A 201893-nucleotide genomic window follows, 5' to 3' on the forward strand; every position below is an offset into this window, starting at 1 on the left:
CTTAATCTAATGAGACTTCCACCCCTGACTGAGAATCTGCTGTTCAGTGGAATCCTGCACAACTGACATCCTCTTACATAGTGACATAGTTGGTGATGTTGAAAGAGGACATCAGTCCATCAAGTTCACCTATATTGGATCTCCTGAGGTGTACAGCGTATATTTGTAAATGACACAGATGAAGTAACCATCGATTTGTTTCAAACCAGAATCCCCAAAAGATCAGTTCCAGAAGACTCCGTAGAGTCGGCAGCATTGAGCACTGGGGGCCGTAAAGCAACGTGCCAGGGTCTCACTGTAGGGTCTGTGATTGGACCTCTCCTCTATGCTATGTAAGGTTTGTGACCGGAACCCTCCTCTATGCTATGTAAGGTTTGTGATCAGACCCCTCCTCTATGCCATGTACGGTCTGTGATCAGACCCCTCCTCTATGCCATGTAAGGTCTGTGGTCGGGACCCTCCTCTGTGCCCTGTAAGGTTTGTGATCGGAACCCTCCTCTATGCCATGTAAGGTCTGTGATTGGACCCCTCCTCTATTCCATGTAAGGTTTGTGATCAGACCCCTCCTCTATGCCATGTACGGTCTGTAATCGGAACCCTCCTCTATGCCATGTTAAGTCTGTGATTGGACCCCTTCTCTATTCCATGTAAGGTTTGTGATCAGACCCCTCCTCTATGCCATGTACGGTCTGTGATCGGAACCCTCCTCTATGCCATATACGGTCTGTGATCGGAACCCTCCTCTATGCCATGTAAGGTCTGTGATTGGACCCCTCCTCTATGCCATGTACGGTCTGTGATCGGCACCCTCCTATGCCATGTAAGGTCTGTGATTGGACCCCTCCTCTATTCCATGTAAGGTTTGTGATCAGACACCTCCACTATGCCATGTACGGTCTGTGGTCGGAACCCTCCTCTATGCCATGTACGGTCTGTGATCGGAACCCTCCTATATGCCATGTAAGGTCTGTGATTGGACCCCTCCTCTATGCCATGTACGGTCTGTGATCGGAACTCTCCTCTATGCCATGTACGGTCTGTGATCGGAACCCTACTCTATGCCATGTAAGGTCTGTGATTGGATTCCTCCTCTATGCCATGTAAGGTCTGTGATTGGACTCCTCTATGCCATGTACGGTCTGTGATCGGAACCCTCCTCTATGCCATGTACGGTCTGTGGTCGGAACCCTCCTCTATGCCATGCAAGGTCTGTGATCGGAACCCTCCTCTATGCCATGTAAGGTCTGTGATAGGACCCCTCTATGCCATGTAAGGTCGTTGATCGGAACCCTCCTCTATGCCATGTAAGGTCTGTGATTGGACCCCTCCTCTATGCCATGTAAGGTCTGTGATTGGACCCCTCTATGCCATGTAAGGTCTGTGATCGGAACCCTCCTCTATGCCATGTAAAGTCTGTGATTGGACCCCTCCTCTATTCCATGTAAGGTTTGTGATCAGACCCCTCCTCTATGCCATGTAAGGTCTGTGATCGGAACCCTCCTCTATGCCATATACGGTCTGTGATCGGAACCCTCCTCTATGCCATGTAAGGTCTGTGATTGGACCCCTCCTCTATGCCATGTACGGTCTGTGATCGGCACCCTCCTCTATGCCATGTAAGGTCTGTGATTGGACCCCTCCTCTATTCCATGTAAGGTTTGTGATCAGACCCCTCCTCTATGCCATGTACGGTCTGTGATCGGAACCCTCCTCTATGCCATGTAAGGTCTGTGATTGGACCCCTCCTCTATGCCATGTACGGTCTGTGATCGGAACCCTCCTCTATGCCATGTACGGTCTGTGATTGGACCCCTCCTCTATGCCATGTAAGGTCTGTGATTGGACTCCTCTATGCCATGTACGGTCTGCGATCGGAACCCTCCTCTATGCCGTGTACGGTCTATGGTCGGAACCCTCCTCTATGCCATGCAAGGTCTGTGATCGGAACCCTCCTCTATGCCATGCAAGGTCTGTTATCGGAACCCTCCTCTATGCCATATAAGGTCTGTGATTGGACCCCTCTATGCCATGTAAGGTCGTTGATCGGAACCCTCCTCTATGCCATGTAAGGTCTGTGATTGGACCCCTCCTCTATGCCATGTAAGGTCTGTGATTGGAACCCTCTATGCCATGTAAGGTCTGTGATCGGAACCCTCCTCTATGCCATGTAAGGTCTGTGATCGGAACCCTCCTCTATGCCATGCAAGGTATGTGATCGGAACCCTCCTCTATGCCATGTAAGGTCTGTGACCGGAACCCTCCTCTATGCCATGTAAGGTCTGTGATAGGAACCCTCCTCTATGCCATGCAAGGTATGTGATCGGAGCCCTCCTCTATGCCATGTAAGGTCTGTGATCGGAACCCTCCTCTATGCCCTGTAAAGTTTGTGAACGGAAACCCCCTCTGTGCCCTGTAAGGTCTGTGATCGGAACCCTCCTCTGTGCCCTGTAAGGTCTGTGATCGGAACCCTCCTCTATTCCATGTAAGGTTTGTGATCAGACCCCTCCTCTATGCCATGTACAGTCTGTGATCGGAACCCTCCTCTATGCCATGTAAGGTCTGTGATTAGACCCCTCCTCTATGCCATGTAAGGTCTGTGATTGGACCCCTCTATGCCATGTACGGTCTGTGAGCGGAACCCTCCTCTATGCCATGTACGGTCTGTGATCGGAACCCTCCTATGCCCTGTAAGGTCTGTGATCAGAACCCTCCTCTGTGCCCTGTAAAGTTTGTGATCGGAACCCTCCTCTATGCCATGTAAGGTCTGTGATCAGAACCCTCCTCTGTGCCCTTTAAGGTCTGTGATCGGAACCCTCCTCTATGCCATGTAAGGTCTGTAATCGGAACCCTCCTCTATGCCATGTAAGGTCGTTGATCGGAACCCTCCTCTATGCCATGTAAGGTCTGTGATTGGACCCCTCCTCTATGCCATGTAAGGTCTGTGATTGGACCCCTCTATGCCATGTAAGGTCTGTGATCGGAACCCTCCTCTATGCCATGTAAAGTCTGTGATTGGACCCCTCCTCTATTCCATGTAAGGTTTGTGATCAGACCCCTCCTCTATGCCATGTACGGTCTGTGATCGGTACCCTCCTCTATGCCATATACGGTCTGTGATCGGAACCCTCCTCTATTCCATGTAAGGTCTGTGATCAGACCCCTCCTCTATGCCATGTACGGTCTGTGATCGGAACCCTCCTCTATGCCATGTAAGGTCTGTGATTGGACTCCTCCTCTATGCCATGTACGGTCTGTGATCGGAACCCTCCTCTATGCCATGTACGGTCTGTGATTGGACCCCTCCTCTATGCCATGTAAGGTCTGTGATTGGACTCCTCTATGCCATGTACGGTCTGTGATCGGAACCCTCCTCTATGCCGTGTACGGTCTATGGTCGGAACCCTCCTCTATGCCATGCAAGGTCTGTGATCGGAACCCTCCTCTATGCCATGCAAGGTCTGTTATCGGAACCCTCCTCTATGCCATATAAGGTCTGTGATTGGACCCCTCTATGCCATGTAAGGTCGTTGATCGGAACCCTCCTCTATGCCATGTAAGGTCTGTGATTGGACCCCTCCTTTATGCCATGTAAGGTCTGTGATTGGAACCCTCTATGCCATGTAAGGTCTGTGATCGGAACCCTCCTCTATGCCATGTAAGGTCTGTGATCGGAACCCTCCTCTATGCCATGCAAGGTATGTGATCGGAACCCTCCTCTATGCCATGTAAGGTCTGTGACCGGAACCCTCCTCTATGCCATGTAATGTCTGTGATAGGAACCCTCCTCTATGCCATGCAAGGTATGTGATCGGAGCCCTCCTCATTGCCCTGTAAAGTTTGTGAACGGAAACCCCCTCTGTGCCCTGTAAGGTCTGTGATCGGAACCCTCCTCTGTGCCCTGTAAGGTCTGTGATCGGAACCCTCCTCTATTCCATGTAAGGTTTGTGATCAGACCCCTCCTCTATGCCATGTACAGTCTGTGATCGGAACCCTCCTCTATGCCATGTAAGGTCTGTGGTCGCAACCCTCCTCTGTGCCATGTACGGTCTGTGATTAGACCCCTCCTCTATGCCATGTAAGGTCTGTGATTGGACCCCTCTATGCCATTTACGGTCTGTGAGCGGAACCCTCCTCTATGCCATGTAAGGTCTGTGATCGGAACCCTCCTCTATGCCCTGTAAGGTCTGTGATCAGAACCCTCCTCTGTGCCCTGTAAAGTTTGTGATCGGAACCCTCTATGCCATGTAAGGTCTGTGATCAGAACCCTCCTCTGTGCCCTTTAAGGTCTGTGATCGGAACCCTCCTCTATGCCATGTAAGGTCTGTGATTGGAACCCCTGTATGCCATGTAAGGTCTGTGATCGGAACCCTCCTCTATGCTATGTAAGGTCTGTGATTGGACCCCTCCACTATGCCATGTAAGGTCTGTGATTAGACCCCTCTATGCCATGTAAAGTCGTTGATCGGAACCCTCCTCTGTGCCATGTACGGTCTGTGATTGGAACCCTCCTCTATGCCCTGTAAGGTCTTTGATCGGAAACCTCCTCTATGCCATGTAAGGTCTGTGATCAGAACCCTCCTCTGTGCCATGTACGGTTTGTGATTGGAACCCTCCTCTATGCCATGTAAGGTCTGTGAACGGAACCCTCCTCTATGCCATGTAAGGTCTGTGATTGAACCCCTCTATGCCATGTAAGGTCTGTGAACGGAACCCTCCTCTATGCCATGTAAGGTCTGTGACCGGAACCCTCCTCTATGCCATGTAAGGTCTGTGACCAGAACCCTCCTCTATGCCATGCAAGGTCTGTGATCGGAACCCTCCTCTATGCCCTGTAAGGTTTGTGATCCGAACCCTCCTCTATGTCCTGTAATGTCTGTGATCGGAACCCTCTATGACATGTAAGGTCTGTGATCGGATCCATCCTCTATGCCATGTAAGGTCTGTGATTGGAACCCTCCTCTGTGCCATGTAAGGTCTGTGATCAGAACCCTCCTCTATGCTATGTAAGGTCTGTGACCGGAACCCTCCTCTGTCATGTAAGGTCTGTGATCGGAACCCTCCTCTATGCCCTGTAAGGTTTGTGATCGGAACCCTCCTCTATGCCATGTAAGATCTGTGATCGGACTCCTCTATGCCATGTACGGTCTGTGATCGGAACCCTCCTCTATGCAATGTAAGGTCTGTGATTGGACCCCTCTATGCCATGTAAGGTCTGTGAACGGAACCCTCCTCTATGCCCTGTAAGGTCTGTGATCGGAACCCTCCTCTATGCCATGTAAGGTCTGTGATCGGAACCCTCCTCTATGCCATGTAAGGTCTGTGATCGGAACCCTCCTCTATGCCCTGTAAGGTCTGTGATCGGACCCCTCTATGCCATGTACGGTCTGTGATCGGAACCCTCCTCTATGCCATGTAAGGTCTGTGATCGGAACCCTCCTCTATGCCTGTAAGGTTTGTGATCGGAACCCTCCTCTATGCCCTGTAAGGTCTGTGATCTGAACCCTCCTCTATGCCATGTAAGATCTGTGATCGGAACCCTCCTCTATGCCATGTACGGTCTGTGATCGGACCCCTCTATGCCATGTACGGTCTGTGATCGGAACCCTCCTCTATGCCATGTACGGTCTGTGATCGGAGCCCTCCTCTATGCCATGTAAGGTCTGTGATTGGACCCCTCTATGCCATGTAAGGTCTGTGAACTGAACCCTCCTCTATGCCATGTAAGGTCTGTGATCGGACCCCTCTATGCCATGTAACGTCTGTGAACTGAACCCTCCTCTATGCCATGTAAGGTCTGTGATCGGAACCCTCCTCTATGCCATGCAAGGTCTGTGACCGGAACCCTCCTCTATGCCATGTAAGGTCTGTGACCGGAACCCTCCTCTATGCCATGTAAGGTCTGTGATCGGAACCCTCCTCTGTGCCCTGTAAGGTCTGTGATCGGAACCCTCCTCTATGCCCTGTAAGGTCTGTGATCGGAACCCTCCTCTATGCCCTGTAAGGTTTGTGATCGGAACCCTCTATGACATGTAAGGTCTGTGATCGGAACCCTCCTCTGTGCCCTGTAAGGTCTGTGATCGGAACCCCTGTATGCCATGTAAGGTCTGTGATCGGAACCCTCCTCTATGCTTTGTAAGGTCTGTGACCGGAACCCTCCTCTATGTCATGTAAGGTCTGTGATCGGAACCCTCCTCCATGACATGTAAGGTCTGTGATTGAAACCCTCCTCTATGCCCTGTAAGGTCTGTGATCGGAACCCTCCTCTATGCCCTGTAAGGTTTGTGATCGGCACCCTCCTCTATGCAATGTAAGGTCTGTGATCGGAACCCTTCTCTATGCCATGTAAGGTCTGTGATCGGAACCCTCCTCTAGGCCATGTAAGGTCTGTGATCGGAACCCTCCTCTATGCCCTGTAAGGTTTGTGATCGGCACCCTCCTCTATGCCATGTAAGGTCTGTGATCGGAACCCTCCTCTATGCCCTATAAGGTCTGTGATCGGAACCCTCCTCTAGGCCTGTGAGACTTTAGACACACCCGTACCCAGTGTTAGGGAAATGCCGGGTAATTATTGGAAGTGGAAGAGACACTGGAGCAGGTAAAAGACTAAGGGGTCTATTCATGAAACAGTGGAGAAGTTGCCAGTGGAAACTAATTTGCTGCTACGTATAATTTTATAGAATGCACTTGACAAAAAACATTGATGACCCCTTTTTTATCCTTTAGGTAATCTCAATCCTTTTTGAACCTTAGTTCTTTGGGGCTAATTCAGACCTGATCGCTAGGCTGCGTTTCCGTACAGCGGACGATCAGGTGTAAACTGTGCATGCGTATGCACCGCAATGTGCAGGCGCGTCGCACGGATACTAAGTGGATTGCCACTCAGCGATGGGTTTGTGCGATGGATCCATTCGCACGGGCGTTCACAAGGGGATTGACAGGAAGAAGGCGTTTGTGGGTGGCAACTGACCGTTTTCTGGGAGTGTTTGGAAAAACGCAGGCGTGTCCAAGCGTTTCCAGGGTGGGTGTCTGACGTCAATTTCCGGTCCTGAACAGGCTGATGTGATCGCAGCGGATGAGTAAGTCCTGGGCTGCGCATAGACTGCACAAGATCTGTTTGCACCGCTCGGCTACACATGCGATCGCACACTTGCACAGCTAAATTACACTCCCCTATGGGCGGCGACTATCTGATCGCAGCAGTGCAGAAATCGCCTGCTAGCAATCAGGTCTGAATTAGGCCCTTTGTAAGGATATCCTTATGTCTATCCCAGGCATGTTTACATTGCTCTACCATCTTAGCCTCTACCACCTCTGATGGGAGGCTATTCCACTTGTCCACTACCCTTTCTGTGAAGTAATTTTTCCTCCAGTCTCAGCACATGTCCTCATGTCCTATTACTTCTCTTCATTTGGAGTATGTTTCCCTCCTGGACTTTGGCCCTCATTCCGAGTTGTTCGCTCGCTAGCTGCTTTTAGCAGCAGTGCAAACGCTAGGCCGCCGCCCTCTGGGAGTGTATCTTAGCTTAGCAGAAGTGCGAACGAAAGGATCGCAGCGCTGCTCCAAAAAAAGATTGTGCAGTTTCAGAGTAGCTCGAGACTTACTCCTAGCTAGCGATCACTTCAGTCGGTTTAGTTCCTGTTTTGACGTCACAAACGCCCTGCGTTCAGCCAGCCACACCCCCGTTTCCCCAGACACGCCTGCGTTTTTTAGCACACTCCCGGAAAACGGTCAGTTACCTCTCAAACGCCCCTTTCCTGTCAATCACTCACCGATCAGCCGAGCGACTGAAAAGAGTCGCTAGACCTTGTGTAAAACTGCATAGTTTTGTATGAAAGTACGTCGCGCGTGCGCACTGCGGCCCATACGCATGCGCAGAAAAGACGATTTTTAGCCTGATCACTGCGCTGCAAACAACGGCAGCTAGCGATCAACTCGGAATGACCCCCTTTGTTAAGACCCTTGGTGTATTTGACAGTCTCTATCATGTCCCCCCCTTTCCCTTCTCTCCTCCACACTATACATAGTGAGATTTCTTAGTCTTTCTGGGTATGTTGTGTGATGTAGGCCATGCACCATTTTAGTTGCCCTTCTTTGTACAGTCTCTAATGTATTAATATCCTTCTGAAGATATGGCCTCCAGAACTGGACACAGTATTCTAGATGAGGCCGTACCAATGACCTATACAGTGGCATTATTCTTTCTGCTGCTGATTCCTCTCCCAATGCAGCCAAGCCTTTGACTAGCCTTCCTCATTGCTGTGTTACATTACTTTCCTGCCTTTATGTCACCTGAAATAGTGACTCCTGGATCCCTTTCCTCCTCAGTAGTTTCCAGTATAGTGTCATTAATACTATATTTATCCTTTATGTCACCTGAAATAGTGACTCCTAGATCCCTTTCCTCCTCAGTAGTTTCCAGTATAGCGCCATTAATACTATATTTATCCTTTGTCACCTGAAATAGTGACTCCTAGATCCCTTTCCTCCTCAGTAGTTTCCGGTATAGCGCCATTAATACTATATTTATCCTTTGTCACCTGAGATAGTGACTCCTAGATCCCTTTCCTCCTCAGTAGTTTCCAGTATAGTGTCATTAATACTAAATTTATCCTTTATGTCACCTGAGATAGTGACTCCTAGATCCCTTTCCTCCTCAGTAGTTCCCAGTATAGTGCCATTAATACTATATTTATCCTTTATGTCACCTGAAATAGTGACTCCTAGATCCCTTTCCTCCTCAGTAGTTTCCAGTATAGTGTCATTAATATTATATTTATCCTTTGTCACCTGAAATAGTGACTCCTAGATCCCTTTCCTCCTCAGTAGTTTCCAGTATAGCGCCATTAATACTATATTTATTCTTTGTCACCTGAAATAGTGACTCCTAGATCCCTTCCTCCTCAGTAGTTTCCAGTATAGTGCCATTAATACTATATTTATCCTTTATGTCACCTGAAATAGTGACTCCTAGATCCCTTCCTCCTCAGTAGTTTCCAGTATAGAGCCATTAATACTATATTTATCCTTTTATGTCACCTGAAATAGTGACTCCTAGATCCCTTTCCTCCTCAGTAGCTCCCAGTATAGCGCCATTAATACTATATCCTTTGTCACCTGAAATAGTGACTCCTAGATCCCTTTCCTCCTCAGTAGTTTCCAGTATAGAGCCATTAATACTATATTTATCCTTTATGTCACCTGAAATAGTGACTCCTAGATCCCTTTCCTCCTCAGTAGTTTCCAGTAAAGAGCCATTAATACTATATTTATCCTTTGTCACCTGAAATAGTGACTCCTAGATCCCTTTCCTCCTCAGTAGTCCCCAGTATAGTACTATTAATACTATATTTATCCTTTATGTCACCTGAGAATCTGATTCCTAGATCCCTTTCCTCCTCAGTAGTTCCCAGTATAGTGCCATTAATACTATATGTATCCTTTGTCACCTGAAATAGTGACTCCTAGATCCCTTTCCTCCTCAGTAGTTTCCAGTATAGTGCCATTAATACTATATTTATCCTTTGTCACCTGAAATAGTGACTCCTAGATCCCTTTCCTCCTCAGTAGTCCCCAGTATAGTACTATTAATACTATATTTATCCTTTGTCACCTGAGAATCTGATTCCTAGATCCCTTTCCTCCTCAGTAGTTCCCAGTATAGTGCCATTAATACTATATGTATCCTTTATGTCACCTGAGATAGTGACTCCTAGATCCCTTTCCTCCTCAGTAGTTTCCAGTATAGTGCCATTATACTATATTTATCCTTTGTCACCTGAGATAGTGACTCCTAGATCCCTTTCCTCCTCAGTAGTTTCCAGTATAGCACCATTAATACTATATTTATCCTTTGTCACCTGTAATAGTGACTCCTAGATCCCTTTCCTCAGTAGTTTCAAGTATAGTGCCATTAATACTATATTTATCCTTTGTCACCTGAAATAGTGACTCCTAGATCCCTTTCCTCCTCAGTAGTTTCCAGTATAGAGCCATTAATACTATATTTATCCTTTGTCACCTGAAATAGTGACTCCTAGATCCCTTTCCTCCTCAGTAGTTTCCAGTATAGCGCCATTAATACTATATTTATCCTTTATGTCACCTGAAATAGTGACTCCTAGATCCCTTTCCTCCTCAGAAGTTTCCAGTATAGTGCCATTAATACTATATTTATCCTTTATGTCACCTGAGATAGTGACTCCTAGATCCCTTTCCTCCTCAGTCGTTCCCAGTATAGTGCCACTAATACTATATTTATCCTTTATGTCACCTGAGATAGTGACTCCTAGATCCCTTTCCTCCTCAGTAGTTTCCAGTATAGTGCCATTATACTATATTTATCCTTTATGTCACCTGAGATAGTGACTCCTAGATCCCTTTCCTCCTCAGTAGTTTCCAGTATAGTGCCATTAATACTATATTTATCCTTTATGTCACCTGAAATAGTGACTCCTAGATCCCTTTCCTCCTCAGTAGTTTCCAGTATACTGCCATTAATACTATATTTATCCTTTATGTCACCTGTAATAGTGACTCCTAGATCCCTTTTCTCCTCAGTAGTTTCCAGTATAGTGCCATTAATACTATATTTATCCTTTATATCACCTGAGATAGTGACTCCTAGATCCCTTTCCTCCTCAGTAGTTTCCAGTATAGTGCCATTAATACTATATTTATCCTTTATGTCACCTGAAATAGTGACTCCTAGATCCCTTTCCTCCTCAGTAGTTTCCAGTATAGCGCCATTAATACTATATTTATCCTTTATGTCACTGAAATAGTGACTCCTAGATCCCTTTCCTCCTCAGTAGTTTCCAGTATAGCGCCATTAATACTATATTTATCCTTTATATCACCTGAGATAGTGACTCCTAGATCCCTTTCCTCCTCAGTAGTCTCCAGTATAGTGCCATTAATACTATATTTAGCCTTTGGATTTTTGAGACCCAAGTGCAGGATTTTGCATTTTTTTTGGCATTAAACTGCAGTTGCCACACTCTTGACTATTCCTCTAGTCCAGTGGTTCTCAAACTCGGTCCTCAGGACCCCACACAGTGCATGTTTTGCAGGTAACCCAGCAGGTGCACAGGTGTATTAATTACTCACTGACACATTTTAAAAGGTCCACAGGTGGAGCTAATTATTTCACTTGTGATTCTGTGAGGAGACCTGCAAAACATGCACCGTGTGGGGTCCTGAGGACCGAGTTTGAGAACCTGTGCTCTAGTCTACCTAGATCAGTGATGGCTAACCTTGACACTCCAGCTGTTGTTGAACTACACATCCCAGCATGCCCTGCATCAGTTTTAGCATGGCCAAATAGCAAAACTGTAACAGGGCATGCTGGTATGTGTAGTTCAACAACAGCTGGAGTGTCGAGGTTAGCCATCACTGACCTAGATCCTCAATCATTTTGTTTTACCTCTCCCGGCCGCAGACACAGAGATGATGATGGTGGATGGCAGAGACAAAAATAGAGATGGGCTCCAGGCACAACCCATGCACATAGGGTAAGAAGACCAGAGACAGGTGAGGGTGTCACAATCCCAGAAGCCTCTACTAACACAATAGCTGAGAGAAACAGGGCGGGCCGGAGCAGTTCCGTCTCTCTCCTGGACACAGGCTGGTGTTGGTTAGTGTATCCGCTGCTGCTCCATCCACACGACTGATCTGTTTGGATCTCACTAATCCTCTGAGCTATACTCTACACAACAAGGATTACATCTGTGTAATTAGCACCGCAGCCTTGTCATGGAGATACGGACGCTTCCTCCAAGTATCCGCATCCGCCTCTCCCATTGTTGGTAAACACACAAATTCTTCCAGGAATGTTTATAGGGACGCTTCCGCTAATGGTGACCTACAGATGGGGGGATTATGCTGCCGCTAATGGTGACCTACAGGTGGTGGGGGATTACTCTGACGGCAATTAGCTCAGATACATGACACGTTCCTGCACCTGAGTGTTAGGTCTGACATGTGAAGCCGCACATGTATGAAAGGCACGCGTCACATGCGTCCGTGGATAAGGGGCGAGCAGCTCATGCCGCCAGTTGTCATCTGTCCGACATTACTCCACACAATCTCAGGAAACTGAGGACACCTGATAGGAAAGCGACTGTGTAATGGATACCGTTCTCCTGGCGTGCAGGGCAGGATGTCTGGGGAGGATTCTGAAAGCAGAGGCAGATTAAGACCATAAGGAGCCCAGGACAGAGGACCAGCAGCGGCCCACCAGCTCTCATTTCCTGAGCCCCCCGCACATGGTTACAGCAGGACTGTGCCCTCGTTATTACAGACCTCCATTGTCTGTCACCTAGTACAGAACCCCAAGGGCAGCAACTGGGCACAGACACTCCCCCATGCCCCAGAAAGTGGAGGAGGGTGATGTGTACGCTGCCATATAAATGGTAAAAAAGATATAAACATTCCACAGTATTCAATGGCACATATAAATACAACCACGCACACGGTGTATGTGTGTGTGCGCGCAAACTGAGGGGTTGTACCGACAATCGGGGCAATTTCTCTGCAAATCGAAAGTCCTGATATCTGAGCCACACACTGGGGGTCATTCCGAGTTGTTCGCTCGTTGACGATTTTCGCTATGCTGCGATTTGTTGCTAATTGCGCATGCGCAAGGCACGCAGGGCGCATGCGCTTAGTTATTTAACTAAAAACTTAGCAGATTTGCTGTGGATTCTGCGGCGCTTTTCAGTCGCTCTGCTGATCAGTGAATGATTGACAGGAAAGGGGCGTTTCCGGGTGGTAACTGAGCGTTTTCCGTGAGTGTGCTAAAAAACGCAGGCGTGTCAGGGAAAAACGCGGGAGTGTCTGGAGAAACGGGGGAGTGGCTGGCCGAACGCAGGCCGTGTTTGTGACGTCAAACCAGGAACTAAACGGACTGAGGTGATCGCAATCTAGGAGTAGGTCTGGAGCTACTCAGAAACTGCAATTAATTATTTAGCAGCAATTCTGCTAATCTTTCGTTCGCTATTCTGCTAAGCTAAAATACACTCCCAGAGGGCGGCGGCCTAGCGTGTGCAATGCTGCTAAAAGCAGCTAGCGAGCGATCAACTCGGAATGAGGGCCACTCAGATATATATATATATATATATACAGCAAGGGAGAGACGGCTGCACTCAGAGACTTTCACTTTCAAAGGTAATAAAGCAAAGGGTGCATTTATTGGTCACCAATAAAGTCTCTGAGTGCCGCCGTCTCTCCCTTGCTGTACATATTGGGGTTGCCGCACCCCTAGGAGGGCACCGGAGCAATACCCCTTTGGGGACAACGGAGTGCCGGGCTGCTTCCATGTTCTATATATATATATAATACAAAAATATCCTTATCTTGCGCTCGCAGAACCAGCAGCACTACAGGCGAGACCTCCGTTGCCGGATCTCAGACAAACATAAGATAGAAAACACAAATCCTGAGCGCGCTCTGTTTGATGTATAGATATAGCGGAAGTCCTTCCAAGTAGGTGTATCTTATACTATGGATAATAGGAACCCAAGAAATCCAATTATACATAGTATAAGATACACCTACTTGGAAGGACTTCCGCTATATCTATACATCAAACAGAGCGCGCTCAGGATTTGTGTTTTATATATATATATATTTAAAGTAGCGGATTTCCAGCCACACAACACTGAATTAGCATATGCCCGCGCACACGGAGGATGATGTAACAACAGAAATGCGTAGCAAATATGGTCAGATTATGGAGAGCGCCAGAACGCTGCAGGATATCGGGAGACTGAGATTTTCTGTCTTGGCCGACCGATCTGATAAGATGCGTGTTTCTGACCATGATTTCTCGGACGTAACGATCGTTCATACGCACTATACAATAAAGCGGGCCGAGCGCGCGATTACTGGTGGATTGGTAGATTAATTACAGTATGTACCTAGCTTTAGGCTCGGGAAATTCTCCAGGTTTCAGTAGACAATGGTGTAAATTTACTAAAGTTTCTAAAACAGAGAATTGGTGATGTTGCCCCTAGCAACCAAGCGGATGCTGGCTATTATTTCTCTATTGCCTTTTAGAAAATGATAGACAGCATCCGACACAGACATGAATTAATCCCCGAGAGTCTATGTACACGTGACGGTAGGCAGATACATGTGAACATACATGTGTCTCTAGCATCCGTGTATGTCTCCTTGTAGCACATTCTGGGAACCATTTGGGAGCTGTGGGCTGCGCAGTGTTTATGTGGGACGTTACCTGGGTGACTTCAGTCTCTCCTTCTCCAGCGCCCATCTGTAATTCTTAAAAATAACTTCAATAAAGGCAATGTGACGGAGAACATGGTTACTGGGGTATACCCGATGTTTACCGAACATCTGACCTATATTAGGCCATGTTTGTTTTCCACACCTGGTGACCAGGTTGCAGATGTTATATATAACTGATCTGAGAGACACAGCGTCTTCTCCTGTGGATATCTGGCTTGTAGCTGGAAAGAGGGTTTCTAAGACCCGATTCTGCATAATAAGCCGCATCAAATATATACCTCTGTGTCATTTTATGTCATATACCCGGCCTGATTCAGACTGGCTGAAGTGGGCGGAGTTAAGCAATTTTTTGCCACTGCGTTTGTACACCTAAAAACCCCTGTGGGGAAATTCACACCGTGCTCGCACAAAGGTGCTGTTGCAACCGAGCGTCGCGGTATCGGAGTTGTCTTGGCGGTGGCAGAGGGGGGGATTTAGCGCACGCACAGAGATGATCCGTCTTACGTGTTACAGGAGTGTCGCTGAAGTACATAGACGCTCAGTCATTTACTATGGAGGTCACACTCAGATAGAACATCTGCACCCGCCACAGGACTGGCGGAAGTTTCCGCGGTGCGACCGAAGGTGACGTCCACCGGCAGCTCCAGATGTGGGGCTCAAAGAGCTGGGTGCTGCCTCAGGGGAAACCAACTATGCCACTCTCACCCACACCCTATACCAGCTATGCCACCCACACCCTATACCAGCTGTCACCCACACCCTATACCAGCTATGCCACTCTCACCCACACCCCATACCAACTATGCCACCCACACCCTATACCAGCTGTCACCCACACCCTATACCAACTATGCCACCCACACCCTATACCAGCTATGTCACCCACACCCTATACCAGCTATGCCACCCACACCCTAAACCAGCTATGCCACTCTCACCCACACCCTATACCAGCTATGCCACTCTCACCCACACCATATACCAGCTATGCCACCCACACCCTATACCAGCTGTCACCCACACCCTATACCAGCTATGCCACTCTCACCCACACCCTATACCAACTATGCCACCCACACCCTATACCAGCTATGTCACCCACACCCTATACCAGCTATGCCACCCACACCCTAAACCAGCTATGCCACTCTCACCCACACCCTATACCAGCTATGCCACTCTTACCCACACCCTATACCAGCTATGCCACCCACACCCTATACCAGCTGTCACCCACACCCTATACCAGCTATGCCACTCTCACCCACACCCTATACCAACTATGCCACCCACACCCTATACCAGCTATGTCACCCACACCCTATACCAGCTATGCCACCCACACCCTAAACCAGCTATGCCACTCTCACCCACACCCTATACCAGCTATGCCACTCTCACCCACACCCTATACCAGCTATGCCACCCACACCCTATACCAGCTGTCACCCACACCCTATACCAGCTATGCCACTCTCACCCACACCCTATACCAACTATGCCACCCACACCCTATACCAGCTATGTCACCCACACCCTATACCAGCTATGCCACCCACACCCTAAACCAGCTATGCCACTCTCACCCACACCCTATACCAGCTATGCCACTCACCCACACCCTATACCAGCTATGCCACCCACACCCTATGCCAGCTGTCACCCACACCCTATACCAGCTATGCCACTCTCACCCACACCCTATACCAGCTATGCCACTCTCACCCACACCCTATACCAGCTATGCCACCCACACCCTATACCAGCTGTCACCCACACCCTATACCAGCTATGCCACTCTCACCCACACCCTATACCAGCTATGCCACTCTCACCCACACCCTATACCAACTATGCCACCCACACCCTATATCAGCTATGTCACCCACACCCTATACCAGCTATGCCACTCTCACCCACACCCTATACCAGCTATGCCACTCTCACCCACACCCTATACCAGCTATGCCACTCTCACCCACACCCTATACCAACTATGCCACCCACACCCTATACCAGCTATGTCACCCACACCCTATACCAGCTATGCCACCCACACCCTATACCAGCTATGCCACTCTCACGCACACCTTATACCAGCTACGCCACCCACACCCTATACCAGCTGTCACCCACACCCTATACCAGCTACCTCACCCACACCCTATACCAGCTATGCCACTCACCCACACCCTATACCAGCTATGCCACCCACACCCTATACCAGCTATGTCACCCACACCCTATACCAGCTATGCCACCCACACCCTATACCAGCTGTCACCCACACCCTATACCAGCTACCTCACCCACACCCTATACCAGCTATGCAACTCTCGCCCACACCCTATACCAGCTATGCCACTCTCACCCACACCCCATACCAGCTATGCCACCCACACCCTATACCAGCTATTCCACCCACACCCTATACCAGCTGTCACCCAAACCCTATACCAGCTACCTCACCCACACCCTATACCAGCTATGCCAGTCTCACCAACACCCTATACCAGCTATGCTACCCACACCCTATACCAGCTGTCACCCACACCATATACCAGCTATGCCACTCTCAACAACACCCTATACCAGCTATGCCACCCACACCCTATACCAGCTGTCACCCACACCCTATACCAGCTATGCCACTCTCACCCACACCCTATACCAGCAATGCCACCCTCACCCACCCTATACGAGCAATGCCACCCTCACCAGCTATGCCACCCACACCCTATACCAGCTACGCCACCCACACCCTATACCAGCTATGCCACTCTCACCCACACCCCATACCAGCTATGCCACCCACACCCTATACCAGCTATTCCACCCACACCCTATACCAGCTGTCACCCAAACCCTATACCAGCTACCTCACCCACACCCTATACCAGCTATGCCAGTCTCACCAACACCCTATACCAGCTATGCTACCCACACCCTATACCAGCTGTCACCCACACCATATACCAGCTATGCCACTCTCAACAACACCCTATACCAGCTATGCCACCCACACCCTATACCAGCTGTCACCCACACCGTATACCAGCTATGCAACTCTCACCCACACCCTATACCAGCTATGCCACCCTCACCCTATACCAGCTACGCCACCCTCACCCACACCCTATACCAGCAATTCCACTCTCACTCACACACTACCAGCAATGCCACCCTCACCTATACCAGCTATACCACCCACACCCTATACCAGCAAGGCCACTCTCACCCACACCCTATACCAGCAATGCCACTCTCACCCACACCCTATACCAGCAATGTCACCCTCACCAACACCCTATACCAGCAATGCCACTCTCACCCACACCCTATACCAGCTATGCCACTCTCACCCACACCCTATACCAGCAATGCCACTCTCACCCACACCCTATACCAGCTATGCCACTCTCACCCACACCCTATACCAGCAATGCCACCCTCACCAACACTTTATACCAGCAATGCCACTCTCACCCACACCCTATACCAGCAATGCCACCCTCACCAACACTTTATACCAGCAATGCCACTCTCACCCACACCCTATACCAGCAATGCCACTCTCACCTATACCCCCTCACCCTATCTACACCTTATAGTGGATGTAAGGACGGGAAGGATAACTGAGACTTGTAGTTTTACCCTCAGCGTGTGCCCCGTACACCCATCTCTCGCCCTCAGCGTGCATCCTGTATACCCATATCTCACCCTCACTGTGTGCCCTGTCACCCATCAATCTCTCACCCTCAGTATGTGCCCTGTACACCGATCTCTCTCTCACCCTCAGTGTGCCCTGTCACCCATAACTCTTTCACCCTCAGCGTGTGCACCGTACACCCATCTCTCACCCTCACCATGTGCCCCATACACCCATCTCTCACCCTCAGTGTGCCCTGTCACCCATAACTCTCTCACCCTCAGCGTGTGCCCCATACACCCATCTCTCTCTCCCCCTCAGCCTGTGCTCCATACACCCATCTCTTTCCCACCCTCAGCGTGTGCCCCGTACACCCATCGCTGTCAGCCTGTGCCCCGTACACCCATCTCTCTCTCACACCCATCTCTCTCCCAGCCTGTACCCCATACACCTCTCTCTCTCACCCTCAGCGTGTGCCCCGTACACCCATCGCTCTCTCACCCTCAGCCTGTGCTCCATACACCCATCTCTCTGTCACCCTCAGACTGTGCCCCGTACACCCATCTCTCTCTCTCTCATACCTATCTTGCCCCGTACACCCATCTCTCACCCTCAGCATGTGCCCCATACACCCATCTCTCTCTCTTACTCAGCGTGTGCCCGTTACACCCATCCCTCTCACCCTCAGCCTGTGCCCCGTACACCCATTCTCTCTCACCCTCAGGGTGTGCCCCGTACACCCATCTCTCTCACCCTCAGCGTGTGCCCCGTACACCCATCTCTCTCTCACCCTCAGCCTGTGTTCCGTATACCCATCTCACTCTCACCCTCACCCTCAGCGTATGCCCCGTGCACCCATCTCTCTCACCCTCAGCCTGTGCCCCGTACACCCATCTCTCTCTCACCCTCTGCCTGTGCCCCGTACACCCATCTCTCTCAGCCTGTGCCCCATGCACCCATCTCTCTCACCCTCAGCCTGTGCCCCGTACACCCATCTCTCTCTCACCCTCAGCCTGTGTCCCGTATACCCATCTCTCTCTCTCTCACCCTCAGCGTATGCCCCGTAACACCCATCTCTCTCACCCTCAGCCTGTGCCCCGTGCACCCATCTCTCTCACCCTCAGCCTGTGCCCCGTACACCCATCTCTCTCTCTCACAATCAGCCTGTGCCCCGTACACCCATATCTCTCTCTCACACCCATCTCTCTCGCACCCTCAGCCTGTGCCCCGTACACCCATCTCTCTCAGCCTGTGCCCGGTACACCCATCTCTCTCTCACAATCAGCTTGTGCCCCGTACACCCATCTCTCTCTCACCCTCAGCGAGTGCCCCGTACACCCATCTCTCTCTCACCCTCAGTCTGTGCCCCATACACCCATCTCTCTCGCACCCTCAGCGAGTGCCCCGTACATCCATCTCTCTCTCACCCTCAGTCTGTGCCCCATACACCCATCTCTCTCACCCTCAGCCTATGTCCCGTACACCCATCTCTCTCTTACCCTCAGCCTGTGCCCCGTACACCCATCTCTCTCTCATCGTCAGCCTGTGCCCCGTACACCCATCTCTCGCACCCTCAGCGTGTGCCCCGTACACCCATCTCTCTCACCCTCAGCGTGTGCCCCGTACACCCATCTCTCTGACCCTCGGCCTGTGCCCCGTACACCCATCTCTCACTCATCGTCAGCCTGTGCCCCATACACCCATCTCTCGCACCCTCAGCGTGTGCCCCGTACACCCATCTCTCTCTCACCCTCAGCCCCCTACACCCATCTCTCTCTCACCCTCAGTCTGTGCCCCATACACCCATCTCTCTCAGCCTGTGCCCCGTACACCCATCTCTCTCTCACAATCAGCCTGTGCCCCGTACACCCATCTCTCTCTCACCCTCAGCCTGTGCCCCGTACACCCATCTATCTCTCACCCTCAGCCTGTGCCCCGTACACCCATCTCTCTCATCCTCAGCCTGTGCCCCGTACACCCATCTCTCTCGCACCCTCAGCCTGTGCCCCGTACACCCATCTCTCTCACCCTCAGCCTGTGCCCCGTACACCCATCTCTCTCTCACCCTCAGCCTGTGCCCCGTACTCCCATCTATCTCTCACCCTCAGTCTGTGCCCCGTACACCCATCTCTCTCACCCTCAGCCTGTGCCCCGTACACCCATCTCTCTCGCACCCTCAGCCTGTGCCCCGTACACCCATCTCTCTCACCCTCAGCCTGTGCCCCGTACACCCATCTCTCGCACCCTCAGCCTGTGCTCCGTACACCCATCTCTCACCCTCACCCTCTGCCTGTGCCCCGTACACCCATCTCTCTCTCACCCTCTGCCTGTGGCCCGTACACCCATCTCTCTCTCTCACCCTCAGCCTGTGCCCCGTACACCCATCTCTCTCACCCTCAGCCTGTGCTCCGTACACCCATCTCTCTCTCTCTCACCCTCTGCCTGTGCCCCGTACACCCATCTCTCTCTCACCCTCAGCCTGTGCTCCGTACACCCATCTCTCTCTCTCACCCTGTGCCCCGTACACCCATCTCTCTCTCTCAACCTCAGCCTGTGCCCCGTACACCCATCTCTCTCTCACCCTCTGCCTGTGCCCCGTACACCCATCTCTCTCTCACCCTCTGCCTGTGCCCCGTACACCCATCTATCTCTCACCCTCAGCCTGTGCCCTGTACACCCATCTCTCTCACCCTCAGCCTGTGCCCCGTACACCCATCTCTCTCGCACCCTCAGCCTGTGCCCCGTACACCCATCTCTCTCTCACCCTCAGCCTGTGCCCCGTACACCCATCTATCTCTCACCCTCAGCCTGTGCCCCGTACACCCATCTCTCTCACCCTCAGCCTGTGCCCCGTACACCCATCTCTCTCGCACCCTCAGCCTGTGCCCCGTACACCCATCTCTCTCACCCTCAGCCTGTGCCCCGTACACCCATCTCTCTCGCACCCTCAGCCTGTGCTCCGTACACCCATCTCACTCACCCTCTGCCTGTGCCCCGTACACCCATCTCTCTCTCTCACCCTCTGCCTGTGCCCCGTACACCCATCTCTCTCTCTCTCACCCTCTGCCTGTGCCCCGTACACCCATCTCTCACCCTCAGCCTGTGCCCCGTACACCCATCTCTCTCTCACCCTCTGCCTGTGCCCCGTACACCCATCTCTCTCTCTCACCCTCAGCCTGTGCCCCGTACACCCATCTCTCTCACCCTCAGCCTGTGCTCCGTACACCCATCTCTCTCTCTCTCTCTCACCCTCTGCCTGTGCCCCGTACACCCATCTCTCTCTCACCCTCAGCCTGTGCTCCGTACACCCATCTCTCTCTCTCACCCTGTGCCCCGTACACCCATCTCTCTCTCTCAACCTCAGCCTGTGCCCCGTACACCCATCTCTCTCTCACCCTCAGTCTGTGCCCCATACACCCATCTCTCTCACCCTCAGCCTATGTCCCGTACACCCATCTCTCTCTTACCCTCAGCCTGTGCCCCGTACACCCATCTCTCTCTCATCGTCAGCCTGTGCCCCGTACACCCATCTCTCGCACCCTCAGCGTGTGCCCCGTACACCCATCTCTCTCACCCTCAGCGTGTGCCCCGTACACCCATCTCTCTGACCCTCGGCCTGTGCCCCGTACACCCATCTCTCACTCATCGTCAGCCTGTGCCCCATACACCCATCTCTCGCACCCTCAGCGTGTGCCCCGTACACCCATCTCTCTCTCACCCTCAGCCCCCTACACCCATCTCTCTCTCACCCTCAGTCTGTGCCCCATACACCCATCTCTCTCAGCCTGTGCCCCGTACACCCATCTCTCTCTCACAATCAGCCTGTGCCCCGTACACCCATCTCTCTCTCACCCTCAGCCTGTGCCCCGTACACCCATCTATCTCTCACCCTCAGCCTGTGCCCCGTACACCCATCTCTCTCATCCTCAGCCTGTGCCCCGTACACCCATCTCTCTCGCACCCTCAGCCTGTGCCCCGTACACCCATCTCTCTCACCCTCAGCCTGTGCCCCGTACACCCATCTCTCTCTCACCCTCAGCCTGTGCCCCGTACTCCCATCTATCTCTCACCCTCAGTCTGTGCCCCGTACACCCATCTCTCTCACCCTCAGCCTGTGCCCCGTACACCCATCTCTCTCGCACCCTCAGCCTGTGCCCCGTACACCCATCTCTCTCACCCTCAGCCTGTGCCCCGTACACCCATCTCTCGCACCCTCAGCCTGTGCTCCGTACACCCATCTCTCACCCTCACCCTCTGCCTGTGCCCCGTACACCCATCTCTCTCTCACCCTCTGCCTGTGGCCCGTACACCCATCTCTCTCTCTCACCCTCAGCCTGTGCCCCGTACACCCATCTCTCTCACCCTCAGCCTGTGCTCCGTACACCCATCTCTCTCTCTCTCACCCTCTGCCTGTGCCCCGTACACCCATCTCTCTCTCACCCTCAGCCTGTGCTCCGTACACCCATCTCTCTCTCTCACCCTGTGCCCCGTACACCCATCTCTCTCTCTCAACCTCAGCCTGTGCCCCGTACACCCATCTCTCTCTCACCCTCTGCCTGTGCCCCGTACACCCATCTCTCTCTCACCCTCTGCCTGTGCCCCGTACACCCATCTATCTCTCACCCTCAGCCTGTGCCCTGTACACCCATCTCTCTCACCCTCAGCCTGTGCCCCGTACACCCATCTCTCTCGCACCCTCAGCCTGTGCCCCGTACACCCATCTCTCTCTCACCCTCAGCCTGTGCCCCGTACACCCATCTATCTCTCACCCTCAGCCTGTGCCCCGTACACCCATCTCTCTCACCCTCAGCCTGTGCCCCGTACACCCATCTCTCTCGCACCCTCAGCCTGTGCCCCGTACACCCATCTCTCTCACCCTCAGCCTGTGCCCCGTACACCCATCTCTCTCGCACCCTCAGCCTGTGCTCCGTACACCCATCTCACTCACCCTCTGCCTGTGCCCCGTACACCCATCTCTCTCTCTCACCCTCTGCCTGTGCCCCGTACACCCATCTCTCTCTCTCTCACCCTCTGCCTGTGCCCCGTACACCCATCTCTCACCCTCAGCCTGTGCCCCGTACACCCATCTCTCTCTCACCCTCTGCCTGTGCCCCGTACACCCATCTCTCTCTCTCACCCTCAGCCTGTGCCCCGTACACCCATCTCTCTCACCCTCAGCCTGTGCTCCGTACACCCATCTCTCTCTCTCTCTCTCACCCTCTGCCTGTGCCCCGTACACCCATCTCTCTCTCACCCTCAGCCTGTGCTCCGTACACCCATCTCTCTCTCTCACCCTGTGCCCCGTACACCCATCTCTCTCTCTCAACCTCAGCCTGTGCCCCGTACACCCATCTCTCTCTCACCCTCTGCCTGTGCCCCGTACACCCATCTCTCTCTCACCCTCTGCCTGTGCCCCGTACACCCATCTATCTCTCACCCTCAGCCTGTGCCCTGTACACCCATCTCTCTCACCCTCAGCCTGTGCCCTGTACACCCATCTCTCTCACCCTCAGCCTGTGCCCCGTACACCCATCTCTCTCGCACCCTCAGCCTGTGCCCCGTACACCCATCTCTCTCTCACCCTCAGCCTGTGCCCCGTACACCCATCTATCTCTCACCCTCAGCCTGTGCCCCGTACACCCATCTCTCTCACCCTCAGCCTGTGCCCCGTACACCCATCTCTCTCGCACCCTCAGCCTGTGCCCCGTACACCCATCTCTCTCACCCTCAGCCTGTGCCCCGTACACCCATCTCTCTCGCACCCTCAGCCTGTGCTCCGTACACCCATCTCTCTCACCCTCTGCCTGTGCCCCGTACACCCATCTCTCTCTCTCACCCTCTGCCTGTGCCCCGTACACCCATCTCTCTCTCTCTCACCCTCTGCCTGTGCCCCGTACACCCATCTCTCACCCTCAGCCTGTGCCCCGTACACCCATCTCTCTCTCACCCTCAGCCTTTGCCCCGTACACCCATCTATCTCTCACCCTCAGCCTGTGCCCCGTACACCCATCTCTCTCGCACCCTCAGCCTGTGCCCCGTACACCCATCTCTCTCTCACCCTCAGCCTTTGCCCCGTACACCCATCTCTCACCCTCAGCCTGTGCCCCGTACACCCATCTCTCTCTCAGCCTTTGCCCCGTACACCCATCTATCTCTCACCCTCAGCCTGTGCCCCGTACACCCATCTCTTTCACCCTCAGCCTGTGCCCCGTACACCCATCTCTCTCGCACCCTCAGCCTGTGCCCCGTACACCCATCTCTCTCTCACCCTCAGCCTGTGCCCCGTACACCCATCTATCTCTCACCCTCAGCCTGTGCCCCGTACACCCATCTCTCTCACCCTCAGCCTGTGCCCCGTACACCCATCTCTCTCGCACCCTCAGCCTGTGCCCCGTACACCCATCTCTCTCACCCTCAGCCTGTGCCCCGTACACCCATCTCTCGCACCCTCAGCCTGTGCTCCGTACACCCATCTCTCTCACCCTCACCCTCTGCCTGTGCCCCGTACACCCATCTCTCTCTCTCTCTCACCCTCTGCCTGTGCCCCGTACACCCATCTCTCTCTCACCCTCTGCCTGTGCCCCGTACACCCATCTCTCTCTCTCACCCTCAGCCTGTGCCCCGTACACCCATCTCTCTCACCCTCAGCCTGTGCTCCGTACACCCATCTCTCTCTCTCTCACCCTCTGCCTGTGCCCCGTACACCCATCTCTCTCTCACCCTCAGCCTGTGCTCCGTACACCCATCTCTCTCTCTCACCCTGTGCCCCGTACACCCATCTCTCTCTCTCACCCTGTGCCCCGTACACCCATCTCTCTCTCTCAACCTCAGCCTGTGCCCCGTACACCCATCTCTCTCTCACCCTCTGCCTGTGCCCCGTACACCCATCTCTCTCAACCTCAGCCTGTGCCCCGTACACCCATCTATCGCTCATCCTCAGCCTGTGCCCTGTACACCCATCTCTCTCACCCTCAGCCTGTGCCCCGTACACCCATCTCTCTCGCACCCTCAGCCTGTGCCCCGTACACCCATCTCTCTCTCACCCTCAGCCTTTGCCCCGTACACCCATCTATCTCTCACCCTCAGCCTGTGCCCCGTACACCCATCTCTCTCACCCTCAGCCTGTGCCCCGTACACCCATCTCTCTCGCACCCTCAGCCTGTGCCCCGTACACCCATCTCTCTCACCCTCAGCCTGTGCCCCGTACACCCATCTCTCTCGCACCCTCAGCCTGTGCTCCGTACACCCATCTCTCTCACCCTCTGCCTGTGCCCCGTACACCCATCTCTCTCTCACACCCTCTGCCTGTGCTCCGTACACCCATCTCTCTCTCTCTCACCCTCTGCCTGTGCCCCGTACACCCATCTCTCACCCTCAGCCTGTGCCCCGTACACCCATCTCTCTCTCACCCTCAGCCTTTGCCCCGTACACCCATCTATCTCTCACCCTCAGCCTGTGCCCCGTACACCCATCTCTCTCGCACCCTCAGCCTGTGCCCCGTACACCCATCTCTCTCTCACCCTCAGCCTTTGCCCCGTACACCCATCTCTCACCCTCAGCCTGTGCCCCGTACACCCATCTCTCTCTCAGCCTTTGCCCCGTACACCCATCTATCTCTCACCCTCAGCCTGTGCCCCGTACACCCATCTCTTTCACCCTCAGCCTGTGCCCCGTACACCCATCTCTCTCGCACCCTCAGCCTGTGCCCCGTACACCCATCTCTCTCTCACCCTCAGCCTGTGCCCCGTACACCCATCTATCTCTCACCCTCAGCCTGTGCCCCGTACACCCATCTCTCTCACCCTCAGCCTGTGCCCCGTACACCCATCTCTCTCGCACCCTCAGCCTGTGCCCCGTACACCCATCTCTCTCACCCTCAGCCTGTGCCTCGTACACCCATCTCTCTCGCACCCTCAGCCTGTGCTCAGTACACCCATCTCTCTCACCCTCTGCCTGTGCCCCGTACACCCATCTCTCTCCCTCTCTCTCTCTCTCTCTCTCACCCTCTGCCTCGTACACCCATCTCTCTCTCTCTCACCCTCTGCCTGTGCCCCGTACACCCATCTCTCTCTCTCTCACGCTCTGCCTGTGCTCCGTACACCCATCTCTCTCAGCCTGTGCCCCGTACACCCATCTCTCTCAGCCTGTGCTCCGTACACCCATCTCTCTCTCTCACCCTCTGCCTGTGCCCCGTACACCCATCTCTCTCTCACCCTCAGCCTGTGCTCCGTACACCATCTCTCTCTCTCTCACCCTCTGCCTGTGCCCCGTACACCCATCTATCTCTCACCCTCAGCCTGTGCCCTGTACACCCATCTCTCTCACCCTCAGCCTGTGCCCCGTACACCCATCTCTCTCGCACCCTCAGCCTGTGCCCCGTACACCCATCTCTCTCTCACCCTCAGCCTTTGCCCCGTACACCCATCTATCTCTCACCTTCAGCCTGTGCCCCGTACACCCATCTCTCTCACCCTCAGCCTGTGCCCCATACACCCATCTCTCTCGCACCCTCAGCCTGTGCCCCGTACACCCATCTCTCTCACCCTCAGCCTGTGCCCCGTACACCCATCTCTCTCGCACCCTCAGCCTGTGCTCCGTACACCCATCTCTCTCACCCTCTGCCTGTGCCCCGTACACCCATCTCTCTCTCTCACCCTCTGCCTGTGCCCCGTACACCCATCTCTCTCTCTCTCACCCTCTGCCTTTGCCCCGTACACCCATCTCTCACCCTCAGCCTGTGCCCCGTACACCCATCTATCTCTCACCCTCAGCCTGTGCCCCGTACACCCATCTCTCTCGCACCCTCAGCCTGTGCCCCGTACACCCATCTCTCTCTCACCCTCAGCCTTTGCCCCGTACACCCATCTCTCACCCTCAGCCTGTGCCCCGTACACCCATCTCTCTCTCAGCCTTTGCCCCGTACACCCATCTATCTCTCACCCTCAGCCTGTGCCCCGTACACCCATCTCTTTCACCCTCAGCCTGTGCCCCGTACACCCATCTCTCTCGCACCCTCAGCCTGTGCCCCGTACACCCATCTCTCTCACCCTCAGCCTGTGCCCCGTACACCCATCTATCTCTCACCCTCAGCCTGTGCCCCGTACACCCATCTCTCTCACCCTCAGCCTGTGCCCCGTACACCCATCTCTCTCGCACCCTCAGCCTGTGCCCCGTACACCCATCTCTCTCACCCTCAGCCTGTGCCCCGTACACCCATCTCTCTCGCACCCTCAGCCTGTGCTCAGTACACCCATCTCTCTCACCCTCTGCCTGTGCCCCGTACACCCATCTCTCTCTCACCCTCTGCCTGTGCCCCGTACACCCATCTCTCTCTCTCTCACCCTCTGCCCCGTACACCCATCTCTCTCTCTCTCACGCTCTGCCTGTGCCCCGTACACCCATCTCTCTCACCCTCAGCCTGTGCCCCGTACACCCATCTCTCTCACCCTCAGCCTGTGCTCCGTACACCCATCTCTCTCTCACCCTCTGCCTGTGCCCCGTACACCCATCTCTCTCTCTGGGCCAGATGTACTAAGCCTTGAAAAGTGATAAATGTCACGGTGATAAAGTATCAGCCAATCGGCTCCTAACTGTCATTTTTCAAACACAGCCAGTGACATGATAGTAAGGACCTGATTGATTGGCTGGCAGTTTATCACTGTGAAATTTATCACTTTTCAGGCTTAGTACATCTCCCCCTCAACCTCAGCCTGTGCCCCATACACCCATCTATCTCTTACCCTCAGCCTGTGCCCCGTACACCCATCTCTCTCACCCTCAGCCTGTGGCCCGTACACCCATCTATCTCTTACCCTCAGCCTGTGCCCCGTACACCCATCTCTCGCCTCCTCCCTGTGAGTTCCCCCGCAGTAGGCGTGGCGGTAGGCGTGTAGGGGGCGGGGCCCCAGGCGGCAGCGCTCTTTCACTACCTGCGAGTTCCCAGCGGTGGGCGTGGCCTGTGCGGGCAAGGGGCGTGGTCTGTACGGGCAGGGGGCGGGGTCTCGGGCTGCAGCGCTCAGTGACTCCGGACACTAAGTTCCCATACAGCCAGTCAGGGGCCACAGAGCTGTCAGGAGCCACGCAGAACCTCGCCTGGGATTGCACCTAGCCGCCGGGGTCCCGGGATTCCCCGTCACAGCTGGGCAAGATACAGGGTCTCTGCGGACCCCACTCGTGGATTTATCTGTGGACAAGTTCTCCCACCTGCTTGTCCGGGGATCTAGCAGCACCTGGAGCGGGGAGCAGCGCAGCCACCCCCGGGAGAGGGGCCGGAGGATCGTCCCAGGGACCGGTGTCCCCTCTGCTCCGGGACATGCAGGTAAGTCATCCGTCCGCTGTATGTGTTCCCCAGGGGTCTGCACCCCACTCCGGTCACCTGTGTGTGCCCCCTGCAGACTATTGCACAGTAACGGTCCCCCTGCAGGCTTGCACAGTAAGGGGAGCTCCATGAAGACTATTGCACAGTAAGCCCCCCCACTGCAGACAAGTATACGAGTAACCCCCCCCCCCCCCCCCCCTGCAGACTATTGCACAGTAAGGGACCCCTACAGACTACTGTAAAGAAAGCACCCCACCCCTATTGCACAGTAAGCCCCCCCCCCCCGCAAGCTTTTGCACAGTCTGGGACCCCTGCAGACTATTTTACAGTAACCCCCCCCCCCCCCCCCCCCCGGGAGATTATTGCACAGTATGGGGCCCCCCTGCAAACTATTGCACAGTAGGGGGACCCCCTGCAGATTACTGCACGGTTATGGGGTCTCCCTGCAGACTATTGCACTACTGCATGGTAAGGGGACTCCCTGCAGACTATTGCACGGTAAGGGTCTGTTCTGCAGACTGTTGTATGGTAGGGATTGATCCCTGGAATATGTGTGCTGGCTCCGCAGTGAGGATCAGGCTGTAAAATCTCTGCCCAGTCTATTCAGACCCCCAAATTCTGCAGTGCCCCGTCCAGGAATAGTGATTTCCCCTTAGCTTCTTCCTACCTCTGGGTCCCATGGATGTCACGTTACTCCTGGGAATGTGTAACTGGCTCATCTGTAACGTAGGGATCAGTATGTGCTGTGACCTGTCCCTGTCTTTCTGCTGAGAATCACACTATGTTGTATTTTACAGTCATGCTTGATCCCAGTTTATACTGCAGCCTCCCAGCTGGCGGACGGATGAGTGGTTCATGTGGTGTGAAAGTGTCAGTCGCCGCCGTGGATTTCTGTAGATGAGTTTTGATTCTTGCTTGCAAAACCCTGAAACTGAGCGGTCGCCCAATGAGGTTCTGCAGCAGCTGTTGGATCAGCTGGTAATTGCTGTTACTGTCACGTCTTGTGTAGCCGGTGAGTTACTGTGATCTGAAGGCCTACAGTCTGTAACAAGCAATCTGTATATAAGGTTCTATCTATAGGACACACCAGTGACAATAACCCACTGGCCTGGCTGTTCACCTGAAACACCAGCGCGCAGGAAGAGAGAGGTACAAAGGTAAATTGCTTCCCCCCCACCAGACTGGAACATACATATGGAAACTGCAACCTGCAAGTTTTACCTTCGAGTTGGAATTCCGAAAGAAATGTGGGAGCTTTACCTTCCAAAGGGTCCACACAAGCCCCCAGCTCAGGGCTGATTAACGGCCTGTTAGGGTGACTCCTGTTTCAGGGGAATAGACACAAAAAGCACATTGTATATGGCTGTCACTGTGCATTTCAGCTGATTGCTCCACATCCAGCCGCCGGGGTCCCAGATTAACATCTATAAACATACAAGGATTATTTCAGAGGTCCTAGCATGTTTTCTGGAGCCTGTGTAACGGGATGCCTGGAGTAGTGATATAGTCACGTAAGAAACATGCTACATGTATACAGGTGAACTTGAGACGGTCACGACACGGATTGCATGTAGAAGTGTCAACAGCTGACAGTGTATTCCTTTATTTTTAGTCAGTGCTCTGCCAGCGACAGCCTTTGATGGTAAGGTACATGTGCCCTTATTTATCAATGAGTGATACATTTCACTGTGAGCGATAAATTGCACCAGCCAATCAGCTCCTAACGGCCCTGTCACAGGCTGTGTTTGAAAAATGACAGTTAGGAGCTGATTGGCTGGTGCAATTTATCACTCACAGTGAAATGTATCACTCATTGATAAATAAGGGCAACAGTCTGTAACATAGCAGTTAGGAGCTGATTGGCTGGTGCAATTTATCACTCACAGTGAAATGTATCACTCATTGATAAATAAGGTACACGGTCTAGTACTTGGCGATGTGCATTACATTCAGACAGCACTTCTGGACACAGCCTGAATACTGCTACAGATAGCGTTGCAGTACTGAGTGCTTTCATTGTACAAACCTGCCGCCTCTTTGTCAGGGTCAACCTTTGGGAACTGTACCACATTGTATAGGTGCAAATGAATGCGTAACCAGCCCTGCAACACTGAATCCATATCTCTGGCCAGGTGTATCCTTGTACAGTGATAATGAGCGTGGGAGAGGGGCGCTGGGTTTGGAAAGTGAGAAGGATGGGGGAGTGGGGGGGTTGTGGCTACCAGTAACATGAAGTTGTTTGATCGGGGAACACCTGACTCGGGAGACAGAGGAGGAATGCTTCATGGGAGTTTTGTTTCTGTAACCGTCTTCTGTTTGGCGAAAACCTTTTTGCGCCGCCTCCAAGTATTACAAACTATGCAGCGAACGCAATGCATGGGGGCGTATTTGCACCCCATGTCGCAGCGCCTGGGGTGCAATTGCTATATAGGTGTTTTTTTGGCATGCATGGAAAATACAGACTGCCTTTGCCTATAGCGAATAAACACCGGGCAGCTACATTATAAGACGGCGATATAAAGCCTAGCTAGGCCATGCCCCAATAACCGGTATATATTATATAAACTGTAGAATCTGTCTTCCATTATGGTCACTTTTCGGATTCATTGAAGAGTTTCCCTTTGTCATCCAAGACATTCCTGCGTCTCATTTGCCCTTTTCCTCTGTGTATCTCCGTCTCCCCAGCCGGGGGCGTTCTATGGTAATGAGTGTGGTAAGTAGGGAGGTGACCCTGACACTGTAATATCTGGGCGAGGATCGGGAGTAACACCGCACATTCATTCAGACACCTCTGTATCGGATGTTTGAAAAACCCTGAAATTGATTGACGTGATCATGGCACAACGCTGGATGGCAGAACTGTGGGCACACAGACCTCAGGGGTTTAATGTTCCCTGATGACATCACCAGAGGGGATTTTCAATTAGACCGTGATTTAAATTTTCAGTGGATTAGACCATTATCTTGGTCACAGACACTCGCCAGCTTGATGGTCAGTATTGCTGTGGGCACTCAGTAGATGCCCCTGCAAACTAGAAGAGTACGGAGAAGTGGGGACACTGTCCAATAGTGTCAGCTGGTGTCCAACCTCCTGACCTGTCGCCCCACTCTTCCCCCTCGTCCAGCTAATGCCACCACCTCGCCCATTAACCCTGGTGCCAGGCCAGACGCACTTGTGCCCATCATGGTGGGTATATATGTGATTTGCTCTGTGTAAATTACCTCCTGGGGTTTTCTTTGCATATTGAACCTGTAAAAGAAAACGCAGTTTAGCTGCAGGTTCCCTTAGACAGGGATTACCCCCAGCCTCCCATACCCTAACCTCACCGTCCTATCTGATTACTCTTATCTTGTGTGTCTTGTTGTTTTACTGTCCTGCAGCTGCGATTGTCCCAGATAAACTCTGCAGACGTGTTTAATGATTAAAGGGAACAGATAACAACCTTAGGACAGGTACAGCCAGGAATTTGGGGGAAATGTCCCACAGTCTGTAACAGTGGGGGTCATTCCGAGTTGATCGCTAGCTGCATTAGTTCGCTGTGCAGCGATGAGGCAAAAAAAGGCACTTCTGCACATGCGGCGCAATGCGCACGCGCGTCGTACTATTACAATGAACGATGTCGTTTCACACAGGGTCTAGCGAAGCTTTTCAGTCGCACTGGCTGCCGCAGAGTGATTGACAGGAAGAGGGCGTTTCTGGGTGTAAACTGACCGTTTTCAGGGAATGTTTGGAAAAACGCAGGCGTGCCAGGAAAAGCGCAGGCGTGGCTGGGCGAACGCAGGGCGTGTTTGTGACGTTAAAACAGGAACTGAATAGTCTGAAGTGATCGCAAGCGCTGAGTAGGTATTAAGCTACTCTAAAACTGCACAAAAAACGTTGTAGCCGCTCTGCGATCCTTTCGTTCGCACTTCCAAGCTAAAATACACTCCCAGTGGGCGGCGGAATAGCGTTTGCACGGCTGCTAAAAACTGCTAGCGAGCGATCAACTCGGAATGACCACCAGTATGCGGAAGGGATGGACGCAGCCCCCTCCTGTCCACAGCTTAGGGCCACTTGTAAGAATTTAAACAGCGGGGCCACAGCCCAGACACCGATTTATTTGCGGGAAGGTCACGGTTTTGGCGTCCAAGATGGCTGGTCTGCAGGATTTAATAATTCTGCATGATGGTGTAGTGATTAGTAGCGTTTTCTCACAGTGCTGGGGGCTATGGAGTTTAACTCCCACCAAGGCCGTATCTGTGTGGAGTTTGTATGTTCTCCTTACAGGCTTGTGTGGGTCACCTTCATGTGCTGCAGTTTCCTCCCACACTCCAGAAACATCCTGGCAGGTTCATGTTACTGTGACCGTGGGGTAGGGAATACAGGGCAGAATTCAGGGAGCCGCAGGTTTTGTAGTGTGATGTCCCGTTACGTTGCAGCGCAGTTTGCAGGATATTTCCATGAAGCGTTCTTCTGATATCCGCGCTGTTCAATTACAGTATAAGCGTTCATTTTGCAGTATGCGACCTATGTGACGTATTTAAATGTGCTACAAATATTCCAGCGCACAAGTGACTTATGCACCGAATACCGTCCTGATGTCCCCACACGAATGATTTGTGGAAGTCCTACGTGTGACAGAAACTAAGCGGTAATTTACTCAAAGGGAAACATTGAAATAATAATAATGTCTATGTATGTGGCACCTTTCTCCAAAAGGACTCATAGGGCGGAATTCAATTGTTTTCGGGAACTCATCGGGCACCGCGCTGCGGTGGTTACAGGGGATGGGGGCGCTGCGGTGGATACAGGGGATGGGGCGCTGTGGTGGTTACAGGGGACGGGGGCGCTGCGGAGGTTACAGGGGATGGAGGCGCTGCGGTGGTTACAGGGGATGGGGGCGCTGCGGTGGTTACAGGGGATGGGGGCGCTGCGGTGGTTACAGGGGATGGGGGCGCTGCAGTGGTTACAGGGGATGGGGCGCTGTGGTGGTTACAGGGGATGGGGGCGCTGCGGTGGTTACAGGGGATGGGGGCGCTGCGGTGGTTACAGGGGATGGGGGCGCTGCGGTGGATACAGGGGATGGGGCGCTGTGGTGGTTACAGGGGACGGGGGCGCTGCGGAGGTTACAGGGGATGGGGGCGCTGCGGTGGTTACAGGGGACGGGGGCCGTGCAGTGGTTACAGGGGATGGGGGCGCTGCGGTGGATACAGGGGATGGGGCGCTGTGGTGGTTACAGGGGACGGGGGCGCTGCGGAGGTTACAGGGGATGGGGGCGCTGCGGTGGTTACAGGGGACGGGGGCCGTGCAGTGGTTACAGGGGATGGGGGCGCTGCGGTGGTTACAGGGGATGGGGGCGCTGCGGTGGTTACAGGGGATGGGGCGCTGTGGTGGTTACAGGGGACGGGGGCGCTGCGGTGGTTACAGGGGACGGGGGCGCTGCGGTGGATACAGGGGATTGGGGGCGCTGCGGTGGTTACAGGTGATGGAGGCGCTGCGGTGGTTACAGGTGATGGAGGCGCTGCGGTGGTTACAGGTGATGGAGGCGCTGCGGTGGTTACAGGGGATGGGGGCGCTGCGGTGGTTACAGGGGATGGGGGCGCTGCGGTGGTTACAGGGGATGGGGGCGCTGCAGTGGTTACAGGGGATGGGGCGCTGTGGTGGTTACAGGGGACGGGGGCGCTGCGGTAGTTACAGGGGACGGGGGCGCTGCGGTGGTTACAGGGGACGGGGGCGCTGCGGTGGTTACAGGGGACGGGGGCGCTGCGGTGGTTACAGGGGACGGGGGCGCTGCGGTGGTTACAGGGGATGGGGGCGCTGCGGTGGTTACAGGGGATGGGGGCGCTGCGGTGGATACAGGGGATGGGGGCGCTGTGGTGGATACAGGGGATGGGGGCGCTGCGGTGGTTACAGGGGATGGGGGCTGTGCGCTGGTTACAGGGGATGGGGGCCGTGCAGTGGTTACAGGGGATGGGGCGTTGTGGTGGTTACAGGGGAAGGGGGCCGTGCAGTGGTTACAGGGGATGGGGCGTTGTGGTGGTTACAGGGGATGGGGGCCGTGCAGTGGTTACAGGGGATGGGGCGTTGTGGTGGTTACAGGGGATGGGGGCCGTGCAGTGGTTACAGGGATGGGGGCGCTGCGGTGGTTACAGGGGATGGGGCGTTGTGGTGGTTACAGGGGAAGGGGGCCGTGCAGTGGTTACAGGGGATGGGGCGTTGTGGTGGTTACAGGGGATGGGGGCCGTGCAGTGGTTACAGGGATGGGGGCGCTGCGGTGGTTACAGGGGATGGGGGCGCTGCGGTGGTTACAGGGGATGGGGCGTTGTGGTGGTTACAGGGGAAGGGGGCCGTGCAGTGGTTACAGGGGATGGGGCGTTGTGGTGGTTACAGGGGATGGGGGCCGTGCAGTGGTTACAGGGATGGGGGCGCTGCGGTGGTTACAGGGGATGGGGCGTTGTGGTGGTTACAGGGGATGGGGGCGCTGCGGTGGTTATAGGGGATGGGGGCGCTGCGGTGGTTACAGGGGATGGGGCGTTGTGGTGGTTACAGGGGAAGGGGGCCGTGCAGTGGTTACAGGGGATGGGGCGTTGTGGTGGTTACAGGGGATGGGGGCCGTGCAGTGGTTACAGGGATGGGGGCGCTGCGGTGGTTACAGGGGATGGGGCGTTGTGGTGGTTACAGGGGATGGGGGCCGTGCAGTGGTTACAGGGGATGGGGGCCGTGCAGTGGTTTCAGGGGATGGGGGCGCTGCAGTGGTTACAGGGGATGGGGGCCGTGCAGTGGTTACAGGGGATGGGGGCCGTGCAGTGGTTACAGGGGATGGGGGCCGTGCAGTGGTTACAGGGGATGGGGGCCGTGCAGTGGTTACAGGGGATGGGGGCCGTGCAGTGGTTACAGGGGATGTGGCGTTGTGGTGGTTACAGGGGATGGGGCGTTGTGGTGGTTACAGGGGATGGGGGCCGTGCAGTGGTTACAGGGGATGGTGACCCATAATGGAGCAATACAGAGTACAAGAAATGACACAGGAATAACAGAATCATCCGTTCCATGTGTTTGTCACCCTACCCTCGGACAATGGCGGGGCGATAATACTAACACTTTCCACTGGTTCCCAGCCGGCTTCGCCATTCCAGAGGACATGTAATATATCGAGGTCTTACAGGGAAAGTTCCACAATCCAGACCCACATTGTTTAGCATGCGCCCCACTGCAACTTTTACTACACACCGGGAAGTAGAATAAATTATTATTATTATTTTCTTTAAACATTCCTTTATATCATTCAGGCCGGATTGGATTTCATCCTCCTCTTTCCATCAGCAAATGTTGCACCCAGTGTTGTTCCTAACCCATTAGTGTGGCTTGATGTCGCGGTGTGCGCCATTCTAGTACAGTACCGCCCACCTGACGGGAGAATTGCCTGCTCTCCGGGGTAGACCTCCCGGACACTCTAGGAGAGTAGGCCTCTGTAGAATTGAGCCAGGCGCAGGAGCCAGTAACGCAAACCATAAGCCGGTGACGGTGGAGCAGATGGCGGCTGGTTGTCAGCACAGTCTTTTATACTGGCAAAAGAAGCGCAAAGTTTTCCCGCCATTCGAAGGCAGCCAATCAAGATCGCACGAGAAAGGCGACAAAACACAGCCAATTAGATTACACGAATACAAAGTGCTGCACTCGCTGGGAAAAGCGCAAATTTCATGTGTACAGTACCGAAGTGTGCGAGTTTCAACACGGGGGGTTGAAACTCGCACCTAATTGGATTGACCCCCTATGTACAATTGCAAACGCAGGCGGATCACTACCAGCGTCATTGGAACACGATGGAGTTCCCGCTAGATTAGTATCTGCGCAGACAAGAGGGGCCGCCTGTGCTCACCTTCCACCCACGCACCGTGTTACAGGGTAGAATGGAAAGGTGTACGTGACTTTAGCGATGAAGCAGCCCTGGCGTTAAAGTTTTAGGGGCCCTAAGTGGGTGTGGTTCGTTTTATCGACAGTATCTAGGTCGACCACTATAGGTCGACAGTCACTAGGTCGACATGGATGGAAGGTCGACAGGGTTTCTAGGTCGACATGTGCTAGGTCTAAAGGTCGACATGAGGATTTTTTTTTTTTTTTTTTGGTGTCGTTTTCTTCGTAAAGTGACCGGGATCCCAAATTAGTGCACCGCGTCCCCTCGCATGGCTCGCGAGCTTCGGGCATGGTGCCTTCGCTCCGCTACCGCTTCGCTCGGCACACTTTACTGTTCCAATCGTAGTCCACGTGGATCGTTAAGTATGAAAAAAATAAAAAAATGTGAAAAACTCATGTCGACCTTTAGACCTGTCGACCTAGCACATGTCGACCTAGAAACCCCTGTCAACCTTCCATCCATGTCGACCTAGTGACTGTCGACCTATAGTGGTCGACCTAAACATTGTCGACGTAGACACTGTCGATCTTCAGACCGGATCCCGCCCTAAGTTGCCCCCTGTTAAACTGTAACCTGCACCCATCATCTAACCGGCCTGTCCTCTCAGTGTCGCAGAAGTGACCTCTGACAGCCGTTACTGAAAACACAGGGCCTGAGTCATGGCTGCATTCTGTTGCTGCCGCAGCTGCAATTATCGTAGCTGTGGATGTGCGGAAATGCTGATGCAACAGTTGCCGCAACTTGTATTGAGCCGCCTGCCGGAACCTTAACAGCTGTCGGCTATGGTCGCGCAGCATTGCCACCGTAACTGAGACGTAGCTGGAGCCATGTTATCTAGTGTTCATTCTAGTGACCTGCACCGGTCACAACCCGTGCAGTTCCTCCTTCCTGCCTGGCGTGTCGCTCCCTGCTCTGGTGCTTCTAGCACACTCTTGTCTGTATCTCGGTGCTGATATACAGACCAGACGGTCGCTTTCTGTCAATCACTAGCGAATGAGTTCTCAAAGCGTCCATAATCGCAATTTAATTGCTTCCAATTGCGGCAGTGACAGCCGCTAGCACCCCTATGGTGGGCGTGTGTTCGCAAACACGGTCCATGAACCAGGGATAGTGCGCTGTGTATTTACCTGCGGATGTTCTAGCTGCCGAGAACCCTGCAATGCACTTAGATTCTAGCTACACTGGTGACTGAAGTGCAAGCTCTTTGGGGTAGAAACACAATTTAATGTTGCATTAGGCTGCAGTGCAAAATCAGTGGCAGAGAAACGGCTGTCCGTTTTTCTCCATTGTCTTCCTTTGTAACACAGGCGGCTATTGTTTGTGCACACCCTCGTGCAACTTTGTATCATCCAAGCAGAAATGTTTTGCTGCTCCTCATATGGCATTTATGTTGCATCCAATGAACATTTAACATTAAAAAAATTCTGTCTTTTTGATATAAAGACGTTGGTGAAAAGCACAGAATGGAGCCATGCAAACAAATCATTCAGCAGAGGATGCTCTCGGCTCACACACCTACAGTATGTCATTTACCCTGTCGCAGACATGTTCATTTCTATGTATAAAACACAATTATTAAAAACTTAAAAGAAACGTGGGGGAGATGTACTAAGCCTGAAAAGTGATAAATATCACTGTGATAAAGCACCAGCCAATCGGCTCCTAACTGTCATGTCACAGGCTGTGTTTGAAAAATGACAGTTAGGAGCCGATTGGCTGGTACTTTATCACTGTGATATTTATCACTTTTCAGGCTTAGTAAATCTCTGAGCTTCCCTGACCACTGAGAACATGTTCAGTGACCCCGGGCCAGGGGGCCACAGAGCTTTGTCGCACACTGGGAGGGACTGAGCATTGCCTGAGGTTTGGGTGGTCCGCAGGATTAATACATCAGACAAGCCTGCCTGTATGGAACCAGGGCAGTGACCTCGTGGCCGCGAAGGTGAAGGTCAGACATCTTGGGTGATGGCAGATCCAGCTCACTGAACCCTGGGATGGCCCACTTAGAGTCTGAATATACTGGGTGTATGAGGACAATATGGGTATTGTCCCTGCCGGGTCTTTATGTGGAAAGTGTGAGTATCAGCAGCGGGCGGCATAGTCTGCCCACGTTACATCTGCCCAATGACCGCTGCCAGTACTGAGCTAAGGGCAGAGGTCTGATGGTAATTTAACTTGAAAAGAGTCCGGGTAGAGCAGGATTCAGTTAGCAAATACTAGAGGGAGAGGAGACACTTCCTGACCTCTTATGAAGATGAAAGGGATTAGATAAACAGATAAGGTGCACGGGGATGGTATGGAGGGGATGCCATCTAATAGAATCCATCTTGTCTTTGAAGTACGCGGTAGTCCGTGATGGGATGTGAGAGGGAGTCTGCTGAGGGGGACAGTGAGACGCAGGAGAGAAGTGCAGACGGTGATCCTGCGCCCTCATACCGCTTTGTCCTAATACCCTGTCTTGTGTTACTAATGCAGAGTGCTGTGGCATATGCAGGCGCTAGGTGTATGTGTGATGATAATAGTACCCGGCGGGGTGAATGTGAGATATTTACAGGGGGAGATAAAGTCTTGTTCCAGGTGAGATTCTCCGCGGCAGCCAGAGGACTATTTATTAGGGTCCTGGTTATGTCCATTCTAGTTTGGGGCTTTTCCTTTCTGTCACCCCAGGGAACCGTAGGCCTGTGTGTTTTCTGTCACCCCAGGGAACCGTAGGCCTGTGTGTTTTCTGTCACCCCAGGGAACCGTAGGCCTGTGTGTTTTCTGTCGTAGGCCTGTGTGTTTTCTGTCGTAGGCCTGTGTGTTTTCTGTCACCCCAGGGAACCATGGGCCTGTGTGTTTTCTGTCACCCCAGGGAACCGTGGGCCTGTGTGTTTTTTTGTGTCACCAGGGAACCGTAGGCCTGTGTGTTTTCTGTCACCCCAGGGAACCGTGGGCCTGTGTGTTTTCTGTCACCCCAGGGAACCGTAGGCCTGTGTGTTTTCTGTCACCCCAGGGAACCGTAGGCCTGTGTGTTTTCTGTCACCCGAGGGAACCGTAGGCCTGTGTGATTTCTGTCACCCCAGGGAACCGTAGGCCTGTGTGTTTTCTGTCACCCCAGGGAACCGTAGGCCTGTGTGTTTTCTGTCACCCGAGGGAACCGTAGGCCTGTGTGTTTTCTGTCACCCGAGGGAACCGTAGGCCTGTGTGTTTTCTGTCACCCCAGGGAACCGTAGGCCTGTGTGTTTTCTGTCACCCCAGGGAACCGTAGGCCTGTGTGTTTTCTGTCACCCCAGGGAACCGTAGGCCTGTGTATTTTCTGTCGCCCTAGAGAACCGTAGGCCTGTGTGTTTTGTGTCGCCCCAGGGAACCGTGGGCCTGTGTGTTTTCTGTCACCCCAGGGAACCGCGGGCCTGTGTGTTTTCTGTCATCCCAGGGAACCGCGGGCCTGTGTGTTTTTTGTGTCACCAGGGAACCGTAGGCCTGTGTGTTTTCTGTCACCCCAGGGAACCGTAAGCCTGTGTATTTTCTGTCACCCCAGGGAACTGTAGGCCTGTGTGTTTTCTGTCGTAGGCCTGTGTGTTTTCTGTCACCCCAGGGAACCGTAGGCCTGTGTGTTTTCTGTCACCCCAGGGAACCGTAGGCCTGTGTGTTTTCTGTCACCCCAGGGAACCGTAGGCCTGTGTGTTTTCTGTCACCCCAGGGAACCGTAGGCCTGTGTGTTTTCTGTCATCCCAGGGAACCGTAGGCCTGTGTGTTTTCTGTCACCCCAGGGAACCGTAGGCCTGTGTGTTTTCTGTCACCCCAGGGAACCGTAGGCCTGTGTGTTTTCTGTCACCCCAGGGAACCGTAAGCCTGTGTGTTTTCTGTCACCCCAGGGAACTGTAGGCCTGTGTGTTTTCTGTCACCCCAGGGATAGGCCTGTGTGTTTTCTGTCACCCCAGGGAAACGTGGGCCTGTGTGTTTTACTGTCACCCCAGGGAAACGTGGGCCTGTGTGTTTTACTGTCACCCCAGGGAAACATAGGCCTTTGTGTTTTCTGTCACCCCAGGGAAACGTAGGCCTGTGTGTTTTCTCTGACCCCAGGGAACCGTAGGCCTGTGTGTTTTCTGTTACCCCAGGGAACAGTAGGCCTGTGTGTTTTCTCTGACCCCAGGGAACCGTAGGCCTGTGTGTTTTCTGTTACCCCAGGGAACAGTAGGCCTGTGTGTTTTCTGTCACCCCAGGGAACAGTAGGCCTGTGTGTTTTCTGTTACCCCAGGGAAACGTAGGCCTGTGTGTTTTCTGTGACACCAGGGAAACGTAGGCCTGTGTGTTTTCTGTTACCCCAGGGAACAGTAGGCCTGTGTGTTTTCTTTGAAAGAGCCAATGCCCCCATTTTTTAAAAAAATATTAGCATAAGAAAAGTTGCTCAATATTTAAAAAATTTTTTTCTTCTTTAAGCTCCTCTGTCTGTAAATGCCATTCTGAGCCGGTGGTAACAGAAATGGCGTTGATTGTACTCACGCCAAAGCACAGGAAGGCCTTCGCTGGCCAAATCGGTGATGGGGTTTTCCGTACTAGGATGACTAGATAGATAGAGATCAAGATTATCCCAACATTCACATGTGACATGATGGACAGTATTGCTGGTAAGGGAATCAGTTGGCTCGTCAGTTGGCCCTTACACGTCTCCCTTTCCTCCTTTCTATATAGGGGTTTAAGCAGTAGTCTGAGTGTAACAATAATCAGTTTTGGTCATCAGACTGTAGCATGGAAATACCATGTCATGTCTCTGGCTGGTGGGGCATGCTGGTACCTGTAGTTCCATAACAGCTGGAGTGCCACAGGTTTTCACAAAGGCCATATGTCGTACTGAAACAGATGTTTAGATAATACTAGTGGCCCCGGCCCCTGTATACAGAAGGTGTATATGAAGATATGGGCTCCGCCATATAATCTGCTGTCGTCATTCCTTCATTTCATGTAAATATTGTCACACAAATGTCGTTTTTATATGTATTAAAAAAATAAATAAATAAAAAACCCAACCACGCACACATGTTCCATATGTGTAATAACGCCCCTGGACCACATTGAGCTCTAATGGATAATCCTGTAATACAGAGAATTGTGAAGCGACGAGCATGGTAGTGGGAGGAGTCCCCTAATGATGGGAGGAGTCATAGACCGCAAATTAAGACATTTCACCTGTCGTTTTTTCTTCCCAGCGGGGAATTTTTTGGTTCAGCATTTTTTTTAATTGATAACGTATAATGTCCTTCTATAGACTGACTCATTGGAGATTGCCCTCTGTTTACTTACAATCTATAATGATATACACATAAAGTATCCAGCTGGATGGCTGACAACAGACAAATGCAGGAATTCTGGTAACTGTAATTGTATTCCATTGGCACAGAGGGGTCGATTACCTCATAGCTTTTCCAGCCTGACATCACCTGCTCCGCAGAGGCGGAACTTCCTGTTCCAGTGACTCAGCTATGTGCTGTTCAGCTTAGCCCCTCCTCCGCTTTACCCCTCCGCATATCACAATACCCCACATAAAACACTCAGCAACCACACACATTACGTACATTGAGCAACATAGCCAACGCCACTCTAATTATAAATATACCTCTATTCATGAAGCAGTAAAAAGAGTAGAGAAGTGAGCCAGTGGAGAAGTTGCCCATGGCAACCAATCAGCTGCTCTGAATAATTTTATAGTATGCAGATTATAAGTGTTACCTCAGTGCTGATTGGTTGCCATTGGGCAACTTCTACACTGGCTCACTTCTCCACACTTTCCACTGCTTAGTACATCTCCCCCTAAAACCGCTCTCCACCCCACACAGTAGGTTGTGGCGGCACTATGCCATGTGACATTGATGCTACCTCTCTCCCTCATCTAAGACCAGCGGCGACCCACAAACTCTTACGTCGCAGGGTACGGGATGCGGTCAATATGCCGCCGGCCGGAATCCCGGTGGTCGAAATACCGACGCCGGAATCCCGACCGCCACAATCCCGACATATTCTCCCTCCGTGGGTGTCCACGACACCCATAGAGGGAGAATATAATAGTGTGCCGAGCGTAGCGAGGCACCGTGCCCGTAGCGTGGCGAGCGAAGCGAGCCCGCAAGGGGCTGCGTTCCGCTCGCCACCCCTGTCGGGATTGTGTGGTCGGGATTCCGGCGTCGGTATTTCGACCGCCGGGATTCCGTCCGGCGGCATTTAGTACTGATCCCCAGGGTACAACCGTGTCATTGACTATTATAAAGTTTCTGGAGCGGCGGTCTTGTGATGTCCTCGGAACATACGTGGTTATTATTAATATCCTTTATTTATATAAAATACCAGTGACATTGGGTCATGTAGATGCTGTGCCTAGGAGCGGAGAGGTTGCTATAGGAAACCACTGTGGCCCAGCAGACCGCACTCGCAGATAACTTTTCTCTTTTCCCCTCCCTTCCTCCTCTCGTCAGGGTTTGATTTGTAATAGCCGGAGCCTTGCGGAGATGTCAGCTCCAATAAAAGGGATTTTTCAATCTGCACATTAGTGTGTTCCTCTCCTTCCCCCTCCTCCCAGGTCCCACCCTCCGCTTCCTCTCCTCACTCCGTCTCCACAGGTTCCCCTTTCCAGAGCCTCCCAGTTAATCTGGGACACATGTTGCCCCAACTTTTATAGACCTTGAGGGACATTTAATGATTGGCGAGGAGATGGGGGTGCTGAGCCGCACTCTGTGGTAAAGCTTCAGCTGAGAAGGGAACTTCTGGCCGCCCCGCACCTCAGCCGGCAGCTCTTTGTGTCGGCATTTAGCAAACCTTTGTCCCTTACCCAAATTACAGCAGTATTACGTATGGGGGAGAAGTGACGCAGCTCCCTGCACTGAATGTGCCCTTGTTCCTGCCCCGCCACAGCCAGGGACCCTGATAATGCTTACAGGGAAGGGGTTGGGGGGGTTGCAAAAGCTTTGCTCCATGCATATATATATAAATGTGCAGCCGGATCCTATTGCATTGATATAATATATAATCCAGCCGTTGTTACTACCCCCGTGTGTGTACAATTAGGTTAATGAGGCCCAGACGTCCGCCCAGCGGTTATCTCTCTCTGTTTCTCTGGCGTCAAGCTGTAGTGCAGCATCTGAACTATTGCTTTATAGGTGTGCATGGGAGAGGTGTATCAAATCTTGGATAAAGCACCAACCAATCAGCTTCTGTATTTTTCAAATACAGCCTGTAACATGGTTATAAGTCAATGATTGGTTGATACGCTCTCTCCAAAGTTTTCATTGTCCTACGAAAATGTTGATTCAGCAGTATATATACTGTATATGCAATATCAGGGCACAATATAATCACATACGGCGGCAGTAAGAAACGTTTTTATCAGGGCAACTTATCGACATTCTCTCGCCGGGATACGGGCTCCGTTAACCGCACGTCCCTGTGAGGAGTACGTGGTAAAGATGGCATTTGCTATAAGCAGTTTGGTATCTGAGGCTATATCGCAGTCTCTGTATAAAGCTATAGGGACTTCTGCTGAGATTGACCACAATTTTGAGTTTAACAAATAGGCCCCTCTTTTTTCTGTGCTTCTCAACCTGGTTTTTAAATATTAATTGCGGAGTTGTGTGTTGATCTGGGATACGACTCTCTGCTTTCTGAAACTATATCCAACCAAAATACACAACACTGCCTAATGATAGAAAGACACAGCTGAAAAGCACAGAAGATGACTGAGGAGGATACTGTCTGTGTAGGGAAAGGCTGCAGGACAGCATGCTCAGACCAGTAAGATAACAATACTGGAATAAGCAGCCACACCTTTGTCTTGCATTTATAATTTACCATTCAAAGGTCTGAGGACCGACTGCTGTTAGTTTTGCGTGACAGCTTGTAGATATTAATTGTAGGGAATAAAGTGCTAGCTCTTCTTCTATGGATAGATAATAATCTGTTAAGTTGACTCATTCCTGTTTATTTGGTCTTACACCCAGTTACACAGTGTTTATGGGGACATGTCTGTGCTGCGTTTGTTGCGGGATTGGGTTATGCTGCAGTCTGTTACTGGTTAATGGAGTCCTGGTTGTACCCATTAACCCGTTCTATACCCATAAAAGCTCCTAGGCAGAGGCAGAACTCTGGGAGGCAACGGAGTCATCTGCCGCCGGGCTCCTGCTCTGAAGGGGGGCACCTCTCCTCCCATTCTGTGACACCATTTAATTAAGTTAATTGGTAGCTGCCGCTGTCTTTTCAGTGGCCGACTTCCTCACTGGTCCCTGCACCTTACAAATCACACCCTCTTTACTATACTGACTATACACATTTTACAAGTGTCACACCCAGGATTAGAAACCACGACCTATTACACTGGAAGCAGACACCTTACTGATGAAGCTGTTTGCTCCTGTATAGGAAATATGAGAATTATAACTATATGAAGATACTTCTCTGACAATTACACGTAACTTCATATAGTTAGAATTCTCATGCTTCCTCTACAGGAGCAAGTAACTCCATCAGTAAAGTGTCTACTGCCAGTGTAACAGGTCACGGGTTCTAATCCTGGGTATGACTGCTAAGAAATGTGTGATTTAAAATAAAAGACAATTTAATGTATAGATACAGTATATAATTTTTTTTCAGAACACTACACACACACACACACACACACACACACACACACACACACACACACACACACACACACACACACACACACACACACCTTAGTATAGGAAATAGGGGGGCACCAATATTTATCTTGCCTCCGTGCGACTGTGACGAACTTACGCCACTGCTCCTAGGTAACATCGTCCGATCGTATTTTGTCTTTCAAATCTGTAAATAAATGTATCTGCAAACTTTCTCCATAATCTGCAATTTGCCAACTCAGCCATATGCTCCTGCGCTGTGACTCCGCTGCGCTCTCCTGCGCTGTGACTCCGCCGCGCTCTCCTGCGCTGTGACTCCGCCGCGCTCTCCTGCGCTGTGACTCTGCCGCGCTCTCCTGCGCTGTGACTCTGCCGCGCTCTCCTGCGCTGTGACTCTGCCGCGCTCTCCTGCCCTGTGACTCTGCCGCGCTCTCCTGCCCTGTGACTCTGCCGCGCTCTCCTGCCCTGTGACTCTGCCGCGCTCTCCTGCCCTGTGACTCTGCCGCGCTCTCCTGCCCTGTGACTCTGCCGCGCTCTCCTGCCCTGTGACTCTGCCGCGCTCTCCTGCCCTGTGACTCTGCCGCGCTCTCCTGCCCTGTGACTCTGCCGCGCTCTCCTGCCCTGTGACTCTGCCGCGCTCTCCTGCCCTGTGACTCTGCCGCGCTCTCCTGCGCTGTGACTCCGCCGCACGCTCCTGCGCTGTGACTCTGCCGCGCTCTCCTGCCCTGTGACTCTGCCGCGCTCTCCTGCCCTGTGACTCTGCCGCGCTCTCCTGCCCTGTGACTCTGCCGCGCTCTCCTGCCCTGTGACTCTGCCGCGCTCTCCTGCCCTGTGACTCTGCCGCGCTCTCCTGCCCTGTGACTCTGCCGCGCTCTCCTGCCCTGTGACTCTGCCGCGCTCTCCTGCCCTGTGACTCTGCCGCGCTCTCCTGCCCTGTGACTCTGCCGCGCTCTCCTGCCCTGTGACTCCGCCGTGCTCTCCTGCGCTGTGACTCCGCCGCACGCTCCTGCGCTGCACTCTGTCTCGTACTGTGTCTTTGTACCAATAATTTATCCCTATGTGCTTATTTGTAGTTTATTGTGAATATTAACACATGAAAGTGTATGTATGTATGTGTGTATGTATATATATATATATATATAATTTTCTTATTACATGGCTTTGTGACTTAGCTTCCTCAACATCGCTAATAATTTTGCTTGCAGTTACCATTCAGCAGTACAGTTGCCATTGTTTGAATTCCCTTCCCAATAATCCAACTGCCTGTTATCAGACTTCTCATGTTAATATTGCTGAAGTATGAAGAAAGGATTGGAATCACTTATTTTAAAACGGCAAGAAACTTCTTTTCAAAATTCCAAATAAATATTGTATAAAGACTCGGGCGCTACGGATCCCATATAAATGTAGGATAATAATAATAGACTTAGATGAGGTCTACAATCGCTCCCAGTGGGTGTAAATGATATGCTAGTGGAACACACTGTAATAGATGTGATTTGTCTGTAAGCAAGCAAACCACTAGTCTGTTTTCCAACCAATTACGTTCTATCATTGAGATGGCAGTGTATGTCCAGGGCAAATAAGAGGGGGGCACAATGGCTACATATAAGTAGTTGGGAGAAAGTAACCCCGTGCACAGTATTTGCTGACAATACCCGGTGCTGGTGAGGAGAATGGCCGTCTCTCGTGCATTCCTCTGCAGCAGTGTAACATGTGGAGTGACAATGTTACTGTCTTGCTTCTTGGTTTGGGTTGATGGCCGTGCAGGATATTGCATCAAGTTTGCATGGAAATAACAAAAGTTCAGCTTTACTGTTTAAGCTTTTTGTCCTGTTAGTAGTTTTTTACCCAGTGTATTTCTTTGCGTGGTTGGGTGTAGGCTTCTTACTTCACAAGTTTTAATTCTGGAATTTATTTGCCATTATTTAATGAGTATAAAACAAGTGGATTTATTTAACTTTGTTTCCTATACCCATTAGCAATATGGCTGCCTCGCAGCGTTAGGGTAACGAGTATCATTTGACCAGGACCCAGTCTGTGCGGTTTGTATGTTATCCTCGTGTCTGGGTGGGTTTTCCTGCAAAGCTCTTTACACATAGATGAACTGGATTCCGAATAAATCAACACTTCTGTATTTGTCAGTGTGGTAGAAAATATAACGTGTATGCGCAAGTGGGGCAGGGACTGTGCATCATATAAATAACTGGTAATACATTTTATACAGTTGTGTCTGACTTCACAATCTTCCTGCTTAAGTATGTGTGGAGCCTCTCATCACAACTTAGTGCTACTGGGGAACCCGCTCCTCCCACTATATAACTCTCAGTCTGTGGCTTCCTGCTGCCTCCATTCCTCTCCTCACATCATGTCACTGCCCCTGTCACATGCAGCCCTGTTCTCACTGACACATCACTCATCTCCTGATATACTCTGTGCTGCTGGGGACCCTGCTCCTCCCACTATATAACTCTGTCTGTGGCTTCCTGCTGCCTCCATTCCCCTCCTCACATCATGTCACTGCCCCTGTCACATGCAGCCCTGTCCTCACTGACACATCACTCATCTCCTGATACACTCTGTGCTGCTGGGGACCCTGCTCCTCCCACTATATAACTCTCAGTCTGTGGCTTCCTGCTGCCTCCATTCCCCTCCTCACATCATGTCACTGCCCCTGTCACATGCAGCTCTGTCCTCACTGACACATCACACATCTCCTGATATACTCTGTGCTGCTGGGGACCCTGCTCCTCCCACTATATAACTCTAAGTCTGTGGCTTCCTGCTGCCTCCTTTCCCCTCCTCACATCATGTCACTGCCCCTGTCACATGCAGCCCTGTCCTCACTATCACATCACTCATCTCCTGATATACTCTGTGCTGCTGGGGACCCTGCTCCTCCCACTATATAACTCAGTCTGTGGCTTCCTGCTGCCTCCATTCCCCTCCTCACATGTCACTGCCCCTGTCACATGCAGCCCTGTCCTCACTGACACATCACTCATCTCCTGATATACTCTGTGCTGCTGGGGACCCTGCTCCTCCCACTATATAACTCTCAGTCTGTGGCTTCCTGCTGCCTCCATTCCCCTCCTCACATCATGTCACTGCCCCTGTCACATGCAGCCCTGTCCTCACTGACACATCCCTCATCTCCTGATATACTCTGTGCTGCTGGGGACCCTGCTCCTCCCACTATATAACTCTCAGTCTGTGGCTTCCTGCTGCCTCCATTCCCCTCCTCACATCATGTCACTGCCCCTGTCACATGCAGCCCTGTCCTCACTGACACATCCCTCATCTCCTGATATACTCTGTGCTGCTGGGGACCCTGCTCCTCCCACTATATAACTCTCAGTCTGTGGCTTCCTGCTGCCTCCATTCCCCTCCTCACATCATGTCACTGCCCCTGTCACATGCAGCCCTGTCCTCACTGACACATCACTCATCTCCTGATATACTCTGTGCTGCTGGAGGACCCTGCTCCTCCTACTATATAACTCTCAGTCTGTGGCTTCCTGCTGCCTCCATTCCCCTCCTCACATCATGTCACTGCCCCTGTCACATGCAGCCCTGTCCTCACTGACACATCCCTCATCTCCTGATATACTCTGTGCTGCTGGGGGACACTGCTCCTCCCACTATATAACTCTCAGTCTGTGGTTTCCTGCTGCCTCCATTCCACTCCTCACATCATGTCACTGCCCCTGTCACATGCAGCCCTGTCCTCACTGACACATCACTCATCTCCTGATATACTCTGTGCTGCTGGGGACCCTGCTCCTCCCACTATATAACTCTCAGTCTGTGACTTCCTGCTGCCTCCATTCCCCTCCTCACATCATGTCACTGCCCCTGTCACATGCAGCCCTGTCCTCACTGACACATCACTCCTCTCCTGATATACTCTGTGCTGCTGGGGACCCTGCTCCTCCCACTATATAACTCTCAGTCTGTGGCTTCCTGCTGCCTCCATTCACCTCCTCACATCATGTAACTGCCCCTATCACATGCAGCCCTGTCCTCACTGACACATCACTCCTCTCCTGATATACTCTGTGCTGCTGGGGACCCTGCTCCTCCCACTATATAACTCCTGCTGCATTGAAATGAACAAGTTGTAGTTTTGGTGTCATGCATAATATGTCCACTAGGGGTGCTGTTCTGTTGTAGTCTATGAAAGGCATGCTTTGTAAACCTGGTGCTAAAGGTACAATTATATATATATATATTTTTTAGATAACCTATAAATGCCCCTAATTGTGTTTTGTGTAATCCTTTATTTTAATCCTTTGTTATAATATAAATGTTGTAATCGTTTGCTGTATAGGTCGGCACAAGGGGCGCGTTATATGCGCAGATGTCCCCCCCTCTCAGAAACACAGGCTGATATTGAGGCGTATTTACTGTAGGTTATATCGGCTGCGTTATCTCTGCTGTGGCGCAGCCATGACATGTCTTTTGAAGAACATTCCTCTTGCAGAGCCGGGTGACCCGTTGGGGTGAGGACTGGGACAAAGTGCCTCTTTCAGACCCGTGTTTACTCGGGCCGCACAATCGCTCAGGGGATCTATGTCAGGAGAAACACGTCGGCCTGTTCTGCTCTGTGCGGCTGCAGGAGCCGGCACCCCGGGGTGCAGCACCGCTCCCCCGGACCAGCCACAATGGATACACACAGAGTCGTTGGCTTATGTGGATGTTGGCGGTGGAAGGGTTGGTCGTGTGCCAGCTGCTGTCCCGGTCATGGTTCTGCGGAGAAGATGGGAATGTTCCCTGGTGATACCACCGGACCCCACTGTTAGGGGTAGAGATAATTCTAGACCCTAAGAATGGGGACATAGAAGGACGGAGGCATCAGGCAGTGACAGGGTTAAGCCGTTCCTGGGCTGTGTGAGGCAGGAACCATCAGAGGTGTACACAGGGTACTGGAATGTGTCCTGGGTGTCACTAGGGGTGATGGGGATGTGTGTGTGTCTGCTCCTAAGTGTCTGATATCAGCTCTCCACATACCAGACAGTCCTTCAACCTCACACTTAACCTCCTTATAGCTCTGACTCTTCAGATCGCCAGTTATGTAGAGAGAACGTGCCAGACATGCTCCGTAGAGGTGTACAAACCACAGAGAGCCATGGGCCGCAGCGTCCGTCCGGTGTCAGGCCCCAGAGCCTGGAGGCAAAACTAGAATCCAGAGGAAAAGGTTAGATTGTGGCCAACCTGAGAAGCCAAAAATAAGCCCCAATTCCTCCTGCCCCCCGTATGGTGTCCTGTGTCACAGCGCTCTCCCTCTGTATGCTGGATGCAATTCCCAGTGTTCCCTCTGATGTGCAGGGGGGTTAAGGCAGTGGACTTGGGGGTAATAAATGTGCTGTGCTAAGGGGCAGTTACCTGATGGGTTATTTGTCCACATGATTAGTCCCCTGAACAAAACAAACAAAATCTTTCTACTTTATCAAGTGCTGCACATTTCTCTGCGTCCTGCATTTTATTGTGTGCTACATATATCTGTGTTCTGCACTTACGCATTTCTCTGCGTCCTGCATTTTATTGTGTGCTTCATATATCTGTGTTCTGCACTTACGCATTTCTCTGTGTCCTGCATTTTATTGTGTGCTACATATATCTGTGTTCTGCACTTACGCATTTCTCTGTGTCCTGCATTTTATTGTGTGCTACGCATTTCTCCGTATCCTGCACCTTATTGTGTGCTACACATCTGTGTTCTGCACTTACGCATTACTGTGTCCTGCATTGTATTGTGGGCTACACATTTCTTCATGTCCTGCATCTTATGTGCAACACATTTCTCCATATCCTGCACCTTATTGTGTGCTACGCATTTCTCCGTATCCTGCACCTTATTGTGTGCTACACATCTGTGTTCTGCACTTACGCATTACTGTGTCCTGCATTGTATTGTGGGCTACACATTTCTTCATGTCCTGCATCTTATGTGCAACACATTTCTCCATATCCTGCACCTTATTGTGTGCTACGCATTTCTCCATATCCTGCACCTTATTGTGTGCTACTCATTTCTCCGTATCCTGCACCTTATTGTGTTATGTATTTCTCCGTATCCTGCACCTTATTGTGTGTTATGCATTTTTCCGTATCCTGCAACTTTTTGTGCTACGCATTTCTCCATATCCTGCACCTTATTGTGTGTACACGTCTGTGTTCTGCACTTACGCACTTCTCTGTGTCCTGCAGCATATGGTGTGCCACGCATTTCTCTGTGTCCTGCAGCATATGGTGTGCCACGCATTTCTCTGTGTCCTGCAGCATATGGTGTGCCACGCATTTCTCTGTGTCCTGCAGCACATGGTGTCTGCATGCGGCTCTTGTCCCTCGTCTGCCTTTTTCTGCTAGATTGTAAGCTCTTGCAAACAGGGCACTTATTTTGTCTTCCATGTATGCCCGTTTTACGTCACCCACTGCCTGACACTGCGGAGCCTCTTATAAGTAATAGCGGGAGGGCCTTGGATGGGAAGAGGCCGACATGTACGGAAGACACACATCCCGCCCTTGCTTTCTCTTGTGAGAGGGATGCGCCAATATCGTTGTGCCAGATCAGTTGTTGTAAGGCACCGAGTGTTACCCACCTCTCCAGTAATCCCATACGTCCTGGGAATGGGATAAGCCGCACGTGCAGCCAGCGTGCGCCAATCATTGCAGAACCTGTTTCACCATTGGAGTTAGGAGAGCACAGTGGTGCCACGCAGCTCACGCTAATTATCTCCCCGCTCATAACCTTTTCTCCCGGCTTCTGGGATCCTGTAGGGTTTACGTTCTTGCCAGGTCCTGCAGCCATATCATGCTCCGTAATGTCACTGCGCCCGGCAACAGCGGAGAACCCGTCCTTATGCCGCTCCACATAGTTTCCTTCATACAGTCAGATATAAATGTTATTAGTAACAATAACCAGGGGCGTCACGTCGGCATTCAGAATGGGCGTTGGGGTGACATGGAATATGTTGATATACTGAGCTGTTGACATGCCGGGTTTAGCATATTTTAGCCTAAACCTAAAATGAACAGATCGGTCGGGGCGCAGGTGGCATCCAGAGGCCTCAGAGGGGGCAGTACGTTAGCATTGGGACCAAGCGCACAACAGACACGGGGCTAGCGTCCCCATGCAGCAAAACTCTCGGTCAGGGCACAGGTGGCATCCAGAAGCCTCAGAGGGGGCAGTATGTTGGCATTGGGGCCAGAACACGTGTTACATACAGCAGCAATAACTCTGGGGTGGTAAAACCCTTTAGAAGTTGGTTCCTTGTTTCTGTTTCCACTTCCAAGTGTACATGTGAATGTGAGTGCCGTATTGCAGAGCGCGAGTGCCGTATTGCAGAGCGCGAGTGCCGTATTGCAGAGCGCGAGTGCCGTATTGCAGAGCGCGAGTGCCGTATTGCAGAGCGCGAGTGCCGTATTGCAGAGCGCGAGTGCCGTATTGCAGAGCGCCGCCTTACAGAGTGCGGGTGTGCCGCCTTACAGAGTGCGGGTGTGCCGCCTTACAGAGTGCGGGTGTGCCGCCTTACAGAGTGCGGGTGTGCCGCCTTACAGAGTGCGTGAGTGTCGCATTAGAGTGCGAGTGCAGGGGCTCAACGCACTGTGTCCTGGAGAGGAAAGGAAGCAGCTTCCTGATCTCCAGCTTCCGTCTCCCATTCCTGCAATTGTCGTGTATTGGGTCCATTATCATGGTCTGGGGAGGGGGGGTCATCGCATTCCACCAATTACAGTGGCAGAATCTGGCTCCCCGGAGTCACCCACATGACATTATAATGTACTGCATTACTCTGGCTCCCCGGGGTCACCCACGTGACATTATAATGTACTGCATTACTCTGTCTCAGGACCTCCTTAATCATTTATTTGTATTGTGATCCCGTCAATGTACAGCGCTGCGTGGTATGCTATAAATTAGTGTTGATTATAATTACATAGAGTGTGTATGGGTAGCTGCACAGTACTACTTCTCGTATTCTGTATGTATGGCTAATTGCACAGTACCACTTCTCTTATTATGTGCACATGGGTAGCTGCACAGTACCATGGCCCTCATTCCGAGTTGATCGCACGCTGCCACTTTTTGCAGCACGTGCGATCAATTAGACGCCGCCCATGGGGGAGTGTATTTTTGCACAGCAAGGCTGCGATCGCATGTGCAGCCGAGCTATGCAAAAACATTTTGTGCAGTTTCTAAGTAGGTCTGGACTTACCCGTTGCGATCACATCAACCGGTCAGGTCCCGGAATTGACATCAGGCAAACGCCTGGACACGCCTGCGTTTTTCCTACCACTCCCAGAAAACGGTCAGTTGCCACCCCGGAACGCCTTCCTCCTGTCAATCACATTGCGATCGTGGCAGAGATCGGTTTCTTCTTTAATTCAGTCGCTGTCCGGCGTTCCCCGTCGCTGGGCAGCGACTCGCCTGCGCATTGCGCCTGCTGCGCACGTGCATTCCAGACCCGTTCGCACGGCTGCGAAAAAAGCAGCGTACGAACGGGTCGGAAAGACCCCATGTCTCGTGTATATGGGTAGCTGCACAGTATCGCTTATCGTATGTATATGGGTAGCTGCACAGTACCGCTTATCGTATGTATATGGGTAGCTGCACAGTACCACTTCTCTTATGTATATGAGTTGCTGCACAGTACCACTTTACTTATTATGTGCACGAGTAGCTGCACAGTACCACGTCTCTTGTGTGTATGGCTAGCTGCACAGTACTGCTTCTTTTATGTATATGGCTAGCTGCACAGTACTGCTTCTTTTATGTATACGGGCAGCTGCACAGTATCGCTTATCGTATGTATATGGGTAGCTGCACAGTACCATGTCTCTTATGTATATGGGTAGCTGCACAGTACCACTTCTCGTATGTATATGGGTAGCTGCACAGTACCACTTCTCGTATGTATATGGGTAGCTGCACAGTACCACTTCTCATATGTATATGGGTAGCTGCACAGTACCACTTCTCGTATGTATATGAGTTGCTGCACAGTACCACTTTACTTATTATGTGCACATGAGTAGCTGCACAGTACCACGTCTCTTGTGTGTATGGCTAGCTGCACAGTACTGCTTCTTTTATGTATATGGACAGCTGCACAGTACCACTTCTCGTATGTATATGGGTAGCTGCACAGTACCACGTCTCTTGTGTGTATGGGTAGCTGCACAGTACAACTTCTTTTATGTATATGGGCAGCTGCACAGTACCACTTCTCGTATGTATATGGGTAGCTGCACAGTACCACGTGTCTTGTGTGTATGGGTAGCTGCACAGTACCACTTCTCGTATGTATATGGGTAGCTGCACAGTACCACTTCTCGTATGTATACGAGTTGCTGCACAGTACCACTTCTCGTATGTATATGAGTTGCTGCACAGTACCAGTTTACTTATTATGTGCACATGAGTAGCTGCACAGTACCATGTTTCTTGTGTGTATGGCTAGCTGCACAGTACCACTTCTTTTATGTATATGGGTAGCTGCACAGTACCACTTCTCGTATGTGTATGGGTAGCTGCACAGTACCACTTCTCGTATGTATATGAGTTGCTGCACAGTACCAGTTTACTTATTATGTGCACATGAGTAGCTGCACAGTACCACGTCTCTTGTGTGTATGGCTAGCTGCACAGTACCACGTCTCTTGTGTGTATGGCTAGCTGCACAGTACCGCTTCTTGTATGTATATGGTTAGCTGCACAGTGCCACTTCTCGTATGTATATGGGTTGCTGCACAGTACCATTTCTCGTATGTATATTGGTAGCTGCACAGTACCACTTCTCTTATGTGCACATGGGTAGCTGCACAGTAACATGTTTCTTGTGTGTATGAGTAGCTTCGCAGTATCACTTCTCTTTTGTAAATGGGTAGCTGCACATTACCGCTTCTCGTAAGTATATAGGTAGCTGCACAGTACCACTTCTCTTGTGTGTATGGGTAGCTGCACAGTACAACTTTTCATATGTATATAGGTAGCTGCACAGTACCACTTCTCTTATTATGTGCACATGGGTAGCTGCACAGTATCACGTCTCCTGTGTATATGGGTAGCTACACAGTACCACTTCTCTTGTGTGCATGGGTAGCTGCACATTAACGCTTCTCGTGTATATGAGTAACTGCACAGTGCCACCTCTTTCTTCTGTCTGTATGGGTAGCTGCACAGTACCACTTCTCTCATTGTGTGTTTATGGGTAGCTGAACAGTGCCACTTCTCTCATTATGTGTGCATGGGTAGCTGCACAGTGCCACCTCTCTCATTATGTGTGTATGGGTAGCTGCACAGTGCCACCTCTCTCATTATGTGTGTATGGGTAGCTGCACAGTGCCACCTCTCTCATTATATATGTATGGATAGCTGCACAGTGCCACCTCTCTCATTATGTGTGTATGGGTAGCTGCACAGTGCCACCTCTCTCATTCTGTATGTATGGATAGCTACATAGTGCCACCTCTCATTATGTGTGTATGGGTAGCTGCACAGTGCCACCTCTCTCATTCTGTGTGTATGGATAGCTACATAGTGCCACCTCTCTCATTATGTGTGTATGGATAGCTACATAGTGCCACCTCTCTCATTATGTGTGTATGGGTAGCTGCACAGTGCCACCTCTCTCATTCTGTGTGCATGGGTAGCTGCACAGTGCCACCTCTCTCATTATGTGTGTACGGGTAGCTTCACAGTGACACCTCTCTCATTCTGTGTGTATGGATAGCTACATAGTGCCACCTCTCTCGTTATGTGTGCATGGGTAGCTGCACAGTGCCACCTCTCTCATTATGTGTGTACGGGTAGCTTCACAGTGACACCTCTCTCATTCTGTGTGTATGGATAGCTACATAGTGCCACCTCTCTCGTTATGTGTGCATGGGTAGCTGCACAGTGCCACCTCTCTCATTATGTGTGTACGGGTAGCTGCACAGTGACACCTCTCTCATTATGTGTGTACGGGTAGTTGCACAGTGCCACCTCTCTCATTCTGTGTGTATGGATAGCTACATAGTGCCACCTCTCTCATTATGTGTGTATGGGTAGCTGCACAGTGCCACCTCTCTCATTATGTGTGTACGGGTAGCTGCACAGTGCCACATCTCTCATTCTGTGTGTACGGGTAGTTGCCCAGTGCCACCTCTCTCATTATGTGTGTATGGGTAGCTGCACAGTGCCACCTCTCTCATTATGTGTGTACGGGTAGCTGCACAGTGCCACCTCTCTCATTATGTGTGTACGGGTAGCTGCACAGTGCCACCTCTCTCATTATGTGTGTACGGGTAGCTGCACAGTGCCACATCTCTCATTCTGTGTGTACGGGTAGTTGCACAGTGCCACCTCTCTCATTATGTGTGTATGGGTAGCTACATAGTTCCACCTCTCTCATTCTGTGTGTATGGATAGCTACATAGTTCCACCTCTCTCATTATGTGTGTACGGGTAGCTACACAGTGCCACCTCTCTCATTCTGTGTGTATGGGTAGCTACATAGTTCCACCTCTCTCATTCTGTGAGTATGGGTAGCTGCACAGTGTCACCTCTCTCATTGTGTGTATGGGTAGCTGCACAGTGCCACCTCTCTCATTATGTGTGTATGGGTAGCTGCACAGTGCCACCTCTCTCATTCTGTGTGTATGGATAGCTACATAGTGCCACCTCTCTCATTCTGTGTGTATGGATAGCTACATAGTACCACTTCTCTCAGTATGTGTGTGTGGCTAGCTGCACAGTACCACTTCTCTCATTATGTGTGCATGGGTAGCTGCACAGTGCCACCTCTCTCATTATGTGTGTATGGGTAGCTGCACAGTACCACCTCTCTCATTATGTGTGTATGGGTAGCTGCACAGTACCACCTCTCTCATTATGTTAGCTACATACTGCCACCTCTCTCATTCTGTGTGTATGGGTAGCTGCACAGTGCCACCTCTCTCATTCTGTGTGTATGGGTAGCTGCACAGTGCCACCTCTCTCATTCTGTGTGTATGGGTAGCTGCACAGTACCACCTCTCTCATTCTGTGTGTATGGGTAGCTGCACAGTGCCACCTCTCATTATGTGTGTATGGGTAGCTGCACAGTGCCACCTCTCTCATTCTGTGAGTATGGGTAGCTGCACAGTGCCACCTCTCTCATTCTGTGAGTATGGGTAGCTGCACAGTGCCACCTCTCTCATTCTGTGAGTATGGGTAGCTGCACAGTGACACCTCTCATTCTGTGTGTATGGATAGCTACATAGTGCCACCTCTCTCATTCTGTGTGTATGGATAGCTACATAGTACCACTTCTCTCAGTATGTGTGTATGGCTAGCTGCACAGTGCCTCTTTTCTCATTATGTGTGCATGGGTAGCTGCACAGTGCCACCTCTCTCATTATGTGTGTATGGGTAGCTGCACAGTACCATCTCTCTCATTATGTGTGTATGGGTAGCTGCATAGTACCACCTCTCTCATTATGTTAGCTACATACTGCCACCTCTCTCATTCTGTGTGTATGGGTAGCTGCACAGTGCCACCTCTCTCATTCTGTGTGTATGGGTAGCTGCACAGTGCCACCTCTCATTCTGTGTGTATGGGTAGCTGTACAGTGCTACCTCTCTCATTCTGTGTGTATGGGTAGCTGCACAGTGCCACCTCTCTCATTCTGTGAGTATGGGTAGCTGCACAGTGCCACCTCTGTCATTCTGTGAGTATGGGGAGCTGCACAGTGCCACCTCTCTCATTCTGTGTATGGATAGCTACATAGTGCTACTTCTCTGATTCTGCAGATTGGAAGTAATACTTTGGATCTAGTGTGTACAGTATATTGGAAGTGCATTCTCTGGTATTATTCCTCCTGCAGAGCTTACATTATATTGTGTATTAAGGGGGGTACTCACGGAGCGATATTCTAAGCAATCTGACTAGACTGCTTAGAATTTCAGCATTATCGCTCCGTGTGTACCCCCTACAGCAATAGCGATGCGCAGGCCCGCGCATCACTATCGCTGCTGCTAGAATCTAGCGGGTCGCTCGCTTGACCTGCTAGGTGAAGTGAGCGCCCCCCCCGTCTCCCCTCGCACGCTCAGCACACATCTCTCCTGCATCGGCCCGTCTATATGGGCCTTTAGACACATCATGGTGCTTCTCCACCACAGACCCGACACTCTGCTGTAATTGATGATAATGTGACCACCAGGGGGCACTGCTATAGTCTGTAATAAGCCCTTGTATGACAGCAAAACCCAGGGCCGACCAAGGTAACTGAACGCTGGTTTCATGCTGTCACAGCGGCTTGAAATCTGGTTCACACCGTAGGCTGAATCCGGGTCATGTCAGGGATCACCCCTGAGACGTCTCTCTATGGGGTTTTCTTGGGACCCGGATCGCCCCGTTTACACTGCACCCATACACAAGTCCTTCCTGGGTCCAACCCTGGAAGCTATCCGGGTCAGATTCACGGGTATCTAGACCTGGGTTATTTCTCTAACGTCCTAGTGGATGCTGGGAACTCCGTAAGGACCATGGGGAATAGCGGGCTCCGAAGGAGGCTGGGCACTCTAGAAAGATCTTAGACTACCTGGTGTGCACTGGCTCCTCCCACTATGACCCTCCTCCAAGCCTCAGTTAGATTTCGTGCCCGGCCGAGGTTGGATGCACACTAGGGGCTCTCCTGAGCTCTTAGAAAGTTATAGTCTTAGAATTTGTTATTTTCAGTGAGACCTGCTGGCAACAGGCTCACTGCAGCGAGGGACTAAGGGGAGAAGAAGCGAACTCGCCTGCTTGCAGCCGGATTGGGCTTCTTAGGCTACTGGACACCATTAGCTCCAGAGGGATCGACCGCAGGCCCAGCCTTGATGTTCGGTCCCGGAGCCGCGCCGCCGTCCCCCTTACAGAGCCAGAAGCAAGAAGATGGTCCGGAAAATCGGCGGCATGAAGACTCAGTCTTCACCAAGGTAGCGCACAGCACTGCAGCTGTGCGCCATTGCTCCTCATACACACTTCACACTGCGGTCACTGAGGGTGCAGGGCGCTGGGGGGGGGCGCCCTGAGGCAGCAATAAAAACACCTTGGCTGGCTAAAATACCTCAATATATGGCCCCAGGGGCTATATATGAGGTAAATACCCCTGCCAGAATTCCATAAAAAACGGGAGAATAGGCCGCGAAAAAGGGGCGGAGCCTATCTCCTCAGCACACTGGCGCCATTTTTCCCTCACAGCTCGGCTGGAGGGAAGCTCCCTGGCTCTTCCCTGCACAGTAAGAGGGAAAAGAGAGGGGGGGCATTAAATTTGGCACTGTATACAGTATATTATATAAAAGCTATTAGGGACATAACTCAGTTAGTCCCTGTATATATATAGCGCTCTGGTGTGTGCTGGCATACTCTTACTCTGTCCCCCCAAAGGGCTTTTGTGGGTCCTGTCCTCGTTTAGAGCATTCCCTGTGTGTCTGCGGTGTGTCGGTACGGCTGTGTCGACATGTTGAATGAGGAGGCTTATATGGTGACAGAACAGAGGCCGATATATGTGATGTCGCCCCCTGTGGGGCCGACACCAGAGTGGATGGATAGGTGAAAGGTATTAACCGACAGTGTCAACTCCTTACATAAAAGGGTGGATGACGTAACAGCTGTGGGACAGCCGGCTTCGCAGCCCGCGCCTGCCCAGGCGTCTCAAAGGCCATCAGGGGCTCAAAAACGCCCACTCTCTCAGATGGCAGACACAGATGTCGACACGGAGTCTGACTCCAGTGTCGACAAGGTGGAGACATATACACAATCCACTAGGAACATCCGTGACGTGATCCCGGCAATAAAAAATGTGTTATACATTTCTGACTTTAACCCAAGCACCTCTAAAAATGGGTTTTAGGTTTGGGGAGAAAAAACAGGCAGTGTTTTGTTCCCCCATCAGATGAATAAATGAAGTGTGTGAAAGCGTGGGTTCCCCCGTTAAGAAACTGGTAATTTATAAAAAGTTACTGATGGCGTACCCTTTCCCGCCAGGTGGATAAGTTACGCTGGGAGATATCCCCTAGGGTGGATAAGGCGCTCACACGTTTGTCAAAAAAGGTGGCACTGCCGTCTTAGGATACGGCCACTTTAATAGGTACCTGTTGATAAAAAACAGGAGGCTATCCTGAAGTCTGTATTTACACACTCAGGTACTAGACTGAGACCTGCAGATAGTGCTGCTGCAGCGTGGTCGGTGACCCTGTCAAACAGGGATACTAGTTGGCAAACATAAAAACATATTAAAGACGTCGTCTTATATATGGGGGATGCACAGAGGGATATTTTGCCGGCTGGCATCCAAAATAAATGTAATGTCCATTCTGTCAGGAGGGTATTAGAGACCTGTCACTGGACAGGTGATGCTGACTTAAAAAGCGCATAGAGAGCCTTATAAGGGTGAGGAATTATTTGGGGATGGTCTCTGGGACCTCGTATCCACAGCAACTGCTGGGAAGAAATAATTTTACCTCAGGTTTCCTCACAGACAAAGGTACAGTCCTTTCGGCTTCAGAAAAGCAAGCGGGTCAAATGGCGCTTCCTTTCTGTACAGAGACAAGGGTAGAGGGAAAAAAGCTGCACCAGTCAGCCTGTTCCCAGAATCAAGATTCTTCCCCCGCCTCCTGTGAGGCCACACCATGACGCGGGTGCTCCACAGGTGTAGCCAGGTACGGTGGGGGGCCGTCTCAAAAATTTCAGCAATTAGTGGGCTCGCTCACAGGTGGATCCCTGTTTCTTTCAAGTAGTATTTCAGGGGTACAAGCTGGAATTCGAGATGTCTCCCCCCAGCCGTTTCCTAAAATATGCCTTGCTGACAACTCCCTCAGGCAGGGAGGCTGTGCTAGAGGCAATTAATAAGCGGTATTCCCAGCAGGTAATACTCAAGGTGCCCCTACTTCAACAAGGACGGGGTTACTATTCCACACGGGTTGGGGTACCGAAACCGCATGGTTCGGTGTGACCCATTTTATATTTAAAATCCTTCAACACAAAAATTCAAGTTCAAGATGGAATCGCTCAGGGCGGTTATTCCAAGCCTGGACGAGGGGGATTACATGGTATCCTGGGACATCAAGGATGCCTACCTGCATGTCCCCATTTACCATCCTCGCCAGGAGTACCTCAGATTTGTGGTACAGGATTACCATTACCAAGTCCAGACACTGCCGTTTGGACTGTACATGGCACCGAGGGTGTTTTATCAAGGTAATGGCCGAAATGTTGATACTCCTTAAAAAAAAGGGAGTTGTAATTATCCCGTACTTGGACAATCTCGTTATAAGGGCGAAGTCCAAGGAGCAGTTGGTAGTCGGGGTAGCACTATTTTGGAAAGTGCTACAACAGCATGGTTGGATTCTAAACAGTCCAAAGTCACAGCTGGTTCCTATGACACGTCTACTGTTCCTGGGGATGGTTCTGGACATAAACCAGAAATAGTGTTTCTCCCGGAGGAGAAAGCCAAGGAGTTGTCATCTCTAGTCAGAGACCTCCTGAAGCCAAAATAGATAGCGGTGCATCATTGCACGCGAGTCCTGGGAAAAATGGTAGCTTCCTACGAAGCAATCCCATTAGGCAGGTTCCATACAAGAACTTTTCAGAGGGACCTGTTGGACAAGTGGTCCGGATCGCATCTTCCGATGCATAGGCTGATAACCCTGTCTCCAAGGACCAGGGTATCTCTACTGTGGTGGCTGCAGAGTGCCCATCTTCAAGAGGGCCGCAGGTTCGGCATACAGGACTAGGTCCTAGTGACCATGGATTCCAGCCTTTGAGGCTGGGAGGCAGTCACACAGGGAAGAAATTTCCAGGGACTTTGGTCAAGTCAGGTTATTTCCCTACACATAAATATTCTGGACCTGAGGGCCATTTACAATGCCCTGAGGCCGGCAAGGCCTCTGCTTCAAAACCAGCCGGTACTGATCCAATCAGACAACATCACGGCAGTCGCCCATGTAAACCAACAGGGCGGCACAAGAAGCAGGATGGCGATGGCAGAAGCCACAAGGATTCTCCGATAGGCGGAAAATCATGTGTTAGCACTGTCAGCAGTGTTCATTCCCGGAGTGGACAACTGGGCAGCAGATCTTCTCAACAGACACGACCTCCACCCGGGAGAATGGGGACTTCCTCCAGAAGTCTTCCAATAGGATTGTACACCATTGGGAAAGGCCACAGGTGGACATGATGGCGTCCCGCCTCAACAAAAAGCTATAAAAGATATTGCACCGGGTCAAGGGACCCTCAGGCGATAGCTATGGACGCTCTGGTAACACCGTGGGTGTACCAGTCGGTTTATGTGTTCTCCCCTCTGCCTCTCATACCAAAGGTACTGAGAATAATAAGAAGGCGAGGAGTAAGAACGATACTCGTGGATGGCCAAGAAGAGCTTGGTACCCAGAACTTCAAGAATTTATATCAGAGGACCCATGGCCTCTGCCACTCAGACAGGACCTGCGGCAGCATGGGCCCTGTCTGTTCCAAGACTTACCGCAGCTGCGTTTGTCGGCATGGCGGTTGAACGCCGGATCCTGAAGGAGAAGGGCATTCCGGAGGAAGTCATTCCTACGCTTACTAAAGCCAGGAAAGAGGTTACAGCAACTCATTATCACCGCATATGGCGAAAATATGTTGCATGGTGTGAGGCCGAAAGGGCCCCAACAGAGGAATTTCAACTAGGTCGATTTCTGCATTTCCTGCAAGCAGGAGTGACTATGGGCCTTAAATTGGGTTCCATTAAGGTACAGATCTCGGCTCTGTCGATTATCTTTCAAAAAGAACTAGCTTCAGTACCTGAAGTTCAGACATTTATAAAAGGAGTGCTGCAGAGTCAGCCCCCGTTTGTGCCTCCTGTGGCACCTTGGGATCTCAACGTGGTGTTGAGTTTCTTAAAATCACATTGGTTTGAACCACTAAAAACCGTGGATCTGAAATATCTCACGTGGAAGGTGGTTATGTTATTGGCCTTGGCTTCTGCCAGGCGAGTATCAAAGTTGGCGGCTTTGTCTTGTAAAAGCCCTTATTTGATTTTCCATATGGATAGGGCAGAATTGAGGACTCGTCCCCAGTTTCTCCCAAAGGTGGTGTCAGCGTTTCACCTGAACCAGCCTATTGTGATGCCTAGGCTACTAGGGACTTGGAGGACTCCAAGTTGCTAGACGTTGTCAGGGCACTGAAAATATATGTTTCCAGAACGGCTAGAGTCAGAAAATCTGACTCGCTGTTTATCCTATATGCACCTAACAAGCTGGGTGCTCCTGCTTCTAAGCAGACTATTGCTCGTTGGATTTGTAGTACAATTCAGCTTGCACATACTGTGGCAGGCCTGCCACAGCCAAAATCTGTCAATGCCCATTCCACAAGGAAGGTGGGCTCATCTTGGGCGGCTGCCCGAGAGGTCTCGGCTTTACAACTTTGCCGAGCAGCTACTTGGTCAGGGGCAAACACGTTTGCAAAATTCTACAAATTTGATACCCTGGCTGAGGAGGACCTGGAGTTCTCTCATTCAGTGCTGCAGAGTCATCCGCACTCTCCCGCCCGTTTGGGAGCTTTGGTATAATCCCCATGGTCCTTACGGAGTTCCCAGCATCCACTAGGACGTTAGAGAAAATAAGAATTTACTCACCGGTAATTCTATTTCTCGTAGTCCGTAGTGGATGCTGGGCGCCCATCCCAAGTGCGGTTTATCTGCAATACTTGTACATAGTTATGGTTAACTAAATCGGGTTATTGTTGAGCCATCTGTTGAGAGGCTCTATTGTTTCATACTGTTAACTGTGTTTCATATCACGAGTTGTACGGTGTGATTGGTGTGGCTGGTATGAGTCTTACCCGGGATTCAAAATCCTTCCTTATTGTGTACGCTCGTCCGGGCACAGTACCTAACTGAGGCTTGGAGGAGGGTCATAGTGGGAGGAGCCAGTGCACACCAGGTAGTCTAAGATCTTTCTAGAGTGCCCAGCCTCCTTCGGAGCCCGCTATTCCCCATGGTCCTTACGGAGTTCCCAGCATCCACTACGGACTACGAGAAATAGAATTACCGGTGAGTAAATTCTTATTTTTTCAGGGCCCCTTTTCCACTAACCGGGTTGACCCGGAACCCCCCCCGGCTATTGTGGCATTGGAAAAGGGGTGTAAATAGATCAGTCCCAGGCATTCGTCCTTTTTCTTCGACTGACAGAATCCCTCTGCCTGTCTATTGGTTTAATTGAACCTTCTTGCAGGACGCAATGAATAATGCAACGCAACATAGAAGTATGCAAACATGGTCAAGAGGTTCAGTTGTTTTCAGACCAAACATCATATTTGGGAACAAATATAAAAGATTGTGGGGATCCTGGGATTGTCATGCACAGTGGTATCTAGAGTTTACAGAGAATGGGGCATAAAAAGCCACCATGTCTCAGGACTGGGATTTGCAGCATGAATATGCAGCTGCTAAATCTGCAGCAGCTCCATCATGTCGCCATGGACCGGAGTCTCTGAGGAATGTTCCCAGCATCTGGCAGCATCCATGCCACAACAAATTCAGGCTGTTTCACAATGGAAAACGCAGGGGCGGGGTTTCCGGTTGCCCGGAAACACCATTCTGCTCGGCCACTGGCTCAAATTATGATCACGGTAGTATTTTTATGTAATACAATTACTAGAGCTGCCGCCACATCATGCAGTGTAAGGGACAGAGCGGATCTGCTGCACATGCCCAGTGGTAGTAGCTTCTTCTACCAAGTTATCGGTGTGTGTAGACCTGAGGGGTCCGGTATGTCAGGAGAACGACGCCGGAATCTTGACAGCTGAAATCCTGGCGTGGAACACAGCGAGTCCCGTGGCGAGCTTTCACACTATTATATTCCCCCTCGGGTGGTGGCGTGGACCACCACCCGTATGTGAACTCTGGGCTTTGGTTGGGATTCCGACCGGCGGCATTTCACCGGCTGTCAGGATTCCGGCGTCGGTCTCCTGACCGCCGGGATCCCAACAGCCCGTAAATTAACTGCATCCCGACCGGAATGTTCAGTCGGTGCACTGTGCCAGAGAGTAGCTGTCAGGAAGAAGAGTCAGGAGCCTTACCATGAGGTGGGAGAATGTGTGTCTTTATTGGTTCTATTATGTTTGTGTATTTATTCAATATGGGATGTTTAACCATTTCCTGGCCACTTACTGTATGTTATTTAACCATATCCTTCCTGACCACTCATGTTATATATATTAGTTAATATGTTTTATACAGCCTATACTATAGACCTCTGTAGTGTTAATTCTGAATATTTTTCCACACGCTATCCAGTGTATAAAATGACCATTATGCAGATATATATGTTCAGTGTCTGTACTAGGTTCTAGGTTCTTCTACCGCTCCTCCAGACTTGCGCACATGCTCCAACGTTCCGCAGAGTGTGAGATTGTGGATTGCACACTGGAAACCCCCCCCCTGCGTTAGCCCCCGGTTTCATGGGTAAAGGGGGATAATACCCAGCACTAGGTAGCTGTGCCTGATACAGTGGCCGCGGAGCGTGCGTTCAGTCGTTGGGTTGCAGCTTCCGGTACTCCGCTCCTGGCACTGCGTCCAGCATTACTCTGGCAAGTAAAGGTTAATGGTGACCGTGTACGGCCCTGGCTCTTTGAAGGGCTCTTGGTTTAAATCAAACAAGCTGTCCCAGTGCTGGGTTTTGTCTCCCACTTGGCTGTCCTGGCACGGGGAAGGGGGAGGCCGAATATCTGCCATTTCACCCCCTCTTCTTTGTTAACCCTTTCCGGAGAGATCCATGCGTGGTATAACAGGGGGATTATATGTCCTCCAGGCGGGGGATGCTGAACAGACATCAGTGGCGCAGTGTGTGATACGCCTTTCCCGCTGTGCCTGTTTAGCGCACTGACAGAATCGTTTTGTCATTGATGAGAAGCAGAGCCGGGCCAAGCCTCGTACTTCTGTGTCCACTGGGCCGACACACACTCAGACACACACACACGGCAACACGCACAACTACAGCGGTGACAAACTGGTCAGGATAAAAGAAGGGACAAGTGTTATTTTGGTTTTCTCTTCCACGTCCCATAAACTTTCAGGTGTCTCCATTCTGTCCCCCCTGGGAGGTTTCTTGTTGCAGGTAATCTGGAATGTAAATATCTGGTCGACGGGATTGCGCTCGCTTATTGGCCCCTCAGGGTAATGGAGACGGAAGAAACCCTTAGTGAGCCGGCAGCCATCCCTTTACCCGGGTCATGGGCGAGGCGCTGCTGGGCGTTACTGCCGGTGTGCCGCCTGGGGCCCATATGTACTGTATAACCACATTTCAGGCACTCCTCACCTATACACAGCGGAGGCCGCCGCCACATTCAGAACTAGTGCTGACGCTGAGGTGCGAGGTACAGGGTAGTTTGGGCTTCGCTAGAACAAACATTAAAAATGCATCAGGTGTGACCGTGTAGAAAGGGATTGGCGCACACTGGTGTGGGGACGGAACCGGCTCAACATTCTCTAATGCTCTTTAGTCCATTGCAACCGGAAAGCGCAGCTGGTTGGAGAATTGATGCTCAGGCAGTTTGTGTGCCTCTAGTAATGGCCACGGTTTAATACCATTTGGGGCGTCTCGTCTTTATTATCAGACGTGCGGCCTGTTCCCTGTATCACATGCAAACCTCTGGATGCAGTTGTGTCCCTGACCAGCGGGGTAACCTGCTCTCTGTAGTTCATCTATAAATCGCGGGGCTGTTTTACATTAAGTTCATCACTAATGGGTCAAGCTTCACACACCTGGAACTAATGCCATTGGAATAGCTACAGGGGTAAAGAAATATGGCTGCCATTACTGGAGCCCCCCCCCCCCCTCCTCTCCCCTCCCCTCACTGGGATGGCAGAGTCCTAAGACCAACCCTGCAGATATTATAGACGCCTTCTATAAACCACAGTTCCTGCATGCGCCTGTACTTCACGGCGATGTGGCCAGTAGATGGCAGTATTCTATGATCCTATTACGCCCGGATATGAATTACACGGCAGCCCTGCATCTGCCGGACAAGCCACCTGGAAATGTATCATACACAAGCGCAAGATAGTTATTACTCTCTGCGTACTGGTACAAGGGATCGTATCCGTGTAACCGTGTATATGTAAATTGCACATGGGCAGCTAGATCACATACGTGTTACACAGTACCAGCTGCAGACGCGCAGTGGCGCAGAACTCGCTGCAATGCATCCACGTATATTTTTCTAAAACTGCTTCAATTCCATTCGTTTTTCTTTTAAATGATTTTCCGAGGAACTAATTTAAATTAAAAAAAAAAAAACTTTTCCATTTGCTTTAACAACCTGTCATCATGAGTTTTTGTTTTCCCCCCTGTATGTGTTGTCAGCGCGTAACGTTACTCCCCCATTACACATCATGTTGGCACGTTATATATTAATGAGATTAATGATAGTAAAAAATGAAAATGTAATCTGTATTAGTCATTGCTGCTCCCCGGGGAGAGATTACGCATTGTGGGGAATTTGGGGGATGGATGTAATTATTACATTCTATACAATTAATGTCTCCTCTAGGAGGTGGGGGCCACATTTTGAGGCTCTTTAAACCACTGGGGATCCCATTGTCTATATTGCTAGAGAGGTGGCCAGCTAGCCTCATACATCACGTTGGGGCTGGTTACTGCAGCGTTGGCTTTAAGAACAAACGCGTATGCCATGACCCGTGTTTTGTGTTTCATTTAGAAGCGTGGCGATTAATGGAAGATTAAAAGATCGATAATTGTGAACAAAACCTGGTGATAATAATTTCATATGTTGCAGAGGAAGATCTTGTCTATTTTAACCAATAAATAATTTTTTTGTGTTGCTCACTACACACTGCCATATCTCTGTGAAAATCGCCCCTTTGAAGGCACTGGCTTGGATGGATATATGAACTGCCCATTAAGCATCAGTTTATGCAACGTTTCCATTATGCAGTATTTTCTAGGTACTAGGCACCGTGCAGAACAGTAATGGTGGCAATGGGAAAAGAAGTAGGAAAACCAGAAGCAAAACATGTTCTTGTGGTAAATTGCCTCTTTTTTGGAGGCTGTTCTGCCTTTATAAGTGAACAGGAGAGTCTGGATACGTGATTTTACCTCAGCAATTAAGTGTTCGTGTCTGTTTGTATGTAAGTCGCTATACTCATGTATGACACTGCCGCAGTGTGTTCTGCTGACTGACTACAAATGTGTCCGTGATCTCTAAATTAGCCTTTTCCTTATTTTAAAGCCTCACGTTATTTAACTAGCAAATCCCAGCATAAAATATTTATATTGCAGTAAAATAGTCCTTTTCAGGGACTCTCGTACATGGCCACCCCTGTGCTACTTCCTGTAATCCAAACCAAATCCCCGAATTGGAAGCCGCGCAGTCGTCTCACCTCATTCAGGTCTGATCCATTTACCAGCGCAAGGGGGGGGAGGGGGAGCGGGGGAGGGGTCTTCCTTTATTCTGCATTATGATTACGGATTGTATTTTGTTCCTAAATTTGAAAATAATACAAACGCATAAAGTATGTAATTAGGGTTTCCTGCTAGGCTTGCCAAGAGGGGAAAATGGGGATAACTGTTCTGCTGCTGTAGAGAGAGGGACGGCCTGCGTTCCCCGGTGTCGGGCTGTTCAAATCATTGTCGCTTTTAGGGTGAGAACATACAGCGGAAAACATTACAAGGCAATTATCCTGACTGCAGATATAAATGCAATGAATGGGATATAATGACTTGTACGGTCTTGTGAGGGCCCATGTTTACCAAAAGCCTATAGCGGAGTGGGGCGGATTGCGGGTGACCCGGGCCACTGGAACATAAATATTACAGTGCTGTATATGTCTCGGTAGCTCCCGGTCCTGCATTGTAGGATGAACGGTGGCTCGGGCCTGAGGTACAGGGTCTGCAGACCGAAGTGGAGAATGGTTCCATTCCGCTGCTTCTCAGACCTCGCAGGGTAAATTCGGGGACTCCAGTGTCCTCTAGATGTGCCGAAAATAAAAAGAGGTAGGTGGTAGATTTACTAAAGCTTCTAAATATGAAAAGTGCAGGTATTGCCCCTATCAACCAATCAGATATAATCTCTCACTTCTCTATTGCATCCTGGAAAATGAGAAACTGAATCTTATTGGTTGCTATGAGCAACCAATGGAAATGGAACACAGAGAGGTGCGCCGTTATGCTCGCCTGTCCTAACATGGAATAGCGCTTTGGGTAATCTTACCCGGTTACCTGACTGTAGGTGCACCAGTGTTGGTGTTCTACCTCCGCTTGGTGGTAATGGTTCCTCCAATGCACGGAAAAGGATTATGAAAGGCATGACATAGTGCATGCTACTCATAGAGAGGGAAACCTGCCCCCCCACATCGCTGGACCTTCTAATCCAAAGCACGGGTGTCAGACATTCATCTGGATCACCGATGTCCGTCTGTGTCTCCTGTTCAACAACATTAAATGGTATTCTCCATTATTGCTGGGAAATTATATTTCCGGTGAGAAAAGCATCTGTGAGGATCCCACTCCGCAGGTCCAGACAACTTTAATACCCCCCTTCAGTCTTGAGGTGTTCCTGAAATAGTGCAACCAGTACCTGTATGGGAGCTATGTATTTTTCCCGTCTGCATATAGACGTAGGCCCCAGTCCCGTAGGCCTGTATACTCTTCCCTTCAGTTTGTATTTCCAGGGATGCCTACCCGCGTCACTAAATGCAGAATTATCCGTAGAGATTGTTATTACTGATTTTCTTATAAAGGTCTGTGGCCTGGACGCGCCTCGTCTTATAGCTGGTGAGTAATCGTGATTAATCACAGAAACCATCCATAGCCTGTTGCAGCTGCTGATTGGTTAGTGCAGGCTGGGGCGGGAACTGAGCACCTTTTTCCATATGTAATAGTTTTTGGTTCAAAGTTAAATAAGCTAACCGTACTGATTTCCAGCGAAACAGCGCCCCGAGTGGCCGACTTACTGTCACCTACACATAGGATAGGTGTGGTATACGTTGCCAGCAGCTGATCAGCATACCAACGCCAGAATGCCGGCAGGGGCCGAGCGCATCTAAGCCCCTTGTGTGCTCGCTACGCTCGCCACAGGTTCTATTCCCCCTCTATGGGTGTCGTGGACAACCGCAAGTGGGAATAGCCCGTTAGCCGGGATCCCGGGCACTGGCAATGTAACCGCATCCAAATACAATACATTCTGTGGACTGAACCAGTGACTGAGAGCGCAGCCTATCCAGTCACTAGGAGCCAGTGACATCACTGAGAGTGCAGCCTATCCAGTCACTAGGAGCCAGTGACATCACTGAGAGTGCAGCCCATCCAGTCACTAGGAGCCAGGGACATCACTGAGTGCAGCCTATCCAGTCACTAGGAACCAGTGACAGCACTGAGAGTGCAGCCTACCCAAGTCCACTGGGAGCCAGTGACATCACGTAGTGCAGCCTATCCAGTCACTAGGAGCCAGGGACATCACTGAGTGCAGCCTATCCAGTCACTAGGAACCAGTGACATCACTGAGAGTGCAGCCTACCCAAGTCACTAGGAGCCAGTGACATCACTAAGTGCAGCCTATCCAGTCACTAGGAGCCAGTGACATCACTGAGTGCAGCCTACCCAAGTCACTAGGAGCCAGGGACATCACTGAGAGTGCAGCCTATCCAGACACTAGGAGCCAGTGACATCACTGAGTGCAGCCTATCCAGTCACTAGGAGCCAGGGACATCACTGAGAGTGCAGCCTATCCAGACACTAGGAGCCAGTGACATCACTGAGTGCAGCCTATCCAGTCACTAGGAGCCAGTGACATCACTGAGAGTGCAGCCTATCCAGTCACTAGGAGCCAGTGACATCACTGAGAGTGCAGCCTATCCAGTCACTAGGAGCCAGTGACATCACTGAGAGTGCAGCCTACCCAAGTCACTAGGAGCCAGTGACATCACTAAGTGCAGCCCATCCAGTCACTAGGAGCCAGGGACATCACTGAGTGCAGCCTATCCAGTCACTAGGAACCAGTGACATCACTGAGAGTGCAGCCTATCCAGTCACTAGGAGCCAGTGACATCACTGAGTGCAGCCTATCCAGTCACTAGGAGCCAGGGACATCACTGAGAGTGCAGCCTATCCAGACACTAGGAGCCAGTGACATCACTGAGTGCAGCCTATCCAGTCACTAGGAGCCAGTGACATCACTGAGAGTCTCCTCTTTATAATAAAAGGTCTTCCCATAACTGAAATAGATAAAGGAGATATATCAGCCTGAGCCCTCACAGCCTCCTCAGATTCCCCCTCCTATCCTAATCCCGGCCCATGTGTACACGTGGGACCCTTAGCAGAGAATTAGCAACCTCTACTTTTGGGGAACAGTCGCAGGCCCTGACCAGAGCAGCTGGGGCCCGGTAATGTTTCCCCCACTCCTACAGGCGGCTCTGACACAGCCCCGGTCACTGGGAGAACTTATTGTTTCCAGAGACAGCTAATCTTTATAGAAAGCCGTTCCATAGAAGTAATTGTGGTAGAGGTGGGACTGCAGCAGCAGGATCCATTACTGAGCGCAGCTGGCTGGATTCCACACTGCAGAATAGGCCATTGTGACCCAGCCAGAATTCTGCAGCAGGAAACGGCATAATGACCAGATCCTGGCACATGGAGCGCCATGACTTTCCTGCTTCCCGGGAACTTGCCGGAGAGGGACTCCAGACAGGGACACCACCAGTGCTGAGCGTGCCGGCTGAGGACACTGATGAGGCCTGGTGCGTGGTGACTGGGGATGTAACCCAGACCCTCCAGCCCATTCCTGTCCTCCCACTACAGTGTACCATGACAGCAGATGGCAGATGGTTTCTGTGCAGCAATGTCCTGCACCATACATCCAGGTGCTGCAGACTCCCATAGCCTAGCTGCTACTGGGGTGTCCTTACATTGCTTCACCTGGAAAAGCCTTTGTATAGGTGTGCCTCGCTGCCCTGTATAGGTGTGCCTCGCTGCCCTGTACAGGTGTGCCTCGCTGCCCTGTATGTGTGTGCCTCACTGGCCTGTATAGGTGTACCTCGCTGGCCTGTATAGGTGTGCCTCGCTGGCCTGTACAGGTGTGCCTCGCTGGCCTGTATAGGTGTACCTCGCTGGCCTGTATAGGTGTGCCTCGCTGGCCTGTACAGGTGTGCCTCGCTGGCCTGTACAGGTGTGCCTCGCTGGCCTGTACAGGTGTGCCTCGCTGGCCTGTACAGGTGTGCCTCACTGGCCTGTACAGGTGTACATCGCTGCCCTGTACAGGTGTGCCTCGCTGCCCTGTACAGGTGTGCCTCGCTGCCCTGTACAGGTGTGCCTCGCTGCCCTGTACAGGTGTGCCTCGCTGCCCTGTACAGGTGTGCCTCGCTGCCCTGTACAGGTGTGCCTCGCTGCCCTGTACAGGTGTGCCTCGCTGCCCTGTATGTGTGTGCCTCACTGGCCTGTATAGGTGTGCCTCGCTGGCCTGTACAGGTGTGCCTCGCTGGCCTGTACAGGTGTGCCTCGCTGGCCTGTATAGGTGTGCCTCACTGGCCTGTACAGGTGTGCCTCGCTAGCCTGTACAGGTGTGCCTCACTGGCCTGTACAGGTGTACCTCGCTGGCCTGTACAGGTGTGCCTCGCTGGCCTGTACAGGTGTGCCTCGCTGGCCTGTACAGGTGTGCCTCGCTGGCCTGTACAGGTGTGCCTCGCTGGCCTGTACAGGTGTGCCTCGCTGGCCTGTACAGGTGTGCCTCGCTGGCCTGTACAGGTGTGCCTCGCTGGCCTGTACAGGTGTGCCTCGCTGGCCTGTACAGGTGTGCCTCGCTGCCCTGTACAGGTGTGCCTCGCTGCCCTGTACAGGTGTGCCTCGCTGCCCTGTACAGGTGTGCCTCGCTGCCCTGTACAGGTGTGCCTCGCTGCCCTGTACAGGTGTGCCTCGCTGCCCTGTACAGGTGTGCCTCGCTGCCCTGTACAGGTGTGCCTCGCTGCCCTGTACAGGTGTGCCTCGCAGCCCTGTACAGGTGTTCCTCGCTGGCCTGTATGTGTGTGCCTGCGTATATCTGTGTGCCCTGTGTATGTGTACCTGCGTATATCTGTGTGCCCTGTATATGTGTACCTGTGTATATCTGTGTGCCCTGTATATGTGTACCCGCCGCGTACATCTGTGTGCCCTGTATATGTGTACCTGCGTATATCTGTGTGCCCTGTATATGTGTACCTGCGTATATCTGTATACCCTGTATATGTGTACCTGCGTATATGTACCTGCGTATATCTGTGTGCCCTGTATATGTGTACCTGCGTATATCTGTGTGCCCTGTATATGTGTACCTGCGTATATCTGTGTGCCCTGTATATGTGTACCTGTGTATATCTGTGTGCCCTGTATATGTGTACCTGCGTATATCTGTGTGCCCTGTATATGTGTACCTGCGTATATCTGTGTGCCCTGTATATGTGTACCTGCGTATATCTGTGTGCCCTGTATATGTGTACCTGCGTATATCTGTGTGCCCTGTGTATGTGTACCTGCGTATATCTGTGTGCCCTGTGTATGTGTACCCGCGTATATCTGTGTGCCCTGTATATGTGTACCTGCGTATATCTGTGTGCCCTGTATATGTGTACCTGCGTATATCTGTGTGCCCTGTATATGTGTACCTGCGTATATCTGTGTGCCCTGTATGTGTACCTGCGTATATCTGTGTGCCCTGTATATGTGTACCTGCGTATATCTGTATACCCTGTATATGTGTACCTGCGTATATCTGTGTGCCCTGTGTATATGTACCTGCGTATATCTGTGTGCCCTGTATATGTGTACCTGCGTATATCTGTGTGCCCTGTATATGTGTACCTGCGTATATCTGTGTGCCCTGTATATGTGTACCTGCGTATATCTGTGTGCCCTGTGTATGTGTACCTGCGTATATCTGTGTGCCCTGTATATGTGTACCTGCGTATATCTGTGTGCCCTGTATATGTGTGCCTGCGTACATCTGTATACCCTGTATATGTGTACCTGCGTATATCTGTGTGCCCTGTATATGTGTACCTGCGTATATCTGTGTGCCCTGTATATGTGTACCTGCGTATATCTATGTGCCCTGTATAGCGTATAGCTAAACACCGGTGCCCTGTATATGTGTACCTGCGTATATCTGTGTGCCCTGTATATGTGTACCTGCGTATATCTGTGTGCCCTGTATAGCTAAACACCGCTGCCCTGTGTATGTGTACCTGCGTATATCTGTGTGCCCTGTATATGTGTACCTGCGTATATCTATGTGCCCTGTATAGCTAAACACCGCTGCCCTGTATATGTGTACCTGTGTATATCTGTGTGCCCTGTATATGTGTACCTGCGTATATCTATGTGCCCTGTATAGCGTATAGCTAAACACCGGTGCCCTGTATATGTGTACCTGCGTATATCTGTGTGCCCTGTATATGTGTACCTGCGTATATCTGTGTGCCCTGTATAGCTAAACACCGCTGCCCTGTGTATGTGTACCTGCGTATATCTGTGTGCCCTGTATATGTGTACCTGCGTATATCTGTGTGCCCTGTATATGTGTACCTGCGTATATCTGTGTGCCCTGTATATGTGTACCTGCGTATATCTGTGTGCCCAGTATATGTGTACCTGCGTATATCTATGTGCCCTGTATAGCGTATAGCTAAACACCGGTGCCCTGTATATGTGTACCTGCGTATATCTCTGTGCCCTGTATATGTGTACCTGCGTATATCTGTGTGCCCTGTATATGTGTACCTGCGTATATCTGTGTGCCCTGTATAGCTAAACACCGCTGCCCTGTGTATGTGTACCTGCGTATATCTGTGTGCCCTGTATATGTGTACCTGCGTATATCTATGTGCCCTGTATAGCGTATAGCTAAACACCGCTGCCCTGTGTATGTGTACCTGCGTATATCTGTGTGCCCTGTATATGTGTACCTGCGTATATCTATGTGCCCTGTATATGTGTACCTGCGTATATATGTGTGCCCTGTATATGTGTACCCGCGTATATCTGTGTGCCCTGTATATGTGTACCTGCGTATATCTGTGTGCCCTGTATATGTGTACCTGCGTATATCTATGTGCCCTGTATATGTGTACCTGCGTATATCTATGTGCCCTGTATATGTGTACCTGCATATATATGTGTGCCCTGTATATGTGTACCCGCGTATATCTGTGTGCCCTGTATATGTGTACCTGCGTATATCTGTGTGCACTGTATATGTGTACCTGCGTATATCTGTGTGCCCTGTATATGTGTACCTGCGTATATCTATGTGCCCTGTATAGCGTATAGCTAAACACCGGTGCCCTGTATATGTGTACCTGCGTATATCTATGTGCCCTGTATAGCGTATAGCTAAACACCGGTGCCCTGTATATGTGTACCTGCGTATATTTGTGTGCCCTGTATATGTGTACCTGCGTATATCTATGTGCCCTGTATAGCTAAACACTGGTGCCCTGTATATGTGTACCTGCGTATATCTATGTGCCCTGTATATCTAAACACCGGTGCCCTGTATATGTGTACCTGCGTATATCTATGTGCCCTGTATATGTGTACCAGCGTATATCTGTGTGCCCTGTATATGTGTACCTGCGTATATCTGTGTGCCCTGTATATGTGTACCTGCGTATATCTATGTGCCCTGTATATGTGTACCGGCGTATATATCTGTGTGCCCTGTATATGTGTACCTGTGTATATCTGTGTGCCCTGTATATGTGTACCTGCGTATATCTGTGTGCCCTGTATATGTGTACCTGCTTATATCTGTGTGCCCTGTATATGTGTACCTGCGTATATCTGTGTGCCCTGTATATGTGTACCTGCGTATATCTGTGTGCCCTGTATATGTGTACCTGCGTATATCTGTGTGCCCTGTATATGTGTACCTGCGTATATATCTGTGTGCCCTGTATATGTGTACCGGCGTATATATCTGTGTGCCCTGTATATGTGTACCTGTGTATATCTGTGTGCCCTGTATATGTGTACCTGCGTATATCTGTGTGCCCTGTATATGTGTACCTGCGTATATCTGTGTGCCCTGTATATGTGTACCTGCGTATATCTGTGTGCCCTGTATATGTGTACCTGCGTATATCTGTGTGCCCTGTATGTGTGTACCTGCGTATATCTGTGTGCCCTGTATATGTGTACCTGCGTATATCTGTGTGCCCTGTATCGCTAAACACCGGTGCCCTGTATATGTGTACCTGCGTATATCTGTGTGCCCTGTATATGTGTACCTGCGTATATCTATGTGCCCTGTATATGTGTACCTGCGTATATCTGTGTGCCCTGTATAGCTAAACACTGGTGCCCTGTATATGTGTACCTGCGTATATCTATGTGCCCTGTATAGCTAAACACTGGTGCCCTGTATATGTGTACCTGCGTATATCTGTGTGCCCTGTATATGTGTACCTGCGTATATCTGTGTGCCCTGTATATGTGTACCGGCGTATATCTGTGTGCCCTGTATATGTGTACCTGCGTATATCTGTGTGCCCTGTATATGTGTACCGGCGTATATCTGTGTTCCCTGTATATGTGTACAGGCGTATATCTGTGTGCCCTGTATATGTGTACCGTCGTATATCTGTGTGCCCTGTATAGCTAAACACCGCTGCCCTGTATATGTGTACCGGCGTATATCTGTGTGCCCTGTATAGCTGTACACCGGTGCCCTGTATATGTGTACCGGCGTATATCTGTGTGCCCTGTATAGCTGTACACCGGTGCCCTGTATATGTGTACTGGCGTATATCTGTGTGCCCTGTATAGCTGTACACCGGTGCCCTGTATATGTGTACCTGCGTATATCTGTGTACCGGCGTATATCTGTGTGCCCTGTATACCTGTACACCGGTGCCCTGCTGTCCTGTGTTTGTACCTTACAGTCTGTGAATTATAAATCCTCATGGTGACGTTATGTCATAGTGGTCCCTGTCTGTAATTCCCGGGGACTGTACCAGGTTTTACAGGTTCATTCCTCATTCCTGATTTCCAGAACGGACCAGCAGCAATACACCCCAATGTATGATTTTCTACGTGTTAGATTCTATTGTTAATATCTCAGAGAAGAGACAATAGTGAGTTATTAGAGAATTGGAAAAACAAAAACGACACGATAATAGACGGCGTGATTCAGACTTTGACGCAATGTCGCTGTTGAAGTAATTTTCTTTTCCCACAGCGATGGGTGTTGCGATTCCGGTCGCAGTGTGGATTTATTTGTAAAGTGATTGCCAGTCAGGGAGTGTATGTGGGCATTAAAGGGGGAGCGCCGACTAAAACGCAGGCAGGTACCGACCGATTCGGGATGGGGTGGGGGGTGGGTCACAGCTTGTGACTGCAATCCCTTACTTGGTAAAAATGTCTCTGTGTCTTACTAATGAACGCCATGCTGCGCAGCCGTAGTCTTTGTACGCAAGTGGCGGATCTGAGACTCAGTTTATATCCTGACGGCTGCGTACGGAACCACAGCTGTGACGCCATTTGTTACTGTCTCTGTGGGCATGACATGATGGGACTTGTAGTGCTCCAGGCTCCGCTGCTGAGATGGGTGCACTGGTAATTATTTAATCATGCTGGGAAGAATGAGGCGTGGAGGGTGAGAAGGTTTGGGCAATAAAGTCTGAGGAATCTCTGAGCATTTGGAAAATAACCCTGGTAATTGGGGAGAGGACGAGGTACGAGGTACAACCTCCTCTAATCCGTCCCAACCAACTCTGGAAATAATTAGTGGATGGAATCTCTCCCGCTGCACAATCTCTCTGCATGGCTGCACCCACTTTCAGGGCACTGGGGGGGGGGGGGGGGGTATTGTGTGGAGAGGGATGGTCCGAAACCCCTAACTGGGATCCCCCCATGGAAAGATTTGGAGACCCAGACGGAGCCAGAGGGGATCTATAGGAGGGCTATGGGAGGGGAGAGAATGAGATTAGCAGATTACAGCCGTTCCCCGCCAGGTTACTTGCTTCATTACTTAATTAAACATTAGCTAAAAGTTTCTACCCCATTGCTGCACTTTACAGTTCATTAATATCTGCCGTGGAACATTAACAACGCGATATGTAATCCAATGACGTGTAGCGCTGCGTTATACTGCAATTAGGGCACACGTTTTCTTGTATCGCTTGTGTATATAGCTGTGTGTATGTATATGTGTGTGTGTGTGTGTGTGTATATATATATATATATATATATGTGTGTGTGTATATATATGTATATATATATATATATATATATATATATATATAGCTGTGCATCTCATTGTGTGTGTGTGTGTGAATATATATGTGTGTGTGTATACAGAATATATATATATGTGTGTGTGTGTACAGTATACGTGTGTGTGTGTGTGTGTGTGTGTATGTATCAGCATGTATTAACTTAATTAAGAAGCTCTCGCACTTTCCTCCTGTCACTCTTTCTTCCTCTCTCTCACTCCCTCTTTCCTCCTGTCACTCTCTCTGTTTCTTCCTCTCTTTAGCTCCCTCTTTCCTCCTGTCACTCTCTTTCTTCCTCTCTCTCTAGCTCCCTTTCCTCCTGTCACTCTCTCTGTTTCTTCCTCTCTCTCTCGCTCCCTCTTTCCTCCTGCCACACTCTGTTTCTTCCTCTCTTTAGCTCCCTCTTTCCTCCTGTCACTCTTTCTTCCTCTCTCTCTAGCTCCCTTTCCTCCTGTCACTCTCTCTGTTTCTTCCTCACTCTCTAGCTCCCTCTTTCCTCCTATCACTCTCTCTGTTTCTTCCTCAATCTCTAGCTCTCGCTTTCCTCCTGTCACTCTGTTTCTTCCTCTCTCTCTAGCTCCCTCTTTCCTCCTGTCACTCTTTCTTCCTCTCTCTCTCTAGATCCCTCTTTCCTCCTGTCACTCTTTCTTCCTCTCTCTCTCTAGATCCCTCTTTCCTCCTGTCACTCTCTGTTTCTTCCCCTCTCTCTAGCTCCCTCTTTCCTCTTGTCACTCTCTGTTTTTTCCGCACTCTCTAGCTCCCTCTTTCCTCCTGTCACTCTCTCTTTCTTCCTCTCTCTCTAGCTCCCTTTCCTCCTGTCACTCTCTTTCTTCCTCTCTCTCGCTCCCTCTATCCTCCTATCACTCTCTCTTTCTTCCTCAATCTCTAGCTCTCGCTTTCCTCCTGTCACTCTCTGTTTCTTCCTCTCTCTCTAGCTCCCTCTTTCCTCCTGTCACTCTTTCTTCCTCTCTCTCTCTAGATCCCTCTTTCCTCCTGTCACTTTCTCTGTTTCTTCCTCTCTCTCTAGCTCCCTCTTTCCTCTTGTCACTCTCTGTTTTTTCCTCACTCTAGCTCCCTCTTTCCTCCTGTCACTCTCTCTTTCTTCCTCTCTCTCTTTAGCTCCCTTTCCTCCTGTCACTCTCTGTTTCTTCCTCTCTCTCGCTCCCTCTATCCTCCTGTCACTCTCTCTGTTTCTTCCTCTCTCTCGCTCCCTCTATCCTCCTGTCACTCTCTCTGTTTCTTCCTCTCTCTCTAGCTCCCTCTTTCCTCCAGTCACTCTCTCTTTCTTCCTCTCTCTCTCTCTCTAGCTCCCTCTTTCCTCCTGTCACTCTCTCTGTTTCTTCCTCTCTTTCCTCCTGTCACTCTCTGTTTCTTTCTCTCTCTCTAGGTCCCTCTTTCCTCCTGTCACTCTCTCTGTTTCTTCCTCTCTAGCTCCCTCTTTCCTCCTGTCACTCTCTCTGTGTCTTCCTCTCTAGCTTCCTCTTTCCTCCTGTCACTCTCTGTTTCTTCCTCTCTCTCTCTCTCTAGCTTCCTCTTTCCTCCTGTCACTTTCTTCCTCTCTCTAGCTCCCTCTTTCCTCCTCTCTTACTCTCTTCTTCTTTCTTTTTTTTTTTTTTTTTTAGTATATGTCCTGTGCACCGCTGCCTTCTTCCTTCCTTCCTTCTATACTGTTAGACATGACTGGCAGTGGATAATGGGGTGACTATCAGGGGTGTCTGTGTTGCGTGATCAATAAGTATGGGATATAACAGAAGTGTATGGAGACTGTAGATGTGTGTTATGCCGCAACTCCCTGGAAGCGACATCTCTGACACAGGAGGCAGAGGTCAGAGTTCAGACCAACGTGATGACATCATTTGTTTCACTCAAGCTGTTTATATTGAGATTATATCTACATTTATATAGCTCTTTTCTCCCAATAAGACAAGTGATTCACATTTGCAGCACAAAATACAAATTAAGCTTAACAGGAGAGAGAACTAAGCATTTGGGTTGCATGTTGTTTGTTTTTTTGTTTGTTTGTTTGTTTTTTAGGAAATAAAGAGGCTTTGAACTGTGTTGGGCAGAAAGTTCCATAGATGTTCCACCTACACACGTGTAGGTGAACAAGCATGGCCGCCAGACACAGGGTCTCAGCAAGTCATGTGATGGCAGAGGGGAGAGAACAAGGGGGAGGATGTCACAGTGCATAGAACAGATTGAGCTCTCTGTTTATTTCATCATGTGCAATGTGACTGTGGTTGTCATGGAAGTCACATGACACTGCAGAAAATCTGCAGCATTACAGCAAATCATTAATAGCAGACAGAAAAAACCAGCTAAAGACAAAATAGTAATTATCAAGCTGCTTATTATACTCTGCCATAGTGATATATGTGGAAATAAAAATGTAAAGCCTTTTTCATTGCTGTAATAACATGTAATTTTGCACAGAAATGAACATTTCCTGGCGCAGCGTCTGTTCATCATGTGCTCCAGCACACCGTGTAAAGGTTATTAGACGGAACGTCTCATGTGCCGCCTTGGAGAGCTGTTTTCTAGGAGTTTCCATTCAGCTCTAACGTGATTCGTCCCCTCATAGTGCCACTGGATTTTGTCTCTTATATTCTGTTTATTATTGTACGTCAGACTCACAGTTGGGGAGATAAATTCCAAACATCTTAAACCGCTCTGGATTATAGCGTTTTGTGTTACAGGGTTATGTGTTGTGCCTCCCCCCATTACAGCAGACATACAGTGAAGAAGCACATATAGCACCATCAATTCTGCTGCCCTAGGCTGAGGCCTTTGTGCCCGACAACAATTCATCCTATTATATATTTTATGTTCCAGAAACTTTTTTTGTTTAATGTTTATGGGCCCTCTAAATGTATACTATACACAGTAAGTAGTTGTGTCACATCACAGCCCAACCTTATACCACTGAATGACCCACTCCCACCTTCATTAAATCAAGCTTTTCCTCCTCTCTCTTTCATGCCCCAACTCCCTCTTATTCTCCTCCTCTCTGGGTCCACACTGTGTGGCATACTATGAAATGGGGGCTCTACTATGTGCCATAATAGGGATTTGGCTATACTGTGTGGCATATTATGAAATGGGGGCCCTACTGTGTGGCATACTATAAATTTGGGGCCCTACTGTGGCATACTATGGATTTGGCTATACTACGTGGCACATTATGAAATGGGGGCCCTATTGTGTGGCATACTATACATTTGGGACCCTACTGTGCGATACTATGGATTTGGCTATACTACGTGGCATACTATGAATTGGTGGCCACACTGTGTGGTATACTATAAATTTGGAGCCCTACTGTGTGGCATACTATGAAATTATGGCTCTACTGTGTGGCATACTATGAAATGGGGCCCTACTGTGTGACATATTATGAAATGGGGGCTGTACTGTGTGGCATACTAGGTATTTGGCTATACTGTGTGGCATACTATGTGTTTGGGTATACTGTGTGGAATACAATGAAATGGGGGCCCTACTGTGTGGCATACTATAAATTTGGGGCCCTACTGTGGCATACTATGGATTTGGCTACACTATGTGGCATAGTATGAATTGGTGGCCACACTGTGTGGCATACTATAAATTTGGGGCCCTACTGTGTGGCATTCTAGGGATTTGGCTATACTGTGTGGCATACTATTAAATGGGGGCTCTACTGTGCCATACTATGAAATGGGGCCCTACTGTGTGCATACTATTAATTAGACTATACTACGTGCCGTACTATGAATCGGGGGCCCTACTGTTATATACTATGGATTGGGGGCCCTGCTCTGTGGCACACTATAAATTGGGGGCCTGCTCTGTGGCATACTATAATTTAGGGGCCCTGCTCTGTGGCATACCATAAATTGGGGGCCCTCCTCTGTGGCATACTATAAATTGGTGACTTTGCTCCGTGGCATACTATGAATTGGGGGCCCTGCTCTGTGGCATACTATGAATTGGGGGCCCTGCTCTGTGGCATACTATGGATTGGGGGCCCTGCTCTGTGGCATACTGTGAATTAAGGGTATACATTCCTTACTGGCATTTTCCTAGTGTCCAAACAGACATTTGCGATGTGTTCAGCCAAACCATAAATTGTAAGATGGGAACAGAAACAATGCGTGCTAGTGTAACGCGTTTTACTACCATTAAAAGAACGAAAAGCTGCAGAATATATTGTTGGCTTTCATGCATATCGATTTGTATAGAGGATACAGTTTTATTGCAGCAACGGTGACCTCATGAATTACGGAGACGCAGTGAAATTTTCAGGAGAGCAACGAGTAGCCGCGGAGAGGAGCCTTCTCCAGTTCATGTACAGTCACTTAACACCATTCTCATTTTTTTTTGTGTGTGTAATGTTTCCCGGTCCAGTCTTATTGGGATCTGCCGTATAATAGTGCAGGAGTTATTATCTGGGTCTTGCATAAAGTGAGCGCATCGGTTTAGATTGGCGCGGGCAGAGGTGGATAGGCACCGGTAGATTTAGGCTTTGCCTATCTGACAGCCCGTACTGTCATTTTATTTATATTTTAGCCCAGCGTTTTAGAATTTCCCCCCTATAAACACGGCAGCGCTTAATAGATTTACGGCGCAGCTGGGATACATTAGTGAGGCAGGTGAATTGTGCGGATTTAGGACTTAGGTTGGATATTAGAGGCAAAGACGGGTTTCCTCTTGGCGTTTACTGCGATTATCCTCTGTGTGTGCAATCTGGCACAGAAGCCCTGGCTGCTGTACAGTGGGGTTCCTTCCCTGCCATGGGCGAGATCTAGGCTGCGCCCGCTCTTCCGTCACATCCCAACGCAGGGCGGGTTTCCTATTAGCTACGTCACCGTGTCTACAAATCGCGGCTGTTACCTGTAACTATTAGCTCGGGGGTTCTCTGTGGCGTTCAGACTTGGGTTGAATCATCCCGACGTCTCTGCCATGTTACAAATATGCAACGTGGGCTTGCGGTTGGCCGGGGCAATTTTTGTCAAGGCCGCTGGGGGCACAAACGGGTTAACGTGCAGAGTAAATGTTTGGTATGTTACTGATTTCCGATAGCCAAAGGGCTCATCTAGGCGGCTGTTCCCAATTTCCACAAAGCCGCCGAGGTGAATCGTTTTGCTGTCACCCGTGGCGACCACTTATGATGTGTCCCCTTTAAAAGTTTTTTCTTTTTTCTTTTCTGAAATGTAATTATGCATTTACGGAACTGGCAATTTCCTGCAGCGCAAAGGAGTCTGGGAAATGAGCTGAAAATCCGCTCGTGGTATCTCCTGTTAGGATGAATGGAGCTGACTGTGGGGAGAGAGGCCGCTCGTGTCCTGTGTACAGCTAGGCCTGGTCTGTGAAGCTATGCTGCCCCTCTCTGGCAGAAAGCGGAAGTGCAGGCGAGCCACAGTGTCAACCTCAGGCCTTAATATTGCTCCTGTATAAAATACAGTCTGCAATCCTTGAGTACAGGAGGCTGTGCATTTACAGATGGGTAGAGTCGTGTTCCCTTATATGCAGTATTTTTTGCTTTTTAATTATATTTGCATAAAAAATAAATTTTAGATTTTTATTGGAAAATCTGCTTAGTTTTCGGCTTCTGCGTTAAGTTGTCCTTACTATACTGAGATGGATCTCTCCTTTACATGACACAGCCATGGTAAGGCTGGAACAGGACCGGTGACTGGAAATCACCGCAGCCATTCACATCGTGGCAGAATGTTCCCAGTTGCAAAGCGCAACGGAATATACTGGCGTTATAGAAGTAGATGTTAATAAATATTGAAGAAAATGTAAAAGCTGAATGCCGGATATTTAAAAGGGCAATGCTTTCACTAGCTAGACAGGGCTAGTAAAAGAATTGACTTTTTAAATATTGTGCAGAATTGAATTCTGCACAATATTTAAAAAGTCAATTCTTTACTAGCCCCGTCTAGCTAGTGAAAGCATTGCCCTTTTAAATATCCGGCATAAACACTGTCCGAAGCACCCCCAGGATCCTACCCCCCTAATTCTGGAGTCTCTCGGCCATTACTTACACTATTAAATGCGAGTTATAAGTGAACTGTGTAGAGGATTAGTAAATGGGGAGAATTATTCCCAAACACCCCTGGGGTTATATAGGTGAATTTTCAGGCAAGTCTGGGGCGGCAATGTTTGTGCATGAGTGTAGCGGACTCTGCGCTGAGAGGGGACTGGAGCGTATGGCGACATCACACAGGCCGTTACGGATGTTTGGTGGCCAGTCCTACCATAGAACTTTGGATCAGCGGTAGATCAGGTGTTTGGTTTGGCATGGTGTTACCTCTCAGCGTGTAGTCTTCTGCTAATTGTAAACGTGAGAGCAGGGCCCGCCTACCTCTTTGTCCGTTACTACCCAGTTTTGTTCTATCACTGTTGTTTCCAATTGTAAAGCGCAATGGAATTTGCTGCGCTATATAAGAATTTGTTGTTAATACATAATCATCCTGGAAGGGGTGTATACCGAGGGTTCTACACAAGTGGTGACGACATTCTCATGCTGCGGCTGTATAAAGGGTGAGTTGTGATGTCATTGCGTCACTGTGTATTAGGACGACCTGTCTATTGTAAGGAATAACCCAGACTCTTCCAGGGATTATAATGTGTACTAGTAGCCTGAGCTGTGTTACAAAGCCCGCTAGGATTGTGTGTTCCTGGATACACCGCTCCCCTCTATGTGGGCAGATCCGGTTTGGCGGGAAGCTGTAGAAACCCCGGTCATTCAGGGAAAGTCCTGCCGCAGCTATAGGTGCTGGTCCAGCCCTCTCACTTACAGCCAGGCCTGGAAACCAGCATACAGATGGGTCCATGTTTATCTTGACATTTAATAGGATTAACTGAGTCTGGGCAGTCGGACTTAATCCCCTGCTTGTTCTCTGTATTGTATCGCAGCTGAGAACAATAGATGAAGGGTTTATGTTAATAAAATAAGAATTTACTTACCGATAATTCTATTTCTCGGAGTCCGTAGTGGATGCTGGGGTTCCTGAAAGGACCATGGGGAATAGCGGCTCCGCAGGAGACAGGGCACAAAAGTTAAGCTTTAGGATCAGGTGGTGTGCACTGGCTCCTCCCCCTATGACCCTCCTCCAAGCCTCAGTTAGGATACTGTGCCCGGACGAGCGTACATAATAAGGAAGGATTTTGAATCCCGGGTAAGACTCATACCAGCCACACCAATCACACTGTACAACCTGTGATCTGAACCCAGTTAACAGTATGAGAACAGAGGAGCCTCTGAAAGATGGCTCACTACAACAATAACCCGATTTAGTTAACAATAACTATGTACAAGTATTGCAGATAATCCGCACTTGGGATGGGCGCCCAGCATCCACTACGGACTCCGAGAAATAGAATTATCGGTAAGTAAATTCTTATTTTCTCTATCGTCCTAGTGGATGCTGGGGTTCCTGAAAGGACCATGGGGATTATACCAAAGCTCCCAAACGGGCGGGAGAGTGCGGATGACTCTGCAGCACCGAATGAGAGAACTCCAGGTCCTCCTTAGCCAGGGTATCAAATTTGTAGGATTTTACAAACGTGTTCTCCCCCGACCACGTAGCCGCTCGGCAAAGTTGTAAAGCCGAGACCCCTCGGGCAGCCGCCCAAGATGAGCCCACCTTCCTTGTGGAATGGGCATTTACATATTTTTGGCTGTGGCAGGCCTGCCACAGAATGTGCAAGCTGAATTGTACTACACATCCAACGAGCAATAGTCTGCTTAGAAGCAGGGGCACCCAGCTTGTTGGGTGCATACAGGATAAAACAGCAAGTCAGATTTCCTGACTCCAGCCGACCTGGAAAACTATATTTTCAGGGCCCTGACAACATCCAGCAACTTGGAGTCCTCCAAGTCCCTAGTAGCCGCAGGTACCACAATAAGCTGGTTCAGGTAAAACGCTGACACCACCTTAGGGATAAACTGGGGACGAGTCCGCAGCTTTGCTCTGTCCGAATGGACAATCAGATATGGCTTTGTGAGACAAAGCCGCCAATTTTGACACTCGCCTGGCCGAGGCCAGGACCAACCGCATGTTCACTTTCCATGTGAGATATATCAAATCCACAGATTTGAGTGGTTTAAACCAATGTGATTTTTGGAATCCCCAAAACTACGTTGAGATCCCCCAGTGCCACTGGAGACATCAAAAGGGGTTGTATATGCAGTACTCCCTTGACAAACTTCTGGACTTCAGGAACTGAAGCCAATTCTTTCTGGAAGAAAATCGACAGGCCGAAATTTGAACCTTAATGGACCCCAATTTGAGGCCCATAGACACTCCTGTTTGCAGGAAATATAGGAATTAACCTAGTTGAAATTCTTCCGTGGAGCCTTCCTGGCCTCACACCATGGAACATATTTTCACCTAAACTGTGATAATGTTGTGCGGTCACCTCCTTCCTGGCTCTGACCAGGGTAGGGATGACCTCTTCCGGAATGCCTTTTTCCCTTAGGATCCGGCGTTCACCCGCCCCTGCGTCAACGCAGCTGCGGTAAGTCTTGGAACAGACATGATTCTTGCTGAATCAAGACCCTTCTTATCTCTTGAAGTTCCGGTTACCAAGTCCTTCTTGGCCAAACCGGAGCCACGAGTATAATTCTTACTCCTCTCCTTCCTATAATTCTCAATACCCTGGGTATGAGAGGCAGAGGAGGGAACACATACCCGACTGGTACACCCACGGTGTTACCAGAGCGACCCAGCTATTGCCTGAGGGTCTCTTGACCTGGCGCTTCAGATGGGACGCCATCTTATGACCACCTTTGGTCTTTCCCACGGTTTACAATCATGTGGAAACTTCCAGATGAAGTTCCCACTTTTCCGAGTGGAATTCATTCCTGCTGAGGAAATTCAGTTTTCCACTCCCGGAATGAACACTGCTGACAGTGTTATCACATGATTTTTTGCTCAGCGAAAAGTTCTTGCTGTCATTGCCCTCCTGCTTCTTGTGCCGCCCCGTCTGTTTACGTGGGCGACTGCCATGATGATGTCCGACCAGATCAGCACCGACTGACTTTGAAGCAGAGGTCTTCCTAGGCTCAGAGCATTGGAAATTGCTCTTAGCTCCAGTATATTCATGTGGAGAAAAGTCTCCAGACTTGACCACATTCCTTGGAAATTTCTTCCCTGTGTGACTGCTTCCCAGCCTCTCAGGCTGGCATCCGTGGTCATCAGAACACAGTCCTGAATGCTGAATGTGCTGTCCTCTAGAAGATGAGCACTCTGCAGCCCCCACAGAAGAGACACCCTTGTCCTTGGAGACAGGATTAACTGCTGATGCATCTGAAGATGCGATCCGGACCATTCGTCCAGCAAATCCCCCTGAAAATTTTTTGCGTGAGATCTGCCGAATGGAATTGCTTCGTAAGAAGCCACCATTTTTCCCAGGACTCCTGTGCATTGATGCACTGATACTTGGCCTGGTTTTAGGAGGTTTCTGACTAGTTCGGATAGCTCCCTGGCTTTCTCCTCCAGGAGAAACACCTTTTTCTGGACTATGCCCAGAATCATTCCTAGGAACAGCAGACGTATCGTCGGAAAAACGCTGCGATTTTTGGAATATTTAGAATCCACTCGTGCTGTCATAGAACTACTTTAGATAGTGCTATTCCGACCTCCAACTGTTCTCTGGACCTTTCCCTTTTCAGGATATCGTCCAAGTAAGGGATAATTAAGATGCCCTTTTCTTTGAAGAGAATCATCTTTTCGGCCATTACCTTGGTAAAGGCCCGGGGTGCCGTGGATAATTCAACGGCAGCGTCAGAAACTGATATTGACAGTTCTGTACCACGAACCATAGGTACCCTTGTTGAGAAGGGCAAATTTGGACATGGAGGTAATCCTTGATGTCCAGGGACACCATATAGTCCCCTTTTTTCCGGTTCGCTATCACTGTCTGAGTGACTCCATCTTGATTTGAACCTTTGTATGTAAGTGTTCAAAAATTTTAGATTTAGAATATGTCTCACCAAGCCGTCTGGCTTCAGTACCACAATATAGTGTGGAAGACTAATACCCTTTTCCTTGATTGTAGGAGGGGTACTTTGATTATCACCTGCTGGAAATACAGCTTGTGAATTTTTTCCCAATACTGCCTCCCTGTCGGAGGGAGCCTTTGGTAAAGCAGACTTCAGGAACCTGCGAGGAAAAGATGTCTCGAATCTCCAAACTGTACCCCTGGGATAATACTTTGTACGATCTAGGGGTCAACTTGCGAGTGATCCCACTGCACGCTGAGACTCTTGAGACGACCCCCCACCTCACCTGAGTCAGCTTGCACGGCCCCAGCGTCCTGCTGAGGACTTGGCAGACTCGGTGGAGGGCTTCTGTTCCTGGAAAGGGGCTGCCTTCTGCAGTCTACTTCCCTTTCCTCTATGTCTGGGCAGATATGACTGGCCTTTTGCCCGCATGCCCTTATGGGAACGGAAGGATTGAGGCTGAAAAGACAGTGTCTTTTTCTGCTGAGATGTGACTTGGGGTAAAAAGGTTGGATTTCCCAGCTGTTGCCGTGGCCCCCAGGTCCGATGGACCGACCCCAAGTACCTACTCTCCTTTATACGACCATACTTTCATGTGCCGTATGGGATCTGCATCACCTGACCACTGTCGTGTCCATAACATCTTCTGGCAGATATGGACAACGCACTTATCTTGATGCCAGAGTGCAAATATCCCTCTGTGCATCTCGCATATATATATATATATATATATATATATATAGACTGCATCCTATTAAATGCTCTATATCACTAAAATATTTTCAGTCAGGGAATCCGACCAAGCCAACCCAGCACTGCATTTCCAGGCTGAGGCGAGCGCTGGTCGCAGTATAACCACCGTATGTGTGTATATACTTTTTAGGATATTACTCCAGCTTCATATCAGCTGGCTCCTTGAGGGCGGCCGTATCTGGAGACGGTAACGCCACATGATAAGCGTGTGAGCGCCTTATCCACCCTAAGGGGTGTTCTTAATTTTATTTTATCTGATTCAGGAAAAACTACGGTAGTTTTTTCACTGCCACATAATACCCATCTTTGTGGTACTTGTAGTATCAGAAATATGTAACACCTCCTTCATTGCCCTTAACGTGTGGCCCTAATGAGGAATACGTTTGTTTATTCACCGTCGACACTGGATTCAGTGTCCGTGTCTGTGTCGACCGACTAAGGTAAACGGGCGTTTTAAACCCCTGACGGTGTTTTTGAGACGTCTGGACCGGTACTAATTGTTTGTCGGCCGTCTCATGTCGTCAACCGACCTTGCAGCGTGTTGACATTATCACGTAATTCCCTAAATAAGCCATCCATTCCGGTGTCGACTCCCTAGAGAGTGACATCACCATTACAGGCAATTGCTCCGCCTCCTCACCAACATCGTCCTCATACATGTCGACACACACGTACCGACACACAGCACACACACAGGGAATGCTCTGATAGAGGACAGGACCCACTAGCCCTTTGGAGAGACAGAGGGAGAGTTTGCCAGCACACACCAAAAACGCTATAATTATATAGGGACAACCTTATATAAGTGTTTTCCCTTATAGCATCTTTATATATATGTCTAACGCCAAATTAGTGCCCCCCCTCTCTGTTTTAACCCTGTTTCTGTAGTGCAGTGCAGGGGAGAGCCTGGGAGCCTTCCCTCCAGCCTTTCTGTGAGGGAAAATGGCGCTGTGTGCTGAGGAGATAGGCCCCGCCCCCTTTTCGGCGGGCTCGTCTCCCGCTCTTCAACGGATTCTGGCAGGGGTTAAATATCTCCATATAGCCCCCGGAGGCTATATGTGAGGTATTTTTTTGCCAAATAACAGGTTTCCATTGCTGCCCAGGGCGCCCCCCCCCAGCGCCCTGCACCCTCAGTGACTGCCGTGTGAAGTGTGCTGAGAGCAATGGCGCACAGCTGCAGTGCTGTGCGCTACCTTAAGAAGACTGAAGAGTCTTCTGCCGCCGATTTCTGGACCTCTTCTCTTTTCGGCATCTGCAAGGGGGCCGGCGGCGCGGCTCCGGTGACCCATCCAGGCTGTACCTGTGATCGTCCCTCTGGAGCTAATGTCCAGTAGCCTAAGAAGCCAATCCATCCTGCACGCAGGTGAGTTCACTTCTTCTCCCCTAAGTCCTTCGATGCAGTGATCCTGTTGCCAGCAGGACTCACTGTAAAATAAAAAACCTAAAACTAAACTTTTCTAAGCAGCTCTTTAGGAGAGCCACCTAGATTGCACCCTTCTCGGCCGGGCACAAAAACCTAACTGAGGCTTGGAGGAGGGTCATAGGGGGAGGAGCCAGTGCACACCACCTGATCCTAAAGCTTAACTTTTGTGCCCTGTCTCCTGCGGAGCCGCTATTCCCCATGGTCCTTTCAGGAACCCCAGCATCCACTAGGACGATAGAGAAACCATGTTGTACCTAGGTGCAGCAAACTAGCCAAGATAACTGTGGACCCATCTGTATATATCTCAGAGTACAGTATGTGGCACCTATATGTTATTGTTCCTAACCTACGGGCGGTAATAGGGAATTGGTCCCCAGTTGGCTATAGCAGCCTTCACTCTCCAGGGAACGTTCCTCCACTAGACTCTGGAACATGGCTGCAGGGATTCGCATCGCTGTGTTGGGTGACCATGGGAAACAGCCCCAGACCAGTACTCAGCTGGCAGCACGCAGGAAGCATTCTCCTGGCATATGCCAAGCCCTGTCAATCAGACTGGCAGGTGAGGAAGCGTTATTCATCACTCCAGCAATGGGTGTGGCTACGGTTAGCCATGCAGCGTGTGGGATCTCTGTCCTATTGCTTCTCTATACACTCAGAAGCAGTTGCGCAGATTGGCCAGCAGAGGTCGCCACAAGCTGTAATCATGCACATCACCTTCATGCATACATACTGCTCACCTGTTGCATACTCAGTACATCCAGCATATCCCCACAGCAGTAAAAGGTTATCCCCCTCCAGACGACCTTTGCTTTTGATGAAGATAGATGTATTTAGCTTAAGCAGTGTCAGACATTTTGTTAAGTAGCAGCCATGATGTAGTGAAGTAGAAGTATGCTTTGCTGGATAAATCATAAATAAGAATTTACTTACCGATAATTCTATTTCTCGGAGTCCGTAGTGGATGCTGGGGTTCCTGAAAGGACCATGGGGAATAGCGGCTCCGCAGGAGACAGGGCACAAAAAGTAAAGCTTTAGGATCAGGTGGTGTGCACTGGCTCCTCCCCCCATGACCCTCCTCCAAGCCTCAGTTAGGATACTGTGCCCGGACGAGCGTACACAATAAGGAAGGATTTATGAATCCCGGGTAAGACTCATACCAGCCACACCAATCACACTGTACAACCTGTGATCTGAACCCAGTTAACAGTATGATAACAGCGGAGCCTCTGAAAAGATGGCTCACAACAAATAATAACCCGATTTTTGTAACTATGTACAAGTAATGCAGATAATCCGCACTTGGGATGGGCGCCCAGCATCCACTACGGACTCCGAGAAATAGAATTATCGGTAAGTAAATTCTTATTTTCTCTATCGTCCTAGTGGATGCTGGGGTTCCTGAAAGGACCATGGGGATTATACCAAAGCTCCCAAACGGGCGGGAGAGTGCGGATGACTCTGCAGCACCGAATGAGAGAACTCCAGGTCCTCCTTAGCCAGGGTATCAAATTTGTAGGATTTTACAAACGTGTTTGCCCCTGACTAAATAGCCGCTCGGCAAAGTTGTAAAGCCGAGACCCCTCGGGCAGCCGCCCAAGATGAGCCCACCTTCCTTGTGGAATGGGCATTTACATATTTTGGCTGTGGCAGGCCTGCCACAGAATGTGCAAGCTGAATTGTATTACACATCCAACTAGCAAAAGTCTGCTTAGAAGCAAGAGCACCCAGTTTGTTGGGTGCATACAGGATAACAGCAAGTCAGTTTTCCTGACTCCAGCCGTCCTGGAACCTATATTTTCAGGGCCCTGACCACATCTAGCAACTTGGAGTCCTCCAAGTCCCTAGTAGGCGCAAGACACCACAATAAGCTGGTTCAGGTGAAACACTGACACCACCTTAGGGAGAGAACTGGGGACGAGTCCGCAGCTCTGCCCTGTCCGAATGGACAAACAGATATGGGCTTTTTTGAGAAAAAAACCACCAATTTGACACTCGCCTGGTCCAGGCCAGGTCCAAGAGCATGTTCACTTTTCATGTGAGATGCTTCAAATCCACAGATTTGACTGGTTTAAAACCAATGTGTTTTGAGGAATCCCAGAACTACGTTGAGATCCCACAGTGCCACTGGAGGCACAAAAGGGGGTTGTATATGCAATACTCCCTTGACAAACTTCTGGACTTCAGGAACTGAAGCCAATTCTTTCTGGAAGAAAAATCGACAGGGCCGAAATTTGAACCTTAATGGACCCCAATTTGAGGCCCATAGACACTCCTGTTTGCAGGAAATGCAGGAATCGACCGAGTTGAAATTTCTTCGTGGGGCCTTCCTGGCCTCACACCACGCAACATATTTTCGCCACATGTGGTGATAATGTTGTGCGGTCACCTCCTTTCTGGCTTTGACCAGGGTAGGAATGACCTCTTCCTGAATGCCTTTTCCCTTAGGATCCGGCGTTCCACCGCCATGCCGTCAAACGCAGCCGCGGTAAGTCTTGGAACAGACATGGTACTTGCTGAAACAAGTCCCTTCTTAGCGGCAGAGGCCATAAGTCCTCTGTGAGCATCTCTTGAAGTTCCGGGTACCAAGTCCTTCTTGGCCAATCCGGAGCCATGAGTATAGTTCTTACTCCTCTACGTCTTATAATTCTCAGTACCTTAGGTATGAAAAGCAGAGGATGGAACACATACACCGACTGGTACACCCACGGTGTTACCAGAACGTCCACAGCTATTGCCTGAGGGTCTCTTAACCTGGCGCAATACCTGTCCCGTTTTTTGTTCAGACGGGACGCCATCATGTCCACCTTTGGTAATTCCCAACGGTTTACAATCATGTGGAAAACTTCCCCATGAAGTTCCCACTCTGCCGGGTGGAGGTCGTGCCTACTGAGGAAGTCTGCTTCCCAGTTTCCATTCCCGGAATGAAACACTGCTGACAGTGCTATCACATGATTTTCCGCCCAGCGAAAAGTCCTTGCAGTTTTTGCCACTGCCCTCCTGCTTCTTGTGCCGCCCTGTCTATTTACGTGGGCGACTGCCGTGATGTTTTATCCCACTGGATCAATACCGGCTGACCTTGAAGCAGAGGTCTTGCTAAGCTTAGAGCATTGTAAATTGCCCTTAGCTCCAGTATATTTATGTGGAGAAAAATCTCCAGACTTGATCACACTCCCTGGAAATTTTTTCCTTGTGTGACTGCTCCCCAGCCTCTCGGGCTGGCCTCCGTGGTCACCAACATCCAAAACTGAATGCCGAATCTGCGGCCCTCTAGAAGATGAGCACTCTGTAACCACCACAGGAGAGACACCCTTGTCCTTGGATATAGGGTTATCCGCTGATGCATCTGAAGATGCGATCTGGACCATTTGTCCAGCAGATCCCACTGAAAAGTTCTTGCATGAAATCTGCCGACTGGAATTGCTTCGAAGGAAGTCACCATTTTTTTTACCATGGCCCTTGTGCAATGATGCACTGATTTTAGGAGGTTCCTGACTAGCTCGGATAACTCCCTGGCTTTCTCTTCCGGGAGAAACACCTTTTTCTGGACTGTGTCCAGAATCATCCCTAAGCACAGGAGACTTGTTGTCGGGATCAGCTGCGATTTTGGAATATTTAGAATCCACCCCTGCTGTTGTAACAGTATCCGAGATAGTGCTACTCCGACCTCCAACTGTTCCCTGGACTTTGCCCTTATCAGGAGATCGTCCAAGTAAGGGATAATTAAGACGCCTTTTCTTCGAAGAAGAACCATCATTTCGGCCATTACCTTGGTAAAGACCCGGGGTGCCGTGGACAATCCAAACGGCAGCGTCTGAAACTGATAGTGACAGTTCTGTACCACGAACCTGAGGTACCCTTAGTGATAAGGGCAAATTTGGGACATGGAGGTAAGCATCCCTGATGTCTCGGGACACCATATAGTCCCCTTCTTCCCGGTTCGTTATCACTGCTCTGAGTGACTCCATCTTGATTTGAACCTTTGTAAGTGTTCAAATTTTTTTAGATTTAGAATAGGTCTCACCTAGCCTTCTGGCTTCAGTACCACAATATAGTGTGGAATAATACCCCTTTTCTTGTTGTAGGAGGGGTAATTTAATTATCACCTGCTGGGAATACAGCTCGTGAATTTTTTCCCATACTGCCTCCTTGTCGGAGGGAGACCTTGGTAAAGCAGACTTCAGGAGCCTGCGCAGGGGAAACGTCTCGACATTCCAATCTGTACCCCTGGGATACTACTTGTAGGATCCAGGGGTCCTGTACGGTCTCAGCGTCATGCTGAGAGCTTGTCAGAAGCGGTGGAACGCTTCTGTTCCTGGGAATGGGCTGCCTGCTGCAGTCTTCTTCCCTTTCCTCTATCCCTGGGCAGATATGACTCTTATAGGGACGAAAGGACTGAAGCTGAAAAGACGGTGTCTTTTTCTGCAGAGATGTGACTTAGGGTAAAAACGGTGGATTTTCCAGCAGTTGCCGTGGCCACCAGGTCCGATGGACCGACCCCAAATAACTCCTCTTCCTTTATACGGCAATACACCTTTGTGCCGTTTGGAATCTGCATCACCTGACCACTGTCGTGTCCATAAACATCTTCTGGCAGATATGGACATCGCACTTACTCTTGATGCCAGAGTGCAAATATCCCTCTGTGCATCTCGCATATATAGAAATGCATCCTTTAAATGCTCTATAGTCAATAAAATACTGTCCCTGTCAAGGGTATCAATATTTTTAGTCAGGGAATCCGACCAAGCCACCCCAGCTCTGCACATCCAGGCTGAGGCGATCGCTGGTCGCAGTATAACACCAGTATGTGTGTATATACTTTTTATGATATTTTCCAGCCTCCTGTCAGCTGGCTCCTTGAGGACGGCCCTATCTATAGGTCGCAGTATAACACCAGCATGTGTGTGTATACTTTTTAGGATATTTTTCAGCCTCCTATCAGCTGGCTCCTTAAGTACGGCCCTATCCGTAGATGGTACCGCCACTTGTTCTGATAAGCGTGTGAGCGCCTTATCCACCCTAAGGGGTGTTTCCCAACGCGCCCTAACTTCTGGCGGGAAAGGGTATACCGCCCATATTTTCTATCGGGGGGAACCCACGCATCATCACACACTTCATTTAATTTATCTGATTCAGGAAAAACTACGGTAGTTTTTTCACATCCCACATAATACCCTCTTTTGTGGTACTTGTAGTATCAGAAATATGTAACACCTCCTTCATTGCCCTTAACGTGTGGCCCTAATAAGGAATACGTTTGTTTATTCACCGTCGACACTGGATTCAGTGTCCCTGTCTGTGTCTGTGTCGACCGACTAAAGTAAACGGGCGTTTTAAAACCCCTGACGGTGTTTTTGAGACGTCTGGACCGGTACTAATTGTTTGTCGGCCGTCTCATGTCGTCAACCGACCTTGGCGCGTGTTGACATTATCTCGTAATTCCCTAAATAAGCCATCCATTCCGGTGTCGACTCCCTAGAGAGTGACATCACCATTACAGGCAATTGCTCCGCCTCCTCACCAACATCGTCCTCATACATGTCGACACACAGCACACACACAGGGAATGCTCTGATAGAGGACAGGACCTACTAGCCCTTTGGAGAGACAGAGGGAGAGTTTGCCAGCACACACCAAAAACGCTATAATTATATAGGGACAACCTTATATAAGTGTTTTCCCTTATAGCATCTTTTTTATATATTTCTAACGCCAAATTAGTGCCCCCCCTCTCTGTTTTAACCCTGTTTCTGTAGTGCAGTGCAGGGGAGAGCCTGGGAGCCTTCCCTCCAGCCTTTCTGTGAGGGGAAAATGGCGCTGTGTGCTGAGGAGATAGGCCCCGCCCCTTTTTCGGCGGCCTCGTCTCCCGCTCTTAACGGATTCTGGCAGGGGTTAAATATCTCCATATAGCCCCCGGAGGCTATATGTGAGGTATTTTTAGCCAAAAATAGGTTTTCATTGCCTCCCAGGGCGCCCCCCTCCCAGCGCCCTGCACCCTCAGTGACTGCCGTGTGAAGTGTGCTGAGAGGAAATGGCGCACAGCTGCAGTGCTGTGCGCTACCTTAAGAAGACTGAGGAGTCTTCATGCCGCCGATTCTGGACCTTCTTCTTGTTTCAGCATCTGCAAGGGGGCCGGCGGCGAGGCTCCGGTGACCATCCAGGCTGTACCTGTGATCGTCCCTCTGGAGCTAATGTCCAGTAGCCAAAGAAGCCAATCCATCCTGCACGCAGGTGAGTTCACTTCTTCTCCCCTAAGTCCCTCGTTGCAGTGATCCTGTTGCCAGCAGGACTCACTGTAAAATAAAAAACCTAAGCTAAACTTTTCTAAGCAGCTCTTTAGGAGAGCCACCTAGATTGCACCCTTCTCGGCCGGGCACAAAAATCTAACTGAGGCTTGGAGGAGGGTCATGGGGGGAGGAGCCAGTGCACACCACCTGATCCTAAAGCTTTACTTTTTGTGCCCTGTCTCCTGCGGAGCCGCTATTCCCCATGGTCCTTTCAGGAACCCCAGCATCCACTAGGACGATAGAGAAATAATGTTGATATTTCACTGTTAGTACGTTCTGTGCGAAGCAAGGTCGTAGCTATAGGTCTTAAAAACAGGTTATTAAACAGTTTCTGTGTGTTTAGACTTCTGTGAAGGACACGTAGGAGGGTGTCAGCCTGAGAGGAGTTATGGGAAGAGATGCATTATTGTTTTGAAATGTGACGTGTATCAAGTGTTCATGCAAGTACCTTTCTTCTCTATATAATGTCATGCTGAATAAAGTGGAGGCAGTCTCATTTTGGTGGACATAACTGCGTGTGGTGTCTGCTTCCTGGGATTCCCAATCCATTGGTAAACAAAGGGTAACGAACAGACAACTGAAGGAGATTGATAGTAGGAGGTTTATCTCAGACACTTTTTTGGTCTCGGTATCTGCATAGCCGCGTTACAGGATGGCGATTAGAAGTTGGCGACCACGAGCTTGCTGATGACCGGTGGATTTTATCGACGTGTAGCCCTTAGCGCAGCCCTCCAACGCACTAGGGGCCCATTTATCAGCAAGTTTTAGTTATTTAACACTTGTTGCGTATGATAAATGGTGCTCCGGCTCCAGTCAAACACACGACAGGAGCTGATTGGCTGGAGCACTACTTAGCATAAGCAACAAGGGCCCCCTAAACCCGCAGCATACTGCGTCAATATAGTCATCCCCCAGACAGGAATTGTTGGCTCTTCCAATGGGACAGAGGGGTTAATGTTGGGGTAGGCCATATTACTGTGGTGGAGAGACCCCCCACCATTAGGGAAGGAGTGGGAGGGGGATTTTTTTATGCCAGGAATGAAATTCTTTGGAACTTGTGTCAGCCACAAGCCCCTCATACATTGCATCAGTTAATGAGAAGTCAGTGGGATGTAGGTTAATGTGAAACAGGAGCTGCCAGCGCTGTCCGCAGGTAATGCTCCCTCTGTCCTGCTTACAGCGCAGCCAGCGGGGACCTCTCTGGTAAACATCACAGTCTGTGCATATCAAATGTGACGGCTGCTTCGTTCTGACGGCGCGCACACAGCAAGCGGCTGGGCCTCCGGTGCAGAGAATTACCCCCGTGCTGCCGGCAGATAATACCTGAGTGACCTGTATAAAGGACATGCCACTGCCGTCTCTCGGGCCTCAAAGCACACCAACAGGCCAGGTTTTATGAATAGCTGTAATAACTATGGTCTGTTAATTTGTATTAACTGTGCTAGCATGGATATCCTTAAAACCTGGCCTGTTAGTGTGCTTGAGGACTGAGGTTGCAAACACAGCTCTGGGGCGCGGGCCCTTCTGAGTGGCGCTCTCTGTGCCACCTGCGTGTTTCCTTGTGTATCTGTTGGTACCTACTTGATGACTAGGAAATGCTTCTAGTTTCCCCGTGTGCGCCTACCCCAGCAATAGGGAATGTAGTGTTATTATAATCCCGTGTTTCTCAATTGCCTCCAACAGAACATGTTTTCTGGATTATTTTTTATTCGTGCATGGGGGAGTTCATCTGTTTTGCTGGGTCAGTAATTGTCCCAGCTGCTTCCAGCCAGTAATCCAGAAAACATGACCAGCTGGGGGTACTTAAAGACGGAGGTGAGAACCCATGTTACTGAGTGCACAGACTGCGGAGATGTACTGGTGGGAACAGGCAGACTCTCTCCGTGACTGTTCTTACTTGTTATTTATTAAACCCTCCTGGTGTAACCTGCGTCTGGCCCTGTAACGGGGCTGTCTGGGTTTAATGCTCCAAGTCACAAGCATTTATCCCGTGCTCAGTTATCCATCAGTTGTGGTTGTTCTGTTTCTCATAGTAGGGGAGATGTATCAAGGCTTGGAGAGAGATGAAGTGGAGTTGTCCAAAGCAACTAATCCGCTTCCAAGGACTGCTAGATATGACGGTAATGTGGTCTCCACCTTCTATGCTAGGCTTGATACATCTCCCCCACTATGTTCTAATCTCTCCGCGGGGCATGTTCAGAGCGTGAGATACCGCTGCGCACACATCTCGGTATTACCGTACACAGATTTTGTGCAAGTGCGTAGTACTAACAATTACAGCCCCCCCCCCCCCATGTAGTTATGCTGTAGATTGGTACAGCCATAGTGAGTACACTGTGCAGTGCCTGTGATGTCCAGGTGCGAGCATTACGGATTCTCCTGAGCGAACCTGCGTGGTGCACAGAAAGACTAGCGCATGCAGTGATCACGCAGTCTCTTCCCCCAACCAGCCCGGGGGCACTCTGCTGTCTTCATGCAGAACAGTGTTCCCTCCAATTAGACAAACATTATCCCCACCTTGTATAAAATATACAGTGTGAGAAAGATGTCGTACGTGTCACCTCACCCCTAGCAGAGGTGCGATCGCCACCTCCCAGCATATCACATCTGCCTGTATCCCTGCTGTATTGCTGTAGGGTCACACTGCAGGGAGAGGTCACTAAACCCGGAACACGGTTCTCTTTACATCCACCAGCTACACACAGAAGTGCAACACGATGCCCACGCTGTACCACCAGGTGCTGTATATACGCAAACTGTACATCTCATCCCAACTAGCGTATGGTACATCACTATATGTAGCAATGATGCCCCCATCACCATTATGGAACTACAAGTCACAGCACAACTTTCCAGCTCTAGACTGGGACCCCAAAACAGCTGGAGAAGCACAATATACACCCCTTATAGTGTTCACTTTAGGATTTTTTTAGGGCAGGGTGCTGATCACTGAGGACACATTTTTGGTGTGACGCTTTGCGCACAAAGCATAGCGCATATGTCTATAGTTGTTATACATATATTTTCCCCTTAGTGTATCTATACCCATACATACATACATATAGTAGACCCATATAACACACAAAATCTTGTCCTGAGAAAAATACTGTATATGTCCAGCCTGCTTGAAAGAACGGCTGCAGCGTATAAATAATAAGTAGATAATGAAGGTTTCTTCCAGTACTGAAGTAGTTCTATTACTTATGTGTTATAAAAACAGGAAAGTTAAGCAGAGGGTTTAAAATATATAGGTACAAAATAAGTCTGTTCTTCTACTAGGGAAATAGTGTAAGCAGTACATGCTCACTGCTTACCCTGTTCTTTCCCTCTTTATCAGAGTGCTGTGTTATTTACAGTGCCTCCTCTGCCATCCAGTTGGCTAAGGATAGAAATTGTGTTCCAATTTCAGAGATGGGCAAGGAGTAGAACACTGCATTGTAACATGCACTCTGACTGCTGCATTCTGTATACAAGGGGGTGATTTATGATCCTGCAGGGTGCAGCACCCTGCTGAAACAGCCTAGAAGGAACACTACCTTAGATAACGGTACCATGTATACAATGTGAATGCTGCAGACCCGTAGGATGACACCCCAACATAGGGCACATGGGGCTACCACACCAATATTGTGCCAGTCACTAATCCCACCCCCGGCTCCCCGCAGTGCCTTTTCCTAGGCTTAACGACTAAGACCTCTATCTGCAGACGTCCCCATGACTCCCGGCCTTCAGTATCACGTGGTGGGGAGATTCTATTTTCCTTGAAGTGCCCCTGAGTGTTGGGCAAAGGCACCTGGTGGCCAGTGACCCCTCACACCCCCATAGGCGCACGCCGGATAATCCGCCACGTCTGGCTACCGTATTATACAATAATGTGCGCAGCAGCAGCAGATCTCTGCCAAGCAAACTTCCACCTTTTTATCTTATGGATTCCTGAAACATTGGAATACGTTGTTAGGTCGACTCAACTTAGGGCGACAGGTCAAAAGGTCGATATGAGGGGTTTTTTTTATTTAATTTTTTGGATTTTTCCATACTTGACGATCCACGTGGACTACGATTGGAACGGTAACCTGTGCCGAAAGAGCCACGCGAGGGGACACGGTGCACTAATTGGGGTTCCCCGTCACTTTACAAACAAAACGACCCCAAAAAAAGTCCAAAAACTCATGTCGGCCTTCAGTGGTCGACCTAATGACTGTTGACCCATACCTGAATCATTTGCCTGTAACAGCACAGGCTCCCTCATTATACAGAGGTCTCCGCCTATAGCTACAGATGCAGAAACTGCTGTACTGAAGGGAAAACTCAGAACTATTTCTTTGTGAGCTGCCACAACCAGTTTATCAGTCACTTCTCCCATAGCCCGGAAAGGAATGTCGGAGGAAAGAACCCAACCCCCTCCCTCCTTCATTTAAAGGGACCCCCTGACACTGGGGATTCTGCATGCATGGCTGAGCGAGGAGGAGGAGGGTGGGGGCAGCTGGTTCTCTTGTGTCTGACTGTCCTGAACAATGGCTGATCAGCATTGTATGTGTCTCACAGTACCGAGATCTTCCTGCTACACTACCTGTAATATCCTCTGTAACACTGGCTCTGGGGCCATGGCACACCCTACAGACAGGACGTCACAGCTAGGCCTCATCTGCTCTACAAATGTTATTTATATGGCCGTCTGCAGCAACTACATAGTTACATTATAATGTGGCAGATTCCAGACACTGCTCCGTGTAAGGGCCGAAACACACGAGGCGGCTGGCGCCGGCCGGCTTTAAACCGCTGCCGTGATGTAAAGACACATACAGCGCAATGTGTCCTTACACACTGCACGGTCCCGGCCCGACTGCCAGGTTGCAGCCGGGTCTCACGTCTGGAAGGTCCGGCTGCCGGGCGGGCGCCTGGCCGTCTTTGCAGCCAGTAAACCGTGTATGTGAAGGGGAGCTTTCACACACAACGGTTTTTGTCCCAAGCATGCGCACAGCATCACACACGGCTCAAAGCCGGTCCTGTGTGACAGACTCTGCCGGTTTCTCCCGGATGGCAAAAAGCCAGACAAAGTTTGTCCGGCTTTTTGCCATCCGGGGAAAACCGGCTAGTGTGTTACAACCCTAACTCCCATTGTCCGGCACAGGCAGAAGTGTACTCCGTACCCTAATACGGCAGAGAAACATCGTCTATGACCCCGTCCCCCCCATTAACACACAAACAGCAGATTTCTCAAAAACATACATCATATTTCCTCTTTTATTATATAAATATCCGTTTATCCTTTTTACTGTAAGAATATAAAGCGTTTTTCAGAGGATCCTTTCTTTTATACAAATTCACAGACAGTACAATGAAATTCGGCACATTTCTAGGTGAGATCCAACCGGGAGATGCTGGGATTTGGGAAGGGGGACAAAGTTCAGAGATTTGTTTTCAACGTTAATAGAAAAGTCCGGGTGTGATTTTTTTTCTTCTTCTTTCAAAAATCTTAAACAGGCTGCAATGAGTTGTGTGATCCACAGAACGGGGAATGATGGGGAAGGGGGGGGGGGGGGGGGTGTCAACCACGGTCTGGTCAGACCGGGGACTGTGCTCCCACTATACAAAACGCCTCAAAAAAAGGTGCACTCATGTGTTGGGGGTTTAGGATCGGAGGGGGAAAGTCTGATGTTTGCATATATAATTTTGACTATCGTCAACAGCGAGGATCTAGGCTTTGCGCAGCCCCCAGCAGCACGCGTTCAGAAAGGTTTGCAAATTCTGCATTTCCAATCTAAAACTCAAATGTGGGGAACGTAATAGGAGACTCCCAACATTACGGCCCGAGCGCTAAGTGTCGCACTACAGGGATCATAAGCTTGCGCCGCGGGAAACCGGTCCGGAGTGTAAAATAAAGGGCGAATATAACAAACATTTCAGGTTTAGTTTTAAACACTTATTTAGCATTACCTAATCGCCAGCTGGGTGGAACGTCAGTACTTTGCCTAAGGCTGGCAAAGAGTTAGATTAGGTAATGCCAGGCAGGGACGGGCACAATAATAACACTGTTTGCCCGGACAGTAACTGCCGCCGTTACCACGAGGGCCAGGAGTACAGGGGGGGGAGCCGGCGTGCTAAATATACAGGAATCGTCATGATAAGAACCCGTAAAGGTGGGGAGATTTTTCCAGTCTAGGCACACAAAAAAGAAATAATGGGGGGGGGGATAAATAAATCAGGATTTCTACTTTCCAGAGCATATAAAAGTAAGAACGAGGTAGCCAGCCATTAGGAATGAGTAATAAGTGACACTGGAAGGGGGGGGGGGGGTCCGTACACCCCCCGGGAATGCGTACAACACTCTGCATACTGGAAAGCTTCAACTAGTTACAAAATAGAAACAACAGGAAAAAAGAAATGAACAAAACATACAGGATTTCAGAAATGTCATCGGTGCAGCTCCCATTAACCCTTCCCTTGCTGGAGGGCCTGATTTCTTTTTTTGGGGGTAGGGGGGCATAGGTTAACCACTTCAGTGCCAGCACTCCGCTGTAGGGACCCCAATACTGATTTCTAAAATCCCCTTACTATGAGAACTAGGGGGTGATTGGCGAGAGATAAAGTACCAACCAAGCAGCTTCTTCTGTCATGTTTCAGAGATCACAGGAGCTGATTGGTTGATACTTTATCTCTCTCCCCGCTCTGATCGATCTCTCGGCTAGGGAGCGGTGTACCGGCAGTGGCTAACCCATACCGTAAGTCAGGGAGCAACTTTCATTATCACCTCTTGCGATATTCGTTGAGAAACGGCACCAGCACCCCCGTACCTTCCCGTACTGCCGGCATGGTGCTGCCACCGCTTTCCTATGGCGCTGCAGGCAGTATACCGAGATGTCAGTCCTCAGAGTCTCTGTCCTGTCACCGGGGCGGCGGGCCCTCACCTGACCTTCTCGCTCTCCGTCATCTGCCAGAGTCCCAGGTTGAGCACTTTGAGGCAGGGCAGCTGGGTGATCCTCTCCAGCCCCCTCTTGGTGATGCGGGTGCAGCCGTACAGGTCGATGCCGGTCAGCTGGCTGAGGTGCTCGGCGATCAGCTCCAGCCCCTTGTCGGTGATGCGGACGCACTGGCCGATGTTCAGAGTCCTCAGGCCGTGCATCTGGCGCACCATGCGGTTGATGCCGTCGTCGCTGATGTGGCAGGAGCAGAGCGACAGCGACTTGAGTCCGTACAGGCCCTGGGCGATGTAGGCCAGGCTCTGGTCGCCCACCTTATCGCAGAAGGAGACGTCCAGGCCGGAGAGTCGCAGGCTGCCCATGGCCAGGTGCATGATGCCCGTGTCGCTGATGTTGTCGCAGCTGCGCAGGTTCAGGTTCCGCAGGCCGGCCATGTGGGACAGGTGGAGGAGCCCGGCGTCGGAGATGCCCCCGCAGAAGCTGAGGTTGAGCACCCGCAGCCCCTGGAGGCCCCGGGAGATGTGCTTGAGGGCCAGGTCGGTCAGCTTCTGGCAGTCCTGCAGGGTGAGCTGCTCCAGGCTCAGGCAGCCCTCGGCGGCGCTGCGGGTCATGCCGGCCAGGTGGCCGATGCCGACGTCGGATACGTGTCGGCAGCTGCGCAGGTTGAGGCTCTTGAGGCCGTGGAGACCCCAGGCGATGAGCAGCAGGCCGGTGTTGGTGATGTTGGAGCAGCCCCCTAGCTCCAGCACCTCCAGCCGCTTGAGGTACTGGGCGATGCGGCCCAGGCTGCTGTCAGTCACCTGCTTGCACAGGCTGAGGTTGAGGCACCGCAGGGAGGCCACCTCCTGCACGAAGGCGTGGCCCAGGCCGTTGTCGGTCAGGTTGTAGCAGCCGCTCAGGTTCAGGCTCTCGATGTCCGGCAGGCCCTGGATGACGTAGCTGAGGGAGCGGCGCAGGCTGAGGATCTGCACCCGGCGGATGCCGCGGGCCTGCAGGCTGGGGAAGAGGGACGGGTTGGCGCGGCGGAGGTGCAGCTTGGCCTCGGTCCCCCGCCACACCGACTTGTGGTAGGCCGCGTCCCGCCAGGCCCCGCACACCTGCGCCGCCCGGCCCTTGTCGCGCACGTCCAGGTAGCTAAAGATCATGGCCAGGAGCTCGGGGAACAGGCACGAGATGTGGCCCTCCATGCCTCAGCGCGGGCCCGGCGGCATCCCCCGACTAGGCCGCGGCCTGCTGCTGCTCGGGGGGGAGGTCCTGCTGTGGGGCCGGGGAGGGGTCTCCTTCTCCTGTCAGCCCGGCCCCCCCGCCGCTCTCCCGCTCATCTCTGGCTCGGTGCCGCTCCGTCTCCTCACTCGCTCTCTCTCTCGCTCTCTCTCTCTCACGTCGGCCACAACCGCCCGGCCAAAGCCCCCCTCGCACTGGATTCCGTTACCACGTAGCGTGCGCGCTACACAGCGAGGCTGCGTGCGCGCCTCCGCCGCTGGGCCAGACGAGGCGTCCGGGCGCTGCGCATGCGCCGGAAGGGAGGGGGACGGGACACGCGGGCGCGCCGCCGGAGGCGCTGAGGGAGGGGGGTGGAGAAGAGGGGCGGGGCTTGCGGCTCCTTTGTCTCCCGCGCAGCAGCAGCCGGGCGCCCTGAGCGCTGGAGGACGGTCACCATGGTGACTGGCCCGCCCCCTTACTGCTTAACCCGCTCATGGCGGAGATGTGTGGAGGGTGGATCACATGTATATACAGATACAGTAATATATATAATATATAATATGAGTCACTGAGCAGGGTATTTATATAACACACACATGTTCTGCAGCGCTGTACAGAGAGTATCAGCCCCTGACCCATGGAGCTTACACTCTATATTCCCTGTCACATGTACACACACATTACATAGAGTGTATCAGTCCCTGACCCATGGAGCTTACACTCTATATCCCCTGTCACATGTACACACACATTACAGAGAGCGTATCAGTCCCTGACCCATGGAGCTTACACTCTATATCCCTTGTCACATGTACACACACATTACAGAGAGCGTATCAGTCCCTGACCCATGGAGCTTACACTCTATATTCCCCGTCACATGTACACATACATTACATAGAGTATCAGTCCCTGACCCATGGAGCTTACACTCTATGTAATGTGTGTACATGTGACGGGGAATATAGAGTATCAGTCCCTTACCCATGGAGCTTACACTCTATATTCCCCGTCACATGTACTGACCCATGGAGCTTACACTCTGTGGGGGTCATTCCGAGTTGATCGTTAGCTGAAAATGTTCACTATGCAGCAATGATGCAAAAAAAAACGGCACTTCTGCGCATGCGTATGCAGCGCAATGCGCACGCACAACGTACTTTCACAACGGCCGAAGTAGTTTCACACAGGGTCTAGCGATGCTTTTCAGTCGCACTGCTGGCCGCAGAGTGATTGACATGAAGTGGGCGTTTCTGGGTGTAAACTGACCGTTTCAGGGAGTGATCGTAAAAACGCAGGCGTGCCTGGAAAAACGCAGGCGTGCCTGGAAAAACTGAGGGCGTGTTTGTGACGTCAAATCCGGAACTAAACTGTCTGAAGTGATCGCAATCTAGGAGTAGGTCTGGAGCTACACTGACACTGCACAATTTTTTTTTGTAGTCTCTCTGCGATCCTTTCATTCGCACTTCTGCTAAGCTACAATACACTCCCAGTGGGCGGCGGCATAGGGCTTGCACGGCTGCTAAAATTTGCTAGCGAGCCATTAACTCGGAATGACCCCCTACATTCCCTATCACATGCACACACATTACAGAGAGTGTATCAGTCCCTGGCCCATGGAGCTTACACTCTAGGGGGTTAATTCCGAGTTGATCGCTCGCTGGCTACTTTTAACAGCTGTGCAAACGCATTGTCGCCGCCCACTGGGGAGTGTATTTTCGCTTTGCAGAAGTGCGAACGCTTGTGCAGCAGGGGGCCTGTAAAATAATTTTGTGCAAAACAAGACCAGCCCTGTAGTTACTCTCCGTGTGCGTTGATTCTAACAACGGATGGACGGCTTTTGACGTCACACACACACCCAGTGTTCGCCCAGCCACGCCTGCGTTTTTCCAGACACGCCTGCGTTTTTCTAAGCACTCCCTGAAAACGGTCAGTTGACACCCAGAATGGCCCCCTTCATGTCAATCTTCCTGCGTTCGGCCGTGCGACTGAAAGTTTCACTAGAACCTTTGCAAACCCACGATGTTCATTGTACCCGTACGACGCGCCTACGCATTGCGGTGCATACGCATGCGCAGAAATGCCGATTTTTAGCCTGATCGCTGCGCTGCGAACAACAGCAGCTGGCGATCAACTCGGAATGACCCCCTATATTCCCTATCACATGCACACACATTACAGAGAGTGTATCAGTCCCTGACCCATGGAGCTTACACTCTAGGGGGGTCATTCCGAGTTGATCGCTAGCTGCCATTGTTTGCAGCGCAGCGATCAGGCTAAAGAACGGCTTTTCTGCGCATGCACACGCGCATCGTACGGGTACAAAGCCCGTTGTTGTTTTGCACAGGTTGTAGCAAAGTTTTCAGTCGCACTGACAGCTACAAGAAGATTGACAGGAAGAGGGCGTTTCTGGGTGTCAACTGACCGTTTTCAGGAAGTGTTTGCAAAAACGCAGGCGTGTCTGAAAAAACGCAGGCGTGGCTGGGCGTTCGCGGGCGGGTGTATGACGTCAAATCCGGACAGGAATAGGCTGAAGTGATCGCAAGCGCTGAGTAGGTTCAGAGCTACTCTGAAACTGCACAAACTGTTTTTGCAGAGCTCGGCTGCACAGGCGTTCGCACTTCTGCTCAGCTAAAATACACTCCCCAGTGGGCGGCAGCATAGCGTTTGCACGGCTGCTAAAAACTGCTAGCGAGCGATCAACTCAGAATGACCCCCCATATTCCCAGTCACATGTACACACACATTACATAGAGAGTATCAGTCCCTGACCCATGGAGCTTACACTCTATGGGGGTCATTCTGAGTTGTTTGCTCGTTATTTTTTTCGCTACGGAGCGATTAGTCGCAAACTGCGCATGCGCAATGTTCGCAGTGCGCCTGCGCCAAGTAAATTTGCACAAAAGTTTGGTATTTTACTCACAGCCTAACGAGGTTTTTTCATCGTTCTGCTGATCGTAGTGTGATTGACAGGAAGTGGGTGTTTCTGGGCGGAAACTGACCGTTTTCTGGGAGTGTGCGGAAAAACGCAGGCGTGTCAGGGAAAAACGGGGGAGTGTCTGGAGAAACGGGGGAGTGTCTGGAGAAACGGGGGAGTGGCTGGGTGAACGCTGGGCGTGTGTGTGACGTCAAACCAGGAACGAAACTGACTGAACTGATCGCAGTGTAGGAGTAAAGGTGCATACACACGGAGAGATTTTGGCTATGAGAGATTTTGACAGAGATTTCCCTTGAACTGGCAGTCGGAGATTTTGACTAACTTTTCCAGCAATTTTGTCTAACTATACAAGAGATTTTGGCTATGGGAGATTTTGACTATCTCATTTAAATAAGGGGATGAGTGGGGGAGTGTCATATATAGGATGATTTTACAGGGTGGCTGGTATTTAAATAGCTAAAAAAAAATTGCCTGGGGTCCCCCCTCCTATGTATAACCAGCCTCGGGCTCTTTGAGCCGGTCCTGGTTGTTAAAATACAGAGGGAAAAATGCGTAGGGTTCCCCCATATTTAGACAACCAGCAACGGGCTCTGCGTCCGGTCCTGGTTTAAAAAATACGGGGGACAAAAGACATAGGGGTCCCCAGTATTTTTAAAACCAGCACCGGGCTCCACTAGCCAGGGACATAATGCCACAGCCGGGGGACACTTTTATATTGGTCCCTGCGGCCGTGCCATTACCACCCCAACTAGTCACCCCTGGCCGGGGTACCCTGGAGGAGTGGGGACCCCTTAAATCAAGGGGTCCCCCCCTCCAGCCACCCAAGGGCCAGGGGTGAAGCCCGAGGCTGTCCCCCCCCCCCCATCCGTGGGCGGTGGATGGGAGGCTGATAGCCTTTCAAAATGACATAAAAAGAATATTGTCTTTTGCTGTGGAACTACAAGTCCCAGCAAGCCTCCACCGCATGCTGGTACTTGGAGAACCACAAGTACCAGCATGCGGGGGGGAAACGGGCCACCTGGTACCTGTAGTTCCACAACAAAAGAAATACCCAAAAAAAGACACAACTCACACACCGTGAAAGTAAAAATGTATTTAAAACACACACACTCACTCACACATACTTACCTACATCCCACACCGCCAATCACGTCCCCTTGTCCAGTAGAATCCAATAGGGGTACCTGTAAAAAAATAAAAAAAGTACTCCTGTAATATCCTGTGAAGTTCGGACCTCTCTACCTCCCCATAGACAGACGGACAGATCAACCCCCCCCCCCCCCCCCCATTGACAGACAGTACTGCACCATCATGCCCCCCCCCCCCCCCCCCCATATAGACTGGCAGGACAACAGCACCTCTGCCCCACCACACACAGCAGGATAGCACCATCACCCCCCACCCCTCCTTGGAATGGAATGGACAGCACAATCATCCCCTCCCCCCTTCCCATAGACTGACAGTACTGCTCACCTCAGCATGTCAGCGGCTCTCACCTCAGGGTTGAAGCTAGATCCAAGTGGGCTAAGGGACGGAGACTCATCAGCCTGAGAGGAGCTGCTCTCCGGACTACACGCCGTCCCACTGTGCCACCTACCCCTGGACCTGCACCGCCCGGCTACACGGACACTCGGCGCCAACTTCCCCCTCCCGGACCTGACATTAATGTGCGGCGCACGTGCCCGAGCCCTCCCCCCCGGGACCGGACGCTACAGAGCGGCATCTCCCCCCTCTCCCCACCTCCCGAACAGAGAATAGCAGTATTCATACTCACGTACTTGGAGCTCCTGTGCTGAAGGTTGATGTGCTGCTGGCTCTTCCCTCTTCAGCCTCCGCTCAGGTAATAATAGTGGCTTTGCTTCATGAGATCGCTGTCGCTGCTAAAAATTGACTTGCCTGCAGAGTCTATTTTTAGCAGCGATAGCGATCTGGCGGGGACGTGCATCGCTATCGCTGCCTGTGTACACACAGAGCGATATGGACTAACTTTCTGAGCGATTTTGACTATATAGTCAAAATCGCTCAGTTATATCGCTCCGTGTGTATGCACCTTAAGTCTCGAGCTACTCAGAAACTGCTAAGGATTTTCTATTCGCAATTCTGCTAAACTAAGATACACTCCCAGAGGGCGGCGGCCTAGCGTGTGCAATGCTGCTAAAAGCAGCTAACGAGCGAACAACTCGGAATCACCCCCTATATTCCCTATCACATGTACACACATTACAGAGAGCGTATCAGTCCCTGACCCATGGAGCTTACACTCTATATTCCCTATCACATGTACACACATTACAGAGAGCGTATCAGTCCCTGACCCATGGAGCTTACACTCTATATTCCCTATCACATGTACACACATTACAGAGAGCGTATCAGTCCCTGACCCATGGAGCTTACACTCTATATCCCCTGTCACATGTACACACATTATAGAGAGCGTATCAGTCCCTGACCCATGGAGCTTACACTCTATATTCCCCGTCACATGTACACACATTATAGAGAGCGTATCAGTCCCTGACCCATGGAGCTTACACTCTATATTCCCTGTCACATGTACACACATTATAGAGAGCGTATCAGTCCCTGACCCATGGAGCTTACACTCTATATTCCCTGTCACATGTACACACATTATAGAGAGCGTATCAGTCCCTGACCCATGGAGCTTACACTCTATATCCCCTGTCACATGTACACACATTATAGAGAGCGTATCAGTCCCTGACCCATGGAGCTTACACTCTATATTCCCTATCACATGTACACACATTATAGAGAGCGTATCAGTCCCTGACCCATGGAGCTTACACTCTATATTCCCTGTCACATGTACACACATTATAGAGAGCGTATCAGTCCCTGACCCATGGAGCTTACACTCTATATTCCCTGTCACATGTACACACATTATAGAGAGCGTATCAGTCCCTGACCCATGGAGCTTACACTCTATATTCCCTGTCACATGTACACACATTATAGAGAGCGTATCAGTCCCTGACCCATGGAGCTTACACTCTATATTCCCTGTCACATGTACACACATTATAGAGAGCGTATCAGTCCCTGACCCATGGAGCTTACACTCTATATTCCCCGTCACATGTACACACATTACAGAGAGCGTATCAGTCCCTGATCCATGGAGCTTACACTCTATATTCCCTGTCACATGTACACACATTACATAGAGTGTATCAGTCCCTGACCCATGGAGCTTACACTCTATATCCCCTGTCACATGTACACACACATTACATAGAGTGTATCAGTCCCTGACCCATGGAGCTTACACTCTATATTCCCTATCACATGTACACACGCATTACATAGGCCCTCATTCCGAGTTGTTCGCTCAGTAAAAATCTTCGCATCGCAGCGATTTTCCGCTTAATGCGCATGCGCAATGTCCGCACTGCGACTGCGCCAAGTAAATTTGCTATGCACTTAGTAATTTTACTCACGGCTTTTTCATCGGTCTGGCGATCGTAATGTGATTGACAGGAAATGGGTGTTACTGGGCGGAAACAGGCCGTTTTATGGGCGTGTGGGAAAAAACGCTACCGTTTCCGGAAAAAACGCAGGAGTGGCCGGAGAAACGGAGGAGTGTCTGGGCGAACGCTGGGAGTGTTTGTGACGTCAAACCAGGAACGACAAGCACTGAAATGATCGCAGATGCCGAGTAAGTCTGAAGCTACTCAGAAACTGCTACGAGGTGTGTAATCGCAATATTGCGAATACATCGTTCGCAATTTTAAGATGCTAAGATTCACTCCCAGTAGGCGGCGGCTTAGCGTGAGCAACTCTGCTAAAATCGCCTTGCGATCGAACAACTCGGAATGACCTCCATAGAGCGTATCAGTCCCTGACCCATGGAGCTTACACTCTATATTCCCTGTCACATGTACACACACATTACAGAGAGCGTATCCGTCCCTGACCCATGGAGCTTACACTCTATATTCCCCGTCACATGTACACACGCATTACAGAGAGCGTATCAGTCCCTGACCCATGGAGCTTACACTCTATATTCCCTGTCACATGTACACACACATTACAGAGAGCGTATCAGTCCCTGACCCATGGAGCTTACACTCTATATTCCCTGTCACATGTACACACACATTACAGAGAGCGTATCAGTCCCTGACCCATGGAGCTTACACTCTATATTCCCCGTCACATGTACACACACATTACAGAGAGCGTATCAGTCCCTGACCCATGGAGCTTACACTCTATATTCCCCGTCACATGTACACACACATTACAGAGAGCGTATCAGTCCCTGACCCATGGAGCTTACACTCCATTTTCCCTGGCACATGTACACATACAAGCTAGATTATACTGTAATAGCTGATCCCATATAATATAGGGCTGGACCTCGGATTCCCATCATCTGACATTAGATGAGCGTCCAACGTGGAATCTAACTGTCGCCTCACATCCGTACGATGTAAGAATCAGCGCAGTGCACCAGATTCCTGGCTTATGCATGTGCAGACCCTGCCGACCTGCCGGGACTTTATCTTCTCCTCAGGAAAGTTTTGCTTCCGTACCATGAGCTGGCAGGGAACATGGGAAAGCCTCCACTGCATGCATACTAGGACCGGGTTCATCGATGTTTGTAAACCATCGACTTAAGCTGGGAACGCACTGGCCGATATATGGGCCATTCAATTGAAATGCCGATATATCACAAGCCCGTCGGCTGCTGTGTACCCCAATATATCTGTGACAGACATATCGCGTCGGCCCCCCAACACAACCGATGGCCGATATACAGTATCTGCAGATGTATCGGAGCATCGTGCTGTGTGTACGGGCGGTTGGGACACTTGCTGCATGGGCCGCCGGTGACTGACATCTCCATGGGAACATATAAATGCCCGTGTGTATGCACTGACCAATCGCCAGGTCGACAGAATGGCCTATATGTCCCCCACATCAATCAGCAATACGCCCTGCAGAGGTCAGCGATATAACATGAACATAACCTGCGTAGGCAGCCATCTTGTTATCATGGCCGTTATTCAGACTGCTGGTTCCTGAGTGACATCTGACACACGCCTGCTCAGTACATGATTTGATAAATACGGGTTTAGCATTGTGACGGTGACAGACAGCAGCCATGTTTTCTGTAGAGCTACACCGCAGCTAGGTCACATGTGCCTGGCACCCCTGCACGGCATGCCCACCATCACTGTACCTGCTGGCACTGGGGCACGGGCAGGATGTGTAGGAGCCTGTTGCATCCCCCCCAGTCTCCAAAGCACTTGGTCGCCCTCAGCCCGCTTTCTACTAATGAAAAGACCTGTGGTGAACGGGCGCACGCCTCAGAATTTCCCAGCAGTCAGGACAAAGGTGGCGACTGTCGGAGGCGGGGGGGGCACAGTCCCCTGGAGTCAGCTGGGAGGTAGGGCATACTAATAGCTACATGCGCGGGACATGAGAGTAGTGCATCCTGTGTGTTTCATGTACGTCCGCAATGGCGGCCATGTTTATTCGGGAACAGGTCAGCAGGGACCCAGTTTAGGGCCCCTTTCTGTGTATGGCACGCCTGTGACGGGTGACGGTAATTTGACGTTTCCTATGTAGTGCTGGAACTTGGGCTATTGTGGGGCTGACAAAATAGTCAGGGCCCCTCCCCCCCCCCAAAAAAACCATTCTGCGGCACAGCTCCACCCCTATGTGATGTCATACATTGTGATGTTACATATAGGTTCAGCATTGTGGACCTACAGGAACAGTTCACAGATAGCTGATGCACAGCGAAGACTTGTTTTATAGTCTGGTGCAGCTCTCCAGGTATTGGTGGCAGGAGCCAGGGGTGGGTCCCCCTCTCTGTAAGGGCCCAGGACACCAGTTCCTACTGCCCGCCTGCCCTCCCCCCCCTTGATGGCTGCTCTGGCTGGAGCCATTGGATAATAGCACATTAATAGAATAGGTCATTCAACTCTGTCTGGTGTGTGTGTGCTGCCCTCTGGTGGACAGTCAATGAACTAAACTCAGTTTACTCAGATTTATTTAGTATTTATTACCTGTTATTTATATAGCGCACACCATACCTAACTACCCTCCTGGAATGGCCGGGAGGCTCCTTGAAATCGGATAACCCTCCCGGCCCCCCGAAAGGGTGGGCAAGCCTCCCGTTTTCCCTGTCAGGCTCTCCACTCCCCCCGTCGGCCACCCACCAGTTACTGAGGTTACCGCATGGTATAAACGTTATTTATATAGCGCACACATATTCCACAGCGCTTTACAGAGAATATCAGTCCCTGCCCCAGTGCACAATCTATATTCTGTACCACATGTACACGCACACACACTCATGCTAGGGTTAATTTTTGTTGGGAGCCAATTAACCTACCAGTATATTTCTCTATCGTCCTAGTGGATGCTGGGGTTCCTGAAAGGACCATGGGAATAGCGGCTCCGCAGGAGACAGGGCACAAAAAGTAAAGCTTTTCCGATCAGGTGGTGTGCACTGGCTCCTCCCCCTATGACCCTCCTCCAGACTCCAGTTAGATTTTTGTGCCCGGCCGAGAAGGGTGCAATCTAGGTGGCTCTCCTAAAGAGCTGCTTAGAGAAAGTTTAGCTAGGTTTTTTATGTTACAGTGATTCCTGCTGGCAACAGGATCACTGCAGCGAGGGACTGAGGGGAGAAGGAGTCAACTCACCTGCGTGCAGGATGGATTGGCTTCTTGGCTACTGGACATCAAGCTCCAGAGGGACGATCACAGGTACAGCCTGGATGGTCACCGGAGCCGCGCCGCCGGCCCCCTTGCAGATGCTGAAGACAGAAGAGGTCCAGAATCGGCGGCTGAAGACTCCTGCAGTCTTCTAAAGGTAGCGCACAGCACTGCAGCTGTGCGCCATTTTCCTCTCAGCACACTTCACACGGCAGTCACTGAGGGTGCAGGGCGCTGGGAGGGGGGCGCCCTGGGAGGCAAAATGAGTACCTATAAAGGCTAAAAATACCTCACATATAGCCCTAGAGGCTATATGGAGATATTTAACCCCTGCCTGATTTCTCAAAATAGCGGGAGACGAGCCCGCCGGAAAAGGGGCGGGGCCTATCTCCTCAGCACACGGCGCCATTTCCTCTCACAGCTCCGCTGGTCAGGACGGCTCCCAGGTCTCTCCCCTGCACTGCACTACAGAAACAGGGTAAAACAGAGAGGGGGGGCAAATTTATGGCGATATTTTTATATAACAAAGCAGCTATAGGGGAGCACTTATTATAAGGCTATCCCTGATATATATATAGCGCTTTTGGTGTGTGCTGGCAAACTCTCCCTCTGTCTCCCCAAAGGGCTAGTGGGTCCTGTCTTCATTAGGAGCATTCCCTGTGTGTCTGCTGTGTGTCGGTACGTGTGTGTCGACATGTATGAGGACGATATTGGTGTGGAGGCGGAGCAATTGCCAAATATGGGGATGTCACCTCCTAGGGGGTCGACACCAGAATGGATGCCTTTATTTATGGAACTACGGGATAGTGTCAACACGCTAAAGCAGTCGTTTGACGACATGAGACGGCCGGACAATCAATTAGTGCCTGTCCAGGCGACTCAAACACCGTCAGGGGCTGTGAAACGCCCTTTGCCTCAGTCGGTCGACACAGACCCAGACACAGGCGATGACTCCAGTGGTGACGGTGACGAATCAACCGTATTTTCCAGTAGGGCCACACGTTATATGATTTTGGCAATGAAGGAGGCGTTACATTTAGCTGATACTACAGGTACCACTAAACAGGGTATTATGTGGGGTATGAAAAAACTACCTATAGTTTTTCCTGAATCAGAAGAACTAAATGACGTGTGTAATGAAGCGTGGGTTGCCCCTGATAAAAAGCTGATAATTTCAAAGAAATTATTGGCATTATACCCTTTCCCGCCAGAGGTTAGGGAGCGCTGGGAAACACCTCCTAGGGTGGACAAGGCGCTAACACGCTTATCTAAACAAGTGGCGTTACCCTCTCCTGAGACGGCCGCACTTAAAGATCCATCAGATAGGAGGATGGAAAATATCCAAAAAAGTATATACACACATGCAGGTGTTATACTACGACCAGCTGTAGCAACTGCCTGGATGGGCAGTGCGGGGGTAGTTTGGTCAGAATCCCTGATTGAAAATATTGATACCCTGGACAGGGACAATATTTTACTGTCGTTAGAACAAATAAAGGATGCATTTCTTTATATGCGTGATGCACAGAGGGATATATGCACACTGGCATCACGGGTAAGTGCTATGTCCATTTCGGCCAGAAGAGCTTTATGGACGCGACAGTGGACAGGCGATGCGGATTCAAAACGGCATATGGAAGTTTTGCCGTATAAGGGGGAGGAGTTATTTGGAGTCGGTCTATCAGATTTGGTGGCCACGGCTACAGCCGGGAAATCCACCTTTCTACCTCAAGTCACTCCCCAACAGAAAAAGGCACCGACTTTTCAACCGCAGCCCTTTCGTTCCTTTAAAAATAAGAGAGCAAAGGGCTATTCATATTTGCCACGAGGCAAAGGTCGAGGGAAGAGACAGCAACACGCAGCTCCTTCCCAGGATCAGAAGCCCTCCCCGGCTTCTACAAAAGCCTCAGCATGACGCTGGGGCTTCTCAAGCGGACTCGGGGACGGTGGGCGGTCGTCTCAAAAATTACAGCGCGCAGTGGGCTCACTCGCAAGTAGATCCCTGGATCCTGCAGATAATATCTCAGGGATACAGGTTGGAATTAGAGACAGATCCACCTCGCCGTTTCCTGAGGTCTGCTTTACCAACGTCCCCCTCCGAAAGGGAGACGGTGTTGGAAGCCATTCACAAGCTGTACTCTCAGCAGGTGATAGTCAAGGTACCTCTTCTGCAACAAGGGAAGGGGTATTATTCCACTCTTTTTGTGGTACCGAAGCCGGATGGCTCGGTAAGGCCTATTCTAAATCTGAAGTCCTTGAACCTGTACATAAAGAAGTTCAAGTTCAAAATGGAGTCACTCAGAGCAGTGATAGCGAACCTGGAAGAGGGGGACTTTATGGTATCCTTGGACATCAAGGATGCGTATCTCCACGTTCCAATTTACCCCTCACACCAGGGGTACCTCAGGTTCGTTGTACAAAACTGTCACTATCAGTTTCAGACGCTGCCGTTCGGATTGTCCACGGCACCTCGGATCTTTACAAAGGTAATGGCCGAGATGATGATTCTTCTTCGAAGAAAAGGCGTATTAATTATCCCATACTTGGACGATCTCCTAATAAGGGCGAGGTCCAGAGAACAGCTAGAGATGGGATTAGCACTGTCTCAAGAAGTGCTAAAACAGCACGGGTGGATTCTGAATATTCCAAAATCCCAGTTAATGCCGACAACTCGTCTGCTGTTCCTAGGGATGATTCTGGACACGGTTCAGAAAAAGGTTTTTCTCCCGGAGGAAAAAGCCAAGGAGTTATCCGAGCTTGTCAGGAACCTCCTAAAACCAGGAAAGGTGTCTGTACATCAATGCACAAGAGTCCTGGGAAAAATGGTGGCTTCTTACGAAGCGATTCCATTCGGCAGATTCCACGCAAGAATTTTCCAAAGGGATCTGTTGGACAAATGGTCAGGGTCGCATCTTCAGATGCACCTACGGATAACCCTGTCTCCAAGGACAAGGGTGTCTCTTCTGTGGTGGTTGCAGAGTGCTCATCTATTGGAGGGCCGCAGATTCGGCATACAGGATTGGATCCTGGTGACCACGGACGCCAGCCTGAGAGGCTGGGGAGCAGTCACACAAGGAAGAAACTTCCAGGGAGTATGGACGAGCCTGGAAACGTCTCTTCACATAAACATTCTGGAACTAAGAGCAATATACAATGCTCTAAACCAGGCAGAACCTCTGCTTCAGGGAAAACCGGTATTGATCCAGTCGGACAACATCACGGCAGTCGCCCATGTGAACAGACAGGGCGGCACAAGAAGCAGGAGGGCAATGGCAGAAGCTGCAAGGATTCTTCGCTGGGCAGAGAATCATGTGATAGCACTGTCAGCAGTGTTCATCCCGGGAGTGGACAACTGGGAAGCAGACTTCCTCAGCAGACACGATCTTCACCCGGGAGAGTGGGGACTTCATCCAGAAGTCTTCCACATGCTGGTAACCCGTTGGGAAAGACCAATGGTGGACATGATGGCGTCTCGCCTCAACAAAAAACTGGACAGGTATTGCGCCAGGTCAAGAGATCCGCAGGCAATAGCTGTGGACGCGCTGGTAACGCCTTGGGTGTACCAGTCGGTGTATGTGTTTCCTCCTCTGCCTCTCATACCAAAAGTATTGAGAATTATACGGCAAAGAGGCGTAAGAACGATACTAGTGGTTCCGGATTGGCCAAGGAGGACTTGGTACCCGGAACTTCAAGAGATGATCACGGAAGATCCGTGGCCTCTACCTCTAAGGAGGGACTTGCTTCAGCAGGGTCCCTGTCTGTTTCAAGACTTACCGCGGCTGCGTTTGACGGCATGGCGGTTGAACGCCGGATCCTAAAGGAAAGAGGCATGCCGGAAGAAGTCATTCCTACTTTGATTAAAGCAAGGAAGGAAGTAACCGTGCAACATTATCACCGAATTTGGCGAAAATATGTTGCGTGGTGCGAAGATCGGAGTGCTCCGACGGAGGAATTTCAACTGGGTCGATTCCTACATTTCCTGCAATCAGGATTGTCAATGGGTCTCAAATTGGGATCTATTAAGGTTCAAATTTCGGCCCTGTCGATTTTCTTTCAAAAAGAATTGGCTTCAGTCCCTGAAGTCCAGACCTTTGTTAAGGGAGTGCTGCATATACAGCCTCCTGTGGTGCCTCCAGTGGCACCGTGGGATCTAAATGTGGTTTTGGACTTCCTAAAATCTCATTGGTTCGAACCACTAAAAAAGGTGGATTTGAAATATCTCACATGGAAAGTGACCATGCTTCTAGCCCTGGCTTCTGCCAGGAGAGTGTCAGAATTGGCAGCTTTATCTTACAAAAGCCCATATCTGATTTTCCATTCGGACAGGGCAGAACTGCGGACTCGTCCGCATTTTCTCCCTAAGGTGGTGTCAGCATTTCATCTGAACCAGCCTATTGTAGTGCCTGCGGCTACAAGTGACTTGGAGGACTCCAAGTTACTGGACGTTGTCAGAGCATTAAAAATATATATTGCAAGGACAGCTGGAGTCAGAAAATCTGACTCGTTGTTTATATTGTATGCACCCAACAAGATGGGTGCTCCTGCGTCTAAGCAGACGATTGCTCGTTGGATCTGTAGCACAATCCAACTTGCACATTCTGTGGCAGGCTTGCCACAGCCTAAATCTGTAAAGGCCCACTCCACAAGGAAGGTGGGCTCATCTTGGGCGGCTGCCCGAGGGGTCTCGGCATTACAACTTTGCCGAGCAGCTACGTGGTCAGGGGAGAACACGTTTGTAAAATTTTACAAATTTGATACTCTGGCTAAGGAGGACCTGGAGTTCTCTCATTCGGTGCTGCAGAGTCATCCGCACTCTCCCGCCCGTTTGGGAGCTTTGGTATAATCCCCATGGTCCTTTCAGGAACCCCAGCATCCACTAGGACGATAGAGAAAATAAGATTTTACTTACCGATAAATCTATTTCTCGGAGTCCGTAGTGGATGCTGGGCGCCCATCCCAAGTGCGGATTATCTGCATAAGTTGTACATAGTTATTGTTAACTAATTCGGGTTATTGTTAAAGGAAGCCATCTTTCAGAGGCTCCGCTGTTATCATACTGTTAACTGGGTTTAGATCACAAGTTGTACGGTGTGATTGGTGTGGCTGGTATGAGTCTTACCCGGGATTCAAAATCCTCCCTTATTGTGTACGCTCGTCCGGGCACAGTACCTAACTGGAGTCTGGAGGAGGGTCATAGGGGGAGGAGCCAGTGCACACCACCTGATCGGAAAAGCTTTACTTTTTGTGCCCTGTCTCCTGCGGAGCCGCTATTCCCATGGTCCTTTCAGGAACCCCAGCATCCACTACGGACTCCGAGAAATAGATTTATCGGTAAGTAAAATCTTATTTTTTGTATTGTGGGGGGAAACCGTAGTACCCGGAGGAAACCCACGCAAGTACGGGGAGAATATACAAACTCCACACAGTTGGGCCATGGTGGGAATGGAACCCATGACCTCAGTGCTGTGAGGCAGTAAATGCTAACCATTACACCATCCGTACTGCCCTCAGCAGAGAACAAGTGGGCGGCCGAGGGAATACGATGACGCGATTCGTGCTGATTCGCGTAATCGTAGCTCCGCCCCCCGCTATACAGTGCCTAGTTTCTCGGCACTGTATAGCGGGGGCGGAGCCACGATGACACAATCGTGATGTCACACACACACCCCCCCGGACTGCCCACTTCCCCGTCGTCACGCCCCTCGGACAGACCATCATGCCGCCGGCCACGCCCCCATGCGCCGACAACGCATGGGGTCAGCAAGGTAGGCAAGTATGGCGCACACATATACCTCAGCGCTTTATAGCGAATATATCAGTCATCCACATCCGTCCCTACCCCAGTGAAACATGTACATACACATCTATGGTTCATTTCTTTTATAAGAACCCAAGACCTGAGTGTTGTGAGGCAGCAATGCTAACCACTACACCAGCCATGCTGCCTGATCTTTGCAATAAATGAATGAAGAGAGCAAAACTTGTATTTCAACAAGCTGACTGATCCCGGGGACTTTCTAATATAACAACTAAGATTCTTCAAACATTCTTCAAAGGAAGAGAAGTATTAGAACTCAAGGACATACACTGAGACTGGAGGGGGGGAGGTTCAGGGGAAATTTAAGGAAAAATTATTTCACAGAAAGGGTAGTGGATAAGTGGAATAGCCTCCCATCAGAGGTGGTAGAGGCTAAGACTGTAGGGCAATTTAAACATGCTTGGGACAGGCATATGAATATCCTTACAAAGAATTAAGGTTCAAACAGGGTTGAGATTGCCTAAAGCAGGCATGTCCAAACTGCGGCCCTCCAGCTGTTGAGAAACTACACATCCCAGCATGCCCTGACACAGCTTTAGCATTCTCTGACAGCAAAACTGTGTCAGGGCATGCTGGGATATGTAGTTTCACAACAGCTGGAGGGCCGGAGTTTGGACATGCCTGGCCTAAAGGATAAAAAAAAGGGGCAGACTAGATGGGCCAAGTGGTTCTTATCTGCCGTCACATTCTATGGGGTATATTTACTAAGGTCCCGATTTTGACCGAGATGCCGTTTTTTCTTCAAAGTGTCATCTCGGGAATTTACTAAACTCAAATCTCGGCAGTGATGAGGGCATTCGTATTTTTTTTGAAGTCCAACAAAAAAAATACGAATGAATACACCATCGGTCAAAACGCGGCTGTTTAAGTATGAATCTCGGTAATTTACTAAGAAGTGCAAAGCAAAAAAAAAAAAAACACTGCCGTGAAAAAATACAACTCGTAAAAAAGTGCTAAAAAAAACCAGACCTGCTTTTTTGAGCCGTGATTGGATAGGCATGCACGGATCCATGAGATCCGTGCATGTATATCAGTGGGAAGGGGTGGGAAAGTGTTAATTTTGCGAAAAAAAATTGCGTGGGGTCCCCCCTCCTAAGCATAACCAGCCTCGGGCTCTTTGAGCCGATCCTGGTTGCAGAAATATGGGGGGAAAAAATGACAGGGGTTCCCCCATATTTAAGCAACCAGCATCGGGCTCTGCGCCTGGTCCTGGTTCCAAAAATACGGGGGACAAAAAGCGTAGGGGTCCCCCGTATTTTTAAAACCAGCACCGGGCTCCACTAGCTGGACAGATAATGCCACAGCCGGGGGTCACTTTTATACAGTGCCCTGCGGCCGTGGCATCAAATATCCAACTAGTCACCCCTGGCCGGGGTACCCTGGGGGAGTGGGGACCCCTTCAATCAAGGTGTCCCGTCCCCCCCAGCCACCCAAGGGCCAGGGGTGAAGCCCGAGGCTGTCCCCCCCATCCAATGGGCTGCGGATGGGGGGCTGATAGCCTTTTTGTAAAAGTGATTGTTAGGCGCCGGGGTCCGCTCGTCGGTGCGGCCCGGTGCCTAGCAACCAGGGACGCCGTGCGCGTACAGCCGCCGGCTCCCTGGCAACGCTAGACGCCGGGCGCACGGAGCCGCACGGACCCTAGCAACGGGGACGCCACTGGCGGACCGCGTTCCCCGTTGCTGGGTCCATTTAAATTAGTAAGGGCACCTGTTTCCTGGCCGTGCAGCAAGGCAGCTGCACGGCATTCATGCAATCAGCACTGGCAGCAGTTGATTGGAGGGCTTCGGTTTATATGCTCTTGCAGGGCCTCACACAGACGCCGGTAATAGCTTCCTGCATGCTGTATCTGTTTGCTGAGAGTGTTTCCAGTCCTGCTGTATCCGGTCATTCCTGTCCTCAGTTGTCCTGCACTCGGAAGTCGTCATCTGTTCCTAGAGTCCTGACTGAGCACCGTTAAACATCCAGTGGTGTTCGTGAGTCGCGGCGTAGCCGTGTGTTGCGGCTTGGCCGCTTTATTACTTATTATTTATTATTTGTGTTTCGGAGCTTTTGCGGAGGATTCCGCTCCCACAGATCCACTCTGGTATCCAGCGGTGCTGGGTAGGAGTAATGGACTAGTGGATTTTGGTTGTCCTTTTATCTGGCGGTTTTTCCGCGCATACTTCAAGTTTGGTTAGTTAGCTTGTTGCCCTTGGCCTGTTGTAGTCAGAGGTCCTCTTGTCATCATCCTGCCTCGGATTTCCCTTTGTCTCTCACTAAGACCGGGGGGCACCGCAGTTGCGCAGACATAATCCGCCTTTCAAACGTGGCTGCCAGGGGCTCAAGAAACCATAGTCTCGCAAGGGATTTCCGATAGCACGGGTGAGACAATAGAGTTAGGGCGCCAGGGGCAACTAGTCTTTCCTGCTCCCGTAACCAGCATTCCCTTCCAGTACTCTGGCCATTGTCATAAGATCTCCTCCGGTCAGGAGTACTGGAATCATAACATTGATATTGTTTTTAGTAGCAGTACTACAAGGCCCAGCAAGCCTCCCCCACATGCTGGTACTTGGAGAACCACAAGTACCAGCATGCAGCGGAAAAACGGGCCCGCTGGTACCTGTAGTACTACTACTACTACTACTACTTTCAGGTCAGCGGTGAGGTCACTTTCGGTCAACCGCTGAGCAGAAAGTTCCCACCATTGGTTACAATGGAGCGCATAGGCGCTACATTGTAACACTGCCGTGTGCCGCCTGTCAGACAGTACAGGAGCACACAGCCGATCAGGAGGGTGCTACAACGTGGCGCTCCCTGATTGGCTGAAGAAACCCACTTAGACATCAGTCAGAGTGGGTTTCTGGCATTCGGGGAAAGGGGACCCATGTGAAAACATGGGTCCCCTTTCAGTGCGTGGCTCGGGTATCCGTTTTTTTTTTTATTCAAGTACGTGGATTACAAAAGGATTATCCGAGGAGCCTGGTACCCTGGATCTGGTGAGTATAATTTATTCAACAGGTACCCCATGGATTCTACTGGAGAAGAGGACCGACCCTCGTGTGAACATAAGGTAAGTATGTATGTATGTTTGTGTGGATGCATGTAATAAAACTTTACTTTCAAGGTGTGTGTGTGTATTGTCTTTTTTTGGGTATTTTTTTAGTAGTAGTACTACAGGTACCAGCGGGCCTGTTTTTCCGCCGCATGCTGGTACTTGTGGTTCTCCAAGTACCAGCATGCGGGGGAGGCTTGCTGGGCCTTGTAGTACTGCTACTAAAAACAATATCAATCACTTTTACAAAAAGGCTATCAGCCCCCCATCCGCAGCCCATTGGATGGGGGGGACAGCCTCGGGCTTCACCCCTGGCCCATGGGTGGCTGGGGGGGGGGACCCCTTGATTGAAGGGGTCCCCACTCCCCCAGGGTACCCCGGCCAGGGGTGACTAGTTGGATATTTGATGCCACGGCCGCAGGGCACGGTATAAAAGTGACCCCCGGCTGTGGCACTATCTGTCCAGCTAGTGGAGCCCGGTGCTGGTTTTAAAAATACGGGGGACCCCTACGCTTTTTGTCCCCCGTATTTTTGGAACCAGGACCAGGCGCAGAGCCCGATGCTGGTTGCTTAAATATGGGGGAACCCCTGTCATTTTTTTCCCCATATTTCTGCAACCAGGATCGGCTCAAAGAGCCCGAGGCTGGTTATGCTTAGGAGGGGGGACCCCACGCCATTTTTTTTTACAGTTTTACAGTGCTTATTTAAAAAAAAAAATGAACCCCAGCACGGATCACACAGATCCGGCCGAGATTCATTTAGAAAAAGTCGGCAGTGTTTTGCTAATCACTGCCGTAAAAAACTAAAAAAAAACACGAATGACATCGACATCGGAAAACCCGAAAATGCAGAATACGGCAGCTTAGTAAATTAGTCGTAATAAATTCAAAAAGTTGCAGTTTTACACTTTCGATGTCATTCGTGATTATTCTCCCACCAAATCGGGAGAATTACGAATGTTAGTAAATATACCCCTATGTTTCTATGTTATGTTATAGTTTCCCCATTGTCGTCCAGGGTGCAGTTATTTTAATCCTCCACTAGAGGTCACTCCACACAGGCTGTTGTAAAGAAGGCACAGTGGGGTGACCAGACAGACCCCGATCTGAGGTGACCAGTGCATCATGTAAAAGAGTCACACAATGACTACAGATTGGATTGATAACATATTGAACGTAGCCACATTATACACCTAGGATTCTAATCTATGTTGGCATTTGCAGAGTGCCGGTGAGGCAGACTACGCTGGAAGGCAGACCAGGCAATGCCTGATGGTCGCTCTGCGTTTTCCCTACGCTACTGGGAATTCTATTGCCCCAGAAGCCACTAGATGGCGCCCGACGGAGCAATTCAATTGTTGCTCCGTTTGAGCGAGCACAGCTGCCGGCGCTGATATTACTGGGATAGAAACAGTAATAAGACAAGGCTGGGTATAACAGACAGAGAGGGAGGAGGGCCTTGCTCGCAGGCTTACAGTCTATAGGAAAATGGGCGTCTGATACAAAAGGACTTATTGATCAATATCAGATTATAAGGGTGTAAGCTTCATGTGGACTATAGGATCCAGTTGCAGGAATGTTGGACAGCAGGAAGTGTGAGTGTAAAAAGAGAACACATGTAGGTTTTGTGTGAACTTTATAGAAAGGAGGTAATTGAGTCGAATAATTTCTGGAGATTATATGAGTGGTTCATATACTTGATGCCTGTAGAGGGGAGTCATGTACTGGGCTATTACTAGAGATGAGCGGTTCGGATTTTAAGAAATCCAAACTGCCCTGAAGTTCTGGGATCCGAGCCGGGGCTCGGATCTGCCCGGCTGGCTAGAATCCCTATCCGAGGCGAAACCTTGAGTTCCCGCTGTTGGATCTCACGGTTTAGCTCAGGTGCTAACCTCTGAATGGCTGAGAGAGCCGTCTGTCACAGCTCTCAGCCAATCAGCGCGTCCCCATAGACTTCAACAGGGCAAGATGGCGGCCCCCACCACACTAATGACACTGCTGACACCCCCATATTGTCGGCACCCTCCCGCTACCCCCACCGCCAGCACTACTGACACAGTTGGCACCCCCAGCACTGCTGACTCAATAAATTGCAGTGTAAAAATAAAGCAGCCAGTATTTACCCTGCACAGAAACAATATAACCCACCCAAATCTAACTCTCTCCGCACATGTTACATCTGCCCCACCCGTAGTGCACATAGGGGGGTCATTTACGAGTTGATCGCTAGCTGAAAATGATCGCTGCGCAGAGATGATGCAAAAACTCGACACGCGTGACGTACTTTCACAACGGGCTATGTCGCTTTTCAGTCGCACTGCTGGCCGCAGAGTGATTGACATGAAGTGGGCGTTTCTGGGTGGCAACGGACCGTTTTCAGGGAGTGTTCGGAAAAACGCAGGCGTGCCAGGAAAAACGCAGGCGTGGCTGGGTGAACGCAGGGCGTGTTTGTGACGTCAAATCCGGAACTGAACAGTCTGAAGTGATCGCAAGCGCTGAGTAGGTTCTGAGCTACTCTGAAACTGCACAAAAAAATTTTGTAGCCGCTCTGCGATCCTTTCGTTCACACTTCTGCTAAGCTAAAATACACTCCCAGTGGGAGGCGGCATAGCGTTTGCACGGCTGCTAAAAACTGCTAGCGAGCGAACATTTCGGAATGACCCCCATGGTCTTGCCCATTAGGGAAAGATTTTGCTTTTGCAATACATGCCCGACCCGACCCGCACTGTATACTGCAGTTTAGCCAGCCTGCCTTTGGCCTATGATGGTGAACAATATTGTGAGCTGTGAGTGGAAATTAATGTTATTGAGGTTAATAATACTCTAGGACCAAACAACGGCCCAAATTCTGTGATTTTAGTTTTTTTTTGTCAATATTTTTTTTTAAAAATCCAAAACTGGACGACGAATCAGAGCCAAATCCAAATCCCGCACTAATGTTCCGGCGCACAACCCTAGTTATTACGGCTCAGTTATTACGGCTCATTCCCGCACACCCTCCTGTTTGTGTTTTCTGGAACGTGGATCTTGTTTCGCAGTTGTCACAACATGATGCGGGATTTCTGATTGTTGGATAAACAGAGCTGATGGCTTCTTGTTTGTTATCTGTACTGAGGACACACAGGTCTGGCTGCAGACGCACTGCTGTAGGTACAGGTCTGGGTGTCACCTCTGAGATGAGTACAGCTGATAGGCACCTAGATCCCAGCCTCTTCCCGGAGTGTGAGAACGGCCACCTTTATCTATAGCACAGGGGTGAGAACGGGGATGGGGGCAGCTGGAGTACACACCGTGTATTAGGCACCAATCAGCCCCTCATTAGCTGCTCCCGGCCGGGGGGGGGCTCCGACTGCTGTATAGTGATACCGGGAGCAGCCTGTAATAATGAGGCAGCTGCCTCGGGGCGCAGGCACTGGGGGGGGGGTAAACTACACTAATGCAATCTTTTTTTATTGGTTTGCTGTGTAAGGCGGAGATACGTGACCTGCGCCTCTCCACGTGTGACTGACAGGGCCTGCTGGGATTTATAGTTCCACAGCAGCTCCAAAGCTCCTGTTTACCTGGGACGAGGCGGGGTTCATATGTCCAAACAATACCAACCCCCCCCCCCCCCCCCATCCTGACCCAGCCCAGGGTTCATATGTTCCCAACCACACACACCCACCCCTGACCCAGCAGTTCCACTCCACTCCGGACCACTGTAACCTCTGATTATGACTATGATGGTAATTCAGATCTGATCGCTGGGCTGCGTTTTTTGCTGCCCTGCGATCATATAGTCTCCGCCTACAGGGGGAGGGTATAAGGTCTGTGCAAGTGTGCGATCGCTTTTGTAGCAGAGTTGCACAAACATCAGTTTGTGCAGTCTCTGCGCAGCCCGGGACTTACTCAGCCACTGCGATTGTTTCGAGCTGATCGGGGCCGGAGCTGACGTCACACACCCTCCCTGAAAACGTCTGGTCCCGCCTGCGTTTTTCCGGACACTGCTGTAAAACGGTCAGTTGCCACCCACAAACGCCCTCTTCCTGTCAATCACCTTGGGAACGCCCGTGCGTTCGAAATTTTCGCCCCATCCTGTCGCTAGGCACCGATGCCCGGTGCAGTTGTGCGACTCACCGGCGCATTGCGGTGCATACGCAAGCGCAGTTCAGATCTGATCGCCAGCAGTGATCAGGTCTGAAGTACCCCCTATATAAGAACACACAGTGTGACGTTATAAACAACAGTGTAATATAATACACACAGCCTGTAAATGATGGAGAACCCTCTTTGTGCTTTCAGATGTAATGGGTCCATTTTCTACTTCACAAAGACCCCCGCTCTGCGATCCGCAGACACGGAACATCTGCCGGCCAGGTGGGGCGTAGCCTGTCCCAGGTATACACCGGTCCTAGCCAAACAAATAGACGCAATTCTCCATGACCGGCTTCCTGTGGAAACGCCTCAAATCCGATGTATAAATCAACTGTCACCAAAACAGCTTCCAAATATTTATCGTACGGAGCCCAGGCAGCGTTATAATTCACTGGCATATAATGCGCTCATCTGTTTATATACAGCAGCTGCCCACGTATATCGGGGAACTGTACCAAGGACAGGAAGATCCTGAGGGCAGTACCTGCCCTCACAGTGTGGCAGACGGGGGTTGTCGGCAGTAACATCGATGTTATGGCCTCAGTGTATCATTACTACGGTAGTTCCGCTGCAGCCTTCACCAGAGGCCCAGATTTATCAAGCTCTGGAGAGTGATAAATTGCACGGTTATAAGCTACCAGCCAATCAGCTCCTGTAATTTTTCAAACACAACCTGTAACATGACAGTTAGAAGCTGATTGGCTAATACTTTATCACAGTGCAGTTTATCACTCTCTAATAGGGGTACATTTACTAAGCAGTGATAAGAGCGGAGAAGTGAGCCAGTGGAGAAGTTGCCCATGGCAACCAATCAGCACTGAAGTAACATCTATAATTTGCATGCTATAAAATGATACAGAGCTGCTGATTGGTTGATGGGGAAATTTCTCCACTGGCTCACTTCTCCGCTCTTATCACTGCTTAGTAAATTTACCCCTAAGGCTTGATAAATCTGGGCCTCTATGATCTCACCACAGGCGCCAAGAAGCCGAAACAGCGCCGCACTAGTGCTGTACTCACAGGAGCTGAGGGAACCAGGGCTGCACTGCCAGACCCCCTCCCAAATGTCCCCCCCACCGGCTTATACTATAATGTGCTGGTAATGAGAGCAGTATGATGCGCAGTACATTGGCTTCCTGTCAGGGCGCATCGCCACAGGCAAAACCGCGCAGCTTATCAATCGCTTATTAGAAACCGCTGGCTCCTAACATTCGGATACCTTTGTCCAGATCACTTTCACGCTTATATGTCTCACTATCACATACTCTAGGCTCCCCGCAGTGCCCTTTATTATGATTACTGACAGGAAGTCTGATGTGCACTGGAGTAAAACTGCCCCCAGTGTGCAAACTCTCATCTTAAATATCCTGATTTACAGTAAGGTTCTGTACACGTATATATGTTTGTCAGCAGCTCTCTCATGAAGGTAACTTGCCCGTAAGCTTAATAGTCCTTTATAATATGGCGTTGTCTGATATATTATTTATTATTCTCTTACATGTGGGGCGTCCCGATTCTCCGCTACCTCCCCGAGTCTCTGGGGTCCTGTAGTTGAGTCTGCAGGCAGGCGCAGGGTTAATTCTGCTCCACCATTTACAGCTGCAGTGCCTGTGTATTTATACTGGACAGAACCATGTGACTTGCCCGGTGTGGTGTATACATGCAAGTCACACAGGCAAGCCGGCTGGCCCCACACCCCTGGAAGGAGGGGGTACGGGTGCCGGGGAACTCCGCCACGTGCCAAGTGTGACTCTCTATGAGCGATGAGCTCAGGACTCTGCACTGGATTCTGCTAGTTTATATTCTGGGGGTGCTGATAGATACGGGGAGCAATGTGCAGGCGGCACTTAGGGTTTTGAGGGAGATTTAACAAACAGCATAAGGTGGAGATGTTGTCCATAGCAACCAATCACATTCTAGCTATCACTTTCTACACTGTGCTAGATAAATCACTAGCTTGTAATTGGTTGCTATGGGCAACAACTTGACTTTTTATTTTAATTCCCCCCACATCTCGGTGTCTGTCACATGATAAAGTACCGGCCAATGAGCTCCTAACTGCCATGTTACAGGCTGTGTTTGGAAAATGACAGGAGCTGGCTGGTTGGTACTTTATCTCTCTCCACTTTATCACTCAAAGGCTTAGTACATCTGTCCTTATGTGTGTTGTATAACCTGGGGCTACTCAATCGGAGTATATTGGCCGGTATAATAATAATGATTTCATTTATAGAAGCATCACAAACATAGCACGAAGCAGTGGAGGAACCAGGGTCTGTGACACCGCGTGCGGCCTCAGCAGGACCCTCCGCCATTCCAGGGGTATGGACTGGCGGGAAGGGAGCGTGTCCAGCACTCCCAGATGCGATGGGCTGCCCCCGGAGACTCCGCCTGCACTGATGTCACCTCCTCTGTGGCAGGAGATGGGTGCTGCATGATAACGTCACAGTGCAACACCTGGCTCCCTGTCACTGCGGAGGAGCCGGCATTTTGGTGTCACCCCCCGGCAAGGTGACATCTGATACTGCGGGTCTACATCTGCATCCATTGCAGCTGCGTCTCTGTGTGCACGGAATCTGGATGCATGCACAGTGTGACCTAGAAGCATGCACAGAAGAAAACTATCGATGTTCCTGATACGATGGAAATGCTTTTTCCATATGATGCGTTTTCCAGTTACTGTGGTTTCCACCATCGCAGTCTTGCGCCTTATTGGTCATCCGATGTTTAATTCCGTCTGCTCAGCTGTAAGCGGCGTTTGCAGCACAGCCCCTTTGCTCCGGCGTAAATTTCCAGTTTCCATTGCACTAAATAACCATTAAAGGTTTAGTCATCTAAGGACTTGGGGGGTAATTCAGACCTGATCGCAGCAGCAAATTTGTTAGCAGTTGGGCAAAACCATGTGCACTGCAGGTAGGGCAGATGTAACATGTGCAGAGAGAGTTAGATTTGGGTGGGTTATATTATTTCTGTGCAGGGTAAATACTGGCTGCTTTATTTTTACATTGCAATTTAGATTTCAGTTTGAACACACCACACCCAAATCTAACTCTCTCTGCACATGTTACATCTGCCTCCCCTGCAGTGCACATGGGCCCTCATTCCGAGTTGTTCGCTCGGTATTTTTCATCGCATCGCAGTGAAAATCCGCTTAGTACGCATGCGCAATGTTCGCACTGCGACTGCGCCAAGTAACTTTACTATGAAGAAAGTATTTTTACTCACGGCTTTTTCATCGCTCCGGCGATCGTAATGTGATTGACAGGAAATGGGTGTTACTGGGCGGAAACACGGCGTTTCAGGGGCGTGTGGCTGAAAACGCTACCGTTTCCGGAAAAAACGCAGGAGTGGCCGGAGAAACGGTGGGAGTGCCTGGGCGAACGCTGTGTGTGTTTGTGACGTCAACCAGGAACGACAAGCACTGAAATGATCGCACAGGCAGAGTAAGTGTGGAGCTACTCTGAAACTGCTAAGTAGTTAGTAATCGCAATATTGCGAATACATCGGTCGCAATTTTAAGAAGCTAAGATACACTCCCAGTAGGCGGCGGCTTAGCGTGTGTAACTCTGCTAAATTCGCCTTGCGACCGATCAACTCGGAATGAGGGCCATGGTTTTGCCCAAATGCTAACAAATTTGCTGCTACGATCAGGTCTGAACTACCCCCTTGGTTCCAGAGATGGGACCCAGCCTGCACAGGCCGCAGGTGCGACTCCTGCCCCATGCACGTAACAGGAGTGGACGCGCCAGGAATACGATATAGGCGCCGCTTCACTGCAATACACAATGCATGCGCGGTACAGTGACTGGCCGGAGACTGCAGATAATAAGTACCCAAGCCGCACGGAACAGTGAAATGCTCATTGGAACAAGACCCATTTAACAAAAAATCACATTAAAAGTCAATGCTAATATATGGGCAGCCTTTCCCCTCCCAAACCCTGTAGGAAAGTGTGTGTGTGTGTGTGTGTGTGTGTGTGTGTGTGTGTGTGTGTGTGTGTGTGTGTGTGTGTGTGTGTGTGTGTGTGTGTGTGTGTACACAATGTTATCTCGCTGTCACACTTGCAGCACTTCAGCCTCATCTGCATTAATGGGCGTGACTCCTAATGGACGACTCAGAAGACTCCCCTGCAGGAGAGTACCACCATCTTGTGTGCAATTGGTGCTGGCAAACCTGCAACATTCCCTGACTGTACTGCGGGTGCACACACCCCTGTCTCAGCGCCCATGGTTTCTCCATCCATACCCCCCACTCTTCTGTCTTATTCCATCATCCTTACTTCATCCCCTTCCACTTGCCCTCTTCTTCTCGCCCCATCTATGGTGGTCCCCAGCGCAGGTCTGGTAGTCGCAGCCCCTCACCAAGTACAGTAGCCTTGTGTCTCCAGCATTACAGAGGAGGAGTGGGCCGGTGACCCCCATCCCCTCCTCCTCTCCAATCTCCAGGCATATACAGGTATAGTATATAGCATCTACCTGTGTGGGGGAATAATCCTTTGAAAAGCAATGACAGGGGAGCGGAGGATGTATTAGACATAAAGAGACAGGACAGAGAGAGAACCAGGCAGGTGAGAGCAGGGGGAGGTGGCACGAGACAGGTGCTGAGGTACTGGAATATATGGGCGGGATTAGATGGGCAGACCGTGCAATGGGTGTATAACCACAAGCATATTAGTGTAATTGTTACACTCCGCTCTGTATATCTGCATGTGCAGTCCGGTCTCATCACTTTGGTCATGAGTCCAAGCGAAAGAGAGAGAGGGCATCACAGAGAGTGTCAGAGAGAGAGAAAGGGGGTGGGCTAGAGAGAGAAAGAAAGAGAAGGTGTCATGGAGAGAGAGGGTGTCACAGAGAGTGTCAGAGAAAGATAGAGAAAGGGGGTGGGCTAGAGAGAGAAAGAAAGAGAAGGTGTCAGGGAGAGAGAGGGTGTCACAGAGAGTGTCAGAGAAAGATAGAGAAAGGGGGTGGGCTAGAGAGAGAAAGAAAGAGAAGGTGTCAGGGAGAGAGAGAGGGCCTCACAGAAAGTGTCAGAGAAAGAGAGAGAAAGGGGGTGGGCTAGAGAAAGAAGAAAGAGAAGGTGTCAGGGAGAGAGAGAGGGCGTCACAGAGAGTGTCAGAGTGAGAAAGGGGGTGGGCTAGAGAGAGAAAGAAAGAGAAGGTGTCAGGGAGAGAGAGAGGGTGTCACAGAGAGAGAAAGGGGGTGGGCTAGAGAGAGAAAGAAAGAGAAGGTGTCAGGGAGAGAGAGAGGGTGTCACAGAGAGAGAAAGGGGGTGGGCTAGAGAGAGAAAGAAAGAGAAGGTGTCAGGGAGAGAGAGAGGGTGTCACAGAGAGAGAAAGGGGGTGGGCTAGAGAGAGAAAGAAAGTGAAGGTGTCAGGGAGAGAGAGAGAGGGTGTCACAGAGAGTGTCAGAGAAAGAGAAAGGGGGTTGGCTAGAGAGAGAAAGAAAGAGGTGTCAGGGAGAGAGAGAGGGTGTCACAGAGAGTGTCAGAGAAAGATAGAGAAAGGGGGTGGGCTAGAGAGAGAAAGAAAGAGAAGGTGTCAGGGAGAGAGAGAGAGGGTGTCACGGAGACAGAGTAAGAAGATATCAGGGAGAGAGGGCGTCACGGAAAGAGAGAGAGGGTGTTGGAGAGAGAGCGCGAGATGGTGCCAGGTAGAGAGAGAGAGGGTGCCAGGTGCCAGGGAGAGAGCGCAGGTGTCAGCGAGAGAGAGGACGGGACGACACTTCCTGTTCCAGCATCAGGTCTCTGATGGAGATGGGCACGCCATGGCAGTAGGCCCCGCCCCTTCAACATACACACGTGAATTTGTGGTATTTTTCCCGTGCAGGGGGCGGGGCTATGATGGTTAGTCATGCCCACTCGCAATATACAGACGAAGACAAACTTGTCTCCGTGTCAATAAACAAAACTCATCCTTCACCACACTTTGGGGTCTATGTACTAAGCCTTGGAGAGAGATGCAGTGGAGAGAGATAAACTACCAACCTCCCCCATCTCTGACAGTCTCGCCCCCATTTCTATATATGCCCCCTACCTCCCCCATCCCTGCCCTCCCAACATTCTTTCCTCCGACATTGCTGGGCAGGACTGCCTCACAGCACTGAGGTCACGGGTTCAATTCCCACCATGGGGCTAACTGTGTGGAGTTTGTATATTCTCTCCATACTTGCGTGGGTTTCCTCCGGGTACTCCGGTTTCCTCCCACAATCCAAAAATATACTGGTAGGCAGTGCTGAAAGTAGGGTGGTTCGGGGTGGTACGGAGTACCATTAAGAAATATGCGTACCACCACTGGGGCATAATTTATAAGGGGCATTTTTGTAAAATGGTGTCAGTAGCATAACTGTGTGTGGCATAATGTGTAATGGGCATTACAGTGTGTGGCATAATGTGTAATGGGCATTACAGTGTGTGGCATAATGTGTAATGGGCATTACGGTGTCTGGCATAATGTGTAATAAGCATTACAGTGTGTGGCATAATGTGTAATAAGCATTACAGTGTGTGGCATAATGTGTAATGGGCATTACGGTGTCTGGCATAATGTGTAATAAGCATTACAGTGTGTGGCATAATGTGTAATAAGCATTACAGTGTGTGGCATAATGTGTAATGGGCATTACGGTGTGTGGCGTAATGGGCATTACGGTGTGTGGCATAATGTGTAATAGGCATTACGGTGTGTGGCATAATGTGTAATGGGCATTACGGTGTGTGGCATAATGTGTAATGGGCATTACGGTGTGTGGCATAATGTGTAATGGGCATTACGGTGTGTGGCATAATATGTAATAGGCATTACGGTGTGTGGCATAATGTGTAATGGCCATTATGGTGTCTGGCATAATGTGTAATGGGCATTATGGTGTGTGGCATAATGTGTAAGGGGCATTATCGTGTGTGGCATAATGTGGCCATGCCCCTATTGTCATGTAACCACTCCCCTAGTTTTGTGTGACCACGCCTACTCATGACATGTGACCATGCCCATTTTTATTATCCGCACCACTAAGAAAAAAGTTCTACTTGCAGCACTGCTGCTTAATTGTATCCCAAGAAAATGAACCCTCTCTCTCCCAATGCTGGGCAGACCAGTGACCCCAGCACCAGTCTCCCATCCCCGGGCACAGTGACCCCAGCACCAGTCTCCCATCACCGGGCACAGTGACCACAGCACCAGTCTCCCATCCCCGGGCACAGTGACCCCAACACCAGTCTCCCATCCCCGGGCACAGTGACCATTACCAGCCAGCACCAGTCTCCCATCCCCGGGCACAGTGACCATTGCCAGCCAGCACCAGTCTCCCATCCCCGGGCACAGTGACCCCAGCACCAGTCTCCCATCCCCGGGCACAGTGACCCCAGCACCAGCCCCCCATCCCCGGGCACAGTGACCATTGCCAGCCAGCACCAGTCCTCCATCCCCGGGCACAGTGACCATTGCCAGCCAGCACCAGTCCCCCATACCCGGGCACAGTGACCATTGCCAGCCAGCACCAGCCCCCCATCCCCGGGCACAGTGACCATTACCAGCCAGCACCAGCCCCCCATCCCCGGGCACAGTGACCCCAGCACCACTCTCCCATCCCCGGGCACAGTGACCATTGCCAGCCAGCACCAGTCTCCCATCCCCGGGCACAGTGACCATTACCAGCCAGCACCAGCCTCCCATCCCCAGGCACAGTGACCATTACCAGCCAGCACCAGCCCCCCATCCCCGGGCACAGTGACCATTACCAGCCAGCACCAGCCCTCCATCCCCGGGCACAGTGACCATTGCCAGCCAGCACCAGTCTCCCATCCCCGGGCACAGTGACCATTGCCAGCCAGCACCAGCCTCCCATCCCCAGGCACAGTGACCATTACCAGCCAGCACCAGCCCCCCATCCCCGGGCACAGTGACCATTACCAGCCAGCACCAGCCCTCCATCCCCGGGCACAGTGACCATTGCCAGCCAGCACCAGTCTCCCATCCCCGGGCACAGTGACCATTACCAGCCAGCACCAGCCCCCCATCCCCGGGCACAGTGACCATTACCAGCCAGCACCAGCCCTCCATCCCCGGGCACAGTGACCATTACCAGCCAGCACCAGCCCCCCATCCCCGGGCACAGTGACCATTACCAGCCAGCACCAGCCCCCCATACCCGGGCACAGTGACCATTACCAGCCAGCACCAGTCTCCCATCCCCGGCCACAGTGACCATTGCCAGCCAGCACCAGTCTCTCATACCCGGGCACAGTGACCATTGCCAGCCAGCACCAGCCCCCCATACCCGGGCACAGTGACCATTGCCAGCCAGGACCAGCCTCCCATCCCCGGACACAGTGACCATTACCAGCCAGCACCAGCCTCCCATCCCCGGGCACAGTGACCATTACCAGCCAGCACCAGCCCCCCATCCCCGGGCACAGTGACCCCAGCACCAGTCTCCCATCCCCGGGCACAGTGACCGCTGCCAGCCAGCACCAGCCCCCCATCCCCGGGCACAGTGACCATTGCCAGCCAGCACCAGTCTCCCATACCCGGGCACAGTGACCATTGCCAGCCAGCACCAGTCTCCCATCCCCGGGCACAGTGACCATTGCCAGCCAGCACCAGCCTCCCATCCCCAGGCACAGTGACCATTACCAGCCAGCACCAGCCCCCCATCCCCGGGCACAGTGACCATTACCAGCCAGCACCAGCCCCCCATCCCCGGGCACAGTGACCCCAGCACCAGTCTCCCATCCCCGGGCACAGTGACCACTGCCAGCCAGCACCAGCCCCCCATCCCCGGGCACAGTGACCATTGCCAGCCAGCACCAGTCTCCCATCCCCGGGCACAGTGACCATTACCAGCCAGCACCAGCCTCCCATCCCCAGGCACAGTGACCATTACCAGCCAGCACCAGCCCCCCATCCCCGGGCACAGTGACCATTACCAGCCAGCACCAGCCCCCCATCCCCGGGCACAGTGACCATTGCCAGCCAGCACCAGTCTCCCATCCCCGGGCAGTGACCATTGCCAGCCAGCACCAGCCCCCCATCCCCGGGCACAGTGACCATTGCCAGCCAGCACCAGCCTCCCATCCCCGGGCACAGTGACCATTGCCAGCCAGCACCAGCCCCCCATCCCCGGGCACAGTGACCATTACCAGCCAGCACCTGCCCCCCATCCCCGGGCACAGTGACCATTACCAGCCAGCACCAGCCCCCCATCCCCAGGCACAGTGACCATTACCAGCCAGCACCAGTCTCCCATCCCCGGGCACAGTGACCATTGCCAGCCAGCACCAGCCCCCCATCCCCGGGCACAGTGACCATTACCAGCCAGCACCAGCCTCCCATACCCGGGCACAGTGACCATTACCAGCCAGCACCAGCCCTCCATCCCCGGGCACAGTGACCATTACCAGCCAGCACCAGCCCCCCATCCCCGGGCACAGTGACCATTGCCAGCCAGCACCAGTCTCTCATACCCGGGCACAGTGACCATTGCCAGACAGCACCAGTCTCCCATCCCCGGGCACAGTGACCATTGCCAGCCAGCACCAGCCCCCCATCCCCGGGCACAGTGACCATTACCAGCCAGCACCAGCCCCCCATCCCCAGGCACAGTGACCATTACCAGCCAGCACCAGTCTCCCATCCTCGGGCACAGTGACCATTGCCAGCCAGCACCAGTCTCTCATACCCGGGCACAGTGACCATTGCCAGCCAGCACCAGCCCCCCATACCCGGGCACAGTGACCATTGCCAGCCAGCACCAGCCTCCCATCCCCAGGCACAGTGACCATTACAAGTCAGCACCAGCCCCCCATCCCCGGGCACAGTGACCATTACCAGCCAGCACCAGCCCCCCATCCCCGGGCACAGTGACCATTACCAGCCAGCACCAGCCCCCCATACCCGGGCACAGTGACCATTGCCAGCCAGCACCAGCCCCCCATCCCCAGGCACAGTGACCATTACCAGCCAGCACCAGTCTCCCATCCCCGGGCACAGTGACCATTACCAGCCAGCACCAGTCTCCCATCCCCGGGCACAGTGACCATTGCCAGCCAGCACCAGCCCCCCATCCCCAGGCACAGTGACCATTACCAGCCAGCACCATTCTCCCATCCCCGGGCACAGTGACCATTGCCAGCCAGCACCAGTCTCCCATCCCCGGGCACAGTGACCATTACCAGCCAGCACCAGTCTCCCATCCCCGGGCACAGTGACCATTGCCAGCCAGCACCAGTCTCCCATCCCCGGGCACAGTGACCATTGCCAGCCAGCACCAGTCTCCCATCCCCGGGCACAGTGACCATTGCCAGCCAGCACCAGCCCCCCATCCCCGGGCACAGTGACCATTACCAGCCAGCACCAGCCCCCCATCCCCGGGCACAGTGACCATTGCCAGCCAGCACCAGCCCCCCATCCCCGGGCACAGTGACCATTGCCAGCCAGCACCAGCCCCCCATCCCTGGGCACAGTGACCATTACCAGCCAGCACCAGCCCCCCATCCCCGGGCACAGTGACCATTACCAGCCAGCACCAGTCTCCCATCCCCGGGCACAGTGACCATCGCCAGCCAGCACCAGCCTCCCATACCCGGGCACAGTGACCATCGCCGGCCAGCACCAGTCTCCCATCCCCGGGCACAGTGACCATTGCCAGCCAGCACCAGCCCCCCATCCCCGGGCACAGTGACCATTGCCGGCCAGCACCAGTCTCCCATCCCCGGGCACAGTGACCATTACCAGCCAGCACCAGTCTCTCATCCCCGGGCACAGTGACCATTACCAGCCAGCACCAGTCTCCCATCCCCAGGCACAGTGACCATTACCAGCCAGCACCAGTCTCCCATCCCCGGGCACAGTGACCATTACCAGCCAGCACCAGTCTCCCATCCCCAGGCACAGTGACCATTACCAGCCAGCACCAGTCTCCCATCCCCAGGCACAGTGACCATTACCAGCCAGCACCAGCCCCCCATCCCCGGGCACAGTGACCATTGCCGGCCAGCACCAGCCTCCCATACCCGGGCACAGTGACCATTGCCGGCCGGCACCAGCCCCCCATCCCCGGGCACAGTGACCATTGCCGGCCAGCACCAGTCTCCCATCCCCGGGCACAGTGACCATCGCCAGCCAGCACCAGCCTCCCATACCCGGGCACAGTGACCATCGCCGGCCAGCACCAGTCTCCCATCCCCGGGCACAGTGACCATTGCCAGCCAGCACCAGCCCCCCATCCCCGGGCACAGTGACCATTGCCGGCCAGCACCAGTCTCCCATCCCCGGGCACAGTGACCATTGCCAGCCAGCACCAGTCTCTCATCCCCGAGCACAGTGACCATTACCAGCCAGCACCAGCCCCCCATCCCCGGGCACAGTGACCATTGCCGGCCAGCACCAGTCTCCCATCCCCGGGCACAGTGACCATTACCAGCCAGCACCAGTCTCCCATCCCCAGGCACAGTGACCATTACCAGCCAGCACCAGTCTCCCATCCCCAGGCACAGTGACCATTACCAGCCAGCACCAGCCCCCCATCCCCGGGCACAGTGACCATTGCCGGCCAGCACCAGTCTCCCATCCCCGGGCACAGTGACCATTGCCGGCCAGCACCAGTCTCCCATCCCCGGGCACAGTGACCATTGCCAGCCAGCACCAGTCTCCCATCCCCGGGCACAGTGACCATTGCCAGCCAGCACCAGTCTCCCATCCCCGGGCACAGTGACCATTACCAGCCAGCACCAGCCCCCCATCCCCGGGCACAGTGACCATTGCCAGCCAGCACCAGCCCCCCATCCCCGGGCACAGTGACCATTGCCAGCCAGCACCAGCCCCCCATCCCTGGGCACAGTGACCATTACCAGCCAGAACCAGCCCCCCATCCCCGGGCACAGTGACCATTACCAGCCAGCACCAGTCTCCCATCCCCGGGCACAGTGACCATCGCCAGCCAGCACCAGCCTCCCATACCCGGGCACAGTGACCATCGCCGGCCAGCACCAGTCTCCCATCCCCGGGCACAGTGACCATTGCCAGCCAGCACCAGCCCCCCATCCCCGGGCACAGTGACCATTGCCGGCCAGCACCAGTCTCCCATCCCCGGGCACAGTGACCATTACCAGCCAGCACCAGTCTCTCATCCCCGGGCACAGTGACCATTACCAGCCAGCACCAGCCCCCCATCCCCGGGCACAGTGACCATTGCCGGCCAGCACCAGTCTCCCATCCCCGGGCACAGTGACCATTACCGGCCAGCACCAGTCTCCCATCCCCAGGCACAGTGACCATTACCAGCCAGCACCAGTCTCCCATCCCCAGGCACAGTGACCATTACCAGCCAGCACCAGCCCCCCATCCCCGGGCACAGTGACCATTGCCGGCCAGCACCAGCCTCCCATCCCCGGGCAGTGACCATTGCCAGCCAGCACCAGCCCCCCATCCCCGGGCACAGTGACCATTGCCAGCCAGCACCAGCCTCCCATCCCCGGGCACAGTGACCATTGCCAGCCAGCACCAGCCCCCCATCCCCGGGCACAGTGACCATTGCCGGCCAGCACCAGTCTCCCATCCCCGGGCACAGTGACCATTACCGGCCAGCACCAGTCTCCCATCCCCAGGCACAGTGACCATTACCAGCCAGCACCAGTCTCCCATCCCCAGGCACAGTGACCATTACCAGCCAGCACCAGCCCCCCATCCCCGGGCACAGTGACCATTGCCGGCCAGCACCAGCCTCCCATCCCCGGGCAGTGACCATTGCCAGCCAGCACCAGCCCCCCATCCCCGGGCACAGTGACCATTGCCAGCCAGCACCAGCCTCCCATCCCCGGGCACAGTGACCATTGCCAGCCAGCACCAGCCCCCCATCCCCGGGCACAGTGACCATTACCAGCCAGCACCAGCCCCCCATCCCCGGGCACAGTGACCATTACCAGCCAGCACCAGCCCCCCATCCCCAGGCACAGTGACCATTACCAGCCAGCACCAGTCTCCCATCCCCGGGCACAGTGACCATTGCCAGCCAGCACCAGCCCCCCATCCCCGGGCACAGTGACCATTACCAGCCAGCACCAGCCTCCCATACCCGGGCACAGTGACCATTACCAGCCAGCACCAGCCCTCCATCCCCGGGCACAGTGACCATTACCAGCCAGCACCAGCCCCCCATCCCCGGGCACAGTGACCATTGCCAGCCAGCACCAGTCTCTCATACCCGGGCACAGTGACCATTGCCAGACAGCACCAGTCTCCCATCCCCGGGCACAGTGACCATTGCCAGCCAGCACCAGCCCCCCATCCCCGGGCACAGTGACCATTACCAGCCGGCACCAGCCCCCCATCCCCAGGCACAGTGACCATTACCAGCCAGCACCAGTCTCCCATCCTCGGGCACAGTGACCATTGCCAGCCAGCACCAGTCTCTCATACCCGGGCACAGTGACCATTGCCAGCCAGCACCAGCCCCCCATACCCGGGCACAGTGACCATTGCCAGCCAGCACCAGCCTCCCATCCCCAGGCACAGTGACCATTACAAGTCAGCACCAGCCCCCCATCCCCGGGCACAGTGACCATTACCAGCCAGCACCAGCCCCCCATCCCCGGGCACAGTGACCATTACCAGCCAGCACCAGCCCCCCATACCCGGGCACAGTGACCATTGCCAGCCAGCACCAGCCCCCTATCCCCAGGCACAGTGACCATTACCAGCCAGCACCAGTCTCCCATCCCCGGGCACAGTGACCATTACCAGCCAGCACCAGTCTCCCATCCCCGGGCACAGTGACCATTGCCAGCCAGCACCAGCCCCCCATCCCCAGGCACAGTGACCATTACCAGCCAGCACCATTCTCCCATCCCCGGGCACAGTGACCATTGCCAGCCAGCACCAGTCTCCCATCCCCGGGCACAGTGCACCAGCCCCCCATCCCCGGGCACAGTGACCATTGCCAGCCAGCACCAGCCCCCCATCCCCGGGCACAGTGACCATTGCCAGCCAGCACCAGCCCCCCATCCCTGGGCACAGTGACCATTACCAGCCAGCACCAGTCTCCCATCCCCGGGCACAGTGACCATCGCCAGCCAGCACCAGCCTCCCATACCCGGGCACAGTGACCATCGCCGGCCAGCACCAGCCTCCCATACCCGGGCACAGTGACCATTACCAGCCAGCACCAGCCCCCCATCCCCGGGCACAGTGACCATTGCCAGCCAGCACCAGCCCCCCATCCCTGGGCACAGTGACCATTACCAGCCAGCACCAGTCTCCCATCCCCGGGCACAGTGACCATCGCCAGCCAGCACCAGCCTCCCATCCCCGGGCACAGTGACCATCGCCAGCCAGCACCAGCCTCCCATACCCGGGCACAGTGACCATCGCCGGCCAGCACCAGCCCCCCATCCCCGGGCACAGTGACCATTACCAGCCAGCACCAGTCTCCCATCCCCGGGCACAGTGACCATTGCCAGCCAGCACCATCCCCCCATCCCCGGGCACAGTGACCATTACCAGCCAGCACCAGCCCCCCCAGCAGCAGGTAGTAATATAATGGTAATGCAGGAGGGAGGGGTGTGTTTGGCGCGGCGGCCGCCAGGGGGCGCCGGAGAGCAGCCTCCTCCCCCGGGAGCCGCGGTCGCTTGCAGTCTGCTCTGAGCGCTGCTGCCGGCGGCTTACTCTGTACTTGTGTCTCGCAGGGACCCCGGAGCTGCTGGAGATCCGCGGAGCGGAGCTGTCCTGGGGGCAGCATGAGGGGGAGCCTGCGGTTGCTGCTGCTACTGATCGCCGCCGTCCTGCCCCTGGTGGGGACCAACTCCTGGTGGTGAGTACTGGGGGGCAGATAAGCCCGGGGTGGGGGTAACTTGGGCATAGACGCATAAGCACACATAGTGGAGCCTGGGGCAATTAATAGGGGAGGGGGGGTGATATATAGTAGTGTATAGACGGGGTACAGGGGGTAAGTGTGCATATGGCAGGGATGTGTAGAGTGTAAGCTCTGTGTACAAGGACAGATAATAGATCACATCCCTGCATACAGTCTATATATGACCCCTGGCTCAGTGTTATGTGTGTAACCCTCTCTCTGACATACATGTAACATGTAATGTGACCCTGATACATGTAACAACTCCTGGAAATTTGCGTTCAGTAAGAATTGGGGTGATGTCGCCCTGTCTGACACTTTGGCCGGAGAGGGTAACATTATAATACCCTGCTGTATAGCTTACGGTCTGTGGGATGGGATATAGGCTGATTATCCCAGTATTATAGTCTGTGACTGGGCCCCGTGTCCTGCGCCGGCGCCACGCTATATATCAGCGCTACACAGAACACGGCCCAGTGTCGCACACCCACTTGTGGGTCCTCTATACCATATAAATGGGTGTTATTACTTTGTATCATTGTTTCCAAACCTCGGTCCTCAAGCTTCACTAACAGTCCAGGTTTTAAGCGTAGCCATACTTGATCACAGGTGAATTGATTAGTACCTCACTTATATTCATTTAACAATCTGTGCTCAAGCAGGGATAGCCTTAAAACCTGGACTGTTAGTACACCTTGGGAACCCCCGCTTTATATACCAGTGTGAGGCTGAACTAGAAGTCTGATCGTCTCCACGTTACATGGCGGCCAATGTTGCCCGTGTTTGCGGCATGTGTTTACAGCGGGCATCGCTTGGAGCCACTGCTTGTGTGTATTTACCACCCCTGTGCCCTTTGCCGTTCTAGGTCGTTGGCACTAAATCCGGTGCAGAGGCCGGAGATGTACATCATCGGTGCCCAGCCGCTGTGCAGTCAGCTGTCCGGCCTCTCCCCGGGCCAGAGGAAGCTGTGCCAACTCTACCAGGATCACATGGTGTACATCGGGGAGGGTGCCAAGACTGGCATCAAGGAGTGCCAGCACCAGTTCAAGCAAAGGAGGTGGAACTGCAGCACCGTGGACAACGCCTCTGTGTTCGGCAGGGTCATGCAGATCGGTAAGAGCGCGACGCCACTGTTTATGCACCCTCCTTAGTAATTCCGCAGCGCTCTTCTGTGTTGTGCCCCGGCAGCGGGTGACATCGCACGGAGACGCCGGCTCCTCTGCCGTCTGTTGCTTTAAACTGTTCTAACGTTACAGCAAGAGCAATGGTTATAATGCCTAGATGCACTGTCCTGAAGAGCTTGCAGTCTAATCGGAATAGACAGGCACATCTGGAATACCAGCCCGGTCCATAGGGAATCAAATCAATTTGACATAATTACCCCCCAAAAAAACCCACAAACCCTCTAAAGTCTGGTTTAATAATCGTTTGTGAAATCTATGTGAGTTAGATTGTAAGCTTTTCAGGACAGGACTCTTATTAATCTATTTATGCGGTGAATGTGACATTTTTTGCCCAGCATATGAGTATGTAGAATCCATGATTAACAAGGGAACACATACATTGCATCACACATTGGCGCAGGGATAGGACACATGGCGGTATCTTGCTCCCTAATCAGTGGCTCTCCTATAGGATATAATCAGTGGAAAGTAATGGCGTCCGAGTTTGCCGGACATGGTAAAACCATGCTCCCGTACTAGCTCCATTGCTGGGACAGTGGCGGATTTGAAAGTTTATGAAGCAATTCCAAGTTGCACGCAAGCCGGCCGCAATTACACCCGCATTGCGTACAAGGTGACTATTCGCTCGTGTGCCGCGTTGTACCCCGCTATATGACTGCAGTGCCCGTAGCCATCTCCTTGGTTTCAGCCCTGTCCTTAGTGCGGGAGATCCTGTTACCTGTATATCTGGTCTAACACTACTCGTATGGCAAACGCACAGTACAACTTCCCACGTTCTCTGAGCCGGATGTAACGGCCAGTCTCTGGTTTCTTGTGCATCTTGCTCTGTGTTGTAGTTCTGTATGTATACTGTGACTGCTATGATATGTATGTAGGCTGTGCACAGTAATACTTCCTGTGTGCTGTAACTCTCGTTTTCTCTTCTTATTTTGTGTGTTTGGGGGAATGGACAGTGCAGCGCTCTTGCACTGGTATACTGGCTGCAGTTCTCAGTACAGCTATAGGTGACAGCACATTACCACTTCCTGGGTTCTGTAGTCTTAATGTCATTCGGGGAATTTTTACAGCGGCTAATTTACCCGCCTGGGGCTTCCCAATTATCCCTGATGCCTTCACTCATCAGGGATTTTTTTTCCACCTGCCCGAGGCCCCGTTTACGCGGTTGCGGGCGTGAAAAGTCCGGGAACTTATCTTGATCCTATGTGTTTTTGCCTGAAAATAATTGAACATTTTTTGAGCACAAAAAAGGGGAATAATTGAATTCCTTGTAAAAAAATCAATAAATAAAGATTGTGGATTTTCAATTTTAAGTTATGGCGCCAGCATAATCCGTTGCACTGTACAGTTGTAGAAAGTCAGGAGTGAGAATGTAATTGGAATATGGGGAGATGCTGAGGGATGGCGCATACACTGCGTCACATAACGTGGGTGACTATACCCAGAGCCAAGTCCTGAGAAATTAATTCAAGTGTCATAAACGTGTACCTAGAAATCTGTAAGAGACCAGAATATAGCTGCCGTGCCCAGACACCGGGTAACGATGGACATTAGCCAGAACTGTGACCCTCTCGTGTTGGAGGTGGTTTGTTGTATGTATAATACGTATAGCACCAGGTACAGGTGGTGTAAGAAGCCGCTCATTCTTCCGCTTCTCTGTCCTATACTCCCAGGTACGAGGTGTGAAAACGTAGGGACTCCTCTGTACTCACAGTTACTAGTAAAAAGGACTTGCTCTGTGAAAACAGGGATTCAGTCCTTTAATCACTCCCAGGTACCAGGAAACTGCGCTTGCTGTATGAAAACGTAGGAACTCTATACTCACTCCCAGGTACTAGGAGTCTGCGCTTGCTGCATGAAAACATAGGGACTGTATACTCACTCCCAGGTACTAGGAGACTGCGCTTGCTGTATGAAAACGTAGGGACTCTATACTCATTCCCAGGTACTAGGAGTCTGCGCTTGCTGCATGAAAACATAGGGACTGTATACTCACTCCCAGGTACTAGGAGACTGCGCTTGCTGTATGAAAACGTAGGGACTCTATACTCACTCCCAGGTACTAGGAGACTGCGCTTGCTGTATGAAAACGTAGGGACTCTATACTCACTCCCAGGTACTATGAGACTGCGCTTGCTGTATGAAAACGAGAGGGACTCTATACTCACTCCCAGGTACTAGGAGACTGCGCTTGCTGTATGAAAACGTAGGGACTCTATACTCACTCCCATGTACCAGGAAACTGTGCTTGCTGTATGAAAACGTAGGGACTCTATACTCACTCCCATGTACCAGGAAACTGCGCTTGCTGTATGAAAACGTAGGGACTCTAACGCACTCCCAGGTACTATGAAACTGCACTTGTATGAAAACGTAGGGATTCTATTCTCACTCCCATGTACTAGTAGAACTGTGCTAGCAGCATGAAAACATAGGGACTCTATACTCACTCCCAGGTACTAGGAAACTGCGCTTGCTGTATGAAAACGTAGGGACTCTGTACTCACTCCCAGATACTAGGAGACTGCGCTTGCTGTAGGAAAACGTAGGGACTCTATACTCACTCCCAGGTACTAGGAGACTGCGCTTGCTGCATGAAAACGTAGGGACTCTATACTCAATCCCAGGTACTAGGAGACTGCGCTTGCTGTATGAAAACGTAGGGACTCTATACTCACTCCCATGTACCAGGAAACTGTGCTTGTTGTATGAAAACGTAGGGACTCTAACTCACTCCCATGTACCAGGAAACTGCGCTTGCTGTATGAAAACGCAGGGACTCTATACTCACTCCCAGGTACTAGGAGACTGCGCTTGCTATATGAAAACGTAGGGACTCTATACTCACTCCCAGGTACTAGGAGACTGCGCTTGCTGTATGAAAACGTAGGGACTTTATATTCACTCCCAGGTACTAGGAAACTGCGCTTGCTATATGAAAACGTAGGGACTCTATACTCACTCCCAGGTACTGGGAGACTGCGCTTGCTGTATGAAAACGTAGGGACTCTATACTCACTCCCAGGTACTAGGAGACTGCGCTTGCTGTATGAAAACGTAGGGACTCTATACTCACTCCCATGTACCAGGAAACTGTGCTTGTTGTATGAAAACGTAGGGACTCTAACTCACTCCCATGTACCAGGAAACTGCGCTTGCTGTATGAAAACGTAGGGACTCTATACTCACTCCCATGTACTAGTAGAACTGTGCTAGCAGCATGAAAACATAGGGACTCTATACTCGCTCCCATGTACCAGGAAACTGCGCTTGCTGTATGAAAACGTAGGGACTCTAACTCACTCCCATGTACCAGGAAACTGCGCTTGCTGTATGAAAACGTAGGGACTCTATACTCACTCCCATGTACTAGTAGAACTGTGCTAGCAGCATGAAAACATAGGGACTCTATACTCACTCCCAGGTACTAGGAAACTGCACTTGCTGTATGAAAACGCAGGGACTTTATATTCACTCCCAGGTACTAGGAAACTGCGCTTGCTATATGAAAACGTAGGGACTCTATACTCACTCCCAGGTACTAGGAGACTGCGCTTGCTGCATGAAAACGTAGGGACTCTATACTCAATCCCAGGTACTAGGAGACTGCGCTTGCTGCATGAAAACGTAGGGACTCTATACTCACTCCCAGGTACTAGGAGACTGCGCTTGCTGCATGAAAACGTAGGGACTCTATACTCACTCCCAGGTACTAGGAGACTGCGCTTGCTGCATGAAAACGTAGGGACTCTATACTCACTCCCAGGTACTAGGAGACTGCGCTTGCTGCATGAAAACGTAGGGACTCTATACTCACTCCCAGGTACTAGGAGACTGCGCTTGCTGCATGAAAACGTAGGGACTCTATACTCACTCCCAGGTACTAGGAGACTGCGCTTGCTGCATGAAAACGTAGGGACTCTATACTCACTCCCAGGTACTAGGAGACTGCGCTTGCTGCATGAAAACGTAGGGACTCTATACTCACTCCCAGGTACTAGGAGACTGCGCTTGCTGTATGAAAACGTAGGGACTCTAACTCACTCCCATGTACCAGGAAACTGTGCTTGTTGTATGAAAACGTAGGGACTCTATACTCACTCCCATGTACTAGTAGAACTGTGCTAGCAGCATGAAAACATAGGGACTCTATACTCACTCCCAGGTACTAGGAAACTGCGCTTGCTGTATGAAAACGTAGGGACTCTAACTCACTCCCATGTACCAGGAAACTGCGCTTGCTGTATGAAAACGTAGGGACTCTATACTCACTCCCATGTACTAGTAGAACTGTGCTAGCAGCATGAAAACATAGGGACTCTATACTCACTCCCAGGTACTAGGAAACTGCGCTTGCTGTATGAAAACGTAGGGACTTTATACTCACTCCCAGGTACTAGGAGACTGCGCTTGCTGTATGAAAACGTAGGGACTCTATACTCACTCCCATGTACTAGTAGAACTGTGCTAGCAGCATGAAAACGTAGGGACTTTATGTTCACTCCCAGGTACTAGGAAACTGTGCTTGCTGTATGAAAACGTAGGGACTCTATACTCACTCCTAGGTACTAGGAGACTGCGCTTGCTGTATGAAAACGTAGGGACTCTATACTCACTCCCAGGTACTAGGAGACTGCGCTTGCTGCATGAAAACATAGGGACTCTATACTCACTCCCAGGTACTAGGAAACTACAGTGAATGGGGCATAGCTGAGCAGTGACAGGGGAGCAGGGACAAAGGAGCAGCAACAGGAGCACAGGGAAGCAGGGACGGAGGAGAGGGGACGAGGGAGCAGTGACAGGAGAACAGGGAAGCGGGGACGAGAGAGCAGTGACAAAGGAGCAGTGACAGGAGAGCAGGGACGAGGGAGCAGTGACAGGGGAGCAGTGACAGAGCACAGGGAAGCGGGGACGAGAGAGCAGTGACAAAGGAGCAGTGACAGGAGAGCAGGGACGAGGGAGCAGTGACAGGGGAGCAGTGACAGAGCACAGGGAAGCGGGGACGAGAGAGCAGTGACAAAGGAGCAGTGACAGGAGAGCAGGGACGAGGGAGCAGTGACAGGAGCACAGGGGAGAAGGGACAGGAGCACAGGGGAGCATGGATGATAGCACAGGGGAGCGGTGACAGGAGAGCAGGGACGAGGGAGCAGTGACAGGAGCACAAGGGAGAAGGGACAGGAGTACAGGGGAGCATGGATGATAGCACAGGGGAGCGGTGACAGGAGAGCAGGGACGAGGGAGCAGTGACAGGAGCACAAGGGAGAAGGGACAGGAGCACAGGGGAGCATGGATGATAGCACAGGGAAGCAGTGACAGGAGAGCAGGGACGAGGGAGCAGTGACAGGAGCACAAGGGAGAAGGGACAGGAGTACAGGGGGGCATGGATGATAGCACAGGGGAGCGGTGACAGGAGAGCAGGGACGAGGGAGCAGTGACAAAGGAGGAGTGACAGGAGCACAAGGGAGCAGTGACAGGAGCACCGGAGACCATGGATGAGAGCACGGCGGAGCGGTGACAGGAGAGCAGGGATGACGGTGCAGTGACAGGAGCACAGGGAGGGGATAAGAGAAGCACCTGTGAGGCAGGTTAGGTAATAGCTGAACACAGGGAAGCAGTGATGATGCACCATGTAGGTAGGTAGGGGTGAGTAACAGGAGCACCTATGGAAGGAGTGACAGGGACATCTGCAGGGCAGGGGGGGTGACAGGAACACCCGCAGGGGAGGAGTGACAGGGACACCTGCAGGGTGGGGGGGGGGTGACAGGAACACCTGCAGGGGAGGAGGGGGGCAGGAACATCTGCTGGGCAGGGGAGCAATGATGAAGCACCAGTAAGGCAGGGGAGCGGTGGTGAAGCCAAATTCCAATCTGTTGCCATATGTTTGGGGTCTCTGCCCACTTACAGCTGATAACTGTGTACAAAGGGAGTGGAACGATAATCCCAATATTAGTTACTTTGCTTTAATCTGTATAATAATGATAATAGGATATTCCATAGACCTTGATGTAAAATCAGCAGCTACTTACAATATTCTATAGATTAATATTGTGTGTGTATCCTGAATAAGCAGAGCTTTGGGGTACAGGGTCAGAGGTCACATATGGGGTGGGGAGCACTGATCAGGGCAGCAGAGAGTGGGGTACAGGGTCAGAGGTCACATATGGGGAGGGGAGCACTGATCAGGGCAGCAGAGGGTGGGGTACAGGGTAAGAGGTCACATGTGGGGAGCACTGATCAGGGCAGCAGAGAGTGGGGTACAGGGTCAGTGGTCACATATGGGGTGGGGAGCACTGATCAGGGCAGCAGAGAGTGGGGTACAGGGTCAGAGGTCACATATGGGGTGGGGAGCACTGATCAGGGCAGCAGAGGGTGGGGTACAGTGTCAGAGGTCACATATGGGGTAGGGGGGAGCACTGATCAGGGCAGCAGGGAGTGGGGTGCAGGGTCAGAGGTCACATATGGGGTGGGGAGCACTGATCAGGGCAGTAGAGAGTGGGGTGCAGGGTAAGAGGTCACATGTGGGGAGCACTGATCAGGGCAGCAGAGAGTGGGGTACAGGGTAAGAGGTCACGTGGGGAGCACTGATCACGGCAGCAGGGAGTGGGGTGCAGGGTCAGAGGTCACATATGGGGTGGGGAGCACTGATTAGGGCAGTAGAGAGTGGGGTGCAGGGTCAGAGGTCACATATGGGGTGGGGAGCACTGATCAGGGCAGCAGAGAGTGGGGTACAGGGTCAGAGGTCACATATGGGGTGGGGAGCACTGATCAGGGCAGCAGGGAGTGGGGTACAGGGTCAGAGGTCACATGTGGGGTGGGGAGCACTGATCAGGGCAGTAGAGGGTGGGGTACAGGGTAAGAGGTCACATATGGGGTGGGGGAGCACTGGTCAGGGCAGCAGAGAGTGGGGTACAGGGTCAGAGGTCACATATGGGGTGGGGAGCACTGATCAGGGCAGCAGAGAGTGGGGTACAGGGTCAGAGGTCACACATGGGGTGGGGAGCACTGATCAGGGCAGCAGAGGGTGGGGTACAGTGTCAGAGGTCACAGGGCAGCAGGGAGTGGGGTGCAGGGTCAGAGGTCACATATGGGGTGGGGAGCACTGATCAGGGCAGTAGAGAGTGGGGTGCAGGGTAAGAGGTCACATATGGGGTGGGGAGCACTGATCAGGGCAGCAGAGAGTGGGGTGCAGGGTTAGAGGTCACATATGGGGTGGGGGGAGCACTGAACAGGGCAGCAGGGAGTGGGGTGCAGGGTCAGAGGTCACATACGGGGTGGGGAGCACTGATTAGGGCAGTAGAGAGTGGGGTGCAGGGTCAGAGGTCACATATGGGGTGGGGAGCACTGATCAGGGCAGCAGAGAGTGGGGTACAGGGTCAGAGGTCACATATGGGGTGGGGAGCACTGATCAGGGCAGCAGGGAGTGGGGTACAGGGTCAGAGGTCACATATGGGGTGGGGAGCACTGATCAGGGCAGCAGAGGGTGGGGTACAGGGTAAGAGGTCACATATGGGGTGGGGGAGCACTGGTCAGGGCAGCAGAGAGTGGGCTACAGGGTCAGATGTCACACATGGGGTGGGGAGCACTGATCAGGGCAGCAGAGGGTGGGGTACAGTGTCAGAGGTCACAGGGCAGCAGGGAGTGGGGTGCAGGGTCAGAGGTCACATATGGGGTGGGGAGCACTGATCAGGGCAGTAGAGAGTGGGGTGCAGGGTAAGAGGTCACAAATGGGGTGGGGAGCACTGATCAGGGCAGCAGAGAGTGGGGTGCAGGGTTAGAGGTCACATATGGGGTGGGGGGAGCACTGAACAGGGCAGCAGGGAGTGGGGTGCAGGGTCAGAGGTCACATATGGGGTGGGGAGCACTGATCAGGGCAGCAGGGAGTGGGGTACAGGGTTAGAGATCACATATGGGGTGGGGAGCAATGATCAGGGCAGTAGAGAGTGGGGTACAGGGTCAGAGGTCACATATGGGGTGGGGAGCACTGATCAGGGCAGCAGAGAGTGGGGTACAGGGTCAGAGGTCACACATGGGGTGGGGAGCACTGATCAGGGCAGCAGAGGGTGGGGTACAGTGTCAGAGGTCACAGGGCAGCAGGGAGTGGGGTGCAGGGTCAGAGGTCACATATGGGGTGGGGAGCACTGATCAGGGCAGTAGAGAGTGGGGTGCAGGGTAAGAGGTCACATATGGGGTGGGGAGCACTGATCAGGGCAGCAGAGAGTGGGGTGCAGGGTTAGAGGTCACATATGGGGTGGGGGGAGCACTGAACAGGGCAGCAGAGGGTGGGGTACAGTGTCAGAGGTCACAGGGCAGCAGGGAGTGGGGTGCAGGATCAGAGGTCACATATGGGGTGGGGAGCACTGATCAGGGCAGTAGAGAGTGGGGTGCAGGGTAAGAGGTCACATATGGGGTGGGGAGCACTGATCAGGGCAGCAGAGAGTGGGGTGCAGGGTTAGAGGTCACATATGGGGTGGGGGGAGCACTGAACAGGGCAGCAGGGAGTGGGGTGCAGGGTGAGAGGTCACATATGGGGTGGGGAGCACTGATCAGGGCAGCAGGGAGTGGGGTACAGGGTTAGAGATCACATATGGGGTGGGGAGCAATGATCAGGGCAGTAGAGAGTGGGGTACAGGGTCAGAGGTCACATATGGGGTGGGGAGCACTGATCAGGGCAGCAGAGAGTGGGGTACAGGGTCAGAGGTCACATGGGGTGGGGAGCACTGATCAGGGCAGCAGAGAGTGGGGTACAGGGTCAGAGGTCACATATGGGGTGGGGAGCACTGATCAGGGCAGTAGAGGGTGGGGTACAGGGTAAGAGGTCACATATGGGGTGGGGAGCACTGATCAGGGCAGCAGGGAGTGGGGTACAGGGTCAGAGGTCACATATGGGGTGGGGAGCACTGAACAGGGCAGTAGAGGGTGGGGTACAGGGTAAGAGGTCACATATGGGGTGGGGGAGCACTGGTCAGGGCAGCAGAGAGTGGGGTACAGGGTCAGAGGTCACATATGGGGTGGGGAGCACTGATCAGGGCAGCAGAGAGGGGTACAGGTCAGAGGTCACATATGGGGTGGGGAGCACTGATCAGGGCAGCAGAGAGTGGGGTACAGGGTCAGAGGTCACATATGGGGTGGGGAGCACTGATCAGGGCAGCAGAGGGTGGGGTACAGTGTCAGAGGTCACATATGGGGTGGGGGGAGCACTGATCAGGGCAGCAGGGAGTGGGGTGCAGGGTCAGAGGTCACATATGGGGTGGGGAGCACTGATCAGGGCAGTAGAGAGTGGGGTGCAGGGTAAGAGGTCACATATGGGGTGGGGAGCACTGATCAGGGCAGCAGAGAGTGGGGTGCAGGGTTAGAGGTCACATATGGGGTGGGGGGAGCACTGAACAGGGCAGCAGGGAGTGGGGTGCAGGGTCAGAGGTCACATATGGGGTGGGGAGCACTGATCAGGGCAGCAGGGAGTGGGGTACAGGGTCAGAGGTCACATATGGGGTGGGGAGCAATGATCAGGGCAGCAGAGAGTGGGGTACAGGGTCAGAGGTCACATATGGGGTGGGGAGCACTGATCAGGGCAGCAGAGAGTGGGGTACAGGTCAGAGGTCACATATGGGGTGGGGAGCACTGATCAGGGCAGCAGAGAGTGGGGTACAGGGTCAGAGGTCACATATGGGGTGGGGAGCACTGATCAGGGCAGCAGGGAGTGGGGTACAGGGTCAGATGTCACATATGGGGTGGGGAGCAATGATCAGGGCAGCAGAGAGTGGGGTACAGGGTCACAGGTCACATATGGGGTGGGGGAGCACTGAACAGGGCAGCAGGGAGTGGGGTGCAGGGTCAGAGGTCACATATGGGGTGGGGAGCACTGATCAGGGCAGTAGAGAGTGGGGTGCAGGGTAAGAGGTCACATATGGGGTGGGGAGCACTGATCAGGGCAGCAGAGGGTGGGGTACAGTGTCAGAGGTCACATATGGGGTGGGGGGAGCACTGATCAGGGCAGTAGAGAGTGGGGTGCAGGGTAAGAGGTCACATATGGGGTGGGGAGCACTGATCAGGGCAGCAGAGAGTGGGGTGCAGGGTTAGAGGTCACATATGGGGTGGGGGGAGCACTGAACAGGGCAGCAGGGAGTGGGGTGCAGGGTCAGAGGTCACATATGGGGTGGGGAGCACTGATCAGGGCAGCAGGGAGTGGGGTACAGGGTCAGATGTCACATATGGGGTGGGGAGCAATGATCAGGGCAGCAGAGAGTGGGGTACAGGGTCACAGGTCACATATGGGGTGGGGGGAGCACTGAACAGGGCAGCAGGGAGTGGGGTGCAGGGTCAGAGGTCACATATGGGGTGGGGAGCACTGATCAGGGCAGCAGAGAGTGGGGTACAGGGTCAGAGGTCACATATGGGGTGGGGAGCACTGATCAGGGCAGCAGAGAGTGGGGTACAGGGTCAGAGGTCACATATGGGGTGGGGAGCACTGATCAGGGCAGTAGAGGGTGGGGTACAGGGTAAGAGGTCACATATGGGGTGGGGAGCACTGATCAGGGCAGCAGGGAGTGGGGTACAGGGTCAGAGGTCACATATGGGGTGGGGAGCACTGATCAGGGCAGTAGAGGGTGGGGTACAGGTTAAGAGGTCACATATGGGGTGGGGGAGCACTGGTCGGCAGCAGAGAGTGGGGTACAGGGTCAGAGGTCACATATGGGGTGGGGAGCACTGATCAGGGCAGCAGAGAGTGGGGTACAGGTCAGAGGTCACATATGGGGTGGGGAGCACTGATCAGGGCAGCAGAGAGTGGGGTACAGGGTCAGAGGTCACATATGGGGTGGGGAGCACTGATCAGGGCAGCAGAGGGTGGGGTACAGTGTCAGAGGTCACATATGGGGTGGGGGGAGCACTGATCAGGGCAGCAGGGAGTGGGGTGCAGGGTCAGAGGTCACATATGGGGTGGGGAGCACTGATCAGGGCAGTAGAGAGTGGGGTGCAGGGTAAGAGGTCACATATGGGGTGGGGAGCACTGATCAGGGCAGCAGAGAGTGGGGTGCAGGGTTAGAGGTCACATATGGGGTGGGGGGAGCACTGAACAGGGCAGCAGGGAGTGGGGTGCAGGGTCAGAGGTCACATATGGGGTGGGGAGCAATGATCAGGGCAGCAGAGAGTGGGATACAGGGTCACAGGTCACATATGGGGTGGGGGGAGCACTGAACAGGGCAGCAGGGAGTGGGGTGCAGGGTCAGAGGTCACATATGGGGTGGGGAGCACTGATCAGGGCAGCAGAGAGTGGGGTACAGGGTCAGAGGTCACATATGGGGTGGGGAGCACTGATCAGGGCAGCAGAGAGTGGGGTACAGGGTCAGAGGTCACATATGGGGTGGGGAGCACTGATCAGGGCAGTAGAGGGTGGGGTACAGGGTAAGAGGTCACATATGGGGTGGGGAGCACTGATCAGGGCAGCAGGGAGTGGGGTACAGGGTCAGAGGTCACATATGGGGTGGGGAGCACTGATCAGGGCAGTAGAGGGTGGGGTACAGGTTAAGAGGTCACATATGGGGTGGGGGAGCACTGGTCGGCAGCAGAGAGTGGGGTACAGGGTCAGAGGTCACATATGGGGTGGGGAGCACTGATCAGGGCAGCAGAGAGTGGGGTACAGGTCAGAGGTCACATATGGGGTGGGGAGCACTGATCAGGGCAGCAGAGAGTGGGGTACAGGGTCAGAGGTCACATATGGGGTGGGGAGCACTGATCAGGGCAGCAGAGGGTGGGGTACAGTGTCAGAGGTCACATATGGGGTGGGGGGAGCACTGATCAGGGCAGCAGGGAGTGGGGTGCAGGGTCAGAGGTCACATATGGGGTGGGGAGCACTGATCAGGGCAGTAGAGAGTGGGGTGCAGGGTAAGAGGTCACATATGGGGTGGGGAGCACTGATCAGGGCAGCAGAGAGTGGGGTGCAGGGTTAGAGGTCACATATGGGGTGGGGGGAGCACTGAACAGGGCAGCAGGGAGTGGGGTGCAGGGTCAGAGGTCACATATGGGGTGGGGAGCACTGATCAGGGCAGCAGGGAGTGGGGTACAGGGTCAGAGGTCACATATGGGGTGGGGAGCAATGATCAGGGCAGTAGAGAGTGGGGTACAGGGTCAGAGGTCACATATGGGGTGGGGAGCACTGATCAGGGCAGCAGAGAGTGGGGTACAGGGTCAGAGGTCACACATGGGGTGGGGAGCACTGATCAGGGCAGTAGAGGGTGGGGTACAGGGTAAGAGGTCACATATGGGGTGGGGGAGCACTGGTCAGGGCAGCAGAGAGTGGAGTACAGGGTCAGAGGTCACATATGGGGTGGGGAGCACTGATCAGGGCAGCAGAGAGTGGGGTACAGGTCAGAGGTCACATATGGGGTGGGGAGCACTGATCAGGGCAGCAGAGAGTGGGGTACAGGGTCAGAGGTCACATATGGGGTGGGGAGCACTGATCAGGGCAGCAGAGAGTGGGGTACAGGGTCAGAGGTCACACATGGGGTGGGGAGCACTGATCAGGGCAGCAGAGGGTGGGGTACAGTGTCAGAGGTCACAGGGCAGCAGGGAGTGGGGTGCAGGGTCAGAGGTCACATATGGGGTGGGGAGCACTGATCAGGGCAGTAGAGAGTGGGGTGCAGGGTAAGAGGTCACATATGGGGTGGGGAGCACTGATCATGGCAGCAGGGAGTGGGGTGCAGGGTTAGAGGTCACATATGGGGTGGGGGGAGCACTGAACAGGGCAGCAGGGAGTGAGGTGCAGGGTCAGAGGTCACATATGGGGTGGGGGGAGCACTGATCAGGGCAGCAGGGAGTGGGGTGCAGGGTAAGAGGTCACATATGGGGTGGGGAGCACTGATCAGGGCAGTAGAGGGTGGGGTGCAGGGTCAGAGGTCACATATGGGGTGGGGAACACTGATCAGGGCAGTAGAGAGTGGGGTGCAGGGTAAGAGGTCACATATGGGGTGGGGGAGCACTGGTCAGGGCAGCAGAGGGTGGGGTGCAGGGTCAGAGGTCACATATGGGGTGGGGAGCACTGATCATGGCAGCAGGGAGTGGGGTGCAGGGTTAGAGGTCACATATGGGGTGGGGGGAGCACTGAACAGGGCAGCAGGGAGTGGGGTGCAGGGTCAGAGGTCACATATGGGGTGGGGGGAGCACTGATCAGGGCAGCAGAGGGTGGGGTGCAGGGTCAGAGGTCACATATGGGGTGGGGAGCACTGATCAGGGCAGCAGGGAGTGGGGTACAGGGTCAGAGGTCACATATGGGGTGTGGAGCACTGATCAGGGCAGTAGAGGGTGGGGTACAGGGTAAGATGTCACATATGGGGTGGGGGAGCACTGGTCAGGGCAGCAGAGAGTGGGGTACAGGGTCAGAGGTCACATATGGGGTGGGGAGCACTGATCAGGGCAGCAGAGAGTGGGGTACAGGTCAGAGGTCACATATGGGGTGGGGAACACTGATCAGGGCAGCAGAGAGTGGGGTGCAGGGTAAGAGGTCACATATGGGGTGGGGAGCACTGATCAGGGCAGTAGAGGGTGGGGTACAGGGTCAGAGGTCACATATGGGGTGGGGGAGCACTGGTCAGGGCAGCAGAGAGTGGGGTACAGGGTCAGAGGTCACATATGGGGTGGGGAGCACTGATCAGGGCAGCAGAGAGTGGGGTACAGGGTCAGAGGTGCCCATTTAGCAGCCGCAGAGAAACAGCTGAGACGTGTGCCCCTGGTGAGGATGGCATTGCAGCCCCGGACACGCGCAGTTTGGGGTCAGGCCCAGTGGGGACCTGTGTATGAGCTGCCTGAGTGCTTGGTGTGACGGGATGTTGGCATTGGGGGCTGGGGGTGGCTCCGGCCTCACATTAGCAGGACCCTTTGATTTGAGGTGTGAGGACACATTGTTTGAGCTCCTTTTGAAATGCAGCCTGGACGGGGAGATCTGTGGATCCAGCCTGGGTTTGATCTGCTGTCATAAAGCAAGGTGTTAAAGGGACAGTAACCTCCCCACACATTCCTGATCCGCTGCTGGTGGGGGGCAGAGGGGGGCTCACTGCCCCCATCACTTTCCCTACAGCCGGCCAGTCACTGCAACAAACAACTCCAGGGCTGCCGGGTGCTAAATTCCTATAATCCTGACCAGTCCCACACAATCAGCGACTGCAGCAAATTATCAGGGTGCTGGAGCCGTGACCCGCTCATTATTACAGGAGCCATGACAATAGATCTGCCTCCGGAGATATATACTGGCCCCTCTGTAGGGTGCACAAAGCTGCTTCAGAAATGAGGAATTGGTGCACCCAGCCCCCCTCCCTTGTGCCCCCTCGGTTCTACCCCCAGGCCCATTCCCGTAGCCCCTCGCCCCCTCCCGTATTATACCCAGAGGTGACATGTTATCTGCACCCATATTCCTCCCCTTATCTCCACAGTCCCCACTGAATTCCTGCATGTTATTATCTGTTATCCACCTGCCCCACCCAGAGAAACTGGCACCATAAATATCACCCAGTGGCACTTCCAGCGGTGGCCACTTGGGGGAGGTAGACAGGTAGCCCGCAGCCCCCCACCACTATACAGCCCGATGGCCCCCCCAGCATGTGTCAGCATCGCCCTATTCTCCCTGTGATGTGTACGGAGCCGCTGTATCTGCTATCACCCGTCTGATATCTAGAAATGCAGAGGCCTTGTGCCCTGAGGGGCAACTGATGTATATCTGCCCTGGTTTATATACTTCACAGAGTGCTGTCCGCCCTGCACGAGCTCATTGCGATAGTTACCATGCATCTTACTTGCCATTCTCAGCTACAGCACTCAGGCATGCTGGTAAATGTAGTTCCGTGATTGACGTGTGGAATCATTTACACCGATGTAAAATATACAAGCTCGCCCATAAGCCAAGATTGTAGAACGGCAGTATGTCCATATATAATGACTCATTTATCATGGTTACACGTATGAATAATATTCCTTACCACGGGCGCACGCTAGGATCAGAAGCCGGAGACCCTGGCACAGTCTTCTTGTGCCATGGCCTGGACGGGTACAAATGCAAATGGTATGTTCATCCACATGTCAGACACCCGGCATCCTGATTGGATCGGGACCCAAACCTCAGCGCTACACGGCAACGCAGCTGATTGCCATGACCGCCATGGAGTCTATGGGGGGAATTCAAAGTTGATCGCAGCAGCAAATTTGTTAGCAACTGGGCAAAACCATGTGCACTGCAGGTGGGGCAGATGTAACATGTGCAGAGAGAGTTAGATTTGGGTGGGTTAATTTGTTTCTGTGCAGGGTAAATACTGGCTGCTTTACTTTTACACTGCAATTTAGATTTCAGTTTGAACACACCCCACCCAAATCTAACTCTCTCTGCACATGTTACATCTGCCCCACCTGCACTGCACATGGTTTTGCCCAACTGCTAACAAATTTGCTGCTGCGATCAGATCTAAATTAGGCCCCATATGTGTTATTGTTTAATCCTACACAAACCTCGCATGGATTGAGGCTGGCGGCGGCTGCCGGATGGCGTTGCTGGATGTTACAGGGTCGCATTCGGGGTTTGTGTCGAAGCAACGCTGGAAAATGTAGTGTTGCTGTAATGTGTTAGAACATTGGCGTGATGTGTTGGTATGTAACATGCGGGCTGCAGGTATGCCGCACTATCAGAGGCAGCGCAGGGGAGCAAACGTCCGTGCAGTACAGGGGGGCGAGCAGGCGCTTCTGTATAAACCGGGTCCCAGACTTTGCTGGTCACATGCTCGCGCGGAAGCCATCTATATACCAGGTATAAGGATATCTGTAACTCTGAATACAGTTTAGGAAACACAACTGTGCAAACGGGACATACTCACGGTCAGATCTTAATCCCGGTTTGTTGTTCCCAGATTGATGATGTGGGATAGGGATTGTATACGGGATTTCCAGCGATACTGTTGGAGCCAGCGCTGAACTACTCTTGTCTCTCCCCGTGTACGTCTCTCCGATCCAGATAGTCACTTCTCATTCTCCTTCTCCTCCACAGGTAGCAGAGAAGCCGCCTTCACCTACGCCATCAGCGCGGCGGGAGTGGTAAACGCCATCAGCCGCGCCTGCCGCGAGGGCGAGCTGTCCACTTGTGGCTGCAGCCGGACGCCTCGCCCCAAAGACCTACCCCGGGACTGGTTGTGGGGGGGCTGCGGTGACAATGTGGAGTATGGTTACCGGTTTGCCAAAGAGTTTGTGGACGCACGAGAGAGAGAGAAAAATTACCCAAAAGGGTCAGAGGATCAGGCGAGGGCACTGATGAACCTCCAGAACAACGAGGCAGGGCGACGGGTAAGTAGAGGTTACACCCACTCATCGTAATGCACAATGTCTGCCATACGCCTGTGTTACAGAGCACACAATACTTCTCTTCTCCCCTTGTTGCAATTTACTGCCTATTGCCAGTGGCTTCAGTATGCAAATGAGGGAGTGGTCACTTTCAGAATTATGGTCATGGTGCAGTGAGCAACAAGTATATGTAAGGGCAATGTCTGGGTTTAACATGGAGCTTGCAAGAAACACCTTACTTGCTGTGAACACCTGTGGAAGGTATGGCACCCAGTGATACATGCACATAGATATACATACATACATACATACATACATACATACATACATATACACATATGTTTTTCCCCTCTGGGTAGGAGGTGGTGGGTTTCAGCTGTCGGCTGCCATTACCCTAATGTTGTGATGGAATTTACTAAGTGCATGCAGCTGTTGGACAAGTACAACGGCCCCAGCTCACACCTTATAGAGAGATTACATTGTCTGCATATATTCCCGTATAGACCAAATGCATAGGCTGGATAAACAGAGACACTTATGATTTATCACGTCGTGGAGAGAGATAAAGTACCAACCAATCGGCTCCCAACTGTCATGTTACAGGCTGTATTTGAAAAACGACATTTAGAAGCTGATTGGCTGGTACTTTATACCCGCGCAATTTATCACTCTCCAGGGCTTGATAAATCTGGGCCTTAATGAGAATAAATCTTGGTGAAATAACAGATTTAGGGCGGGATGTATTAAAATACATCACCGCCCCTCACCGCCTACCGCAGCGATGTTGATCGCATATGTACTAACATATGCGATCAATATCGCAATGCGGTGACGGAGGCCCCCCGCGATACCGGTGAGGTGGTCTGCGGGGGGGTCTCCGTCACCTCCCAGGGGTCTCCACACTGCCCGCACGCCGGGAAGCAGCAGCAGGCTGCCCCCGGCGCCTCCTCCTCCTCCCCCCTGCACCCGGAAGGACCTCCAGCTGTGTTGCTAGGGGGAGGAGGAGATTACCTTCCGGGACCAGGGCTGCCTGGAGGAAGGTGTGCCGGGGGGGAGGGGGGGGGGGCAGCGTCTGCGGCGGCCGGCGATAAGAAGCCAATAGGCTTCTATAGGGTATCGCCATCCGGAGATGGCGATACCCTGGGCGGCGAAAAACTGGCGGTGGGGAAAATGCGGTAAAACCCCCGAAAACGGGGGTTTTACCGCATTGTTCCCTTAGTACATCCCGCCCTGTATCATGTAATTTAATTTTAGGTTTTGTACAGTTGAGGGCAGTTCGGTGTTGCTACAACTTTATATTTTATGGGGGGGGATGTAAGGGGTAAAAGCAACATTGGTATAACACACTCGTGTTAAGATAAAAATACAGCCGCTCTCACCCGTCTGATTGGTGCTAAAATGAAGTGGGTCATTCCGAGTTGTTCGCTCGGTAAATTTCTTTGCATGCGCAATGTTCGCACTGCGACTGCGCCAAGTAAATTTGCTATGCAGTTAGGTATTATACTCACGGCTTTTTCTTCGTTCTGGTGATCGGAGTGTGATTGACAGGAAGTGGGTGTTTCTGGGCGGAAACTGGCCGTTTTATGGGTGTGTGTGAAGAAACGCTGCCGTTTCTGGGAAAAACGCGGGAGTGGCTGGAGAAACGGAGGAGTGTCTGGGCGAACGCTGGGTGTGTTTGTGACGTCAAACCAGGAACGACAAGCACTGAACTGATCGCACTGGCAGAGTAAGTCTCGAGTTACTCAGAAACTGCACAGAGATGTCTTATCGCAATATTGCGAATCTTTCGTTCGCAATTTTAAGATACTAAGATACACTCCCAGAGGGCGGCGGCTTAGCGTGTGCAAAGCTGCTAAAAGCAGCTTGCGAGCGAACAACTCGGAATGAGGGCCGAAACACACTCTTCTACTAAAGTAGCTGTTTAAATGCAACTAAAAAAGTTTAGAGTCAAAAATAATTTAAGGCCAGAAAGTTATTTGGATGTTCCATAGGTGTTTTTGTTTTTGCATTTCCGGCGTATTTTCTAAGTCCGTTTCATAAAAGTTTTCACAATGAAAAAGATTGTGCACGCTTGTGCTACTGTGCAGCTTGTGTCTCTTCCATCGAAACGGGCACCTTTGATACCTGCTTAACCTTGAACAAGACCCCTCCCGGCAATGGTCAACCTTCTCCTTACACCTGAATGCAATATTTAAGCCCCAAGCATTGCCCCAGCGTCCACGCCAGCCCCCTTGATTGAATAAACAAGAGACGACGGCAGGTGAGACTGACTGCTGTGCAGGGCTCTTGCAGAGATACAGTGCACAAAATCTCCGATCAATAGAACAAAAGAAGATGAATAAAGTGTTACTTTTCTGTTGCATTCAGGTAATTTTAGCAGCACAAATGCAAAAAAAAACAGATTTTCTGCAATAATGTCCCTTTAAGTACCTGGGTGTCATTGCCACCAAATGTCTTGTAACTATGCCAGGAATCTCTGCTCCTTGGGAAGTGTCAGGACCTCTCTGGAGGTCATAGCTCCCCCACACAGCCCCGGCTCCTCCACCTCCCCCCTGACGGGCCATAAAGTGGGATACAGCTAATAAAGAGTCTCACCTAAGGGCCTGCGCCCCCACTCTCCCTGCAATCAGGAGGCTGTAAACCTGCACCTCGCACCTCCCGCTCTCTCCCAGGGCAGATTGGCTGGGTGGGTGTGGGGCTGTTTATTCTCACTCCCCCTGCTCTGGGCTTTATGGCTAGCATTTCTTTGTTTATAGTCTTGTACTCTTGTTCTAACACTTCCTCTCCTTTCAGCTGCCCCCCCTCCCCCTCCCATTAACTCGGGACCCCCACTCACTTAACTCCCCCCTGTTTGTCCTACCTGGGATCCTTTATGACCTCTCCTGTGTTTGACTTTCAGAGACTTCTAAGGGTCTCGCTGACATTTCCCGTGCCAGCCGCAGTGGTTTTGTTTCGTCTCAAGAGCTTGCCATCAAATGGATTTTCATTAAAGTATAGTATCCCATTCCCCAGAAAGCATAAAGCCACAGGGGGTCCAGTCCTGGTTATTACACCTGGCGTTCTGGGTTTGCGCCTATGCAGTACTTCCTATTTAATGGTGAAATAAGTAATAATCAGTATAGGTCATTACTGTGTATGTTATGGGATCTGGGGGTGGGTGATATATTGCACTCGCTGTGTGGCTATTGTATGATGGGCAGATTTGGCGTTTTAGGAAAAAATAATATTTCTGGATACAAAGTGTAAAAAAAATCTTTCCCCCGTCAACCAATCAGCTTTGAGGAAGCATTTATCAAGTACATTCTTTTATATGCTAGGTAGATTGGTTGCTATGGGCAACTACTTTGTTTCCACTGCTCGTTACCTCAACCCCTAGGTCTGCAGAGCCAGGTGACACCTCTTTGTGCAGGAGCAACAAGAGACATTGCAACAAGACAAAGGGGTATTAAAGGAGCATTTTTAGGGAGTAACGCTGCCATTTCCACGGACTTGAAAGTGGGTCTCACCCTATATTTTTAATGGGACAGGACACATTCTGCGCCTCCCATCTGCAGTGCCTCACGCCTCAAAATAAGCAGGTGCAGGAATCTGTCTCCTGCAAAGACCATTCATCGGAGGTGGGGGGGGGTCCAAGTGCAATCTCTGTGTGCCCTCCACGCTGGCGTATTCGCAGTGAGGATCCTGGTACGCCAACAGTCTAATGCGCATGCTCATTTTCCCAGGATAATGGCGCCTTCGCCATTTGTCCGGTGATTTCTTCTTCAGCAGCTGCGCCAGGTAAGTATATTCAGTGGGTACCCGTGGATTTTTGCACCACGTGAAATATTTTGCCACTTACATAATAGTAAGAATAATACATGGACTGAGGTTTGTGGCGTAATTGTCTGATTGGTTGTTCCATGTACAGTACATATTGGTATTTCCTTTCCGTCAATAGAGCCCCATTGTTAGACACCTGTGCTAACTGCGTACAGTGCAGGTGAATGGGCTCCGGTATACACACATTGCAGACTGACCCCAGGCTGGGCTCTGCCGCCCCTCCTGATCTGAGACCCCCTGCGGGAGTCCTAATTGCTGGACTTCTACATGAGGAAGTAAATCCTTTAATATGGAAATACCTAGAAGTCTCTTTGAACAGACAGCAGCAGAATCTAAAAATCCGCATTTCCTTTACTCCTTCTGCAAATATTCTGCATTGTTCATCTTATACAATACCGTACACGTGTCCTATAGGTCATGTACGAAGGGCACACAAGTGATCAGCGCTGGTGCAAAATGTCAGTCTTTTTGCAGAGTGCAAATAGCGAGGAACTATCCCAAATGATGTCACCTGCACCCCTTTATCTAATGTCAGCGGTCTAAGGGGGTAATTCCAAGTTGATCGCAGCAGGAATTTTGTTAGCAGTTGGGCAAAACCATGTGCAGTGCAGGGGAGGCAGATATAACATGTGCCGAAAGAGTTAGATTTGGGTGGGATATTTTGTTTCTGTGCAGGGTAAATACTGGCTGCTTTATTTTTACACTGCAAATTAGTTTGCAGATTGGACACACCCCACCCAAATCTAACTCTCTCTGCACATGTTACATCTGCCTCCCCTGCAGTGCACATGGTTTTGCCCAACTGCTAACAAAATTCCTGCTGCGATCAACTTGGAATTACCCCCTAAGTGTCACTGCTGCTAGCTGCACAGGTGAGACGGTTATCGGTGACTGGTGGGTGCGTGGGGAGAATAAAGAGAGGAGAGACGGAGTAAGGAGGGTGCGGTTGAGGGAGAGAAGTTTTACATTGGAGTGGAGGGAGAATAGGGAGCCGGAGAAGTGCAAGTGGAGCAGAGGATGGACTGAAGTGGGGATAGAGACAGGGGAGGTTGCAGTAGACACGGTAGGAGATGATGAGAGGGTATATATCTGGCTATTTCCTGGAGGTGGAGTTGGCAGAACCGGGAGAAAGACTGGATGTTGAGGGTGATGAAGGCAGCAAACATGAGGGACAGGTCCATGTGGTCATATAGTCGGGGGAGCAGATTTTGGAGAGAGGATAGATGATAAGCTCAGTTTTGGACACGTTGAGCATTATTTAACATTAGTGATGATATGGCAGAGAGACAGCTGGACCCGCAGGACAATATACGAGGGGAGAGGTTGGGCAGGAGCTGTAGGTTCTGGTAGGGCTGGTTGTGGAGGCTGAAGGAGATGTCCTCTAAGTGAGGAGGTGTACCACGAGCAAGACGGAGGACAGAGCCTGGCGGGACACCAATTTATTTATTTATTAACAGTTTCTTATATAGCGTAGAATATTCCATTGCGCTTTACAATTAGAACAGTAATAGAAAAAAAACGGGGTGTTAACAGCCAGACATAGAGGTAGGAAGGCCCTGCTCGCAAGCTTACAATCTACAGGGAAATAGGCATTGATACACAAGGATAGATGCTTCGCTCGCCATGCTTCGGGCATGGTGCCTTCGCTCCGCTACCGCTTCGCTCGGCACACTTTACCGTTCCAATCGTAGTCCACGTGCATCATTAAGTATGAAAAAATTCAAAAAAAGAAAAAAAAATTGAAAAACTCATGTCGACCTTTAGACCTGTCGACCTAGCACATGTCGACCTAGAAACCCTGTCGACCTTCCATCCATGTCGACCTAGTGACTGTCGACCTATAGTGGTCGACCTAAACATTGTCGACCTAGACACTGTCGATCTTCAGACCGGATCCCCTCCGTTGCACCTAGATGGGGCAACAGATGAGGTTTCACCATTCGGGTCAGTATAATATACAGGGACACTTACAATGAATGGGCACAGGGAGATATATGCAGTGCCATAGCACCACCTGCAGGCTGTAAGCTGACACTGCAAACCGGAAATACTGCTTCCGTTGTGTTTCCCTTTTTGTTCAATAACCGTTGAATAATTTAACCACCAGCATCTGTTTAGTACAGGGATGGGCAATAAGCGCCAAACTGGCTGCTGTTGAACTACACATCCCAGCATGCCCTGTCACAGTGTAAGCAAGCCCTGATAGCAAATTATGGCAGTGCATGCTGCAATGTGTGGTTCCATAGCAGCTGGAGGGACGCTTATTGCCCACCCCATTATTAGAGAGAAACCTATCAGATTATTTCCATAACACAATCAGATATTGGTGCAGATAGACTTATATTCTTTTCCCCACTTCTGACACCATTTTCCTCTTCTCTCCTAGGCGGTGTACAAATTGGCTGACGTTGCCTGTAAGTGTCATGGGGTGTCCGGTTCCTGTAGCCTGAAGACTTGCTGGCTGCAACTGGCCGACTTCCGCAAAGTGGGCGAGTACCTGAAGGAAAAGTACGACAGCGCAGCCGCCATGAGGCTCAACCGCCGCAGCAAGCTGGAGCAGGTAAACCAGCGATTTAACGCACCCACCGCGGAGGACCTGGTGTACCTGGACACCAGCCCAGACTACTGTCTCCGCAACGAGACCACGGGTTCACTGGGGACACACGGTCGGCTCTGCAACAAGACCTCGGAGGGCATGGACGGATGTGAGCTGATGTGCTGTGGACGCGGATACGACCAGTTCAAGACGGTGCAGGTTGAGCGCTGTCACTGCAAATTCCACTGGTGCTGCTTTGTCAAGTGCAAAAAATGTACAGAAATTGTGGACCAGTTTGTGTGCAAGTAAGGCGGCCTTTCCCAGAGTCCTCTGCTCCCCTTTTGCTGCTTCTTCTCCGCCCCTTCACAGTGCACCCAGCGTCACCCGTCTTCCCTACAGCACAAAGGAGGGAAGCAAAAAATATATATGTATAGGATATAAAATTAAATATATATATATTTGTAGATATATATTTTTATATGTGTATAAAGGAAAGGAACTACAAGAAGGGGTACGTGACGGGGTGGGCGATCCGTGGGCATTTTCCTAACTTAAGTAATCCCTACTGTCCACAACTAGCAATTTTGGAGAAGATCAAATCTTTCAAAGAAAAATGGAGCCGGCAGCGGGAGACGTGAGGGCAGCCATGTTTAAATCCTACTTTGCCTCGTGACGCAAACATATTCTGTACGTGTGGATCAGATTACAGGACGGGAGAATTCCCGCCAGAGCTGCGCTGCTGGGACTGAAAGACTTGAGAAGCTGCAGCGGAACTTTGCTCACTGGATTGATTGGCTAGCAGGATTACAGGATTTCCTCTCTTATTAGCACATTTTGTTACCCTGCCACTGAAAACTATAACCTGACGCTTCGTTACCGTGGAAAGCGCACCATACTATTGCACTGTGTAGTGATTGGTAGTATCTGCGAGCACATGCATGCCCTTTGCAATTGGCAACCGTTCTATATCATTGCTGAGTATACCTGTGTTATAGTGGAAAGGTAACCCATCAGGGCTTGTACTGGCAGGGGGCGGGGCTTACTACCCAGGTGTGGCTCGTTGCCCCGGGCTCATGCACTGGAAGGTGACAGCTGTGCAATCAGGCCTCACAAAAGGGATCACTGAGAAATCTATAATGTGTGGGATGTGAACGCAGTTTGTTTTATATATTTGGTCATGCATTGAGTATGGAACGCAATGTTGGGTAACGCACCGCTGGCAAATATGAGACTGCCCAAGACTACAAGCTCTTATTGGGGGTTGTTCACTGATGGCCTGCCCATCAGAAGTATCTTCCACCCCTATTAGTGCTTTGGTGTGGGGGTCAGCACTACAGCAGTCCCAGGACCTCATAGTGTTACCGAGATCACAGGAGCGGAAGCAAAGTGCTGTTGGTGCAGGAGCAGGATGGCCGGCCCTAGGTTTGTGCGCTGTTGATGGAAGCTGTATAACTAACATGCACATATCCGGCCGGGTTTGGAAGAATTGCATTTTGCATCCCCCTCCTGCAATTAGGCTACAGTGTGCATCCCACCAAAGCACTTATGGGGGTGCGGGAGGGGCCCTAAGGGGCAGAAAATGGGTTAGCACCGAAGGTCAATAGATCACATGGTTCTATGTTATTCTGTACAGTGAACCCCAGCTCTCTGTGTATATACAATCATTAAGAGAATGACATCTTTTAATGTATTTTGTAGTCTCATCTCAAACTAAAATAATTCCAAATACAACAGTGCCCCCTAGCGGGACAGATATCATTTAAAAAAAAAAAAGACCTGGTGGAATTTTTGGAGGGGTGTGAATGACCTGACCAGTAATATAGATGTTGCCGAAAAATTGGATTTCGGCAAAGAAAGTGCGCCACCTAGTGTGCAATAGATGCAACTAACAGAGGCCCGGATACATGTCAATGCAGAATTCCCAAGTTAAACAGGGATATACTCTGCGCTGTTATAAACTGCGGGAAAACACTGCGGAGAAAGTATTTAGGGGGTGCACGCCATTAACCCCTTCACTGCTGGACCAGCCACGGCAGGATTTGTTTTGGGGTGGTTTCTCCAACAGTGGTGTTAATTTCGCCTGACGATTTGCAATTATTTTGTAGTTTTCAAGTTTATTTATTTTCTGAAGGTTTTTGTTATTTTTTTTTTTTCTTTCATATTTTTTTGGGGGCACAGCGGGTGCATTGTGATATCATCAGCAAGCGCAACAGTGAGCATGTAAATATTTGGGTGCCTCCAACCTCCTACCTCCAAGTCTCCTCTGGGGCATATCGGTACCACAGCGGGAGATGAGGAGGGTGTGGGGAAAACCTCTGTTCTGTACAGATCACCTCTTTGCTTTGTACGTTTTGAGAAAACTGTATCTTAAAAATGTTACCACAAAAAAAAAAATGTATGGTGTAGTTGTGTTATTTTGTGGTTATTGCTGTGTGACGATCTCACGTCTCTGCAGACGGCTACGACGTACTTTCCATTCGTTAATAAATCTGTGAAAAATTTTCCATACTATGAGATTTGAGATACGCCCATTGGGAATAGGCATGAGGTTGGAGAATGTCTCATTCAGCACCGCAGGTTACAGAAATGGTCAGGGTCCCTTCAAGGTATGGAAACTTTACACGTCACGTTGAATGTAACGATCGCCGTTCCTGTGTGGATGTAGCGGCTCAGCTTTAGCTAGGATGGCATTTACTTACCATTCCTTGGATTTTGGCTGTCAACACTGAGGTTTATGGGTCTAGGGGGAGTGGACTTACACCCATGTGTCTGCAGCAGGCCTGGCCAACCTGTGGCTCTCCAGATGTTGTGAACTACAAGTCCCAGAACTTTTTATCATCCCCAGACCTGGAAGAAACGTTCTAGAGCAGGCATGTCCAAACTGCGGCCCTCCAGCTGTTGAGAAACTACACATCCCAGCATGCCCTGACACAGCTTTAGCATTCTCTGACCGCAAAACTGTGTCAGGGCATGCTGGGATATGTAGTTTCACAACAGCTGGAGGGCCGCAGTTTGGACATGCCTGTTCTAGAGCTTTGCTGACACCTAGAGGTCTGGGCCTGGGCAGCTACAGTATGCTAACCATGGCTGGGAAGGAGGGAAGCGGCTGAACAGAGGGGGCTGGAGCTATAAAGAATCAGATGGTACGTGGAAGCCTGCCGCTATACAAATCACTGGTACGTTCGCACCTGGAATATTGTGTTCAATTTTGGGCACCATTGTATAAAAAAAGATATCAGGGAACTCAGGCGGGCTTCTAAATTGATTACAGGGTTAGAGACACTGGAGTAGGAGGAGAGGCTTACTAGGTTGAATATGTATACACTGGAAAAGAGGCGTCTAAGAGGAGACATTATTAATATCTTCAGATATGTAAAGGGTCATTACAAGGAGTTAGCAGGGGATCTGTTTATCAAAAGAACTCTGTATAGGACGTGTGGGCACTCGCTGAGACTAGAGGAGAGAAAACTCCATACACAACATAGGAAAGGATTCTTCACGGTAAGGGCAATAAACATAGGAAAGGATTCTTCACGGTAAGGGCAATAAAGATTTGGAACTCTCGGCCGGAGAAGGTGATAATGGGAGACTCTGTAAATGGATTTAAAAACGGACCGGACAAATTTCTAACTGGTAAAAGTATCCAAGGCTACAGCATTTAATATATTGACATTAAATATCTGGGAGTGGTACGAATTATAGTAGTTAACTGGTGCTAAACCATTACTTCAGCAGATACATTATAAAGTGCACAGCTTAATTCAAGAATACAGGTTGAACCCGATGGGCATTTTGCCTCTTTTCAACCTTATTAACTATGTTTCTATCTTTGTTACTATATTATTATTATTATTATCCTTTATTTATATGGCGCCACAAGGGTTCCGCAGCGCCCAATTACAGAGTACATAAACAAATAATCAAACAGGAAAACAGCAACTTAAGGCCCATACACATTAGACGATGTCGCTCTGTGAGCGACATCGTCTAACGTTTCCCCCTCCCGGGCCGGCCGGTCAGCGGCCGCCTGTACGCACTGAGCGATATGACCGCTCATATCGCTCAGTGACGTCACGCCCCCGCCAGCCCTGCATGAAGGTCGTGGACGACAGTCCACATCCTTCATGCATGCCCTACCGACAACGACGATCGTTGCGGGGCCGCGCATCGGTCGTCGCTGGCGGCATACACACTTAACGATAAAATGAGCGGCGTCGCTCAAGGAGGGGGAAAATGAGCGACGTCGCTCATTTTATCGTTAAGTGTGTATGGACCGTTACAGTTGAAGACAGTACAGGACAAGTACAGGGTAAATAAACATAGCTACATCAGCAGATGACACTGGAATAAGTATCAGGTGGCAGAAGACTGATGGATTTGGTGCAGTGGAAGATTATTAAAGTAAGAAAGGATAAGCACATGAGGGAAGAGGGCCCTGCTCGTGAGAGCTTACATTCTAAAGGGGAGGGGTAGACAGACAGGGGTGACACAGACGGGGTACATAGAGAGCGTAGAACAGAGGGTTAGGATGAGATTTGGCTGGGTTTGGTAAAGAAGTGGGTCTTGAGAGCCCGTTTGAAGTTTTGTGGAGAGGTAGGGAATTCCAGAGAAGTGGTGCAGCACGTGAAAAATCTTGGAGGTAGGAGTGGGAGGAAGTAATCCGTAGGCAGGAGAGTTGGCGTGCATTAGCAGAGCGAAGAGGACGGGTGGGAGAGTAAAGGGAGATAAGGTCAGAGATGTAGATGGGAGAGGAGTGGGTGAGGGCTTTGTAAGTGAGTGTGAGAAGCTTGAAATGTATTCTGAAAGGGAAGGGAAGCCAGTGAAGGTCTAGTAAGAGAGGAGAGGTGGACGTAGTGCGTTTGGTGAGGAAGATGAGCCAGGCAGCAGCATTGAGGATAGATTGGAGTGGAGAGAGGTATTTGTCAGGGAGGGCAGTCAGGAGGAGATTACAGTAGTCCAGTCTGGAGATGACCAGTGAGTGCATAAGAGTCTTAGTAGCATCCTGGGTCAGAAAGGGTCTGATCCTGGAAATATTTTTTAGATGAAAATGGCAGGTTTGTGAGAGGTGCTGAATGTGTGGTTTGAGGGAGAAGTCCAGGATTACTCCAAGACAGCGCACTTGGGGGGTAGAGGAGATAGTAGTGCCATCAATAGATAATGAGATTGTAGGAGGTGAGGTTATGCGGGAGGGAGGGAAGATGATCAGCTCGGTCTTAGACATGTTAAGTTTAAGAAAGCGCTGGGACATCCAGGAAGCCCTAACATCAATGACACACACCCATTGCAGGTGGAAAGCCACAGATGGCAAAACATCGAAGTTTACGAACCATTGATGCCGATGTCCCATTCAAAGATGGCAATGAAGTTTTAAATAAATCCACTCCTTTCCCACCCATGTCCCCCTCAGCAACTATGATGCGGGGAGCTCTCCCAGATTACTGGGCCATGATATACAGTACTTATAGCCAATAGAGGAATCTGCAGAACCTCTGACGGCAAACATCTGCCAGGAACTGGCGGGTGGGGGACATGAAGGAAATGCAGGTGCCTAAATGCCGATATTTACTTCTGAAAAGTCAAATGGATCACCAACTCTAATGGGGACAGATGTATCCACCCCTACTGTAGCCACCAATATAGGTACATGGATAGGTCAGTGTGTCCAGATGGCTTACTTCCAATACAGCGCCCAGCCAGTGCTGACGGGTGGTGACTGGTGATCGCGCCAGACGAATCTTGTTGACACTAATTAGTGATATTTGTGGATAGAACAGTGAGCACGGCTGATTATGTGGCATCATATGATTATAGAATATAGCACCCCTCCCAAATGACAGGACTGATGTGACGTTTTGCACGCCCCTGTTGCGGGCTATGAATTGCCATGTGGTGTCACCGGGCACCCCGATAGGCCGCATGGTGGTGCGTCCAGGTCAGGATTCTATACCGCCACAAAGACGTGAATACAGCAAATACCCGGAGTGGAGAGGAACACACACATCTTACAGCAGGGTTTCTCAGACTCCGTCCCAATGGCATCCTAACAGTCCAGGTTTTAAGAATATCCACGCTTGTTCACAGATGGCTAAATCAAACTGGCTGAGATACTAATTAAGTCACCTGTGCTTAGCAAGGATATCCTTAAATCCTGGACCGTTAGGGTACCTCGCGGACCACATTTGGGTACCACTGACTTTGAGAAGGGGCAGAGGATTTTCTTATTCTGCCTCCTGAAACTTATTGCGTTCGCTCCAGTTTCCAAAAACATTCTTGACCCCTTTTTGGAAATCTTTTTTTAAGCAGAAGTTTAAGGAGAGAGACGGCGTTTCCTGATGCACAGAACGTTCCCGGCGTCTTCTCAGCGGCCTGGTTCTGTTATCGCACAGGGGGAGGCGGCGGCGGCCAACGGCTGATACACCAGAGCAGCTGCCATGGGACAATGGTATGTTCTATCTGCCCCCATCCCTGTGCCTGCGTAGGCACCAGTCATGGTAACGGATGGGAGCAGGAATAAGAGAGGCCTCTGTACACACTGTAGCCCCTCATCTGCCTCTCACCACGGCTCTGAGTGATAATGGATGGCAGAGTAATACATTGAAGGATGGAGACAGCTATAGACTGTGAATCAGTAGAGACATATAGGGGTCATTTTACTAACATGGGAGCTCTATTTAATATGGGATGTTGCCCATAGCAACCAATGATAGTCCAGGTATTCTAGAAGGTGCTAGATAAATGAGAAGTAAAATAAGATTGGTTGCTATGGGCAACATCTTATCTTAAATAGATATTAGTAAATTTACCCCATAATGTAAGAACGGTGGCACATAAGGTTCTTCTAGTCTAGACCACAGGTTCTCAAACCTGGTCCTCAGGACCCCCAACAGTTCATGTTTTCCAGGTCTAATCACAGAATCAGAACGAATTAGCTCCACCTGTGGATCTTTTGAAATGTGTCAGTGAGTAATGACTGCACCTGTGCTCCTGCTGGGTGACCTGGAAAACATGAGACGTTTGGAGTCCTGAGGGGCGAGTTTGAGAAGCACTGCTCTAGAGCATTATCCCAGTATTGGTGTAGAGCTGAGGTTCTCAAACGCGGTCCTCAAGGCACCCCAACAGTCCAGGTTGTAAGTAGATCCATGCTTGGCCACAGGTGACTTAATTAGCGCCTCAGTCAATTTGATTTAACCATCTGTGCGGAGCCAGGGATATACCTAAAACCTGGACCGTTAGAGTGCCTTGAGGACCACGTCTGAGAGTCATGACCTGATTCTGATTCCCGGCTGCTTTATTGCCTTTGCCGCAATCACACCTGCAAATTAATGCTGATGCCGCTACACAGCCCCGGCCTGGAATGTACTAACCATATCTTAGCGCAGAGGTTCTCAATCTCGGTCCTCAGGACCCCACACAGTGCATGTTTTGCAGGTAACCCAGCAGGTGCACAGGTGTATTAATTACTCACTGACACATTTTAAAAGGTCCACAGGTGGAGCTAATTATTTCACTTGCAATTCTGTGAGGAGACCTGCAAAACATGCACCGTGTGGGGTCCTGAGGACCGAGTTTGAGAACCTCTGCACTAGCTGAAAATAGGCAGAAAGAACTACAGCTAGATCAGAGGTTCCCAAACGCGGTCCTCAAGGCACCCCAACAGTCCAGGTTTTAGGTATATCCCAGGCTCAGCACAGATGGTTAAATCAAATTGACTGAGGTGCTAATTAAGTCACCTGTGGCCAAGCATGGATATACTTAAAACCTGGACCGTTGGGGTGCCTTGAGGACCGCGTTTGGGAACCTCTGAGCTAGCTTAAGAAGTTGTACTGTGCATTCGGATACCATACAGCTCTAGGCAACACTGAGGTAAAAATAGGAGCACAAAGACGGGTGAAGATGTTAGTTTAATTCCGGCTGGTGAGGACCAGCCCCTGCCTATCAAGTCGACAAGCTGTCAGTGCTGAATTTCCCATGAGGCACGTGCCTAGGGGCGGCACCTTCTAGGGGTGGCACAGCAGGTCCCCACTTACACTGAATAGAAGTAACCCGCTGATGCTGCTGACCGCCCGCTCACAATGCTGCCAGCACCTCCTGCCTTGTACAAGATAGCAGCCGCAGCACCCATGCGCAGTGGAGAAGCGGCTGCGGGTAATGGAGAGTCTGGGTAACAGGAACCGGGGGAGTGTCAAGGCCACCAGCTCTCATGTGCTGCCAGATGAGCAGGAGACTCTGGAGTATGTTCTCAGGTCAGATGACTATCACTGCTGCCCAGCAACTTCTGTCTCACGAGGATTGTGCTGCTGAGGTGTATAGCGGCTATATACCGTGAGTGTGTGCATGTATGTGGTGTGAGCGTGTGCTGTATATATACTACTTTATGAATGTTAGCTATATATGCTGTTAGTGGGAGCTGCCATGCTGTGTATAATGTATATGCTGTGAGTGGGAGCTGTGCTGTATGTACTGTCTGTGTGTGCTGTATATATACTACTGCAGAAGTGTGAGCTCTACATGCTGTGAGTGAGAGCTGCCATGCTGTATATACTGTGAGTGAGAGCTGCCATGCTGTGTATACTGTATATGCTGCCATGCCTCCCCAGTCACCCATCATCTCCCTGTTACCCCTGCGGTTCGGGGAGAGATGCAGGGAGCCAGTGGTCGTGGGGTGGCAGCAGCAGGGATTAGAGGCAGCGGGAGCCAGGACCCTGATGATGGGTACAGAGTGGGGAGGGGGGAACCCAGAGCTGTAGGGCGACTCCAGCCATAAACTGCTGCATCTGCTGCTAGAGGCTTTCATGTCACTATAGCGATATGAGAAGTCCTTACGTGGCCGTACAAGCTGCAGCGTATCTATTCTACATATACAGTACTATACTACGGGGAGGCACATTATGCTGTATACTATAGGGAAAGGGAGGCAAATTATATTCTATACTATGGAGAGGAGGGCACAAAGGCACAAAAAGAAAATGTGCCTGGGGGCGGACAGACCCCTAAATCCACCTCTGCAAGCTGTTCGTACATAATATATATATATTGCATTTCTAAGCAGTCGCACCTGGTACTTGAACCCACAACTGCACACATTGCAGTTAGGCACCTTATACTAAAGCTGGGAAATTCTAACTAAGCCAGTTGTAATTGTCAGATATAACCATTAAAGCGGAGCTGAGTAGTCTGTGGCTGCGCGGGTAATTGGTTGCAGGGGCAAACATAGGATTTCTGGAGGGGGGGGGGTTTCCAGGCAACTGGAAACTTCCCCTGGGTTTGCCTATGATTAGATGTGTGGCTGCACGCTATATAGATATGCTATAGGGCCCTACACACTTGCCGATGTGTGCAGGCGATATGAACGATATCGTTCAGTAATGAATGAGAAATCGTTCATATCACTCAGTGTGATTGCACCAATGATGATCGATGCGCCTCTCCGCGGTCTTTCATCGTCGGTTCTCCGTCGCTTTGCAATGCAACTCAATTTGGACGATGGACGATCATCGTTCATATCTATCATCGTCAAAATTGCAAGCATCGCTGAGTGTGTAGGGTCCTTGAGTTGCAAATGTATCATCTGACAATCACAACCAGCTCATATAATTAGAATCACCTGGCTTTCTATGCAGGAGCAAATAGTTCCATGATCGCAACATGAAAGGTTGTGGGTTCAAGTTCCAGGTATGGCTGCTGAAAAAAACAGTTTGGCCCATGGTGGGAATGGAACCCAAGACCTCAGTGGTGTAAGGCAGTAATGCTAACCATTACACCATCCAGGAAAGAGGCAAGGAATAAGTCAGATACTCCCGGGCATGATGCGTGACAACATTGAGAGCGTCATTCCGAGTTGATCGCTCGCTAGCTACTTTTTGCAGCGCTGCGATCAGATAGTCGCCGCCCACAGGGGAGGGTATTTTCGCTTTGCAAGTGTGCGAACGCCTGTGCAGCCGAGCTCTGCAAAAAACAGCTTGTGCAGTTTCTGAGTAGCTCTGGACATACTCAGCCGCTGCGATCACTTCAGCCTGTCCGGGACCGGTATTGACGTCAGACACCCGCCCTGCAAACGCTTGGACACGCCTGCGTTTTTCCAACCACTCCCTGAAAACGGTCAGTTGACACCCACAAACGCCCTCTTCCTGTCAATCTCCTTGCGAACGGCTGTGCGAATGGATTCTTCGTTAAATCCATCGCTCAGCAACGATCCGCTTTGTACCCGTACGACGCGCCTGCGCATTGTGGTGCGTGCGCAGTAGTAATCTGATCGCCGCACAGCAAAAAACGGCAGCGTGCGAACAGGTCGGAATGACCCCCTTAATGAGCTATACTGGCTCCTGCCTTGTTCCGGCCCTTCAGCCGCAGCTGGGCTGCATGTCACCGCCGTCCTCAGAGCGCATGCACCGGAGGCTCCTACATCCAGCCGCAGCGGTATCATCAAGTGCGACAGCACATGCGCCGGGTCACACAGCCGCCATTACCGGCTTTGAGTTGAAGTACCCCTGTGCAGTCCGGCGCGTACCACCAGTTGGGAACCGCTGGTCTAGTATATAAAGTTGTTTAATTAAATTCATTATTTATGCATACATAATGAGATATACCGAGATTTGTATCTAGCAAGAAGTTGTGCTCTATAATTAATCTTAGACGCAGATTAGGCTCTGAATTACATTTAGCGCCCGAGGACATAAGTAATACTGTGTAATTATTCATACATAGAGAAGAGGAGATTTATGGTAGACTTACCGTTGTTAAATCTTTCTGAGAGGTACACTGGATTCCACAGGGAATACATCGGGGGTGTAGAGATGGATCTTGATCCAGGCACCAACAGGATAAAGCTGTAGCTGTCCCAGGATGCATTGGGGCCTCCTCTGTAGCCCCGCCTCCAGGCACTGGAGCTCAGTTTCATTAACCAGTCCAAGCGGCTAATGCCATACAAACCCATAGAAGCTAAGCACGTCAGGGTGGGCGCCCTGTGGAATCCAGTGTACCTCACAAAAAGATTTAACAATAGTAAGTCTACCATAAATCTACTTTTCTGCAGCGGGGTACACTGGTATTCCACAGGGAATACATCGGGGATGTCCTAAAGCAGTTCCTCATGGGAGGGGACGCACTGTAGCGGGCACAAGAACCCGGCGTCCAAAGGTAGCATCCTGGGAGGCGGAAGTATCAAAGGCATAAAACCTAATGAATGTGTTCACTGAGGACCACGTAGCCGCCTTGCACAATTATTCTGCGGACGCGTCACGACAGGCCGCCCAAGAGGGTCCAACAGACGGAGTAGAACGGGCTCTACTAGCAGCAGGAGCTGGAAGTCCAGCCTGCGCATAAGCTTGTGCAATCACCATTCTAATCCATTTGGCCAAGGTTTGCTTATTCGCAGGCCAGCCACGTTTGTGGAAACCAAACAGTACAAAAAAGGTATCTGACCTCCTGATAGAGGCAGCCCTCTCAACATATATGCAGAGAGCCCATCCCACATCCAAAGACCGTTCTTTGGAGGAAAATTCAGAAGAGATGAAGGCTGGAACCACAATCTCTTGATTAAAGTGAAAAGATGACACCACCTTAGGAAAATAACCAGGGCGAGTTATAAGAACTGCCTTGTCACCATGAAATATCAGAAAGGGTGGACAACAGGACAAAGCGCCTAGGTCCGACACCCTTCTGGCAGAGTCAATAGCCAGAAAGAACAGGACTTTAGCCGTAAGCCCTTTAAAGGTCCACTGACTCAAGAGGTCAAATGGAGACTCTTGCGGGCATTCAGGACAAAAGACAAATCCCATGGAGCCACAGGAGGGACATAGGCAGGCTGAATCTGGAATACACCCTGAGTGAATGTATGAATGTCAGGTATAGACGCAATTTTTCTCTGGAACCACACAGACAAGGCAGATATGTGGACCTTGAGGGAGGCTAGACGAAGGCCTAAGTCCAGGCCTTGTTGCAGGAAAGCCAGGATTCTGGACGTCTTGAATCTGTGAACATCATAGTTCTTAGCACACGAGGTGATATAAGAATTCCAGACTCTGCAATAGAACTGGGCAGATGGCAGTTTGCGAGCCTTCAACATAGTTTGGATGACCGCCTCAGAAAATCCTTTAGCCCTTAGGTGTGAAGATTCAAGAGCCACGCCGTCAAAGCCAGCCTGGCCAGGTCTGGGTAGAGACAAAGGCCCTGCACGAGGACGTCTGGTCGTTGAGGAAGTAGAAGAGGACGCTCTATCGATAGACCCTGCAGGTTTGAGAACCAATGCCGTCTGGGCCATGCTGGAGCGACTGGAAGTATTTCTCCTTCTTGCTTGAACTTCCGCAGTACCCAGGGCAGGAGTGACACTGGAGGGAACATGTAAGGCAACCGAAAGTTCCATGGAATGGCTTGTGCATCCACGAACGCTGCTTGAGGATCCCTGGTCCTTGATCCGAAGACCAGAACTTTGTGATTGTTTAGAGACGCCATCAGATCTACATCTGGTAGGCCCCACTTGTCCACTAGGAGTTGAAAGACTTCCGGATGAAGACTTCACTCTCCGGCGTGCACGTCCTGGTGACTGAGGAAGTCCGCTTCCCAGTTGAGGACCTCCGGAATGAACACTGCCAATATTGCTGGCAGATTGCGTTCCCCCATTGAAGGATTTTTGACACTTCCAACATTGCCATGCGGCTTCGAGTGCCGCCTTGATGGTTGATGTATGCCACCGTGGTGGCGTTGTCTGACCATACTTGAACAGGCCTGTTCTGTACTAGAGGTAGGGCAAGAGACAACGCATTGAACACTGCCCGCAACTCCAGAATGTTTATCGGGAGGAGTGATTCCTCCTTGGTCCACCGACCCTGAAAAGAGTGTTGCTCCAACACCGCGCCCCATCCCCTCAGGTTGGCCCAGTTGGGGATCCAGAAGGGACGGCCCCTGCTAAATCGCTGGTCCTGAACCCACCAGGTCAGCGACAGACAAACCTCCGGAGTCAAAGTGATCATATGAGACCTGATCCGATGAGGTAGGCCATCCTATTTGGAAAGGATTAACCTCTGCAGAGTACGGGAATTAAATTGAGCGTACTCTACCATGTTGAATGGCGACACCATCAGAACCAGTACTTGCATTGCCGAGTGTATCGACACTCTGGGCCGAGAAAGGAAGCATCTTATCCTGTCCTGAAGTTTCAGGACCTTCTCTAGAGACAGAAACAGCCGTTGACTGTGCGTGTCCAGCAGTGCCCCTAGGTGTACCATGCTCTGAGCTGGGACCAGCGAGGACTTCTTCCAATTGATGAGCCACCCATGGGCTTGTAGGAAGCTTACTGTCAGTTGTAGATGGCTGAGAAGGACATTGTGGGAGTTTGTCAGGATCAGCAAGTCATCCAGATACGGCAAGATCCTGATTCCCTGATGACATAGATGAGCCGTCATCACGGCCATAACCTAGGTGAAGATCTGAGGGGCCGTAGCCAGTCCAAATGGCAGGTCCTGAAACTGATAGTGGACGTTGCAGATAGCAAACCACAGATATTGCTGATGCGACATGGCAATAGGTATATGCAGGTATGCATCCTGTATATCCAGGGATACAATATAGTCTCCGGGTTCCATGACCAGTACAATTGAGCGCAACTTTTCCATACGGAACTTGGAAACTCTCACAAACTTGTTAAATGATTTGAGGTTTAGTATAGGCCAGAAAGACCCATTGGGTTTCGGAACTAGAAACAGGGTCGAGTAGTATCCTCTGCCTCTCTGGGACAAAAGTACCGGCACCACCACTCCTGTATCCAGGAGGGAACTCTCAACCAATTGTAGAGCTTGCGCTTTTAATGGATCCAAAGGGGTAACCATGGTGCAGAACTGGCGAGGGGGACGTCTCTTGAAGAAGACTGCGTACCCGTGAGAGACGACTTCCCGCACCCATGCGTCTGAAGTGGTCTTTAACTAGACCTGGGTGAACTGTAGAAGTCGGCCTCCCACCCTGGGTTCCCCCAGGGGGAGGCCCGCCCCATCATGCGGCAGGCTTGTCTTGTTTAGAAGCAGGCTGACAGGCCACCCAGGACTGTTTTGTCTTGGGCTTTGTGGTTTTGGTAGCATGAGACTGTCTCGGGTATGCCTGACCTTTTGCTTTCCCATGAAGCCAAAAGGAACGAAAATTTATACCTTTTGCCCTCTGAGCAGAGGGAGTAAGATTTGGGAGGAATGCAGTTTTGGCAGCCGCTAAATCAGACACAATTTTATTTAGGTCTTCCCCAAACAAGATGTCTCCCTTTAAAGGGAGTACCTCCAAGGTCTTTTTGGAGTCCAGGTCCACCTTCCATGACCTCAACAACAGAATACGGCGGGCTAGGACAGATGTAGTCGACGCCTTAGCCGCCAATACACCTGCCTCAGAGGACGCTTCCTGAATGTAATAGGCGGCGGTGGTAATGTGAGACAGATATTGTCTGGCCTTGTCAGATAATCCCTCGGGTAGCTCTTCCTCCAATGCCTGAACCCATGCTTCAATACCTTTTGCGGCCCAGGAGGCTGCAATAGTGGGTCTATGTACAGCACCGGTTAGGGAGTAAATAGACTTCAGGCATCCCTCCACACGCTTATCGGTCAGTTCCTTTAGTGAGATGACAGTGGTGGCAGGCAGAGTAGAAGATACCACCAGACGAGTGACATGGGAATCCACCGACGGTGGGTTTTCCCACTTGTTACATAACTCTGCAGGGAGAGGATATCGAGCTAAGGCCCGTTTAGGTAGGGGGAATTTCTTCCCTGGCTCAGACCAGGGTTCTCGGCGTATGTCCACTAAATGGTCAGAATGTGGTAATAGAGTTTTAGCTACCTTCTGATGTTTAAACTTGTCAGGTTTCTTAGACACCGCAGTGGAATCCTCATCATCATCAGATATTTCGACGATCTGTCTAATAGCAACCCCAAAGTCAGGGACATCCACCTGTAAAGAAGATTCCTCGTCAGAAGCATCTGATTCAGTGTCTGACAGGACAGTTAGTTCCCCATCCTCATCAGAAGAAACTTCTGAGAGATACATGGATTGTGAGGAGGAAGCAGCCCGCTTAGATGACCCAGGGACACGAGTGTGACCTATAGCACACGAGGGACACGAGTGTGACCTATAGTCTAACCAAAGATTGGTTTATTTGCTGCAACTGGTGAGACAAAATATCCACCCAACCACAGGGACAATTTGTGGCTGTAGTGGCACAGGTGATCCCATAGTAGGCGTAAGACGGTCCACCGGATGACCCAACAGAGTTGAGAACGCAGCCCAGGGTGGCTCCTGGTTGCAGGAGATGCGGACTGACTGGGAAAGGTATGGCACACATTACACAAACCATCATGTAAAACTTCCCCCTCAAGTAAATCCTTGGCACATGCCCTGCATGATGCGGGAGCGCCCCCGTACTTACTGCCTTTTTTGTTAGACATTTCAGTAAATACAACAATACAGCCTATGAGTACGATAAAGCCAGACAGAGTACAATACCTGCGAATAAATTCTTTAATACGTGGCTGAGTACCCAGTACACAACACCTGCAAATAAATCCGGTATTAGCTGACTGAGTACACAGTATCACAGTATAATATGTATAATCGGTAAATACTCTGACGCACCAAGTCCCTTAGGGTACAGTATATAGTGATAGATATATCTAGGATACACTGAAAGTGAAATCCACACAGCAGATACAGGCACACACAGACACAGTGACAATGCAGATAATTATTAGTTGTGACAATAAAACTGCATTGGACTAGTATACAATACTATATCGGTATATATATATATATATATATATATATATATATATATATATATATTACGGTGCATCAAACGCCCCATGAATTTTTAAAAGTAAGAAAAATGATTTGTCCCCATGCTACATTTTTTAGAATTGTTAAGGATATATTGCATACCAATTTTGAAGAATCTGAGATGATATTTATGTGGCCCACCATGCCCCTGAAGATTAAAGATTTCTATTAATTTCTTTTTAATTTTTTTTTAAAATTTATATTTATTTCTATAAATTTCTATTTATTTTATCTGAAAAATAAATGATGATTTGATTAATGATTTGGATGGGATCAGCCACGATAGGCCCATGAGGCTTCATGCTGTTCCCTACCAAGATACAGACAATTTTTGGGTGTGGAGGTGGACCACCTAAGTCAAATCGTACATCAAAAAAAATTTGCACAGTTGTTTCTATGCTAAAAAGGTACATTTTAAGAATAGGGACAGCAAGCATTCCGAATGTCGGGGTGTTTGATGCACCCTAATATATATATATATATATTATATATATATATATATATATATTTCTCTAACGTCCTAAGTGGATGCTGGGACTCCGTAAGGACCATGGGGAATAGCGGCTCCGCAGGAGACTGGGCACAAAAGTAAAAGCTTGAACTAGCTGGTGTGCACTGGCTCCTCCCCCTATGACCCTCCTCCAAGCCTCAGTTAGATTTTTGTGCCCGAACGAGAAGGGTGCATGCTAGGTGGCTCTCCTGAGCTGCTTAGAGTAAAAGTTTATTTTAGGTTTTTTATTTTCAGTGAGTCCTGCTGGCAACAGGCTCACTGCATCGTGGGACTAAGGGGAGAAGAAGCGAACTCACCTGCGTGCAGAGTGGATTGGGTTTCTTAGGCTACTGGACATTAGCTCCAGAGGGACGATCACAGGTTCAGCCTGGATGGGTCCCAGAGCCGCGCCGCCGGCCCCCTTACAGAGCCAGAAGAACGAAGAGGTCCGGTGAAATCGGCGGCAGAAGACGTTCCTGTCTTCAACTAAGGTAGCGCACAGCACTGCAGCTGTGCGCCATTGCTCTCAGCACACTTCACACTCCGGTCACTGAGGGTGCAGGGCGCTGGGGGGGAGCGCCCTGAGACGCAATAAAAACAGAAATACCTTAGGATGGCAAAAGAAATACATCACATATAGCTCCTGGGCTATATGGATGTATTTAACCCCTGCCAGTTTTCCAGAAAAAAGCGGGAGATAAGGCCGTCGTGAAGGGGCGGAGCCTATCTCCTCAGCACACAAGCGCCATTTTCCCTCACAGTTCCGCTGGAAGGACGGCTCCCTGACTCTCCCCTGCAGTCCCTACAGAATCAGGGTAAAAACGAGAGAGGGGGGGCACTATTGGCAGCTAAATTATAAACAGCAGCTATAAAAGGGAGTAACACTTATATAAGGTTATCCCTATATATATATATATATATATATATATAGCGCTCTGGTGTGTGCTGGCAAACTCTCCCTCTGTCTCCCCAAAGGGCTAGTGGGGTCCTGTCCTCTATCAGAGCATTCCCTGTGTGTGTGCTGGGTGTCGGTACGATTGTGTCGACATGTATGAGGAGGAAAATGATGTGGAAGCAGAGCAATTGCCTGTATTAGTGATGTCACCCCCTAGGGAGTCGACACCTGACTGGATGGTTGTATTTAAAGAACTACGTGACAATGTCAGCACTTTACAAAAAACTGTTGACGACATGAGACAGCCGACAAATCAATTAGTGCCTGTCCAGGCGTCTCAGACACCGTCAGGGGCGATAAAACGCCCGTTACCTCAGTGGGTCGACACAGACCCAGACACGGATACTGAGTCCAGTGTCGACGGTGAGGAGACAAACGTAATGTCCAGTAGGGCCACACGTTACATGATCACGGCAATGAAGGAGGCATTGAACATTTCTGACACTACAAGTACCACAAAGAAGGGTATTATGTGGGGAGTGAAAAAACTACCAGTAGCTTTTCCTGAGTCAGATGAATTAAATGAGGTGTGTGATAAAGCGTGGGTTTCCCCCGATAAAAAAGTGCTAATTTCTAATAAATTATTGGCACTATACCCTTTCCCGCCAGAGGTTAGGGCGCGTTGGGAAACACCCCCTAGAGTAGATAAAGCGCTCACACGTTTATCTAAACAAGTAGCGTTACCGTATCCTGATACGGCTGCCCTCAAAGAACCAGCGGATAGAAGGCTGGAAAATATCCTGAAGGGTATATACACACATACTGGTGTTATACTGCGACCAGCAATCGCATCAGCCTGGATGTGCAGTGCTGGAGTGGCGTGGTCGGATTCCCTGACTGAAAATATTGATAGGGACAGTATATTACTAACTATAGAGCATTTGAAGGATGCATTACTATATATGCGTGATGCACAGAGGGATATTTGCACCCTGGCATCAAGAGTGAGTGCTATGTCCATTTCTGCCAGAAGAGCGTTATGGACGCGACAGTGGTCAGGGGATGCGGATTCCAAACAACATATGGAAGTATTGCCGTTTAAAGGGGAGGAGTTATTTGGGGCCGGTCTATCGGACCTGGTGGCCACGGCAACGGACGGAAAGTCCACCTTTTTACCCCAGGTCACCTCTCAGCAGAAAAAGACACCGTCTTTTCAAACTCAGTCCTTTCGTTCCCATAAGTACAGGCGGGCAAAAGGCCACTCATTTCTCCCCCGGGGCAGAGGAAGAGGAAAAAGACTGCACCAGGCAGCCTCTTCCCAGGAGCAGAAGCCCTCCTCTGCTTCTGCCAAGTCTTCAGCATGACGCTGGGGCTTTACAAGCGGACTCGGACACGGTGGGGGCCAGTCTCAAAAATTTCAATGCGCAGTGGGCTCACTCGCAAGTGGACCCCTGGATTCTGCAGGTAGTATCACAGGGGTACAAACTGGAATTCGAGACGTCTCCCCCTCGCCGGTTCCTGAAGTCTGCTCTACCAAAGTCTCCCTCCGACAGGGAGGCAGTTTTGGAAGCCATTCACAAGCTGTATTCCCAGCAGGTGATAATCAAGGTACCTCTCCTACAACAGGGAAAGGGGTATTATTCCACGCTGTTTGTGGTACCGAAGCCGGATGGCTCGGTGAGACCAATTTTAAATCTAAAATCCTTGAACACTTACATAAAGAGGTTCAAATTCAAGATGGAGTCACTCAGAGCAGTGATAGCAAACCTGGAAGAAGGGGACTATATGGTGTCTCTGGACATCAAAGATGCTTATCTCCACGTCCCAATCTACCCTTCTCACCAAGGGTACCTCAGGTTTGTAGTACAAAACTGTCATTATCAGTTTCAGACGCTGCCGTTTGGGTTGTCCACGGCACCTCGGGTCTTTACCAAGGTAATGGCCGAAATGATGATTCTTCTTCGAAGAAAAGGGCGTTTTAATTATCCCTTACTTGGACGATCTCCTGATAAGGGCAAGGTCCAGGGAACAGTTAGAAGTCGGAGTAGCACTATCTCAGTTAGTGTTACGTCAGCACGGGTGGATTCTAAATATTCCAAAATCGCAGCTGATTCCAACGACACGTCTCCTGTTCCTAGGAATGATTCTGGACACAGTCCAGAAAAAGGTGTTTCTCCCGGAGGAGAAGGCCAGGAAGTTATCCGAGCTAGTCAGGAATCTCCTAAAACCAGGCCAGGTGTCAGTGCATCAGTGCACGAGGGTCCTGGGAAAAATGGTGGCTTCTTACGAAGCGATTCCATTCGGAAGATTCCATGCAAGAACGTTTCAGTGGGATCTTCTGGACAAATGGTCCGGATCGCATCTTCAGATGCATCAGCGGATAACCCTGTCGCCAAGGACAAGGGTGTCTCTTCTGTGGTGGCTGCAGAGTGCTCATCTTCTAGAGGGCCGCAGATTCGGCATTCAGGATTGGATCCTGGTGACCACAGATGCCAGCCTGAGAGGCTGGGGAGCAGTCACACAGGGACAAAATTTCCAGGGCTTGTGGTCAAGCATGGAAACATCTCTTCATATAAACATTCTGGAACTAAGGGCCATTTACAATGCCCTAAGTCAAGCAAAACCCCTGCTTCAGGGTCAGGCGGTATTGATCCAATCGGACAACATCACGTCAGTCGCCCACGTAAACAGACAGGGCGGCACGAGAAGCAGGAGGGCGATGGCAGAAGCTGCAAGGATTCTTCGCTGGGCGGAGAATCATGTGATAGCACTGTCAGCAGTGTGCATTCCGGGAGTGGACAACTGGGAAGCGGACTTCCTCAGCAGACACGACTTTCACCCGGGGGAGTGGGGACTTCATCCAGAAGTCTTCCAAGAGATGGTAAACCGTTGGGAAAAACCAAAGGTGGACATGATGGCGTCCCGTCTCAACAAAAAACTAGACAGATATTGCGCCAGGTCAAGGGACCCTCAGGCAATAGCGGTGGACGCTCTGGTAACACCATGGGTGTACCAGTCAGTGTATGTGTTCCCTCCTCTGCCTCTCATACCAAAAGTACTGAGAATCATAAAAAGGAGAGGAGTAAGAACTATACTCGTGGTTCCGGATTGGCCAAGAAGGACTTGGTACCCGGAACTTCAAGAGATGCTCACGGAGGACCCGTGGCCTCTACCTCTAAGAAAGGACCTGCTCCAGCAGGGACCTTGTCTGTTCCAAGACTTACCGCGGCTGCGTTTGACGGCATGGCGGTTGAACGCCGGATCCTGAAGGAAAAAGGCATTCCAGAAGAAGTCATCCCTACCCTGATAAAGGCCAGGAAGGATGTAACCGCAAAACATTATCACCGCATTTGGCGAAAATATGTTGCGTGGTGTGAGGCCAAAGAGGCCCCTACAGAGGAATTTCAACTGGGTCGCTTCCTACAATTCCTGCAAACAGGACTGTCTATGGGCCTAAAATTAGGGTCCATTAAGGTTCAAATTTCGGCCCTGTCGATTTTCTTCCAAAAAGAACTGGCTTCAGTGCCTGAAGTCCAGACGTTTGTCAAAGGGGTACTGCATATACAGCCTCCTTTTGTGCCCCCGGTGGCACCTTGGGATCTCAATGTGGTTTTGGGGTTCCTAAAATCACATTGGTTTGAACCACTCACCACTGTGGAATTAAAATATCTCACATGGAAGGTGGTAATGCTGTTAGCCCTGGCTTCAGCCAGGCGTGTCTCAGAATTGGCGGCTTTATCTTACCTGATTTTTCACACGGATAGGGCAGAATTGAGGACTCGTCCTCAATTTCTCCCAAAGGTGTTTTCAGCGTTTCACGTGAACCAGCCTATTGTGGTGCCTGCGGCTACTAGGGACTTGGAGGACTCCAAGTTACTGGACGTAGTCAGGGCCCTGAAAATATATATTTCCAGGACGGCTGGAGTCAGGAAATCTGACTCGCAGTTTATCCTGTATGCACCCACCAAGCTGGGTGCTCCTGCTTCTAAGCAGACGATTGCTCGTTGGATTTGTAGTACAATTCAGCTTGCGCATTCTGTGGCAGGCCTGCCACAGCCAAAATCTGTAAAAGCCCATTCCACAAGGAAGGTGGGCTCATCTTGGGCGGCTGCCCGAGGGGTCTCGGCTTTACAACTTTGCCGAGCAGCTACTTGGTCAGGGGCAAACACGTTTGCTAAATTCTACAAATTTGATACCCTGGCTGAGGAGGACCTGGAGTTCTCTCATTCGGTGCTGCAGAGTCATCCGCACTCTCCCGCCCGTTTGGGAGCTTTGGTATAATCCCCATGGTCCTTACGGAGTCCCAGCATCCACTTAGGACGTTAGAGAAAATAAGAATTTACTTACCGATAATTCTATTTCTCATAGTCCGTAGTGGATGCTGGGCACCCATCCCAAGTGCGGATTGTCTGCAATACTTGTATATAGTTATTGTTACAAAATTCGGGTTATTATTTTTGTGAGCCATCTTTTCAGAGGCTCCTTCGTTTATCATACTGTTAACTGGGTTCAGATCACAGGTTGTACGGTGTGATTGGTGTGGCTGGTATGAGTCTTACCCGGGATTCAATATCCTTCCTTATTATGTACGCTCGTCCGGGCACAGTATCCTAACTGAGGCTTGGAGGAGGGTCATAGGGGGAGGAGCCAGTGCACACCAGCTAGTTCAAGCTTTTACTTTTGTGCCCAGTCTCCTGCGGAGCCGCTATTCCCTATGGTCCTTACGGAGTCCCAGCATCCACTACGGACTATGAGAAATAGAATTATCGGTAAGTAAATTCTTATAATATATATATATATATATATATATATATATACACACACACACACACACACACACACACACACACACACACACACACACACACACACACACACATATATACATATATATATATATATATATATATATATATATATATATATATATATATATATATATAGCAAATGGCCGGCACTCTCTCCTTAAATGAGTATATGCCTGGGTGCCCTCCAAGGTGGTTGGATAACCAAATACAGGAACAAAGATAGCGGCACTCGCAGGACTTGTCAGTTCATTTTTGGTGACAAGTCCTGCGAGTGCCGCTATCTTTGTTCCTGTATATATATATATATATACATACACACACACACACACACACAGCGCGGTCCTAGACTGGAGGTATATATCAGAATACTCGTACAATATATTCTGTAACAGGTACACTCGTTCTTAACTAACGCTGTCTATACAGAGACATGTAGAATACTTAAGTGTTTGTAAAGTCACAGCGCTGTATACAGGCGGCTTTACAAGGGAGACCTTGCCCTGCAGTCTCGGAGACCAGCTGCAGCTATACCTAAGATGGCGCCCAGCGTCTCAGTCAGGGAGTGAGGGAGAGTGGAAGGCAGCTCCAGGGCGGGAAAATCTACTCAGATGGCGCCCGGGGGAGGGGCTACAGGTCAAGCGCCAGCTCCCCTATGCTGGTCCTCACCGCCTGGTACTACGGAGTCTTATTAAACTGGGTGTTAGTACACCCGACCTGTACTCCTATGCCCTGGCAGATATAGTGGGGTCCCTGTGCGCAACAGTGTCCACGCCAGCGTCGCAGTCCATCTCTCTAGACTGCGAACAGTAGCAATTTAATGGCGTGTCCCGCCTGGGGGACCCTCTTACTTCCTCCCCGTAGCAGCCACGCGAACCCGGAGAGAGCGTCTGCGACCGTGTGCCTAGGGCCGGAGCGTCTCCGGCGCAAGTACCCGGTAACAGGCCGCGGGAGTATGCGACGCCGCTTGGGAGGTGATGGAGCCGCAGCGCTGAATGTCACTGTGACATATAACAGTGTTGCGTCCCTTGAAGTCTTCTTAGAAAGCTTTTTTTCAGGCCTGCCCAGCGCAGCCCCGTTAGGTGACCTGCTGCTACAGGCACCAACTCGAAACTGGGCTCACAGTGCCCGGAGGCGGGGTTATAGAGGAGGCCCCAATGCATCCTGGGACAGCTAAAGCTTTAACCTGTTAGTGCCTGGATCAAGATCCATCTCTACACCCCGATGTATTCCCTGTGGAATACAGTGTAGCCTGATGCAGAATAAGATGATATACAGAAATCACGCAGAAGAAACTGTGCTGTATAATTATACATACATTTTAACAACACACATACAGGATTTTGGGAACATTACTGCACATTCCCCATGAATGTAAGTCCATTTGCAGAGCGTATATTGCGGATAGGGGCGGTCCACCCGCTGAGTCACTGTGCATACGGGCGAATGTGCACGCAATGCTGGAACCATTACTGCCACTTTGTGTTGAGCTCTCCATCGACCGCAGGTAACACGCAGATTCTCGGATAGAGACATCCTGCATTGTGTGTAAATGAGCAATGACAAAATAATAAGAATTTACTTACCGATAATTCTATTTCTCATAGTCCGTAGTGGATGCTGGGAACTCCGTAAGGACCATGGGGGATAGCGGCTCCGCAGGAGACTGGGCACAAAAGTAAAAGCTTTTAGGTCACCTGGTGTGCACTGGCTCCTCCCCCCATGACCCTCCTCCAAGCCTCAGTTAGGATACTGTGCCCGGACGAGCGTACATAATAAGGAAGGATCTTGAATCCCGGGTAAGACTCATACCAGCCACACCAATCACACCGTACAACTTGTGATCTGAACCCAGTTAACAGTATGATAAACGTAGGAGCCTCTGAAAAGATGGCTCACAACAATAAACAACCCGATTTTTGTAACAATAACTATATACAAGTATTGCAGACAATCCGCACTTGGGATGGGCGCCCAGCATCCACTACGGACTATGAGAAATAGAATTATCGGTAAGTAAATTCTTATTTTCTCTGACGTCCTAGTGGATGCTGGGAACTCCCTAAGGACCATGGGGATTATACCAAAGCTCCCAAACGGGCAGGAGAGTGCGGATGACTCTGCAGCACCGAATGAGAGAACTCCAGGTCCTCCTCAGCCAGGGTATCGAATTTGTAAAATTTAGCAAACGTGTTTGCCCCTGACCAAGTAGCTGCTCGGCAAAGTTGTAAAGCCGAGAGCCCTCGGGCAGCCGCCCAAGATGAGCCCACTTTCCTTGTGGAATGGGCTTTTACAGATTTTGGCTGTGGCAGGCCTGCCACAGAATGTGCAAGCTGAATTGTACTACAAATCCAACGAGCAATCGTCTGCTTAGAAGCAGGAGCACCCAGCTTGTTGGGTGCATACAGGATAAACAGCGAGTCAGATTTTCTGACTCCAGCCGTCCTGGAAACATATATTTTCAGGGCCCTGACTACGTCCAGCAACTTGGAGTCCTCCAAGTCCCTAGTAGCCACAGGTACCACAATAGGCTGGTTCATGTGAAACGCTGAAACCACCTTAGGGAGAAATTGAGGGCGAGTCCTCAGTTCTGCCCTGTCTGAATGAAAAATTAGGTAAGGGCTTTTATATGATAAAGCCGCCAATTCAGAGACACGCCTGGCTGAAGCCAGGGCTAACAGCATGACCACTTTCCATGTGAGATATTTCAATTCCACAGTGGTGAATGGTTCAAACCAATGTGATTTTAGGAGACTCAACACTACATTGAGATCCCAAGGTGCCACTGGAGGCACAAAAGGAGGCTGTATATGCAGTACCCCTTTGACAAACGTCTGAACTTCAGGCACTGAAGCCAGTTCTTTTTGGAAGAAGATTGACAGGGCCGAAATTTGAACCTTAATGGACCCTAATTTTAGGCCCATAGATAGTCCTGTTTGCAGGAAATGCAGGAAACGACCCAGTTGAAATTCCTCTGTAGGGGCCTTCTTGGCCTCACACCACGCAACATATTTCCGCCAAATGCGGTGATAATGTTTTGCGGTTACATCCTTTCTGGCCTTGACCAGGGTATGGATGACTTCATCTGGAATGCCTTTTTCCTTCAGGATCCGGCGTTCAACCTCCATGCCGTCAAACGCAGCCGCGGTAAGTCTTGAAACAGACAAGGTCCCTGCTGGAGCAGGTCCTTTCTGAGAGGTAGAGGCCACGGGTCCTCCGTGAGCATCTCTTGAAGTTCCGGGTACCAAGTCCTTCTTGGCCAATCCGGAGCCACGAGTATAGTTCTTACTCCTCTCCTTCTTATGATTCTCAGTACTTTGGGTATGAGAGGCAGAGGAGGGAACACATACACTGACTGGTACACCCACGGTGTTACCAGAGCGTCCACCGCTATTGCCTGAGGGTCCCTTGACCTTGCGCAATATCTGTCTAGTTTCTTGTTGAGACGAGACGCCATCATGTCCACCTTTGGTTTTTCCCAACGGTTTACAATCACGTGGAAGACTTCTGGGTGAAGTCCCCACTCCCCCGGGTGGAGGTCGTGTCTGCTGAGGAAGTCTGCTTCCCAGTTGTCCACTCCCGGAATGAACACCGCTGACAGTGCTGTCACATGATTTTCCGCCCAGCGAAGAATTCTTGCAGCTTCTGCCATTGCCCTCCTGCTTCTTGTGCCGCCCTGTCTGTTTACGTGGGCGACTGCCGTGATGTTGTCCGATTGGATCAAAACCGACTGACCCTGAAGCAGAGGCCTTGCTTGACTTAGGGCATTGTAAATTGCCCTTAGTTCCAGGATATTTATGTGAAGAGACGTTTCCATGCTTGACCACAAGCCCTGGAAGTTTCTTCCCTGTGTGACTGCTCCCCAGCCTCTCAGGCTGGCATCCGTGGTCACCAGAATCCAGTCCTGAATGCCGAATCTGCGGCCCTCTAGAAGATGAGCACTCTGCAACCACCACAGGAGAGACACCCTTGTCCTTGGAGATAGGGTTATCCGCTGATGCATCTGAAGATGCGATCCGGACCATTTGTCCAGCAGATCCCACTGAAACGTTCTTGCATGGAATCTTCCGAATGGAATCGCTTCGTAAGAAGCCACCATCTTTCCCAGGACCCTTGTGCATTGATGCACTGACACTTGTCCTGGTTTCAGGAGGTTCCTGACTAGCTCGGATAACTCCCTGGCCTTCTCCTCCGGGAGAAACACCTTTTTCTGGACTGTGTCCAGAATCATCCCTAGAAACAGTAGACGTGTTGTTGGAATCAGCTGCGATTTTGGAATATTTAGAATCCACCCGTGCTGACGTAGCACCACCTGAGATAGTGCTACTCCGACCTCTAACTGTTCCCTGGACCTTGCCCTTATCAGGAGATCGTCCAAGTAAGGGATAATTAAGACGCCTTTTCTTCGAAGAAGAATCGTCATGGGGGGAGGAGCCAGTGCACACCAGGTGACCTAAAAGCTTTTACTTTTGTGCCCAGTCTCCTGCGGAGCCGCTATCCCCCATGGTCCTTACGGAGTTCCCAGCATCCACTAGGACGTCAGAGAAAAACTAATTAGGTTCAGGAATATGGGCAGCCAGCAGAGGGCGCTGCAAGTAAATGTTTCCGCTACACCTGTGGTATAATGGCCCTCATTCCGAGTTGTTCGCTTTTAGCAGCTTTGCACACGCTAAGCCGCCGCCTACTGGGAGTGAATCTTAGCTTATCAAAATTGTGAACGAAAGATTAGCAGAATTGCGAATAGACACTTCTTAGCAGTTTCTGAGTAGCTCCAGACTTACTCGGCATCTGCGATCAGTTCAGTCAGTTTCGTTCCTGGTTTGACGTCACAAACGCACCCAGCGTTCGCCCAGACACTCCTCCGTTTCTCCAGCCACTCCCGCGTTTTTCCCAGAAAGGGTAGCGTTTTTTCGCACACACCCATAAAACGGCCAGTTTCCGCCCAGAAACACCCACTTTCTGTCAATCACACTACGATCACCAGAACGAAGAAAAAACCTTGTAATGCCGTGAGTAAAATACCTAACTGCATAGCAAATTTACTTGGCGCAGTCGCACTGCGGACATTGCGCATGCGCATTAGCGACTAATCGCTCCGTTGCGACAAAAAATAACGAGCGAACAACTCGGAATGACCACCAATGCTACATAACAAACTCGAGTCTGAGTATCCGTACAAGGGGCCTTATTCAGGTTTGTTAGCAAACCAAACAAAGTTAGCAATAGGGCAATACCATGTGCAGTGCAGGTGGGGCAGATGTAACATGTGCAGAGAGAGTTAGATTTGGGTGGGGTGTATTCAAACTGAAATCTAAATTGCAGTGTAATAATAAAGCAGCCAGTATTTACCCTGCACAGAAACAAAATAACCCACCCAAATCTAACTCTCTCTGCACGTTATATCTGCCCCACCTGCAGTGTACATAGGGGGTCATTCTGACCTGATTGCACGCTGCTGTTCATCGCAGTGATCAGGTCAGAAGGGCGCCGCCGGCTGTTGTAGCCAAGAGATCGCCTCTACCTGATTGACAGGCAGAGGCGGTTGCTGGGCGGGTGGGGGCGCGGTCCGGCCAACGCAGGCATGGCCGGACCGTGCGGGGGGCGGGCCGCGTGACCTCACACGCAGCCGCTGCAACCATCACAACGACGAGTAACTCCCGACCAGCACGCAGGAGCTGCGCTGGCTGGGAGTTACTCTTCAAGTACAAAAGCATCGCCGCTGTGTGATGCTTTGTACTTGTGCAGGGGATATCGGGCCTGACATGTGGGGCGGACTAGCCCTGTGCTGGGTGTATCCAGGGGTGTAGCGAGGGTGGCCCCGGTGGAGCACGAGCTCCGGACGCTGAAAATGTTAGAGGGAGCACCGCCGCCTGCTCACCCCCTCCTTCTGCCCACTATACCAGGGGCCGCTGTACAGGCAGCCGCAGAGCAGGAGGAGGAGGAGCAGAGGGGCGCACGCTGGCTCGGTCTTGGAGACTAGGTAGTGAACAGGGCAGGCCACAGGTGACAGCAGGAGACACAGTCGGCACATGCCGGAACTCTGCCGCCCTCTTTATACTGTATGTCAGGTTACTTCTGTTCTGCTACACCACTCTCTGCCTCGGCTACTGCAGCACCTCTTTCTGCCCTGGCTGCTGCAGCATCTCTTTCTGCCCTGGCTGCTGCAGCACCTCTTTCTGCCCTGGCTGCTGCAGCACCTCTTTCTGCCCTGGCTGCTGCAGCACCTCTTTCTGCTTCGACTGTTGCAGCACCCCTATCTGCCCCAGCTGCTACAGCACCTCTCTCTACATTGATGCTACAGCACCTTTCTCTGCCTCAGCTGCTGCTACAGCACCTCACTCTGCCTCAGCTGCTGCTACAGCACCTCACTCTGCATTAGAAGCTGCTACAGCACCTCACTCTGCATTAGAAGCTGCTACAGCACCTCACTCTGCATTAGAAGCTGCTACAGCACCCCACTCTGCATTAGAAGCTGCTACAGCACCCCACTCTGCATTAGAAGCTGCTACAGCACCTCACTCTGCATTAGAAGCTGCTACAGCACCTCACTCTGCATTAGAAGCTGCATTAGAACATGTATTAGTGGCTCTACTGTAGCATAACCTCCCCTAAATTTTTGTGGCGTGCATTCAACGCACACTGTCCCTGTTTTGCTCATGAGGGAAGCCCAAAAGAGACTTCCACCCTGCGCTCCACAAGGTCTAGAACCGGCCCTGTCACCAATGTAGGCTTTTTCTATTTTTTTTCTTTTTAAATGTAACATGCCCCCAATTCAGTACAGGGGAGGGGGCACCATGACACCTAGCTCCACCTCTGGGTGTATCCCCGCATGTCAGTGTGGATGATCGTATACGATCAGGTCTGAATTACCCCCATGGTTTTGGCCAGTTGCGAACAACTCTGAATAACCCCCCTACTCTGTTTCCAATACTCCGAGTTATATAACGGTATAGGAGGATACAACAGTGGACGAGGTGGATGTGCAGACCAACTACCTCTATTTATAGATACAAAGCGGTATATTTACTAAAATTCGTATTTGTGTCGATTTGGTGGGAGATTAAACACGAATGACATCGAATGTGTGAATTTGCAACTTTTTGAATTTTTTACGCCACATTTACTAAGCTGTCGTATTCTGCATTTTCGTTTTTTCCGATGTCATTCGTAATTTCGGCCAGTGTTTTACGGGAGTGAATAGTAAAACACTGCCGACATTAACACAATGAATCTCGGCCGGATCTGTAAGATCCGTGCAGGGCTTCATTGTGCACCTTTAAAATAAAAAATAAAAACTAAAGTGTGAAAAAACAAGAAAAAACAAACAAGAAAAAAACAAGAAAAAAATAAGAATTTACTTACCGATAATTCTATTTCTCATAGTCCGTAGTGGATGCTGGGGACTCCGTAAGGACCATGGGGAATAGCAGCTCCGCAGGAGACTGGGCACATCTAAAGAAAGCTTTAGGACTATCTGGTGTGCACTGGCTCCTCCCCCTATGACCCTCCTCCAAGCCTCAGTTAGGATACTGTGCCCGGACGAGCGTACACAATAAGGAAGGATTTTGAATCCCGGGTAAGACTCATACCAGCCACACCAATCACACCGTATAACCTGTGATCTGAACCCAGTTAACAGCATGATAACAGAGGAGCCTCTGAAAGATGGCTCACAACAATAATAACCCGATTTTTGTAACAATAACTATGTACAAGTATTGCAGACAATCCGCACTTGGGATGGGCGCCCAGCATCCACTACGGACTATGAGAAATAGAATTATCGGTAAGTAAATTCTTATTTTCTCTAACGTCCTAAGTGGATGCTGGGGACTCCGTAAGGACCATGGGGATTATACCAAAGCTCCCAAACGGGCGGGAGAGTGCGGATGACTCTGCAGCACCAAATGAGAGAACTCCAGGTCCTCCTCAGCCAGGATATCAATTTTGTAGAATTTTACAAACGTATTTGCTCCTGACCAAGTAGCTGCTCGGCAAAGTTGTAAAGCCGAGACCCCTCGGGCAGCCGCCCAAGATGAGCCCACCTTCCTTGTGGAGTGGGCATTTACAGATTTTTGACTGTGGCAGGCCTGCCACAGAATGTGCCAGCTGAATTGTACTACAAATCCAACGAGCAATAGTCTGCTTAGAAACAGGAGCACCCAGCTTGTTGGGTGCATACAGGATAAACAGCGAGTCAGATTTCCTGACTCCAGCCGTCCTGGAAACATATATTTTCAGGGCACTGACAACGTCTAGCAACTTGGAGGCCTCCAAGTCCCTAGTAGCCGCAGGCACCACCAATAGGTTGGTTCAGGTGAAACGCTGAAACCACCTTGGGGAGAAACTGAGGACGAGTCCTCAATTCCGCCCTGTCCGAATGGAAAATCAGATAAGGGCTTTTTCAGGATAAAGCCGCCCATTCTGACACGCGCCTGGCCCAGGCCAGGGCCAACAGCATGACCACTTTTCATGTGAGATATTTTAACTCCACAGATTTAAGTGGTTCAAACCAATGTGACTTTTGGAACCCAAAACTACATTGAGATCCCAAAGTGCCACTGGAGGCACAAAAGGAGGCTGTATATGCAGTACCCCTTTTACAAACGTCTGAACTTCAGGGACTGAAGCTAGTTCTTTTTTGGAAGAAAATTGACAGGGCCGAAATTTGAACCTTAATGGACCCCAATTTCAGGCCCATAGACACTCCTGTTTGCAGGAAATGTAGGAATCGACCTAGTTGTATTTCCTCCGTCGGGCCTTACTGGCCTCGCACCACGCAACATATTTTCGCCAATTGCGGTGATAATGTTTTTGCTGTTACATCCTTCCTGGCTTTGATCAGGATAGGGATGACTTCATCTGGAATGCCTTTTTTCCTTCAGGATCCGGCGTTCAACCGCCATGCCGTCAAACGCAGCCGCGGTAAGTCTTGGAACAGACAGGGTCCTTGCTGGAGCAGGTCCCTTCTTAGAGGTAGAGGCCACGGATCTTCCGTGAGCATCTCTTGAAGTTCCGGTTACCAAGTTCTTCTTGGCCAATCCGGAACCACGAATATAGAGCTTACTCCTCTCCATCTTATCAATCTCAGTACCTTGGGTATGAGAGGCAGAGGAGGGAACACATACCCTGACTGGTACACCCACGGTGTTACCAGAGCGTCTACAGCTTATTGCCTGAGGGTCCCTGGACCTGGCGCAATACCTGGCGAGTTTTTAATCATGTGGAAGACTTCTGGGTGAAGTCCCCACTCTCCCGGGTGGAGGTCGTGCTGAGGAAGTCTGCTTCCCAGTTGTCCACTCCCGGAATGAATACTGCTGACAGTGCTATCACATGATTTTCCGCCCAGCGAAGAATCCTTGCAGCTTCTGCCATTGCCCTCCTGCTTCTTGTGCCACCCTGTCTGTTTACGTGGGTGACTGCCGTGATGTTGTCCGACTGGATCAACACCGGCTGACCTTGAAGCAGAGGTCTTGCTAAGCTTAGAGCATTGTAAATGTCCCTTAGCTTCAGGATATTTATGTGAAGTGATGTCTCCAGGCTTGACCATAAGCCCTGGATATTCCTTCCCTGTGTGACTGCTCCCCAGCCTCGCAGGCTGGCATCCGTGGTCACCAGGACCCAGTCCTGAATGCCTAATCTGCGGCCCTCTAGAAGATGAGCACTCTGCAACCACCACAGGAGGGACACCCTTGTCCTTGGTGACAGGGTTATCCGCTGATGCATCTGAAGATGCGACCCGGACCATTTGTCCAGCAGGTCCCACTGGTGCGTGGAATCTGTCGAATGGGATTGCTTCGTAGGAAGCCACCATTTTACCCAGAACCCTTGTGCATTGATGCACTGAGACTTGGCTCGGTTTTAGGAGGTTCCTGACTAGCTCGGATAACTCCCTGGCTTTCTCCTCCGGGAGAAACACCTTTTTCTGGACTGTGTCCAGGATCATCCCTAGGAACAGAAGACACGTCGTCGGAACCAGGTGCGATTTTGGAATATTGAGAATCCAATCGTGCTGCCGCAACACTACCTGAGATAGTGCTACACCGACCTCCAACTGTTCCCTGGATCTTACCCTTATTAGGGAATTGTCCAAGTAAGGGATAACTAAAATTCACTTCCTTCGAAGGAATATCATCATTTCGGCCATTACCTTGGTAAAGACCCGGGGTGCCGTGGACCATCCATACGGCAGCGTCTGAACTGATAGTGACAGTTCTGTACCATAAACCTGAGGTACCCTTGGTGAGAAGGGTAAATTTTGACATGAAGGTAAGCATCCTTGATGTCCCGAGACATCATGTAGTCCCCTTCTTCCAGGTTCGCAATCACTGCTCTGAGTGACTCAATCTTGAATTTGAACCTCTGTATGTAAGTGTTCAAAGATTTTAGATTTAGAATCGGTCTCACCGAGCCGTCCGGCTTCGGTACCACAACAGTGTGGAATAATACCCCGTTCCCTGTTGCAGGAGGGGTATCTTGATTATCACCTGCTGGGAATACAGCTTGTGAATGGCTTCCAAAACTGTCTCCCTGTCAGAAGGAGACATCGGTAAAGCCGACTTTAGGAAACGGCGAGGGGGAGACGTCTCGAATTCTAATTTGTACCCCTGAGATATCACCTGAAAGATCCAGGGGTTTACTTGCGAGTGAGCCCACTGCGCGCTGAAATTCATTGAGACGGGCCCCCCACCGTGCCTGATTCTGCTTGTAAAGCCCCAGCGTATACTGAGGGCTTGGCAGAGGCGGGAGAGGGTTTCTGTTCCTGGGAACTGGCTGATTTCTGCAGCCTTTTTCCTCTCCCTCTGTCACGGGGCAGAAATGAGGAACTTTTTGCCCGCTTGTCCACGAAAAGACTGCGCCTGATAATACGGCGTCTTCTCATGTTGAGAGGCGACCTGGGGTACAAACGTGGAATTCCCAGCTGTTGCCGTGGCCACCAGGTCTGAAAGACCCACCCCAAATAACTCCTCCCTTAATAAAGCAATACTTCCAAATGCCGTTTGGAATACGCATCACCTGACCACTGACGTGTCCATAACCCTCTACTGGTAGAAATGGACAACGCGCTTAGACTTGATGCCAGTCGGCAAATATTCCGCTGTGCATCACGCATATATAAAAATGCATCTTTTAAATGCTCTATAGGCAAAAATATACTGTCCCTATCTAGGGTATCAATATTTTCAGTCAGGGAATCCGACCACGCCAACCCAGCACTGCACATCCAGGCTGAGGCGATTGCTGGTCGCAGTATAACACCAGTATGTGTGTAAAATAAGAATTTACTTACCGATAATTCTATTTCTCGGAGTCCGTAGTGGATGCTGGGGTTCCTGAAAGGACCATGGGGAATAGCGGCTCCGCAGGAGACAGGGCACAAAAGTAAAGCTTTCCGATCAGGTGGTGTGCACTGGCTCCTCCCCCTATGACCCTCCTCCAAGCCAGTTAGGTACTGTGCCCGGACGAGCGTACACAATAAGGGAGGAATTTTGAATCCCGGGTAAGACTCATACCAGCCACACCAATCACACCGTACAACTTGTGATCTAAACCCAGTTAACAGTATGATAACAGCGGAGCCTCTGAAAAGATGGCTCACAACAATAATAACCCGATTTTTGTAACTATGTACAAGTATTGCAGATAATCCGCACTTGGGATGGGCGCCCAGCATCCACTACGGACTCCGAGAAATAGAATTATCGGTAAGTAAATTCTTATTTTCTCTATCGTCCTAGTGGATGCTGGGGTTCCTGAAAGGACCATGGGGATTATACCAAAGCTCCCAAACGGGCGGGAGAGTGCGGATGACTCTGCAGCACCGAATGAGAGAACTCCAGGTCCTCCTTAGCCAGGGTATCAAATTTGTAGAATTTAGCAAACGTGTTTGCCCCTGACCAAGTAGCTGCTCGGCAAAGTTGTAAAGCCGAGACCCCTCGGGCAGCCGCCCAAGATGAGCCCACCTTCCTTGTGGAATGGGCATTTACATATTTTGGCTGTGGCAGGCCTGCCACAGAATGTGCAAGCTGAATTGTATTACACATCCAACTAGCAATAGTCTGCTTAGAAGCAAGAGCACCCAGTTTGCTGGGTGCATACAGGATAACAGCAAGTCAGTTTTCCTGACTCCAGCCGTCCTGGAACATATTTTCAGGGCCCTGACAACATCTAGCAACTTGGAGTCCTCCAAGTCCCTAGTAGGTGCAAGGCACCACAATAAGCTGGTTCAGGTGAAACACTGACACCACCTTTAGGGAGAGAACTGGGGACGAGTCCGCAGCTCTGCCCTGTCCGAATGGACAAACAGATATGGGCTTTTTTGAGAAAAAACCACCAATTTGACACTCGCCTGGTCCAGGCCAGGGCCAAGAGCATGGTCACTTTTCATGTGAGATGCTTCAAATCCACAGATTTGACTGGTTTTAAACCAATGTGATTTGAGGAATCCCAGAACTACGTTGAGATCCCACAGTGCCACTGGAGGCACAAAAGGGGGTTGTATATGCAGTACTCCCTTGACAAACTTCTGGACTTCAGGAACTGAAGCCAATTCTTTCTGGAAGAAAATCGACAGGGCCGAAATTTGAACCTTAATGGACCCCAATTTGAGGCCCATAGACACTCCTGTTTGCAGGAAATGCAGGAAACGACCGAGTTGAAATTTCTTTGTGGGGCCTTCCTGGCCTCACACCACGCAACATATTTTCGCCACATGTGGTGATAATGTTGTGCGGTCACCTCCTTTCTGGCTTTGACCAGGGTAGGAATGACCTCTTCCGGAATGCCTTTTTCCCTTAGGATCCGGCTTTCCACCGCCATGCCGACAAACGCAGCTTCGGTAAGTCTTGGAACAGACATGGTACTTGCTGAAGCAAGTCCCTTCTTAGCGGCAGAGGCCATAAGACCTCTGTAAGCATCTCTTGAAGTTCCGGGTACCAAGTCCTTCTTGGCCAATCCGGAGCCATGAGTATAGTTCTTACTCCTCTACGTCTTATAATTCTCAGCACCTTAGGTATGAGAAGCAGAGGAGGGAACACATACACCGACTGGTACACCCACGGTGTTACCAGAACGTCCACAGCTATTGCCTGAGGGTCTCTTGACCTGGCGCAATACCTGTCCCGTTTTTTGTTCAGACGGGACGCCATCATGTCCACCTTTGGTATTTCCCAACGGTTTACAATCATGTGGAAAAAACTTCCCGATGAAGTTTCCACTCTCCCGGGTGGAGGTCGTGCCTGCTGAGGAAGTCTGCTTCCCAGTTTCCATTCCCGGGATGAAACACTGCTGACAGTGCTATCACATGATTTTCCGCCCAGCGAAAAGTCCTTGCAGTTTTTGCCATTGCCCTCCTGCTTCTTGTGTCGCCCTGTCTGTTTACGTGGGCGACTGCCGTGATGTTTTTCCCACTGGATCAATACCGGCTGACCTTGAAGCAGAGGTCTTGCTAAGCTTAGAGCATTATAAATTTACCCTTAGCTCCAGTATATTTATGTGGAGAAAAGTCTCCAGACTTGATCACACTCCCTGGAAATTTTTTCCTTGTGTGACTGCTCCCCAGCCTCTCGGGCTGGGCTCCGTGGTCACCAGCATCCAATCCTGAATGCCGAATCTGCGGCCCTCTAGAAGATGAGCACTCTATAACCACCACAGGAGAGACACCCTTGTCCTTGGATATAGGGTTATCCGCTGATGCATCTGAAGATGCGATCCGGACCATTTGTCCAGCAGATCCCACTGAAAAGTTCTTGCGTGAAATCTGCCGAATGGAATTGCTTCGTAGTAAGCCACCATTTTTACCAGGACCCTTGTGCAATGATGCACTGTTTTTAGGAGGTTCCTGACTAGCTCGGATAACTCCCTGGCTTTCTCTTCCGGGAGAAACACCTTTTTCTGGACTGTGTCCAGAATCATCCCTAGGCACAGCAGACGTGTCGTCGGGATCAGCTGCGATTTTGGAATATTTAGAATCCACCCGTGCTGTTGTAGCAGTATCCGAGATAGTGCTACTCCGACCTCCAACTGTTCCCTGGACTATGCCCT

General features: G+C 51.1%; 2 protein-coding genes across 3 annotated transcripts; one reads left to right on the plus strand and one right to left on the minus strand.

Annotated features, from left to right (window-relative positions):
• Positions 1 to 27910: 27910 nt before the first annotated feature.
• On the plus strand, positions 27911 to 168054 carry WNT5B (Wnt family member 5B). 2 transcript variants are annotated; one of them, XM_063929242.1, is made up of 5 exons: positions 27911 to 28215; positions 141849 to 141973; positions 142881 to 143128; positions 159215 to 159507; positions 165710 to 168054. In XM_063929242.1, exons 1-5 carry the CDS (start codon positions 28210 to 28212, stop codon positions 166166 to 166168), a joined length of 1131 nt encoding a protein of 376 aa, XP_063785312.1. In that variant the 5' UTR covers positions 27911 to 28209; the 3' UTR covers positions 166169 to 168054. The 2 variants fall into 2 exon arrangements, with proteins under 2 accessions (XP_063785312.1, XP_063785313.1); XM_063929243.1 differs by lacking the exon at positions 27911 to 28215 and adding an exon at positions 49900 to 49922.
• On the minus strand, positions 101642 to 104842 carry FBXL14 (F-box and leucine rich repeat protein 14). The gene has a single exon (XM_063929241.1). It carries the CDS (start codon positions 104533 to 104535, stop codon positions 103333 to 103335), a length of 1203 nt encoding a protein of 400 aa, XP_063785311.1. The 5' UTR covers positions 104536 to 104842; the 3' UTR covers positions 101642 to 103332.
• Positions 168055 to 201893: the final 33839 nt, after the last annotated feature.

Source organism: Pseudophryne corroboree, chromosome 6, assembly GCF_028390025.1.
Source record: "Pseudophryne corroboree isolate aPseCor3 chromosome 6, aPseCor3.hap2, whole genome shotgun sequence".
NCBI classification, from domain to species: Eukaryota; Metazoa; Chordata; class Amphibia; order Anura; family Myobatrachidae; genus Pseudophryne; species Pseudophryne corroboree.

Excerpts from the sequence above, each read along its gene's own strand:
- WNT5B (XM_063929242.1), top strand. Across the intron at positions 143,129-159,214 it reads CGGCAGGGTCATGCAGATCG|GTAGCAGAGAAGCCGCCTTC; the intron begins GTAAGAGCGCGA and ends TCTCCTCCACAG. Across the intron at positions 159,508-165,709 it reads ACAACGAGGCAGGGCGACGG|GCGGTGTACAAATTGGCTGA; the intron begins GTAAGTAGAGGT and ends CTTCTCTCCTAG.
- FBXL14 (XM_063929241.1), bottom strand. The coding sequence starts at position 104,535 with ATGGAGGGCCACATCTCGTGCCTGTTCCCCGAGCTCCTGGCCATGATC.